Source organism: Schistocerca piceifrons, chromosome 1 (genome assembly GCF_021461385.2).
Source record: "Schistocerca piceifrons isolate TAMUIC-IGC-003096 chromosome 1, iqSchPice1.1, whole genome shotgun sequence".
Lineage (NCBI taxonomy): Eukaryota > Metazoa > Arthropoda > Insecta > Orthoptera > Acrididae > Schistocerca > Schistocerca piceifrons.
The window spans coordinates 549,739,434-549,997,593 of NC_060138.1; the positions used below are offsets into that span (position 1 = coordinate 549,739,434).

The following is a 258,160-nucleotide window of genomic DNA, read 5'->3' on the forward strand; positions in this document are numbered from 1 at the left end:
ATGTAATCTAAATGAAATCTTCCCATATCACCCAGCCTTTTCCAAGTATACTTCCTCCTCTTGTGATTCTTGAACAGAGTATTTGCTATTACTACCTGAAATTTATTACAGAACTCAATCTTTCTCTTCTCTGTTTCCTTGTCCCAAGCCCATATTCTCCTGTAACCTTTTCTTCCACTCCTTCCCCTACAATTGCATTCCAGTCCCCCATGACTATTACATTTTCATTTCCCTTTGCATATTGTTTTACCCTTTCAATACCCCCATAAACTTTCTCTATCTCAGCATCTTCAGCTTGCGATGTCACCATGTATACCTTAACTGTTCACAGTAACACACACTCCACCCTTTTCATAATGATTCCTACTCCTGTTAGACTGTTTTTGCTGCTGTTGGTTGGTTGGTTTGTTTAAAAGAGGGGGAAAGGGACCAAACTATGAGGCCATTGGCTTGTTCGTAATAAAACAATGCCACAAGTGTGAGAATAAAATAGACGAGACATATAACACAAAATGGAAAGAAAGGAAAGACCAGCAGGAATGAAGGAAAGGTAATGAACACTAAAAGGAACAAAAGAGGACACGAGAACAACAGAGAGATGTAAGGAACAGTTACAAGAGAGTAAAACAAGGAAGCAGATCATACAGTGGCTGGCCAACCACAAAAATAAATAGTAAAAGCCACCATTAAAACCTTCACCCTAAAAGCACTAGGGTGGAGGACACAGAGGGACAAAGGACAGGTGGTAAAACTCAGATCGAATGATAAAACCCACCCTCATGGATGAAACGTAAATCCAAATCAGCCCATGAGGCGTTGTCTGCTAAAATCAATGATAACAAGTCCGGCAACCGAAGATGAAGTCGCAGGGCAGCCAAAGCAGGACATAGCAGAATAATATGGGCCACTGTCAACCAGGTACCGCACCGACACTGAGGTGGGTCTTCACAGCGCAGGAGGTAGCCATGGGTCACCCATGCAGGGCCAGTGTGGATCCTGCAGAGAACCACAGAGTCCCTGTGAGACACCCTCATCAAGGACTTCCACACATTCGTGGTCCCCTTAATGGGTCACAGTTTGTTGTGCAAACTGAGATAGTGCCATTCTGTCTCCCAAAGCTGAAAAACCTTGCGGGGTAATAATAAACGCAGGTCAGTTGCGGGGATACCCATCTCCAGAAGTGGTTTCCGTGTAGCCTGTTTGGGCAGCCTGTCAGCAAGTTCATTTCCTGGGATTCTGACATGACCAAAGGTCCAGATGAACACCACTGAACGACTGGACTATTCCAGGGCATAGATCGACACCTGGATGGATGCTACCAGAAGATGATGAGGCTAGCACTGGGCGATAGCTTTCAGGCTGCTCAGGGAGCCAGTACATAAAATAAAAAGACTCCCCAGGGCACAAACGGAGATACTGAAGTGCACGAGAAATGGCCACCAGCTCTACAGTGAATACACTCCAGCCCTCGGGTAAGGAATGCTGTTCGATAGGCACGCCATGCACATAGGCAAAGCCAACATGAACCTCAGCCATCGAGTCGTCAGTGTAAACCACTTCAGAGCCCTGGAACACAGCAAGAATCGAGAGGAAGTGCCAGTGGAGAACCACAGGGTTAATGGAGTCCTTAGGGCCACGTGAACGTTCCAGATGAAGCTGCAGCTGAGGTGTACACCAAGGAGGCATACGTGAACGGACCACAAGTAGAGGTAGTAAAGGGAATGACTCCAGTTCAGAGAGAAGGGACCGCACGCAAACTGCAATCTTTAGCCCAGACGTGGGCCGCCAATGTGGGAGATGGACTGCTGTAGGCAAGAAAAGGAGACAGTAATTCGGATGCTCAGAGGAACTAGGAATGTGTGCTGTGTAAGTGGCGAGCAGTTGTGCACGTCTGATCTGCAATGGAGGGACACCAGCCTCCACTAGTACATTGGTCACTGGACTCGTCCTAAAAGATCCAGTCGCTACTCGAACCCCACAGTGGTACACAGGGTCAAGTAAATGCAATGCTGAAGGCACTGCCGAACCATAAATCACACTCCTATAGTCAATTTGGGATTCGACAACGGCTCTGTAGAGCTGCAGCAGCAAAGAGTGATCTGCACCCCAGTTGGTGTTGCTCAGGCAATGGAGGGCATTGAGGTGATGCCAGCACTTCTGCTTAAGCTGACGAAGATGGGGGAGCCAAGTCAATCAAGCGCTGAAAACCAGTTCTAGGAATCGATATGTCTCCACTACAGTGAGTGGATCGTCTTTAAGGTAAAGTGCTGGTTCCGGATGAACGGTATGACGCCGACAGAAGTGCATGACACACGACTTTGCGGCTGAAAACTGGAAGCAGTGGGCTATGGCCCATGACTGTGCCTTGTGGATGGCTCCCTGTAGGTGCCGCTCAGCAACACCAGTACTGGAGCACCAGTATTAAATGCAGAAGTTGTCTGCATACAGAGGTGAGACGGAGAGCCTGACAGCTGCTGGTAGATCATTAATGGGCACTAAAAAGAGAGAGACAAATAATATAGAGCCCTGCGGCACTCCATTCTCCTGGATATGGATGGAACTAAGGGAGGCACCAAATTGGACATGGAAAGTATGGAGCAACAGGAAGTTTTGGATAAAAATCGGGAGCGAGCCCCGGAGACCACACTCGTACAATGTGGCAAGGATATGATGTCACCAGGTCATGTCGTATGCTTTATGTAAGTCAAAAAAGACGGCAACCAGGTGTTGCCGTCTGGAAAAGGATGTTCGGATTGCAAACTTGATGGACATAAGATTATCAGTGGTAGAGCGACCCTGGCGGAAGCCACCCAGACATGCAGCCAGCAGGCCACATGTCTCCAGGACCCAACCCAACCACTGACATACCATACGTTCCAGCAGCTTACAAAGAACGTTGGTGAGGCTGATGGGCTGATAGCTATTCACATCAAGCAAGTTTTTACCAGGTTTGAGCACCGGAATGATGGTGCTCTCCTGCCATTGCAATGGAAAGATGCCATCACACCAGATCCGGTTGAAGACGACAAGCAGATGTTGCTTGTAGTCAGATGAGAGATGTTTAATCATCTGCCTGTGGATCCAATCTGGCCCATAAGCTGTGTCGGGGCAATGTGCCAGAGCACTGAGGAGCTCACACACTGTAAATGGGGCGTTACAGGATTCAGTGCGACGTGTAATGAATGAGAGGATGTTCCCTTCCAGCTGCCGTTTGAATGTGCAAAAGGCTGGGGGGGGGGGTAATTCTCCGACGCAGAGGCTCGAGCAAAGTGCTCTCGGCAATCGTGTTTGCGCCTGTAGATAATACGTCATTTATGGTAACACCAGGGACACCTGTTGGGGCCTGGTACCCGAAAAGACGTTTGATCTTTGACCAGATTTGGGAAGGTGATGTATGGCGCCCAATGGTCGAGACTTATCTCTCCCAACACTCCTGCTTCCGCAGTTTGATAAGGTAGTGAACACAGGCACGGAGCCATTTGAAGGCAATGCGGTGCTCCAGGGAAGAGTGCCTCTTATGCCACTGTAGAGCTCGCCGACGCTCCTTAATTGCTTCAGTGACTTCTGGTGACCAGCAAGGGACTGCCTTACACCTCAGGCACCCTAAAGAGTAGGGGATCACGTTTCCTGCCCCAGAAACAATTGTTGTCCCGTGACAGCAGAGGTGAAAGTTTCCCAGTTTACCTTGTTTAAAGGCCATCTGGGCAGGTGTCCATGGGCCTGATGCTGGGGCAAGTGACAGGAAGATGGGGAAGTGGTCACTACCACACAGGTCATCATGTGCTCTCCAGTGGATACATGGGAGAAGTCCTGGGCTGCAAACTGATGAATCAATGGCTGAGTAACTACCATGAGCCCCAGTGTTTAAGAGGCAGAGATCGAACTGAGACAGTCAAGTTTTGGTATCTCTGCCTCAGCCAGTAAGCATGGTACCACCCCACAAGGGGTTAGGGGCATTAAAATCCCCCAAACGTAGGAAAGGTTTAGGGAGTTGATCAATCAGAGCAGCTAATACATTCAGGCCATCTGGAGGAAGATATACGTTGCAGACAGTTATTTCCCGCATTGTCATTCTGACAGCCACAGCTTCAAGAGGAGTTTGAAGGGGCACATGTTCACTGCAGACTGAGTTTAGGACATGAACGCAAACTCCACCTGACACTCGATTATAGTCGCTACAATTCTTGTAATATCCCTTATAGCTGCGGAGGGCAGGGGTCCGCATTGCCGGGAAGCAGGTTTCCTGGAAGGCAATGCAGATAGCAGGTATAAAGCTTAACAGTTGCCATAGCTCAGCCAGGCGGTGGAAAAAACCGCCGCAATTCCACTGGAGGATGATGTCATCATGAGACTGAGAAGGCATGGAACATTCAATGAGGCAGTTTACACCTCAGGGTCACCTGCTGCCACCAACTTTTTTCCTGGGCAGGATATATCCATTTTGAAACTTCCTGGCAAATTAAAACTGTGTGCCCGACCGAGACTCGAACTCGGGACCTTTGCCTTTCGCGGGCAAGTGCTCTACCAACTGAGCTACCGAAGCACGACTCACGCCCGGTACTCACAGCTTTACTTCTGCCAGTACCTCATCTCCTACCTTCCAAACTTTACAGAAGCTCTCCTGCAAACCTTGCAGGACTAGCACTCCTGAAAGAAAGGATATTGTGGAGACATGGCTTAGCCACAGCCTGGGGGATGTTTCCAGAATGAGATTTTCACTCTGCAGTGGAGTGTGCGCTGATATGATCCCAGTGTGGTCAGGGAGGGCTACAACCAACAGGATACATGGCGGCCCCACCACAACTGACTGGCTACCATGCTTTTTCAATTATACGCCACACGCCTGTGGATACACGTTATTTGTCATTAATGCAGTGGTTTCCATTGCCTTCTGCATCCTCATGCCATTGATCATTGCTGATTCTTCCACCTTTAGCAGCAGTTTCCCCATCCCAAAGACAAGGGAGTGCCCTGAATCTCTATCTGCTCCTCTGCCCTCGTTGACAAGGCCTTTGGAAGAATGAGGGTGACTTCTTATGCCGAAAGTCTTCAGCTGCCAATGCCAATTTTTAAACAAAATTTAAGTGGTGGTCAGTTTAGAACCTGCGACCCAAGATGTTTTGATTATGTATCAAAGCCGCTATACCTAGACCACCTGTTCTTATGTGGATACCAATGAAATAAAGCCTATTATGGTCTCAGAATATTTTCTGCAAGGAGATATGGGCAAATGTAGTGTGAGGGAACTGAGTTGGTTGCAGTGGAGAATATACCACCTCAACTACAGCCTATTATGGTATAAGAATATTTTCTGCAAGGAGGTAAGTATAAATGAAGTATGAGAGAACTGGGTATTGTTCCAGTGGAAAATATTCTACCTAGATTAGATTAGATTAATACTTGTTCCATAGATCATGAATACGACACTTCGTAATGATATGGAACGTGTCAGGTTAATAAAAGATGTCTGTACAAGATATTACATTACACAAAATATTGCATGACACTAATTTTTAAGTTGTTTTTTTACTTGTACGTCTACGTCTTTAAATTGTGTATTAACTAATGATGGAAGAGAAATCTAACTAAAGAAAGAGGTTTCCCTACTATCCATGAAACATTAAAATAAATGTTTATTGAAAGATTTTGTAAGAAAAATCTGTAAGAAAAATCAGTGCAGAAAGAAGTAGGTGACAGTGGAAAATAAAAAAAAACCAACCTTTATTTTTAGAGGAAAGATATGGGTTTAATACTGATAAAAATAATAAAAGACCTCATTGGATCTATGTCATAATTCATCTCATTGTAAACAGACTAACTATAACAATTGAAGAAAATTTGGATTATTAAAAAAAAAAAAAAACAATGAACATTTGAATGATAAACTAGCTATCTATTATGTCCTGTTCCATGGTGTGTACTGTAGTTCCTCCTTCCGATTTCTTCTATCATTTTCCTTTGTTAAGCAGTTTGGGGACATAGTGAACCTAAATTATTTTATGAATATGAGAGAATTTGGGTTGTTCAGGTTAGAGTAGGGATGCCACAGTTCAGTTATCTACTTACATAAATATTTCTTGTTAGTGACTTATATTAGATACATCTACACTGACACACTCCTCTCTCTCATTTCTGACCTTACAGGTAACTTTTCATTGACACTGTAGTGACTGCCTTAAACTGACAGTCAGAATTCCCAATCTTGCCTTTAATCCATAAGATAAACTCACTGACTCTTAACAATACAAGTTGATCACTGTCACTGAAAAATCTACTTGTATGCTGCACTAACCCTTCATCAGACAGCATAGTAGCATGAAGCAGATTTCCAACCACTTTAAATTGATAGCCAGAGTTCTAAGAAATACTGTAGCTCTGAAATGGGTTTTTTTCCCCTTGAAGCTGACATGTAGACTTCACCACAGTACTGCATCCAAATACAACACTTGCTAACTTAAAAAGAGAAGAGTGCTAGCTAATGTCATGAGAACACCCTGACAGAGTGCCTATTGTATGTTGGACCACACATTACAGTTCCCTCAAAAGCTAGTTGAAATGGCTGATGGTCTTGGTGATACATTTAGAAATATTTTAAGAGAGTGGTGTCCCATGGCTAGTAAATATTTGTAAAGGTCATGATTAACTGCCAAAGCTGCTGATAAAAATTTCCTTAGTATAGAACCAACTTTGGTCCACAGACCATTATCAGACGTCACAAAACATTTACAACATCAGACTAGATCTGTTGAATTAGAAAAAAGTGTTTGCTACAATTGTGGACTATTATATTTGGAATCAAGAGTCAGTCAGGCTCCAGCTCTCAGCTGTGATACGAGTACATCTACAGACTGGCAAGTTAAGAGTGTATCCTTTCCTGTGTTTTCCACATAGTATATTTATTAAATTTTGTGCATGTTCCTCTGTTTAAGAGAGTTTAATCTCACATTTTTGTAAGTGTAAATTCATTCAGTCTTTAGTGAAATAGTTGCTCACTGAATAGCCAGCTACGTAGCTCTTTAATGCATGTGTGTCCATTGGTGACAGGAGGGTAGCAAGTTGCATACCTAGGATTGTCTACTTTTATAGTAAACTTCTTCAGTTAGTCTTGCTAGGATGGATAGGATGTGTGCATGCTGTGTGTGGATGCAGGAAGAGTTGGCCGCAGTTTGCGAACAGCTGAACACGCTGTTGGCTACGGTCAGTCACCTCCAGGCTGCTGCCTCAGGGCGTAGTGGTGGCAGAGAATCTGGCATGTTGCATGGGACACTTCAGGAGTCACTCGTTTTGCCCACGAGCTCTGCTTCCGAGGCACCTACTGGTGCACACAACACAGTGGATCCGCCTTCACAGCAGCGTGAGTGGTGGCTGTGAAAATTCTAGAGGTATTCAAAGAAACTCTACAGTCAATAGCATGTAAATACCCAGATCATGCAATACCAGTTGGAGGTGACTTTAACCTGCCAAGTACAGACTAGGATGTCTATGGATTCAATGCAGGGGGTACAGACAGACAGTCATAGAAAATACTTTTGAACACATTTTCTGAAACACACATAATGAAAATACGTTAGACCTTTCAGCTACAAATAGGCCGGACCTTATCGACAATGTCCAAATGGGGATTAGTGATCATGATGTCATTATAGCAACTATGATTAAGAAACTTAATAAATCAGTCAAGAAGACTAGGAGAGTGTTTCTGTTAGAGCAGATAAGCTGTTATTAACATCTCATTTCCACAGTGAATTGGAATCACTTAGTTCCAGTAAGATGGGTGTAGAGGAATGATGATCAAGGTTTAAGTAGATTGTGAATCATGGTCTGGAGAGTTATATGCCTGGTAAGTGGATAAAGGATGGAAAAGACCCACCATGGTTTAATAGCGAAATTCACCAGATACTGAGGAAACAGAGGCTGTTGCACTCTGGCTCCCAAAGAAGACGAAAAAATGACAAAAAGCAAAGGTTTGTAGGGATTCATGTGTCTGTGAAAAGATCTATGGTTGATGTATACAACAACTACCACCATCACACCTTAGCAGAAGATTAGCCAGAGAACCCAAGAAAATTCTGATCATATGTAAAATCGCTAATCAGGTTTAAGGCTTCCATTCAGCCTTTGCTGACCAGTCTGGTGTGGCAGTTGGAAATAGCAGAACAAAAGCTGAAGTTTTAAATTTCACGTTCAAGAAATCATTCACTCAGGAGAACCATACCACCATCAGACAGATTCCTATAAGGACAACATAGAAATAAGCATACCTGGTGTAGAGAAACAATTGAAAGATTTGAAAACAAGTAAATCACCAGGCCTGGATGGCATCCCAGTATCATAGGCATTGGCCCATTACTTAGCCTGCATTTATCATGAATCTCTCGCCCAGCAGAAAGTCACAAGCGACTTGAAATAAGCACTGGTGACTCCAGTATATACAAAAGGTAAAAGAATGGATCCACAAAATTACAGACTAATATCCCTAACTTCTGTTAGCTGCAGAATCCTTGAACATATTCTCAGTTCAAATATGATAAACTTTCTTGAGACTAAGAAGCTTATGTCCACAAATCAGCATAGTTTTATAAGGCATCACTCTCGCGAAACTCAGCATGCCATTTTCTCACGTGATATACAGAGAACTAGAAAGGCAACAGGCAGATTGCATATTCCTAGATTTCCGGAAAGCATCCGATATGGTTCCCCAATGCAGGCTGTTAACAAAGGTACAAGCGTATCGAATAAGCTCTCAGATATGTGACTGGCTTTAAGACTTCGTAAATAATAGAACCCAGTATGTTGTCTTGCATGGCGAGTGTTTATCAGAGACAAGGATATCGTCACGAGTACCCCATGGAAGTGTGATAGGAGTGCTGTTGTTATCTATACACATAAACGATTCGGTAGACAGGATGGGCAACAATCTGCACTTGTTTGCTAATAACGCCTTGGTGTACGGCAAGGTGTCAAAGCTGAGTGACTGTAAGAAGACACAAGATGACTTAGATAAAGTTTCCGGTTGGTGTGATGAATGGTAACTCATTCTAAAGCTGAAAAATGTAAGTTAATGTGGTTGAGTACAAAGAAAAAACCTGTAATGTTCAGATACAGTATTACTGGTGTCCTGCTTGACAGAATCAAGTCTGGCATATAGGACACTGGTGCAACCTGTTCTTGAGTACTGCTCAAGTGTTTGGGATCTGTACCACGTCAGACTGAAGGAAGACATCAAAGCAATTCAGAGGTGGTCTGGTAGATTAGTTACTGGTAAGTTTGAAAAATACACAAGTGTTACAGAGATGCTTCAGGAACTTAAATGGGAATCCCTGGAGGGAAGGTGACATTCTTTTCAAGAAACACTATTGAGAAAATTTAGAGAGCCAGAATCTGAAGCTGACTGCTGAATGATTCTACTGCCACCAACATACATCGCGTGTAAGGACCACAAAGATAAAACATGAGAAATTAAGGCTCCTACAGAGATGTACAGACAGTCATTTTCCCCTCACTCTATCTGCAAGTGGAACAGGAGGGAAAATGACAAGTAGTGGTACAGGATACCCTCCGCCATGCACCATGTGGTGGCTTGTGGAGTATCTATGTAGATGTAGAAATTACTTACCAGGTTAAATCATGACATAAAACTTGCAAAATGGTCAGGACTGAGCATTCCTTGTCAATGAATAAGGATGCAACCAGCAATTCATCAGGTAAGCAGAAAGCATGGGTCCATGGTGCCTTAAGCTGCCTGAGAAATTTTTTAAAAACAGAGGAGGATCATCAAGAAATATCTGCCCAATCTAATGTGACATAAAACCAATAATGGGATGGAACACAGGCTTTACAACAGCCTACAAGGTGATATAAATCATAGCATCAAGTACCATAAAACCCATGATTCACCAGCGCTGTCAAACAGCAATACAAATTACATCATCAATGCAAGAATGTACTTGACACTGCTCTCCTTCATGATATATTAACAGTTGGCACACAATGTTATGAGAGAAGACATGCTTTAAACTGTCTACTGTTGCCACCTAGCACAAGTGCAATGGAAAGTTCTGCAAACAAGTGTATGGAGTGTCCGAGGGATCCCCGATTGCTCCACGGATCGTAAATCTCTACATGGAACACTTTACGGAGGTAGCCCTTCATTCCACTTGCTAACAACACAAGGACTTCTTCCACTGCGTTGTTGATATATTTGTGGTGTGAGAGCATAGCAGACAGGCACTGGATGAGTTTTTGGACCACCTAAACAGTATCAATCAAAGCACTGCATTCACTACAGAAAGGGACAAGAATGGTTGTCTCCCTTTCTTGAAAACAGTAATAAAGAAGAAGACAGACTGTACACTAGGTAATTCAGTATATAGAAAGAATACAAACACAGACCTCTACCGAGGCATCACAAGCTGGCAATGCAACAGCAGTGCCTACCATTCTGATACGTAGGATGTGCTTCATCAGTGATAAGGAAAACCTCCCAGCTAAAATGCAACACTAGAAGGAACTGTTCTGCAAAATGGGTACAATGAAACATATATTAGTAAGGCATTCAAAAAGAGAAGAGACGCAGTAAACTGCGGAGAGAAGGAAGAAGACAAAATACTCATTTACATTCCTTACTTGGGACTGTTGTTAGACAAAATTGTAAGGCTGCTTGAAAAAACCAACTTGAAAACCATCTTCTAACCATTGCATAAGATGAAAGAGTATCTCAACCCTCTGAAAAACTCACTAAAACCGACTGTACCTTGAGTGTATAGCACCTTTTGTGGTTTTAGCCACCAATACAAACAGCAAACACAGCACTGTATCTCAAAATGTTGTGAGGAGCACATCAGGACTGGGACACATAGAGGAATAAGCAACAGCAAAACATAATAAAAAGGAAGAGTGCACTTTTGATTTCAGAACACTAAAGTGCTATGCCAAGCAATTGGCTATTACGACAGCATTGTAAAGGACTACTTAAAAATTAGGATTCATGCGAATTTGGTCAATTAAGATGGAGGATGTCAACTTAATTCAGTATGGAAATCTGCAGTAGTGGTAATGTGATGAGAGTGATCCCAGCAATGTCCAGCATGCAAATGGATCCAGAAAGCCAGAGATTCGAGCACGGCTTCTTGTATACCTGTTACCCCCACCACTGCAACCTCATCCCCTAGCCTGCTCACCACCAAGACAATACCCAGCTGCCCACAGCCAAACACATGGTGTGCACTACTAGCATAAATATTAAAACATCCAAAGTATCTCAACACTTTGTCACAAGAGATGAGCACAACAATCTTCAAAGCATCATGGTATTTTAACATTGGCACCCCACTGGAAACCCTGAGAGCTTTTCATCAGTAAATATATTACTTTTTCAGTTTTGGACAGATCTGAATAACTACTGTTACATATTTTTAATTATCTTTTAACTGTACTGGAAAAGAACAGTCCACTCAGAAATTTGTTAAATTCACAAACAGACAAATGGGCTAATCAGTACCTGTCTTTAGCAAGCACAATGCCTGGTGCAGCCAGATTCACAGAGAGACAAATGGGCTGCCCTGTGCCTGCCTTTAGGGGTACAATGGCTGGTACAGTCAACAGAAGTATGCAAATATCTACAACACTCCTAGTTTTCAAAATAACACGGCCTTCTTCAGACAAAGGATTTGGTTTCTACTGACTAAAGGGGAGCAGGACAGGTCAAGTTAAGAGGGGCCTATCTTGTATGACATTTAAGTGAGTCAAAGATGAAACAAAAGATACCAAAGAGTACAGGTTAGTGAGAGAGAGAGAGAGAGAGAGAGAGAGAGAGAGAGAGAGAGAGAGAGAGAGAGAGAGAGAGAGAGTACAATATAGTACATTCGTAAGTACTGTGCCAGCTTCAGGATTGATACAAGGGAAGAATAAATTAAGGAGATAACATGGATCTAGAAGAGAAAATGGCAAATGGGGAAGATAATACAAATGATGATAGTAATTGTATGGGAGGCAACTGGGGGGGCGGGTCGGGGGGGGGGGGGGGGGGGGCGATGGCGAGGGGCAGGAATTACACTTATGGGGAATCAGAGAAAATACACGTTGATAAAAAAAAAAAAAAAAAAATCAGAAAATGCCAATACAGGGAGGCAAAATGGGTCAAGGGGGTTTTGGCTAGTATGTTTTAAAATCTGCGAAGGTGATGGGATGAGAGAAAATGTTGGGTTCCTATCTCTGAGTGGGAAGGGTATCACAAAAACTGACGACTGGTAGTGCAATCCCAAGAGCCCACGTGGAGTAGAATGCACTCAGTCTCTTGTAGTGCATGTTCAGCAACTAACTGAGCCACTACTGAGAACTAATGGTTAGTGTTAATGGTTACTTACATGAAGGACCTACGTTTAATAAATAGTGAACACTTAAGATTTCTTTGTGTTCAAAAGGTCTGGAACAGAGACCATTAAACCTCAAGAGGCATACTCAAATACAGCTTCATAAATTAAGCCACAGAACAGAAATCAAGACATCAAAGTGGTATCAAACTGAAAGGCTAACATTAGGCTAAGAAGCTGCATAAGAAAGCTACACACACACACACTGAATAGAAAAGACAACAAAGGCATTTAAATGCTGTGTATCTCGCCAGTAGTAGCGGTGGTGCAAAAGGGTCCATGCATGGGGTAGATTTTATAGCAGGGACAAGTGCAGTGCTTGGAGCCTTTTGGAAGGAATGACTGTCTTGGAATTTGATGTTGATGTTGCAAAGGTTAGGAGGGTGACAAAGGGTGGTGTGAGAAGTACATCAGGGAGAGATTATCTGCTACTGAAAGTCTTAGCCCTGGAACCTATTGAGGCAGTTTGTGTGTGAAAGTTACTGAGTGATGAGGGGAGTGAGTTGGCTGGTTGGGTTGTTTGGGGAAGGAGACCAGACAGCGAGGTCATCGGTCTCATCGGATTATGGGGAAGGATGTCGGCCGTGCCCCTTCAAAGGAACCATCCCGGCATTTGCCTGGTGCGATTTAGAGAAATCATGGAAAACCTAAATCAGGATGGCCGGACGCAGGTTTGAACCGTCATCCTCCCGAATGCGAGTCCAGTGTGATGAGGGGAATATTTCTGAGGTTTCTGGATGTATGGAAGTAGAAGCTGCAGTGGCAGGAATATCGATTTTTTTTTCTTTCTTTTTTTTGGGGACGGGGTTGTTTCTGGGAGAGTTGAGTAGTTGGAGCACAGAAATTTCTTTGAAAGATTATTGGTACAGATATTACAGGAATTACTCACTTCTTGGTGTGCGTTCCATTCTTTGTTCTAATATATATGGACTTCATCTTCAAATTTACAGCTGTTTATGAAACTCTTAAAGTGCCAGGGTCAACAAAATTTCTTCTCATTTTAGTAAGTTGAAAATCGTAGGCTTAACTCAATAGATTACAGCTCAGTACATAATGTATGTTGAAGAATAAAATACAAATGCTACTCTTTTCACTCTGAATGAGTGACAACTATTTAATTATGAGGGCGTGCTGAAAACTAACACCTCCCAATTTGTTATTCTGTTCTCTGTATTGGTAGAGGTATTAAATGTCATGCATATTACTCACTCAACTTTCCTGCTTCACTGGTGCAGGTTGCAACTTCTGCTGCAACAGGGCTCTGAATTATAGCAAGTAACATGGTAGAGTGTAATGCACTGCGAGACCCAAAGAAAACAGAAAATATAATTTCAAACAGTTTCTCCACATATGGAGCACCCTCTCTTTCAGCATGGCAATGAGAGAGCACACACAAGCACTGTGACATCTGCACCAATCCAGTGCCCTGGGGTCACTGTCATCCATCATCCTCTTTACAGTGCCAACTTGGCCCCATCCAATTTTCAATTGTTTCCACAACTTTTCAAGGACCTCACTTTGATACTGAGCAGAGGTGAGATTGTGGCTCCATCAACAAAGACAAACATTCTACAATGACAGTATCAACCAGCTGGTCTCTCGTTGGGAGAAATATGTTCATCACCAGGGTGACTATGTTGAGAAATAAATATGTAGATGTTGAATGTTAATATAGTTTGTTTTATTTAAAAGCTTTAAGAGTTTTCATTTAAAAAAATCAGAGGAATTACTTTTCAACACACCCCTGTACAATGGACACCTTTACTTAGTGCTCCTGGCTCTGCCAGTGGATTTCAAAGACCTGTAATCTGCAAAAGATGCAGTATTTGAACAAGTTGGCACACTATCAACTCTCACACTATTGGTGGGGCAGCCACAGCTGTAAAAGTCCAATTGAATAAATAAATAACAACAGTGGCTGCCTTGAGAAGGTTTGTTTGATCTTCTATTTGTTCACACCTAGTTTTCTATCTTTACTTAAATATGTCTGCTTGTGTCTGTATGTGTGGATGGATATGTGCGTGTGTGCGAGTGTATACTTGTCCTTTTTTCCCCCCTAAGGTAAGTCTTTCTGCTCCCGGGATTGGAATGACTCCTTACCCTCTCCCTTAAAACCCACTTCCTTTCGTCTTCCCCTCTCCTTCCCTCTTTCCTGATGAGGCAACAGTTTGTTGCGAAAGCTTGAATTTTGTGTGTATGTTTGTGTTTGTTTGTGTGTCTATCGACCTGCCAGTGCTTTCGTTCGGTAAGTCACCTCATCTTTGTTTTTATATATAATTTCTATCTTTACAGTCGCATCTTCAGTATAGTGTGCTCTATTGTGGGCTGGCCCACTCCACACACATCCTCTCAGTGCTCCTTGTGTCACATCTCACATAAAGTCCACAGTTAAGTTTTGAATGGTTGCATCTCTTACACTATGATCAGCATAAGGATAGGGGACATCTATGCTTTATTGAGGGCTAGTTTCCATGTCTAAAAAAGGTCAATTGTTTGACACCTGACGATGTGGCTTTCAAGTGATAAAACTAGTTGTGAACCAATAGGAGATCAATAAATCTTACCATGGCAGCTGTTGCAGTTATTTATTTATTCAAAGATAAAAATTTGTTGGTGTTGAGATCTCTGAGATACTGTATGCGTTTCATGCCACTAACAAACATTTAATATATTTATTAAATCTGAACATAAAATTTAATGTTAGATGTTGATGATTCATGTAAAATTCATTTACTAACTATTTTATGTGTGAAGATATGATCTGCCCTATACTTCATAATAAATAAACATTTCAGGAATCCAAGATTAAACTTCAGTTCTACATATAAAAAACCAAAACAGGTAACTACGCACTGATAGCTCTGTTCAATTTATTTTCAGTCACACATCATAAATATATGTGCACACACAGGGCATATATGCCAGACCCCCCAAAAGTAATACATCACAGTTTCTTTTTCCCTGTAATAATTATTCCAAATTATCTTTTAACACATTCTGCTATTCAATAAACACATTCCTTCTGCAAATAAGTTAGCACACATCAGTATATAAGCACTATGAAGAACCCATCCAGGTAATTCTGTTCATACCTTTTCCATTGGTGCAGAAAAATTGAATAAAACATAACAGCAATGATTACTCATCATTATTGCACTTTTATGTTTCAAGTTCATTCAATTCATGCTCAAACTGTTGCCTTGTAACTGCAAAAGCATTATAAAATGAAACTGTTTTACTATTCCAAGATGTAAACAGTAAACAAAAATGAGGAAAGGCAACAATTTATCTAAAGCTAATTCATGCATAGCAAGAGACAAATGTAACACAGAAAATCGAACTAGCTTTCCTGCTACCACTTTGTGCAGATCAAGTACTCCCTCCCACTCATCTCTTTCATCTCCTACACATTCTCATTTTTCCACATATATATTCATGCATGCACCCCAAAAGTCTGCACTTATTTGCAGCTGTGGCAGAATCAACATTTTATGAGTGGCTTCCCAAGTTGAAAACTTGCAAATAGAAGGGGTACGATGTGCAAGACAAGGAGGAGGTAAGGAACTAATGGGAGGCAGGAGACAAAGACACTGGTGGCTATTAAAGACAGTAGCAAAATAGGGAATGAATAACTTAACTATCACTTGATAATGGAAACAAGGCTTAAGAAAAATCATGACACATTCACAAGATTTGTCAACCTAAATATAGCATTTGACTATGTAAAATGGTGCAAGCTGTTTGAAATTCTGAGAAAAATAGAGGTAATTTACAGGGAAAGCTGAAGAACGTCAATATGTACTAGAACCAAGTGGGAACAATATAAATGGAAAAACAGGAATGAATGGTTCGTATTAAAAGGGTGTACAGCAGGGATGCTGTTTTTCACAACCGTTCAATATATACATCCAAAGAACAACAACAAAAATAAAATAAAAGCTCAAGAGTGGAATTAAAATTCTGTGTGAAAGGATATCAACAATAAAATTCACTGATGACATTACTATCCTCAGTGAAAGTGAAGAAGAATGACAGGAACTGTTGAATGGAAATAACAGTCCAATGAGTACAGAATATAGACTGGGAGTAAGCCAAAGAAAGACAAAAGTAATCATAAGGAGCAGAAATGAGATTAATGATAGACTTAACACCAAAACTGGTAACCACAACGTAGAAATAGTAAAGGAATTGTAGAGTTTTGCAATTCAGGGTACAGAATAACATGCACTGTATGAAGCAAGGACATCATAAACAACATGACTAGCATGGGTAAAGAAGCCATTCCTGATAAAAGGAAGCCTACTAGTACCAAACCTAGGCCTTAAATTGAGAAATAAATTTGTGAGGACATGTGTTTGGAGCGCAGTACTGAATGGTGAATCATGGACTACAGGAAAACCAGAAAAGAAGTCAACTGAAGCTTTTGAAATGTGGTGCTACAGAAGTATTTGAAAATTAGGTGGACTGATAAGATGAAAAAGAGGAGATTCTTTGCAGAATCTACAAAGAAGGGAACATATGGAAAACAACAACAAGAAGATGGAATAGGATGATAGGACATGTTTTAAGACAACAGAGAATATCTTCTACGGTACTAAAGGGGTCTGTAGAGGGTAAAACTGTAGGGGAAGACCAAACAAATCACTGAGGATGGAGAATGCAAGTACTATTTTGAGATGCAGATGTTTGGCACAAGAGAAAACTCGTGCATCCAGGCCACATCAAATCAGTGAGCTGACTTACAAGTTTTTTTTATTAAAAAAAAAAAAAAAAAAAAAAACTATCATTAAACTGAGAGGGGATGAGACAAGGGATACCCTTCCCAAAATCCTACTACCAATCAGAGTAATATTCCATGCTACCTAGAAAATATCTTAATTCATCACTAAGTCATCTTCCCTGCCAATTCTTCATTTCACAGAACATTCACCTGTGGATACACACAACAACCCCTTCCTATTGCAATGCAATTAAAGGATTTTCCTAATCAAAGACAGAACCATATATGAAATTAGCACTCCCCTTAGATAAATTCCTATGATGATATATGTACAAGACGTTAATGCGACCCCCCCCCCCCCCCAAAAAAAAAGACCTCAGCACACACGCACATGTGTGTGTGCGTGTGCGTGAGAGAGAGAGAGAGAGAGAGAGAGAGACCCTGGACTGGAAAAAGGACAGCACTTCATGTGCCAGCAAAATTTTCTGTGTTGTTTGTTAATGGGTCTATTTGCTGCACCTATCAGCTGCATATAAATGGTTCAACAACATTTACATTTATAAAACGTTATTATTTAAACCTATAATACATGACAAATTAATAAAATGCTGCAAATTTTTCATTGGAACAAAGAACAATTCAACTTCTCTATTACGTATAAAGCACCTACAAAGAATGCAACAACAGTTATTATTACCACGGTAATAATAAAGAAAAATAAGAGTAATGACTCACACATAGCTACTGTATTACAATTGGGAATGCAACATCAGATTTCACACATCATCCTGTTCAAAATAATGTTATCACAAAATCATTCATCAATTTAAAAACCCTAATATTTATAAAAAGACTTTATTCCTTTAAAATGTTTTCTAATGGCACATAAGTGTCACATCTCTCATGTTTACATTATTTATTAGTTGATGGAAGTTAACAATAAATACGTAAAAGAAAAATTTGAATAAATTTTAATACTTGCAAGTAAAATTTATAAAATTACTTGTCATCACACTAACCACAAAACCCACAACAATGGTACAAATCCATAAAAAGAAACTGGAAATCTCCCCAGTAAAAAGTAAATGAGGAGCAGTAGTTATTTGTGAACACAATCTATAAATTATTGAGCATCAGACATGCATTGTATAAGAATTAAGAACGACAATGAATTGAGGTAACAGTCATTGAACTGAAGTTGGGGAAGAATGAAGGAGGCATTTGGTGGAATGTAATATCCAGGGGCACTGATTCCACTACAGACAAGAACAAGCAATGAACACAAGGCATCCAACAGTCATATAAACACCAAGCAAAGTACCCTTGAGACAAATTCCATATATTACGTGTAGTGTTTGAAATTTTTAATACAAGATTTGTGTGATCACAATCATTTGACATAATTATAGCAAATAAGCCATAGACCACACTTCAACAATACAGAGCATTATACAAGCAGTGAGAAGAAAAGTAATATAAATGAAGATATGGAACCCATGTTACTTTGACTGCAACAATGGTACTTTAGAATGCATTAGAGCATGGGTTACAACTGACACTGATAAGGTATATGTATAGAGCCAGTTTACAGGCAACTCTACACATAGCTAATAATTTTTAATAAACAAAATCCACATGATACTGACAACAAATAATCCATTAATTGTATTGAGCAACTGTATTTGTTTACTTCCAGTTTCTTCTAATCATCTTCTGATGCAATTTTTTCACAGTTTATAATATTTCTTTACTTTGAATACTTTATGTCAGTTTTTTATATTTTTCAAACTCCTTTTTTTCCCATACTTTTCGTACACTAATGTGATTGCTTTCTTTTTATATCTTGATCAACATCATAAATATCACGCACTCTTCACAACTACATTTTTGTTATGCTTTCAAAACAGATTTTTAGTTCTTCTTCTTCAACTCAGTGTTCAGATAATAACTCTCTGTCAAAATATAACAAATGTTTTCATCATCGTGTATCGTATTCCGACAGTGTCCCACATAAATGTTTCTTATTTTATATTTTCAGCAGTTAGAAACTGTCGAGAATTTAAAACAAATTTCTGTTTCCAGTTTGTCAGTCTTAATGCAAACACATGAAATTAAATATTTTTATGTAAATAAATAGTCTTACAGCATTTGAACTTTTGGTAACTGCTAATTATCAATACACTTTGACCATCTGATATCCTTAATTTATATCTACAGACTTTCAACAATAATTATTTTTAAAGATAACTATTTTTTATTAAATTTGTAGGTCAAATTGAGCTGACTGTGACATGATCATTCTGGAATTTATGTTACATAGTCAGGCATGTCAATTAACTGAACAACACATTATTTAACTTCTATCTGATTTTCAGTGACAAAGCACTGGCAGGCAGAATAATGCCTTTTGTTAGGTCTTATCATTGCAACAGTGATATATGATGAATGAAAGTCTTCTGTTTCAAAAAGCATGATTCTAATGTATCATGATTGGTATCTCAAGTCTGCTCAGTTTCTTGTCTTGCTATTTGACAGTAATTTTTTTAGTAAATGAGTAAATAATAATCAATTTTTGAAAAATTCATTTTGTAGCATTATGAAGACTATAAGCTACTATATATGTTGACACAAAAAGATTTAACAACAGAAATAAACACTTTACATCTACTTTCTGCATTTGCCTACCAGTATAAAATTGCTCTTTTGGACAAATTTTACATCATTCAGTTTAGAAATTACTTTGATGGAAATAACAGTTTTCATTAAGCATTAATGGTCATATTTTAAGTCTTTGTCTTGAAACAGTCCATGTAAACATCAGAGCTACTAATGGGAGGAACAATTAATAACAGAGTTGACATTTTTCTACCTTTTAGTTGAGTATACAATGTACTGAAAATTTGTGACAAGTTAAAAGGGTGTGCCACAGCAAGCTTTGGAACCCAGTTCATGCCTTTTGTAGGCAGTGTGATATCTAGAAATTATGGAGGGGAAACAAGTTGTCAATTTGGACTTTCATCCCATTGAGAGGTGTGCATGGACAGATCAGTTGGTAACATCAAAGGGAGGGATCCAAATTCATGCCACAGTTCAGTGCAATTTTAACTTGTCTCAAATATTAAATTAATAACATAATTTGTGAATGAGTATTATATACACCACATGTACATCAGAAAATCACAGATTATTATTTAAGTTCATACTCAAAATGACAAATACAGGGAAAACATTTATCAAAATATCTTTACTTGACACACATGGGCCATTCCAGCTAATTAGCCCACGACAGAAAACACACAGTTATATCATTAACATCAATAGTCAGAGTGCAGGAACACACACACACACACACACACACACACACACACACACACACACACACACACACACACACACACACACACAAAACCATTTCCAGTATAAGAGTTACGAATAATAACAAAGAAGAGTGTGATCCACAGACCATGAAATGATAATTCGTAGGAAGTTTACGTACAGCTTGTTACACAGACACACACTGCTGATAACACCCCATTTAACTACTCTTCACAGAAAATCAAGAAACTCACTTGGCCCAGGAAACCCTAAATTGGAGCTTCAATGTCAAAACATAATTATGTTATTTTAAGCACCTGTTTCAATGATTATCATCAATTAATTTGCATTCAATAATTTTGTATCTGGTGGTAGCTATAATAAATATTTATAATTAGAAACTAAGAAGTGGGAAACTACTGAAGCTGCATCTCTAATTTAAATCCCACATTGTTGACAGATATAGTATCAATATGAAAATATATCCAGGAATTGAATCCCAAAAGTGAAAAATGATTTTAATTTATTTTTTTTAATATACTTTTGTGTTTAATGTGTAAAATTACAGAAAACACAAGAAGCCTGGAATTTGACATTTATAATAATGAACAGAAATAAATACACGTGCTGTATTAATTACTTAACATCATTGGCCAATCAAGTTTCTGCCTACAAATCAAACAGTCTGGGTAATCCCTCATCATTCCCAGACTTTTTCTGTCACCTATTGCTTCTTCCATCTCTGTCAAAGACTGTTTATGTGAAAAATGCTGAAATGCACTGTAATCCAGATTTCATGAAAAAGTATAACTGAATAAGTCAATTGAAAGGTCACAGGACCATACCAAGTACACAATGTGGTGTTCAAACTAGTCTTCAGACCGATAACATCTTTACCGAGTTTTAAGATCATTTTACAATTTGAAAAGGTCACTAGAATGCTTCAGTAATGTAAAAACATTTTCTTTTGGTCTTTAATGACAAGTAACTAATTTCATTAAGACCTTTTTTCTGTATAAGGATAATTTTAAGCATAGAACTATTATTTTCATACAAACTTTTTTAAATCATTACATTAACAAATAAGGAGAACATGACTGAATCTCGGCCAAAACACCTGCAGTACTAACATCAGGTAATGTCTGAGTGTTTGATCCTTCTGGATATTATGATGTTATTCATACACCCTAGACTGCTATCTTTGCTTTTTCAAAATTTCTCACGCTTACTATTATTGTTATTATTATTAATCAACAGATTGAGGACAGGTATATGTGAGGGCATGCTACACAAGAAAAAACAGATTGCAGTAAAGTTTGTACCACTGTCAATAGGATTTTTAAAACTCTACTCATTCTAAAGGAAAATAACTAAAGTATCTTTGTTCAACATTACAGCTGGTCCCAGAGCAGATTTTCTAAAGGTGGAGGTTTCTTGCCGTTCTGTCTTCTCTGACTTCCTTCGGTAGGACAGGAAGCACAAAAATTTCAAACTGACGGGTCAAATTGATTGTCTTCTGTTTTTGTCAAAGTTTTTGATGCATTTAGACACACAGCTCGCAACAAATTATCATGTGTACGTGTGCCTCCGAGAGATTAGAAACGCTAAGAAGAAGAAAATTTTCTAAAATCTAATGTCATCTTTTGACGACATGAGTGAATTATACATAAACTGATCTTGTGTTTAGTCTTTGCTTTTTAAGACAATGAAACTGTTAGAAGAGTATGGAAAGTTTTGAATACAACAACTGAATTGAAAGTAACGTTAGTATTGGTGGTTTTGACACAAAAAGTATGAAAAACAAATTATGTAGAAAGAAATATTGACAGAATATTTCTGAAACCACCTCAACTATGAAGACCCCATAGAAAGAATGGACCTTACCATTTCACCAAAAACCAACCAATTATTGATGTTACAAGTTTTGGAAAAAAACTGTGTTCTATACACATTCAGATGGACACGTACAGGTGGATCATAGAACATTAAAAATGATTTCTAGATGTACCAGCTGAGCAATGAAACCTCAAAACAATAGTAATATAAATGATAATTAAGGATATATTTTTTTCTGACACTTTTTACACAAAAACCAGTGGATGATGATTAACTTACACTGTTGCTATTTAATGTATTTCTTGTGATCACCAAAATAGCTTAAGAACTTTAGGGAGATTTTGAGCTTGAAGGAAGACTTTTTTAACAACCCAGATAATTTCAGAAGTATACGCTCACTGGTAATTTCCCACAGGCGATGCATAAAGCCAGTTCAGGTTTTGTGAATAAAGCATATAAAAGTTTGAGATTAAAACCAACAATCAAGTACATATATTTGGAGTCGTGTTTTTATCTAGCATCTCAGAAAAATAATAGCTAACAGTCACACAGTGAGAACAACCACAGTACATGTATGCACAACACTACTCAAATATTGGCTTAAAATGAAAATAATTTGTACTTATATTGTTTTCTTCATAAAATAAAGTTGCAAAATTTTGGAAAGTAAATATCAAATATTCCCAGCTTCACAACGGTTTTCTATCAATTCAGGTGATTCTAAAAGGATCCCGTTTAAGAAAGTCTAGTTAAACAACAAAGTCTGTGCAAAATTTGTGAAGACGCCAGTTGTTTTAAAAAGTAGATTTATGAGTTTAAAAATTCGGATATTTCATTAATGGCAATGCTTTCAAATCAATTCTTATTTTGTGGCCTGCCGCCAGACACAAAATCATGTTGCTATGTTGGAGAGGTTGGGAGTACCCAAGCCAAGTACATATGCAACAGCAGGGAATTTAATAATCTAAAAATTAACATCACTTCTAGCCACCTAGCTGGATTTTTGTTGTCCCTATATTTGAACAGAGACTCAGAAGTGCACTGCAAAAAATATTTCATGGTCTGTTCACCACGTAATACATGTGAGACATGGAAAAATATGTAGGTATGTACACAAGGTTGACCCAAAAAGTAATGCAACTTTTTCATTGGCAAATACCTAAAACATAATTGAAAATTATGTAGTCTTTGGTAAAATTTTCAGCCCACTGTGGGCTACAGAGTTTCTTGAATTCCATACCTGTGAGATACATGTTTTGTCACAGTAACACAACATTTGTGTTACATTTTATTGAAATTTAAGTTATTGGTAATATCATTTGTGATTTTTCAGATTTCATAAGAAGTGACTATATTGATGTAAAATGCCTGTTGTTACAGTTGTGGTACAACTTTACAGCTGCTGCGCTGTTTGTGATGGATACTACTTGCAGACTTCGTAATACAAAACTATTCTGGCAGTGTACCTGGGGCAAAGTCTTCAGGTCACTGATGAAATCTTCCCATTGTAAATAACTTATCACTTTTCAGGATTGTTGTGGGCTAAAGGGAGAAAAACTGTGTTGCATTACTTCCTGGAAATTTTGCATATTTTGAAGGATGTACAAAACATGCTAATGATGTCAGTAAACACTACTTAAGAAGTAACATTAAACACTTCATACTTCAACCCTCAGTATTTACAGGTTCTCGTGCATGATGAATTTTCAGATGCTTATTGTGATTAGATTTAGTTGGAGATGCTTTGCCACAAATGTGGCATGTGTAGGGCCGTATACCTGTGTGCACAGTCATGTGTTCCTTCAGGTAATAGCCTCTATGAAATAGTTTTCCACACACACCACACACATAATTTTTTCCTAATTCATGTTCACGTACATGGCGTACACAATTGTATTTATACACAAAGCAACGGCCGCAGTAATTGCAAGTATATGGCCTTGTACCACGATGAGATCGTACATGAGCTGAATAGCACGATTCCCTGTGAAATGCTGCTCTACAGATTTCACATTTATATGGCTTCGCAGAACGTGCTGTATGGGTCCAGCGATGAAGCCGCAAATTCCATTTTGTGGTGAAACTCTTTGAACAAAGGGGACACTGGTGTGGTCGCTCTCCAGAATGTAAACGCATATGAGCCGAAAGTGAATTTTTAAGACAGACAGCAGAACAGACAGGGCACTCAACATTTTCTCCTTCACGTTCCTTCTGAGGTACATAACGACTATCATGAGCTTTGCGTATGTGTCTTGTTAGACTGACTGCATGTACAAACCTCACACTGCAGAATCCACAGGATTTTGGTTTTGCATCATGTGTCTCTTTGTGCCACTCCAGTTTCTTTTTTGTATGGAATACTTCACCACACTGGCAAATAAAATCTTTCACTTTTTTCTTCAAATTCAGATGATGTCTGCAAAAAAAAAAAAAAACATAAACATATATATATATATATATATATATGTTTTGAAATGATTTAGGCTTATGTTGAACTCAGTGTCATCCTCAGTTATGTATAGACTATTGTGTCTATTCTTTACCTTAATATTATGGCATGTGTCAGTGTAGAATAGACACAATAGTCTATACATAACTGAGGATGACACTGAGTTCAACATAAGCCTAAAACATTTCAAAACATGTAACTAATAGAATGTAATAAATTATGAACTACCTATCATTATAATATCACAATTACAAAAATGACTCTGGAGGACTGTGTCGTAAGTTACATGCTTAGTAACAGAGCAGCAATTAATGTGAATAACTTCCAATAAATTTCGATTTTGTGCTACACAGGTTCCTATGTCTCCAATATCTACTGATATTTGGAAATGTGTATGACACTTTCAGTTTCTGTACCAAGTTTTGTGCATCTCCTGCATAACTTAGTTCTGTGATGTCACAATGTTGTTAATATTTGATGTCTCCTTTATTTAAATCTATATTTCTATCTTTTAACTTCAAAAATGAAGGCATCAGTATTTGAAACTTGAGAATTAATTATGTCTTCATGTGTGGGATTGAAGAAGCAAGAGATTTTTTACTTTTGTGGCAAGTACCAACTTATACTCATTTATTGATATTTTATATGATTGTGTGTTAACACTTGGTTTTGTGATAAAATACTGGATTAAATGATTAGCATAATATTAAGGACTACGATAAATTCCTTACTCTTAAGAGAATATTTTACTGTACACTTCATTTCATCATCATCATCATCAGAAATGAAATGATCGTATGGCATTTTTGGCCGGGAGGCCCCATACAGGGAAGTTCGGCCGCCGTATTGCAAGTCCTTTTTAGTTGACACCACTTCGGCGAATTGCGAGTCAATTTTGATGAAATGATGATGAAGAACACTGTAACTGACCAAATGAGATCTAAAGAAACCTTACAAAAAAACTTGGAAAGCTGAAAATTTCTTGAAGTGGTTTAACAACCACAGAAAATGTAACTAACAGTGATTAGATATGGAACTATCGAAGTATAGTTTTACAGACATATCTGAATTCTGCCCCTTAATACTGAAACTCATCTATGGAGATACATGAAACTACAGAACTCAACAAATCACTCTTGTAACTGTTTATCTACTTTGTGTTTCATGCATGAGTGTCCTTGGGCTGACCCTGAAATAACTCGAGTGTAGAGGAGCTCATGTGATGATGACAGTAATTGTTGGAATGGGTAGCAACAGTGTCTGCCAATGATAAATAGAAGTGGATATGACAACTACTGATTTATTTTAAATTATAGCCTACCACAACTGCTGACAGTTATTGGTAACACAATATACACATGACAAACCCATACTTCAACATCAAGAAAGTTTTCCTTATTTTCCATTCAAAATTTGACCGAAGAAAATAGACAAAAGAAGTTATCTTTAACTTTTCATCTTCAGATTCAGTTTTTACATGTAATGTAAAGCAAGTGAACTTAAAATGGGCACTATAGCTTGTCACTGCAAACAAGGCGTCCATGGAGGTGAGACAGTATGGGAGAGTGTAATATGGATAGAAGAGATAATAATGATGTAATTTGCTATATTTGATGTGTATGGGGTTCTCAAGAAACTGTTAGTGTCATAAAGGTCAACATCCAGGAAGGTCACTTGCTGAGCAGAGGAGGATGAGGGTACATGACTGTGAGAGAAGTTATTAAGGTTATGGAGGAAGAAAGAAAGGATGTACTCAGCTTGTGTCCAAATCATAGATATACCAATGAATGTGAATGATGTTATGGACATAGGATTCTGAATGGCTGGAAAAGATTCCACAAGACGACACATGAACGCCTGCCTCCACGGCCAAGGTCACTAACATGTCTGTACGGTGGTGCTCGACCCGATGCTAAGTTGGTTCGAATTCTCATGGGGGAAAACATTTTCACTGCCAGTATTTGGCTGGCAGGACGAGGACAGGAGGTGGCGTAAAGTTCCTGGTCACCGGACTTTGTGCCAATGTCCTGGTTTAAATACTAAACCTCTCTGCAGCATCTCATGAAGTGGGGGCATGTGACCCAGTTAATGGTGATCCGTACACTGGATGGGAACATTAAGCTCAGTGGCCCCCTTAGTGCTTTTCGAAAGCAGAGGATGCCAGCCCTGGGTTTCACCCAATCCCTTCTCTAACCATCTCCAACATGAATATGACAGTACTCTATGCACACACCTGCTAGTCACCTACACTTAACAGATATTCTTATGCACATAATTCTCTTGCTTCATGAAGGAAACGTGCCTGCAGGCATGAAGGGTAGGGAAGACATTTCCAATTTGGAGCTGAGCCTGTGCTTCAGTGTCTCCCAGCCATTCATGTCATATGACTTCACTCATGAATGGAAGGCAAAGACTGTACTCATTTCAAAGTCCCTAGCAGCATATGTAGGTGGTACCTTTTCAACATAGAAGTACCGTATTTACTCGAATCTAAGCCGCACTTTTTTCCGGTTTTTGTAATCCAAAAACCCGCCTGCGGCTTAGAATCGAGTGCAAAGCAAGCGGAAGTTCTAAAAAATGTTGGTAGGTGCCTCCACAACGAACTTCTGCCGTCGAATATATGTAGCGCTACACAGGTATGCTTTGCAGACGAGCTTTTTTTTCTCACCCCGTGTTTCGACCACTGCATTTTCATACATTATCCAACGAAGTAAATACAAATTCCGTATTGTTCATCTTCGAATGTAGCAGCATTTCAATGTACTACGAAAATCCAATGGCAAGACTGTTTGGGATGTTTTGTCAATATGGCCAACTCTACTTTCTGAATTTTTTCCTACTTGTGAGAAGAGATGGTTGCTAATAGGAACTTTTATGAATTGTGAATCACATGCAGTATTCTCTTCACCGTAATAATAATATGAATATAAACATTTTACCATGTATTGTTTCGTGTTTGCTGCTATCTCATTTAAATCCTGTCTGCCTCATAAACTACGAACTAGAGTGAGACAACAGCAAACGCGGAAGAATATACATATCACGTCATGTTTATATTCGTATTATTCTTATGCCTAATAGTGATATAGTCAGAAATGAAGCACGGCAATTGACTAGATTTTTAAATCTAAGATGACTCTAATTTCTGTACAGAATGTAATGTACTAAAGAGACGCCTGCGCTAAACTCCCATTCCGAACATCATCTATCACACGCAGTCTATTATTTGGTTCTTGTTGATCATTATCAAAGAAAGTAGCAGTGTAAGTAACAACAAACAGCACTCTCTTGCCATTGTTTTGCTAATGAGATGATTCCTCTCTCTTTTTTTAAAAAAATTGTAAGCAGCGGCAGCGCGCACTAAAGCAAGCCATGCCGCGATCGGCGACAGGTCATAAACATTCATCATAAGAATGCGACAAACAATGGATGACACAGACAATAAGGCGTTTTCAGCTTAGTGACGTAAACACCTATAACTAAGAGAATGGCACTTATCAGATCAAAGAAAACCAAGCAATGAATTCAAACGAGACGAAACACGTGAAGAAGGAAGGGTACCCGTATAAAAAAATTTTCCCTAAACTAAGCCGCACCTGAATTTCGAGTCTCAAATTTCAGGTGCGGCTTAGATTAGGGAAATTTTTTTTTCCTTGATTTCGAGTCTCATTTTTCAGGTGCGGCTTAGATTCGAGTAAATACGGTAATTCTGGGTAAGAATGAAGAGGGGTGTGGAAGCTTAAATTGAAATGCATTTTGTTTGATCCTATGGGATTACATGTAATGTAGGGCACTTTATTCATTACCACGTATGTCCTAAGGAGCTATAACTGATTATAAAGAACAATATCCATAAAATTAAATTAACAGTGTAAAATTCCTTTTGCACCACATAGCATTTGAGTTTGTTGAAAACTTAGTGTCATTTTGAAAGTAGGTGCAAAGGTTAATATACCTAGATTTTTGAGGCAGTTTTTACGTATTTCAAAAGTCCTCCTATAGCTGCTTTATTATGATTACAATTGAGTTTAGTTTCTTTCACACAGAATTAATACACTGTTTCCATTTCAGACCATTAGCTACAGTAGTACCTAAGAATCTAGTGGGCTCTACTACTTCCAGCTTTGCATCATCCACCTTTAAATTCATATGCTAAGATTTCTCTTTGTTTCTGAACAGTGAATACATAGTCTTTATCAGGTTTATGACCAATTTATTTTCCACTAGACTATAATGCCCCCCCATGAACCATGGACCTTGCCGTTGGTGGGGAGGCTTGCGTGCCTCAGCGATACAGATAGCCGTACCGTAGGTGCAACCACAACGGAGGGGTATCTGTTGAGAGGCCAGACAAACGTGTGGTTCCTGAAGAGGGGCAGCAGCCTTTTCAGTAGTTGCAAGGGCAACAGTCTGGATGATTGACTGATCTGGCCTTGTAACAATAACCAAAACGGCCTTGCTGTGGTGGTACTGCGAACGGCTGAAAGCAAGGGGAAACTACAGCCGTAATTTTTCCCGAGGGCATGCAGCTTTACTGTATGATTACATGATGATGGCGTCCTCTTGGGTAAAATATTCCGGAGGTAAAATAGTCCCCCATTCGGATCTCCGGGCGGGGACTACTCAAGAGGATGTCGTTATCAGGAGAAAGAAAACTGGCATTCTACGGATCGGAGCGTGGAATGTCAGATCCCTTAATCGGGCAGGTAGGTTAGAAAATTTAAAAAGGGAAATGGATAGGTTGAAGTTAGATATAGTGGGAATTAGTGAAGTTCGGTGGCAGGAGGAACAAGACTTCTGGTCAGGTGACTACAGGGTTATAAACACAAAATCAAACAGGGGTAATGCAGGAGTAGGTTTAATAATGAATAGGAAAATAGGAATGCGGGTAAGCTACTACAAACAGCATAGTGAACGCATTATTGTGGCCAAGATAGATACGAAGCCCACACCTACGACAGTAGTACAAGTTTATATGCCAACTAGCTCTGCAGATGACGAAGAAATTGAAGAAATGTGTGATGAAATAAAAGAAATTATTCAGATTGTGAAGGGAGACGAAAATTTAATAGTCATGGGTGACTGGAATTCGAGTGTAGGAAAAGGGAGAGAAGGAAACATAGTAGGTGAATATGGATTGGGGGACAGAAATGAAAGAGGAAGCCGCCTGGTAGAATTTTGCACAGAGCACAACATAATCATAACTAACACTTGGTTTAAGAATCATGAAAGAAGGTTGTATACATGGAAGAACCCTGGAGATACTAAAAGGTATCAGATAGATTATATAATGGTAAGACAGAGATTTAGGAACCAGGTTTTAAATTGTAAGACATTTCCAGGGGCAGATGTGGACTCTGACCACAATCTATTGGTTATGACCTGTAGATTAAAACTGAAGAAACTGCAAAAAGGTGGGAATTTAAGGAGATGGGACCTGGATAAACTAAAAGAACCAGAGGTTGTACAGAGATTCAGGGAGATCATAAGGGAGCAATTGACAGGAATGGGGGAAATAAATACAGTAGAAGAAGAATGGGTAGCTTTGAGGGATGAAGTAGTGAAGGCAGCAGAGGATCAAGTAGGTAAAAAAACGAGGGCTACTAGAAATCCTTGGGTAACAGAAGAAATATTGAATTTAATTGATGAAAGGAGGAAATATAAAAATGCAGTAAGAGAAACAGGCAAAAAGGAATACAAACGTCTCAAAAATGAGATCGACAGGAAGTGCAAAATGGCTAAGCAGGGATGGCTAGAGGACAAATGTAAGGATGTAGAGGCCTATCTCACTAGGGGTAAGATAGATACCGCCTACAGGAAAATTAAAGAGAGCTTTGGAGATAAGAGAACGACTTGTATGAATATCAAGAGCTCAGATGGAAACCCAGTTCTAAGCAAAGAAGGGAAAGCAGAAAGGTGGAAGGAGTATATAGAGGGTCTATACAAGGGCGATGTACTTGAGGACAATATTATGGAAATGGAAGAAGATGTAGATGAAGGTGAAATGGGAGATACGATACTGCGTGAAGAGTATGACAGAGCACTGAAAGACCTGAGTCGAAACAAGGCCCCCGGAGTAGACAATATTCCATTGGAACTACTGACGGCCGTGGGAGAGCCAGTCCTGACAAAACTCTACCATCTGGTGAGCAAGATGCATGAAACAGGCGAAATACCCTCAGACTTCAAGAAGAATATAATAATTCCAATCCCAAAGAAAGCAGGTGTTGACAGATGTGAAAATTACCGAACTATCAGCTTAATAAGTCACAGCTGCAAAATACTAACACGAATTCTTTACAGACGAATGGAAAAACTAGTAGAAGCCAACCTCGGGGAAGATCAGTTTGGATTCCGTAGAAACACTGGAACAAATGAAGCAATACTGACCTTACGACTTATCTTAGAAGAAAGATTAAGGAAAGGCAAACCTACGTTTCTAGCATTTGTAGACTTAGAGAAAGCTTTTGACAATGTTGACTGGAATACTCTCTTTCAAATTCTAAAGGTGGCAGGGGTAAAATACAGGGAGCGAAAGGCTATTTACAATTTGTACAGAAACCAGATGGCAGTTATAAGAGTCGAGGGACATGAAAGGGAAGCAGTGGTTGGGAAGGGAGTAAGACAGGGTTGTAGCCTCTCCCCGATGTTGTTCAATCTGTATATTGAGCAAGCAGTAAAGGAAACAAAAGAAAAATTCGGAGTAGGTATTAAAATTCATGGAGAAGAAATAAAAACTTTGAGGTTCGCCGATGACATTGTAATTCTGTCAGAGACAGCAAAGGACTTGGAAGAGCAGTTGAATGGAATGGACAGTGTCTTGAAAGGAGGATATAAGATGAACATCAACAAAAGCAAAACAAGGATAATGGAATGTAGTCTAATTAAGTCGGGTGATGCTGAGGGAATTAGATTAGGAAATGAGGCACTTAAAGTAGTAAAGGAGTTTTGCTATTTGGGGAGCAAAATAACTGATGATGGTCGAAGTAGAGAGGATATAAAATGTAGGCTGGCAATGGCAAGGAAAGCGTTTCTGAAGAAGAGAAATTTGTTAACATCGAGTATAGATTTAAGTGTGAGGAAGTCATTTCTGAAAGTATTCGTATGGAGTGTAGCCATGTATGGAAGTGAAACATGGATGATAAATAGTTTGGACAAGAAGAGAATAGAAGCTTTCGAAATGTGGTGCTACAGAAGAATGCTGAAGATTAGATGGGTAGATCACATAACTAATGAGGAAGTATTGAATAGGACTGGGGAGAAGAGAAGTTTGTGGCACAACTTGACCAGAAGAAGGGATCGGTTGGTAGGACATGTTCTGAGGCATCAAGGGATCACCAATTTAGTATTGGAGGGCAGCGTGGAGGGTAAAAATCGTAGGGGGAGACCAAGAGATGAATACACTAAGCAGATTCAGAAGGATGTAGGTTGCAGTAGGTACTGGGAGATGAAAAAGCTTGCACATGATAGAGTAGCATGGAGAGCTGCATCAAACCAGTCTCAGGACTGAAGACCACAACAACAACAACAACAGACTATAATGATGTTCTCTCTAGCTGTTCCACATTTTGGTACTGTTCAGTATTGTCATGTCGCCTGCATTTAATCTTTTCTTTTCCTCCTCAATACCTACATCACTTACAAACAGATTAAAAAGCAGCAACTCCATTACCAAACGCTACAGCACTTCATATTTGACAGATTTTGTCTGTGATTGGCATGAGTTCTTATTTATACATACTGTTCCTTACTGCATAGGTACAACTGTAGGCTGTACACATAAGTTTTTCGGTGCAAAGGTGATAAATGCATTGGAGAGATATAAAAATATTGCAGATACATCCCTTTTCCATCTTATGACTGTGTAGTATATTCTGGTAGAATGTAAATAATTTAGGAGTAAAGGAGACCACTCACTGAACAGCTGTAAGATGGGCAACTGCTGATATTGTACATTTACCCTTTCTGAAACCATGCTCTCATGGAATAAGGATGTTGTGTTTATCAGGATAAACAACTAATCTATTATACATTAGCACAACCAGGACTTTTTAGGAACCTGATATCAGTGAAACTGTTCCATAGTCACTGGTGTCATCCTTATCTAATTTCTTATAGACTGGCACAGCCCTCTATGCCTTCAATTTATCTGGAAAAATCCCATCTCTGAAAGAGCTGTTTGCTCTGTCCAGAGATGTGCAATTGTTTCTCCATTTGTTAGCTTTACTAAGTAATTGGATGTTTCATCATTACAATCTGATTCTTTGCTTTTAATTCCTGTACAGTTTTTCTCACTTTATCTTTTGTGACTAGGTTCAAGACCATGGTTCTCTCTCTCTCTCTCTCTCTCTCTCTCTCTCTCTCTCAACCTCTCCTTTTTTGACTGTCTCTTCCCTCTTTTCATCCTCTATCACATTTGTATAAATATGAGAATATGTTTTTATTTCTTTACCATTCACTGAGACATCAAGCTCTGACGATCCAACACCAGGCTTTAAGTATGACATACATGATTGATTCCTATCAAATAACTAAAAAGTTGAGAACCACATGAAACTACATTTCCAAAAACTTTTTTATGCCCGAAGCAACTTACAAATTTCCTCTCACTCTGCAAAGTGGTCAATATTGCAGGTTCAACCTAAGCTGGATGGAGAAATATTTTTATTAGTATACTCTCCCAAATAGGACGGTGCCTTCTATAAGTATTGTGTGTTTTTTACTACGACAAATCTCTGTAGAGGTAGTGATCAAAATGTTGGAGCTCTTATAACCTCCAACTCTTCAAAGTGAAAGCATGCTCTTGAATATTTCAACATTTGTGGCAGCAACACTTATCACAAGGCTGCTGTAATCCTTGGTGACAACTTTGTTCACATGATGAACAAGACAAAGGATATAAAACATTCGCTGGACCAAGACTTGGTGGAGCAGGTAGAAAACGCATAGTCCGTATTATTGAGGCAGTGATTCTTTGCGGACATCACGAGATTGCATTAAGGGGATAAGGGTACTTCATGGCTATTTAAGGTAAAAAACAAGATGACAAAAACATGGGTAACTTTCATGAAATTCTAAAATATCGCTTGAGGTAACAAAAACCAGTGAGCAAGTTTGGATAAAAACGGTAAATGCAACAAGCATATTACTGCCCTAATCCAAAAGTAGATCATCACTTTCATCAATAATCAGCCCCTGGGAAAAGAGTGTTCAGCGCATTAATGAAGCCAAACGCATGATGGTTCTTGCAGATGAAACTGCTGACACTACTGGAATAGAGCAACTCTCTGTGTATCTCCATGTCCATTATATTTTCCCAGATCTCAAGACCCGTGAAGATTTTCTGCAATTTGTTACAATGTTTGATGTGATTGGCAAAGGATTAGCTGGAGCTGGTCAAATTTGGTCTTGATGTGTCATTTTTCTAAGGACAGGGCTATGACGTTGCTGCACCCCTGTAGAGAAAAGCTCATAGGTCTCATGCATTCATACAACACATAGATGTATATTCTCATTGTGCAACTCATATTTCAATTTGGTAGTCACTGACTCGTGCAATATTCCATTTACCAGGAATTCACTAGGAACACTGGAAATGGTACGTAATTTCTTTGGGTCACGAAAGTGCTGGCAAATATTAAATGATGCCCTTGAATCATTAACCACTGTTTGAGTCACACTCAATAGATGGATTGAGCATATTTGCAGCACACATGACTTCAAAGAAATACAGGGTGATTCAAAAAGAATACCACAACTTTATAAATTTAAAACTCTGCAACGACAAAAGGCAGAGCTAAGCACTATCTGTCGGCGAATTAAGGGAGCTATAAAGTTTCATTTAATTGTACATTTGTTTGCCATTTCAGCCAATAAAGTTTTTGGTCCCTTTTTCTTCGAAGGTGCTACTGTAACTGGACTACAGTATCTGGAGATGTTAGAGAATTGGCTGTTCCCTCAGCTCGAACAAGAAGTACAACAATTCATATTTCAGCAGGATGGAGCGCCACCACATTGGCACTTATCTGTCCGTAACTACCTGAACGTCAACTACCCGAGGTGATGGATCGGCCACCAGGCAGCCCGTGACAGAGCACTTCATGACTGGCCTCCAAGAAGCCCTGATCTTACCCCCTGCGATTTTTTTTTATGGGGGTACGTTAACGATATGGTGTTTCGGCCACCTCTCCCAGCCACCATTGATGATTTGAAACGAGAAATAACAGCAGCTATCCAAACTGTTACGCCTGATATGCTACAGAGAGTGTGGAACGAGTTGGAGTATCGAGTTGATATTGCTCGTGTGTCTGGAGGGGGCCATATTGAACATCTCTGAACTTGTTTTTGAGTGAAAAAAAAAACCTTTTTAAATACTCTTTGTAATGATGTATAACAGAAGGTTATATTATGTTTCTTTCATTAAATACACATGTTTAAAGTTGTGGTATTCTTTTTGAATCACCCTGTATATGGTTGTGTCTTTAGGCTCCAGGGAAGATCCAAGAATTTGACGACAAGATAATATCCCACAATGCCACGATTTTGTTAGCAGCCATCACCAAGAGAGATTTTGTCGTCTGCTTGGTTTTACTTTTGGAACTGTTTTCACTGTATAAGCCCATCTGTCATCAACTTCAGTACCAAAATATAGATTCTGCAGAGTTTATCAACATTTCGAGGATCTCAGAAGGGAACTTATGGCAATGAGAGAAAATGCTGATGAAAAATTCAGCCAGCTTTTCTTAGGAGCCAACGAATTAGATTCGGCCAATGGAGTTGAAATCAATCAACCAAGCATTTCTTCCAAACAAGCACATCACACAAAAAAGGATACTGGTAATGATGTTGAGGATCACTACAACATGCCTGTGTTCACACCTTTTCTAGATGCCTCTATTAGTTCACTGCACGGTCAGTTCTTGAACTTCTTAACAGCTTTAATTGTTTTCTACCACAAAAACTGAAGACATAGGTATTACCGATAGAGTTATGAAACTCCATTCATTTTATGCTCCAGATCCATTAGTCACCAATTTAACAATGACAGTGTCTTAGCTGAAACTCATCAATATGCGAGTCAACTGACGCAGTTGCCTCAAAATGCTATAGAAGTTTTGTCTCTCTGTGACCCTCAGAGCTGTCCTAATGTGTAATAGTTTCTTCAGCCCTTGGCAACTCTACCAATGATGAAGTCCATGAATGAGTGCAGTTCCTCCACCCTAAAGAGAATCAGGACATACCTAAAGAATACAACTAGTGAGGAATGTCTCAATGGAATGACACTTTCACTCTGGAGCAGAGTGTACACTGAATGAAACTTCCTGGCAGATTAAAACTGTGTGCCAGATCAAGACTTGAACTCGAGACCTCTGTCTTTACGGACAAGTTCTCTATCAACTGAGCTACTCAAGTGTGGCTCAAAACTGTCCTCACAGCTTTAGTTCCACCAGTATCTTGTCTCCTACCTTCCAAATTTCACAGAAGATCTCCTGCAAAATGTCTGAATGGGCTCATCATGATGACAGTTCATTGAGAATGAAGGACTGAAGTCCAAACTGTGATAAGAGAGTGCTGTCTTTCTTTTGTACTTCAAATTACTTGTAAATGGTTTAATCATTTGATCTGCTTATAAGTATTAAAATATCAGACAAAAGCTGGTTTATACAGTTCACTGTAAATTAACACAGGCCTAGACTATAAGAATAGGCAATTAACAGGATTGGTGCAGAAATTCTCTTAGCGACTGTATTATGTTCTATTAAAATTACTTAAACTTCATAATCTTATAAACTTGGTTTCATGATGTAATGCATGACCTCTATAAATTGTTTTCATAATGTCATTGGTGTTATAATTAAACAAATTTAAAACAATGACACAATTTATTTTTATAATTTTGGGCATGAAATTAGTATGGATCAAAATTAATATTCAATTTGAGCTATTGTAAAATGAAAGCCATAGCCTCCACATCCCACAAAAAAATTGTAAATATGCAACTGTTCCTATTTGTTATTTATTTGAACTCAAACTTCTCAATGCAATGAGACCGGCACTTTAACAGAAAAGATGGTTGGTTTTGAACTAATATTTAACCTTTGAAAAAATCAAGTTCACTTTAAGAAAAGGGGTATTACCTACTCATGGCAATCATTTGTGAAGCACACATGCCAGATTATGCTTCAGTAACGGGAGATCTGCATAAAGAGTTTTGAAAGAAGTTCCACGATTTCATGAGGATCTAGGTTGATGTTGACTACTTTATAGGACAGATCTCTTTTGGCCATTGATGTACTCAGCTACATCCAGCTTGAGCTGGTAAACTGACAGTATTGTACTTGAACCAAAGATTATTTTGTTTAACTCTAGGACTACAAGGCTTTTATAAAATACTAGCTGACAAACCCAGCATTACCCAGACATTCATTTTGTCAATTTTCTATTAGAAACAAAAACAGAAAATGAGCTGTGTTTGCAGTGTAAGATAAAAAAAATTTGAGAAAACACCTTTGAAAGTATGCAGTTGACTCAATGTGAGATGATCCCAGACAATTTCTGTAGTCTGGGCACAGCTACTTCACGTGTCAGCAACCCATTTTTGTTAACATCTGTAAGTCAACATCTCTTCTTAGCTCTACAGCTATTTATTTACTTATTTATTTTTTTGCCCACAGCCATTTGCACTTTGCAACTGAAAGCTGTCAAAAAGTGCTGCCAGGTGCCAGATTTCATTGAGTTGATTGGACTGTATGAGTGTAATAGTAGTACAGAATAAAGTATTAACATTTTATGCATGATGCAGCAGACACACACACACACACACACACACACACACACACACACACACAAGAAATTTACCAAACAGTGCCAACATCCCTATGCACCTTTACTCCTAAATTATTTACAAAATGCTTCAAATGGCTCTAAGCACTATGGGACTTGACATCTGAGGTCATCAGTCCCCTAGACTTAGAACTTTGTAAACCTGACTAACCTAAGGACATCACATACATCCATGCCCGAGGCAGGATTCAAAACTGCAACCGTAGCAGCAGCGCAGTTCCAGACTGAAGTGCCTAGAACTGCTCAGCCACAGCAGCCGGGAATATTATTTACATTCTACCAGAACTTTCCTTACTATACTTATCTCTCTGTGTTAAAGGCCAGTATTTAATGTACTTAGATAAAAAGAGTAAAAAATAAAACTATTTTCAGTAATTACAACAGGGTCTAAAAGGACTTATCTGTGGCACAGCTCCTGATATTAAGTGGACCCATTGCATTATACACAGAAAAACACTTGTTCCACAATATTTGCGTGTTGATTCAAATCAAGTACTTCAAACTGCCATAAATGTGATGAACTTCATTAAAACTTGTCCTCAGAAAGCTAGATTTTTGAGACAGATGTGTCATAATAAGGAGGCTGAACATACATCTCTCTTACTTTATAGTAGCATTCTTTAGCTTTCCAGAGCAAATGCACTACTGCACACTTTTGGACTTAGGTGAAAAGTCTGTTCTTACATGGAAGAAGAAAGGCTGCATACTTATGTGATATATTTGAGAAGTCCAGCTCACTGAGTATGTCTCTGCAAAGGCATAAAACTCATTCACCTTTCTGACAGTTTCGATCTTCAGAAAGAATATTCTTTTTTGGAAGAGAAAAATAAATAATGGAGGAGAATTGGACTACATCCCATGTTTGGAGGGTTTCGTAAATGACAGTGATATAGTCCTTCCTGTACATATTTTTTCTACAATTGAAGGACATTTATCTGAACTTCAAGTTCATTTTGCAAAATACTTTCCTGAAAACTGTGATGGGTTTCAGTGGATTCAAAATCCCTTCAGTAATGATTTTCCTTCTGAGTTCAGTACTGCAAAGAGGAAGAGTTGATAGAATTGTCATCAGACTCTTCACTGAATGTGAAGTTTTCATAAATGACATTCAGTAAGAAAAGAGTTTCCAAGCTTGAGCAAGAAAGCACTGAAGGTAATACTTCCTGTTTTCAATCTCCTATCTTTGTGAGAGTGGGTTTTTGGCATTTACTCTCATTAGCACTACGTAAAGACCAAGACTTTGTGTGGGGAAGGAAGTCAGGATTGTTGAAACTCATTTGGTTCCAATATATAACAAGTCATGTAAGAAGATGCAAGCTGAAGTGTCACACTGAAGTGAATTTACTTTATTTGTAACTTCTTTTTCATTAATTATTTCCATTTTTACAAGGTCTCCTACAGGGGAGCCATGGAAACAACAGTTGGCCACAGGAGCTGTGAGCTCAATAAGCTTGAAAGCCATGGGCCTGTATTTCCAAATTCAAGGGGCAGGCAGGTTACATTCTGCAAGTAGTATCTCTGAGTGACTGTACTGTGACTTCATGTGACCAAATAAAGTTATACGAGGGCCGTTCAGAAAGTAACCTCCGGTTGATTTAAAAAAATACACCAAGTTAAATAAAAATATTTTAATATATACATCTTACAACTACATCTTTGCACTATTTTTCTACATAGTCTCCATAGCGATTGAGGCACTTATCGTATCTCTTCACGAGCTTTGAAATTCCTTCTGCATAAAAATCACCCGCTTGTGCATGGAGCCAGCCTGTGACCGCATCTTTGAGCTCTTCGTCGTCATCAAACCGCTGTGACCCGAGCCATTTCTTCAAATGCATGAAGAAGTGATAATCACTTGGCGCCAGGTCTGGGCTGTAAGGTGGATGGTTGATAACGTCCCACTTGAAGGACTCAAGAAGGGCCGTTGTTCTGCGAGCAGAGTGAGGACGGGCGTTATCGTGCAAAAAAACGATACCGGAAGTCAGCATACCACGGCGTTTGTTCTGTATAGCCCGTCGTAACTTTTTTATTGTTTCACAGTACACGTCTTGATAAATGGTCGTACCACGTTCCGTGAATTCAACCAACACCCCCCCCTTTGGCATCCCAAAACACCGTTGCCATCAGTTTTCTGGCAGAAAAATCTTGCGAGGCTTTTCTTGGTTTGGTAGGCGAATTTGAATGTGCCCACATCTTTGATTGTTCTTTTGTCTCAGGGTTCACGTACTTAATCCAGGTTTCGTCACCGGTCACGATTCTGTTTAACAATGGTTCTCCTTCGTCCTCATAACGTGACAGAAAGTCTAATGCAGAGGCCATTCTTTGAGTTATGTGGTGGTCGGTAAGAATTTTGGGCACCCATCGTGCACATAACTTACGGTAACCCAATCTTGCTGTCACTATCTCGTACAAGAGTGTCTTAGAAATCTGTGGAAAACCAGTAGACAACTCCGACATTGAGAAACGTCGATTTTCACGAACTTTTGCATCAACTGTCTGAACGAGTTCGTCAGTCACCAATGATGGTCTACCACTCCTCTCTTCATCATGAACGTTTTCTCGTCCACTTTTAAATAAACGTACCCATTCACGGACAACTCCCTCACTCATAACTCTTGGTCCGTACACGGCACAAAGCTCACGATGAATAGCTGCTGCAGAATATCCTTTGGCTGTAAAAAACCTTATGACAGCACGCACTTCACATTTGGCGGGGTTTTCTATTGCAGCACACATTTCAAACTGCCACAAAAACTAAACTAGCGCAGGTACGACGTTCACTCGACCACGGCTTGATGCCGACTGACCTGTTGAGTGCGTGAACGCACAGATGGCGTCGCTACTCCCCCCACAACCCGCACTGTGACCAATCGGAGGTTACTTTCTGAACCGCCCTCGTATTTCTTAAGTGTTAAGTGTCATATTTAGAAAGATTTTATTCTTTATAGTAACATTACTGTGCTGTCTATTTAGGTACAGTACTCATACATTTCATTTTATGACTGGCAATTTTTTTTTACATTGTTTGAATATTTTATCATACATACTAATTTCCACACCTAAATATTTATCATATAACCGTGTTTTATTTGTCTCGTGACTTACTGACTGTACATACATTATGGTATATAACCTAAGTGTTGACTGTAGTGTATAAGAATTTACTGTTATAGTTTTCCCAAGTTTCCATACTGTTTATATACAAATGTGAGCATAAACCATTGGAGTTGTTGAAAAAAGTTAGTTGTGTTGTGCACTGAAGTAGTTGTAATCAATGGACTCAATGGGGGAAATGTAGTGGTGTGGGGAAATAATTATGTAACAGAGAATCTTCCACAGTAGTACAGAGTCTGTGTGTGTGACAGGATAATAACTGAACAAGAGGGACAAATTATAACACTAAGGCAGAGTTTGATAATGCCAGGAAAGAACTGGAATGGTTAAGGAAGGAGGGAAGGGTAACAAGAAATGGCAATTGGTAGCTGGAAACTGGGGTCACAGGAGGAGAACAGTCTCAGAAGACTGTTTTGCCATTGCAACAAAAAAAACTTTGCCCCACTACCTCAGACAATGAAGAGTGTCCACTAGATGTGAATGTAGGCAAGGCATAGTACACTTGCAATATGAAACCAGCAGTTTCAGACACAATTTAAAAGTGGAAGTAACTTCTGCTGTTACATAATAGTAATGGAAGTGGTATGAACCATTTGTTGTGGGAAGAACTAGAAATCAATAAACATATTACACCTTCTTCAAGCCATCTGTGCCATAGCCCAATGGTAAAGAATATAGGTTATTTGTGCAAAGATTTTAGAAATAAGAATCACATTGTGATAATGGAAACAGTAAAGGTTTCAAGGCTGCAGTGCTGAGAATGACCTGGGAAACTGAGTTTCAGTAAAAACCATACAAGGCTTGAATTTGTTCCCGCTTTGAGGTGTTATGATCAGCCCCAGTTTAATAGGTCTGTCAGTTCACTCAACAAGAGTCAGGTCAACTGCTTCTTCAGTCTGATTTCTGTTGTTATTAGCAGGTAGGATTTTAGGAGGAATGGCCTACAACTTAGTAGGAACGGGGAAACGAAATTGCCTGTGTTGATAGCACCATCTTTAAAACTGGACACTGCCTATAATCACTGGAGTGAGTGCGGGGTAAACACAAATTTCAGACTAGCAGTATTAAAAAGAGTAAATATAATGGAAAATTTTGAACCTTAAAGATGTGAAGATAAAATGAAAGTTAACGCAAATTTATTGAATTATTATATTAGAGGATTAAAATATTAAATCAATTAACTTCTTCTGTTTGTCTCCATAGCCAAGGTCACTAACATATGCTTATGTCATGACATTCGACATGTATTGTATTAACGTAGAAACAATGGAGAGGCTTCGTCCCGCCGTAGGCCTCTGTGCTTCACAACCCCACGACAGGCTACAGGAGTCCACCCACCCTACCGCCGCCCCACACCGAACCCAGGGTTAGTGTGCGGTTCGGCCCCCAGTGGACTGAACGTTTCACTGACATTGATGAATGAAATTTGTCTGAGAGATTGCACTTGGGGCCGAGTGAGACTGAAAGAGGGCCTGGGAAGCTAAGGGATGCATCCACTGGATGGCTCGACAGTTTCAAAACTAGACACAAAATCGTATGGGTAGGCTAAGGATGTGTGAGAAAGAGTGGCAACAGGCTGGAGGACAATACTCTACAACATAACGTGTTCAACGCTGATGAAACTGATCAGTTTCATCTCGCACTGCCTTAGGAATCTGTAGCAATTCGAGGTGGAAAGTGCGCCGGCAGAAAAAGGTGTATGGAAAGACTCACTGTACTGCTGTATGTGAACGTGTTAGGTGAAATGAAGAAGCCACTAGTGACTGGAAAGGCGGGAAAACCGCGCTCTTTCAAAAAACACAAACATCAATAAAGTTCCAGTCACATGTCGAAGCGATAAAAAGTCATGGACGATGAGTGGTCTTACGTAAGAATGGCCGGGCTCTTTCAATTCTAAAATGAAAAGAGGAAATCGCCAAGTTCTCCTTCTCCTGGGCAATGCAACCTGCCACCCGAAAGTTAAGTTATAAAACATGAAATTGGCTTGGTTCCTGCGAGGTTCAACCTGTCCCACACAACCCATGGATCATAGAATTATTTAAACGTTCAAGTCCCATTCTAGGCGATTATTATGGATGCAGTTTCTTATTCTTAGTATTGAAGAAGCCGAAAGTGGATTTGCTCTTGGACGGTCAGTTTCTGTCCCGGGTGCAGGAAATTGGATTGGCTTGGCAGTAAGGAAAAAAAAAACCCAAAACTGTTACCAATGGCTTCAACAAAGCGGGGTCTAAGGGTGAAGAACGAGACGCTTTTGTGGCCATCCAATATCAAGAAAATGCAGCAGCAACTGCTGAATTAATTAAAATGCGACACATTTCTTGTAGTGCAGATGACTACATTCGAAGTGATGAATTTCTCTCAACTCACTCCATTTTTTATTTCAGCAACAGATTTAATAGAAATCTGGAACACAGAAGATAGTCAGGAAGAAACAAAAGAAAAAACGGAACAAACTGATGCCCTAGAAAAATTAATTCCTCTGAAGAAACTTTTGCATGCATAAACGAAGTTATGCGATTTGTAACACACAAAAATTGTCCCAAGCTGTTGGGAGTATTCTGTAGAGCAAAAAATTGCGTAGGAAAAACAATTTTGAACAGGAAATTCAGACGAGTTTCCTGGCGAAAAAAGTGAAATGTAAAGCAAATAAACCTGAGAATAATATGTACACACATACAACAAAAAACGAATTTAATGTTAGCGTAAAGATGAAGAAATGCCGTATTATTTATCAATTAGTGTACCAGACTACTGCTACAGTAAATGAACATCTGCTGTGCAGGAGAGAAGGTATGTAAATGTGTGCATAATTACAGGTTTATACTTTTATGCACAATACCTGACAAATCCTATGTAGCCTAGTGAGTTTTGTGTAATCCAGAAACTTGCCCAATTTCGAAAATTATTGTAGTCCTGTGCGATTCTCTTTTGACCACGTTTTACTGTAACTCGGTGACTGACAAATTGCAGTAGCGGGTGACAGTGTTGCCAATGTAGCCAGCCACACTAGGCTTGCCATGCCACTTTCTTCACAAAAAAGGAAGATTTTTCATTGACATTTTTAACGACTCGCGCATTCATTTTTATTAAATGCCATTTTCGATCAAAAATCATTCACATTTACGCCTTAAACTCTACTGCTTCATATCAATGTGGCATTTTGAAATTGCTTTAGCTTTATCTAGGAATGTACACCCATTCTTTAGTAGGTTGGAAAAGTCTTTACAGGACATGTCTAAATTTATTACAATTTGAAGCTCTGATTTTATGAGTTCTGGCGAACAACTATTCGTAACATCAGTCCACTTGTTCATCATCAAAAACACTCAATCCACAAACGCATTTCAACCCGACATGCTTAATATAACACATATGAGCCGAGAGACATTTGCCAGTTTTTGCTGAGGCACTGGTGTGTAGAATTTAACCCCTAACACACGCCATCTCCACCCTTAGTGATACAGTCAGTAAAGTTATCTTTCACGTCACAAAATTCTTCATACAGTGAAACAAGTTTACTTGATCTTGGTTCCAACTGTGCATACTTATTACTATGCTGAGAGGTCATAGTGGATATCGAAATATTTTAACAGTGCATCATATAAACAATCAAATTTACATCAAAACTTATAAAGGGGTGTTGATGAAGTCTTTCTCCTTAATTTCTTGGTTTCAGTCCCATATCATTTATCGTTCTTTGTGTGATCTTCTTATAGATCATATACACACTTATGTGATTCACTAATACTTAGCTCCCTTTTTCAGGTATTTTGATGCTGATTGCATTTGGCCTCCTACATTTGACACAAAATGCAAATATATGCACCAAAAAAGTTTTGCATCACCTCGGTTCCGAGTGTTCCGGAACCTGTACCGAAAATTGGAGTAGACATCAACACAAACATCATTTCCGCCTTTTTATTGCATTATTGCATGTTGTACCACCATACGGCGAGACCTTCAGAGGTGGTGGTCCAGACTGCTGTACACATCGGCACCTCTAATACCCAGTAGCACGTCCTCTTTCATTGATGCATGCCTGTATTCATCATGGCATCATACTATCCACAAGCTCATCAAGGCACTGTTGGTCCAGATTACCCCACTCCTCAACGGCGATTCGGCATAGATACCTCAGAATGGTTGATGGGTCACGTCGTCCATAAATAGTCCTTTTCAATCAGTCCCAAACATGTTCGATAGGGTATATCTCTGGAGAACATGCTGGCCACTAGTCGAGCGATGTCGTTATCCTGAAGGAAGCACTCACAAGACATGCATGATGGGGGGCGCGAATTGTCGTCCATGAACACGAATACTTCGACAATATGCCGCCGAAATAGTTGCACTATTGGTCGGAGGATGGCATTCACGAGTCGTAAAGCCGTTACGTCGCCTTCCATGACCACTAGCGGCGTACGTCGGCCACACATATTGCCACCCCAAAACAGCAGGGAACCCTCCACCTTTCTGCTCTCTTTGTACAGTGTGTCTAGAGCGTTCAGCCTGACCGGGTTGCCTCCAAACACGTCTCCGACGATTGTCTAGTTGAAGGCATATACGACACTCATCGCTGAAGAGAACGTGAGGCCAATCCTGATCGGTCCATTCGGCATGTTGTTGGGCCCATCTGCGCCGCGTTGCATGGTGTCGTGGTTGCAAAATGGACCTCGCCATGAATGTCGGGAGTGAAGTTGCGCAACATGCAGCCTATTGCGCACAGTTTGAGTCGTAACACGTAGTCCTGTGGCTGCACGAAAAGCATTATTCAACATGGTAGTGTTGCTGTTAGGGTTCCTCCGAGCCATAATCCGTAGGTAGCGGTCATCCACTGCGGTAGTAGCCCTTGGGTGGCTTGAGCGAGGCATGTCATCGACAGTTCTGTCTGTGTACTTCCTCTATGGTTCACTCCGAGACGTCTGGACACTTCCCTTGTTGACAGCCCTTCCTGGCCCAAATTAAATGCGGACGCGATTGAACCGCGGTATTGACCGTCTAGGCATGTTTGAACTACAGACAGCACGTGTCGTGTACCTCCTTCCTGGTGGAATGACGAACTGATCGGCTGTCGGACCCCCTCCGTCTCATAGGCGCTGCTCATGCATGGTTGTTTGGATCTTTGAGCGTGTTTAATGACATCTCTGAACAGTCAACGGGGCTGTGTCTGTGATACAACATCCACAGTCAACGTCTATCTTCAGGATTTCTGGGAACCAGGATGATTCAAAACTTTTTCTGATCTGTGTACATTTCAGGAATAATTCCTTTCTCTGGGTCTTCAGCAAAAAATACTGATGCAAATTGCTTTGGACAGGCATCAGCGCTCTTTATAACTGCCCAGTACTTAATCAGTCTGTTAATGACAGGAGTTAAGGAGAGCCATCTTGTGGGCACATGCCTTAATATCTCAGACCACTCAAAACGCATAAATTTAAAAAAAAATGATTTTAAGTCCACACGCCTTTTAGCTCTTCCATGGCATGCTTCATCACATTATGAACGAAGTTGTTTGGACAACTTACATTCGGCAGGTAGGGATTCTTGGTAAACAACCATTGATAACCGCACTGTTTCCTGGCAAAATTCACCTTAGCATTGCCAGTACTATATGCTGTTAAATTATTAATATTTAGTGAATGGCTCTAGATTATCTGCAATTAACTGCGGCACTGCATTTGAAGATTCATCAGGCTGTTGAGTCAATGTCAACAGTTTGTTCTGTGCCCCTACTAACAGTTCAAACTATCTTATACAATGTATCTGGCTGAATTCCAAAAAGCTGTTTGAAAATTGTATACGCCAGGAGAAACTCGGGTCTCACATTATCTTATACAAATTAGCAACATCTTTTTTGTCTCTGTTGGAAGCATCTGTTCTATTGAGGAAAGCTTACTACTTTCAGGATATTTTATAATATTAACAAAATCACTATCACTTTTAGGTACTAATACGTTTTTCACTAACATTTCTGCATTAGTTTTGCCACAGGAAAGTTTTACAGCTGTTTCTGAATCTGCAAATCTATATGACATCAAATTATTGCTACAACCCAAACTTGCGTAAATCACATTATGTTTGGCTATGTGTTACGAAAGTCCCTAATTCACAACCTGTGACAACAGTGGCGTCAGATTTATTCGTGTTCACAAAATATTGTGACATTTCGTGGTTTGACTACTTGTTTTCTCCTTAACTGATGTCTATTGTATTGGGCATGTTGCTTGAGATCAAACTGTCCACCATAAGAAATGGTGAATTTCTTCTAGCTCAAAGTACACAAAGCATGTTTATCAGAAGCCGAACCAGGTCTAACCCACGTGAAAGTATCTTCCTATTTCTTTAAGCACATTTGACTGTACCGCTGCTGCTTGTAGCCTTTCTTGTTCACTGATGAACTGCTTAAAATTCTCGAACAAAAGCAAATTAAGAAAACTACAGTATGTACTGCACGGATTCATGAAATTACCACTGCAATGAAGTTTTCAAACATGTGTATAACATCAGAATCGGAAATTAAGCATATCGACAACACTATAGGTTGTGCGATCGAGGCAACTTAAGAAATATCACGCTACACACAGACAACTGTAAGATTTATATCCGAACGATAATAAATATAATCAATTTTAAGTACATTTTCTTTTTATGTACATTAAGAGAAGGAACTGTGTTGCGTTCTACGGTAGGCCAGCGCCAGGAAGTAAAAACGGAAGAAAGTGCTTTACAGGGATATAAAAAACGTAAGGCAAATCAACAGTAAAAAAACAAGGAGTACGAGAAAAACGTAAAGCTAGCACCACAGCGAGCAAGTAGCGCTCTAGAAATAACTGCCGGCCGTTGTGGCCGAACGGTTCTAGGCGTTTCAGTTTGGAACCGTGCGACCGCTACGGTCGCAGGTTCGAATCCTGCCTCGGGCAGGGGTGTGTGATGACCTTAGGTTAGTTAGGTTTAATTAGTTCTAAGTTCTAGGGGACTAATGACCTCAGATGTTACGTCCCATAATACTCAGAGCCATTTGAACCACTTGAACCAGAAATAACTACAATTGGCTGGCGACTGGCTCCTACCATTCGAGTCGTTGAAGCAACAATCACAAAATAATTTTAATCGCAGTACATATATTCACACGCAACCTGTTTGCCCATTACTATTCGCCTAGAACAGGCTCGCTTATTGGCAGCACGTGCTCAGTTTGCCGACACCTGCAAGTCAGTATACCTCGTTACTTCACTATTACTTTATATCATGTTAAGGTGCTACATTTTTCAATGTAGTAATCGTTGCATTTTTTTGCAAATAAAAACCACCTTTTTCTTGCTTCATTGTATTTTATTTATTCTAGACGCGTTTTGCCTTTTTACTTTAAGGCATCTTCAGTGAAATCTAGAATGATAACAGTTTTACACTGGTACGCGATATTTGTAGTTTATAAAACTCCATATCTTGCTTCTTACGTAAATAAGTGATCACTTACAGCTAATGGAGTTGTTGGCTGACATCTAGGATTCCTCTCATCTTGTCACATGTGAGAGGTTGCACTATAACTTCATTTACGAAACGTACACAAATTTTCACGTTACGAACTTTTCCTAATTTTTATGTTCTTTGCGCTAATTAACGTGGAGCACTATTATTCTTTTGTCACTATTATCCATTTCATAATGACTGACGTCTGACTTTGATCTCATATTCTGGTCACACTGCATTACGAACATCGATATGTTATATCTTTCTACAATCGTCGAAATGTCTACTTTTATTAAGTGTATGAATATTACATCTTACGTGAACTGAGGGCGACATGCGCGGCTATATTTAAGAGAAACCATGCTTTTTTCTAGCTTTTGTCGGCGAGTGCCAAATTAAAGGACTCGTAAAAATCAAACTGTAATTAGGAAAAAATTTCCTTTGCGCAGTTTAAAGATACATTCTTGTTCTATATACAGGCGGATTTTATTTTCTGATTACTCGTTTCATAGCTATAATCACAGTTAATAAAATAACCCGGCCTATTATGCCGTGGTCGAAGGGATTTCACTTTAAAACCCGACGTTTCGTCCCCATCTGCGGAGGACTTTTTCAAGGGGGACTCTAGCTTTGCTGAATGTCCGATTCACACCCTGGCTACGACAAAATTCCGCTTGCGCGAGCTTCCGTGCAGTGGCGTGACGGCACATGTTTGAATACGCGAGCGCAATTGGCCGTTGTAGAATGTCTTCGTGCGCTGTTACTATCATCCCGCAGTGGAAGACTTATACATCTTCAGCACCAGAATCGAAATTTCTTTTAGTTTCACGCCCTCCTCCATCCTATTAAAATTCTTGGGATGTTTCACAATTTCTATGGCCTCTCTGTACAGCCTTTCGTGGTATCCGCTTGTGGCTGTCAGTACTTGAGTCCTATCAAAATGAATCTGGTGGTCTCCTAGATGTAAAGCACGTTCCGTAACAGCTGGTCTGTCAGTCTCTCCTCTTCTGCTATTACTCATGTGCTCTTCGAGTCGTTTTTTGACAGTTCTTTTCGTAGTACCCACGTACAGCTCTCCACAACTACATAGAATCCTACAAATTCCAGCTTTTCCAGCGGTTGGCGAGCATCCTTGTCTGATTTTAGGTGGTCTTGTATCTTCTGTATGAGTGTGTAAATTACCGCGATGTTTCGCTTTCTGAAGATTTTTCCTAAGTGGTCAGTCACGTCCTTAATGAATGGCAGGAAAAGTTTCGATTTCACAGGCGCTTGGGGATCACTACGATTTCTACGCGGTGGTCTTAAAGCTCTTTTCACCTCAGCGAACGAATAACCATTCTTGAGCAATGCACTGGTGAGATGTTTTAATTATGCGTCAAGCAGGTTTCGTTCGCAGATTTTCCTTGCTCTATCCTCCAAAATTTTTATGATGCCTCGCTTTTGTTGGTGTGGTGGTTTGATTCCCGGTGTAGGTAAACGGTCTGCGTGCGTGAGTTTTCGGTAAACTGTGTGGCCCAAGCTACCATTTTCATTTATGAAAACTAGTACATCAAGAAAATTTGATCTTCCTCTGTCTCCTCCTCCTACTACTTGGTAAACAATCTTCGGGTTGATCCCGTTCAGAAATTTGTGAGAACGATCCAGTTCCTCCCTGCCATGCCGCCACAAAACTTATCATCCACGTAACGGAACCCGATATTCGGTTTCTTGTTCGCAGTTTCCTAAGCCTGCTTTTTTATGGAAAAATTCAAAGAGCAGGCACTGAAAACTGAACAAGAACCCAAATATTTGGTTCCGTTACGTGAATGACATGACTAGAAAATCAGTTTTAAGAGAAGAGTTTCAAAAATGGTTCAAATGGCTCTAAGCACTATGGGACTTAACATCTGAGGCCATCAGTCCCCTAGACTTAGAACTACTTAAACCTAACTAACCTAAGGACATCACACACATCCATGCCCGAGGCAGGATTCGAACCTGCGACCATAGCAGCCGAGTGATTCCGGACTGAAGCGCCTAGAGCCGCTCGACCACAGCAGCCGGCGGGAAGAGTTTAAGAGTGCAGAAAACACTATCAAGCCCTGAGTTCGTGAGCAACATTGCACTACTTTCTGATGTCCCTGAAGAGATTAGAATCCTCCCACAGTACCTCCAAAAGGACAGTGTTAATATTCCCTCATCATATAGGTCAATTACGAGATCAATAACAGCCACTGAAGGAAATGCCAGGTGCTTGCATGAAGCAAGCAGAGAAAGCTTTTTCTGAAGGTACTTCAAAGACGTTTCACTGGTTCCCGGAAGTGGACAGTAAAAAATGGCTCTATGACATTGTGAAACCATGGCTAGAAGTGGAAGAAATCCTAAGAAAAATTAGTGATCGTTTTCTTCTTTCTTATCTAAATGCAAGAGAAGGTTTCGGAGATTATATAGACAACTGTGGAGAGAACATTCAGGAAAACCTAAAAGCAGTTTTGTTTGTGTTGATACACTCCCTGTGAGCACATCGACCGTGAAAGAGGCTTCAGCACAATGAACTTAGTCATGACAACACTGGGGAATTCGCTATCTGTTCGCCATCTCTCATCCATGTTCATTGTGTGGCATCTTGCTACATCTCTGGGACCCCGAGGATGACATCAAAGTATGGATCAAAACCAAAAGGCATACCGAGGGCAACCAATGCAAGAATGTTAATCTGCACATGCAGCAGTCTGACTGGTACGCCAACATATGGGAGCTTCTTTACTTGAGTCTACCTATTATTTTTGTTAGGAATACAGCACTGATTCCAACAGAAGTAAGATTCATCAAAGTCAGGAGATGAAACAGAGGAAATACCTCGACTACAATCAGTCAACATAATGCTAATTGCTATTGGGATCTCTACTTCGAAATTTCAATGGGTGTCAGAGAGGGAAGACAGAAGTTGCATAAAAAGACATATGTGAAGCTCAAGAAGTAATTGCACACAACATTAATTACTGTGCTGGAGACTTACAGCCAAAAGACTTTCAAATACCTAGCACAAGGAAGCCATGTCCTGAATGCTTATGTCATTGGCTTACGTGTTGTGATGAATTCCGAAACACTGAGACAGTCTAAACGAACAAATATACTTCTAAAAGTACAAGGCTGAGCTAATTAAAAATGGCTAGCGGCTACACCGTACTATTTACGAAGCTGGAATCTGATGTTGATTCATGAACACATTTCACCAAAATTGATTGGAGTGGGTCGGGGGAGGGAGGGAGGGGGGGGGGCTTGTTTAAATTTAGGCCACTTGACATGGAATGATCGTAGCGTCAACAGCGGTGCCACTGGACAGTCGATGACTGAAAACGAGTGATTTGGAGAGATGAATCGCGCCACACCCCATGGCAATCCGATGCTGGGGTCTTCATTTAGTAAATGTCTGGAAAACGTTACCTGCCATAATGTGTAGTACCTACAATGATGTTACGGTATGGTGTTTTTCGTGCTTAGGGTGAGATCCCATTATTGCGCTTAAGAAACCGATAAATACACAAGGATGTGAACAAATTTTGCAGTACTGTGTACTATGTATAACAGAGTAACAGTTCGAAGTTGATGATTGATCAGAATGCACTGCACCCTGCCATAAAGCAGTATCTGTGTAACAATGGTTTGCGGACAGAAACATTCCTCAAATGGAAAGGCAGGCCCAGATTTCAGACCTGAACCCAATGGGTCATCATTGGGATGAGTTAACGTCAACTTCGCTCCAGACCTCAGCGTCCAACATCACTATCTTCTCTGATATTGGCTCTTGAGGCAGAATGGGCTGTCATTTCCCCACAGACATTCAGAAACCTCATTGAAAAGTGTACCCAGGAGAGTTCAAGCCTTCATAAAGGCGAAGGGTGGACACCTCCCCTATCAAAGTCTACTACTAGGCGTCCAGATAATTTTGAACAGGTAATGCATATACAGGGCGCCCGTCCAGAAAAAGTTTCCCAATTTTATAGAGGATGTAGGGTACATCAAGAGAAGAAAAAAGTTCAAATAAACACTGGTCGTGAACCTCATATCTTCCAAGTTACAGCCTGCTGCGAATGTACAAGGAGATATCTTGCGCACTGAGCACTTTGGCACAAAACAAATGAGGAAACAGTGTACATACTGGTCATTTATGCAGCACAACGTTTTTGCATTGATATCAAGCATGCACCCAGCCTAAAAACATGTACAGTATTGCACAGTGTACTACAGAACAGAGTGTATCACTAAGGTGTGTTATTTTCACGGGTGTACCCATAATGTTCAAATGGCACATTGATTGTTGTGACACAGCAGTACGTAACTGTAATTTATTTCTGTTTCTGTCAATGGACGTATGACTCCCAATAGAGGTCTACTATTCAGCACAGGAGATGGCAGATATGGTCCTTTGCTACAGGTAAGAAGATGGAAGCAGCCTAAAGGCATGTGACCTGATAGTTGCAAAATCCTCCTCCTGTCTCCCTCTATCTGTCCATCCCCTCCTGTTCCCCTCTCATCCATGCTTTCTCCCCCTATACATCGCCTCCTGCCCCCCCCCCCCCCCCCCCCCGGTGCATTCCCTCCTCTACCCATCTCAACCTTCCCTCCGTCTCCCATCCACATGCTTAGCGCCTGATCAAGTCGATGAAGCAGACCAATACCACTACAATAAGCCTATTGTGCAGGGCAGCCTACACGTCAGGGGCTTCACAACTGTGTACAACCCCTGACAGAGGCTGCCCTGCAAAGCAGGTCAATAAGGCAAGCCTGCACACCAGGGGCTAAAAACACCTTGTCTGCTCACATATCCGCTTCTATGGGAGCTAGAAGGTTCTACTCTCAAAGTGCATATACTTTTTAATTTTGCTGTTAGTATGTCACACTTAGTTGAAATCGATACAGATGTTTGTGAGAAGATGCTGGATATTTGTTACCCACAGCACTTCAGGTACTGTGGCTTTCTGGGGGATGTTTCTGAAATTTAGACCTCTTAAAGCGACATATTAACGTTCTAATGGCATTTTAGAAGTGTGAACACAACATCTGTACTGACGAAAAATGAAACTCCCATTTACACTAACTATCAATTATTATATGTTTTACTAATTGGGTTAAATATTATAACCCAGTTTACAATTTGTTACAAAATTGAAATTACAGTATGGTGAACACACATAAATTTGAACTATAAGAAAAATCATAATTGTTACAATTTACAGTTTATAAAAATGTCCAAAGCTTTGAAAGGTTTCCATTGTACTTCCCTTCTCTCTCTCTCTCTCTCTCTCTCTCTCTCTCTCTCTCTCTCTCTCTCTCTCTCTCTCTCCCCCCTCTTTTCTTGCTGCTGGTGTCTACAGTGACGTTACATCCGTGATGCAGCCAAGATTCACATACTTCAAAAGGGAACTGTATGAAACATAGACAAACCCCATCTGGTATCTACCACCCTTTCAATTTTGAACAGTTCAGCACCAAGTTCGTCTGCAAACAACTGCAGCTCACCGCTGTTCTCTAATGAGGCGTCATATAGAACAAAGTTTTTCAATTATTGCTTTAAATCGATTAACACCTGTCATTTTCTTTACTATGTCACTTACACAAAGTTCAAACCTATGATTACAGCAATGCCGAAAAAAGTAGATGGGAACTTGTCTTGAATAAGAGCCCCAACACCAGGTTGTCATCCAGTCATCATTGCAGCTCCGCCACAAGCCACAGAAATTAGTCTACTCTTAAAATTTTTTCCTCTAATTCATAGCTTTCAAGGCACTGAACCACAGCATGAAAATGCCAAAAGAGACGTCACACTTTTGAGATCAACTAGGTCAAAAAATAAATTTGGAGGGGGAGGGGGAGAGTCCATCTCAAGTTTGTAACGCCAATTTTAATGATTAATATCTGAGTTGATTTTTTGCTTAAAGATGTTGATTCATCCATGATGACTGGATTGTACTATTTTCTTTACAATATGTTTAATCATATTAACAATATGGTTAATCATATTCACACACGCCTTATTCAAATGTAAAATTCAGCCCATACTTAATCCACTGAGATCCCGAACATCGACCACTGAGCTCCTGAACATCGATTTCTGATTCACAGTTGTTGAAAGATTGGTTCTCTTTTGCAGCCTTATGGCAGTATGAAAGATTCTTGCTGTAACGTCTTTCTCTTTTCCTATGGTTTTCCAACAAACGTTTTCCAACGTTTCTTGTTGGGACTCTTAAAATTTTTTATAGTTGCTACGTGCACAGCACTATCTTTAACTTCAGCAAACCTCACAGCCCAATTTTGTGTGTCCAATAAGACAAACGTATATTTTTTTACAAAACTCTCTTTTTTGAAAAGTTCAACGGTCTGACCACTGTTTATAACTTTTTTTGACGTCCTCAGTACAAGAAGATGAAGTGACACTGGATGAAGCAGTCAATGGTGTGTCTGCTTAAACTGTTTCCATTGACTGCCTCAAGCATTTTTCAGCTTCATTTCTTTTTTGCTTTTTAAGTAAACAACTGGTTATTTAAGCTATTGTATACAACAAATGACAACTTCACACACTTTGATTTTACCATGTTACTCAAGAGAACTGAGCAACCTCAACAAAGTAGTAACAGACAGAGAAGGTACTCGATACACCGAACCAATTCAAACTGAATAAACTGAGTGAAATGACATAATAGTAGTATAGCGGAGCTTGTGAAGAGTGGTGGGCCAGACAAGGAGGAGGAAGAAGAGTCAGCTGGTCGCAGCCCCATCACACTGCCTGCCACTGCGTACATTTCTGTCGCCCACAATGTAAGTGTAGATAAAGTACACTCTATTCTCGGACCAAGAAGGTATAGTTTAACTTAGCTTTAACCACAGGAAAAATTCTATCCTAACACATCTCAAAATCTACACTTCTAATTTTTTCGTTTGGCGAACCACTGCGTACAGTCACAAATCAAGCACTTTACATACACACTGCAGACACAAAAGTCATGGGATAGTGATATGTACGTATACAGATAGTGGTAGTACTGCAAACACAAGGTATAAAAGGGCAATGAATTTGCTTAGCTGTCATCTGTACTCAGGTCATTAATGTGAAAATGTTTGAGACACGACTATGGCTGCATGCAGGAATTATTAGAGCTAGGTGCATGCGACTTTCCATTTCGGAATTCGTTAGGGAATTCAATATTCCGAGATCCATAGTGTCAAGAGTGTGGCGAGAATAAGAAATTTCAGGCATTACGTATTACCATGGGCAATGCAGTGGCCAACAGTCTCATGTAACGACCAAGAGTAGCGGCGTTTTCATATAGTTGTCAGTGCTAGCAGATAAGCAAAACTGAGTGACATAACCACAGAAATCAATGAGGGACGTACGATGAACATATACGTAAGGGCAGTGTGGCGAAATTTGGCGTTAATGGGCTACGGCAGGAGACGGCAAATGCAAGTGCCTTTGCTAACAGCACATCACCTGCAGCGCCTCTCCTGAGCTGATGGCCAAATCCATTGGACCCTTGAAGACTGGAAAACTGTGGCCTGGTCACATGAGTACCAATTCCAGAAGGTAAGGGCCGATGGGATTCGAGTGTGATGCAGACCCTACAAAGCTATGGATCCAGATTGCCAACAAGGAGTTGTGCAAGCTGGTGGTGGCTCCATAATGGTGTGGGCTTTGTTTATATGGAATGGACTGGGTCCTCTGGTCCAGTTGAACCAGTCATTGACTGGAAATGGTTATGTCGGGCTAATTGGAGACCATTTGCAGCAATTCATGGACTTCATGTTCCCAAACAGTGATGAAATTTTTATGGATAACAATGCGCCATGTCACCGGGCCACAACCGTTCATGATTGGTTTCAGGAATATTCTGGACAATTAGAGCGAATGATTTGGCCACCCAGATTGCCCAATATGAATCCCATCGAAAGTTTATAGGACATAATCAAAAGGTTACTTCGTTCACAAAATGCTGCACCAGTAACACTTTCCCAGTTATGTGACGGCTATGGAGGCAGCATTGCTCAATATTTCTGCAGGGGACTTCCAACGACTTGCGAGTTCATGCCCTTTCGAATTGCTGCATTACACCGGGAAAAATTAGGCCTCACACGATATTAGAAGGTATCCCATGACTCAGTGTATATATACTGCCTGATTAAAAAAGTGAAGCATCCAAGAGACATGGGCCAGTTCAATGAACATAACTTTGTACACACACACTCAATTAGTACTTATGTGAATGATTGTTGTTGTTGTTGTTCTCTGTGACACGTAAAACAAAACCGTGGTGCATTAGTGTTGTTACTGGTCTTTGTAGTGTACAAAGAGGGTGTGAACAGTGGCACGTGTTGAGTGATCACAGTGAAGGACACAGAGATGCCTTGTACAAGTGTGAGACAGCCGTAATAGCACCTTACAGAATTTCAAAGTGGCCGTATTGTGGGTCTCCATTGGGTCAGACGGTCACATTGTGTATCAACCAGATTTTTGGCGCATTCATATGCTACAGTGGCTCACTGTTTACCTGCACGTGAACGCGAGGCCAGGCATACTCGCTCTGAAGGGTCCAGTCAACCATGTCAATGGACTCCCTGTAACATTCTGTGTCATCCTGCACAGTTGGCCAGAGACCGCCAGCTGAGACTGAGGAATCACCATCCTATGCTCAGGCTGCCATTAACACCACAACACAAACTGCTGCATTTGGAGTGGTGGACTGACTGGGAAGTATGAATCGCTGATGAATAGTGTCACACTATTTTCTGCAATGAATTGCGGGTCTGCACTATCACAAATGACCATCATCAGAGGATATGGTGGCGACCTAGGGTTCTTCCAATGTTTTGGAGAATCGCACGCACACACACACACACACACACACACACACACACACACACACACACACACACACAGCGCAGGGACATCGGGTGTGACATCAGATCGAAGAAACGCAGAGTGTTTTGGTTGTTGTTGTTGTTGGTGTCTTCAGTCCTGAGACTGGTTTCATGCAGCTCTCCATGCTACCCTATCCTGTGCAAGCTTCTTCATCTCCCAGTACCTACTGCAACCTACATCCTTCTGAATCTGCTTCGTGTATTCATCTCTTGGTCTCCCTCTACGATTTTTACCCTCCACGCTACCCTCCAATGCTAAATTGGTGATCCCTTGATGCCCCAGAACATGTCCTACCAACCGGTCCATTCTTCTTGTCAAGTTGTGCCACAAACTCCTCTTCTCCCCAATTCTATTCAACACCTCCTCATTAGTTATGTGATCTACCCATCTAATCTTCAGCATTCTTCTGTAGCACCACATTTCGAAAGCTTCTATTCTCTTCTTGTCCAAACTATTTATCGTCCATGTTTCACTTCCATACATGGCAACACTCCATACAAATACTTTCAGAAACGACTTCCTGACACTTAAATCTATACTCGATGTTAACAAATTTCTCTTCTTCAGAAACGCTTTCCTTGCCATTGCCAGTCCACATTTTATATCCTCTCTACTTCGACCATCATCAGTTATTTTGCTCCCCAAATAGCAAAACTCCTTTACTACTTTAAGTGTCTCATTTCCTAATCTAATTCCCTCAGCATCACCCAACTTAATTTGACTACATTCCATTATCCTCGTTTTGCTTTTGTTGATGTTCATCTTATATCCTCCTTTCAAGACACGGTCCATTCCATTCAACTGCTCTTCCAAGTCCTTTGCTGTCTCTGACAGAATTACAATGTCGTTGGTGAGCCTCGAAGTTTTTATTTCTTCTCCATGGATTTTAATACCTACTCGGAACTTTTCTTTTGTTTCCTTTATTGCTTGTTCAGTATACAGATTGAATAACATCGGGGATAGGCTACAACCCTGTCTCACTCCCTTCCCAACCGCTGCTTCCCTTTCATACCCCTCGACTCTTATAACTGCCATCTTGTTTCTGTACAAATTGTAAATAGCCTTTCGCTTCCTGTATTTTACCCCTGCTGCCTTTAGAATTTGAAAGAGAGTATTCCAGTCAACATTGTCAAAAACTTTCTCTAAGTCTACAAATGCTAGAAACGTAGGTTTGCCTTTCCTTAATCTTTCTTCTAAGATAAGTCGTAGGGTCGTTATTGCCTCACGTGTTCCAACATTTCTGCGGAATCCAAACTGGTCTTCGCCGAGGTCAGCTTCTACCAGTTTTTCCATTCGTCTGTAAATAATTCGCGTTAGTATTTTGCAGCTGTGACTTATTAAACTGATAGTTCGGTAATTTTCACATCTGTCACCACCTGCTTTCTTTGGGATTGGATTATTAAATTCTTCTCGAAGTCTGAGGGTATTTCGCCTGTCTCATACATCTTGCTCACCAGATGGTGGAGTTTAGTCAGGACTGGCTCTCCCAAGGCCGTCAGTAGTTCTAATGGAATGTTGTCTACTCCCGGGGCCTTGTTTCCACTCAGATCTTTCAGTGCTCTATCAAACTCTTCACGCAGTATCGTATCTCCCATTTCATCTTCATCTGCATCCTCTTCCATTTCCATAATATTGTCCTCAAGTACATCGCCCTTGTATAGACCCTCTATATACTCCCTCCACCTTTCTGCTTTCCCTTCTTTGCTTAGAACTGGGTTTCCATCTGAGCTCTTGATATTCATACAAGTGGTTCTCTGTCCTCCAAAGGTCTCTTTAATTTTCCTGTAGGCAGTATCTATTTTACCCCTCAAGAGATAAGCCTCTACATCCTTACATTTGTCCTCTAGCCATCCCTCCTTAGCCATTTTGCACTTCCTGTCGATCTCATTTTTGAGACGTTTGTATTCCCTTTTGCCTGCTTCATTTACTGCGTTTTTATATTTTCTCCTTTCATCAATTAAATTCAATATTTCTTCTGTTACCCAAGGATTTCTACTAGCCCTCGTCTTTTTACCTACTTGATCCTCTGCTGCCTTCACTACTTCATCCCTCAGAGCTACCCATTCTTCTTCTACTGTATTTCTTTCCCCCATTCTTGTCAACTGTTCCCTTATGCTCTCCCTGAAACTCTGTACAATCTCTGGTTTAGTCAGTTTATCCAGGTCCCATCTCCTTAAATTCCCACCTTTTTGCAGTTTCTTCAGTTTTAATCTACAGGTCATAACCAATAGATTGTGGTCAGAGTACACATCTGCCCCTGGAAATGTCTTACAATTTAAAATCTGGTTCCTAAATCTCTGTCTTACCATTATATAATCTATCTGAAACCTTTCAGTATCTCCAGGGTTCTTCTAAGTATACAACCTTCTTTCATGATTATTGAACCAAGTATTAGCTATGATTAAGTTATGCTCTGTGCAAAATTCTACCAGACGGCTTCCTCTTTCATTTCTCTCCTCCAATCCATATTCACCCACTATGTTTCCTTCTCTCCCTTTTCCTACTCTCTAATTCCAGTCACCCATGACTATTAAATTTTCGTCTCCCTTCAATACCTGAATAATTTCTTTTATCTCCTCATACATCTCATCAATTTCTTCATCATCTGCAGAGCTAGTTGGCATATAAACTTGTAGTAGTGTAGTAGGCATGGGCTTCGTGTCTATCTTGGCCACAATAATGCGTTCACTATGCTGTTTGTAGTAGCTTACCCGCACTCCTATTTTCTTTATTCATTATTAAACCTACTCCTGCATTACCCCTATTTGATTTTGTATTTATAACCCTGTATTCACCTGACCAAAAGTCTTGTTCCTCCTGCCACCGAACTTCACTAATTCCCACTATATCTAACTTCAACCTATCCATTTCCCTTTTTAAATTTTCTAACCTACCTGCCCGATTAAGGGATCTGACATTCCACGCTCTGATTCGTAGAACGCCAGTTTTCTTTCTCCTGATAACGACGTCCTCTTGAGTAGTCCCCGCCCGGAGATCCGAATGGGGGACTATTTTACCTCCGGAATATTTTACCCAAGAGGACGCCATCATCATTTAACCATACAGTAAAGATGCATGCCCACGGGAAAAATTACGGCTGTAGTTTCCCCTTGCTTTCAGCCGTTCGCAGTACCAGCACAGCAAGGCCGTTTTGGTTAGTGTTGCAAGGCCAGATCAGTCAATCATCCAGACTGTTGCCCCTGCAACTACTGAAAAGGCTGCTGCCCCTCTTCAGCAACCACACGTTTGTCTGGCCTCTCAACAGATACCCCTCCGTTGTGGTCTTTCTCATTGTTTGAAAGGGTGTGAACATCACTGTCTTTTCCGGAATAAACGTACGAGCATCAGTCAAGCATGCGTTTGTTTGGCATATACTGTCTTTTCCGGAATAAACGTACAAGCATCAGTCAAGCATGCGTTTGTTTGGCATATACGTTCCAAACGCACAACTACCACGAAAAGGTACACAGTTGCACCTACAGAACAGCAAAAGTTAACTGTTTTCAATGAAACGCAGAAAGATTTCTGAAATTGCTTCTGACTTGTCTACTTCTTCGTCCCGATCATCTGGGTTATCAAATAGTAACAAAAATAATAAAAACACAACTCTTTCTTTACTAACAGTGCATCTTAAATCATTTCTTCCTGTTCCGTCGGTTGCAAACAAGTTGTAAACCGATTATTTCTCCGGTTTGAAAATGGCTGAATACACTAATTGTCAAATTAATACCTTCAACAGCTTGTAGACAGGACAAGCGATCATTTGCGTACTGTGCTCTAAGATTAAAAATTTTCAGATTTGTCCATAGAAGGATTTAGTCTTGGGTAAAGAACAGTTTCCGTATCTTCAAAATAGCAGGGTTTTCTCCGAGACTTTTCGCCGTCTGTCGCAATCCAGGAATCTGCAAGACGATGTTCTGTTGCCTTGTTCTTGCCTTAGATGGCGCCGGCTGTTTTCTCCAGCATGTCTCTTTTTACCGAAGAAGTAAGCGTCTCCAACGCCATCCGCAGCCACATCATCGTCACTTTCAGCTTATTGCTGTGAATTAGTGTCATGATCACTAAATGTCTCGAAATCAGGATCATTACTGCTGTCTTATAAGCCTACACCCAAGCATTCACTGAGAAGTTTGACATCCACCTCTGTCTTACGTAAAACATGTTGCACAGAAGGTCCAGCTTTCCCGCCATGGAGAAACAGCAGCATTCAACAAAACGACACGCGAACACTGGTACTTCTGTGAGACCTCTGGAGGTCCATATATAAGAAACAAAGAGCAGCAACAATGAAAGATTTATGGTACGTGTAGCTTGCCGTCAAATATGAAGGTACACAAAGTACATTTCGCTTCAGGGGATTGTGTGAAATATCACGGGACAGAAAAATCGTAGCAGTCTGAGAAACGGCCCACAGTAGTTCAGGGTTAATAAAAACCTATAACGTTCTTTTCAAATAGATGAGTGGAGAAGGTTTATAGATAGTTTGTCCGGTATGGAGAACTATACCTGGAAGTTTGCTGGATGATTTAACAGACGAAACTGAAATTTGTTTTCTCTACCGAACATGGACTTTTAAAGAAGAGAAATGTCATGGAGGGAAACACAGCGTAGAATGCGTAAATGACAACATAATTTTTGAATGAGTTGATGTTGAGCCTGGATAATGACATGAAAAAATGTAAAAAAATTCTACTTTTTCTCGACAACTTCACAGTAACCTACAACCTCTGGATATTATAAAACTTACTTTTTCTCTGCGAACATCACATCTAAATTACAGTCGCTTGTCCAAGGAAGAATTATTCAGAACTTTTAAAAACTTCGCATCGCAAAGAAGATGGAAAATGGTCTGAAGTACACTCCTGGAAATTGAAATAAGAACACCGTGAATTCATTGTCCCAGGAAGGGGAAACTTCATTGACACATTCCTGGGGTCAGATACATCACATGATCACACTGACAGAACCACAGGCACATAGACACAGGCAACAGAGCATGCACAATGTCGGCACTAGTACAGTGTACATCCACCTTTCGCAGCAATGCAGGCTGCTATTCTCCCATGGAGACGATCGTAGAGATGCTGGATGTAGTCCTGGGGAATGGCTTGCCATGCCATTTCCACCTGGCGCCTCAGTTGGACCAGCGTTCGTGCTGGACGTGCAAACCGCGTGAGACGACGCTTCATCCAGTCCCAAACATGCTCAATGGGGGACAGATCCGGAGATCTTGTTGGCCAGGGTAGTTGACTTACACCTTCTAGAGCACGTTAGGTGGCACGGGATACATGCGGACGTGCATTGTCCTGTTGGAACAGCAAGTTCCCTTGCCGGTCTAGGAATGGTAGAACGATGGGTTCTATGACGGTTTGGATGTACTGTGCACTATTCAGTGTCCCCTCGACGATCACCAGTGTACGGCCAGTGTAGGAGATCGCTCCCCACACCATGATGCCGGGTGTTGGCCCTGTGTGCCTCGGTCGTATGCAGTCCTGATTGTGGCGCTCACCTGCACGGCGCCAAACACGCATACGACCATCATTGGCACCAAGGCAGAAGCGACTCTCATCGCTGAAGACGACACGTCTCCATTCGTCCCTCCATTCACGCCTGTCGCGACACCACTGGAGGCGGGCTGCACGATGTTGGGGCGTGAGCGGAAGACGGCCTAACGGTGTGCGGGACTGTAGCCCAGCTTCATGGAGACGGTTGCGGATGGTCCTCGCCGATACCCCAGGAGCAACAGTGTCCCTAATTTGCTGGGAAGTGGCGGTGCGGTCCCCTACGGCACTGCGTAGGATCCTACGGTCTTGGCGTGCATCCGTGCGTCGCTGCGGTCCGGTCCCAGGTCGACGGGCACGTGCACCTTCCGCCGACCACTGGCGACAACATCGATGTACTGTGGAGACCTCACGCCCCACGTGTTGAGCAATTCGGCGGTACGTCCACCCGGCCTCCCGCATGCCCACTATACGCCCTCGCTCAAAGTCCGTCAACTGCACATACGGTTCACGTCCACGCTGTCGCGGCATGCTACCAGTGTTAAAGACTGCGATGGAGCTCCGTATGCCACGGCAAACTGGCTGACACTGACGGCGGCGGTGCACAAATGCTGCGCAGCTAGCGCCATTCGACGGCCAACACCGCGGTTCCTGGTGTGTCCGCTGTGCCGTGCGTGTGATCATTGCTTGTACAGCCCTCTCGCAGTGTCCGGAGCAAGTATGGTGGGTCTGACACACCGGTGTCAATGTGTTCTTTTTTCCATTTCCAGGAGTGTATAATACAACAGTTGCAGCAGGAATGACAGTAGACGTTGGGACCTATTGCGTTTCTCTCACAAAGTGGAGTACATTTCTGATTATGGTCAGCTGATCTCCGATAGCTGTGGAAACGCTGTATTGACCTGCGTGTTATGGCAGTACGCTGTTTCAAAGGCCCAACGGTTACCCGTATGCTATTTCAAGACAATGGCACATTCAAGATTTATACAAACACATCACCCTCATAATTAAATGTCAGTTAATGATGCATCAATGATATAAGCGTTCAGTGGGTACTGTGATAGATGACAACGGACGAAAAACACGTCTTTGTCGTGGCGTGGCAGATTACGTTGAACCTTGTTTTGAAGCTGGAGTGAGCGGGGCCTTCTACATTTACGAACTTTATGTCTACGATTGCTTTCTATTCATGATCTCCGTCGAGTGCGTGGTACAAATGTTTCAAATAGTAAAAATTATAGTGCTTACATCAATAACATGTTGTCAGGAAGGCAATTTTGAACTTTTTCTGTTCTTGAGTGCGTAGTTGCTCTGGTAACACGACACATTTGGCCTCGTTAATGTACATAGTTTCAGTTGATGTATTTCGAATAACCAAGAAGAGATGGACTGGATGTGAAAAGGATGCTTTTGTAATGCATTTTATTCCACTTTTACTATACTTGCAGTGACAGCGAAAGAAGCGCGAACTCCTAAACTACTGCTTGTTTGCTTACTGGCGCTGCTTCCTGTTAGTCACATTTTCAGTTTTCAGTTCCTTTGCACAACAGTTTTTTGTAAAAAAAAATTTACCTACGTGTTCTTTGTTAGCCCATCAACGTGTGCAATGAGGAAATAAGCAAGACATGCTATCGAATCTTGTGCATGTCAACAAAGTGAACTGTTACTGAAATGTGAAAGAAACAGAACTGCATACAGGTATACCTCACTGCAGAATGTGGTCAGCACACCGCTCTCCGAGCCGTTGTCATCTTTCGTGACCGGTGCCGCTACTTCACAATCAAGTAGCTCCTCAATTGGCCTCACAAGGTCTGAGTGCACCCTGATTTACACATTACAATAATAGATAATCTTTAATAGATAATCTTCTGCGAAATAGGAGTAGTTATCAAAGAAACGTTTTCAGTTTAATTTCAAAATTTATTTTCCTGTCTGTCGTTATGTACGACACTGTTCCTGATGAAGTGCAGTGGACTATTTACAACTTCATGAAGGAATAACTATGACACGGAGAGCATGCTCCTCGCATGCCAAGCAGCAGGCCGGCACGACGAAAAAAAGTTACACGTACGTCTTCTGCCACAGCCTTCTTCAAACAGGACGTAAAACACACATATACATTCTTTCAGTCACGCACACAAAACTCACAAACTCTCCGGCTGTTCTAGCCATAAACTGTTTTTAAAGTGGGAGTAAATGTGAACAATGAATAATGATCGGCGGGAGGAATTTAGGGCATGAGATGATGCTCCAACAATCAGCGCAGTTTCGTAGTGCGGGGACCAGACCGTCGATACAGCGTGACTAGGATGCTGGAGTCTTTTGGATCTGGAAGCCAACACAGGAATGAAGAGAAAGAACGGACACTGAGTAAAGATAGACAAATCTAAAGTCAAATGACAGAAATAAAACCACTACGATAAAAGTAAACCCTGAAACCATAATTTATGTATAAAAAGAAAATAGTGCTTGAACGGCTCCACTTACGAATGAAATGTGATTCCTTTAAATTGGAGACAACGATCGGATTGATTAGTACAACCATAACCAACGCAATCTCGCACTTTTGATGAAACAACTACGTCTTCATTTAATCGAAACATCTAACACAGTCGAAACTGGGCATAGGCACGTCAGAGTGACGTCACGGAGAAGTATCACCAGGGTGAACCATGGAGGTATGAATTTGGCGAGCCTAATGTTTTGGGCTATTTCAGACGGGGACGTCGGTTTCAACTCCCTTCTTGGTTCACCTCCATGAGCGTAGTACTGTACATAAAGACGTGGATTACAGAGTCGAGAAAAGTACGTTGGCTTCCTGCTTCATTCATATTTTTTTCATCTTAGCGTTTTTAACACATTTTGGGTCTTTTTATTAATGTAAAACAGGTGTTTTCGGCGGTATTTGATGTTATTTTCAGTTATGTCTCGTTAGGAAACAAAGGATAACATAAATATGTTGCTCGAAACCTAAGAGTACAGTTTATGCTACGAAAGAAACAAGCAGCGATAAAATTTATATTTCCCATTGCTATGGCGTCTCCAAAGTTGTGAAAGATACGTTTAAAGCAAATGTCGTCAGCAGAAATACACTGAAAACAAAGAAACTGGTATATCAGCCTAATACCGTATAGGGCGTCTACGAGTACGCAGAAGTGCCACAACACGACGTGGCGTGGATTCGACTAATGTCTGAAGTAGTGCTGGAGGCAAGTGACACGAAGCCCGCAGGGCTGTCAATAAATCTGTAAGAATGAGGGGATGGAGATCTCTCTTGATCAGCACGTTGCAAGACATCCCAGATATGCTCAATAATGTTCATGTCTGGGTTGGTTGGTTGGTTGGTGAAGGGACCAAACAGCAAGGTCATCAGTCCCTTGTTTCAAATGTGGTCCATCCCGATAGTGTGATATCTCAGAAAAGTCAGAACGATAAAAGGGAAAAAACTAAAAACTGAAAAAGGCAGTCATGGTGTCAATGGTAAAAACAAAATGAGGTAAGTCAGCAAGAGAGCGAACCCAACACTATGCTAGAGGCAGGAAATATCCCACCTCTGAAGCAGTAGAGGCAAGACCATCTGCAACTTAAAAGCATTCAACCGCTAGAATGTAGAATTGCATATGGGAAAAGGAGACCAACAAATTCTAAAAAAGTGATAAAAACTGAGAAAAGGTGAAGAAAAGAGGATCTTGGCCGAGGAGGGGAGTCGAGAATCTCCAAACACAGCTTACAGGGGGAGATACCCCAACACTCACCGCCCTGCCCCAACACCAGAGAGAGATTAAAAACCTTAAAACTGAGAATAAAAACCACTTTCCCGGAGGAAACTGAGAACCAGGTCGACCATCCAGGAATCGTCAGCCAACATCAAAGGTAAAGTGCGGGGGAGTCTGTACTTACCACGCAGAGCCAAAAGAAGGGGGCATTCAACCAAAATGTGGGTTACTGACTGGAAGGCTCCACAACCACAAAGTGGGGGTGGCTCATCACGCAAAAGAAAACCATGGGTCAGCCTGGTATGGCCAATGTGGAGACGACACAGTGTGGTCGAGTCCTTTCGGGAGAGGCGAAAGGAAGAACGCCACGGGCCTGGTGTCACCTTAATCGCTCGAAGTTTATTAGACAGAGAAGTAGCCTCCCGAGAGTTGGCCCATGATTGTGCGAAGTGGGATTTGATGTGAAGTCGTAAATCCGCTACAGGAGGAGTTACAGAAAACGGGGTTAAGTGACTGCTCCCCCAGCCAAACGATCAGCGACCTCATTACCCAGGATACCCACATGTCCAGGGACCCAAAGGAAGTCAACGGAACAAGCAGCACGGTGAATATCAGTGAGATGGTCATGGATGGCAGAGACCAAAGGATGGCGCGAAAAACACCGGTCAATAGCCAGAAGCCCACTCATTGAGTCTGTAGATAACAAAACGAGGTTGTGTTGGGACTGTTTAATAAAGGTAAGGGCCTGGGAAACTGCAAACAATTCCAGCAGGTAGGTGGCAGCAGATGATTTTCCATTCCAACAGAGGACGTGAAGGCATATCCCACATGATCAGCAGATTCAGAGCCATCAGTGTAAAAAACAACAGCATCCCGAAACTCCCATAAAATTCGGTGTAAAAAGGAATGGAATACCATCGGGGGGATGGAATCTTTTGGACCTCGGCGGAGGTCCATCCGAATTCGAAGCCGAGGAACTAACCAAGGGGGGGGGGGGTGGAGGGGAAGGAGCAAGGAAGACAAGAGAAATAAGGAAGCTGAAAATCACGACAAAGAGACGCAAGGCGGAGCCCAACCGGTAAACCCGCACTATGGCGGGAATCAGGTGGGTGACGTCCATGGTCTTGGAACAGGATAGAATAGGAAGAATGAGTGGGAGAGGAATGAACAGCGAGTGCATAAGACACCAGAAGCTGGGACCACCGAACAGAAAGGGGGGGGGGGGGGATCCCAGCTTCAACCAGGAGACTATCAACAGAGCTAGTAGGGAAGGCGCCGGTGGCCAAACAGATACCACGATGGTGGACTGGATCCAGCACGTGCAGTGTGGAAGGAGCAGCCGAACCATAAACTTGACAACCATAGTCCAAGCGAGACAGAACTAAAGCACGATAAAGACGGAGAAGAAGGGAGCAGTCCGCACCCCAAGACGAGTGGACAAGGAAGCGAAGGACACTGAGTTTACGGAAACATCCTACCTTCAGAAGTCTGATATGGGGCAGCCAAGTGAGCTTGTCGTCGAAAAGAAGATCCAGGAAACGAAACTGTGGGACCACAGGCAATCGTTGTGCATCGAGACAGTGCTCTGGATCAGGGTGGATCGTAGTACGGCGACAGAAGTGGACCACCCGCGATTTTAAGGAGAGAACTGAAACTCGTGTGGAGGGTCCATGCAGAGGTACGGCATATAGAGTCAAGCAGTATATTGCTCCCTCCTACGTATATCTCGCAAAGAGACCATGAGGATAAAATCAGAGAGATTAGAGCCCACACAGAAGCATACCGACAATCCTTCTTTCCACGAACAATACGAGATTGGAATAGAAGGGAGAACCGATAGAGGTACTCAAGGTACCCTCCGCCACACACCGTCAGGTGGCTTGCAGAGTATGGATGTGGATGTAGATAGCTCCCTGGAGCTGCCGCTCTGCCGAGGCCATCGAAGAGGAACTAACCCAAATGCAGAAATCACCCACATACAGGGCAGGGCGACCAAAGGACCGACAGAGGCCACAAGTCCATCGATAGCAACGAGGAAAAGAAGCACACTCAAGACAGAACCCTGTGGGATGCCCGTCTCCTGGGTCTGTGGAGAACTAAAAACAGTAACAACCCGAACCCTGAATGACCAATGGAACAGGAACTGGCGGATAAAAATCGGGAGTGGGCCCCGAAGACCCCACTGATGAAGTGTAAGTAAGACGTGATGGCGCCAGGCAGTGTCATTGGCCTTGCGAAGGTAAAAAAATACTGCAACCAAATGGCAGCACTGGGAAAAAGCCAGCCGAACTGCGGATTCCAAGTAAAGTAAATGATCGATCGGAGACCATCCCTCTCGGAAGCCACACTGGTAAGGCGACAAGAGATCCCGAGATTCGACAACCCAATTGAGCCGACGGGCTACCATCCATTCAAGTAACTTGCAAACAACATTGGTCAGACTAATTGGCCGATAGCTGTCAACAAATAGGGGGTTCTTACCAGGCTTAAGGACAGGAACCACGATGCTATCCCTCCACTGAGAAGGGAAGTCACCCTGGAGCCAGATACGGTTAAACACCCGGAGAAGATGTTGCCATTGTGGAGCACTGAGATGTTGAAGCAGTTGGTTACGAATGGAGTCTGGTCCAGGGGCCGTATCATGAGAAGAAGAAAGTGCGGAAAGAAATTCCCATTCAGTAAAAGGTTCGTTGTAAGATTCTGACTGACAAGGGGTAAAACATTACGGTGGAAGCTTCGGCCCGCTGTCTCTGGTGAAGGAAAGCAACCGGATAGGAGGCTGATGCGGATGCCATTGCAAAATGGGTCGCAAGATGTTCCGCAACAATCAACGGGTCCGTAAAAAGGCCATCTGGGAGGTGAAGGCCTGGGAGGGTGGACTGCCGATGGCAACCTTGGAGAGAGCGAAGTGTAGCCCACACCCGTGACATAGGGAAGAAACAAATCGTTCACAACATATCCGTTTGCTCCGTTTGATTAAATAACGCGCTTTAGCACGAAGGCGTTTAAAGGTAATAAGGCTTGCAAAGGATGGATGCCTCTTTAGGTGTTGCAAAGCTCGACGGCGATCATGGATGGAATGGCAATAGCTGTACTCCACCACGGGACTTGCCGGTGACGAAATGGTCCAGATGAGCGCGGTACAGCAAGGCTAGCAGCGCGAACAATCGCGTCAGACACGTCACGTAGGACGTCATCAATACAACCTGACAAAGAGGGAGAAAACACGACCTGTGCAGTGTATAGAGGCCAATCGGCGCGTTGGAAAGACCAACAAGGTAACCTGTCCATCGGGGACCGGAAGGGGGGGGGGGGAGAGAGGGGGGGAGAGAGAGAGAGAGAGAGAGAGAGAGAGAGAGAGAGAGAGAGAGAATCAACGGGAAATGGTCACTATCACAAAGGTCGTCATGTGGCGACCAGTGTAATGAAGGGAGGTGAGAGGGAGCAGAAAGAGTAAGATCAATGGCAGAAAAGGTACCATGACCGGCACTGAAATGAGTAGGGGAGCCATCATTAAGAAGGCACAAGTCGTGGTCTGTAATAAACTGATCTAAGAGAAGACGTCGTCTAGATGGAAATTCTCTGCCCACAAAGGATGATGAGCATTAAAATCGCCAAGAAGGAGGAAGAGAGGAGGAAGATGCTGAAGAAGGGCAGTTAAGGCAGCAGGTGTAAGAGTCCAGTCAGGAGGGAAATAAAGGTTGCACACCGTGACCTCAGAGTCCAGGTGGACCCTAACAGCAATCGCTTCCAATGTAGTTTGAAGAGGAATCCACGTGCTAGCAATGTCTGTATGGACCAACATACAAACGTCACCAGAAGCCCACAGGGGTCTGACCAGATTTCGACAGAAAACACAGAACCCACAGAAGGTCAGTGAGTGATCATCAGTAAAATGAGATTCCTGTAGAACCACACAAGCTGCAGAGTAAGACGAAATAAGGGATTTCAATTCTGGAAGGTGACAGCAGTATTCATTACAATTCCATTGGATAACCACAGAACAATGATTTAAATGGGGGTTGAACAGGCTAAAGCCAGTCATACCACCGGGTCACCACCAGTCACAACAAGGAGGGGGGGGGGCGACATCCATGAACGACAGGTCAGAATCTGGTTGTGAAGCCGGGGATGGGACCTCTGGTGACATCAGAGGATCTTTGTAACGGGACTTATGTTTCTTCTTCTTTTCTGTTTGAGATCGAGGAGGGTTGTGTGGCATAAAGGATGCCAGCTGCAGCAAGATCAGGAACAGAAAGAGATCAGACGACCTGGAGGCCGACAGACCGCAGTTCTCGCGGTCGTCGGGTGGCAGCAGACCTTTGGCCTGGAAGGTGCCGGGAAGGGGCATCCCGGGAGGGGCGCCCTTGACCGGCAGACGCCGAAGGAGTGGGACACTTCTCTGGCTGGGGAGGGAAAGCAGCGCCCAGAGGAGAAGGTGTGGGAGCCACAGGGGAGGGGTGGGAGGAGAGGGGTCCGGGACTGCGGTAAGGAAGGGGGAGGAAGGGGTGAAGATGTAACCAAAGCATAACTAGACGTCATGGACACAGGGTGACGACGTGTATACTTCCTACGAGCCTCTGCGTAGGTTAAACGATCAAGGGACTTATACTACTGCATCTTCTATTCCTTCTTATATACTGAGCAATCTGGTGAACGTGGAGAATCATTGCCATGACAATTAACACACACAGGAGGGGGAACACAGGGACTCCCCTCATGGAGTCGACATCCACAGTCACCACAGAGAAGAGCCTGTGAACAGCAGGAAGACGTGTCCAAAACGCAAGTACTTAAAACACCTCATTGGAGGTGCGATGTACGGCTTCACATCACATCGATAAACCATAATCTTTACTTTCTCAGTGAGGGTATCTCCCTCAAAGGCCAGGATAAAGGCACCAGTATCAATGCGATTGTCCTTAGGACCCTTCTGAACACGCCGATCAAAGTGAACACCCTGCAGTCTGAGATTGTCCCAAAGTTCCTCATCAGTTTGAAGAATGAGGTCCCTGTGAAAAATCACACCTAGAACCATATTTAGAGACTGGTGGGGGGTAATGGACACGGGAATTGTGCCAAGATGGGTACAGGCACGAAGGGCCGCAGACTGTTTTGATCAGCAACGAACCCGACCACATCTTGCTCAGGGAGTCCACTTCGCCAAACTTGTCTTCAATGTGTTCCACAAAGAATAAAGGTTTGGTATTGGTGAAAGTATCCCCACCAGTCCTGGCGCAAACCAGATAGCGGGGGAAAGGCTTTGCCCTTAGCTGACGCGCCTGACCCTCTTCCCAGGGAGTAGCCATGGAAGGGAAGGCCGGAGGGGCAGGAGAAGCAGCACTAGAAGAATCAGTTCCACGCAGAGAGACGGCCACAGAAGAACGGCCAGAGTTCTGGACCCATATGAGTTTCATTCGTATAGTGTCCACCCTGATACCACCCACTCCGATCAGGGGCTCTCCTCACAGGCGCCACCCAGCCACAGCAAGGGCCTTCTGGCACGGCGGCCATTGCCGTGAGTTCCAATGCTCCAGGGTGACGAGCAACCACTCCAAGGCTTGCATGAGGAGGTCACATCTACATCTACATTTACATTTATACTCCGCAAGCCACCCAACGGTGTGTGCCAGAGGGCACTTCACGTGCCACTGTCATTACCTCCATTTTCTGTTCCAGTCGCATATGGTTCGCGGGAAGAACGACTGTCTGAAAGCCTCCGTGCGCGCGCTCGAATCTCTCTAATTTTACATTCGTGATCTCCTTGGGAGGTACATGTAGGGGGAAGCAATATATTCGATACCTCATCCAGAAACGCACACTCTCGAAACCTGGACAGCAAGCTACACCGTGATGCAGAGCACCTCTCTTGCAGAGTCTGCCACTTGAGTTTGCTAAACATCTCCGTAACGCTATCTCAGTTACCAAATAACCCTGTGAAGAAATGCGCCGCTCTTCTTTGGATCTTCTCTATCTCCTCCGTCAACCCGATCTGGTATGGATCCTGCACTGATGAGCAATACTCAAGTATAGGTCGAACAAGTGTTTTGTAAGCCACCTCCTTTGTTGATGGACTACATTTTCTACGGACTCTCCCAATGAATCTCAACCTGGTACCCGCTATACCAACAATTAATTTTATGTGATCATTCCACTTCAAATCGCTCCGCACACATACTCCCAGATATTTTACAGAAGTAACTGCTACCAGTGTTTGTTCCACTATCATATAATCATACAATAAAGGACCCTTCTTTCTATGTATTCGCAATACATTACATTTGCCTATGTTAAGCTCAGGTATTAGAAGTGTGATCCCTCTGTGTTCAGGGGGGCTCAACCAAAAGGTACATACCGACCCCACCACACGGTCTGGCTACCATGCTGGCTATGCACCCTAGCATCAGACAACGACATGAAAGAAAAGGTGGAATGAACTACGAGGGCACACATCGGAGACACTAGGTAAGGTGCTCTTCCCCAAACGGCTCACACTACGGAAGAGAAATTTAGTAATTGAGGTCAGACCCCAGAGAGGGACAAGGGAGTGCCAAAAGGAGGTGGTGATTACGCAACAAAGCTAAATTGCAAAACCAACATAACCAGGAGGATAGCGGGGGGCCAACATAAGCAAGGACACCAAGAGAGGGAGAGGAGAGGGGGAAGGGGAAGGAGCAAGGAGAGGAAAGGAGGGGAAGGGGAAGGAAATGCACCCCTGGAAAGAAGGAAGGCTGCAATAGCTCGGGACCCCGTGTTCGCCATGCACATATCCACAAAAGAGTTGTAGACCCCCGGGGGGGGGGGGGGGGGGGTTCATGTCTGGGGAGTCTGGTGGCCAGCAGAAGTGTTTAAAATCATAAGAGTGTTCCTGGAACGACTCTGTAGCAATTCTGGATGTTTGGGGTGTCGCGTTGTCCTGCTAGAATAGCCCAAGTCCATCAGAATGCATAATGGACATGAATGGAAGCAGGTGATCAGACAAGATGTTTATGAACGTGTCACGTGTCAGTCGTACCTAGACTTATCAGGGGTCCCATATCACTACAACTACACATGCCCCACACAGTTACTGAGCCTCCAGTAGCTTGAACAGTCCCCTGCTGACATGCAGGATCCATGGATTATGAGGTTGTCTCCATACCCGTACACGTCCATCCACTCTATACAATTTGAAATGAAACTCGTCCGTCCAGAATGTTTCCAGTCATCAACAGTCCAATGTCGATGTTGAAGGAGCCAGACGAGGGGTAAAGCTTTGTATCGTGCAGTCAGCAAGGGTACACGAGTGGGACTTCGGCTCTGAAAGCCCACATCGATGATGTTTCGTTGAATGGTTCACACGCTGACACTTTTTGATGGCCCAGGATTGAAATCTGCAGCAATTTTCAGGATTGCACTTGTGTCATGTTGAACGATTCTCTTTAGTATTCGTTAGTCCTGTTTTTGCAGGATGTTTTTCTGGCCGCAGCGATGTCGGAGATTTGACGTTTCAGCGGATTCCTGATATTCACGGTACATTCGTGACATGGTCGTATAGCAAAACCCCCACTTCATCTCTATCTATGAGATACTGTGTCCCATCGCTAGTGCGCCGACTATCACACCACGTTCAGACTCACTTAAATCTTGTAACATGCCATTGTAGCAGCAGCAACCCCGAACTAACAGCTGCGCCAGGCACTTTTTGTCTTATATAGACGTTGCCGACTGCAGCGCCGTATTCTGTCTGTTTACACATCTGTGTATTTAAACACGCATGCCTACACCACTTTCTTTGGGGCTTCAGCGTATGTTTCTCTTTGTGAGAGGAATGCATAAATGCATTGGCCAGCTCCAACGTCTTGTGCCATGAGGATGGATGGATGGATGGGATGGATGTTACGCCGGTGAAGACTCTGGACTGTTTCACGACAAGTGGATGCATAAAGAGTCACGAATAAGTTTCAGTAACAAGAAAGAGACGAAAATAACTTTGATTTCCATGTACCTGGGATTGTTCTCCCGGACTTTGCAGGACAGAAAACAGGAATTAGTTTTTCATACCAATGTTGACCATTATCCACAGATTAATAGGAGATTCTGTCTGGTAGTATCCACACGAGCGTGGCCGCGGTCTGACTGTGACCGCAAATACTCAGAGCGAGCAAATTTCGGTCGAATGGGGTGAGCAGAGTTCTTCATAACAGGCGCTATCGTTCTTGGAAGGAAGAAGGAAGACTGGGTTTACACGTCCCGTCGATATCGAGATCATCAGAGACAGAGCACAAGTTCAGATTGTGTCAAGGATGAGGAAGGAAATCGGCCGTGCCGTTTCAAAGGAATCATCCCGGCATTTGACTGGAACGGTATAAGGAAATCACGGAAAACCTAAACCTGGCTGGCCGGACGCAGGTTTGAACAGTCGCCCTCCCGAATGTAAGTCTAGTGTGCTAACAACCGCGCCGCCTCGCTCTGTCTTCGTTCTTTCAAGCCTTATTTACACAGGTGTGAACAGAACCAAACATAAGCGAACGAGCATTCGCACACAATTCGCAAGTGTTCACTATCGCTTGCTTATCATGGAGGGACTCTCCATGGTGTACGGCCACTGTAAAGAAACTTCTAAAGAAACAGATTGCTGTGTAGTAGATATAAAAGCATAGGGCTACAATATAACATGTTTAGGTGTCAAGAGAGTAATTTGTGAAGCCTTCAGTGACTAGCAGAATATTGTTAAATGGTCTTTCACAAGACCAAAAGAAACTCTGGTCGTGTGTGAGGCCTGATAGTGGCACCAAAGTTAGTGTTCAGTCCTTAGAGAATGAGACAACTGAAATTGAGGGTAGCAAAGCAAAAGCTGAAATGCTTAACTCCGTTATCAAATGTTTCTTTACAATGCAAAACCCAGTAGAACTGCCCCAATTTAATCGTTGTACCACTGAAAAGATGAGCGAAATAAGTATTAGCGTCAGTGGTGCTGATAAACAGCTGAAATTGTCAAAATTTAACAAAGTTTCAGGGCCTTATGGAATCCCTATCAGATTCTATACTGAATTTGCGGCTGAGTTAGGTCCTCTTTTAATTATAATCTATTGTAGTTCCCTCAAACAAAAGTCTGTGCCCAGTTTTTAGGAAAAAGCAGAGGTCACATCCGTCTACAAGAAGGGTAGTATAAGCGACCCAGAAAACTACCGTCCATTATCTTTGACATCGAGTTGTTGAGAATCCTGGAACAGTTTCTGAACTCAAATGTAATGAGGCATCTCTAATAGAATGATCTCCTACAAGCCAACCAGCAAGGATTCCGAAAACATCCACCATGAGAAACCCAACTCGCACTTTTCTCACATGCCATTCTGAAAGCTTTCGATCGAGGCAGTCAGGCAGATTTTTTTTTGTTATGGTTTTAGGGCGCAAAACTGCTACGGTCATTAGCGCCCGGTCTGTGACTTAGGAAAAGCTAAAAAACGAAACTGGAAACCAGCAGCAATGGGAGCAAAACTCAAAAAAGCGGGGAAGCCAAAAAAGAAGGAAAGCTTAAAAAACCACTATAGAAGCAGGGTTGTTTGTCCCCAAAAAGAGCTTCAAATTACTGACGTCATCTCACTGGCACTATTGAACTCGAGAACGCGATCGGCTGATAGCGTGTCATCTGCTAAAATGGAAGATATATCAGGCGACAGCTGTAGACGGGTGCGTAACGGAGTAAAATAGGGGCACTCAAGTAAAAGGTGTCTCACCGTCCACAGTTGAGAGTAGTGGGGACAGAGTGGGGGAGGATCGCCGCTTAAAAGATGTCGATGGCTAAAAGACAGTGCCCTATCCGGAGTCTAGTTAAAATTACCTCCTACCGACGACGCGTTCGGGAGGAAGAGGTCCAAGCACAGGGAAGAGCTTTCACGTCCCGCAATTTATTATTGGGATGTGACGACCAATGTGCGTGCCATAAAAGAGCAACACGACGACATAAAACACTTTGTAGTTCGGCGAAGGGAATCATGCGAATAGCTAGCCGAAGAAGAGAGAATGCAGCCTTGGCCGCTATATCGGCCGCCTCGTTTCCACAGATACCAACATGTCCTGGGATCCAGAGGAACGCCACAGAGACGCCCCTCAAGTGAAGGCAGTCCTGAATCCGGTGGACCAGAGGGTGGACGGGGTAGAGAGCTTGGAGACTGAGGAGAGAGCTGAGAGAGTCGGAGCAGGTAACATACTGTATCCGCTGATGGCGGCGGATGTAGTGGACAGCCTGGAGAACATCGTAAAGCTCCGCAGTAAAAACCGAACACTGGTCGGGAAGCCGAAACTGATTGTGGGTGTCGTCAAGAATATAGGCACTCCCAACACCAAACGATGTTTTTGGCCATCAGTGTAAATAAATGTGGCATCCTTCATTTGTGTGCATAGAGCAGCAAATACCCGACGATAAACAAGAGAAGGTGTACCATCCTTGGGAAACTGACAAAGGCCACGGAGCAGGCAGGTCCGGGGCCGGAGCCAAGGTGGTGCTGTACCCTAAGTTGTCAAGAAAGTCTTAGGAAAGTGGAAGGAAAGAGAATGGAGCAGTTGACGGAAGCGGACTCCCGGTGGAAGTAGGGAGGAAGGGCGGCCTGCATACCCTAAATCCAAGGAGGCGCCGAAAAAAATGACATGGGCCGGATTAGCAGACATGAAGACAGATGGCTAGCTTAACGACTCAGAAGGACAGCTCGCCGATTGGACAGCGGAGATTCAGCAGTCTCAGCATAAAGGATTTCCACAGGGCTGGTGTAAAACGCTCCAGACACTAAACGTAATCCACGGTGGTGGACAGAGTCGAGACGCCGAAGAATAGACGGCCGAGCAGAGGAGTAAACTATGCTTCCGTAGTCCAATTTCGAGCGCACTAAGGCCCGATAGAGGCGGAGAAGGACCACACGGTCCACTCCCCAGGAAGTGCCATTCAGGACACAGAGGGGTTGTTTTTGGGAAGGAGGCCAGACAGCGAGGTCATCGTTCTCATTGGATTAGGGAAGGATGGGGAAGGAAGTCGGCCGTGCCCTTTCACAGGAACCATCCCGGCATTTGCCTGGAGCGATTTAGGGAAATCACGGAAAACCTAAATCAGGATGGCCGGACGCGGGATTGAACCGTCGTCCTCCCGAATGCGAGTCCAGTGTCTAGCCACTGCGCCACCTCGCTCGGTGCGACACAGAGGGTGTTGAGGGATCGCAGACAGCGAGCCGAAAGATAGGAAACGTGGGAGGACCAGCACAGTTTTCTGTCAAACATAAGACCCAAGAATTTAGCGACGTCCGCGAACGGAAGGTTGACAGGGCCTAGATGTAAGGAAGGCGGAAGAAACCCCGTACGACGCCAAAAATTAACACAAACGGTCTTACTGGGAGAAAAGCGGAAGCCGGTTTCGATGCTGCAAGAGTGGAGGCGGTCGAGACATCCTTGAAAACGCCGTTCAAGAAGGCTGGTCCGTTGAGAGCTGTAGTAGATCGCAAAATCGTCCACAAAGCGGGAGCCCGAGACATCAGGAAGGAGACAATCCATAATTGGATTTATGGCAATGGCAAACAGTACAACACTTAGCACAGAGCCCTGGGGTACCCCGTTTTCTTGGGAGAAAGTACGGGAGAGAGTAGTTCAAATGGTTCAAATGGTTCTGAGCACTATGCGATTTAACTTCTGAGGTCATCAGTCGCCTAGAACTTAGAACTAATTAAACCTAACTAACCTAAGGACATCACACACATCCATGCCCGAGGCAGGATTCGAACCTGCGACCGTAGAGGTCGCTCGGCTCCAGACTGTAGCGCCCAGAATCGCACGGCCACTCCGGCCGGCAGGAGAGAGTAGTGTTCACCCGCACTTTAAATGTGCGCTCTGCCATAAATTCACGAAGAAAAAGGGGCAGCCGTCCTCGAAAGCCCCAAGACAACAGTGTGTGGAGGATGCCTGTCGTCCAGCAGGTATCGTATTCTCTCTCCAGATCAAAAAATATCGCTACTGTTTGGAGTTTCCGGAGAAAATCGTTCATGATATAAGTGGAGAGAGCAACAAGATGGTCAACTGCAGAACGATGCTTTCGGAAACCGCATTTGGCAGGTGTTAAAAGACTGCGGGACTCCAGCCACCAGACTAAACAGCAATTCACCACACGCTCCAAAACCTTACATACACTACTCGTGAGAGAAATGTGGCGATAGCTAGAGGGGAGATGTTTGTCCTTTGCAGGTTTCGGAACAGGAACGACGATAGCTTCCCGCCATAGTCTGGGAAAAGTACTGTCGGTCCAAATTCGTTTATAAAGGCGGAGGAGGTAACGCAGACTATGGTATGATAAATGCAGCAACATTTGGATGTGGATACCATCCGGTCCTGGGGCGGAAGAGCGAGAAGAAGAGAGTGCATGTTGGAGTTCCCGCATGGAGAAAACAGTATTATAGCTTTCGCGATTTTGAGAGGAGAAAGCAAGAGGTTGCACTTCCGCTGCACGTTTCTTCGGGAGAAAGGCTGGCGGGTAATTTGAAGAGCTCGAAATCTCAGCAAAGTGTTGACCCAATGAGTTAGAAATTGCGACGGGGTCCACTAATGTATCATGCGCGACGCCGGCCGAAGTGGCCGTGCGGTTAAAGGCGCTGCAGTCTGGAACCGCCAGACCGCTACGGTCGCAGGTTCGAATCCTGCCTCGGGCATGGATGTTTGTGATGTCCTTAGGTTAGTTAGGTTTAACTAGTTCTAAGTTCTAGGGGACTAATGACCTCAGCAGTTGAGTCCCATAGTGCTCAGAGCCATTTTATCATGCGCGACAGTGAGACCAGAGACTGGGGAGAAACTAGGTGCGCCAGATAACCGTCGAATCCGACTCCAAACTTCCAAGGAGGGAGTGAAGGTGTTAAATGAGCTAGTAAAGAAGTCCCAGTTTGCCTTCTTGCTATCGCGGATGACGCGACGGGATCGCGCACGGAACTGCTTATAGCGGATACAGTTGGCCAAAGTAGGATGTTGCCGGAAAACGCGAAGACCACGTCGCCGCTCACGTATTGCGTCACGGCATGCCTCATTCCACCAAGAAATTGGGGGACGCCGGGACAATTCGGAGGTGTGAGGTATTGAACATTCCGTAGTTATAAGAATAACTTCTGTAATATGAGTGACCTCATCGTCAACGCTAGGAAAGTGACGGTCATCGAATGTCGCTAGAAACGAAAAAAGTGTCCAATCGGCTTGGGCAAACTTTCAGCGTCTCGGGTGTATATATGGCAGTTGTGGCTGCAATCTAAGGACACATGGAAAGTGATCACTCGAGTGTGTATCAGCAAGAGCGAACCATTCGAAGCGCCGAGCTAGTGGAACAGTACCGACCGAAAGGTCCAAACGAGAGAACTTTGTCGTGGAGGCAGACAAAAATGTAGGGTCCCCAGTGTTGAGGCAAACAAGATCCGCTTGGTGGAAGACGCGGAGATCCCCAAAGCAGGTGGTGGGCGTTGAAGTCCCCAACCAGCAAATAGGGAGGCGAAAGCTGACCAAGAAGATGAAGGAGATCAGCTCTTGCCGTTGGTGTGGACGATGGAATGTATACAGTACAAAGAGAGAAGGTGTATCCAGAAAGGGAAAGACGGACAGCGACAGCTTGGAAGGAAGTGTTTAAGAGGATTGGGTGATAATGGATAGTATCATGGAGAAGAATCATGAGTCCTCCATGTGCTGGAGTGCCTTCAACAGAGGGGAGATCAAATCGGACTGACTGAAAATGGGGGAAAACAAAGTGAACATGGGGACGCAGCTTTGTTTCCTGAAGACAGAAGATTACCGGGGAGTAGGATCGTAAGAGGATCGACAATTCATCCCGATTGGCTCGAATGCCGCGGATATTCCAATGGATAATGGACATAGGGTGGACAGAAAAGGGAAGAATGTGACCAAGGTTTCCCTCAACTCAGCGACTGCTCAGAGCTTGCGACCGACAACGTGGAACGGCATTCAGCCAAAGGCAGAAGATTTTATCCATAGGTTGTTCGGGAGCAGCTCCTGCCACCAGCGATCGGCCGGTTGATCGGCCGCCAGCAGTACGCCTCGGCAACACACAAGACGGCCGAGGGCGGTTACTGCCAGGTGGTGCTGTAGATGAGACACGCCGTGGCGGAGAAGGAGAGGAGCTGGGTTTCTTATTAGCCTTTTTGGAAACAGGTCGTTGAAATGAAGGAGGAACCGATGGTTGTGAAATTGGGGTACATAAAAAATCTTCACGAGTAGGCTCTTTTTTGGAAGCCTGGGTGTCTGATTTTGGGGCTCGAGATTTAGCAGAACCTGATGAAGGGTGAGCCATAGAGTGAGCAGGTGAGAGTGGGGAGGTTGAACGGGCGATCTTTGCGCTGGCCGATCTGACGACCATGGCACTAAAGGTAAGATCACAAGTCTGCGTGGTTGCCTCCTTTGTTGGCCGAGGAGAGGCAAGGACAGTGCTGTATTTACCTGTGTGAGGCACAGTGGGCTTTCGACTGGTGTATAACTTTCGACCAGCAAAGGTCGACACCTTTTCTTTCGCTCTGATTTCCTGAATGAGCCGTTCATCTTTAAAAATGGGGCAATCTCTAGAGGAAGCAGCGTGGTCACCCATACAGTTGATGCAATGAGGGGATGGAGGTGGACAAGCACCCTCATGGGCACCCTTGCCACACGTAACGCATTTGGCTGGATTGGAACAGGACTGGCTGGTATGATTGAACCGCTGACACCGATAGCAACACGTAGGGTTTGGGATGTAAGGGCAAACGGAAATTATCTCATAAACCACTTTTATGTTCGATGGAAGTTGAACTCTGTCAAATGTCAAGAAGACAGTACGGGTTGGAACAATGTTCATGTCAACCCTTTTCATGACTAACAGCCGTAACGCCTTGGTCAGACAGGTAGTTTTGAATTTCCTCGTCGGACAATCCGTGTATAAACGACCCCACGTGATGAATTTCAAGTGCGGTGCGCTTCCACCCGGACAGGGAAGGTGTGTAGCAGTGAAGTATGCAGCAATTTTTGTGCCTCGAGGGCACTGACTGTTTCTAACAACAAGGTGTCATTTCGTAATCGAGAACAAGACTTTACAGGAGCTGCAATTTCGTCGACACCTTCCTGAATAATAAAAGGGTTGACTGTGGAGAAGTTTTGGCCTTCGTCCGACCGAGAAACAACAAGGAAGATGTGGCAACGATGGAATAACTGTCTGTGGCTGAGACTCATTGAACTTACGCTTGTGAGCAGACGTAGTAGATGATGAGGAAACCATTGCAGAAGGATCCCCCATGATTACCGGCGTCTCCGATGGCGCGCTCCTTCCTTGTGGCTCTATCTGAGGGCACTCCCGCCTTAAGTGATTGTTCACACCTCAGGTCACACCTCCAGAGAAATGGACGGAGGGACCAATCGGCACTTTTGGAAGGTATCAGCTCGGGTAATCACCCCTCCATGGGCCTGGCCATTACCAGGGGGTAAGTACGTGTCCTACCTGTCTACCCGGGGCGGTGAATTATGTGTTACCCCGTCACCAGCTATGCATGGGAATGCATGGGTCGGCCTTCAGACACGCACAGGGAGGAAAATAGAGAAAAGGAGGAACAAAGAAAAGGAAAGGAAAGAAGAGAGGTTTCAAACACCGCAGCGGAGAAAAGGGTAAAGAGAAGAGGTAAGGAAAAGAGAAGGACAAAGGAAGGACAAAGACTTGCCAGCAGAGAAAGCGAAGAAGAGAGACTGTTTTACAGTTTCGAGCGTCCGTCTCTGGACGTAGGCACTAAACATACTCCCAGAGGGTGAGAAAGGGAAGGGAAGAGGCAGAGGTGAGAGGGGGGGCCAAGATGGGGGATGGGGAAAAGGAAGGCATGCAGCCCGGAAAGGAAGGAGGGCCACACTAGCTCGGGGTCCTGTGCTCGCTACGCACGTATCCACAAAAGAGTTTTGGACCCCCTTGGGGAGTCTGGTAGATGCAACATTTCTTGATTTAAAAAAGGCGTTTGACTGAATACCACACCTACGTTTATTGTGAAAAATACGATCATATGGGGTATCAAGTGAAATTTGTGACAGGACTGAGGGCTTGTTGGTATGAAGGGCGCAGCACGTTCTCTTGGTTGGAGATACACAAGTAACTTCAGGTGTGGCTCAGGGAAGTGCGCTGCAACGCTTGCTGTTCATGTTTTACATTAACGATACTGCATACAATGTTAAAAGTAACCTAGGTCTTTTTGAAGATGACGCTATTATCTACAATGAAGTACTATCTGAAAGAAGCTGCATAAATATTCAGTCAGATCTTGATAAGATTTCAAAGTGATGCAAAGATTGGCAATTTGCTTTTTAGTGTCCAGAAATGTAAAATTGTTCACTTCACAAAACGAAGAAAACGTGGTATCCTATGACTAATATCAAAACTAAGAAAACGTGGTAACCTATGACTAATATGAATGAGTCACTGTTGGAATCGGCCAAATCATAAAAACGCCTGGGAGTAACACTTTGTAGGGATATGAAATGGAATGATCACATAGGTTCAGTCGTTGTACACTTCGGTTTAGTGGTACAATACTGGGAAAGTTCAATCAATCTACAAATCACTCTTGCGACCAGTTGTAGAATAGTCCATGCATGTGGGGCCTGTGCCAAATAGGAGAAACAGGGGACACTGAATGTGCACGAAGAAGGGCAGCATGAATGATCACAAGTTTGTTTCATCTGTAGGAAAGTGGCGCAGAGATACTGAAGAAACTGAGCTGGCAGACTCTTTAAGATAGACATAAACTATACAGAGGAAGTATACTAACAAAGTTTCAAGATCGGGCTTTAAATGATGACTAAGAATGTACCACAATCCCAAATGTATCGCTCATATAGGGATTGTGAGGATAAGATTACAAAATTACAGCACACAGAGGCATTCAAACAATCATTCTTTCCATGCTCCATACATGAATAGAATGGAAACAAACCCTAAAAACTGGTGCAATGAGACGTACCCTCTGCCACGCACTTCTCGATGGTTTGCAGCCTATAGATATAGATGCAACTGCGAAAAAATGTTTACACAGAAAAGGCGCAGGGGAGATAACGAGCATAGCGTGCTAACTATACCAACGCAACATTTTTTTTTGTGCAAATAATTGTCACCCTGGTTTTACTAGATAACAATAGATATAGCCACCACCCAAAATTCCCATAATCATGTAGGATTATTTTGCCTAACGAACGCGCTGTTTTCGACGAAGCCACCAAAATTACGTCGGAAAATAAGAATATAGGTGCCTGCGCTTAAAACGGGAGTTGCAGCTCCGGCCTTCCTTAGCATTATTCCACAACTTTGCACACATTTCGGGTTGACGCCTCTCGCCGATTTCTTTTACAATTGAGGAAATTTAAAAACAGAACTCTAATTACCGACGAACAACATTACCTAAAGAATGTTTAGCATGTACACACTGATTATAGTGCACGCAGAACACCGTGGTCGGTAGATGTGTAGACGGCAGGGCACAAGTGGAGAGAGCGTTGGGGAGGAAGTGTCATTCTGAACTGAAGCCTACACTCACATTTTTCGTAAACACAGTGCAAAGCGGGGGCCCTTCACGGCCACGCTTGCCTGGTGACCGTTCAAAAAGACGTCCTCTTCTTTGGTTAGCATCTGAAACGAATTCCGCCGAAAATGCAGCGATTTATTTCGCCTGGTTTGTTAACCACTTGCAACTTTGAGAGAAGGGCCACGAGTGGGGAATTTTGAGTAAAACCTACACATTTCTCTTGTTGCCATGTTCAAATATACTTCTTTTGCCAAAACTCTGCGAAGTTTACACAGTCTCACTTCACTAATATTTCGTGCAGACGCAACTGTGAGAGAATTCTGAAACAGTGGTTTAGTAAGTTTATTGAGGAACGGATGAAACGTAAGGTCAGCACCTTATGGAAAAGCACATCTTCGGTACAAAATAAACATGTAATGACTCACATTGTTCCAAAACCCGTTGAATGTCTTGTTTCAGCAGCTATCGATAGCCTTTAAACATTATATTCCTTCACCGGAAAAGTCTGTAGTTAGTGGAATAACACGGCAGATAATGAAGATTTGCATAATACCCATACGACAAAATACTCTTCTCTTCGTGGCTATCATTTGCCAGAATCTCATTCCGATATGTCACATCGTTTATGAAATATGAGGAATGTTGTGGATATTTCACTCCGGCTTTATTGGTGGCGCGGTGCAATCGCAAATGAGTACGCTACGTCAGATCACATTTCTACATATTGGTAACAGATAGAGACCTCCACTCAAGTCTAAAGAAAAATTCAATACGTTAGCTAAATTTCATACGCAGGAACAGATTATGTAATATCCACCAAACGCAAAATCTTAGCGACCCCTATTTTTCATTGCAGACTTTTTCGAATTTCGAGCAATGTTTTACATCCATGTAAATATGACAACTACGACCATTAACGAAATGATGGGAACATCATAATGAACCTCACAAATAATGCCACATGCAGAGCAAAAATGAATTGTTTTACCAAATAGTTCCAACAAAATCATTTGACAAAAATTGCAGGGCGTGCGCGACCATTCTGCCATCGCCGACCGGCCGGAAGAGGGCAAACGCTTGTCGGCTGCCTCTTTTGAACAAACGATGAAAGCTGGTCACTGCGTATCGGCCACCGTATCCTGAGTGACCTCTACCAGCAACTGAAGACATTTATGTTAGTACTGTTCCACATTTCAATAGCTGCCATATCTCAGATAATTCTGATATCTGCGGTGATACGTGCGAAGCACCTCAGAGGCTTTATTAATATGTGTGTAAGGAAGATAACGTCAGTAAATTATGATTAACGAAACGTGAAATACACGAACGATGTCACATATGCTACGGCACTTGATTAAATCTGCTATATACACTCCTGGAAATGGAAAAAAGAACACATTGACACCGGTGTGTCAGACCCACCATACTTGCTCCGGACACTGCGAGAGGGCTGTACAAGCAATGATCACACGCACGGCACAGCGGACACACCAGGAACCGCGGTGTTGGCCGTCGAATGGCGCTAGCTGCGCAGCATTTGTGCACCGCCGCCGTCAGTGTCAGCCAGTTTGTCGTGGCATACGGAGCTCCATCGCAGTCTTTAACACTGGCAGCATGCCGCGACAGCGTGGACGTGAACCGTATGTGCAGTTGACGGACTTTGAGCGAGGGCGTATAGTGGGCATGCGGGAGGCCGGGTGGACGTACCGCCGAATTGCTCAACACGTGGGGCGTGAGGTCTCCACAGTACATCGATGTTGTCGCCAGTGGTCGGCGGAAGGTGCACGTGCCCGTCGACCTGGGACCGGACCGCAGCGACGCACGGATGCACGCCAAGACCGTAGGATCCTACGCAGTGCCGTAGGGGACCGCACCGCCACTTCCCAGCAAATTAGGGACACTGTTGCTCCTGGGGTATCGGCGAGGACCATTCGCAACCGTCTCCATGAAGCTGGGCTACGGTCCCGCACACCGTTAGGCCGTCTTCCGCTCACGCCCCAACATCGTGCAGCCCGCCTCCAGTGGTGTCGCGACAGGCGTGAATGGAGAGACGAATGGAGACGTGTTGTCTTCAGCGATGAGAGTCGCTTCTGCCTTGGTGCCAATGATGGTCGTATGCGTGTTTGGCGCCGTGCAGGTGAGCGCCACAATCAGGACTGCATACGACCGAGGCACACAGGGCCAACACCCGGCATCATGGTGTGGGGAGCGATCTCCTACACTGGCCGTACACCACTGGTGATCGTCGAGGGGACACTGAATAGTGCACGGTACAGCCAAACCGTCATCGAACCAATCGTTCTACCATTCCTAGACCGGCAAGGGAACTTGCTGTTCCAACAGGACAATGCACGTCCGCATGTATCCCGTGCCACCCAACGTGCTCTAGAAGGTGTAAGTCAACTACCCTGGCCAGCAAGATCTCCGGATCTGTCCCCCATTGAGCATGTTTGGGACTGGATGAAGCGTCGTCTCACGCGGTCTGCACGTCCAGCACGAACGCTGGTCCAACTGAGGCGCCAGGTGGAAATGGCATGGCAAGCCGTTCCACAGGACTACATCCAGCATCTCTACGATCGTCTCCATGGGAGAATAGCAGCCTGCATTGCTGCGAAAGGTGGATATACACTGTACTAGTGCTGACATTGTGCATGCTCTGTTGCCTGTGTCTATGTGCCTGTGGTTCTGTCAGTGTGATCATGTGATGTATCTGACCCCAGGAATGTGTCAATAAAGTTTCCCCTTCCTGGGACAATGAATTCACGGTGTTCTTATTTCAATTTCCAGGAGTGTAGTTTGTTAGAGGGTATACAGCGTGATCATGGAAAAAGATTTTTACTGCTTACGTTATTCACTCAAAAACTAACAGTGATACCTGAGCCACGTAATTTTAACTACTATGAATGTAAGCAACTAGAGAGATCAGGTCGTTCGTATATTTTCAGTTTTAAATAGGATCAGCTGGCGTTCTACAGGATGGATCATGAAATGTTAGATCCCTTAATCAGGTAGAAAGGATAGCGAATTTAAAATGGGAAATGGACAGATTGGAGTTGGATATAGGTCATTAGTGAAGTGAGGTTTAGCACAGCAAGGACTTCTCGTCAGGTGACCCAAGAATGGGTATCGAATGAGTAGGTACAATAATGAATAATAAAAAGGAATATACGTAAGGTACTATGAACAACATAGTGAACAATACAACAAGTTTATATTATGCTAAGTTGCTCTGCAGATGATGAAGCCATTGAAATAAAGAAATGGAGAGGTACGAAGATGAGAACTTGCATCAGCCACTTACCAACCCAAGTGCTTTCTTAGGTATGTCGATGACACTTTTGTCATTTGGCGCTATGGCAGAGAGAAGCTAGATGACTTTTTGGAACATCTAAATTGACGCCACCCAAGTATAAAATTTACTATGGAGCTAGAGAAGGATGGACAGCTCCCATTCTTGGATGTCCTGGTCAAGAGGAAGGCAGATGGCACTCTGGGGCACAGTGTGTATCGTAAGCCCACCCACACCGACTTATACCTTCAAACCAGCAGCTGCCACCACCCGGCACAGAAGAATGGAGTCTTGAAAACATTAGTTCACAGGGCTCGGGCTCTGTCGGATACGGAAAGTCTGGCCACAGAGATAGAACATTTACAGCTGGTGTTCAGCAGAAATGGATACTCCTCCACAGACATCCAAAGGGCACTTTGTGCTACCAGCCAACCACAGGGTACAGAAGAGGAGCCAGACGAGGCGAAGAAGGTGGCATACCTGCCATATGCTGGACCTATTTCTGCAAAGATCAGCAGAATTTTCTCAAAATATGATATAAAGAGTATCATCTGTCCACCCTCCAAAATTGGAACAATGCTAGGGAATGTGAAGGACAACCTGGGGCCACGTAAACCAGGCATTTACAACATCCCGTGCCAGTGTGGAAAATCATACATTGGTCAGACAACCAGGACAGTGGACGTCAGGGCAAAGAACACCAGAGGCACACCAGACTCGGACAGGCAACCAAATCTGCCATAGCGGAGCATTGTCTGGAGTTCGGTCACTCCATGGACTACAACAACACCAAAATTGTGACCCAGACTCCAAGATTTTGGGACAGTGTCATAAAGGAGACCATCGAGATCAAGGTCACAGACAACCTAATAAACCGAGACAGCGGTTACCAGCTCAGCGTGGAGTTCGGCTCTGGAGCTTATCAGGGCCCAACGAAAGGAACCAAGAAATTCCACAAGAAGTAGTAATACCGTAGCAGCAGCGCCAGGCGGGCGTGGACCGCGAACGGACCGCCCGACGCGAGACAGGCCTCAGACAGCTGCCACAACTGCAGATGGTGGACGAGGCGGGCATGGACGTCCGTGGGAGCACCAGGGAAGTGCCAACACTTCAGGAGCAGCGCCAAGCGGGCGCGGACCACGAACTGAACGCCAAACGCAGAGTCCGGCCCCAGACAGCTGCCACGACCACAGATGGTGGACGAGCCGGGCGCGGACGTCCGTGGAAGCAACAGGGAAGGGTCAAAACCTCAGAAGCAGCACCAGGCGGGCGCGGACCGCGATCGGAACGCACGTCACAGGACGGGCCTCAGACAGCTGCCACAGATGGCGACCAGTCGGGAGCGGACGTCTGAGGGAGCACCGGGGAAGAGAGAACACATTACAGGCAGCGCCAGGCGGGCGCGGACGGCAGAGAGAGCATCCAGCGCCCTCTGGTCATAAATACTGGACAAGATCCTCCAATACGGCAGTAGAGCGGCCTGAGCTAGCGAGGCGAGCGCATCGCTGCCGTTGCGCGCTACGCTTACTCGGCCGTTGAGAGCTCGTGAAGAGGTTTCTGTGCTGTGGGCACCGCGTAAAGCAAGTTGTCGGGCGTCGTCTTTACAACGCGTGCAGATTGTCGTGTTCCGCGCCTCGCAGCATGGGAAAGAAGGGTGCGCAGAGGAAACCTGCCGCTACGAAGGGTCCTTCGGTTGTGCAACTCACTGAGTTTGCCGACCATTCAAGGAACTCCCGAGAAGACGAGTCGCGGCCTGTCCCCCCTGTGTACGTCAAGTGCAAAGGCGGGTGGAAGCGCTGTTCGACACCATTACGAATTGCGCTCGGAACGAGGTGGTCTACGAGTCTGTCGATACAGACTCGCTGATCTGCGTTCGAGCTGCAAACGTGGCCGACCACAGGGCGATCAAGGTCGCAGTGGCCGACCACACCGTCGACGCGCCGCCGGCGCGTGAGAAGGCACCTTCCGTAGGAAGGATGAAGACGACCGAGGCACTCCTCAGGGGGTTACCCTGGTGCTGTGATGAGGCAGCGGTCCGGGAAGGGCTGCTGCAAGCCGGGTTTGGTAATGCAACCGCAAGGTTGCACAACCGGACCAACAGGAAGAGAGCGCCGCTCTATGCCGTGACCGTGCAAACGGTCGACGGCGGGAGCGACATCTTCGACTTGCGGAAGTTGCTGGGCTTCCCGGTTACGACAGAGGCTCTCCCGACCGCTATGGACCCCAGCCCCAGTGCTTCAGGTGCCAGGGCGAGGGCCATGTTGCGAAGTATTGCCGCAACGCGGCGCGGTGCGTCAAGTGCTCAGGTGAGCGACAGCCGCGCCTGCGACCGCGGCAGCAACGTTCTGCCGACTTGAGTCCGGTGTGGCGGCCCGCACGTCGTCAGTTGGCGCGGTTGCGCGGCTTTCTCAAGCCGCAACCGTGGCGAGGCGGCCGCGGCCGCACCGACGCAGCTGAAGAAGCTAAGACGACGTCGGAAACGACGTAGGGCGCAGAACAGCCCGGCGCAGCTGAGGGACGGCGCAGTAGCAGCTCCACCTGCCAGGGGCAGGGACGACCGCTCGGAAACGGGCAGCCAGGACGCAGCTCGCGCTTCCGAGAAGAAATGTGGTCTCGAACTCGGCACCGCCGTGAAGGAGGCCACTGCAGCCCTCAAAGCCGTCATGGCGGCAGAGAGGGCTGCCTTCGCAGCCGCCGTGGCTGCAGAGAAGGAAGAGGCCTCGAGGCAACTGCGAGCAGTCTTCGCCCGAGGTCTCAGCGCAGCAGTACCTGCGAACACTCCTGCGACCTCGCAGAAGAACGTTCGCGCGCCTGTCCCAGCGGTTGCCCCAGCAGCACCGTAGGTGAAAGGTGCAAAGAGGAAAAAGGAAAACCGCTGCCCCAGCGGAACCGGTGGCGACGCCGACCGCTGCGGGAGCTGCCCCCACAAGGGATCGAGAAGACAAAAAGGCAGCATTCATCGCACAAGCGCGAGCGAACGGCCTGACTTCCTTCGACGCTGAATTGGCGCAGCTCTCTGAACAAGCGGAGCTCCTAGAAGCTACAATAAAGAAGGGCTGCGCTGTGCAGTAGAGGACGCTGAACGGTGGCCGACCGCCGCCGTTCTGCACCAGCCTGATGAAGCTGTACCAAGTCACTGACGACAAGGCGCAGCAGAGGGCCTAACAGCAACGCATGCGTTGCCGCGCCGAATTCCTTTGTTAACAGGGAGGAAGCCACTGCGGCCGGCCCTGGAGACTATAAGCGAGCCCAGCCGCGGCACCCTGACTGACTCATTTAACGAACACGCAGCACATAGGTAACGATGCACGATACCTCACACTAACCTTACCTCACCTTGCATGCTCTATCGCAGCTAGCAAGCCGCTACTGCCCTTACTACCCGCCCTACTGTCGCAGAGGTTTTTTCCCTTGGCGCTTGCCTTGGCACTTTTTTTCCGATGCCCTTACAACCGCTACCCTTCAATCGTTTTCGACCACTTCTATCTCCTGATGGACCATGTTAATGAGTAATCTTACCCAGACGCATGGATAACATCACAGCCTGCATCCTGTGACGCTTGATTCAAAAACTAACATGTTTACGGAGGTGACAGTAGAACTTTTGGTTTGGTCACCACGTTGGTGTGGGCGTGAAGGGTCCCCATCCTATATTTACTCCAATACGGCAGTCTCAGGTAGCACCTGAAGAAGGCAACGAGTTACGTGGCCGAAATATTGTGCCAGAGTGACATAAACATCCGGCAGTAGACCTGATTATTCCACATGTCAATAAAGAAATTATTCAGATAGTTAAGGGAGACGTTAATTTAGTTGTGATGGAAACTAAAATTCGATAGCAGGAAAAGAAATCGAAGAAAAAGAAATAGCCTGAGAACATGGACTGGGCGAAATGACTAAAAGGAAGCTACCTTTCCTAATGTTCCACAGGACATAATAATCGCTAATAGTTTGTTTAAAAACGATGAAAGAAGGCTGTATACGTGGAAGAGAGATTGACACACAGGAATGTTTTAAATATATTACAAAATGATATAACAAGAGATTCTGAAACCATATTTGACACTGCACATCATTTCCAAGGATAGATGTGGACACTAAGCATAATTTATTCGTTATGAACTGCAGACTAAAACTGAATGCAGAAACCAGACTGCAATTACAGGAGTCAAGGGACATGAAAGAGTGTTGTAGCCTATGTCCGATGTTTTTCAATCTGTACGTTGAGCATGCACTAAGGCAAGCCAAAGAAATATTTGGAGAGGGAAGTCAAGTTCAGGGAGAAGAAATAAAAACTTTAAGGTTTGTTGATGAGATGGAAATTCTGTCAGATATAACAAAGGACTTGAAAAAGCAGTTGAATGGAATGCATAGTGTCTTGAAAAGAGGTTACAAGATGAACAAAGTAAAAGAACAGTAATGGGAAGTATCAAATAAAAACAGGTGAAGCAACAGGAATTAGAACACGAAATAAGGCACTTAAATAGGTGAAGTTTGCTGTTTCAGCAGCAGAATTGATGAGAGTCAATGTAGAGAGGATGTGAAATGCAGTCTGACTACAGCACAAAAGGTATTTCTGAAAAGGAGCATTTTGTTAACATTGAATATAAAATTTACTGTTGGGTGGTCTTTTCTGGACGTATTTGCTGAGTCACCTTACACAGAAGTGAAATATAGATGATAAATAGTTTACACAAGCATGGACTAAAAGCTTTTGCAGTGTGGTGCAATAGCAGAATATTGAACATTAGGTGGGTAGATTGAATTACTAACGAGGCGGTACTGAGTCAAATTGGGGAAAAATTTATGGCACACACAGGCTAAACTAAGGGATCAGTCGATAGGACACAATCTGACGCATGAATGAAGCATCAGTGCAATAATGATGTGTAAGGGGTAAAAATTGTAGAGGGTGGTCAAGGAATCAATTCAGCAAGCAAGTTCAAATTGATGTAGATTGTAGTGGTTGTTCGGAGATGAAGGTGCTTGCACAGGATGGAGTGGTATGGAGACCTCCATCAGATTAATCTTCGGACACACGAGGACAATAACAATAATAATATCAGCAGCGTAACAGCTATTTATTCGAACCGTACTTGTTATTTTCAATTAAATTGTTTTGTTCTGCTTGTTTGTAATAAACAAGAACACAAAGCTTGTTTTCATTCACCAGCTTCACGTTCTCTCTACTGTTCTGCGTTCTTTTACATTTTCTGAGAGACTTCCATGTGTTTATTTGACATAATAATGCAATTAAACAGTGATTCTACTAATGAAAATATCCTTCAACTCCAACAGAAAGGTACAGTAAAAATTGAATTATACTCTGCAGACATCTATGAAGTGAATATCAGAAGGTGGAAATAGCTATAAAAATGCGGTCTTGGGTAAATACTGAAGACTACAAAAGCCGAATGTGTGCAGATCCAAACAGGAGATGGTGAAGTATCAAGTTTGAGACACAACATTTATTCCAGACTTAACAAGTGTACAACAAACTTGAAAACTATATAAAATGTATGAAAGGTTTTTCATCAGCTAATCATGATTCTTTACAACCTGTTTCATGAAGGTGTTAAGAGTTACACGTATTCATAAAGTAACAAACACAGTAGCAATAACACTTTTAGGTTATTTTACTGAAATCTCTGTTTCTGTACGTTTGATCTTCAGATATATACTGAGGTAACAAAAGTCATGGGACACCTCCCAGCCGGCCGGGGTGGCCGAGCGGTTCTAGGTGCTACAGTCTGGAACCGCGCAACTGCTACGGTCGCAGGTTCGAATCCTGCCTCGGGCATGGGTGTGTGTGATGTCCTTAGGTTAGTTAGGTTTAAGTAGTTCTAAGTTCTAGGGGACTGACGACCTCAACTTTAAGTCCCATAGTGCTCAGAGCCATTTTTGAACACCTCCCAACATCGCGTCGGACTTACTTCCACACATCGCAGTGCGGCAACTCGACGGAGAATGGACTCAACAAGTCGTTGGTAGTCCCCTGCAGAAATATTGAGCTATGCTGCCTCCACAGCCGTCCATAACTACTCAAGTGTTACCCGTGCAGTATTTTGGACACAAACTGACCTCTCGATTATGTATCCTAAATGTTCGATTGGATTCACGTCAGGTGATGTGGGTGGCCCAATCATTTGCTCGAATTGCTCATTCTGTTCTTCAAACGAATCGCGAACAATTGTGGCCTAGTGACATGGCGTACTGGGATCCACAAAAATTCCATCGTTGTTTGGGAACCTGAAATCCAAGAATGGCGGAAAATAGTCTCCAAGTAGCCGGACAATCATTTCCAGTCATTGACTGGTTCAGCTGGACCAGAGGACCCAGTCCATTCCATGTAAACACAGCCTGCACCATTATGGAGGCCCCACCAGCTTGCATAGTGCCTGTAGGCAACTGGAGTCCACGGTTTCATGTGGTCTGCACCACATTCAAACCCTACCACCAGCTCTTACCAACTGAAATCTGGACTCATTTGACAAGGCCACGGTTTTCCAGTCTTCTAGGGTCCACCCGATATGGACATATGAGAGCCTAGGAGAGGCGCTGCAGGCGATGTTAGCAAAGGCACTCGAGTCGGTCGTCTGCCGCTACAGTCCATTAACGACAAATTTTGCCACACTGTCCTAATGGATACGTTCATCGTACGTCCCACATTGATCTCTGCAATCATTTCACGCATTGTTGCTTGTCTGCTAACACTGACAACTCTGCGGCATTTGCAATATTTTACTCAGTGTTGCTTATCTGCTAGCACTGGCAACTCTACGCAAACGCCGCTACTTTCGATCGTTACGTGAAGGCCGTCAGCCACTGCATTGTTCGTGGTGAGAGGTAATGCCTGACATTTGGTATTCTCGGTAAACTTTTGACACTGTGAATCTCGGAATATTTAATTCCCTAAACGATTTCCGAGATGGGGTGTCCCATGCGTCTAGCTCCAACTATCATTCTGCGTTCAAAGTCTGTTAATTCCCATCGTGAGGCCGTAATGAAGTGTGAAACCTTTTCACATGCGGCACCTGAGTACAAATGACAGCACGTCCAATGCACTGCCCTTTATACCATCTGTGTATGTGCATATCGCTATCCCACGACTTTAGTCACCTCACTGTATAGTGCACCTTGACTGATTGCTGCTGTTCAAACTATTTCACTAACTAGCATATAGTTATTGGTGTTCTGCGTTACTATAGCATTAATTCTGTTATCCATGTTAATATTTTCATTAAATTCTCTCTTTTGGCAGGGAAAAGTTCTGATTAAGAAAGTAAACTAATCACTAATTGCATTGTACAAGCATCTTTTGGTTCATCACATTTGAAGAATAACATGTTACTATATGTGTCTTTTTTATTACTATGAACTTTAATGAATCACCTACCTGTTGCTGCAAAACTTTATTACATGACTTAAATCAGTGGATTTTCACTGTTTGCAAGAATTTAAGTAATTTTGATTACTACAAACCTGTTTTTATGTTGTATGAGATTGCTGTAACGGCGAAACGTCTCACAACACAAATCACATCTAATAGGAGCTTCTCCAGTGTGAACATTAGTGTGTTCAGTCAGTTTTTGTTTGGTTATAAATGATTTGTCACAAACACCGCACTTAAATGGTTTGATTCCTAGATGCCTGTTTGTATGGAGGTTAAGGTTCTGATGTCTCGTGAAGAACTTTCCACAATATTTGCACTCCAGAGGATGTATTTTTAAATGTGCACGGTACAAAACGTCGGTGCTGAAAGCTTCCTGACAAGTTGGACAGATATGACAACCCCGTTTCTTTCTGAGTTTGTGTGCTGTGTGCACATGTTCTTTCAAATCATCTTGCGATGTAAAAACCAAAGCACAGTTCACTGAAATGCATTTATATTCTTGTTTCACTGTGTCTTCCGGACCATTTCCTGTCTGTGTCTCACCTACTGCAGGCTCTGGTTTGAGTTTGGCGACTAAACTATCACTTGTTTTTATTTTTTTCTGATCATGGTCCACATCCAATACAGGAGTATCAGTTTTCTCAGTCTTAATCTTCACCGCTGATGAACTACTTGGACCATTACTGTCAGGCGTCCTTGCAGTAGACAAGCTCTCAGCAGGAGGAACGCATAGGTCTACATTTTTATTTTCTACTTTCACAGTCTCTACAAGTTCTTCCTTCACAGTAGGAGCACTGAAAACGTCACCAAATTGTTTATCCTTACGTACTTCTGTTGCATCCGTGTGGAACCTCCTACGATGAACTCTCCTCTCCTTAGGACAATTGAATATTTCAGTGCAAGAAAGACACTTGTACACTTTCTTCATTTTACCCTTCTTAGAAACACTTTCTCTTACACTACTTTTGGCAACCGGTAGGTCATTTAGTGGTCTACTTGTTTCTGTATCTGAACCATCTGATGCGCCCCAGCTCTCTCTTGCTAGCAGGTCATACGAAGTTGAGACATCTCCATCGTTGTAGCTCTGTAACAAAAAAGAACAAATAAAATTCACACATACGTGTCGCCCTCCCTCTTATTCTTTATACCGCTACTATCATCGTTTGAAGAAACACGCAAACAATCTATGTTTTCAAGGAATGTAAGATTTTTCAAACACGTATTATGCGATTATGTGAAACAAAGGCATTTCCGAGTGATATGATACAAAAGGATACCAGTAAATGATACCTAGTAAAACTAAAATAATTGTGCAACAGACTTCAATAAAATTACTCAATGAAGAAGTGATGTAAACCGGCAAATCTCCACAACTTTTCATGTAAAAAATATATAACAATATTTAAAATTATTGTGCACTGATTTACGGTACGTGAATAATTCCATCTGCGCCTTCCTAGGGCTTGCCCCCCCCCCCCCCCCCTCTTCTCATGGCAATTCTGTCTTAAAGCACGGACTATATCTTGTCATTTAGTTAATTACCTTACTGATAACAAAACGGCTTAGATCAGTGTCCACATGTTGAGGCAAAAATCTATCTGATCAGTGCTGAATCTGTAGGTTTACAAGTATGCTGAAGATACAGTTCGTGACCACTGCATAACTCACAAAATCAAAAAATCTACATAACTTGAATCTGACCTACACAGATTTTGAATATGTCTGTTACAATAGGAGAAACATGTGGAATGACTAAGCATTTGTATTAAAAAAAACATACATTACACTAATACGAATGTAGGCCAACTTTTTTCTAGACTTGTTTCGACTGCGTGAAACCCAAGGTCTCTACAAAACTAGTAATCACTTTATTCTGTTACTGTGTACTTTAACGTCAAAATGTTCTAAGCAAAATGATAAAAAAATACGGAGAGTGATAACAATTAAAGAAATAACTTCTTGTATTTGTTTCCTTGTCGCAAAGACAGCTAATGAAGGAACACGTTCATTAGCAATAACTGCATAAGAACTGTTTCCACGTTTTGTGATACATTTTCCCTTTGGAAATTCACTTTACAAACACAACGTGACAATTGTTTATTTTCGTATGTCTTCGCCTTTGTGACAATGTTGACTGGAATACACTCTTCGAAATTCTGAAGGTAGCAGGGATAAAATGCTATCTACAAGCTGTACAGAAACCGAACTGCAGACATACGTAAGAATCGACGGCTATGAAAGTCAGGCAGGGTTCAAGCTTGTTCGCGAAGTTACTCTTTCTGTACACTGAACTAGTAGTAGGGAAAATCCGAGATAAATTAGGAAAGGAATCGAAGTTTAGGGATAAGGAGGACACACTGAGGTTTGTCGATGACACAGCAATTCTGCCAGAGATGGCAAAAGATTAAGTAGGTTAGTTGACCGAAACGGACAATTTCTTTAGAAAAGGTTATAAGATTATCAGTTAAAACAACAAGGGTAATGGAATGTGGAATCAAATCAAGTGATGCTGAGGAAATCTGATTAGAAAGTGAGACACTAGAAGTAGCAGATCTGTTTTGCGATCGGTAAGAGCGTATCCGAAAGAGAGGAATTTGCTAGCACTGGCTTCAAATTTACGAGTTAGAAATTCTCATCTGCAGGTGTTTGTCTGGAGTGTACCCTTGTACAGAAATGAAACGGGGACGATGAACAGTCCAGACATAAGAAGAACAGAACTTTTTGAATGGGGTGAAACAGAACAATGTCTCAGATAACAGGGTTTAATAATTACTAAAGATGACTGAATGACATTGAGGAGAAAATAAATTTATGGCACAATATGACTAAAAGAATGGATTAGTTGATAGGAGACATCACGAGACATCAAAGAATGGTCAGTGTGGTAATTGGCGTGAAGTGTGGAGGCGTAAAAATTATAGGACACCAAGAATTGACTACAATAAGCAGGTTAAAATATATGTTGGATGCAATGGTTATGCAGAGATGAACAGGCCTGCACAGGATACTCTCGGTGGAGAGCTGCATCAAACCAATATTCAGACTGAAAACCACAATAAACAAAATAGACAATTGCATACTTGATATTAAGTGGGTTTATACGCTACAGCATATATTTGTGATTTTCTGAACCTCGTTATATCATGAACTGTAGAAAGCAACTGGCTGTACCCCGCCAATCGTTGCCGTGGCTCAGTCTCGTTAAATGGAAAAAGAAAGAAAGCACTCATTTCTAGTATGTATGGGAACTAGATATACGGCCTAATCTCTTTCTTTCCCCTGTCTCTGTCCATCTCCTTCTCCCCGTCTCCTTATCCATATCCCCTTCCTAATCTCCCCCCCCCCCCCCCCCCCGTGTCCACCTCCTCCCCCTTCTCTCTCCATATTCTCCTACCCCCTCTCTCTTCTCTGTCCATCTACTCGTTTCTGTTCTCTATGTCCATTTCCTCCCACTGTTCCGTCCACCTCCTCTTCTCCCCTCTCACTGACCTTGACCTTTGATTATTGTTATTGCAATTCAGATTCTGTAATCTGAATATTTAGTAAACTATCGTTTAAAATTTGAAGTAGGCCGGTCCAGAACTTCGAGGTTTTTGCTAACAGCGTTTCACTATTATACATTGTATATAATAAAATTTGTAGCCTACGTTTGTCCATAAATATTTACATATTTGTTGTTGTTGTGGTCTTCAGTCCTGAGACTGGTTTGATGCAGCTCTCCATGCTTCCCTATCCTGTGCAAGTTTCTTAATCTGCCAGTACCTGCTTAGTGTATTCCTTTCTTGGTCTCCCTCTACGATTTTTACCCTCCACGCTGCCCTCCAATGCTAAATTTGTGATTCCTTGATGCCTCAGAACATGTCCTACCAACCGATCCCTTCTTCTTGTCAAGTTGTGCCACAAACTCCTCCCCAATCCTATTCAATACCTCCTCATTAGTTTTGTGATCTACCCATCTAATCTTCAGCATTCTTCTATAGTACCACATTTCGAAAGCTTCTATTCTCTTTTTGTCCAAACTATTTATCGTCCATGTTTCACTTCCATACATGGCTACACTCCATAGAAATACTTTCAGAAACGACTTCCTGACACTTAAATCTATACTCGATGTTAACAAATTTCTCTTCTTCAGAAACGCTTTCCTTGCCATTGCCAGTCGACATTTTATATATTTATATAATTTATATATTATATATTTTAAAAATACATAGCCGATGTACATCCGAATGATCACTAGAGTATCGTGTAAAAATTGAGTTAATCGATCGCGAACTTTTCAGATTTTTGGTACAAGCGTTTATAAGCACCTGTCAAGAGCCTGAATAACCACCATTCGCAGGGCGGGACGTGCAGGAAGAGAGTCATTGAGGTCCTGGAAGGTATAAACTGGGATATGGAACCATGCCGACTCCAGTGCTGTGGCCGGCTGCGCTAGGTTTATCGGTTGAGGAACCGTTGCGCGAACACCCCGATCGAGGTGGTGCCACAGATTCTCGATTGAGTTTAAATCCAGGGAGTACAGTAAACTCATCCTTGTACTCTTCAGACCACGCACGTACACTGCGAATTGTGTCACGTTGTGTTGTCCCGCTGGTAGGTGTCATCGTGCCGAGGAAAAACAAACTGCGCGTAGGGTTAGATGCACACTTGTGTTGATCCACTGTGCCTTCCAGAATCATAACGCTTCCTCCTGGTTACAGGACATTTGCTTTCAGAAGTTTCACGCCGTACACGCCAACGGCCATCTGTGCGACGGTGCATAAACCTCGATTCATCTGAAAAGTCCACCTGCCGCCTCTCAGTGGGCGTCCAGTTGCAAATTACAGCATCCGTTGCCGGTGAACAGCAGTCGGCACGTGTGCATGAACCACGTGCCGGCTGCGGAGGCCTACACGCAGCAACGTTCGCTCTTTATTCACCTGGATGGTCAGTTGCTCAACGGTTGCACGTCTGTTCGCCCTTACGCATCTCTGCAGCCGTCGTCCACCCCTGTCATCTATGGTCCACAGTGCACCACAATTGCCTCGACGTCAGTTTTGGACAGCGCGTTGTTGCACGGTATAGTTTAACAATGGCACCACGCAAACAGTTTACAAACTTAGCCGTTTCGAATATAATCTCACCCTTGACCCGAAAGCCAATGACATGCCCTTCTGGACGTCAGATACATCGCTCCGTTTCCGCATTACAACAACGACTGGACTATTTTCCGCGTGCTGCCCCCGTCTCCGTGAGCTATGTCTGATCGAACTTTAACGTCCAGTGTTTGCATCAGATCCTTGCACGTTTTCATCGTCTATCTCATACATGCAGAATATAAGTAATGCTAGATTTTTCATAAAAGATTGAAATATTTCAGTGTGTGACATTTATTTGCAAACTGCAGTGTCTTTGTTGCTCTGATTCAGGAGGGTGAGTCATATGAAAACCTTAAATATTTTTTTAAATATTATTTATTGTGCAGAAGTGGTAGAAAATTGTATCACTTTTCAACATAATATCCCCCATGCTTAATGCAAGTCCTCCAGCGCTTACAAAGTGCATAAATTCCTTTAGAAAAGAATTCTTTTGGTGGTCCGCGCAGCCACTCATGCACCGCGTGGCGTGCCTCTTCATCAGAACGTAACTTCTTTCCTTCCATTGCGTCTATGAGTGGTCTAAACATATGGAAATCACTTGGGTCAAGGTCTGGTGAGTATGGTGGATGAGGAAGACACTCAAAATGCAGGTCTGTGATTGTTGCAACTGTTGTGCGGGTAATGTGGGGCCTTGCATGTTCATGTTGGAAACGGATACCTGCTGACAGCAATCCACGTCGCTTTGATTTGATTGCAGGCCGCACATGATTTTTTAGGAGATCTGTGATGATGGTCCCTCTAGGCATGTAATGCTCCAAAATGACGTATTTTTCATCCCAAAAGAGAGTCAGCATAACCTTCCCCGCTGATGGTTCTGTTCGAAACTTCTTTGGTTTTGGCGATGAGGAATTAGGCCATTGCTTGCTCGCTCTGTTCGTTTCCGGTTGGTGGAAGAGAACCCAGGTTTCGTCCCTAGTAACGATTCTTGCAAGAAAGCCGTCACTTTCTCGTTCAAAGCCCCGAAGAAGTTCTTCACAAGCATCAACACGTCCATCTCTCATTTCAGGAGTCAGCTGCCGTGGCACCCGTGTTGCAGACACTTTGCGAAACTGGAGCACATAATGCAAAATGTGGTGTGCTGACCCATGACTAATCTGTAAACATGTTGCAGTGTCATTCAGTGTCACTCCGCGGTTTTCCTTCACTATGGCTTCAACTGCTGCAATGTTCTGTGGAGCCACAACTCGTGCCTGACCTGGACGAGGAGCATCTTCCACTGAAGACGCATTGATTTTTAACAAAAAAAACCAATTTGCTTTATTGCTATCACATAAGTAGTATTGCAGTTAACGTCATTTCTCCGAAGTTCCTAATATTAATGCGAACTTGCTACGCCATTCGTAGACTTGATACTGTGACAAACATGCATCACCGTACTGAACCTTCATTCGTCGATGAATTTCAATAGGTTTCACACCTTCACTACGCAAAAACCGAACAACAGAACGCTGTTCTTCCCTGGTGCAAGTCGCAAGTGGGGCGGCCGTTCAAAGTGGTTCAAATGGCTCTGAGCACTATGGGACTCAACTGCTGAGGTCATTAGTCCCCTAGAACTTAGAACTAGTCAAACCTAACTAACCTAAGGACATCACAAACATCAATGCCCGAGGCAGGATTCGAACCTGCGACCGTAGCGGTCTTGCGGTTCCAGACTGCAGCGCCTTTAACCGCACGGCCACTTCGGCCGGCGGGGCTGCCTTCTTCACACTATATTGCGATGGTATGTGTGCATCTGCACTATGTTGCCACCCAAAGGCCATTCTGCACGCTGTTTGTAGCACGCTTACCAACTTGCAGGATAACGGCGCCAAATTTCGATTTGTTATTACAAATTTAAGGTTTTCATTTGACTCACTCTAGTACTTTGCAATGTCCAACACATGCACGCGTTTCTGAAGGAACAGGAACCGCAGCGATCGACAGCCGCATGAAATACGAGAATCATTCGCATTTGTGAATACGGCTAAACTTTGGCGGCACTATGCACTAATGACAAAGAAAATCTGTGCCGGGACTACAAACTGGACCTTCCGTTTGACGCGAACGTTCGGCAACTGGAGCACGCTCCCCGGCCTGACCCAAGCATCCACATGTCACCACTTTCGTCTACAATCCATATTCGCACAGCTACTGTGAGCCCCTTACCGGAAGAGGCGTATGATTGAAGTCCAGTTATTTAAAAAAAATGGTTCAAATGGCTCTGAGCACTATGGGACTTAACTTCTGAGGTCAGCAGTCCCCTAGAACTTAGAACTACTTGAACATAACTAACCTAAGGACAGGCCGGCCGAAGTGGCCGTGCGGTTAAAGGCGCTGCAGTCTGGAACCGCCAGACCGCTACGGTCGCAGGTTCGAATCCTGCCTCGGGCATGGATGTTTGTGATGTCCTTAGGTTAGTTAGGTTTAACTAGTTCTAAGTTCTAGGGGACTAATGACCTCAGCAGTTGAGTCCCATTGTGCTCAGAGCCATTTTTTTAACCTAAGGACATCACGCAGGATTCGAACCTGCGACCGTAGAGGTCGTGCGGCCACACCGGCCGGCCCCAGTTTTTAGGGCCGGGCGATGTGGCCGAGTGGTTCTAGGCGCTTCAGTCTGGAACAGCGCGACCGCTACGGTCGCAGGTTCGAATCCTGTCTCGGGTAAGGATGTGTGTGATGTCCTTAGGTTAGTTAGGTTTAAGTAGTTCTAAGTTCTAGGGGACTGATGACCTCAGATATTAAGTCCCATAGGGCTCAGAGCCGTTTGCACCATTTGAACCAGTTATTAGGCATGAAATACTAAACTTCAGTACCTGTGTTGTTCTAATGTACTTTGGAAGACACTTTGCAAAGAAAGTTATTTTTCTTCGAAATCATGTGAAACTCTTGACAGAATCGTTTTAAATTACACAAGATCATCATCTTTGTGACTGGATTAGTTTGCAATTTACTGCGTTCATTCGTCGAATTTCCTATTGTTTTCGATGTCATAAATCAGTATGATGGCAGCCGCTGCACTTGTCGCATTCATGGCGATCTCGCTCGCACTGAGTAACCGGCGATTATGAGCGAACGCCCGTCGCGGAGTTCAGCGACACCACCTGGAACAGGTGGTGTTGAGAGAAGTCGCGTATCGATTGAGCGCGGTTGCCACATGTGAAGATGCACAGGTTTGCCGAGCACGGATTGTTCACGAGACCGTCCTACACTAGATATTTACTGCGCAATAATATTGTGCAAGTATTTTGCGCGAAAATGAGAGAGACCAAGAACGGCAGAATATTATTCCGCAATATTTAACGAGCGGGACGCTCCATTTAAAACTCTGCGTTCGCTACTGCTACTGCAATTGCTACGTGCTGCAAAAAGAAAAGCTAGAGGATGAGGCGATGAATGGAAAAATGGCTTGGAATGCGTTCTACAAAAGTCGATATTAACATAAGAGAACTTGCAGCAGAGCCAGGGTAGCTACCGCAAATTTTTTTTTTTTTTTTTTTTTTACGGCTGAACGATAATCTTTCAACGAATTGGATAACTTCGTTACACCTTGTGTACACAGAAAGGCTACTCTTCATATACTAGTGCTGGAAGCTATCTTCTTATATATACCTGAGTAGAGTAAGAAATTATCGCAGTGAGTCAGTTGGTAGATCTGTTCAAGACACTGAAACCAACAGATAAACAGTTGCATTTTAACATTTTTGTTGGGTGCTTCCACAACTAATTACGAAATAAGTATTAAGAATGTAATCAAACTACTCCCCTCAACGTACTTCAACAGATGATTCAGCTGTCTTTCATGATATATTCATATTTGAGGTCGCTGTCCCAGTTGTTTGTATGTCCGCAAATCACGAAGTCTCGGTAGGAAGGGCCTTGTATTGTATTGTATCGTATCACACACGGTACAATATATTAAGCGAGCTTCGGTATTTTTAAAGCTCTGCAGTCTCCTTCAATATATTTCGTAAAACGGCAATACCGCTCTCAGTCGGTCAGAAATACAATACTCAGTACTGCGCAATAAATATCGAACGTGTGAGCGGCCCCTGCGCGACGTCCGCCTTCAGTTGATTGGCTTACAAAGTGTGACCACTGGCAGTACGGCTTATTCACATATTAGGAATTTTGAAGTTGCTCTAGCACGAATGAAACTAAAACATGCTAAAGAATCGAAGACCAAAGTATTGTAGATGCCATAAACATTAACATTTAGATTTTGTTTCACTTTCAATTCCCTTAGGAAGTTTGTACAAAATGTAGTTTACTTACAACAATGATACAATTTAATTTATAGTATGCTGTATGTCTCATGAATTTGGATCATTTTGTAATTTTTTTCAATAATACTTTATTTTTATTATACCTAGTTACAAAATTATGGAATTTGGTAAATCTGCGCACAAGAAACTGTAGCAAGGCAGCTTTCCAGAGGGAAGAAGGGGGGGAGGGGGGGGGGGCGCAGTTTTGGCCGTTCTGCCAGAGCGTACACTATCACCTCTACACAGGTTTGCCCCTAAGGTCCCCTCTACAGTGAAGCGAACACAAGCTAAAGCACAATAGTGAATGAATATTCTCTCTGGTGTAAACGCTTGGCACGTGGTGTTAGGGCGCGCGGGGGTCGCATTCTCAAGTGTTCGCTTGTGATGCGCTGATTGTCGGTTTTAAGCCCCGGTCCACGGTTGACTTTCTTGTCGCAACTGACTACTTCAGACAAGTGTTTCTATTGCAGTGCCTCTGGCGTTTTACTCCCGTACTGAGTCTTCTCTGTTTGGAGTGGTCATTTTCGTTTACACGTCAGTGCCAAAATTAACGATGTTGAAAGAGCTGTCTACTTTGCAGTTTGGCATCTGAATAGTGAAAATGAGGTTATGAGGGACTACGCTATTTATGGAACAATCAAAATGCAGTAACAAACTGAAGGAACGTGCAATGTGAGTAGAATTTATTAGCGAGCAAAGCAGAATTCATAGTGGAAACTCTTGTCAAAGGTTATGTGCTAAATTGTTCACACTCCTGAGAACTCAAAGAATAGGAATAGTGTCATCGATGTTTCAGAAGGTATACATTTGCTCCAGAAAATATGTACTTGCAAATACATCAGAAAATATTTACAGCGCAGTAAATAGCGACTTTTTGCTTCATCCTTTTTATCCTGTTTTCTCGGGAAGTGCCAAATAACAACGAAAATTATTTTTCTCGTCCAATAATTATGCGTTTTTCACCAATGAAATAATTTTCATTAAAACGCGTTCATCTATATACGTCGTTTATCTATTTACAATCTTACTTGTCCATAATGTAGGTTTTTTCTGCAAAACGTAGAAACATTTTGCTTTCAGATCTTTCCTGTCTGTTGTAGGAGAACACTAGTAGGAAAAAATACCAGGACCCATTGCAACTTTTCGATGCACCACAAAACCGAGCTAACAACATAATAAAGATTAATAAGACATGAAAGCACAAAATCATTTTCTGTAATAGGAGTGTGATCAACAGAACAAGTTATAATATCCCATGTTAGCAGACGCCGCTATAGTCCGAAACTAGTACTTCACACTCAGCACCATAGACCATAGATAACACAGACTGCGCGTGACGTCACTGCACTAAAACCGGGGTCAACGAGGTATACAGGTCTGGCAACGAACTTGTGACAAGACCTGCAGGATCACCTGCTGTGACGTACCCGCCACGGCCTGTCTTTGTCGTGGGCCTCGACTGAAACCAACATCGAAGTCACGTGACTCGGGGCAGGACGCTGACTTTCTGTTAACGCACGGGGTATGGAGTTAACAGTTAAAGTTTTTCTCATTTACAGCTAAAATCAAGTACTGATTTTAACAAAAAAAGCCAATTTGCTTTATTGTTATTACATAAGTAGTAGTGCAGTTAACCTGTTTTCTCCGAAGTTCCTAATATTAATGCGATGATTATCGTTTTTACTTGTGGCCAGGTGAAACGTAGTGACAGTTCTGTTAAAAGAAACAAAATTACAGCTCTTCAGTGAATACCTGTTTTTGTTGCACTGTGAGTCCTTTAGCCCACTGTTGCCACAGTAGTAGTAGTAGTAGTAGTAGTAGTACACAAAATATCAATTTGGCAACAACATTACTTTTCTGACGATTCCTCAATAAAACGTGTGAAATGTTTTGTTATGCTTCTATAAGAAATGAAATCCATTTATAACCATAGGGTCCGGATTTTGTGCAAAATAACCGTTTATATTTTATGACTTTTGCCACTTAGTGATGGCTGCATTTAAAGCAAATAAAATATTGCCAGTTTGCGCTAAAAGAATCTCCTGAGGGAACTTCATCTTTAGTTCTGTATGACGCTGTCAAAGCAGATCTGCGGCACGAAGGACTTTCGTACTGACATAAAAACTCACTCAAGACCTGCTAAGTGTTTCACAATGCTGTGATAAGTCGTGGAGGAACAGAATGTCAAATCCACCAGTCTGAAGCTGCTTCCAAGAGAGTTTTGGTACACATTCAGATTGGTACATCTTCTATTGCTAATTGCTCTGCCACTGTAATAAATAACGACTATGATTATATACCTCATCAAGTCTCCTACACTTTTTATTTGGCTAGGAAACAGAAAGGAAAAAAAAGGACTAGAGTGCCACATTTAGCAAATTTTACCACGTTCTAAAATTTCTAGTACCTATATCTCGAACAGAAAAAAAGACGTAGCTTATCTATTACATTTAATGATCACGCTTATCTGCGTAAAATAGCCCAGAAAGTATTTGTCAAATGTCAATTTTTAGTATCAAAGCACTTTTAAGAAATTAGTTACCTCAGATTTGGAGGACATAACGAATATGTTTTCCTTCAGCTGAATAAACATGTTGCAAACAGTCCTCCCCTTGATAATCACATTCATCAATTGAAAAAGTCGTACTCGCTGAATGATGTAAAATAAGGGCAAGAAGCTACATCGGCCACAGAAAAATAGTTTTGTTTGATAAATATTGATTTTGTGATTGTTTCGAAAAGAGTTACATACACATGAGATGGCACTTTTAGCTGCAGAAGTCAACAGTTTGTGTGAAATAAATTAATGAGTTTGTGGTGAGTCCCATTCTGTAAACCTCGATATTGTTCTTGAACTCTTTCGCTGACGAGTATGTAATTCAGAATATCAATTTCCAGATTTCTACGCCTTAAAACTGTTATCTTAATTCTTGATATGACTGAACTATTTTTTCCACAGCAACAAATATTGGATTAAATAAAGTTGACTCTATAAGGTGTGTGTTAACTGATACAGCAATAAATTTCCACAGTACAAGAATATAAGATTTATATAAATGCAGTTGTTCTACGACACCAATGTTCGTAAATTAAGTGCTTCTATTATTATCAACAGTTCTTTCATTTGTCTGTTGTGTCCATTGCTGTCCTACAGAATCTGTTGAAGTTGTTGGCATCAGGCCAGGAACGGTAAAGTTTCAGTCATGAAAAACCATTTGTCCCTGACAATTCATCAGAAAAGACAGCACACTATTCTCTAACTTATGTACCTTATTGCAGATCGTAAAGAAGTCAATGCATTTCTATGAAACTGATAGTCCTGTTAAACAGAGGCTGTTTACCTAATAAGGAATTATCCTCCGAGGCAGGGTACTTAAAATGAATCTAGTGTTTTCACCAGAATTGAACAGCAAGATTACTGTGAAGAGCAGATAACCATCAACTGTGCAGAATGCTTTTCAAGACACTTGGAACTCTTCACACTCCCCAATACATGTACTCCTTAACTGTTGTTCTAGCAACCAACAAAAACGAGTTTCAGGTGAAGTATGATGTACACAGTCACAAGACAAGAGATACACAAAGCTATCTTTATGTTCATCTTGGCTTTTTGCAGCGTGCTCTGAGTGGAGCTATGCACGGGAATTCCTGACAATTTAAACGAAAAAATCAATTAGCCACTCTTTCTAGAAATTATCCGAAGATCTAGATAAAAGGATTAAAAAAGTGTCAGTTACACGGCAGGTAATGGTGTTCTTTGTAAAACTATATGTTAAATAGTAATTTACAGATGGAATCAACTATTCTGTTTGATAAAAACAGGGTAATCAAGTAAACATCAAGCTGCCAGTTGGAGATAATCAGCAACTGTTTAGTATAACTGTGGAGGCAGCATCATCTTTCAGAATAGCAACTTTTTTATAAATTTTCTTAGTCGAATTTATTTAGCGTAGGCATGAATAATACTAATCAATACAATGGTAGCTAGATTAATGTTAATAGCAGAACAGATTAAGGTATACAATTTCCTTGCCTTTTATTAATGTAAATTTTGACATCCCTGAAGGTTCTCCTTCATGGGATTTTGACTGACCAGATGTTGTGCTTTGTACTAGAAACATAAGTAATGACCTCCATATATGTTCAGTATTGTTCTGGAGCTTACAGATTAGGCAAACCGACGAAAATCTCAGTTGTGAAAGTGTTCTATGTCACAATCCTTGGTTGGTTTGTGGGATTAAAGGGACCAGACTGCAACGGTCATCGGTCCCTTGTTCCAAAACTTAAAAACTACTACACAGAGTAAAAAACGAATAATAGAGACAACAGACAACACAGGACAAGAAAAACTCAGACAAAGAACAGACATAACAAATTAAAATCACACGGAGTGTGGCAGTGGTTGGCCGACCATAGATTAAAAAAAGGAAAAGCCAACCACCGAGAACACATTAAAAACTCAGTTTAAAACCGTAGGCCAAAGGCCAGAATCAACACAAAACAATAAAATAAAACATAAACACTCATATTAAATGATAAAAAAACCCTGCCCGAATAAAACGTAAAACTAAGCCAACCATAGCAGGGTCATCAGTTAAAAGGGCAGGGAGCGTATCAGGCAGCGCAAATGTCCGCCTGACCACAGCTAAAAGGGGGCAGGCCAACAAAATGTGGGCCACTGTCAAAGCCGCCCAGCAGCGACACAGAGGAGGGTCCTCCCGACGCAGTAAGTAACTGTGTCTCAGCCGGGAGTGGCCAATGCGGAGCCGACAAAGGACGACTGAGTCCCTGCGGTTGGCTCGCATGGATGACCGCCATACAGTCGTCGTCTCCTTAATGGCACGGAGTTTATTGGGCGTGATCCGATCGCGCCATTCAGCGTCCCAAAGCGCAAAAACTTTTCGGTGGAGGACCGCTCGCAAATCAGTCTCTGGGAGGCCAACATCCAGAGATGGTTGCCTGGTGGCCTCTTTCGCCAGGCGGTCAACATGTTCATTGCCCGGGATACCAACATGACCGGGGGTCCACACAAAGACCACAGAGCGGCCGCAACGGGCAAGAGTATGCAGGGACTCCTGGATAGCCATCACCAGACGAGAAAGAGGGAAATACTGGTCGAGAGCTCGTAAACCGCTCAGGGAATCGCTACAGATCACGAAGGACTCACCTGAGCAGGAGCGGATATACTCTAGGGCTCGAAAGAAGGCGACCACCTCAGCAGTGTAAACGCTGCAGCCAGCCGGCAAGGAACGTTGTTCGGAATGGTCCCCTAGAGTTAGCGCATAACCGACACGACCAGCAACCATCGAACCGTCAGTGTAAACAACGTCAGAGCCCTGATACGTGGCCAGGATGGAATAAAAGCGGCGGCGGAAGGCCTCTGGAGGGACTGAGTCCTTTGGGCCCTGTGCCAAGTCGAGCCGAAGGCAAGGGCGAGGAACACACCATGGGGGTGTACGCAAAGTGGACCGGAAAGGAGGTGGAACAGTGAAAACTCTAAGTCCGGAGAGAAGCTCTTTGATGCGAACCGCGATCGTACAACCTGACCGGGGCCGACGTTCTGGCAGATGGACGGCCGATCGCGGGAACAGGAGACGATAGTTTGGATGCCCGGGCAAGCTAAAAACATGGGCAGCATAAGCAGCCAGTAAATTTCGGCGCCTGAACCGCAATGGAGGGACACCTGCCTCCGCAAGTATGCTATCCACTGGGCTAGTCCGGAAAGCATTAGTGGCAAGGCGTATTCCGCTGTGTAGGATTGGGTCCAGTACCCGCAGCGCAGATGGGGATGCTGAGCCATAAGCCAGGCTCCCATAATCCAGATGAGACTGGATTAACGCCTGGTAGAGCCGTAACAGGGTAGATCGGTCGGCGCCCCAGCGGGTGTGGCTCAAGCATCACAGAGCATTTAGATGCCGCCAACACGCCTGTTTAAGCTACCGAATATGAGGCAGCCAAGTCAGCCGGGCATCAAAAACTACACCCAAAAACCTGTGGGTCTCCACCACAGCAAGGAGTTCGTCGGCAAGATAAAGCCGCGGCTCAGGATTGACTGTTCGGCGCCGGCAGAAATACATAACGTGGGTCTTGGCAGCCGAAAACTGAAAACCATGCGCTACAGCCCAAGACTTCGCCTTGCGGATATCGCCCTGTAGCTGACGTTCAACAGCTGCAATGCCAGTAGAGCGGTAGTAAAGGCAGAAGTCGTCAGCACACAGGGAAGCGGAGACAGAATTTCCCACCGCCGCAGCGAGCCCGTTTATTGCGATTAAAAACAGGCAGACACTGAGGACAGATCCGTGTGGTACCCCGTTTTCCTGGACTCGGGAGGAACTATGGGAGGCCGCGACTTGCACGCGGAAGGTACGATACGACAGAAAATTTCGGATAAAGATCGGCAGAGGGCCCCGAAGACCCCATCCATTAAGCGTAGAAAGTATGTGATGACGCCATGTCGTATCGTACGCCTTCCGCATGTCGAAAAAGACAGCGACCAGGTGCTGACGGCGGGCAAAGGCAGTACGGATGGCCGACTCCAGACTCCCCAGATTGTCGGTGGCGAAGCGGCCTTTACGGAACCCACCCTGGGACGGAGCCAGAAGGCCCCGAGACTACAGTACCCAATTGAAGCGCCGGCTCACCATCCGTTCGAGAAGCTTGCAAAGAACGTTGGTGAGGCTAATGGGGCGGTAGCTGTCCGCCTCCAAAGGGCTCTTGCCCGGTTTCAAAACGGGGATGACAATGCTTTCCCGCCATTGCGACGGAAACTCACCCTCGACCCAGAGACGGTTGTAAAGGTCGAGGAGGCGTCGCTTGCAGTCCACTGAAAGGTGTTTCAGCATCTGACAGTGGATGCGATCTGGCCCAGGAGCGGTATCAGGGCAAGCGGCAAGAGCACTGTGAAATTCCCACTCACTGAATGGAGCATTGTAGGATTCAGAATGGTGGGTGCGAAAAGAAAGGCTCCGACGTTCCATCCGCTCTTTAATGGAGCGGAAGGCCAGGGGGTAATTGGAAGAAGCGGAATTCAGAGCAAAATGCTCTGCCAAGCGGTTGGCAATTTCGTCGGAGTCTGTACAAACTGCTCCATTCAGCGAGAGCGCAGGGACGCTGACAGGGGTCCGATAGCCATAGAGGCGTCGGATCTTGGCCCAGACCTGCGATGGAGAGACATGGAGGCCAATGGTGGACACATACCGCTCCCAGCACTCCTGCTTGCTTTGGCGGATAAGGCGGCGGGCCCGCGCACGCAGACGTTTGAAGGTAATGAGGTGTTCAATGCAGGGATGTCGCTTGTGACGTTGGAGCGCCCGCCGGCGATCTTTAATCGCTTCAGCGATCTCAGGCGACCACCAAGGCACAGTCCGCCGCCGAGGGGACCCAGAAGAACTGGGAATGGAAGATTCGGCGGCAGTAACGATGCCCGTGGTGACCGATTGAACCACCGCATCAATGCCATCATTAGAGAGAGGCTCAATAGCGGCAATGGAGGAAAACAAGTCCCAGTCAGCCTTATTCATTGCCCACCTGCAAGGGCGCCCAGAAGACTGATGGTGTGGCAGTGACAGAAAGATCGGAGAGTGGTCACTACCACACAGGTCCGCATGCACTCTCCATTGGACAGATGGTAAGAGGCTAGGGCTGCAGATCCAAAGGTCAATGGTGGAGTACGTGCCATGCGCCACACTGAAGTGTGTGAAGGAACCATCATTTAACAGCGAAAGATCGAGCTGTGCCAATAAATGCTCAATGGTGGCGCCTCGACATGTCGCCACTGACCCACCCACAGAAGGTTATGGGCGTTGAAGTCGCCCAGTAAGAAGAAAGGTGGCGGCAATTGGGCTATCAGCGCAGCCAGGACATGCTGCGCGACATCACCATCCGGTGGAAGGTAAAGACTGCAGACGGTAACAGCCTGTGGCGTCCACACCCGAACAGCGACAGACTCTAAGGCTGTTTGTAGAGGGATAGACTCGCTGTGAACAGAGTTAAGGACATATATGCAGACGCCACCAGACACCCTTTCATAAGCTGCCCGGTTCTTATAATAACCCTGATAGCCACGGAGGGCAGGGGTTCACATTGCTGGAAACCAAGTGTCCTGAAGAGCAATGCAGAAGAAAGGGTGAAGGCTGATAAGTTGTTGGAGCTCAGCTAGATGGTGGAAGAAACCGCTGCAGTTCCACTGGAGGACGGAATTGTCCATGGCTGAGAAAGGCGTGACGGGACTGGGAAGGCAGATTACGCCTCTGGGTCACCTGCTGCCTCCGATGGAGCACCTGTGCAAGTGCTATCCATTGCATCTGAGGGACCGGCGAGATCGAGGTCCTCAGCGGACGCAAGAATCTCCACCGCATCCTCAGACGCAGAGCTTGTAGGTAGTGGTGGAGTAGGTGCCACTGCAGGTGTCTTGGTCTTACTGGTCTTCAATGTCGTTTTCTCTCGCTGTTCCTTTGGTTGTCGTTGTTGAGAGGGCTTATTGGAGTCAGTCTCCGGGACCGAAGATGATCGCGAAGCTCGACGACCAGCTGTGGCTTCTTCAGCCACTGGTTGGTGTCTCCTGTGCCGCTGGTAGGAACCTGGGAAGGGAGTGACCCAAGGGATCCCTTCCGAGCGAGAGAAGCCGAAGAAGACTTACGCTTCTCCGGCTTAGAAGTGGGGACTGGTGTCCCCGGTGGTTTAGTGGGTGCTGCTCCCGAGGTAGATGGTGTGGGAGCAACAGCGAGAGAAGGGGCCCCATCGTCAAGGGGGCAGGTGAGTTCCTCTGACACTGAGAGCTGACTGTTTGTGGTGCAGCTAAAGGAGCTGGAGCAGGAGTGACAGTTGAGGCATAAGATGCCATCATGCGCATGGGATGTAGCCGTTCAGATTTCCGCTTAGCCTCAGTGTAAGTCAGTCAGTCCAGGGTCTTAATATTCCATGATTTTGCGTTCTTTCTGTAAGATCCTGCAGTCTGGCGAGCAAGGTGAATGAGGCTCTCCACAGTTGACACAGATGGGAGGCGGAGCACATGGAGTATCAAGACGAGATGGGCTTCCGCAATCTCGACATGTGAGGCTGGAAGTGCAGTGGGAAGACATATGGCCGAACTTCCAGCACTTGAAGCACCGCATCGGGGGAGGGATATAGGGCTTGACGTCACAACGGTAGACCATCACCTTGACCTTCTCCGGTAATGTATCACCCTTGAAGGCCAAGATGAAGGCACCGGTAGCAACCTGATTGTCCCTCGGACCCCGATGAACGCGCCGGACAAAATGAACACCTCTACGCTCTAAGTTGGCGCACAGCTCGTCATCAGACTGCAAAAGTAGGTCCCTGTGGAAAATAACACCCTGGACCATATTTAAACTCTTATGTGGTGTGATGGTAACGTTAATATCCCCCAACTTGTCACAAGCAAGTAACCTGCGTGACTGGGCGGAGGATGCCGTTTTTATCAAAACTGACCCAGAGCGCATTTTGGACAAGCCCTCCACCTCCCCAAACTTGTCCTCTAAATGCTCTACAAAGAACTGAGGATTCACGGAGACAAAGGATTCCCCATCAGCTCTGGTACAGACGAGATACCGGGGCGAATACGTGTCACTGTCATTCATTGCCTTTCGTTCCTCCCATGGTGTCGCCAGGAATGGGAACGATTTGGGGTCATAAACATTACCTTTAAAATGAGCCCTCGAACGCTTAGAGACTGCTGGTGGCTGGCCACCAGCAAGAGATGATGTGCCACGCTTCATTGCGTGTCATCAACCCTGATGCCACCTACTCCGACCAAGAGCCCTCCCCATGGGCGCCACCCAGCCACAGCAAGGGCCACCTGGCAGGATGGCCATTGCCGGGAGTCCCGATGCCCCAGGAAGATGGGCATCTACTCCTTGGCATACATGGGGAGTAAACGGCGCAGGCATCAGCAGAGCGATCCCTGTGTTGTCAGGGGGCTACAACCAACAGGGTACATGGCGGCCCCACCACAACGGATTGGCTACCGTGCTGGATCTTAGGTGCAAAAATGTATGAGGTCGTCGTCGCAGCGAAAAGCAACACTGCACAGTGCAGCGTGGAAATCGCACCCATGGACGTATCCTCGCCCAAGAGATAGAAAACGAGCTGGACACCATTGCAACGACGAGAAAGTCGGCTAAAAGTCTCAATGCACGACAGATACAGTGCACCATGTAAGGCGCCCTTCCCCAATTGGCTCGCTCTTCGGAACAATTTAGAAAAATGGAGGTCAAACCCGAGAGGGGACGACCACATAAGGCCGAAACATTTGAGACTCCTTTTAGTCGCCTCTTACGACAGGCAGGAATACCGCGGGCCTATTCTAACACCCGAACCAGCAAGGGGGCACAATCCTTGCAGAGAGGTTTCTGTGAGTTGAAAGTTAGGTTGAATGTTGGTCCTTGGAAGTAAAACTTTATAAAAGACTAAGGATTTTAAGATGACATAACGTTAATATCGAACTAAGTACAGAAGTTTACTCTATAATCAACGTTTTATAATCTGTTACGACGTATATCGTTTCGGTTTCTGAGTGGACTACGCACAAGCCACAAAATAAAGATGCTTCCTTTGCGTAGAAAACTGACATTATGTACATAAAGGGATTCCATTTCTTAAAAAAGCGCAACAAAACATTTCACATGTATTGTTGTGGAATCGTTTTGTCTTCTCCTGTGAAAGCGGTGAACTAAAACATTCACAGTGCAACGAAAACAGGTATTCACTGAAGAATTGTGAGTCTGCTGCTTGCAAACGAAACTGTCACTACGTTTCACTTGGCCACATGTAAAAGCGATTACCATAGCACCAATATTTCGAATTTCAGAGAAATTAGGTTAACTGTACTACTGCATGTGTAATAGCAATGCTTGATTTCGGTTATAAATGAAAAAGATAATAACTGTCAACTCCACTTCACATAGCTCGTCACGATGGAAACTAGGCTTCCTGCTGCGAATCACGTGACTTCGATCCTGGTTTCAAACCTCAACACGGCAGAGATAACAGCCTATGTTATTTATGAACGTCACAGACACGCTCGCGTCGTGAGTGGTTGCTGATTTATAAGCAGGCTTGAAGGTATTAGTCGATTATGACCACAATTTCGCTCGTGTAAAATGGGCTTTAGACGGAACGAACAACAGGAGTTCGCGTCCTCCCCGCTTCGGCACTAAATTCAGTGATCAATACAGTGCACTCGTGTTGCCACAGTGTGCTGTTTATCGCGCGCGAATTGTTGGTGTTATTTTTAGTTCAGTGTTTTGTATGGTGATGGAGTGGTCGGATGAAAACGTATTTATGTTTCTAGAGGAGTACAGATCCACTAGGTGCTTGTGAGACCATAAAGATCCACAGCTAAAATGCCCACCAAAACATGATGCTTGGCAAGAAATTGCCGAATTACTGACATTGCCAACAGACGAAGTTGAGAAGAAAATGAATTCACTACTGTCGTCTTTTAGGTATTAGAATCTAGGGAATGGGTGCAGTCGGGAGAAAAAAAAAAAAAAAAAAAAAAGAATTCGAAGTGGTTTGCCTTCAAACCGGTGTGATATGATATAGTCTTCTTCCCCTTCCAAATCTACAAATACTGCATAAGTATATAATGTGGTGCACAAACTTTGTGGTATCACCTATCTCCTGTTTTTTTCGGTTACTTCTTTGTTTCTTGGTTGTGCTATAAGAGAAATAAATGCCATCAAAATAAACAGGTAACGTAGACAGATGTAAAATACAAATAACCGGAAGACCTGATCATTCTCGTGGCTTACATTCACAGTATCTGTCTCAACGTCACAGTGTAGTTACTATTTTACGAAATTTAAATACAGGAACAGAATAAGTGAAAATTGTTTTCCCACCGGAAAAGATGTGGCTGCTCTTTCTTATATTTTAACATTGCCCATTTTAGTGATTTTTGTAGAATCCATGAGTGTTACGCATATGACATTACATACTTCAGGAATTATTTGGGAAACAGTCCTGTAGAAACCTCTTCAAAGAACTGGGTGTACTAACTACTGCCTCTCAGTATATTTACTCCTTAATGAAATTTGTCTTAAATAATATATCTCTTTTTCCAACAAACAGCTCAGTTCATACATACAATACCAGGAACAAAAACGATCTGCACAAGGCCTTAAAAGCACTTTAGTTCAAAAAGGGGTCCACTACTCAGGAACACTCGTCTTTAGTAATTTGCCAGCAAACATAAAAAATTTAGTTACAAATAAAGATCAGTTTAAAAGGAGCCTGAAAGACTTACTAGTGGCCAACTCCTTCCGCTCCACTGACGAATTTTTTAATAGAAACAAATGATGTATTGTATATACTCATACTATTAGTATTGTTATTTCAGCTTAAAAAAAATTGACATGTTACACATCCACGAGGATCTCTACGGCATGGATCTATGGAACGAAAAACTAATCTAATCACCACAAAAACTGGCGCCACTCGTGACTATGCGATGAACGTAATGGTAGCCTTCAGATTCCGCCACAGCCCACACCACTATTTCAAATGCGCGATCGCAGTGCTGTTAATGCACGAGTGTGCGCCGCTTTGCCCTAACGCGGTAGATGGTGTAAAGCGGAAGAGGCTGGTTGTGCACTGTCTTAGACAATGGCTTTGGATGCGGGAAAGCACGGACCAGACACCAATACAAAAGTTTCATCCACTGTCACTGAAAAGTGGCCTGCCATATGGTGTATGAAATGCGTCGATTACAGCAACAAGATCGTAAAGGAGAATGAGTGGTCCATCACATGGAAATTCGAAAGAAATTTCACTGACTTGCCCACAACGCAGAAAACTTAATCGGTAAGAAAACTAATTTCCATTTCCAGCGAATATCAGTAATACACGAAATATTACAATTGCTAAAATACTTTACAAATTCAATGCATGCAAAGCTTTACTTCAAGCAAACATTTCAGCTGGATGTTAATCCTGATTTCAAATCTGATGTAAATTTAAGTCATTTCGATGCCCCGTCATTTAGGAAGTAATCAGCAACGGTGTTCGGATGCATTTAGTAGCGTTTTAAGGTAGGGGTTGTTTGACGAAGTTTTATAGAAGGCAGCAAGTATATATTGTAATTTCTGCCAAATCTTGTTGAATATTTAATGACGTGTCCACTTTTTGCTGAGTATTTTGCACGCTGTGAGACGAGGCTGCAGCGCACTAAAAAAAATAAGCTACTGCCACACCGGTCGCGCCTCGCTTGGCGCCTAAGGTATCTCGCCACTCGCGTCGTGCCAAGCGCTTGGATGCTTGGTGGCCACACCGAAGCTTCGATGCCAGCAGCCACAAGCGTTTTACTCGCTCACACTATTCAAATGTCTCTTCCAAAGCTGAGTCAGAAAACGCGGGAACTACGATCACACTGAGTAAATAGTATTGACTGTGAGAAAAGTGAACGTTGTGAATTAAAGATTTTGTACAAAACAAAATTTTGCAAATTTCGAGCTAAGATTTTTGATTATTTACGAATGAATGTAAAATTGCTCGCCATCCGTTTCACGCCTATTACACAAAAACTTGTAAACAGTACAATATGAAAACTGCAGATATTAATGCTTCTTCATCCATGATAGAAAAGAAAGAAACGATTATATTATCAGCAGTGTTTACACTGAGGTGACAAAAATCATGGATAGCTCCTACAATGGTGTCAGACCTCATTTTGCCAACGTAGTGCAGAAACTCGACGTAGCGTGGACTCATCAAGTCGTTGCAAGTCCCCTGCAGGAATACTGAGCCATGCTGCCTCTACAGCCGTCCATAATTGCGAAAGTGTTACCCGTGCAGGATTTTGTGCGCGAACTGACCTCTCAATTATGTCCCATAAATGTCTGATGGATGCCCAAATCGTTGGCTCGAATTGTTCAGGATATTCCTCCAGCCAATATGTTCCTCCAACGAATAGCAAACAATTGTGGTCCGGTGATATGGCGCATTGTGATCCATAAAAATTCCATCGTTGTTTGGGAACATAAATTCCATGAATAGCTGCAAATGGTTCCCAAGTAGCTGAACATAACCATTTCGAGTCAATAATCGCTTCAGTGGGACCAAAGGATCCAGTCTATTTAATGCAAACACAGCCCACACGATTATGGAGCCACCAACAGCGTACACAGTGCCTTTTTGACAACTTCAGTCCATGGCTTCGTGGGGTCTGCGGCGCATTCGAACCATACCACCAGCTCTTACCAATTGAAATCGGGACTCGTCTGACCTGGCCACGGTTTTCCAGTCGTCTAGAGTCCAACCAATATTTGTCACGAATTGAGGAGGGGCGCTGCAGGTGATGTCTTAACGGATACGTTCGTCATACGTCCCACGTTGACTTTTGCGGTTATTTCACGAAGCGTTGCTTGTCTCTTAACACTGACAACTCTACGCAAATGCCCCTGCTCTCGGTCATTATGTGAAGGACGTCGGCCACTGCGTTGACGTGGTGAGAGGTAATGCCTGAAATTTGGTATTCTCGGCAGACTCTTGATACTGAGTACTGAATTCCCAAACGATTTCCGAAATGGATAGTCCCATGTGTCTAGCTCGAACTACCATTCCGCGTTCAGTCGTCATTCCCGTGGTGCGGCCATAATCACGTCGGATACCGTTTCACTTGGATGACCTGAGTACAAATAACAGCTCCACCAATGCACCGCCCTTTTATGCCTTGTGAACGCGATACCACCGCCATTTGTATATGTGCATATCACTATCCAATGGTTTTTGTCACTTGAGTGTATCACTAGTATAGTCTTCCAAGTCACTAAATAACACGCCAGAAAGAACCAACATGACATTTCGCCTAGCTTAACGCCGAACGACCAGCTTAACCAGCTAGCGCTCAGAGTGGCCAGTCTCGTTAAGATCATAGCTGTTCGTTTAGCATGGCGGGTCGCGGGGCACCTAGGCGGCATGCGAGGCGCGTCCCGTGTGGCCGCAGCCTGACGTGCATTTGCAACATTGTTAGTTCAAATCCCCTTTTACACGATCGACCCCCTTTTCTCAACTGATCGCTCGAGACAAGTGTGGGTACTGCGGCGCCCCTGACATTTTACTCCCGTACTTAACTCTTGTCTACTTAGACTGGTCATTTTCGGTAACACGTCAGGGTCAAAATTGCCGATGTTGTGACAGCCGCCTACTGTGCTGTTTGGCATATGGGTGGTGAAAGTGAGGTTATGAGCGGCCATTATTTACACGAAAAAATCGGAATATATTAATAAAATTTAGGAACAAGGAATGACAATAGAGTTTATTAACGACAAGAGCAGGATTCGTAGTTAAAGTTCTTGTCAAAGGTCGTGGAATAAACTGTTCATACTCCTGAGAACTGAAAGAACAGAAACAGTGTCATCGAAACATTTCAGAACACATACATTTATTTGCTCCAGGAAATATGTACTTGCAAACAAATCGGGCAATTTGCAGAACGCAGTAAACAGCGTCTTTTTGCTTTATCCTTTGTATCTTATTTTTTCGCTACGTGCTAAATAACTATGAAAATTATTTTTCTCGTCCAATAATTCTGAATTTTTCACTCTTGAAATAATTTTCAGTAAAACACGTTTATCTATTTACATTCTTATTTACGCATAGTGTACGTTTTTTTCTCTGTAACACGTGGATACTTCTTGCTTTCACATATTTCTTGTCTTGTAGGTGAACACTAGTACGAAAAAATACCAGGACCTTATCTTTTCAATGTGCCAAGAAAACATAATAAAGATTAAATCACTTTCTGTAATAGGGGTGAAATCGACCAGACAATGTTACAATTTCCCACGTTAGCAGCCATCGCTTTAGTCCTTTGTCTCTGCGCACGCGCAATGTGCAGCATACTCGGAAATTTACAACTCCACACAATCTATACATCGTTGACGCTACAGACAAGCTCGCGTCGTGGTTAGCTGCTGATTTACTCGCAGGCACGAAAGGCACAGGTACTTGGTGTAGTCGATTTTGACCAGAAAGTCGCTCGTGTAAAACGAGCTTACGCGCGTTTGGAGCGCCACTCACGCTCGGTAGCCGCGCCACTAACGCCAGCGGAAGAGCTGCTTGCGAACCACTGAGCGAAATGGCCCTGTGTGAAATCGGCCATAGATGGCAAACTGCGGTGCTAACACACTTGTGAGCTACCTGCCGACGGTTTATTTGGCGAGAACAAAGTGGGCGCTCAGATCCAGTGATGAGCACTGTAGCGCGCGTATTACGCCACTTTTACACAAGTGAATTTATTGTTTCGATCGACCACTCCTGGCAATGTGGGTCTACTGCAGCACCCACAGAGTAGGTCTCTTATGCCTGTACTCAGGCCCGCCTGTCACGATTGGTCGCTCTTATCTGGACGTCGACGCCAACATTTCGGGTGCTCTGAGAGCCGTATGCCGTAAAAGTAAGTTTACGAGGAGCCGTCTTTACAAAAAGTCGATATTCCGTGTTATCAGTAAGAAACTACCAGTGATAGAATATATTAATAGCCAAATCCAAATTCTCAGTGCCTGTTCTTGACAAAGATTTATCTACGGAAACTCTTTCCATACTGCTGAGAACTGAAAGAAAAGTATCGCCCTAACATTAGAAATCATGATAATTCATTTGCTCGAGAAAATAAATAGGTACAAATACATCGAACATTAATTTTTACATGTAGATAACAACAAATATCCACCTGTGGCAACTGAATGTTTACTTTGTTCTTAACCAAACATGTTCCTATATCTACATAGATACTCCGCAAGTCACCGTACGGTGCGTGGCGGAGAGTACCCTGTACACCACTGATCATTTCCTTTCCTGTACCACTCGCAAATATAGCGAGGGAAAAGCAACTGTCTATCTGCCTCCGTATGAGACCTAATTTCTCTAATCATATCTTCGCGGTCCTTATGTGCAGTATGTGTTGGAGGCAGTAGAATCATTCGGCAGTCAGCTTCAAATGCCGGTTCTCTAAATTTTCTCAATAGTGTTTCTCGAAAAGAACGTCGCCTTTCCTCCAGGGATTCTCAGTCAAGTTCCCAAAGCATCCCCGTAACAATTGCGTATTGTTCGAATCCACCAGTAACAAATCTAGCAGCCCGCCTCTGTCTTCCTTTAATTCGACCTGGAACGGATTCCAGATAGTCGAGCAGTACTCAAGAATAGGTCCCACCAGCGTCGTATATGCGGTCTCCTTTACAGGTGAACCACTCTTTCCTAAAATTCTCCCTATAAACCGAAGTACACCATTCGCTTTCCCTACCACAGTTCTCACATGCTCGTTCCATATCATATCGCTTTGCAACGTTTCACCCTGATATTTAAGGGTAGTTGGGACGCCCTATCCCGACAATGTTAAATTTAGTGACTTGGCTTCCCTGTATTTCAGGAACCACTGTAGCCATTGACATGAAACTTTTACAGGACATTAAACTATGTTCTGAGTCTACTGAACCACAAGAATTGCATTTCAGCCACTGCTTTAGAAAATACAATTTTTTAATTACATGGTTAAAATTATGTACTTTTTTGGACGTTATTCTTAATAATTTTAATTATACGTAACATTACGTTCTTGTTTTAGTTCAGTAGACTCAGAAAATGCATGTTATTTCTCCCTGAAAATTTGAATACTCTTCTCGAAGTGGTTTCTGAGATTTAGGGAAAATGCAACAGAAAATGTGAATTTTCAGGAACGGCTTCTAAAGTTTCAAAAGACTGTAATTCACTTAATACATGGTTACTTTTTTTTTATTTTTAGTCACTCAGAAGCACCCTGCACCATACTGTACATCATCCTCTTGATCTTTTTCCAAGTTTTTTCTTCTTTCTGGGCTCCTTAGTGGCCAACTGTGCAGCATACTCTGCTTTATCAATACGAATCTTGTCCATCAGTTCAAGTTCTCAGATGCAGTTTGGTCCAGGATTAATTCTCATATGCTGTAGCACTTTCACCCTACTAATGTTGCCATCATTAAAAGCAATAACAGCATCACTGGCCCCCCACTTTAGTGTCTTCATTCCAACAAAAACATTTTTTGGTAAGCGAGTCCATATAAGATTATTGAACGACTCACTGGGACTTTGAGTCTGACCATGCAGACACTTCTTCAGAAATTCAGGATTTACCAGGTCTCTGTAAATAAGTTTTATGATATCAATGAGTACTGCTGGGATGGAATGTTTGTGGCTGTATGAACTGTTTTAGTACTGGGCATTGTGGTAACTGCACAAGAATCAGGTCGAGGAGGGCAAAGGTGGTGTACTGGTTTTTCATCAGTTGACAGTCTGTGGAAGAAAGTAGCCCATACTGCCTGCTTCATTTTCAACAAATCCTCACTATTATTTCTAACGGCCATCCCATAACACTGTTGTAGTTCACCAATCATTTTGTCTGTCAGCCTGCCTCTTATGGTTTTACCATCAGAAAGTTTCTCGTCTCTCAAACTTTGTTTCAACTTCCTCGACCTGGTGCCCATCCTCTTCTGGACATGACCTTTGTAACACAGTAATCCACAGCCTTCTATATAAAAAATTACCGGTTTTATTAGATCTTGAAGTAATGCACGTAAAAATTAACATTTTCAACTGGTGTAGATTATGTTTTAAAAAATAAAATACTTCCCAAACGAGTTTATAAGTGATATGTATATTATTTTATTCGGAAATTGCAAATATTATAATGAGATAAAAATCCGAAAATGTGGAAAAAATCCGTTCTAACTCCCCTCAAACGACCTGACTGTGTCAAGCAGGACACTAGTAACGAACATTAGAGGGTTTGATCTTCCCACTCATCCGCATTAACTTACATTTTTCCAGATTTAAGGCTAGCTGCAATTCATCACACCAACTGGAAATTTTGTTTAAGTCGTCTTGTATCTTCCTACAGTCACTCAACTTCGACACCTTACCGTACACCACGGCACCACCAGCAAACAACCGCAAATTGCGGTCCACCCTGTCCGCCAAATCATTTAAGTATATAGAGAACAACTGCGATCCTATCGCACTCGCGACTATACCCTTGTCTCTAATGAACACCCGCCGTCGAGCCACTCACATATCTGTGAACTTATTCCATATGCTCGTAGCTTCGTTAACAGCCTGCAATTGGGCTCCGTGTCAAATGCTTTCCGAAAATCTAGAGATATGGAATCTGCTTGCTGCCCTCCATCCATTGTTCGTAGTATATCATGTGAGAAAAGGGCAAGCTGAGTTTCGTACGAGCATTCCCTTTTGAACCGACATTGCAACAGCCTCTGCTTGCTCAGCATGCTCCGAATTTCGTTGTTAAACTATGGTTGGTATTTTCCGTCCGTTATCCACATAACTCTTCAGAAAACGACTTACAATTTCCTTGAACTTAGCCCATAATTGCCATACATCCATCTCACTGGAACTAAGTGATGCCAGTCCACTGTCTAAGTGAGATGATGATAAACTGCTTACCTACTAGAAATTCTCTCCTAGCCATCTTGACTAATTTATAAAGCTTTCCAATCGTAGTTGCTATAATGACATGATCGCTAATCCCCGTTTCTATACTGACATTGTCGTTAAGGTCCGGCCTATTTGTCGCTCCAAGGTCAAAGAGATTTCCACTGCGTGTGGGCTGCCGAGCAAGCTGCTTAAGAGTTTTCAGAAAACGTGTTCAAAAGTATTTCCCATGACTGTGTGTGTATCCCCAGCAAACGCATAGACATCCCAGTCCATACTCGGTCGGTTCCAGTCCCCTCCAACTAGTATTGCATGATCTGGGTATTTACACGCTATTGACAATAGGCTTTCTTTGAATGACTCTAGAACTGTCACAGCAGAATCGGGTGACCGGTAAAAACATCAAAAAATTAAATTGGTTTGACCTAGACCTGTGATATACAATCAGATGACTTCAGTCACACTCAACTTCTACCTCAATCGAGACAAATTTTTTGTCAACTTAAATGAACACCTCCTCCTATGACTTCTAATCTGTCCTTCCGATATACGTTCCACGATTCGCTGTATCTCTCAGAACTTTCCATTTCGGGTTTCAGCCAGCTCTCGATCCCAAGAATAATTTTAGCGCGAGAACTTTCCTGGAGGGCAGTAAATTCTGGAACTTTATTAAGAATACTCTCACAGTTTACTGATAAAATTATGACAGCCGAAGTGTCTTTATTCTGAACGCCATTTGACTTCCCTTGACGCATATCGACTTGCGAGTGTACATCAGAGCACTATACGGACCCGCGAAAACGGAAACGACACAGGGTTTTGCACATTTCCACCGCGTCGGTCCCACCTCTAACCAAGCGACCAATGAAAAGTTTGAGTTGGGCGACCAGTGGGAAAGCGCTATGTTTCAATGGCGTGTATGCAAACGGTCGATTTTCGAGATTGTAAACAGCTGATTTTTGTTGACCATCTGAAGCACTGCTACTTCTTTGAAAATTTACGTACTTAAGAGTGAAAAATGCTTCCTCTGAAAATTAAAATATATTTGCGATAACTGTACTTGTTTGTGAAAATTATGTGTAGTGTATTTTACGTGTTGCTGTTTTATACAGTGAAATCAGATAACCTATGCGTGTAGAAAGTGAAGTCTGAAACTTCTAGAATAGTTTCTGCCAGAAATGTTTGGTTTACTTTACAGTGCAGTAACAGAAACGAGCTCTATATCATGAATTCTCAAGTGGAGCCAAATATACGAAGTACAGTTACTTTAACAGAGTGTAAACGTGTAGCACTATATGGAAAATTGGTATTTTTCGTCGTAATGTTTGATACAGTGTTTACCTACGGCATAGCTACTGTAACTTAGACGCATTTATTGTATCAAATTTTACATTATGATTTAGATGTTGGGTTAAAAAATTATTCCGTTACCAAATGTAGGCTTCAGTCACTTAAACTGGATCTCCTCAAGTTGATTAAACTGAACCCTTATTTTTTTTACTTTAAAGTATTTCTGTGTTACTATACACTCATTCTCTTGCTGATTCTAAGCGGGTAACGGGAAGAGTTGATCAAAGAAAATTGAGTCTGTCTAAAATGAATAAAGCCTTTAATGTGTCTCAAAAACAGGCGAGTTGGAAGAATGTCTGAGCAGTTTAATCTTCCAAAAACAACTCTTACGAGGGTGTCCAACAAGAAGTACAGTACACCTGAGGGAGCGAAAGAACAAAGAGCCAGACGTACACTTTGAGTAAATATCTTGAAGAGCAGCTAGTTTAGTACGTACTGTCTTGCTACGGATGGTGATGTGGTGATGATGATGATTATTATTATTATTATTATTATTATATTTATTATTATTATTCTTTCTCTTCTAAGACGTTATGTCTGGTCAAAAAAGGAAAGTGACGCGGACCTTGATCAAGCGTGACTTCCTATTAACTGTACGGTATATGTTACATTGCATATAGGAACTTTCGGGTAATTGAACATGTATCAATAATTACAGATTTCTGTAGTTGTATATATAAGTTTGGATGTAGCTGTATTGCGTTGATGTACTGGTGGATATTGTGTGGTATCACTCCTGTAGTTGATAGTATAATTGGTATAATGTCTACTTTATCCTGATGCCACATGTCCTTGACTTCCTCAGCCAGTTGGATGTATTTTTCAATTTTTTCTCCTGTTTTCTGCTGTATATTTGTTGTATTGGGTATGGATATTTCGATTAGTTGTGTTAATTTCTTCTTTTTATTGGTGAGTATGATGTCAGGTTTGTTATGTGGTGGTGTTTTATCTGTTATAATGGTTCTGTTCCAGTATAATTTGTATTCATCATTCTACAGTACATTTGGTGGTGCATACCTGTATGTGGGAACGTGTTGTTTTATCAGTTTATGTTGTATGGCAAGTTGTTGATGTATTATTTTTGCTACATTGTCATGTCTTCTGTATTGTACATCCGCTTGTGATGTGATCTACTGTTTCTATTTGTTGTTTGCAAAGTCTGCATTTATCTGTTGTAGTATTGTGATCTTTAATAATATGCTTGCTGTAATATCTGGTGTTTATTGTTTGATCCTGTATTGCAATCATGAATCCTTCCGTCTCACTGTATATATTGCCTTTTCTTAGCCATGTGTTGGATGCGTCTTGATCGATGTGTGGCTGTGTTAGATGATACGGGTGCTTGCCATGTAGTGTTTTCTTTTTACAATTTACTTTCTTCGTATCTGGTGATGTTATGTGATCTAAAGGGTTGTAGAAGTGGTTATGAAATTGCAGTGGTGTAGCCGATGTATTTATATGAGTGATTGCTTTGTGTATTTCTATAGTTTCTGCTCGTTCTAGAAAGAATTTTCTTAAATTGTCTACCTGTCCATAATGCAGGTTTTTTATGTCGATAAATCCCCCTCCTCCTTCCTTCCTGCTTAATGTGAATCTTTCTGTTGCTGAATGTATGTGATGTATTCTATATTTGTGGCATTGTGATCGTGTACATGTATTGAGTGCTTCTAGGTGTGTGTTACTCCACTTCACAACTCCAAATGAGTAGGTCAATATTGGTATAGCATAAGTATTTATAGCTTTTGTCTTGTTTCTTGCTGTCAATTCTGTTTTCAGTATTTTTGTTAGTCTTTGTCTATATTTTTCTTTTAGTTCTTCTTTAATATTTGTATTATCTAATCCTATTTTTTGTCTGTAGCCTAGATATTTATAGGCATCTGTTTTTTCCATCGCTTCTATGCAGTCACTGTGGTTATCCAATGTGTAATCTTCTTATTTAGTGTGTTTTCCCTTGACTATGCTATTTTTCTTACATTTGTCTGTTCCAAAAGCCATATTTATATCATTGCTGAATACTTCTGTTATCTTTAATAATTGGTTGAGTTGTTGATTTGTTGCTGCCAGTAGTTATAGATCATCCATGTATAGCAAATGTGTGATTTTGTGTAGGTATGTTCCAGTAATATTGTATCCATAATTTGTATTATTTAGTATGTTGGATAGTGGGTTCAGAGCAAGGCACAACCAGGAAGGACTTAATGAGTCTCCTTGGCATATTCCACGCTTAATCTGTATTGGTTGTGATGTGATATTATTTGCATTTGTTTGGATATTAAGTGTGGTTTTCCAATTTTTCATTACTATGTTCAGGAACTGTATCAATTTAGGATCTACATTGTATATTTCCAATATTTGTAGTAACCATGAGTGGGGTACACTATCAAAAGCCTTTTGGTAATCAATGTATGCATAGTGGAGCGACCTTTGTTTAGTTTTAGCTTCATATGTCACCTCTGCATCTATTATCAGTTGCTCTTTACATCTCCGTGCACCTTTGCAACAGCCTTTTTGTTCTTCATTTATAATTTTGTTCTGTGTTGTATGTGTCATTGATTTCTGTGTAATGACTGAAGTTAATATTTTGTATGTTGTTGGTAGGCATGTTTTGCTGGGTTTGCTGTGTCTGCTTGATCTTTAGGTTTCAGATAAGTCATTCCATGTGTAAGTGTATCAGGGAATGTGTATGGGTCTCCAATGTAACTGTTAAATAATTTAGTTAGATGTGAATGTGTTGAGGTGAACTTCTTTAGCCAGAAATTTACTATTTCATCATTTCCAGGGGCTTTCCAATTGTGGGTAGAATTAATTGCTCGGGTGACTTCACGTTGCAAAATTATCACTTCAGGCATTTGTGGAATAATCTTGTATGCGTCTGTTTCTGCTTGTATCCACCGTGCATGCCTGTTATGCTGTACCGGGTTTGACCATATGTTGCTCAAGAAGTGTTCCATGTCGGTTATGTATGGTGGATTGTCTATTTTAATGTGTGTTATCTATTGTCTGATAAAATTTCTTTTGGTTTGTGTTGAATGTTTGGTTTGGTTTTGTTTCCTTCTATTTTCACTTTTTTTGTATCTTCCAAGTCGTTTGGCCAATGCTTCTTTTCATCTAATTGCTCTATCGCTTCTTGTTGTGAGATTTTACCTAACCTTTTTCGTTTTTTGTCTGATATTTCATTTCTTATAAACTGTGTTAGCTGTCCGATGTCTCTTCTCAGTTTTTCTATTCTGATCTGTAGCCTGTGTTGCCATGCTGGTTTTGTGGGTTTGTTCTGTGTTGGTTTGTTCTGATCTCTGCCTAGTGTGTATATTTAGTGTAGTAAGTGCTCCTATATAAACCAGTAGTTTTAACTCTTCCATAGTCGTATTTTCATTTATTTTGTTGTGTATGATTGTGTTGATAGTTGTTATTGTTGTTTCGACTTGTGGGTTATTTGGTGGTCTATGCAAGAATGGTCTAATGTCTGTCTTTGTGTCTTTGTATTCTATATATGTCAACTGAAATTTTTCTTCTATATCTAACATGTGTGTCACTTCATGTTCTATTTGTGCTTGTTCTGGTGGCTGTCTTAAGATTTCGTTTTCCTCTGATTGTTTAATTGATGCGTGTTGTTCTTTGTTTGTTTGCTCTGAGATGTTTGAGTCAATTACTGTATTTTCTTCTTCTTCTGATGGCACATTATTTTGTTCCAGTATTTGTTGTACTTGTTGTTTGATGTTTTCTAATTCTGACTGGGGTATCCTGTTATTTTTTATTATTACACGGATCTGATCAGCTAGTCGTTGTTCTGTTAAAAATTTTAATTCTGGGTATCTGGTAATAAATGTTGTGTATACTTGTGATCTGTATCCAGTTGTGTTGGTTCCTAGGTTTGTTGCTTGGTAGTAACAGAACATGAGGTGTCGGTTAACTTCATCTGACCATCTCATCCTCTGTCTTTGTTTTCCTTCTAGGGTGGTTGCAGGAAGCATATCCTGCAAAACACCTCTATTCGGATTTAAATCATTTTCCGTGTGGCTAGCAGTGTCGTTACCATTGTGGGCGGGCATAGGGTTCAAGCGTCGTCCCCGACCACGACAGCGCTTGTCCGAGGCTTCATTAGTTCTGTCCTGAACCAACTAATCACATTAAAAGGGGGGTTAGCCCTATTAGTGGTTTGTTCTTTTCGTCGCCATTTACGACTGGCAGAACATACCGCAGGCCTATTCTTTTCCCGGGCCTCCACGGGGTTTATTATTATTATTATTATTATTATTATTATTATTATTTGTGGGGCGCTCAACTGCGCATTCACTAGCGCCCATACAAATCCAAATCTATACACAATCCAATCGAGCCACTTTAACGAATGAATAGGGAATGATGAGCACAACACAATCACCCAGTCCCCAGGGAGAGAAAATCTCCAACAAGGCCGGGAATCGAACCCTGGACCCCATGATCCAAACGTAGCAACGCTAGCCACTAGACCACGAGCTGCGGATCCTTGCTATGGAAGCATCTTTCTTCACGCTTACACATAATGACTCGTGAAGAACGGCTATAGAACTGGCAGAGAGAAATAATGCTGAACACCCCCTATCAAAGACGAAACTGCTGGGAAAATGTAGGTAGTTCTTAAATGACAAAACTAAACTGTCAGAAATAAATCCTACAGGAATAGCCTTTAGCAGGTCTCTGGTTCAGATAAGAAAATACAGAGCAATTCTTTAACTTTCTGGTAGACGTTATACGTCGTCTAATTTTGTTTAGTGCTATTCTAATTATTTGTACTTTGGATCCGATTTTGGCAGCTATTTTTGGAACTAGGTAATTGCTAAGTTTTTAAAATGTTTTTCATAATAACTTTTCGTTCATTTCCTACTAATACATTGTAAATGGTGCATAACATTATAAAGTAAATATTACATGCTTTAAAACATAATTTTTGCTCTTTTCTATTTTTAAATAAAAAAGAAATGGAGGTCTGCTTTTAGGCACTATCCTCTCAAAAAGTCGTTGTTGCGTGTTAACTACCAGCAATTTAAGCTGTAATCTTAGGTTCGTGCCTAACCACACCCACGGAAATCGCGACATTATGGAAAAAGACCGACGAATATTTGCGACAAGTAAAAATACAAATATTATTGCTAGTCTCACAATCCGTTACAAACGCAGAGATAAAACAACTGCATACCACGAGCGACTAATCTGTGACCATCCACACGCTAATACGATGCCTTTAATCACATGGACACACTGAACGTAGAGCCTGATGAATTTTTCTGTCCATGCGTCGTTAACTAATATCTATTTAAAAGAAACCCTGCCAAGGGTAATATGTTTGTGATAAATCTTCAATGCGCCAAAAACAACTTTGGTAGGAAAACGAATACAAATCTGCAAGCGCGTGAAAGATAGGATTTTCCTACTGACTTTCAACTTCTGCTTTTCACGGGTCGATTGATTAAGAGCTGGGACGACGTTATGGGGATAGCGCAAAACCTTGTGTCGTTTCCGTTCTCGCGGTCGGACCCTGCTGAAGGAGCGGCCACCTGTCCACTCAGAGGGTGAATGGGCGAGGCCAGGCGGCCAGTTTCCAAATTGGCCCTCCGCCTCGAGCGACACGAACCCGTAACCATCCGCCACACACCGCTGTGAGGGCGGATCCACCGCACTGGGTGCACTAGGAGATGTCTCGAAAGCAGAGCTCGTAGGCGAAACAAGGGACACCTGAGGTGTCCTATGCGACGCGCCAGATTCTCCTTCACCGCTACACCACCCTAAGGCAGCAGCCTGAAGGTGACTGACCGTAGCCAAAAGCATATTCAGCTGTTCGCCAATTGCAGCAAGTTCCTCCCATGTCCGCACACAGCATGCTCTCATCCTAGCAAGACTAACAGAAGCAATAAACTATAAAAACGGACAGAAATATAGATATACGACTTGCTACCCTTCTTATGTGTCACCAATGGACGCTGATGTGTTAATGAGCTATGCAGCTGGCTGTTCAGTGAGCAACTATTGCGCAACAGACTGAATTTAAACTTACAAAAACGGGAAATTGAACCTCTTAAACAAAAACACGCACGTCATTTAATAAATATACTACGAGAAAAACAGGCAACGGCCTTGCAGGCTGTCGAGCGTGCCGGCACTTGAATGGGTGACCATCCAGGCCGCCATGCGCTGTTGCCATTTTTCGGGGTGCACTCAGCCTCGTGATGCCAAGTGAGGAGCTACTCGACCGAATAGTAGCGGCTTCGGTTAAGAATACCATCATAACGACCGGGAAAGCGGTGTGCTGACCCCACGCCCCTCCTATCCGCATCCTCCACCGAGGATGACACGGCGGTCGGATGGTCCCGGTAGGCCACTCGTGGCCTGAAGACCGAGTACGAGAGAAACAGAGAAAAAGATAAAAACTATACGAGCCACTGTGTAGTTGTGTATCAGCCGAGATCTGGAGCCTATTATGCATCATCACTGATCTATAAAGTAAAAGATAATTTTTTAACTACGTATAGTATATATTCTTATTAGGCACACAATGTTTCGTGGCAAGACATTTGTCAATTTTATGTTTCCTATTCTTTTCATGTTCCCATTGGTTCTTAATCACAGGATAGATCTGAAATTGATGTTATATCACATTTAAGCATCGCACTAAACATTACATTTGTTGCTGCACGCTGCATCAGCTCGGGTGCTGTAGAGGGAGGCAGAGGTTTAAGCAGACTGTATATCGTGGTTTGGAGAATTATTTGCCTACTAAATGGATTAAGGACGGAGAAGACCCACCAGGATTTAATAACGAGATTCGGAAAATGCTGAGGAAGCAGTGGCTGTTGCACTCTCCGTTCAAAAGAGAATGCGCAGATGACGACATGCAAAGGTTAGTAGAGATACGTGCGTCTGTGAGAAGATCTATGCGTGAAGCATCCAACAACTACCACCGTCACACCTTGGTAAAAGATCTGGCAGAGAACCCGAGAAAATTCGTCGAGTGGGTCTGCGACTTCCATCCAGTCACTTGTTGACCAGTCTGGTGTAGCGGTTGAAGATAGCAAAACGGAGCTGAAGTTTTAAATTTCACCTTCAATAAATCGTTTACGCAGGGGAATCGTACAAACATACCGTGTTTGACATCGAACACACTCTCCTGTGGACGGCATAGTAATAAGCATCCCTGGCGTAGAGAAACAACTGAAAGACTTCGAAACAAATAAGTCCAGATGGAATCCCAATTAGATTTTTCAAAGAGTAGTCTATGGCACTGCCCTCTTATTTAGCGTCCGTTTATCGTGAATCTCTAGTCCCTGTGTATAAAAAGGGCAAAAGAACGGGTCTGTAAAATTACATAGCAATATTCCTAACATCGGTTTGATGCTGAATCCATGAACGTATTTTAAGTTCGATTACAACAAATTTGTTTGAGACCGAGAAGGTTATGTCCAAGAATAATCGTTCGTACGAAACTCAGCTTGCCCTTTTCCCACTTGATACGCTGCGAACTATGGATGAAGGGCAACAAGCAAATTCCATATTTCTAGATTGCTGGAAAGCATTGGACACGGTGCCCGATTACAGGCTGTTAAAGAAGGTACGTACATATGGAATGGTTATGTGAGTGGCCCGAAGACTTCTCAAATAATAAAACCCAGTATGTCGTCCACGACGGCGAGTGTTCATCAGAGACAAGAGTATCGTCAGGGGTGCCCAGGGAAGTGATAGGACTGCTGTTATTCTCTGTATACATACATGACTTGCTGGACAGGGTGGGCAGCAATCTGCGGTTGTTTGCTGATGATGCTGTATTGTACGGTAAGGTGTCGAAATACACAAGACGACTTAGACCAAATTTCCAGTTGGTGTGATGAATGGCAGGTAACTCTAAATGTAGAAAAATGTAAATTAATGCGGATGAGAGAGAAAAACACATTCATAATTTACGGATACAGCATTAGTAGTGTCCTGCTAGAGACAGTCACGACATTTAAATATCTGGGCGTAACGTTGCAATGCGATATGAAGTGAAATGAACACGTGAGGATTGTGGTAGGAAAGGTGAATGGTCGACTTCGGTTTATTGGGAGAATTCTGGGAAAGTCCGGTTCATCTGTAAAGGAGACCGCGTGCAGGACGCTAGTGCTACTTATTCTTGAGCACTGCTCGAGCGTTTGGCAGCCGCAGCAGGTCGAATTAAAGGAAGACAGAGGCGGGCAGCTAGATTTGTTACTGGCGGATTCGAACAACACGCAAGTGTTTAAGTGTTACGGAGATGCTTCGGGAACTCAAATGGGAAAGAATACTATTGAGAAAATTTAGACAACCGACTTTTGAAGCTCACAATAGAACGATTCTGTTGCCTCCAACATACACAGCGTATAAGGACCACAAAGATAAAATACGAGAAATTAGGCTTATAGGCAGTACGTTTTCCCTCGTTCTATTTGCGAGTGCAATAGAAAAGCATATGCTAGTAATTGTACGGTCTGCCTCGGCCATGCAGCGCAAGGTGGATTGCGAAGTACTAGTGTAGATGTAGATGTGCGTATTAGAGTGAGGTGTTGGGATGGGAAAGGAGAGTGGGTGGGCAGTGTGATAGTGGGACAGTCGTGTGTGTGTTTTTCCAATCCATAATTGTAAACAGTAAAATAACCTACGTGTGCTGCCAGGAAACACTATACGGCGAATAACAAAACATATACAGCTAAATAATTATCTTTCAATTTATGCTCTGATGAGTCTTAAAGTGGATTTACACCTGTGCGCCTGCGTATAGTTGCCGTGCGCCAAGTAGAGGCACACATATAGGTGCATGCCTCTTTCTCAACATCTGTTCATGAGATTCCATTACACACACACACACACACACACACACTTAACGCGCCTGATTGGCTGACCAGTGGGCAGTGAGTTTATCAGTGCCAGCGATTGAGGCTGCAACACAAAAATAGGCTGAGCACCATCTAACGTTACTTACACGATAAGCTACGAGAAACAAAACGCTTTCTAGATTTTATAAATATTTACAATGAAAAAGTAAAGAATATTTAAATACTCGTATTTTTATTTGTCTTTTAAAACGTATAATCATAATGAATTCTTAATACTAGAAAGCTTTATATTCGGCAAAAAGTAGTCATCATCAAATCAACAAGCTTGTAATGTCCATTTTATATTATGAATGCATATTTTTGCTTGCGTTTTTGACAGCCCTGCGCATATCCAACATACGAGAACCCGTACGACAGTAGCACGTGAACTTCGACCAGCTTCGCCATTTTCTGCGCCGATTAAATACTTCTGTTACCGCGTCACGTGACCATAACGCCACCAGTCGGCATCCAAAGTCGCAGTGGACATGGGTCATAATGTTTTTGCTGACCAGTGTTAAGTTCCCTCTGAGTTGAGCGACTGTTAGGAAAAGAATCATACTGTAAAAAATACAAGTGAGGATTGGCCACGAGTTACACGGTATTTTTAGACCAAGATATATGCACCTTACTTCTGCTATACTTATCCAAGTGTCTCCAGTTTGTAATTAGAAGTGTAGTCATACAGGTTTTGGATGTCTCTGTGGAAGTTTATTCTGTTTATAGTACTTAGTGTGTTTCTCCATCAGAAACGAAATTAACAAAGATACCAAAACGGTAGGCTTGGAAATAACTTTCCGCTATTTAACCCACTGAAGAGATTTATGTTCAAGATGATTCAGCTGCCCTTACATGACAGAAGCCAGTTCAGTCTAGAGACATGAAGCACTTTCTCAAAATGTCGCAGAATAACTAATGAAGTATACGAAGACATCTCAGACCTATATACAAATTTTGTTTATGAAACTACCTTAGCACAGTAACGCGGCGATTCATGTATTAAGATTTTTCATTGAGTTATATATGGGAAAGTAGTTACTTCCACACTTCCCGTTTTGATATCTCCTGTTAATTTCGTTGTTTCTGATGGAGGAACACGCTTTATAAGACAACGTTTCTGAACCATTTACGGAACATGAAGTACTATAAACGGAATAAACTTAGAGACATCCAAATCCTCTATGACTACACCGCTAATTACACAAAGAAAGACTGGAGAAATTTGGATAAGTATGGCAGAAGTAAGGTATAGCTTGGTCCGAAAATACCATATAACTCATGCCCAATCTAATTGCAAAGGCTTTCGCGGTCAGCTTCAGTCGACATAAAAGTTCTCTGGGTGTGGTACCGCGTCATATTATATAAAACTGCTGCTGGAGAAAACCTATGTTTCAGCCACGCCTGCAGCGGCTTTCTTCTGGGTCTTGGGGTGCAGCCTGTCTTCTATAGCAGGATCCAAGACATGTTAGGCTCCACTAAGGACAAGATGGATGAATTACACACCGCAGGTGTGTACAAGGTGGAATGGCATACATCGGCAAAGCTGGCACGCCAATAGCAACGCGCATTCAGGAACACGAGCGCTATTTTCGTCTAGGGCAACGCAACAAACCTGCAGTGGCAGAACATCAGCAAGATTGCGGAAAAAGAAATAAAATTCAGCGAAGCCCGAGTGTTGGCCAAGCAGCCGGTTATGACGAAACGCGAAATCAGAGAGGCCATCGAACTACTTAAACGCCCTACGAACATGAGTAGAGAGAATGTACTAACGCTTGTCCCTGCTCGGCTGCCAGCCATCAGAGCCCAACAGCCCGCACTGTCAACACGAGGCATGAGCACTACCGGCGAGTAACTGTGGCCGCGCCTCCGACGTCCAGCGTTTGGTAAACAGGAGACAACTTCTCATTAGCCGATGACCACCAATCATGGCAAGTAACGCAAGAGCCAATAGACAACAGAGGTTACGCTTTCCCTCCGCCGCAGTAACCTATTACAATAAAGTTCCCTTTCCTTCTTCCTTAAGTGACCAATGAAATGAACTATCTTTTTAATATTATGACGTAATGGCATGCGCAGTGAAGAGTAATAACAAAATATAAGGGACGCTGCACAGCTATAACGCACCAGTAGACCCAGAAGAAGACCACTGCAACTGTGGCCGAAACGTTGGTTTTCTCCAGCAGTAGTTCTATACAATATGACGCGGTACCATACCTAGAAAAATTTAGGTCATGCCCAGGCCTCACTTTTTTTCCCAGTGTGATTCCGTTTGCTAATAGTCGCCCAAAGCTCTGAGAGGAAACTCGCATAGATTGCGTGGCTGTCGCCTGTCTGGATACCGTTCCTGATACAGACATAGTGCGGGTTGCATAAAACGACATTGTTAGGTGCAGCTGAATCAATAATTAGGGTGCACGGTTGCAGGAATAACAGGACCTCTGGCCAGGTGAGTAAACTGCTATAAATACAGTATCAGACAGGACAATGCAGGAACGGGAATAAGAAAATACGGAAGACGGTATATTTAATATGAACAGCACAGTGAACATCAGAGCCAAAACAGACATGGAAGCCAACACCTGCCCCAATAATACAAAGTTTACATGCCTCCTAGTTCCGAAGATGAAGAGATAGAATGAAAATGTGATAAGACAAATTATTCCTATAGTTAAGGGAGAGGAAAATTTAATTTATTATGGGGGACCGAAATTCGATAGTAAGAACTGGGAAAGAGGGAAAATTAGAACATGGACTCTAGAAAAGGAAAGAAAGGGGAACCCACCTGGCCGAATTTTGCAGCGGGCACAATTAAATCATTGCCAATACTTGGTTTAAATGTATTGAAAGAAAGAGACCTGGAAACACCAGAAGGTTAAAGAAAAGTAAACCTACGTTTATAGCATTTGTAGATTTGGAGAAAACTTTTGACAACGATGACTGGACTGCACTCTCCGGAATTCTGAAAGTAGCTGGTACAAAATACTGTGAGCGAAAAGCTATAGATAACTAGCACGGAAACCAGGCTGCTGTTATAAGAGTAGAAGTACATGAAATGGAAGCAGTAGTTGAAAATAAGAGACAGTCGTAGCCTCAACCTGTATACTGAGGTAGTTGTGAAGGAAACCAAGGATAAATATGGAAAGGAAATTAAAATTATGAAGTTTGCTAATGACACTGTAATTCTTTCAGAGGTGGCAAATGACTTTGAAGAGCAGTTGAATGGAATGGATAGTATCGTGAAAACTAAGAATATCAACAAAAGTAAAACAAGGCCAATGGAATGTTGCCCAATTAAATCGGGCGGTGCTGAGGGAATTTGATTAGGAAATGATACACTAAAAGTAGATAGTTTTGCTATTGGGGTAGAAAAAGAATAGATGTTGGCAGAAGTACAGATGATATAAAATGTAGGCTGGCAATGGCGAAGAAAGGCTCCGGAAGAAGAGAAATTTGTTAATATCGAATATAGGTTTAAGTGTTCGGAAAACTTTCGTGGAGTTATTTGTTTGGAGTGTAGCCTTTTACAGAAGTAAAATGTGAACCATAAGCAGTTCAGAAAGGCGAGAATGGCTTCTGAAATTTAATACTACAAAAGAATGCTGAAGATTAGATGGGTAGATGATAGAACCAATGAAGAGGTACTGAGCTGAATTCGAGAAAAGGGGGGAAAAAAATCTACAACTAGAAGAGGGATCACGGCCTCGTCAATTTAGTTACGGGGGGGGGGGGGGGGGGCAAAAATTGGAGAGGGAGACCAAAGTTCGAAAACAATAAGTAGGTTCAAAGAATGTAGGATGCCATAGTTATGCAGTGCTGACGAGACTTGCACATGGCTGATTGGAGAAAGAACGTTAATACAGTATTAGTTAATTGCAGGAGCGCCCGTGGAAAGGTCCCAGAACTAGTCTCGCTTATAAATGGTAATAGTGCTCACATAGAACCTGGGACAGCTAGCTGGCTCAGGTGTTAACAGCAATTACATTCTAAATTCCAACTGGTATGGAATCGAAAAGATAGGCTGGAGGTCGGTGGTGGTGGTAGTGGAGTTTTATTGCCTTAAACGAAATGATGGTATCAAATGAGGTTAGTAGAGATACTGAATGGATGAAGACAAGTGCTAAAGGGGGGGGGGGGGTCAAATATGGTAATCGAATGCTTTTCCAGACCCCCTGCATCAGTAGTAGTAATGATGGCACATTTCAGGGAAATGTTGGAGAAAATTGGGCGTAGATCCTTGGTCATTTTATACGATTAAGTGGAGATTTCAACTCACCAACTTTAGACTGGGAGATTCAGGTGATCAGAGCGGGTAGCGGATACGTGTGAAATTGTTCTAAACGACTTATCCAAAAATTACCTTGAGCAGTTAATCAGAGAACCTAATCGTGCAATCTTAGATCGCCTAGCAACAAAAAGGCCAGAACTTTTAGACTCTGTTAGCATATATCAAGAAATTAGTGCCGTTATAGTACCAGTGACTGCGGGTGTGAATAGGATTGTAAAGACAGGTTCGAAAATATTTCTGTTTAGTAAGTGCGACAAGAAACAGACTTCAGATTACCTGGGCGGCCAAGATACAACTTTCATCTCTTAAACTGAAAGTTCTGAATATAAATGGACAGAATCCTATTTCAGGAATATCCTGAGGAAAGTCTTGAGCGATGGGAAAGATCTGCTATGGTTTTAGAGCCGCTCTAGAAACTGAACGAAGCCAAAATTGGCGTACGAAGTCCGTGGGTTAAATATTCAGGGAAGTCGAAGGTACAATTCTATGTAGCGATCTGACAGAAAATGCCAAGAAGTTTAGGCTTCGTGTATAATACGCAACAGATCAAGGCAATCTGTTCACACACCTTGTGACCATAACGGCATCGAAACGGGCACGACAGAGAGAAGGGGTAAATTCTACATTTCTTTTTCCAAAACAGTTTCACTTTGCCACGGTTCCTCCTTTCAGTAATCGCCCAAACTTCGAAGTAACATACCGAAACAAGTGACCACGGGATAGAAAAACAACAAAAGTCGCTCAAAAGAGGAAATGCGATTGCATCTGATGGGATAACTAAATACGATTCCACATCGAGAACTCGATAAAGCTTGGTCCTCTTGCGCACCAGTGTACCATATGTCGCTGGAGGAGCGAAGCTTCCGTAGTGATTGGAAAAAAGTGTTGTTGATCACAGTGTACAGGAAAGATAGTCGAACACACGCACAGAACTATATCGCTAACGGTAGTCTGTTACACGGTTTATGCTTGCTTATTATTAAATTTCAAAGGTCCGAAAATCTACTGTGTAGGAATCAACATTGGTTCCGAAAACAACGATTAAGTGAAACCCAGTTCGCCCTGTTTGTCCAAGAGATCCCGAAAGCCGTAGATACCCGCATACAGGTTGATGCTGTGTTTCTTGAGTTCCGGAAACCATTCGCGGGGTAGGAGAAACTAGTGTTTAACGTCCCGTCGACAACGAGGTCATTAGAGACGGAGCTCAAGCTCCGATTACGGATGGAGATGGAAAGCGGCCGTCCCCCTTTGAAGAAATCATCCTTGCATTTGGCTGAAGCGATATAGGGAAATCGCGGAAAACATAGATCTGGATGGCTGGACACGGGTTTGAACCGTCGTCCTCCCGAATGCAAGTCCACTGCTGTAACCACTGCGCTACCCCACTCTGGTGGAAGCGTTCGATAAAGTTAGGAACAGAATACGAGCCTGTGGAATAATCAGACCAGCTTTGTGATTGTAATGAATACTTCCTAGCACGTCATTCTTAACGGAAAGAAATATTTTGACGTAAAAGTAACTACGAGCGTGCCCCAAGGGAGTCCTTTAGGACCACTCCTTTTCAGCCCATGGATAAGGGCAACAGCCTCAACGGGTGCGGGGCAAAGTCAGGACATGCGGGGACCAAGCAGCAATCGGTATTGTAATTGTCAACTGTCGAAGCTGCGTTGGTAAAGTACCGGAACTTCAAGCGCTGATAGAAAGCACCGAAGCTGAAATCGTTATAGGTACAGAAAGCTGGCTTAAGCCAGAGATAAATTCTGCCGAAATTTTTACAAAGGTACAGACGGTGTTTAGAAAGGATAGAGTGCATGCAACCGGTGGTGGAGTGTTCGTCGCTGTTAGTAGTAGTTTATCCTGTAGTGAAGTAGAAGTGGATAGTTCTGTGAATTATTATGGGTGGAGGTTACACTAAACAACCGAACTAGGTTAATAATTGGCTCCTTTTACCGACCTCTCGACTCAGCAACATTAGTGGCAGAACAACTGAGAGAAAATTTGGAATACATTTCACATAAATTTTCTCAGCATGTTATAGTCTTAGGTGGAGATTTCAATTTACCAGATATAGACTGGGACACTCAGATGTTTAGGACGGGTGGTAGGGACAGAGCATCGAGTGACATCATACTGAGTGCACTATCCGAAAATTACCTCGAGCAATTAAACAGGGAACCGACTCGTGGAGATAACATCTTGGACCTACTGATAACAAACAGACCCGAACTTTTCGACTCTGTATGTACAGAACAGGGAATCAGTGATCATAAGGCCGTTGCAGCATCCCTGAATATGGAAGTTAATAGGAATATAAAAAAAGGGAGGAAGGTTTATCTGTTTAGCAAGAGTAATAGAAGGCAGATTTCAGACTACCTAACAGATCAAAACGAAAATTTCCAGATCAAAACGAAAATTTCTGTTCCGACACTGACAATGTTGAGTGTTTATGGAAAAAGTTCAAGGCAATCGTAAAATGCGTTTTAGACAGGTACGTGCCGAGTAAAACTGTGAGGGACGGGAAAAACCCACCGTGGTACAACAACAAAGTTAGGAAACACTACTGCAAAAGCAAAGAGAGCTTCACTGCAAGTTTAAACGCAGCCAAAACCTCTCAGACAAACAGAAGCTAAACGATGTCAAAGTTAGCGTAAGGAGGGCTATGCGCGAAGCGTTCATTGAATTCGAAAGTAAAATTCTATGTACCGACTTGACAGAAAATCCTAGGAAGTTCTGGTCTTACGTTAAATCAGTAAGTGGCTCGAAACAGCATATCCAGACACTACGGGATGATGATGGCATTGAAACAGAGGATGACACGCGTAAAGCTGAAATACTAAACACCTTTTTCCAAAGCTGTTTCACAGAGGAAGACCGCACTGCAGTTCCTTCTCTAAATCCTCGCACAAACGAAAAAATGGCTGACATCGAAATAAGTGTCCAAGGAATAGAAAAGCAACTGGAATCACTCAATAGAGGAAAGTCCACTGGACCTGATGGGATACCAATTCGATTCTACTCAGAGTACGCGAAAGAACTTGCCCCCCTTCTAACAGCCGTGTACCGCAAGTCTCTAGAGGAACGGAGGGTTCCAAATGATTGGAAAAGAGCACAGGTAGTCCCAGTCTTCAAGAAGGGTCGTCGAGCAGATGCGCAAAACTATAGACCTATATCTCTGACGTCGATCTCTTGTAGAATTTTAGAACATGTTTTTTGCTCGCGTATCATGTCATTTCTGGAAACCCAGAATCTACTATGTAGGAATCAACATGGATTCCGGAAACAGCGATCGTGTGAGACCCAACTCGCTTTATTTGTTCATGAGACCCAGAAAATATTAGATACAGGCTCCCAGGTAGATGCTATTTTTCTTGACTTCCGGAAGGCGTTCGATACAGTTCCGCACTGTCGCCTGATAAACAAAGTAAGAGCCTACGGAATATCAGACTAGCTGTGTGGCTGGATTGAAGAGTTTTTAGCAAACAGAATACAGCATGTTGTTATCAATGGAGAGACGTCTACAGACGTTAAAGTAACCTCTGGCGTGCCACAGGGGAGTGTTATGGGACCATTGCTTTTCACAATATATATAAATGACCTAGTAGATAGTGTTGGAAGTTCCATGCGGCTTTTCGCGGATGATGCTGTAGTATACAGAGAAGTTGCAGTATTAGACAATTGTAGCGAAATGCAGGAAGATCTGCAGCGGATAGGCACTTGGTGCAGGGAGTGGCAACTGACCCTTAACATAGACAAATGTAATGTATTGCGAATACATAGAAAGAAGGATCCTTTATTGTATGATTATATGATAGCGGAACAAACACTGGTAGCAGTTACTTCTGTAAAATATCTGGGAGTATGTGTACGAAACGATTTGAAGTGGAATGATCATATAAAATTAATTGTTGGTAAGGCGGGTACCAGGTTGAGATTCATTGGGAGAGTGCTTAGAAAATGTAGTCCATCAACAAAGGAGGTGGCTTACAAAACACTCGTTCGACCTATACTTCAGTATTGCTCATCAGTGTGGGATCCGTACCAGATCGGGTTGACGGAGGAGATAGAGAAGATCCAAAGAAGAGCGGCGCGTTTCGTCACAGGGTTATTTGGTAACCGTGATAGCGTTACGGAGATGTTTAACAAACTCAAGTGGCAGACTCTGCAAGAGAGGCGCTCTGCATCGCGGTGTAGCTTGCTCGCCAGGTTTCGAGAGTGTGCGTTTCTGGATGAGGTATCGAATATATTGCTTCCCCCTACTTATACCTCCCGAGGAGATCACGAATGTAAAATTAGAGAGATTAGAGCGCGCACGGAGGCTTTCAGACAGTCGTTCTTCCCGCGAACCATACGCGACTGGAACAGGAAAGGGAGGTAATGACAGTGGCACGTAAAGTGCCCTCCGCCACACACCGTTGGGTGGCTTGCGGAGTATCAATGTAGATGTAGATGTAGATAAAGTTGGAAACTCCGTGGAGCTATTCCCAGCTAATGCTGTTGTATATTGAGAAGTAGCGATCCTAGAAAATGATGGAGAAATGCAGGAAGACTTGTAAAGAACAAAGTTTTGCACGTAAATAGGCGGAAATACCAGTTACTGTACGATTACACAATTGCAGCACACTCTCTTGAAACAGTCAGTGACATTATGCGCTGAAAGCAAGGTAATGGAAAGTGAAATTATAATAAGAACACAATTCTTCCAGAAGAATGTTTTCTCAACAGTTAATTATAACCCTTTTCCCTTTATTTCCTATTAATGTTTCATACACTGTTAATAATTTAATAGGAGCAAATAAAATCTATTCTTTATTACACACCATGATAAAATCAACGAACAGTAGCTGCCATAAATTGTAAGACACAGATTTTGTTTTACCTCCAGTTCTTTCAGAAAATTTGTACACTTTATTGACTACAATGCTACATTTAATTTGTTGTGTGCATTATTTTTCATCTACATCGCTCATTTAGATAATATTTTTCAGTAACGCTTCATTTTTATTAAATGTACCTTAAAAATTACAAAATTTTTATGGTTGTGTAGCAAAAATTACAGAAAGATAATTTTTCTGGGGGAAGGGGTGGCGGGATGGGGTGCAGCTTTGGCAGTTCTGCCAGGGTCGCAGGATCACCTCCAACGGGTCCGCCGGAACTGGCCCTACGCTACGCTAATTGCCAAGGCGAGGGTCGTAGCGAAGAGAGGGAAACCACTCTGTCACATCACTGTGACTGCAGTTTTGGAGCAGGGGTCACTACAGGCCAACCGACAGCACAGAGCAAAGGAGCAGTGGAAACTAGGCCCGATTACCTCTGGTCTGTGTCACACTTGCACAGCACCGGATGGATATTTATTTATTACACTGATGAGAGTTGATGTGGTGTAAAACATTCCAGAAAGTTTGGTTGACAGGAACAAAAAATAGCTTAGGCATCAGAAAATGTATATGATTGTCACTGAGAAAGTGTTCAAGTGTAGAATGGCTGGAAAAGAGGAATTTACACACTTTCCGGATCTGGAAAAAGGATTACAATGTGCCACGTTGTAAACGAAGATGGGTTCGTGCAAAATGCTGGCTTATGTTTTATGGGGAAAAAAGGAGGTCCAGAATATCATTCTGAAATGAATGCCAGACACTACGAAGAGTCGTTTAGGGGCGTTCTCAGAAAATTATCGAACAGGTCTGCAATTGTTTTAGATCAGACTCTATATCACACGATGATAAATCCAGTATCACGAAATCCATCTACGAAATGGAGAAAGAATTCTATTACTGAATGGACGGAAAGCAAGTGTGTAGAGCTTCCATCTAATGCCACATCATATAAACAATTTACTACAGGTGGCCTACTGGAAAACGCACAACCATACTTCAGGGGGCAGGAATACCTTTTTTAAATTAAACCTCTGTCATTGCCTGCAGCGCACTGCGAACCGAACACTATTGAACTTATTTGGGCATTTGTCAGGAACAAGGTAGGAAAGAGCACAAGAATTTAAAAATAAATGATACTTTACAGTTGTGTCGGAAAGCGTTTCCCAAAGTGTCTGGATGAATTGAGTGAGTCACGTCAAACTTGAAAACATTTATGCACAAAGAGCCCACTGTCTTGACATATCAATATAACCGTTGCTGATCCAAGTAGAAGACTGCAGTAGCAGCAACGAGACAGACAGCAGCGAAAGCAATTGAGGTAGATTCTATTTCAGTCTTCATTCCTTACTGCAAACTTTATTCCAGCTAATCGACTTTTTCATTTACTGTTCAAATGTGCTATACAAATGTTCATTTATGGTGAGCCGCTTGCATATCGAGCATTTGTTTGCAATTTCCCGTATTATTTTCCTCTACTCGCAACAGAAACTGAACGTGGCAATGTTGTACTGGAATGCGACTACGAAGTGGGGGTGGATGCAAGGGCACTCAATAGCATCGTTATCAGTGCCCTTAAGAAGCGTCAGCATGCCATTCGCTCGGGGGAGGGGAGGGGGAGGGGGGAACGAAGGCTGTCCCCACAGGCAGAGTTGCTTATAACGCATGAAAGTTCACCAAGCAATTACAGAAACCGCCGTTATGATGCACTGAATTATAGCACTGAAAACCAATTAATAAAATGCCAAACTGCTTGGACAAACTATACATTCAGAGCACTTTAGGAATGGGGAACGACAGTTCACAAAATTCAGAAACTCATGTAACATTAATTTCGGTGTGAGTGAGGATGGTGGGCATATCTCCAGCCAAACTGAGGATTGCCCTTTGCCCTAATGTCAGTGAATAAAACATACAAAGCAGAAACGTGTTGAACTGAAAATGACACACCACAAACTTCAGAAGGCAGAATATCCTTCCGCCAGAGTAGGAAACCATGCGCAGTCTGATAAGCAGCATTTCCTTCCATCAGTGTGGATGGCTTGATGTCAGCCTGCATGGTCGATCTGAGTGACTGCAGGTTGTTTGTCGCTTCTAAGCATTTGGTTATGAGTCTTCTGCGAGGTATGATTCTTCTGTCAGACTATGAGGTGACAGCACGCAAAGGAATGGCACACAGATGCATATCAACATCCCTAGATGCTTCGTTCGCTGCTTCCTTGGCTGTGACATTTCCCTGTATTCCAAAGTGTCCAGGAGTAGGTTACCACTATCAATAGAGGTCGACCTTGACCTTGAGTACAGGTTACACTGATAAAGACAGCCAGTGTCAGCAGTAGGGAGATGGCGGCGTCACTCAACCTTTGATATCAAACTGATACGCAAATTGATTAAATTGATGTATTAATCACCCCCACCACCGACCAGCCCCGCCCCCGCATGAAGCCACGTGTTTTTCTCAGCCTGCACGTGAGCCCCTGCCCCCTCCTGTCCCCCAACCTACCCTATTGGCGGAAATTTCGAATTTTGGCGGCAATTTCGAATTTTCGTGGGAATTTCTTTGTCCCAGGGCTGTGCTGACGTCCCACCCCACCCAGGAATTGGCGGGAAATTAAAATTGGCGGTACACTTTCTGGATCTGAACTCTGGTCCTCCTGGACAGAATGCCCAATTGCATCCCCCTACTACCAGAGGTGCTTGGAATTGACGGGAAATTAAAAAACGGAGATCCCCTTTTCGGGACTCGAACCCTGATTCTAGTGGGTGGAACCCCCCCCCCCCCCCCCCCAACAAATGTAAACTGCCCAGATGCGAGAGAGGAAGGTTAGGTTAGTGTACTTCATTTATTTTGGTCGGGAAACTGACGCAAAGATCGATCCTAATTATGTAATTAATCAAAAAGATGATGCCGAATTACACAACTATATGCATAGCGCTACACAAGGACGGCCTAAAATTGCAATGCAAATCAAAAACTGACGATGCCATACAACTGGTGATTTTAGTGCTGGGAAAAATTTCGCAATACCTCTCGAAACTAGCGACAGACACACTCAAACTCTACCATACACCTACAAGCTGGCGGGAAAAAGGCAGGAGTTACGTTCATCTGACGAGATGTTAGTGTTGGACAGAGAGAAATTCAAGAAGTGTATTACCTGTAAGTATACAGTATCTATCACTGTTTGACGTCAGACGCCTGCTCAAAAACCATACTCCAGCTCAGTTAATCGAAGCCAATACACGCTATGAGAAAAATGCGTCACAGTTCTAATTACACTTCGAAATTGTCGTGAAAAAACCAGCACTCATAATGAACGGGTCATACTGCAGCACATGTACTGGGGAAAACTGTCGTCCTGAAAGACTGCAAAGGGAGCGGTAATTGAAACGTGTGTTCTCCTCGATAGGCGTCCACAATAGGCCTTTCGTTCTGCGATGAAAAACACTTTTATTTAATGTCAACAATTGTTTCCTGCACTCTGTTAAAAGTACTTCTCTAATTTCGGAGAACGGTCCAGTTGGTCCGTAGCCCTCTGCTTTCCACCATCTGGCCGCCGCCAACACAACAGCGTGTATAGTCAACTAAACAATAGGATATAAAAGGACCGCCGCTTCAAGTGCAACTTGTTCGTCTAAAATATAACGACAGAGCCCCCACGCACCGCCCCCTAGGCAGAGCGGCTGTGTCCGGCGACCGCCCACAGCAGAGGCGCCCCCGCTGCCACCCCCTTTGCTGCCGCTGGCCAAACTCAGCCCTACGCGACATGCCTTGAGACGACGGTCCTGGACAATACAAAAGGGAAATTCAGTAGCATAACCCAGCCAATCCGGAGAACGCTCCAGATGGCTATTTCAAAAGTCGGCTGCTTGCGAAACAGAAAGCCCCTTCTGCCTAAAGCGAGCACAGCCTCACGCCGGCATTCATCAGAACCGCGATAGATTACTGCTATCCCGACCGAGAGAGCCGCGTCTGTTACGGAACTCGCCCGCAGCAGCCCATCATTCTGCGCTGGACTATTGAACATCAACTCGACTCCTACAATAAACCAACTATTAAAAAAAGAACACAATCGCGCCGATAATAAATGTCCTCTTTCCAGGAAAATAGGCAAAGTCCATTTTCTTTTAGTTTTATGAGCAACATTGGTATAGTTTTTACGTTTGACTGCCGTCGCATCTCATTTTTTTGGGTCTTCCAACGAAATGCACCGCCACCAATCACAAATGATCAGCAGATACATGTCCACCATGTGTAAAATCAGCAAAAAAAAAAAAAAACACCTTTCGACTATTTTGCTGCGAAAATTACCGCAGAATGCCCTCTTTATCTCGAAACAGTCATCGGAGTAAAGAAAAAGCGAGACTTCAAACTAAAAAGAACCTTCTATATTAAGCAATTTCTTTCAGATTATTGAACAAATTACACGACCTGAGAGCGTCTCTCACGTTCACTGTCTGTAAATAAACCGTCATGCACGATTGCATTACAAACATTTCAGACAATCTTCCACGCCATTGGCTCACATATCGAAAAAAACACATTCATTTTACGTTTGACGACAACAAACCATAATTTAAGAGAACGTAGCTGTTTTGGACACTATGATAGGTCCTCTTTTAATAGCGTGATGCTATATCACACTAGCGTTTACGAAACAAATCGTGAGAGCCTGTCTCGTCCTGTGTAGGTAGAAGATTGAAATGTCGGTAAAAGATATCGCCGCAACGAAAAGAAATGAAACGCCTGTCAAGAATCATTCCGTGGTGCCCTAGCCATCTCCTCCACCTACCAGGCGGCACGTCATTGATATCAATTTGATAGACTAAGTAATTAAATTGATCATGGGAGTCAGTTTGCATGGAGAGTTTGTTTTTCAGTAGTCAGATTACATTCACGACGTAGGTCAAATGGGAATCAGTGGAGGGACGACGTCGTTCTTTTCGAGGAACACTATTGAGAACCGACATTTGAAGCTGACCGCACCATACATTTCGCGTAAGAACTGCACTAACACGATCGTAGCGACTATGTTACCGTCACCTTGCATAAAAAGCGGCCTTGAGGATACATGCACACACATAAGTAGCTGATAGTGTTACGCTTTCGGGTAGAAAGGCTGTCTGCGATTTGGAATCAAGTCTATCCATTCTACCACGTACTTGGGTTGGATCCTGTAGCGGTCTTTTAATCATTACAGCCAATGGTGAATCATTCGTGCCACTCTCATACCTCGAAATGAGTCACCTTTTTCGAACCTATCTGCTAAGGATCCCATACAGCAAAAACTCCAGCGCTATTGTTTTAGACAGTCCCTCTGTCTCTTGGTCGTGATCGAAGTCGCTTCCACAGATCGATTTAAAATTTAATCACCTGCTCTGTGTAGGATGACCATATCAAACAGACTATCAATCACACGAGAGGGGTCCTGTATTGTTCCTCCATAAGCAGTTTAATACTTTTTTTGTTGTTGTAACACATCCAATCCAATCAGTGTACATTGTCATACACTTTGATTTTCTACCATAACTTAGAGATTCGTGTCAGCTCCTGCTAAACCGACATTAACACGTTTCGATCCTCTGGCTCTCACAGAAAGCTAAACATCACGTGGCATAAACTGTACAGCTATCACAACACAGGCTGGTAGAAACAAAACACAGAGGCGATGTCTCTCATTGACAAAAATGTGGAAGGCATCACAATATATGGACACTGGAAGAGTTTGCGGTATTGTAGAGCGCTTCCAAAAGATATTCGAAGCTGATAACCCGTACAGTTAATCTCATCTTCCCCGTCGACAGGGTAGCGGATGTTTCGGCGTTCCTTTTCGAAAAGCATTGTTCCTTTATTTTGCAGTCATGTACATGATTAATGTTCCGGTGTTGACTATCGTTGGAATGTGCTGTTCACAACATACCTGGGGTTGTACAAACAAAGAGGTACTGTCATCTTATTGATGAAATAAAAAATAAAAACATGTGGAGGGCATTGCAGCATATGGAAATAGGACCAGTCTGTAGCATTGAGGAACGCTACCAAACAACTGTGTGGAGGCGATGAACTCTACATATAATCCCATGTTCCATAGCGACAAGTAGCAGATATCATCCAGTGTTCCGCCAAGGTTCCCTCCATCTCAGGCAAGTGATGTCAGTCAATCATTATACGGTAATCATCAGCATATCCAATGAACGGTCGGGATGAGAAAGACACTGTTCATATGGAACGATGTACTCTAACACACACCGCAGTTGATAGCGAGATCAATTTTACCCAGATGTCGGAGAGAGCTATATCTACCACATTCTGCATCCCGTGTAGAAACAGAGTGAGCTGAGTTAATGCTATAGGACTGGTTTCGTCCACTCGGGGAAATGGGAACATGCTGTCGTAGCTCCGCCACCCGTGTATGTGTAAGATCATCTCCAAACGAAACCTGATCCTGCATCACGACGTAGTATAAAAGACAGTACGAACACTTATGGTGCCGTTTCTTATTGGGAAAATTAGGAAGACTCAACATCATAGAGGTACTACAGTCCGAAGCAGATCCTCGTCCCTCATGGTCTATTCACATCTATCACCCAAACATTCTATCATCCTTATTCTGTACTATCCAACAGAGGAAAATTACGAACTACAAAAGCTCCGCTACTTCATCCAATGGACTTTTACCGCATCTCTCTCTCCCAATATATCGAAAACGAATACTGTCTATGTGCTGGCATCGAGCATATGCGGCGATCCTATTAAATATACAGGTATTTATCCATTGGAGCAGGTGGCCAGTGATCGACGTCGCTTGCACAGACCGGTGTAAAGTTTCAACACCTGTACTGTACGAGAACCTTCTCCCACAGGTTTCCAGTCGCAGGAGAGCGGCCCTGTTTCGTTGTTTGATATACCGCATTTCCTACTGTAACACGCTTTTTACACTGCCATACATTTTTCTTTCTTTTTTTTCCTCCACGACTTCGACGTCTGTGTCAGATTCTAAACTGACATTAACGCGCTTTGGCCCATTGACTCTCCCAGAGAGCTAGACATCGCACGGCGTACATCATGTTGGTGCTGCTGATCCCACAACACACCCACACACTGGGTGATTGAAATAAAAGACAAGTCACAACATAAGGAAACTGGAAGAGTTTAGAGGCATTGTGGAGTGTTTCCAAACTGCTGTCTGAAGGTGATTGACAACCTCCACATTTAAACTCATCATTCACAGTTACGGGGTAGCTCATGTGCTTTGTTCCATTTGATTCATGCCTCATATTGCTGCCATGCACGCGACCACTGTTTCAGTGTTAACCATCCCCAGAAAGAGTTGCCTCCTCCACCAAGACTCTTTCTCCATCTCAAACAACCGATATCAGTTAATCAATATGTGGTAATCAACAGTGTACCAGTGGACTTTTGGGATGGAAAAGACACTGTCAATGTACTGTAACAATAAGCATCATAGTTGATTGTGCGATCAATTTTAGCAATTTTATCATAATTTCAACACCGAACAATGACGTGGCAGCATCGTACCAATTTCTGTACCATCGCTAAACAGCCCCTCCACTACTTTGCGAGTACCATCGCGAGTGTAAATAGATGACTGTGCAGTACATTCATTGTTAATTCTCGAACATACACACCAAAGTATACCAGGCAGCGACTTACATATCCCTAGCATTTCGATCGTAGGGTATAATTTAAGATCTTTCTCTATGTGGATGGGAGTCACAGGGCATTCTCGCATTCTTAGGATAAAGTTAGACACCGAAAGATCTCCTCGCATTATCTTTGACCAACACTCCCTGCAGCACTGCCACCGATTTAATCTGCAGCTGACCAGAAGTAGACTACCACATTCCACGTTTCGTGTAGGAAAAGTGCGAACCGAGGCTGTAACTGCTGTCCCGCGCCCATCCAAGAGCACAAGATTTCTCCAGATGCACGAATGTCGAGGTGGTTAGCTCACTTTATCAGTGTACAGTAGATACGAATCTGTTGTGATGATATAACAGACGGTTAAGAACAAGAAACGGGTGGTTTTTATGCATTATAGAGTTCCACACGGATGGAGTTTGCTGCATTTTACGTGAATCAACTGCGCTATCAATTCTAAAGTATTGTTCTAGTGTCTGGGGGTGATTAACTGATCACTTTAATTAATTTGCATATCAATTTGATATTAAAAGTGGAGTGACGCCGCCATCTCCCTACTACTGGTGTCAGGTTACCCATTTGGGCTCCTTGGTATCCCCTCTCCCTCTCCTCCAAGGAACCATCGGGAACTGATCAGACACCCTGGGTAATCACCAGCCCTCTACTCCTTTCTGTCGCCTCCCCTCTGGATCAACGAGGATTAAGCATCCATTCCACATTTCATCTTTTATTAATTGCGACACTTGTGCGGGAGGGATTCACTTTGTAGCTGAGCAGCATAGGGAGAGGTTGTAGGATGTGTCTATTTGTGAATAACAAATTACTTTCAGTGACGTCACTTGAGTTTGTTAATACCAATTTAATATTACGTCAATCAACACACCAGTGGACTACATCCAGGTAGATATGTCTAACTACGCTCATTTTTTACGTATTGCCATATATTCCTCAATTTCACGTACACTGACGAAAAAAATTGCAGCACCAAAAAGTAATTAATGTAGAGTAATGAAATTTCGGGAATACATTATCTAGGTAACATCTTTAAGTGATTAACATTGCAAGATCACATGTTAATTTAAGTGCGAGATACGCCATTGCAAATGTGAAATGATGGTACATTACTAACTGGTGTAAACGCCACATATGTTGTACAGGTGGGAAGTTCCACGCCTGTTGCACTTGGTCGGCCATTACAGGGATTGTTAATGCTGTCAGTGGATGATGCTGGAGTTATCGTCAGATGATGTGCCATATACGCTCTATTGGAAACAGATTTGGTGATCGAACAAGCCGAGGCAACATGTCGGCACTCTGTAGAGCATGATGGGAGTATGTGGGCACTCATAATCCTGTTGGAAAACACCCCTTGGAATACTGTTGATGAATGGCAGCACAACAGGTTGAATCACCAGACTGGCATACAAATTTGCAGTCAGAGTGCATGGGATAACCACAAAAGTGCTCCTGCTGTCATTCGAAATATCACCCAAGGCAATAATTCCAGGTGTAGGTCCAGTATATGTCTGGCATGCTTGCAGGTTAGTTGTAAGCCTTCAACTGGCCTCCTCCTAACAACACACGGCCATCCCTGGCACCGAGACAGAACCAGCTTCCACCAGAAATCACCACAGACCTCCACCCTGTCCTCCAATGAGCTCTCGCTTGATACCAATGGAGTCGCAAGTGGCGGTGGTTTCGGGTCAGCGGAATGCACGCTACAGGGCGTCTGGCTCGCAGCTGTTCTTGAAGTAACGAATCTGTAATAGTTCATTGTGTCACTGTGGTGCCAACTGCTGCTAAAATTGCTGCTGCAGATGCAGTAAGACGCGACAGAGCCATACGCCGAACACGGTGGTTCTCCGACACGGTAGTGTCATGTTGCCGTCACGAGTCCGGTCGTCTTGCGACCGTGCATTCTCGTGACCACCGCTGCCGGCAGTCGTGTATAGCAATGTCTTTCTGCAACATCGCAGAAGAAACAGCCAGCTTCTCGTAGCCCTATTACATGATCTTGTTCAAACTCAGCGAGGTGTTGATAATACCGTCTTTGTTGCCTTAAATGCATTCTTGACTAACATCAACTCACTACATCCAGTCTCAAAGGTAACTACCCCTCAGGACCGTTACAGCGTGTACTTAAAGCAAACCTGATTTCCACATCTTTCAGACGTAGAGACAAGTCTACCACCTTTGTTTATGTCGCACAACTCCTTCTTGGTGTTGCGATTTTTTCCGTCAGTGAATTTTTTACCCATTTTCGTAGTTTTACCGGGCTTTCAACAATATTGTACATTTTGTCCAATCACGCAAGATCCACCTCACTCTTCCCGACGAAATTATGTTCTCATGCAATCAGAGTTCAGTGTGTGCCGGAATTAGGTATCACTGATACTGAAGCCAGAGGCGTGGACCGAGCCTGCACGACGCGCCCGGGACCGTAGCCTCGACCGCCGTGCGAGTCTGATCCGCGCTGCTCGGTCAGCCGATCGAGCAGCACCGGGGTCCCCCGGCCCGTGTCGTGCCGCGCCGCGCCGCGCCACAACGTGGACGCAAGTGCGGCTCGGCAGCTCGTCAAGTAGTGCCTGCCGGGCGCTACAGTGTTGCGGGCAGGAAATGAAATATCTGAGGGCCGTTTCCAAGCAGTTCTTCACTTCGCACAGTATTTACCGACACAGTATTTCTCCTCCGGTCTTATAAACTGCTGGCTGTAACATCAGCAACAAGATGGTTACTTAAATATCCACCGTTACTTGCAACTGTTAAACCAACTTATTGTTACGTGCATGTGAATAACCTCTGTACCTTACGACGCAGTGAAAATAGTTAAGTTTATTAATGGTTATCCTATTAATTAGCGATTTTTTTTGGAATACTAAGCTAATTTCTTATTAACCCACACGGATGTAAGATGTTTATATCACGCAAGAACTGTTCTCATATTGTATGACGTTTATCTTTCTCTCACGAGGTACACCTTTCCCCAGGCTAAGTCTGGTTTCCGACTGGGGCTTATTTGACAAAAAAATGGCTTTGAGCACTATGGGACTTAACTTCTGAGGTCAGCAGTCCCCTAGAACTTAGAAGTACTTAAACCTAACTAACCTAAGGACATCCCACACATCCATGCCCGAGGCAGGATGACTGGAGCGCCTAGAACCGCTCGGCCACTCCGGCCGGCCTTATTTGACAGACATTTTGTTCAAAATCAACAGTTTAAATTTATTACTTCACGGACCAAACACAAAACTGTGTAATGCGGAATATTGTATCGAATCGTTCATTAAAAGCCTTGCAGATGGGAAATCTGTCTAAATTCCAATCAAATTGAATGCTTCGATACCTGCCACGGTTTTCTGGTAGAAATTCGTCTTACTTCATACGAAAATGCCAAAAATCAAATTTAACAACATTTGAAGGGATTTGGAAAAAAATTCAAAGACTATTTCCCTGCTCTATCTAGTAATAACAACATTCGCAATCGCTTGGAAAAGACAATAATTTGCGAATCCACGCCGGCCGGGGTGGCCGAGCGGTTCTAGGCGCTACAGTCTGGAACCGCGCGACCGCTACGGTCGCAGGTTCGAATCCTGCCTCGGGCATGGATGTGTGTGATGTCCTTAGGTTAGTTAGGTTTAAGTAGTTCTAAGTTCTAGGGGACTGATGACCTTAGAAGTTAAGTCCCATAGTGCTCAGAGCCATTTCGAATCCACATGAAGTGCAAGTTCAAGCAAGAAGCTACTCGAAACTTCCGGTGACTAAGTTACAGAAAATAAACCTTTGTCACCGATAAGTTTCTGGATAAGCTTAGAGTTTCAAATGCTATCAAAGGCTTTTCCTTCTTACACGTACGTAAAAAATAAATACAGAAACAAACTTCACAGAGGAAGTAATTTGAGACACTTTACCTTCTGTGGTTCATGATTTCAAAGTTCACATGCAAAGCAGGCGGGTCCTCCTAAACGAATTCAGAGGGAGGGTTGACCCAGTTAATTCCCTAATGAAAACTTGTAGATTAACAAAAAAGCGTAAAATACTTTAATACTGCATACTATACCTACTCATTGTGCAAAATCTCCATTAGCCCTTTTGATGTGGTACAGGTAAAATTTAAGCATTATAAAAGCATTGGGACTATTAAAGCACTTGCACTGAATTCAATTACTTCCAAGTTACAGTGCAGCCTTTTTTATGTTATATCCATTATTTTACATCACATGTTATTTTTGTTTGTAAAGGATCAAGAACGTCAAGTTCCTAGCATATCAAACCTTCTAGATTCAAGATTACGATTCTCAAAGGAGTGCAGACGATTCAGAAAGCAATTCCGCACGTGTGTGGCCAGGCACGTGTGTGGCCAGTCATTCCCGCCTTCTTGGCGCTGCCTGTTTCCCCTCTTGCATCGAGCCCTGTTGACACCCGCGCTCGGCCGGGTACCCCAACGATCCGCGGTCCTCGACAGCGCATCGCTGCCCGCGCTCTCCGTTGGTCGTACAGTTGAGCTGGCTACCCGCGGTGCTGGCAACAGGACAGATCGGTCGGCCGCAGCCCGGACTCGTGCGGGTAAATGTGCTGCGATGCACGACTCTGACTGAAGCACACTTTTTCAACTATATATTTTGTAACTGGGACATCCGGGTGGGCACCGCAGGGATAGGTAGTTGGCTGTGTTTGTTAATAAATTACGTTATTCAAGGTCTGTTTGTTAATAACACATTAATATTGCACTGGCTGCGAGTGGGCATTGATATAAATCAATGGGTAAAGCTGAGGGGCAGTTGCTCCCGTCAGACTCAAATTCTCATCTTATACATACACTATGAATGTAGTGTCCCTTACCCATTGTCCTCATTACTTGCGGCATTTCGCCAATTTCCGTAGATGTTCGAGCTTGGTGTGCATCCGCACTGAAGAGATCATTGGGCGCGCGCGCGCGTGCGCGCGGGTGTGTGTGTGTGTGTGTGTGTGTGTGTGTGTGTGTGTGTGTGTGTGTGGTATTCCGAAAGAACATACACTACATATACATAATTACGGCGAAGACAGCCAATAATCTGAAGAGATGATTGGCCCTGTTCTATATAGGGTGGTCCACTGATCGTGACCGGCCCAAATGTCTCACGAAATAAGCATCAAACGAAAAAACTACAAAGAACGAAACTTGTCTAGCTTGAAGGGGGAAATCAGATGGCGCTATGGTTGACCCGCTAGAAGGCGCTGCCACAGGCCAAACGGATATCAACTGCGGTTTTTTTTTAAATAGGAACCCCCATTTTTTTATTACATATTCGTGTAGTACGTAAAGAAATATGAATGTTTTAGTTGGACCACTTTTTTTACTTTGTGATAGATGACGCTGTAATAGTCACAAACATAAGGCTCACAATTTTAGACGAACAGTTGGTAACAGGTAGGTTTTCTAAATTAAAAACCAGAACGTCGGTACGTTTGAACATTTTATTTCGGTTGTTCCAGTGTGATACATGTACCTTTGTGAACTTACCATTTCTGAGAACGCATGCTGTTACAGCGTCATTCCCTGTAAATACCACATTAATGCAATAAATGCTCAAAATTATGTCCGTCAACCTCAATGCATTTGGCAATACGTGTAACGACATTCCTCTCAACAGCGAGTAGTTCGCCTTCCGTTAATGTTCGCACAAGTATTGACAATGCGCTGACGCATGTTGTCAGGCGTTGTCGGTGGATCACGATAGCAAATATCCTTCAACTTTCCCCTCGGAAAGAAATCCGGGGACGTCAGATCCGGTGAACGTGCGGGCCATGATATGGTGCTTCCACGACCAATCCACCTGTCATGAAATATGCTATTCAATACCGCTTCAACCGCACGCGAGCTATGTGCCGGACATCCATCATGTTGGAAGTATATCGCCATTCTGTCATGCAGTGAAACATCTTTTAGTAACATAGGTAGAACATTACGTAGGAAATCAGCATAAATTGCACCATTTAGATTGCCATCGATGAAATGGGGGCCAATTATCCTTCCTCCCATAATGCCAAGGTCGCTGATGTTCCAATTGTCGCAGCCATAGTGGATTTTCCGTTGCCCAGTAGTGCATATTATGCCGGTTTACGTTACCGTTGTTGGTGAAAGACGCTTCGTCGCTAAATAGAACGCGTGCAAAAAATCTGTCATCGTCCCATAATTTCTCTTGTGCCCAGTGGCGGAACTGTATACGACGTTCAAAGTCGTCGCCATGCAATTCCTGGTGCATAGAAATATGGTACGGGTGCAATCGATGTTGATGTAGCATTTTCAACAGCGACGTTTCTGAGATTCCCGAGTCTCGCGCAATTTGTCTGCTACTGATGTGCGGATTAGCCGCGAACGCAGCTAAAACACCTACTTGGGCATCATCATTTGTTGCAGGTCGTGGTTGACGTCTCACATGTGGCTCAAGACTTCCTGTTTCCTTAAATAACGTAACTTTCCGGCGAACGGTCCGGACACTTGGATGATGTCGTCCAGGATACCAAGCAGCAAACATAGCACACGCCCGTTGAGCATTTATATCACCACAGCCATACATCAACATGATATCAACCATTTCCGCAATTGGTAAACGGTTCATTTTAACACGGGTAATGTATCACGAAGCAAATACTGTCCGCACTGGCGGAATGTTATGTGATACCACGTACTTATACGTTTGTGACTATTACAGCGCCACCTATCACAAAGCGAAAAAAGTGGTCCAACTAAAACATTCATATTTCTTTACGTACTACACGAATATGTAACAAAAAATGGGGGTTCCTATTTTTAAAAAACGCAGTTGATATCCGTTTGACCTATGGCAGCGCCTCCGGTCACGATCAATGGACCACCGGGCCAAATATCTCACAAAATAAGCGTCGAACGAGAAAAAACTACAAAGAACGAAACTTGTCTAGCTTGAAGGGGGAAACCAGATGGTGCTATGGTTGGACCGCTAGATGGCGCTGCCATAGGTCAAACGGATATCACAAAATAAGCGTCGAACGAGAAATATATATATATATATGTATGTGTGTGTGTGTGTGTGTGTGTGTGTGTTATTCCGAAAGAACAGACACCACATATACATAATTAAGGCGAAAACAGCCAATGGCCTCTTCAGTGCGCATGCACGCTGTGCTCAAACTGCGGTATTAGTTATGGGAAATTTATTGCTTTCGACACATATAACACCTGATAGCTACATCTCCCTGCTTGTGACCTCTTGTGCCCATCAAAAAAATGGCTCTGAGCACTATGGGACTCAAGTGCTGAGGTCATAAGTCCCCTAGAACTTAGAACTACTTAAACCTAACTAACCTAAGGACAACACACACATCCATGCCCGAGGCAGGATTCGAACCTGCGACCGTAGCGGTCGTGCGGTTCCAGACTGTAGCGCCAGAACCGCTCGGCCACCAGCGGCCGGCTCTTGTGCCCATCCCATCATATCTTATTATAATTTGGATATAGAATGACTCTCATGTTATAATGTGGTCTGAGTGTCTTTAAAGTGAATTTCCTCCATTATTAAATGTTTTGGATACCATCACGCATACACAAAAAAAATCAGGTCACCATGCCCAATGGTCTTGTGGTATGCACATAAAATAGTGTAATTACAATATTTAGAAGGTCTGTCGAGAGGGTTTTAACCCTTTACCTGGATGTTTTATAGGAACACTGAGTAACTGTGTTGGATATCTGCAAATTATTGTCTATATCTTTATAATTGTAATTATTTAACTTGAAAATTGATTACACAAAATTGTGCTGCTGATGGCTGCTCTCTTAAAACAATAATGTATTCTGAGCCGTTTAATACTGTTATGTGGGCATAAGCGGCCTGGTCCTACAAGAGGAATTGCATGCAAGGATTTTTTTTTTTTTCCAAACGAGATGCCTCATTTACCGTCTTAGAAGAGAACAACAAAAAGGCAGAAACATCCTTTCTACAGCCTCCTCTCTCGGAAGTAACAGACACTGAACTTGACGCTGATACTATCTGATCTGCGATTTCTCATCAACAATATTGTAGACAGGATGCTCTCCAAGCTGTAACAGTATACGGGAAAATGGACAAGAAGTGGAATCGCGGTAAAATCTTATCCTCCGACACCATACACCTGATGATATTATTGTAACCAGTACATGAAGGGTATGTTTTTTGTTATTAAATAATGCAATTTTGTTAATGATAAGACTATAAGGATAAATCCAGCAGCTCACAGGCGTGTAATAAAAATAATATTAAAACGTTTTTATTCACAAGTTCCAGCGCGCTGCAGAACTCATTCGACAGGTGACACACTACAAAGTTTATCGAGCACAGCAATTGGAGCGATGTCACTCATAGTGTGAGGGTGCCGCCTGGCTTCTATTTCATTTTAGCTGTTGCTGGTGGGCTCTGTCTTCCGGATGCTCCGATCACGGACAGGCGCAAAGGTACGTCATAGCTGTTACTTCTAGCGACACACACATGTTGGTGATTCCCCCGATTTATCGGCTTTGCGTAGGACACTTTCCGTGCTTTCCGTCAGCCACTGTCTGCACTTTGAAGTCGTGGAGTTTGGGACAAGTGAGAGAGGTGTTCTACGGTCAAGATCTGGTCAGTATTCCCAGAGCTCTATGCAGGCTCACAGTCGCAATGTCATCTTCCATGGTTCACTTGTGGCAGGGCCAGTAGATAAAAGCTGCATCTTGTCATAAATGCAGTACTGACTCCACTCTTATCAGGTATGGATAATCTGTTTTTCCAGCAGTTATTGTGCATACGTTGTTTGCAGTTTTTACCCACGAGGAGTTAGATTAACTGTAACTGGGTCTTTGGAGAATAGTCTTATCGACAAATGGTGCTCAGTCTCTGCAGCTCTCTAAGCTCACATTTTATAGTATTGTGACATCTGTGAGTTTATGACTTTAAATGTAGAAATAGTTTATTTTTCGCTGCACTGTGGTCATTGCTCTGTTGGTTTGTGTGTGATGAGAATGTACATACCAGGTGATCAAAAAGTCTGTATAAATTTGAAAACTGAATAAATCACGGAATAATGTAGATAGAGAGGTACAAATTGACACACATGCTTGGAATGACATGGGGTTTTATTAGAACCAAACAAATACATAAGTTCAAAAAATGTCCGACAGATGGCGCGTCATCTGATCAGAATAGAAATAATTAGCATAACAAAGTAAGACAAAGCAAAAATGATGTTCTTTACAGGAAATGCTCAATATGTCCACTATCATTCCTCAACAATAGCTGTAGTCGAGGAATAATGTTGTGAACAGAACTGTAAAGCGTGTCCGGAGTTATGGTGAGGTATTGGCGTCGGATGTTGTCTTTCAGCATCCCTAGAGATGTCGGTCGATCACGGTATACTTGTGATTTCAGGTAACCCCAAAGCCAATAATCGTACGGACTGAGGTCTGGGGACCTGGGAGGCCAAGCATGACGAAAGTGGCGGCTGAGCACACGATCATCACCAAGCGACGCGCGCAAGAGACCTTTCACGCGTCTGGCAATATGGAGTGGAGCGCCATCCTGCATAAACATAGTACGTTCCAGCAGGTGTTTATCAGCCAGGCTGGGGATGATGCGATTCTGTAACATATCGGCATACCTCTCACCCGTCACGGTAGCAGCTACAAAACCAGAATCACGCATTTCCTCGAAGAAAAAAGGCTCGATAACGGTAGATGTGGTAAATCCAACCCATACCGCGACTTTCTCGTCGTGCAATGGAGTTTCCACGACAGTTCTAGGATTTTCGGTAGCCCAAATTCTGCAGTTGTGGGTGTTGACTAACTCTCGGAGAGTGAAATGAGATTCGTCGGTCCACAACACGTTACTCAACCAATCGTCATCTTCCGCCATCTTTTGAAACGCACACACTGCAAATGCCCTCCGCTTCACTAAATCGCCGGGTAACAGTTCATGATGCCGATGGATTTTGTACGGATAGCATCGGAGGGTATGCCTCAGTGCCAACCAAACGGTAGTGTATGGAATGCCGGTGCGACGTGCGACTGCACGAGCGCTGATTTCCCCGTGCATAGACGAACCCGCTACAGTCTGCATTTCTCCCTCAACTGTCTCGGCAGCATTACGCCTTGTGCTCAGTCGTCCACTAGGGGGTCTATCGTCTAAACAACCCGTGGCTTCGTACTTCGAAATCATTCTCGCCACAGCTACATTTGTCAACGGACCTTTACCCGTTCGAATCCCCTTCCTATGGCGATAGGATCGTAACGCTGAACTAGCACATTCCCAGTTCTGATAATACAGCTTCACTAAAAGCACCTTTTCAGGTAACGTCAACATGCTGCGACTGCTGGCGCATCTGATTCTCTCATTACAGCTCCTTTTATACACGATTGTCGTGCGCAGTCACTGACGTTTTGCTGTCCAGCGCCATCTGTCGGACATTTCGTGAACTTTTTTTTGTTCTAATAATACCTCATGTCATTCCAAGCATGTGTGTCAATTTTTACCTCTCTATCTACCTTATTCCGTGGTTTATTAAGTTTTCAAATTTATACTGACTTTTTGATCACCCGATACTTTGCAGTATTGCCGCATCTATTTATGAGTCTTATACTGATGTCGCACATTAATATTATGAGAGTTAAGCGGCTGGGAACACTGCCAGATCGAGCTCACCACTGACCTGGTTCTAGGATTGTTTTTTGTTCCCTAAATTTTTTCCCGATATACCTGCTATGGTTCATGTGTAGTGGGAGATACGTCAGTTGCACCAGACCTGCAAGAGTTTGAAGGATACTCTTTATTAATTATTTTATTACGTTAATATACTCAGCTTAAAGCAACCTGAACAATTTAGGAAAAGATAGATTGCTACTTACCATGGTAAGTTGCAGACAGGCACAATTAAAAGACACTTACACAAAGCTTTTGGCCACAGCCTTCATCAACAAACGAGAAACACACACCATTCACACTCTCAAGGAAGCATACCACATGCACATATGACTGTGAAGTCTGGCAGCTCTAGCTTGTTTCTGACTGGTCTAGGGAGAAAGTGGAAGGGGAGGTGAGTGCTTGGCACTAAAACTGTAAACATTCTGGTCCGAGCTGCCGCAGTTTGTGGTCATGTGTGGGTGAGGTGTGCTTGCTTGTGAGTATGAATGGTGTGCGTTTCTCTTTTGCCGATGAACGCTGCGGCTAAAGGTTTTCTATAAATGTTTTTTAATTGTGCCTGTCAGCAACTTAACATGTCTTCTTTACGGTAAGTAGCAATCTTCCTTTGCCTATGTTGTTGATACTCCTACCTGGAGTTTTCACTATTTGATTTTACAGTACTCTGACGTATACTCTTAACATTTCAGGAATTATTTTGTTTAGGTATCATAATGGCGTGTCTTCAGTCCACCTAGGAATGCTACCAGACTAAAAATGGAGTCACCCACCAAGTTTTAAAAGCATGATGGTTGGTGGGAAAAGAGCGAGCTTGTTTCTAATTGGCCTAGAGCAACTGGAGGAGGGGAGTGCTTGGTGCTAAAATTGTTAGTAACGTTTATCTGCGAAGGCATTAGCACGTTACAACAGTTTTGCAGTGGCGGGATGACATCTCCCTGAATGACTGATTGCCATTTGTGGCAGCTACTATTTCGCTCCCGTCAGAGGTGATTACACATACATATTGTTTAAACAATGCAAATTTCTCTACAACGTCTAGGGAGATGGTCTGGCAAAGTCTTAGGAAGACACGTGATGCTATCCTGTTCATGACCATGTGGCTGTAACTGCTTCAGGCGTTCCATGTGCTATTGCACGTTATCCAGTTAATATACGCCTTGAATTCATCATTATCAATGTGTGTATTTGTAGCAGTCTGAGATTTCCAATATCTTTGGTTGGAAGCAACAAAACTTTACTATGTCACACAATCTAGTAATGTAGTGGTGATTTGGAAGCATGTTTATCTACTGCGATGCACGCGCGCACACACACACACACACACACACACACACACACTAGTAATGGAGTGGTGACTTAGCAATGATGTGTAAATTGGTATCAGGCTGCATTATGGTTGTCTGAGAGCATTATGATGATGATGCCACAGAATGCAACGCCGACATGACGTGATTTAATGCTTAGATTGACACGACACATGTAATTGGGCAAAATTTGTAAAATTGTGGTAAATGTGGAAAAATGAGAGTGCCTCTAATGATGAAATATTAATTTGTTATTAACAAACAGATCTTCTGTGACGTAACTTGTTCTTAACAAATAGACACAGCTTACAACCTATCCCTATGGTGCCACTCAGAAGTCCCAGTTATAAAAGATGGAGTTGGGTAGGTGTGCTTCAGTATCAGTGATATCTAATTGGGGCTCATACTGAATTCTGATTGCCTGAGAGCTTCATGATGTCGATGTGATGTTGGCAAGAGTGGGGTGGATCTTGCATAAGTGGACAAAATACGTAAAAGTGTCTAAAAACCAGTAAAAATACAAAAATGGGTGAACAATACATAAAACTGTTGACTCACGTATTACATTAAACTGATATTAACAAATATTAACTCATGTGACATGACTTAATGTAATTTGTTATTAACAAGTACACACATCCTACAACCTCCGCCTATGCTGCTCAGTGACAGATTGAATCCCTCCTACTCAAGTGTCCCAGTTCTAAAATATTAAGAGTGGAAGGGGTGCTTAATCCTCATTGATCCAGAGGGGAGAGGGGAGGAGAGGGGTTGGTGATATCCCTGGGTGGCCTTCATTGATTCACAGTGGTTTCCGTGGGGAAAGGGAGTGGGGGTCATCCATGGAGCTCAGATGACTAGCCTGATACTGAAGACAAATGTTATCCTGCATTGGTATTGACAATCTACTTCCAAATAATGACCAAAAAACAACCTCCTTGCCTCATTGTTGGATTTGCTGTCAGGTGTCACCAATGACTAGAATGTCTTCATATTTTGGGAAAGTAATACATGGTAAGACTTTCACAACAGTAAGTAATTTTGTGAGATACTGGACTTCATTTATATCAAATAAATAAAAAATACAATATAGGTACAAGAGGTAGAACTAAAGTACAAGTTATATCGCTGTGCACTTCCCTGCCTTCTCCCCTACCCCCACCCCACCCCGCTGTTTAGCAATCGAGAGAAGTACATAACCTGTATAGAGCTTTCTGTAGTCAAATATTACACTATACTAATTTGGAATCTCTCTACTTAACAGACATGCAAAAATCCATTTTTAAACAAAACCAAACTAACATTTTCTATTGATGCTGGGCATCACGTGAAATGTGCAATGAGCAGTACATGTTTGGTCATTCTCAATCTACTGAATGCTGAAAAAAGATAGCAAAAATTTGCTATAACATCACAGGAAATATGTATTATGACTTTGCAGACACACCTGGTGTCTAAAGGGAAACAGAGTACATAATTTTTCAAAAACTTCCAACACATATTAGAAACCAATGAAGCAAAACTATGAGATAAATAATTGTAATGAGTAGAATAAGTAACATTTTACCATTGCTAAAATGTGATACTGCAAGCAGTGCTCATGTTAATATCTATAAGTGCATTAAAGTCATCAGTTTTCTTGCTAACTGAACAATGAAATACTTCATATCATTTTTCTACTTTAATGGTTTACATAATTTTAATTATATAGCCAAATACTTTAACTTTTTATCAGATAATTTCATTTTGTTATTAATAAGACTTGATGAAATGTAAGGTATTATGCCCGATGAGACTACAGGTTTGTAATGTTCACTAAACAAAATTTTGATATAATTTTAAATGTATAAAAATTTCTGTATGTGATTGTATATTTGTCTGTGCTTGTATTAATGCATGTAGAACAATTTCATGTGTTTCTTCCTTCCTCCAAGGAGCAGAGATATAGTGAAGTGGTAGTTCCTGTCTGTTTCACTACACAGAATTCAAGTATCAAATAATGTGTTTGGATTGTCTGTATACCTGCCACAAACTTCATTTATTTGGTTGTTATTTACATATTATACTACTGTGCTATTAGTGGTGTTGCATTAATTATTCACCACATGACCAACAACTAAAAGTATATTCCATTCCTGGTGGCACGCTGTTAAAAATGATCCCTTTTTCTGAAAATTTGTTGGTGCTTTATACAAGGAAGGAGAAAACGTACTGGCAGAATTGAAGCTGTGAGAACAGGTTGCGAGTCATGCCTGGGTAGCTCACTCGGTAAAGTACTTGCCTGTGAAAGGCAAAGGTCCCGAGTTCAGTTCTCGGTCCAGCACACAGTCTCAATCTTCCAGGAAGTTTCTTTATACAATGTGTTTCACAATTCTCATTACTGGCCTCCAGGTGTTGTATTAGTAAATAAACCTTTGGTTAGGAACTCGTGTCTAGAAATGTGCTGTTTGGGTGTAAAATAAGATTGAAGATCTGATCACTTTCAAAACTCCCACTTCATTGAATGCACACACTGGATACGATGAACTCTGACCAGTGTGTTCTACAAGAGACCCTGCCATGGGCAAGGTTTCAGGTACTCATTATTGGCTTCTCTCCTACATGATGAATAACATTCTCTTCAAAATCGAGAGGGCAGCACGCCCATTGTGCACAGTAGGGAACCCTTCTAGTTTCAAACTACCAGTTTTCCACAGGCATTGTCACTGTCAGCTAAAAATGGTATGTGGTGTGACAATTACAACAGGGACTGATGACGGCAACCTTATCTCAGTCTGTGAGGGTACTGGTAAGCAGGGAATTTGAAAGTGATCCAATCTTCAAACTTATTTTATATCCATTAGTTACATTTCTGGAGATGGCTTCTTACTCAATGCTTTATCTATTAAGTCTTCTCTACAATCCCTAGAAGGTTTTAATAGGAGCTGTGAAATCCCCTTTATGTTCCTGGAGTATTATCGGTTACGTTGTTTTGATCTAGATGGATGATTTGCTGGTACTAACTGCTTGACAATATTATTGAATCACTTGCTGGGTTACTATTCTCTTTCCATGAATAGGCAATGACATAGTCCAACAATTTGCAGGCTGTAAAAGCCACAGTTTCAGATATTCTTGGAGGCTTACAATTGGATTGTTTATTTTCTTCTTGACCCTTGGCATAGTGTAACAAAAGAGAAGTATAACTTTAAACCATACAGAGTAGTGTTTGTTTTGATAATACCTGAATTTCCATAGTAGCTGTTCACTGTTAAAGATCCCCAATGATACGGGAAATTAACTCAATATGATACTTATGAATCATGAAAGCACACATTACTTATCTCAGAATACAACGTGTTAGCAACTCAACGTATTAGCAACTCAAAAATTATATGCATTCATTTGTGTTACAACTGTGTTTCAGAATGGTGGTGACAGAGTCCTAATTCAACAAGTGAACACACTGCATACTTCAAACATTGTAGTTTGATGATATTCTTTTGAACTATACAGTAAGCTATTGCAGCTACCCGGCAAGGTTTCTGTAAGGAGACCAGCAAATATTATCCACAAATTATGATAAAAACAGCATCTAATGTGCTTACTCTGTCACCGAGTTCCACTAATGAAATGCACGAATGCGACAGGAAGATTCGAGGGTAGGATAAACATTTTTTGGCCTGGCAGTGAAAGACTGTAGTTTTCAACTTAAAAGTTTATGTATTTTTTGGGTTAGTCTCCTCTCCAGTCAGTACAAATTTGTCTAATTTCTTAGGGATTGCATTCTGAAGTCTGGAAGGTAAATAAAATAATCATTTTCTATGGCTGCCATCACATCTTCATTTCACTCTTCCACCCCAAAAATTACTGCCACAGTGACATCAATAAACAATACTGCATTTGCCTATTTTCGGTGCAGGACTCCTGACTTTCATTCACAGCTTTGACTGTTGTTTCATTTCTGGCATGACATGGTGGGCCTGTGTGTCATCTGCAGTAATTGTCATGCCATTTTAGTTTAATTATTTTTAATGTGGTCCAAACATTACAGAGAACTTCCCCCCCCCCCACGAATGCAACACCCACATCATACAAATTTAAGTAATAGCTAATTCTTCACAAGGCAAACACAAATATGCATTAAAACATGTTTGAGCAAACACAGATTCTAGAGCAAACTACTGGGGTTAAAATATCAACAGGGCTGTGTAAATTAAATGTGTATCATCAACATATTTAATACAGGTACAGACCGTACACTTAGCAATGATTGAGAGCGGGCATTTGACACGAAGAGATTGGCTAGGAATATGCTGTTATTTTATATTGTGCTGGAAATAAAGGAGCTGTGAGGGACTGACAGTAGCACTGTAATGTCTAGTCATTTAACCCTACGGCAAAAGATGGTTGAAGTAAGGAGTCAAGAGAAGAATTTTTTCAAAACAGAAAATGGAATAACTTATACAGGCTTCCCAGCCAGTCAGAAGGAATTCCAGCCGGCAGCCAGAAATCATTGGGAGGTTATTTTAAATGGAAAGTGGAAGCCATTTGGTGAATCATTTTCATATCAGTTATTTTCTACATCTTTAATCACTGATCGACTAGTAATACACTGTATCATTGTAGTTTTCATTTGCCTATGTCCTTAATGTGGATCATATCAACAAGAAATAAGGTAGACCTGAATGCAACCACTGATTTATTAATTATTGAAAATGGAGCAACATTCTTATAAACCTCCTCCAACTTTGAACGAATTTCACATGATGATAAACCGCCCAAACAAAGAATTTCATGATAGAATGGTATCATTTATCCATCTGAATGAAATAAATAAGACTACAATCAAAAGCCATCAAAAATAAAACTATCCCAGAGACCAAGTTGACATTTCATTGAAGATACTAGTTAGCACATAACGACATCACTGAGGGAAAACTAATTTCTATCAACACCATCTTTGTCCACTTTATGATACTTTTAGAACTTAGGAGATGCATTGCCTCTCTTGAGATCATAAAAAGAAAATAGACTGTGTTATTGTTCACATAGAGGTAAAGCTGCAGAGAGAGCAATATCGAATGCTAAAAAATTTTAAGTTTGAGGGGACTATAGTAGTTAATTTAAACAAAAATTGTTTGCTGGGGGGGTGAGCAATATAGGATACCAATATGGAGCAGACAATGGTTATTCTATTAAGAATGTCATTACTGAATTGCAGTAAATGAACAGGACCTCATGGAAGGCATCAAAACAAGAGTGCTAGCCACGGAATGGATTTTCCAGAGCTGGAAGTTGTGTGCCATTTCACTTAGAGATTCTGACTTGCTCCAGTTGGACATGAAGTTCATAAAGTTCCAACAGGTGAAGTTGGCTGCCATTTGTTTTTGTCAGAAGTTTTTGAAGTAACACTTTTCAGTAATTTAAGTGTGCTTTAGAGGGATCAAAAATATAGAGGAGAGGAAAAGTTTTTAAAATCTACTGCTATCTTTTGAATTCAAGGCAGTAAAATTACCAAATTCTTAGAATGAAATTACGTATAAAACTGGCTTTGTGCTCAGTAGAATGTAAGAAGATTTTGCTTTCTAAGAAGATGAAAAATTTAGAAGGGAATGGAAAGGTATGTAGATCATGATTCAATTTAAGTGCCGCAAATATTGTCATTCTTCACTTTGAAACCAGCAAAATAATTAAGAAGACTGAAATGTTTTTCTATGTAATGAGGAAAAAACAGGGAGTCTAACGATTTATATTAGAGGAAAACAATTTTAGTGATGTTAAACTTGTTATGACTCATAAATAAATGTAGATTCAATAGAGAGAACAAAAATCATTTTTGTTTCTTGGCTTTTTAAAACAACTACTACTTATTTTGTCATTTTTACACAGAGAAAGTAAAACTGCCTCATCCTGAGGGACTGCTCGCACACCACAGTGTTTTACTAGGCACAGTGCTGTTACCTGTAGTACATTGTTGCCTTCTCTTGACCTTACCATTGACCTGAAAGGTTTAACATGGACTCTGTAACATGATGCATTTGCATTAACAAATTATTGTCAAAGTTAGAAGAAGTGACAACTGGCAGGAAAAAATCCTATGGTTGACTGAGAGGTGAAATCTATGTACCTGGATTTGAAATCTGGCACCTTACCCAAAGGGCCATCAAGCCTTATTAATTATATGAATCTAAACATATTTCATGTGTACCGCAAAACATAGGTGTAAAGTTCATTTGGTCCTTTTTGACAAATGAGTGCAATTACTTTTTTTTTACTTTTAGCTACTGTTACATATTGGGAGTGCACTAGTTGGTAAATCCACATCTGCTGGTCAGCTCTTGACTGCCTGCTCCATTTGGTCCAGCTGACCTCCAACTTGCCACTCATCATCTATGGTAGTACCAGAGATAACAGAAGGGGACAACTTCCTTGTCATAAACTGGTTCTGCTGACCAGCTCTATGAGAAACCAATTAGTGTAGTTACAACATTATGGAAAGTATAGGTTGGTAGAGGTGGTGTCAAGCAGCAGATAGGCACAACGAAAAAGAATGTTACAAATATTCAGCTTTCAGGCCAAAATCCTCCTTCCGAAATTGAAAATACACACATATTCACACAAGCACAAATCACACATATATGGCCCCTGTTGTCTCTGTGCACTAAGACTGCCTATAATGCCCAGAGGCAATGCTCATGTGTGTGTTAAGTTGTGCTTGTGTGAATGTGTCTAAATCTTCTACTTCTGAAGAGGGGCTTTGTCCTTATGTGTAACTCAATGCATCATCTATGCAGTGAGTAGCAATCTATCCTTCCAATACTGTTGTTATTCTGTTTTTGATTTGCCACTGTTCAAATAGCATAATTAAATGGCTCAAATTGTTGGAAGTAGTGAAGCACAAAAAATCTTCAAAAGAATAATAGTTAGTCAAGAACATTACTCTCTGGAAACAGTATACTGTTGAACCCATAGTTATAGAGATGATCCAAGACATTATTTATGTTCCTTTAAGTTCTCACTATGAAATATCTCATGGATCAAAGTTTATTTGAGCTTTCTTAAAAAAAATTAAAAAATAAAAAAACTGACCTATAAATTACTGGAATTAAAACTGGTGGCATAACAGAATATACAGACAAAACTGCTAAAAGGATTTCCAAATGTTTGGAGATTGGTTATTTTGTCAATCTGCACGTACCTGACTGGCTTTTATTGGTAATAGCAGTCAGTTCACCAGTATATTCTTTAAAAATCTGCTAATAAAGCATATGAAATACAGTGATATCAGAGAAATCCATTACCACATTATCAAAGAAGTAGAATGGTAAGTCACATACATAGGATGCCCAATGAGCAGAAATGCTCTCTGAATTTGAAAGAATTCTGAACAAGTGGGAGAGTCATTACAAGCCATTAATACACAAACTGGAGCGGTGGAAATACAGTAGAATGTTTCAAAAACTAGTGCTTAACAAAGGTTGAGAAAACATTACCAAACAGCAAAAGGGAATGACTTTCACTTTCGAGATTGTGTGATAATCCAAACATGGTCGCCACTCGAAAATATTAGTTCTTATTTTAGAAGAACCTTGGGAAATATTTTACATTTCCCAGTCTGACGTATTATTGTTGAAAGATATTATAAAAATTGTCATCAATGAATTATGCAATGCCTCTAATGTAAGGAGGTTTTGGGAACTAAAGTAGAACAGTGTAATTTGAGAACCATTATGAGGGTCACCTCTACAGCTTTTACTAATGGCTAATAGATGGCACTACTGAGATGTGATATTACTATTGTTTAAAATTTGTCATTTGCTGCTGATTTAAAAAATGGCAGCTAAGAAACTTGGCAAATAATTTGCTTATAGTGAGCATTTAAAGAAACGGTGTTGTGAAAAGTTGTAAATTTCAAGTGAACGTTTTTGTTGGATTACATTTTACATTGCTCATGAAGAGCTAACTCTACAACAATGCCTCTAATCTGTTTAATCAACTTTTGTTAATCAAACACATCAGAAAAAAACTGTTTACAAATAGTTTGCAAGATTCTGTCATGGCTGTTTTTCTATATGATGAATTTTGTGACCAAATTTGGTGACGCTCTGATAAAGGTTGATGCTGTGCACAACATGACTGCAGAGGATCAGCATGCGACATACTACACTCCTGGAAATGGAAAAAAGAACACATTGACACCGGTGTGTCAGACCCACCATACTTGCTCCGGACACTGCGAGAGGGCTGTACAAGCAATGATCACACGCACGGCACAGCGGACACACCAGGAACCGCGGTGTTGGCCGTCGAATGGCGCTAGCTGCGCAGCATTTGTGCACCGCCGCCGTCAGTGCCAGCCAGTTTGCCGTGGCATACGGAGCTCCATCGCCGTCTTTAACATTGGTAGCATGCTGCGACAGTGTGGACGTGAACCGTATGTGCAGTTGACGGACTTTGAGCGAGGGCGTATAGTGGGCATGCGGGAGGCCAGGTGGACGTACCGCCGAATTGCTCAACACGTGGGGCGTGAGGTCTCCACAGTACATCGATGTTGTCGCCAGTGGTCGGCGGAAGGTGCACGTGCCCGTCGACCTGGGACCGGACCGCAGCGACGCACGGATGCACGCCAAGACCGTAGGATCCTACGCAGTGCCGTAGGGGACCGCACCGCCACTTCCCGGCAAATTAGGGACACTGTTGCTCCTGGGGTATCGGCGAGGACCATTTGCAACCGTCTCCATGAAGCTGGGCTACGGTCCCGCACACCGTTAGGCCGTCTTCCGCTCACGCCCCAACATCGTGCAGCCCGCCTCCAGTGGTGTCGCGACAGGCGTGAATGGAGGGACGAATGGAGACGTGTCGTCTTCAGCAATGAGAGTCGCTTCTGCCTTGGTGCCAATGATGGTCGTATGCGTGTTTGGCGCCGTGCAGGTGAGCGCCACAATCAGGACTGCATACGACCGAGGCACACAGGGCCAACACCCGGCATCATGGTGTGGGGAGCGATCTCCTACACTGGCCGTACACCACTGGTGATCGTCGAGGGGACACTGAATAGCGCACGGTACATCCAAACCGTCATCGAACCCATCGTTCTACCATTCCTAGACCGGCAAGGGAACTTGCTGTTCCAACAGGACAATGCACGTCTGCATGTATCCCGTGCCACCCAACGTGCTCTAGAAGGTGTAAGTCAACTACCCTGGCCAGCAAGATCTCCGGATCTGTCCCCCATTGAGCATGTTTGGGACTGGATGAAGCGTCGTCTCACGCGGTCTGCACGTCCAGCACGAACGCTGGTCCAACTGAGGCGCTAGGTGGAAATGGCATGGCAAGCCGTTCCACAGGACTACATCCAGCATCTCTACGATTGTCTCCATGGGAGAATAGCAGCCTGCATTGCTGCGAAAGGTGGATATACACTGTACTAGTGCCGACATTGTGCATGCTCTGTTGCCTGTGTCTATGTGCCTGTGGTTCTGTCAGTCTGATCATGTGATGTATCTGACCCCAGGAATGTGTCAATAAAGTTTCCCCTTCCTGGGACAATGAATTCACGGTGTTCTTATTTCAATTTCCAGGAGTGTATTTGACAGAGGCATTCTCAGGTCTATCAAAGACTGCAGTACATTTGATTTTGCACGAAAATTCAGCTCTGCAAAATGCATGTTCCACAATAGATTCCACACAATTTGACTGAAATTCAAAAACAGGCTTGTGTCAACTGTAAGGAAGTTATTAAAAACATACAAAATCCATATACATCGTCATCATCGTCATCATCATCATCATCATCATCATCATAATCATCAGAGGAGAAGGATGAGGAGACAAAACTTGGATACATCTGTGTGAGCTAGAAACTAAGTAAGTAATCAGTTGCTTGAGTACTCCATGGTGAATTAAAACCAACAAAAGTTGTTTGTTTGTGAAGCACTTGCAAAAAAATGGTTGCTTGTTTCTGTGGTCAGAATGGACATTTTGTAACAGCTTTAGAGAATCAAAGCACATTTAAAGCTGAATAGTATTTTTTAAAAAATTGTTTGCTGCACGTCATTTGTGAAAACAGGAAAAACAATCAAAAATGTCACATCATTCTTCATTACGACAGTGCCATTTGCCACATTGTAAGCAAACAATTGATTACTTAACAAACAAAAACATCAATTTAAATGTCACTTTACTTGCATTGAATCGATTTATCACCTAAATGACTTATCTCCACTCCCTTATTCCAAATAAAGAAAGGCACGGACATGAGTCTAGTTACCGCAAGAAGTAGCTGACCCATTGCTAAACAATGTTTTTGGTGTACCACGATCAGAGCAGAAAAGATGTTCCTGGAATTGATTTTAATGCATGCGAAAGTGCATACATATTAAAAGTGGATATTTTGTGAAACAATAAAATAAATTGCCACAGAAAATGCTTTTCCTTAATTGGTTTCGTAAAAACAAAAAAAGTGAAATTAGCAGTCGATGTAAGAGTGATTTTTTTTTATATATATATATATATATATATATATATATATATATATATATATATATATATATATATATATATATATATATATATATATATATATATATATATATTAATTATTTTTTTTCCTCACCATAATTTTGTAAATCCATTACTCATTGTTTGAGAATGCAAAGGTTATTTTCCTTCTTTGTAAATCTTTTACTCATTGGCTGACAGAAGAGAATATGGTGATAAAAAATTTGAGGAAATAAGTTATTGATTATATAATTTAGCCATGCTTTAAATTCATTAGTCAGACTTTACTTGTGCAATGATAAACCGGAAGGCAGCCTATATGTGGCTGTAGACCGAACATTGTTAAGGAGGAGTATCATAGTTTACTGTGGACCTTCTATTTTTGCAATAGCTGTGACTGGAATACCATATTGAAGCTGCAGTAAGGAAGGCCCTTGTCACAGTTCTGCACAAAGAGTAATTCTCTTTTCCAGGTTGCCACAGCAAGCCTTATTCATAGAACGGGTCCGTGATTAGAGTTTAATGATCTAGCTGTTCTTTTTTTTTGTCTGTCATCTTTCTATTCTTCAGTTCCAACTCGCTGAATGTCTTCTTTCTGCCTTTATTTCCTGCCACTCTGTGTAGTTTCAGGATTTAAGTCTTCCTTTTCATTACTCATGTCTGACAGTCCGCATCCTCCTCATTGACATTTTTCATTAACATAAAGAAAGAGATTTGCCATGCTGGTAATGCTTCCCATACTCTATTTAGGGGTACCGTTATGTCTAAGCTCTAGGAATCAGTGGTAGCGCCGTGCATATTGATTCTATTTACAGCAATTACAGACAAGGATCATTGTTGACATAGAAAACTGCAAAATTTCATCAGAATGTCTGCCCAGATTTACCTTCAGGAGATGAAATTAATGATATTGCCAGTAGATGCATAGAAATGAACAAGGAACTATCCTAGCTTTAACTTTGTCTCCTACTCTCTCTGGCATTTTACCCTCTATCTTTGATCTCCCAGCATGTGGATCACAGATCCAAAGTGCTACCAGCAGTCCAGCTAGCACAATGACTTGGTATATGGAGTTAAAAAACAACGGCAACAGTGGTTGAGCAGCTCCATATAAACCACACATTTCTGTAGTCAAAGCTAAGTGACACTTGAAGTGGTGTAGGAAATAATGCTACTGGACATTGGATGACTGGAAATGACTGATATGGAGTGATGAACTGTGCTACATCCTGTCGCGATCTGATGAAAGGGTTAGAGTTTGGCAAATGCCTAAAGAATACTGTCTGCCATCACATTTAGTGGCAACAATGAATTATGGAGCAGATGGTGTTAACAACATGGTGTTGTTTTTCACGGTTAGGGTCTGATCTCCTTATTCAGCTTAAGAAAATGATAAATGCAGTAAATACATAACAATATGACCATATTTTATAGCAATGCGTACTGCGTACAGTAGAGGAATACTTGGAGATGGACAGCATGACACTGCGCCATGTCATAACGCAGTATCTGTGAGGTAATGGTTTGTGCACAATAACATTGCTGAAATGGTCTGGCATACCCAGAGTTCTAACTCAAACACCTTTGGGATGAGTTAGAATGAACACTTAGATCCAGACTCCAGGTCCAACATCACAGCCTTCTCTGGCTTTGGCTCTCGAGGAAGAATGGGCTGCCAACTGCCAACGCTGCACAGATTTGAGACCTCACTGAAAGTGTCCCCAGCGATGAAGATAAAGAGTAGACATGACGTCCACTAATAGATGTCCAGATACTTTGATCAGACAGTATATATCACAAGCCATTTATCATATATACCAAAGTGTGGCAGCTGTTTGACAGAATAATTATGAAATTTTTTTTACTGAAAAAATTAATCTTTACAGGAAGTGTTCTGACTTCTCTATCTAGCAACTCTAATAAACCTCCTACAAAAAAAGAATAAAGAGATAATTTATAACATATTTGAGATGAACTATAGCAGAAAGGAACTACTTTATGTTATTGTGTTTTCCTGTTTGTCATAATAATTATGTTCATCACATACACTCTCATCAAAACTATGGAAAATGGTACAGTGCCCTGACATAAATGTATAGTAGAGCCCTGATATTTCAAGGGTCTGTGTAATTCGAGGTAGTCTTAAGAAAATTAAAATTTTACACAAAACTAGAGTAAACACCTGTTTTCATATGTTGTCCACATGTATGTTTTATGCACTTTTGAATGTGTTACATTTTGAACTTTCTTTCAATTTTCCATTTACAATACAGGTAAAACTGTTGCCCTTAGGGTTTTCATTCATAATGCACAGAAATAACCTTGGCCTCAGACTGCTAATGCATTTCAATTACAGATGGACAGCTACCATTAGGTTTAGAAGGAGTGTGCTTGCTCTTCCTTTGTCGACCCTTCACTAATTGCGACCACCTGATAATCTGCTATACAGTGCGTACCATCCTTATTGTTACCCCTATTGCTGTGCCTACTCAGCAACTGCCATCATTAAAATACAGTACGCCTAAGTAACAATACACTACACATTATACACCATCGGCTGACCATTGTTGTATGTACTGTAATCACTTGTGAAATAATGTCTGTATTTTAATGAAACTACCTGCATCATGTTAACTTTAAAGTGTTGTATGTATGTACGGTGTACTGTACACATGTAACTGTGTGTTTCTTAATGTTTTAATTCCTACATTACAATTTGTGCCACTGACTGAGAAACTGGAGACTTTAAAAAGACTAGACAAAGGAAAAACATTAAAAACTCTTGCTGGTGAGTATGGAGTTGGTGAAGTGACAGTTGGAGATTGGCATAGAAACAGTGACAAAACTGAGAAGTTTTCATCAAACAAGTGTTCTATTTCGTCATTTGAATGGAAGTCAATCAAGAAATCTGAGTATGAAAAAACAAGTGAAGCTTTATTTTGATTGGTTTACTCTACAAAGACAAAAAGGAAATCCAATTTTCAGGACCTATTCTGCACGAAAAACCTGTGTCTTTTAGAAATGAGTTAACCCAGCTGTTCTGTTCGGTTCTGTATGATCCGAAATGGTTATAATTTTTGTTTATTATTATTTCAATATCAAAATAACTTTATGAAATTTGGTGGCTTTGTCTGAAAATGCAAGGGCAGTATGTCGTTAAAAAAGTATTAAAATATTGTAAGTCATCTGGTCACAAACCTTCAGAGTTGTATATGTAATGTTCGCTTCAGTGTGACCTGACATTAATATGATTACTCTGAACTCAAATACTTTCTGGTTGTCTCATACTGTGTAGTAGTAATGACTTTCACTGTTCATACTTACTCTCAACATTCAACACGTCAACAAAGGTGCTACGTTTACAACAATGGACTCGTCATTATGACTTGTCAATTGTTTGAATTATCCATTGTTCCTGCTCAGTTTGTGATCTCTATCTTAGTGATCAGTCTGAATTATGACATCGTGTTGATTACATCACCGACACTGAGTTGGAAGAAGTATTAAATAGCTCAACAGATGTAGGATCACTTTCCGAGTTCGAAGATCTTGTCTGTAATGTACAGACTTCTGTTTCTAAAAATGGGAACATAAAATGGCAGTTGCAACCATCAGCACAACATGACCGCCTACCTGCTTGAAGTGTCATTAGGAATACCCCAGGAGTTACCAGGTATGCAAGCAGCAGAATGAGTGATGTAAAAAGTTAATTTGAAGTATTATTTTGTACAGCACTTCAGAATGAAATAACAGAGATGTCAAATAGTAAGGGGCAACGAGTTTATGGTAAACAATGGACAAACATTCATGATTCTTTTTTTCATGCATACTTAGGACTCTTATTCCTTGTGGGTGTACATTGCTCACATGGGGAATCTACAAAAACTTTTTGCAAAATATTGTGCGTCTTGTGATTTGACAAGAATACCACAAGAGAGGAAACACGACGTACTGATGAAATCACCACAATTTGCGGTATCTAGGAGAAGTCGTTACAAGTCCTTCCTAAACTGTATAATCTAGGGGATAATGTGACCGTCGACAAACAGCTGGTAGTACTTAGATACTGCTGTCCATTCAAGCAGTGCATCGCAAGCATACCAGCAGAATATGGGATCAAGATATGGTCTCTGTGTGACAGCAAATATTGATAAGTACTGAAAGCCCAATTTATACAGGAAAGGAGAGTGGGGGTGGGGAATGACAGTAGTTGCTGATACTACTTCTGCTTTGTGACGTCAGAATGTAACATGTGACTTTTTTTTACGTCACACAATTTGAGACAGCTGCTCCTATTGACCGGAAGGAGAACATTTTTGGAGGAACTTGGAAAGTCACTGGTTGCACAGCACAATGCATCAAGGAAGCATTTTCCAAGAACAGAAAATTCTTTGAGAATGGTCAGGAGCATCCAAGACTTTGAAGGGGTGGCAGGTGTGGCTAAATCAGTAACAACAAGAAACTCTAATAAACGTGCACACTTAAGTTCTGTCCTTCAAGCAATGACAATGAAACAGACATGTTGTGTGGAAAGTGTAATAAATATGTATACAAAAAGCACATCACCTACTTGTGTCCAAACTGCAGTGAGTAAGAAGGAAAGAAAGTGATATGAGCAGATGGACAGATGGTTATTGAATGACATTTTGGTGGAAATGCCTGTTGTTCCTAATATACCCCGCGTGAATATTAAAATAATAAATTTCTTTAGTGACTTTCTGTGTATTATTATTATTATTATTATTATTATTATTTCTTTCCTTTCTCAGACGTTATGTCTGGTTATAAATGGAAAGTGACACGGGCCTTGATCAAGTGTGACTTCCTTTTAACTGTACGGTATATGTTATATTGCATTTAGGAACTTTCAGGTAATTGAACATGTATCGATAATTACAGATTTCTGTAGTTGTATATATATGTTTGGATGTAACTGTATTGCATTGATGTACTGGTGGATATTGTGTGGTATCACTCCTGTAGTTGATAGTATAATGTCAACTTTATCTTGATGCCACATGTCCTTGACTTCCACAGCCAGTTGGATGTATTTTTCAATTTTTTCTCCTGTTTTCTTCTGTATATTTATTGTATTGGGTATGGATATTTCGATTAGTTGTGTTAATTTCTTCTTTTCATTGGTGAGTATGATGTCAGGTTTGTTATGTGGTGTTGTTTTATCTGTTATAATGGTTCTGTTCCAGTATAGTTTGTATTCATCATTCTCCAGTACATTTGGTGGTGCATACTTGTACGTGGGAACATGTTGTTTTATAAGTTTATGTTGTATGGCAAGTTGTAGATGTATTATTTTTGCTACATTGTCATGTCTTCTGGGGTATTCTGTATTTGCTAGTATTGTACATCCGCTTGTGATGTGATCTACTGTTTCTATTTGTTGTTTGCAAAGTCTGCATTTATCTGTTGTGGTATTGGGATCTTTAATAATATGCTTGCTGTAATATCTGGTGTTTATTGTTTGATCCTGCATTGCAATCATGAATCCTTCCGTCTCACTGTATATATTGCCTTTTCTTAGCCATGTGTTGGATGCGTCTTGATCGATGTGTGGCTGTGTTAGATGATACGGGTGCTTGCCATGTAGTGTTTTCTTTTTCCAATTTACTTTCTTCGTATCTGTTGATGTTATGTGATCTAAAGGGTTGTAGAAGTGGTTATGAAATTGCAGAGGTGTAGCCGATGTATTTATTTCTTTGTGTATTTTGCTAGTTTCTGCTCGTTCTAGAAAGAATTTTCTTAAATTGTCTACCTGTCCATAATGTAGGTTTTTTATGTCGATAAATCCCCTCCCTCCTTCCTTTCTGCTTAATGTGAATCTTTCTGTTGCTGAATGTATGTGATGTATTCTATATTTGTGGCATTGTGATCGTGTACATGTATTGAGTGCTTCTAGGTCTGTGTTACTCCACTTCACTACTCCAAATGGGTAGGTCAATATTGGTATAGCATAAGTATTTATAGCTTTTGTCTTGTTTCTTGCTGTCAATTCTGTTTTCAGTATTTTTGTTAGTCTTTGTCTATATTTTTCTTTTAGTTCTTCTTTAATATTTGTGTTATCTATTCCTATTTTTTGTCTGTATCCTAGATGTTTATAGGCATCTGTTTTTTCCATCGTTTCTATGCAGTCGCTGTGGTTATCCAATATGTAATCTTTTTGTTTGGTGTTTTTTCCCTTGACTATGCTATTTTTCTTACATTTGTCTGTTCCAAAAGCCATATTTATATCATTACTGAATACTTCTGTTATCTTTAGTAATTGGTTGAATTGTTGCTGTTATCTTTAGTAATTGGTTGAGTTGTTGATTTGTTGCTGCCAGTAGTTTTAGATCATCCATGTATAGCAAATGTGTTATTTTGTGTGGGTATGTTCCAGTAATATTATATCCATAATATAATTATTTAGCATGTTGGATAGTGGGTTCAGAGAAGGCAGAACCAGAAAGGATATAATGAGTCTCCTTGGTATATTCCACACTTAATCTGTATTGGCTGTGATGTGATATTATTTGAATTTGTTTGGATATTAAGTGTGGTTTTCCATTACTATTTTTCAATACTATGTTTAAGGTGGGAATTTAAGGAGATGGGACCTGGATAAACTGACTAAACCACAGGTTGTACAGAGTTTCAGAGAGAGCTTAAGGGAACAAATGGCAGGAATGGGGGAAAGAAATACAGTAGAAGAAGAATGGGTAGCTTTGAGGGATGAAATAGTGAAGGCAGCAGAGCATCAAGAAGTTAAAAAGATGAGGGCTAGTAGAAATCCTTGGGTAACAGAAGAAATGTTGAATTTAATTGATGAAAGGAGAAAATATAAAAATGCAGTAAATGAAGCAGGCAAAAAGGAATACAAACGTCTCAAAAATGAGATCGACAGGAAGTGCAAAATGGCTAAGCAGGGATGGCTAGAGGACAAATGTAAGGATGTAGAGGCTTATCTCACTAGGGGTAAGATAGATACAGCCTACAGGAAAATTAAAGAGACCTTTGGAGAAAAGAGAACCACTTGCATGAATATCAAGATCTCAGATGGAAACCCAGTTCTAAGCAAAAAAGGGAAAGCAGAAAGGTGGAAGGAGTATATAGAGGGTCTATACAAGGGCGATGTACTTGAGGACAATATTATGGAAATGGAAGAGGATGTAGATGGAGATGAAATGGGGGATATGATACTGCGTGAAGAGTTTGATAGAGCACTGAAAGACCTGAGTCGAAACAAGGCCCCGGGAGTAGACAACATTCCATTAGAACTACTGACGGCCTTGGGAGGGCCAGTCCTGACAAAACTCTACCATCTGGTGAGCAAGATATATGAGACAGGCGAAATACCCTCAGACTTCAAGAAGAACATAATAATTCCAATCCCAAAGAAAGCAGGTGTTGACAGATGTGAAAATTACCGAACTATCAGTTTAATAAGTCACAGCTGCAAAATACTAACGCGAATTCTTTACAGACGAATGGAAAAACTAGTAGAAGCCGACCTTGGGAAAGATCAGTTTGGATTCGGTAGAAATATTGGAACACGTGAGGCAATACTGACCCTACGGCTTATCTTAGAAGCTAGATTAAGGAAAGGCAAACCTACATTTCTAGCATTTGTAGACTTAGAGAAAGCTTTTGACAACGTTGACTGGAATACTCTCTTTCAAATTCTGAAAGTAGCAGGGGTAAAATACAGGAGCGAAAGGCTATTACAATTTGTATAGAAACCAAATGGCAGTTATAAGAGTTGAGGGGCATGAAGGGGAAGCAGTGATTGGGAAGGGAGTGAGACAGGGTTGTAGCCTCTCCCCGATGTTATTCAATCTGTATATTGAGTAAGCAGTGAAGGAAACAAAAGAAAAATTCGGAGTAGGTATTAAAATCCATAGAGAAGAAATAAAAACTTTGAGGTTCGCCGATGACATTGTAATTCTGTCAGAGACAGCAAAGGACTTGGAAGAGCAGTTGAACGGAATGGATAGTGTCTTGAAGGGAGGATATAAGATGAACATCAACAAAAGCAAAATGAGGATAATGGAATGTAGTCGAATTAAATCAGGTGATGCTGAGGGAATTAGATTACGAAATGAGACACTTAAAGTAGTAAAGGAGTTTTGCTATTTGGGGAGCAAAATAACTGATGATGGTCAAAGTAGAGAGGATATAAAATGTAGATTTCCAATGGGAAGGAAAGTGTTTCTGAAGAAGAGAAATTTGTTAACATCGAGTATAGATTTAAGTGTCAGGAAGTCGTTCTGAAAGTATTTGTATGGAGTGTAGCCATGTACGGAAGTGAAACATGGACGATAAATAGTTTAGACAAGAAGAGAATAGAAGCTTTCGAAATGTGGTGCTACAGAAGAATGCTGAAGATTAGATGGGTAGATCACATAACTAATGAGTAGGTGTTAGTAGAAGAAGGGATTGGTTGGTAGGACATGTTCTGAGGCATCAAGGGATCACAAATTTAGTATTGGAGGGCAGCGTGGAGGGTAAAAATCGTAGAGAGAGACCAAGAGATGAATACACCAAGCAGATTCAGAAGGATGTAGGTTGCAGTAGGTACTGGGAGATGAAGAAGCTTGCGCAGGATAGATTAGCATGGAGAGCTGCATCAAACCAGTCTCAGGACTGAAGACCACAACAACAACAACATGTTTAGGAACTGTATTAATTTAGGAATTACTTTGTATATTTCCAATATCTGTAGTAACCATGAGTGGGGTACACTATCAAAAGCTTTTTGGTAATCAATGTGTGCATAGTGCAGCGACCTTTGTTTAGTTTTAGCTTGATATGTCACCTCTGTATATATTATCAGTTGCTCTTTACATCCTCGTGCTCCTTTGCAGCAGACTTTTTGTTCTTCATTTATAATTTTGTTCAGTGTTGTATTTGTCATTAATTTCCGTGTAATGACTGAAGTTAATATTTTGTATATTGTTGGTAGGCATGTTATGGGGTGATATTTTGCTGGGTTTGCTGTGTCTGCTTGATCTTTAGGTTTCAGATAAGTTATTCCTTGTGTAAGTGTATCAGAGAATGTGTATGGGTCTGCAATGTAACAGTTAAATAATTTATTTAGATGTGAATGTGTTGAGGTGAACTTCTTTAGCCAGAAATTTGCTATTTTATCATTTCCAGGGGCTTTCCAATTGTGGGTAGAATTAATTGCTCAGGTGACTTCATGTTGCAAAATTATCACTTCAGGCATTTGTGGTATCATCTTGTATGAGTCTGTTTCTGCTTGTATCCACCGTGCGTGTCTGTTATGTTGTACCGGGTTTGACCATAAGTTGCTCCAGAAGTGTTCCATGCCTGTTATGTTAGGTGGATTGTCTATTTTAATGTGTGTTATCTATTGTCTGGTAAAATTTCTTTTGGTTTGTGTTGAATGTTTGGTTTTGTTTCCTTCTATTTTCACTTTTTTTGTATCTTCTAAGTTGTTTGGCCAATGCTTGTAATTTCTGCTTCTTTTCATTTAATTGCTCTATCGCTTCTTGTTGTGAGATTTTATCTAACCTTTTTCGTTTTTTGTCTGATATTTCATTTCTTATTAATTGTGTTAGCTGTCCGATGTCTTTTCTCAGTTTTTCTATTCTGATCTGTAGCCTGTGTTGCCATGCTGGTTTTGTGGGTTTCTTCTGTGTGTTGGTTGGTTCTGATCTCTGTCTAGTGTGTATATCTAGTGTAGTGAGTGCTCCTACATAAACCAGTAGTTGTAACTCTTCCATAGTTGTATTTTCATTTATTTTGTTATGTATGATTGTGTTGATAGTTGTTATTGTTGTTTTGACTTGTGGGTTATTTGGTGGTCTATGCAAGAATGGTCTAATGTCTGTCTTTGTGTCTTTGTATTCTATATATGTCAACTGAAATTTTTCTTCTTCTAACATGTGTGTCACTTCATGTTCTATTTGTGTTGTGCTGGTGGCTGTCTTAAGATTCCATTGTCCTCTGATTGTTTAATTGATGCGCGTTGTTCTTTGTTTGTTTGCTCTGGGATGTTTGAGTCCATTACTGTATTTTCTTCTTCTTCTTCTGATTGCACATTATTTTGTTCCAGCATTTGTTGTACTTGTTGTTTGATGTTTTCTAATTCTGACTGGGGTATCCTGTTATTTTTTATTATTACACGTATCTGATCAGCTGGTCGTTGTTCTGTTAAAAATTTAATTCTGGGTATCTGGTATTAATATTATTATTATTATTATTGCTATGATCATTAAAAAATATACTCTAATATAAAGACAATGTCGATGGCTTACAACTGTACGAAAAATAAGTGTGAGTAGAAGATTTTTTTAGCATTTTATTATGTTGGGTAATATTGACCCGAACAGTAACATTTGTACAGTAAAAGTGAACAGAACAGCAGGGTTAGAGGAAAGTGAGAACAATTTTACAGCACATTTAGGATGGTTGGATAGGAAGAGAAAGCGATATGGCATAAGGCCAGCTTGAAATTTGCAATGAAAAACTTTCTGCAGCTTCTCAAACTGTTGCACAATTTTTTGAGAAATTAAGAACAATTATACAAAAAGAAAGTCTTACTCATGATCTAGCTGTGGAAGAGACAGGGCTAAATTATAAAATGCTTTCATCTAAAACTCTAGCCTCAAAAGAAGAAAAGGCTGCCCCGGGCTATAAAAAATATAAATAGACCCTAGCAATTATTGTTGTACTGAATCCAAGTGAAGACCATAAACTGAGGCTGCTGAAAAACTGTAAAGTCTACAGATTTAAAAAAATATCACTGCTTCTGCACCACCTGTTACATATGTCTACCAATCTGCTTGGATGGACAAAAATATTTTTAGAAATGGTTTTTGAAGATTTTGTTCAAAGACCAGAAGACACCTAAAGAAAAAGTCCTTGCCTTGCAAAGCAATCTTAATGCTTGATAATGCTGGTTCGAGTCCTTATGAGGAAGAATTATGATGTGGACTGTATTCGCAAATTGTTCTTATCTCCTAACGTGACGTGTTTAAATACAGCGTATGGACCAAGGTGTTTTACAAAAATTGACTAAAAATAGGAATAAATAAATAGAGAGAGGGGGGAGGGGGGGAGAGGGGAGAGGGGGGGAGGAGGGAGGGAGGGAGGGAGGGGAGGGAGGGAGGGAGGAGGGAGAGAGAGAGAGAGAGAGAGAGAGAGAGAGAGAGAGAGAGAGAGAGAGAGATCATCATTGCTTCAGACTCTTCTACAAACAAGAGTAGGTGAAGGAACCATCAGAGAATTTCTAAAAGGGCCTACGATAAATGAGTTTACTGGACAACCAATTCATGGCCTGAAAGAAATGCGGAGAACTAAAAAAGTCTTGGAACCAGATTTTATGGAACGAAATGGATACCTAAACTACAGATGAAGATGACCTACCATTGGCTGAACGGCTGAAAAAGCTCGCTGAATATGAAAATGCAAATGCAAGTGATTTTTTAGAATGGATGAATAGTGATGATCAGTTTGAAATGACCGATCCTGAAATTGTTGAAATGGTTAATTAACTCGCTGAAGACAGTGACGCACGGAATTGTCTGAGGGAATTGTACCAGTGATCACTCACACCAAGGAGTTTGGCACCGCTTGATGTGGCATTGCGTTCTATCGAGCACCAAGCGGAACTACTCCAATTGACACCACGCTTCTTAGAAGCTGGCGCGACACTACTGCTAAAAAATAAGGATCTATTTTAAAACAAAGGACTGTGGCCAACTAATTTAAAATGTACCTTATATTTTAGAAAATTGAAAAATTGTGCTCATATATGTACATATAACACAGAAATGTACTTCATTGTCTTTTTATTTGTTTCTTTTAATCGTTATTGTGCTCATTAAACATTTATTCATGATTTACCCACTGATTTAGTGATACTTCTGTATTATCCAAGTTTTTTGTAATTTGAGGGGCTCTGCTTTATTATAAGATAAAGAATAATATGACAATCAAGGAGAATATGTTAACTCTTACAGCTTGAGCTAAATACATGTCACACTGAATACCTAAGACCAAACAAATGCTCTGGGACAGAGATAATAAAGGATTGTGTAAGAAGAGGTCACATCCAGAAGAAACGCAAATGATGCTTCATTGACAGAGTTTTCCTTGCTTTAATTCCTATAGTGATTCATTCATTCATACGTCTACCACAAATCCCAACATGAAGAAGAGCCATTAGGTATGTAGAATGAGACAAATTATACATTAACTGGTGTAAGCAGCCAATGCAGGCTTCTTCCGTGAAATATACTAACAACCAATATAATTAGTGCTAATCTTCATGGAATTAATTCTTGTTTTACTTCCAGATTAATTTATACAGAAAGTCCACTACTTTGAAGAATACCCTTCCTCTTCCAGTTACATTACTTAGCTGTACACAAAGAGGTGACAAAATTCATGGGTAAACAGTATGCACATACACAGATGGCAGTAGTATTGCATACACAAGGTATAAAAGGGCAGTGCTTTGGTGGAGCTGTCATTTGTACACCGGTGGTTAAGTTTCCGATGTGATTATGGCCGAATGACAGGCCTTCACATAATGACCGAGAGCAATGGCATTTGTGTAGAGGTGCTAGTGCTAATAGACAAGCAACACTGCATGAAATAACTGCAGAAATCAATGTGAGAGGTACAAGGAATTTATCTGTTAGGACAGTGCACTGAAATCTGGCGTTAATGGGCTATGGCAAGAGACGCCAAATGCGAGTGCCTTTGCTAACAGTATGATACTGCCTGAGCTTGTGACTGTATCATTTGGACTCTAGATGACTGTAAAGGTGTGGTAGGGTTTGAGTGTGGTGCAGACTCTGTAAAGCCATGGACCCTGGTTGTCAACAAAGCACTGTGGCTCCATAATGGTGTGGACTGTGTTTGCTTGCAACGAAGTGGGTCCTCCGGTCCAACGGAAGTGATCATTGACTGGAAAAGGTTATGTTCGGTTACTTGGGGACCATTTGCAGCCATTCATGGACTTCATGTTCCCAAACAATGATGAAACTTTTTTAGATGACAATGCGGCATGACACTGAGCCGTAACTGTTCACGACTGGTTTGAAGAACATTCTGGACAATTTGAGCAAATGATCTGGCATCCGAGATCACCCGACATGGACATTTATGAGACACAATGGAAAGATGAGTTTGTGAACCAATTCCTGTGCCAGCAACACTTTTGCAATAATGGATGGCTATAGAGACCGCATGGCTCAATGCTTCTGCAAGTGACTTCGAACAACTTGTTGAGTCCATACCATATTGAGTTGTTGCACTGACAGGCAAAAGGAAGTCCAACATGATATTAGGAGGTATCCCATAACGTCTGTCACCTAAGTGCACTTTATTTAACACTACATGCTATGCAACTTTGCACAGTACATTACTACCTGTCTATGTACTGAAAAGATTAGAAGCCTGTGTAATACACTAATAGTATCCCAAATACACAATCCTGAATCAAAACATCTGATAAATTACGGGAATAGTTGTTAATTAGGTACGCTTACTCTGAAATTAACAATTTATTCAAAACTAACATACTTTGTTGTAACATTTCACATACTTTTGCACCAAAATATAAAACTCCATTCTGAGCCTTAGATAAGGATACATTGCCTGCACGGAAATTATTTTTATTTGTAGTACTATGTTGTGAACTGAAAAGTTCACACTAAATTCACCCTCAGTTATTCACCACAAGCAACATTAGTGAGTAAAAATATTAGGATATAAGTGTAAGAAATGCTAGGTCCCTAGAGAGGCTTCTGCTGCAAGATGTTTATTGTTATCAACTTTACTCAATATTCTTACTACCTGCTCCTGTTGAATAAATACCTTTCTGACCTTACTGCATTGTTCGACAAAATTATGCCGCAGGAAACTACTGAGCAAAAATATGCTAACAATCACTTTTTCAAGTGAACACAATGACAGAGGTTACTATATAATAGTGTTAATAGAAAAGCAGGCAGACTTGCCCTTTTTGGGTAGCTTATCCTCACGCTGGGGCCACAGGATGTCTAGAAATTTCACACGTCATTTCATTTAGTGTGTGCTCCCTAACCTTTTACTTCTGGTACTTGTAAGTCTGTTTTACTTTGAAACTGCTCAATATGAGCCACCACTTGGTGAGTAGATTTTCTATGTACACACCCAGTTACATTATAATATGAGTTTTATAAGATTAAGATTAAGCTGTTTGCTGTGAACCAGTTGTACATCTGTTCCATTATCCTCCCGGCTGTGTCACTTATGGAGGTGTTTATGTCCTTTATAAATATAATAGTCAGCAACAAACATAAGTTTTCAAAGAGGCCTCCAGTGTCCTGAGAAAATCATTTAAGCTTGTAAAGAACAGAAGCGGACCAAGCAGCAAACCTTATGGGACTATATATTTAATGCTACCCCAGTTTGATTTCATGCTTATTCCTGTGCTATAATTTGCTAAGATATGACTAAATCCATAGAATGAGGACGCCTTTATTCCCATGACATTTTAACTCCTCTAGTAGAATTTGATGGACCTGCACAATCAAAGGCCTTGGAATGCTCACAGAAAATGTCAACAGGATAGTTTCTTCATATTTAGTTCTTTCAGAAGAGAGTTCGTGCATTTTTGCCCTGTCAGTCAAAAAGTTTCGAGATTTGATTAATAAAGAAAAACAGAGAAAAGTTAAGATGAAGGTTTTAATCCTTCAGGTGTTCTATATAATCTCTTCTCACTGAAGTACAACACACAGAATGTTCATATAACCATGTGAAATTGTCAGTCAGAAAAGTCTTTTTTTGCAATGTTGTTCAACCTGTGTGTACATTTGCTTTAGTGTCAGTTATATCATCAATGTGTTGACCCATCTTGTGAATTTTTGCACTTTGTCATCTCGGAACTTTTTGGAGGGATGGTATATATTGATTTATCAATAGAACAGCCATTACATAAGTAAAATTGAGCAATTGTTAAAAGTTTATTTCCAGAAAAGTCATTCAGTATTTTGCTATAAGCTGAGTCGGCAAGACTCACCGGAGGAGAAACACCCCTCTGAAGATGTCCAGCGCAGCTCTGGACGAAACGTTAGGAGCTGAAGAGTTTCATGGACCACGACCTTACATCCCGGAAGGTTTACCAGAAGATATGTCATCCGGTCGTGAAAGCTTTCATACTATGATAATCAATAGAGTTGCTGTTTTTCAGTGATCTAATTCCTTTGATGATGTCTTAACAGTTGAATTGACAAAACTGATGTCTTTTGAAAAATCAAGTTAATTGCAGTCAAATATTCAACATAAACTGTTTCAATAGGTAACTGTTCTTAATGATCAACCATTTTCAATAACCCAGGGGTTATAGCCTATGGACTATTGAAACAGTTTTTGCATATATTTGACTGCTATAAACTTTATTGTTAAAAGAAATGTGCGTATCCATTGTTGATTGTTTGTTGGGTTAGGGGAACAAGTCCCCTAAGGATTCTACTCGAGGTTATTAGCTCCGAGGAATGGTTTTCAGCCGCACCACTGGTGGACAAGAACAAATAAGAGAACTACAAAAACAAGCAGCCAAAGTAGGACTACAAATATCCTATGAAAAAACAAAGTTTATGACAAACATCTGTTATGCTCCTCAAAATATTGCAGTTGACAACAACACAATACACAAAACAGATTCCTTTAAATACCTAGGAAAGTGGATTACATACACTGCCAAAGAAAAGATAGCTATAGAAACTAGAGTGCACAAAATGGAAAGAGTGTTTCATATGACCAAAAACGTTTATAATAAAAAATCCTTGTCCTGGAACACGAAATTAAGACACTACCAAACAGTGGCCAGACCTGAAGCTCTCTACGCGGCGGAAACACTTAAACTAATAAGAAATGGAGATCTTGAGAAACTAGAGAAGGTCGAAAGAAGAATTTTAAGGAAAATACTGGGAGCTAAAAGAAACGATAATGCTGAATACAGGTTAAGACCAAACAGAGAGCTATATCCGAAAACGGAAAAATGAGGAAGAGGAGACTACAGTTTTTTGGACATATATTCAGAATGGATAACAACAGACTAACCAAGCGGATATTCACATTACTCAATAGCTACAAATCCAAGCCAGCATGGTTCATAGAGACTGAAAAGGACACTGAAAATGCTGGAGTTACAATAGACACAATAGAAAACAGAACACTTTTCAGAAAGGCAGTTCAAAAGGCAGAATTTCAGGAGAGAAAGAAAATAACTAGATGAAAGTGGACTCAAGAAGAAAAGGAACAACACTCTAAAAGGATGAAGGAAATTTGGAAACTGAAGAAATCTAATACAATGAAGAGTAGCCAAAGTTGATTCATCGTGCCCTCCAAATGGGTTATTCGAAAAAAAAAAAAAAAAAAAAAAAAAATGTGCTCCCCACTGCTCTCCACCAGTATCACGGCAAATGTGAGTACAATGATGATTGCTAGTGAAGTAGGCAAGAGCAACCGAAGTAAATTTAATTGATCTGCTTTTGATATGCCACTTTGTCTCCGTGTTTCCAGTCACTGTTAGGAGGGATTCATTGACCACTGATTTGAATTTGGTATCATAATGTCTTGTCTTACAATTGTCATTAAGACGTTGAACATCATTTGCCTTGTCAAATTCATTTTGTTTTGAATAATGCTCCAAATTGTCTAATTTCCTATTACAATTTTGAACTTTTTGGTTGCAGCAAAAAGTTTTTGCTTGTTTGATGACACGGAAAAGAACTTTGCACTATTTCCTCCAGTGCACCAGTCTTGATTAATCCTTGTTAATCCTCTGCACTAAATAAAACTCTTTCTTCATGGATAACTTCTGACTTGTTAACCATCCTTTCCCTCGCCTTCCAATGTAAAGATCCTTGACCTGTTTTACAGGGAAACTGGATTCAAAAGGCTGTAAGAATATTTTTAGGAAGCACTAAATTTCTCATCTACTGTGTGTTCTTGGTACATGTCTTCCCACCATTGATCAAGGTATTTCTCTCTGAATAGTGTGACCAAGTCAGCTGCATGTTTTTTTGAAACTGTATTGTTCCATGTTAATTGGTTATCCTGCTGCTTAGTAGAAAAATTTCATGTTTATAAATGAAAGCACAAAAATCGGTATGTACTACAAAATCAATTTACTTGGTTAACCAGTTTTTGGTTTACAGAGCCATCATCAGATAATAATTGAGTAATGATGCCTTGTAAGCCAAAAATCGGTTAACCAAATAAATTAATACTGTAGAACATTGAATTTTTGTGCTTGTCCTTTATTACTTTTCCATTTATACCTAAACATGGGTGAAGGAGATGGTTCATTGCTACCATTTGGTCATGACAATCGTAAGAATCGTTTATCATGGCTTACATCAATTCCACGAAACATTATGTCCTGTGTTACTGTGGGATACAAATAAAAGCTGGACATAATTAATTCTTAATTCCCTCACTCAGAACACTATCCAGGATGAAATCAATATTTAAAATGCCTCATACAAAGAGTTCCTAGTTATTTCTAGTAAGTCTTATTGGCACTCTCTCCAACTGCCTGAAGTTTAAAACATTTCCAATATACTATTTGAATTGCTATCTTGTATGTTGTATTACTAAATCACTGCACTAAATTGTATCATGTGGAACTCATTTGGGTCTGTAGCCTAGAACTTTATCCTACTTTTCGTGTGTAGAGGAACTGCTCTTTTTCTTATATTATGCCGACGATAATTTGATACATCTTGCATCCATCAAGGCAAATCTGTTCAATTTCTGTGACTTCCAAGTGACGATCTATTAGACATAATGCATCTGTATGCATTCACTTTAGAGTTGTCAGCTTCAGAATTAATATGACAGGCTCACTTTTCCTACTTGACAGACAGACTGTCATATTTTATAGAAAATGGATGTCAAACCTGTCTATAAAGAGAAACAGAAAGAAAAAAATAGTGAGCTCTGCAACTGGTGAAATGAAAGAAGATATGCCAGTAGTGTGCAGGGGGCATGACATCTTGTATGCTTTTAAGAAAGTACATGTTGAGGTGACATTAAATTCTTTATACATTACAAAGCTGGAGCACAAAGGATCGTGCTGATCACATTATGAAAATTCCTGCATCAGATGTGTGTGCACTAAGTGCATTCATTTCAAGCAGATGTAAATTTTCACTGCAATTTACTTTCATCACTAGTTTAATTAGAAAGTTACAAAATTTAGTAAAAATGGCAGTAATACTAAAAGAATGAAAGCTAATTTAGAAGTGAATGGCAGATTTCTGTAGAGTAGCATCAAATGTCTTCTGCACGATACATACAAAACAAAAAATAGTGTCTATCAATGCAATGACATGCAAAACATCTCCATTTTTGGCAATGAATGCCACCAGCTACTATAGGTTACTACAGTAGCTGGCTCAGGATGCTTGCAAAAGATTGTAAACACAATCATTGCTTGGAAATAACAAATCTCAGCAAATGCATACATTCAACAACTTCTATTAACCCATTCTCCCTCCTATGACCTGATATCATTCTACACACTTCAAAAATATGAAAATTAATTTATTTTGTACATCAGCAAATTGCATAGCTTTTAAAGCACGTCACTTGCTTTGTGTCCATTTGCTGTCTCTGCAAAACCTAAAAGCACCCTAATTGTGTTAATATTTCTCTAAATATATACACTGCCAGCTTCACTCTCATAGATGTGTTGAACCAAATAACTTTTACAATGTGTCCTCATTGTATTTTCTTTATGCCAGTGTACTTAACGAGTGCCTGAAATGGAAAGTTACAGCAAAGTTGTTTGAAAAAAATCAGGATAAAATGGGACCACATGCATGAGTCAGGAGTGAAGTGTTATATTAGCTGTTGCAGAGACTAGATGAGAATTGGTAGTGATGAACCATATTCATTGCATTCCAGGTGCATCCAGCATAAAAAGACCACAGCAGATTAAATATTTTGTAACCACTGTTCTTACAATTTAATGTAGATGTTGGTTCACATCTGCTCCAGCAGGCTAACAAACTTAAGAATATGAAGAAGAGTCTCTTGGAGGCAGAAATGAGAAAACTTTAACAGCACAGTAATAGATAAATACAAACACATAGCATTGAATATAACTTGAATGCCTTAATTTAAAATATAGCAGCATTGATAAAGCAAATGATGTTCCTGGAAGTCAGAGGGAAAAATATATCAGATGATATCCACTAACTTGGAAGGGAGGGGAAAGCAAACAGGAAATCCACAGACAAAACAACTAAATGACTTATTCGAGTATGAACAACAGGTACTTCATGTCTGATATGTGATGGAAAGGGCAATTTTGGCTGTATGAGATGGACAGGGCAATTCTGGCTGCCCAAATTAAGACAGATACTGCTGTAAACAACATGTTTCCTTACTTTTTCCATTTGTCAGATGATGCTACCTTGTGAAAAAAATTTTTTTACTACTTGCAAAGTAGACACACTTATGTATGGTGTACAAATAACATTTCTATTAAATAATTTTTTGCCCACATGCAAGTTAAGTAGAAACTTCAGTTTTGAGCAGCTTCCAACACAGTAACTAACACAGGCAATTGATGACAAAAATGTTGCAAGTGATTTGTTTTTCTCTAACTCTGTGTTGTGAATGTATTTGTACCCCCCACCCCCAACAATTGTGTTGTGAATGTATTTATACCCCCCACCCCTCAACAATTGTTGCTTTCTTCAGTCCACAGACTGATTTGATACAGCTCTCCGGACTAGTTAATGTTGTGTAAGTCTCTTAATCTCTGCATAACTACTGCCACCTAAAATCATTTGAAGATGTTTACTGTAGTCAAACCTTGGTATTATTCTACAATTTTTACACCTCTTTCTTGCCCCCCCCCCCCCCCCAAATTTCTCTCCATTACTGGATTAATGATTCCTTGGTAGCTAAGATGTATCCCTTATTTTAGCCATATTGTTCCATAGCAGTTTTTCTCCCAGATTCAGTTCAGTGCCTCTTCATTAGTTGCTCATTTTACAGTACCTATCTAATCTTCTTGTTTGTCTCTATTTTTTATCATTCACAATTCATTTCCATAAAAAGTTATGATCCAGGTAAACAGTTTTAGAAAATGTTTCTTAACACTTAAATTGATATTTAATGTTAAGCACCCTTCTCCTTATCAGAAAGACTATTCTTGCTGTTGCCAGTCAGCATTTTATATGCACTTTACTTCCACCAATCTCTGTTATTTTAATCGAAAATAGGTTTAGTTTTAGCAGCTCATTCTGTAGTTTGAGTTCCCCAGTATCACCTCAGTTAACTTCACTGTACTTCATTACCCTTGCTTGGCTTTTATTTCTGCCCATCCTGTAACCTCATTTCAAGACACTGTCCATTTCACCCTGACTGATCTTCCCATTCTCCAAAATTACATCATCAGCAAACCTCAAAGTTGTTATTTCTTCTCCGTGATCTTTAATTCACTTTCCAGATTTCTCTTTGATTCCCTTTATTGCTTGGTTTATATGCAGACTGAATAACTTGGGAGATAATCTGCAATCCTGTCAGACTGCTTTCTCAGCTACTGCTTCCCTTTAATGTCACTAAATTCTTGCAACTGCAGTTGGGTTTCTGTGTGTGTTGCAGAGAACTTTTTGCTCCCTATAAATTGCCACTGGTAATTTCATAATTTGAAAGCCTGTATTCCAGTAAACATTTCTGAGCTTTTCTGCAATCTACTACTGGAATAAATCTTAATTTTCCTTTGCTCATGCTCTGTTTTAAAGTAAATTGTAAGGTTAATGTTGCCTCATTTGTTCCAACAGTCCTCCAGAACCACAACTGATCTTCCCTGAGATCTTCTTCTACCCATTTTTCATTCTTCTATAAATAATACATGTTGGTTTTTTGCAAACATGTCTGATTAAACTGATCATTTGATAATATTCACAACTGTTACATTTGCTTTCTTTGGAATTGGAATTACATTCTTCTTGAAATCTGAGGATATTTCACCTATCTGATACATCTTGCACACCAGGTGAAATAGTTTTGTCATGGCTAGCTCTCTAAAGGATCTCAATAATTCTGAGAGAAATCTTTCTACTTCAGGTGTCTTATTTTGACTTAGATCTTTCAATGTTCTGTCAAATTATTCTTGCAGTATCACTTCCCCATGGCCGGTTTGTGAGCATTTTTTCACACAAGTAACTCATTAAATGCCACTCACCCTTTTCCCTCATACACTTGCAGCTGAGTGCCTCTGGCACCTCTCTAAGCTTGACACCCCGAGTGGCTACTAATTGTGATGCATTTTCCATAGAAATGTTATGGTTATGGCACCTCTTGTGCCCCTCTAAGCTTGATGCCCCGAGTGGCAGTGTCACTTAAGCCTTAAACTGGCCCTGCACATCCCCCATCCCATCTTCATCCACTTCATTTTCCCTTCTCATAATTCTTCCATTACGTTTCATTCCTCTACACAGGCTTTCAATACATTCCTTCCACCTAACTATCTTGTCTTCTTTGTTAGTAGTGGCATGCCATCTGACCTCTGTATGTTCTCTTTCCTCCTAAAGTTTCTTTAATTTTCCTGATTGTAGTATTTACCTTCCCTGTATCCATCCATGCTTCTACAACTTTTCATCTTCTTTTAGCCATTACTGCTTTACCTTTTGTAGTGTCTTTAGCTTTACTCTGGGTTTCATAACTCATAAATTATAGACAGAATCCACATGTGGTCCTGGAAATGATTTGCTGTTTAAAAGTTGGTTTCTAAATCCACATGTGCTCCTGGAAATGATTCGCAGTTGAGAAGATGGCAGAAAAGTCAACCTAATCTAATACTCAGGGAATGAGTATATGGGGGCATATGCAGGGATCCTGTGTTGCTGTTCTAGGCAAGGTCCTAGTGGAGGCAGCTTGCTGTCACTTTCCTGTGAGCTGTTACGAAGTGTCACATGTGTATTTGTTTCATACGGATGACCGAAATGACTGCTTGTACACTGGAGTGTTGGGTATGTGTTGTTATGGATGAAGGGAAGGGAGAGGGTGAAACACTGGGCATAATGGAGTAAAAAAAATTACTCTATGACAAGCCTGGTATGTGGTCACAACTCCATGAGCAAAAGTTTGGGACGTAATGGTGCAGGTAACTTGGAGGTCAAATGGATGTGTGTGATGAAGCTAGCAAGAGAAGACAGTCAACTGTGAGTGAGCAAACAACAAAGCTTCTTGTTGTGAGATCTGCAAAGGCTACACAGATCTATTCAGCACAAACTAAGAGGCATGTCACCATCAGGTGTCATTCTTCTGAATGACAATATCAAACCGACTGTGGCTGTGTTAACTCAACTACTTAAATGGTTCAAGTGGGACATGATGAATCATTCTCCCTTCATTTTGGATTTGGCATCAAGATCTTCAGTCTTTTTCTAGAGGTAAAGAAGTGGTTCTCAAATGAGAAACTGCAGGGGCACTGGGACCATGCGCTTCGGGACACAAGTAGTACACAGTTTTACAGAGGGATCAGAAAAAGCTGCTACACCATTACAACATTTAGTTGTCAGTCTTTTTATGTTGAAAAATAGCCAATACATAAATTCATTAAGTGTAGCTTGAACACAGTGGTTTTAACTCCTAGCCCTACAGGAGATTAAAAGAAAACTATAGCTCATTAGGAAATCATTTATAAAAATATGTTTGTATTCTCCAGATACAAAGAATCATATAGCCAGAATGATGGCAAAGAGTACTAAAGAGAAAAGAATTCACCATGTAAAATTTGTCAGAGTGACTAGAGGTAACTGAAAATTGCTAGTCTTGTGCCACCAAACTACTGTAAAGAGAGAGAGTTTTCTGCCAGTTAAAGATAGCAGGTCTCGTTAAAAGTTTAGTGCAAACCCTTTACAACAATTCAAAGCTATACACTTAAATTTTAAACAACAGAAAAACCATGATGGAATAATGAGAATATTGTGAAAAGGATACACACACACACACACACACACACACACACACACAGTCTCTGGCTGGCTATCTGTGACTCGACACTTAAATTTTATGGTACAGCAAATGTAGGCTTACTCGTTCAGGTCACAAACATATAGTTACTGAGAGTATTGGAGATTCACAAATTTCATTCCCATAATGCTGAAGATCATGCTGTGAATGCTATCTGTTACTATCAGACAATTACTGTCAAAGACATAATAATCACCCTGATGTTAATACTCTGAATCACAATTCCATAACATTTAAAATGTCAAGAACTGGAGGGAAAGATTAGGATTCAATGTCCCATCATGGCAAGGTCATTAGAGATAGAGTTCAAGCTCAGATTTTGCATTAAGAAGTTACAAAATAAGTAATGTCTTTTTCGAAGGAACTATCCCAGCACATGCTTTAAGTGATTTAGGGAAACCACAGACAAATTAGATCTAGATGGCCAAGAAGATATTTTAATCAGCATTCTCCTAAATGAAAGTCCAGTGTCTTAACCAATGTGCCACCTTGCTTGTTGTGGTCACACTAAATTGCATAATTTAGGGATGTAGTGCTATTAAAATTCTTTTATTCCCCATTTATTTACTTCAAAAAGTGGAGTAATTATAATACACATATGACAGTAAGCAATGAAAAAGTCTTGCTAATCTAACCAGTACACAGTGACCCAAACCTGACTGTATCCAATTTATTACAAAAACTATATGTTGCAATACTTTCAATAATCTAACTAGTTTTCACCTATGATCAGCAAAATTATATAACGATATTACAACTGAGAAAATAAAAAATAAATAAAATAAGGATTTTAAAAAAAGTGAAAATGGAAGTCATGTCAGGTTACAGGTACAAACATGCTACTCAAATGGTAAGTTGGTGATGCAGGAATTATATCTGGCTTAGATTCAATGTACAGAGTCCACACTGAGCAATGGACTAACTTATATTGGAGCACAGATTTCTACAACCAATGTAATTTGAACAAAATCATTTGGAGCACTAAGCCACGTATGCTGCAAAATTAAATACTAATCTTAAAATAAAATCTGATGTTTTGTTAAATTTTGATGGACCGCTTTCCAACAATAAAACTGGTAGTTTCTACAGATGGTCTTCCCTATATATTGTCATATTTTGGTTGTCTTATGGCAAGAGGCTTGCGTAACATGCTAAATTGCTCAAATGTAAGTGCAAATGCGGAAGTTTTTCACCAATTCAGAGGACAAATGGTTTGTGGTCAAACATAGGTGACAAACTGAAGCAGATGTAATGCCTTTGTCTATACAGGCCTAGAAAATGGAGCTGTAGATCTGAAATATGTTGGACAGCAATTATAAAATAAAAATATTATGGCTGAAGATAGAAAATTATTAGTGATATATTACTAACCTAGATTTAACCTGCTAGGTCATTCTACATCAAAACATGCTATAATTCAAGGATTTGTGACCCTTTATCTCAGATTTTCACAAAACTTTGCACATTTTATAACATATGAACTTCTGAAAAATCTTTTTGGTCTCAGACTATTAAATTTTAAATGTAATGTTACTCTGGTAACTGGGGTCTGCAAGAATGTCAGTGCAAAATGGTATTTATTTACATAAATGTCCATAACTCAGGTGTTTATGAAGCTTTTGATTTGGAATTTTTTCAGAAGTTAAGTAAGGCACATAATTAACAGATATCCAGTCATTGAAGCAGTAAAGTTACAAAAAAAAATTAAAAACATAAATGTATATCAATTTTCAATTTCAGAATAACTGTGAGAATGTGGAAAAATGCTTATATCACATTTCTCCAACCTGCTGGGAACTTAATTTTGGTCCTAAATAATCCCCTAGATTGTAAGCTTTCTAATAAAATTAAAATTTTAAGGGGCCTTCTGCTAATTGACACACACAGCAGAAATCAAAATGTTTTTTGCTGTAACAGAAAAGGGTCATTTTAAGGGAGGATGTAATGGATTTTGGTCCTAATAATCAATTTTTCAAAAATATTATTTTCTTGATCTACACAGTTTAATCTATGTTGTGTGTGAATTTTATCACGATAGCAGCTTTAGAAACGCCTTTAAACTGTTAAACTGATCAACTCTGCACTGGCGGCCACTCCCATCTTTTCTGATATTTGGGAAACTGCTTGCTTCAGGGAAATTTTTGTCACTGTGAAGGCTATTTTCTTTTGATACCTTTGGCTGACATCTATATCTCTGGCTGAAAATTTTCTTGCATGAGGTTTATTTACATTCTGACAAGACTAACACATAGTAGTAGGTGGAAGGTCGAATTTACAAACCTTTATGTGATAGTCAAGATTTATGCATAATGGGTGGTGGAAAAACTGTGTTTAGGAAACGGAGGTTTCATAGAAATTGGTTTACGAGCAAAAAAGAGGAAGCAGTTCAAAATGAAGAACATAAGCTCTCAGCTTCTGCATCAAAACTTGGGACAGGAGAATTTGACAGGTTCGTGAATGATGTTGATATGGATTGCACTGGATGCAGACTTACTGATTTAGAGCTTCTCTGCCAGGCTATAAAGTTTTCATGTTCATGTGTTAGCTGTAAAAATACGGAATACATTACTGTTGTTGAAGAAAGAACAGTGGGAGCAGCTTGTGATTTTAAATTTATTTGTAATTTGTGTGGCTATGAATTTTCATTTTCCTCCTCCAAAAAAACTAACACTGGTACCTATGAAAGCAATTTTAGGTTAGCATTTGCTCTGAGGTGCCTTGGACAGGGCAAGGTTTGAAAAAATAAATAAAGAAATGTCTGATGCTGTATCCGAAATGGCCAAAGTTTCTATGATGAAACCTGTGGAGGAATTGGTGGAAATCAACCAAAAAGAAATAGATCCTGGGGTAGATATTTATGACAGTGAATCTCCTACAGATGTTACTGACCTGTGTGTGTCTGTAGATGGGACATGGATGAAAAGGGGTCACACATCTCTGTATGGAGTTGCATCTGTTATTGGTATTGACTCAGGTAAAGTTTTAGATGCAGAAATTATGTATAAATACTGCCATCAGCGTGCAACAAGGAAAATGTCCAACACTGAAGACAGTGAGAAACTGTGGCAAGAAAAGCATGCAGTAGCATGCTCTAAAAATTATAGTAGCTACCAAATGAAGAAGTAAGCATCTGTGGCATTTGTTGATCTAACTGCCACCTTCGACACTGTGTGGAGGGAAGGCCTTATCTACAAATTTCTCCACATCATACCCTGCAGAACAATGTCTCGACTGATTAACAGCATGCTAAGTGATCGGAAGTTCCAGGTAATCACTGGAAGCAACGTAAGTAAGGGGAGGAAGCTGAACAATGGATTGCCTCAAGGATCAGTTCTCTCACCCTTACTGTTCAACCTATATCTATCTGATCTACCTGACACTTCGTCCAGAAAATACTGCTATGCCGATGACCTGGCTCTAGCCGTAAAACACCAGGAAATGAAGACAACAGAAGAGATTTGAGCCAATGACCTGTCTGCATTAGATAATTACTTCAAAATCTGGAGACTCCAACCCAGTGTGAGTAAAACAAAAGTGTGTTGCTTCCATCTACATAATCGGTTGGTGGACATAAAACTGGAAGTAAGTTTCAGAGGCAGAATTCTTCACCATAATTGGAACCCAAAATATCTTGGTGTCATCCTGGATCGTACACTATGCTTCAAACAACACCTTCTTAACTCAAAGCTCAAAAGTTAAGGACTCGAAACAACATCCTCCATAAGCTATGTGGAACTACCTGGGGATCTTCAGCAACCAACCTGCGATCTTCAGCTCTGGGCCTGGTGTACTCAAGTGCTGAGTATTGTGCACCTGGACGAACAGTCATCATACAAGGCTTGTTGATACCCAGCTGGATACGACAATGCACATAATATCTGGCGCAATCAGATCTACTCCAGTTTATTGGCTTCCACTGTTAACCAGTATAATGCCTCCTGATCTACACAGATGTACTGCCCTTATGAGAGAATTCCACAAGATCTCCACGAATTTTACACTTCCAGTGCATAGCGACCTGCCACTTTTAAATCGTAAGAGACTGATATCACACCATCCAACTCTGTGCGATGCTGCTGACATGGTTGCTAAGGATTTCAAACCTCTTGAAGAATGGAAAGGTCGATGGGAAGCAGTGAAAGATGTGCACCTGCATAACATCTTCTCAGGTGCTAAACTTCCAAGTGGATTCGACCTACCATGCAAGACTTGGACTACTCTCAGCAAAATCCGTACCATCCATGGCCGATGCAGGGATGCTCTCTTTAAGTGGAAGAAGCTGCCTGATCCAGCCTGTGACTGCGGGGCTCCATAGCAGACTGTTCACCACATTGTCAGTGAATGGAGGATTCGAGCCTATCACGGCGCCAAATAGGACTTCCTGCTAGCAACTCCAGATTCAGTGTGCTGGATTGAAGGACTGGATATTCAGTTGTAAAGACAAACTTAAGTTTCTTGTGTGTCACTATGTAATATGTATATGTAATTTAATGTCATGATATGTCTGTATTAGCCATATGCTAAATAAATAAATAAAATGCACAACCTGTGTCAGAAAGACGATTGGTGTGAGTTCAACAACAGAATTGAGACATATTCATATAAACACTCATTACCAGAACCTGTCATGAATGCAATTGAGCCCACATTCAGATTTCTTGCAAACCCTGATTTATTGAGGAAGTGTCTTCATGAAAAGACACTAAATGTAAATGAAAGCTTCAATAATTTAATTTGGATTAGATGCTCAAAAAGGACATTCTGTGGACTTGAAGTACTCAAAATAGGTGTCTATGATGCAATTTTATGTTACAACAACAGAAATAATGGCAGAATTGAAGTACTGAAGAGAGTTGGTATAGATCCTTGTGTGTTTACAACAAAAGCACTTTACACCATTGATGAAAGCAGGTCAAGAAAAACAGATCAGTGTTTTACCTGCAAATACAGGCCAGGCAGATTTGAAGAGGAGAGAAGAGAAACCTGGAGAACAAGAAGTATCAGCACGGAGAATTTTAAAATTGAGGAAAGCTTATTACATGTAGGAGTATGAGAAGAAAATCTTTTTAACCTTATTTTCTCAGTTTTCTCAAAAAGTATATGCGCTAATACTATGAAATTTTCAGGAACTGTTCGCTTTTTGCTGTCTTCCTGGAACTAAAGAATACGAGATCGTGCAATTACATTCTGACTTTTTGACGATTGTATGTAGAAAAAAAAGTTAATTTTGGATGAGCAAAATTAAAAACCCTATTAATGATAGAATTTGTACCAAAAATTAATAACTGTAGTTCAGTGGTCTTGTAACCTTCTCAGGACACTACAATAAAATTTTCAGATTAACTGCATGATTATAATTTGAGTTATGGCTTTTTATAAAATCGACAATAAAAATTAAAAAGTCAAATTTCTGGCAAAATATTAATCCTGCATATTTTTATTATATTTCTCCATTAAAACACGGTTCTTTTGCTTTACACATTCAAAATTTTAGATTTGTACATTAATAAATGTAGCTGTAATGATTTTTTTAAATAAATGTTTACATTTTCCATTACAACCCCCCTTAAGTAAGTTCATCCACTCACTGTCTCAGATGCAAGGGTATCAAATTGACATATTTAAGTATAAATCATTCTAGGCAGGCAAGTTAACTTGAAGTACGAAAATTTGTTTCCTTTCACTTGATAATTCAGTAATTTTTATAGACAATAATAAATATGATTTGTGTGTTCAGCCAATCACCTGCTCACAGTGATAAGAAAGTGTTCTTAGACAGCAGTAGCTTGTTTGAAACCTTTATAGGCATGAAAACAATGCAGCAATTGCTGACACTCATTGTTGAGAATAACTGGCATGCAAGAATTAGTCTATTTGGCCTCAGTTGTTCTTTGTCTTTCTGTGAGATAAGTCATATCTGTTTGTGGTGAGACCCTATCATTACACTTGTATAAAGTCTGTTTTAAGTGAATTAGTGCTCAGTTAATTGCAATGGAAAATGTGAATTCATGCACTGTCGGAAAATTAATAAAAACACCATGTCATTTGACAACCTATAACTCAGCAAAAACTCTACAAGAAATAGAAGAGCTGAGTGAAGACCAACGAGATTTGGTATTGCTGCGAACCAATATAACTTTCACAAGATCAGGGAAGTGCTACTATACGTGGTCATCACATATACTATTACTTAAAAGTTTTTGAAAGTCATCAAAGAACTTGTGATCCTTTCAAAAAACACAGACAAACAGTTAAATAAATCTTAGAGGTCAGTTAGTTTGTTTTTATCTAAAACATTAAGTGATAAAAGAAACTATGTAAAATCGGGCCAAAAACTGTAAGCAACACATAAGATTTGTGAACAGAAAACTGATATCAATGATGAAAACAAAAACAATGCAGATGACCGAGAGGTGACATTCATGAATCAGTACTAAAACTTTAAAGAATAAAAACAGTCACGATCGCAACTTTTTATTTTTATTGGAGTGACTGGTTTCGATTCTATTTGAGAACCATCTTCAGACTCCAGAACAGTGGTTGGACTCCATAGAGGCAGTTAATCCAGCGTCAAGGTTCGGCACAACTTGCTCTACAGAATCCACCCATTGTTCTGGAGTCTGAAGATGGTTCTGAAATAGAATCGAAACCAGTCACTCCAATAAAAATAAAAAGTTGCCGTCAAGACTGTTTTTATTCTTACATTTTAATCTTAAAGATTGCTGAGAATGTTTTCAAAAATTTTTATGTACTATAAAGTCAAAGTATTGAGGATGCAAATAAAACTTTATACGATTTGGGGCGCTCTCCCTTAACACTTCACTCCATTCCAAATCACAGCAAGGCTTCATATGGCAGAAAGATGTCAGAAAGCATGAACCATGTATTGCAAAGAAAAGTGTGCCGGGCATTAGATTACAGCACTGAAGATTCTTACCAGAGAGAAGAAAAATTTGATGATGAAATTGTTAAGAGAGCAAGAGATTTTGATGTCATGATATTCTTAATGAAAGAAAAAGTGGCTAGTGTAAGAGTACCTGAAAAAAATTCAACTTTTAACTTCAGCTCTATCCTCTTGGTCAAAAGAAAACATAATGTCAGAATTCAACGTTATGAGTATGGGGTTCGACAAGCAAGGAAACTGAAAACAAAAACGGGTATCTTATCAATTCCTAAAACAAAAAGTGGGAAAGTTGTTGCTGATGAAAAGGTAAAGATTGTCACTGATTTCTACCAAAATGATGATTGTGCTCCAATGTTACAAGGAGCAAAAGACAAAGTTAACATTCAGAAGAATGTGTATATGCACAAAAGACTCATCCTTTGCAACTTAAGACTACCGTACTTTTGTTTTAAATGGGAGAATCCAAACATTAACATTGGTCTTTCTAAATTTTGTCCATTATGACCAAAGTGGTGTATTTTAACTGGTGCTGCCAGCAGTCATTCAGAGTGTGTATATATATTAAAACTGCTTTTAAATGGGGAACATACTGAAGAAACATACAAAGAACTTATAAAATTTCTTGTATGTGACTGAATTGTAAAAAATCCCCCCCCCCCCCCCCCAACTACATGAAGTACGTGGAGAAATTTTGCTTTGACTGTTGCTGTGCAGGCCATGCAGAAGGTAAAAGTAGAAAAGGTTCATTAAAATCTGAAGCAATGGATGTCAAGTATGGATGATCTAACTTAGAATATTCCCCCCCCCCCCCCCCCCCAAATCACAACACATAGTACTGTAATTTCAGATTCATTTGTGTCCGTCATAGAAAACCCATTAATAATTTTATTTTGTTACAATGTGTACTGTCTTGGGAATTATTTAAGAACAATTATAAATTCCCACCAGATTGGATAAAAGTGATACAAGCATTTTTCAATGTGCCTGTATTTTTTCCGGAAATTGGAACGTGACACAAATTAATTTTTTTTATTGTTTTTTGTAGCTTTACCGCTTAAATAATTATATGTCTGTTAAGTAAGTCCTTCTCTTAACTTAAGAAAAACATTCCAAATCAGAAGCTTCATAAGAATCTTACAAGGGTTGAATGAAAAGTGATGCCTTCACCTTTGTTAATTGGGTTTGGGTTGGGAATATTTTAATAAATCAAACACAGAAATAATCCTTAGAATGTGCTTTCCAACAGGATACATTTCTGCCAACGATGAACAAGTTTTCTGAAGCTGTCATGGAAGAAGTTGACACTCTGTTTCCGCAACCACAGTCTCACAGTTCTCTCAACGTCTTCATCAGAAGCATAATGATGTCCCCACAGATCGTCTTTCATTATCAGGAGCAGATGGAAGTCAGACTTTGCTAAATCTGGACCATATGGAGGATGCCATACAGTAGTGCTATTCAGTCTCTGAAGCTTTGCTGTGGTGGCACGTGAAGTGTGTGGTTTGGCATTGTCATGCTGCAGGAAAACATTTCCCTTTTCCTTTTGGACCCTTGTTAGCCATCATTTCAGAGGTTGCAGGGTTGTGGTGTAACGCTCTGAATTTATTGTTGTTCCACGATCAAGGAAATCAACATGGGTAACACCATCTGTATTCCAGAACACTGTGGCCATGATTTTTCCAGCTGAGGGCTGTGTCTTGAATTTTTTTTTTTTTTTTGGGTGAGTCTTTGTGTCGATATTCCGCAGACTGACGTTTTGTCTCCGGGTCTTAATGGTGTACCAACATTTCGTCTCCTGTCACAATAGACTCGAGAAAGGCATCACCTTCATTCTCGCAACACAAGAGGAGTTCCTGGTAAATTTCCAGTCTGTGCGCTTTCATTTCAGGAGTCAGCATCCGGGGCACCCATCATGCACAGATCTTCTGTTAGCCAAGCAAAGAAATAATGTGACCCACATGTTCTTGTGAAATGCTGATTGTGCTTGCAGTTTCTCTCCGAGAGATATGACGATAGTCCTGAATCAATCTTTCAACAATTTGCTTGTGAAACTCGGTGGTTGCTGTCACAGGACGTCCAACTCTTTGTTTGTCACACAGGTCAGATGTTCCTGTCTCAACATCTTTAAACTTACTCGTCCAACAATGACGACGCACAGTACTCACATCAGCACTATCACCATAAACTGCTTTCATTCTCTGATGGATCTCCTTTGGGGGGACACCTTCTACTGTCAATAATTCAATGACTGCATGTTGCTTAAATCGCATCGACCGACCGTCTCTGCAGGATTCCATACTTTACACTGTAACACAACTGTTCAATGCTAAGGCTTCCCGCCAACTGGAGCTGTAGAGGAGAGTCTACGGAACAAGCGAGTACCTGCCGCTTACCAATGCCGCCAACTGTTGAAGTGTTACGAAGGTAGAGGCATTAATTTTCAGTCAACCCTCATAGTTATGGGCATTTATGTAGATAAGTACAATTTTGCAATGACATTCTTGCATAGCCCAGTTACCAGAATATTACTATATTTAAAATTCAACATTAAATTTTTTTTTGGTCTGAGAGCAAAAAAATTTTGCACAAGTTCTTATGGTATAAGCAAATGCGCAAATTTTCAAAAAATCTGAGGTGATGGGTGAGATGACCTGCATGATTTGACATGTAATGCCCCTACTACTATGTGTCTTGCCTTGGATGGCAGTAACTGCTCTCCTACTGACTGTGAGGTGACCATACTTCAGTGGCAATGCAATATTATTAATTGTTGTCCACAGTAACACTTGCTGGGCTGCATGGCAGGAGTCACTCCCCTCTCTGCCGCCATGTGTAAACAGATCTTATCCCCTCCATGCATTGCTAATGCTGTCTCTATCTCTCTGAGGGGTACCACCATCTGATGTGATGCAATCTATAGTAGCACTGATGAGGATATCTGGAACAGATGCACAACTTTTTGTGCTCAAAAAATGTTGTAAAGGAGATATTTAGATTAAACAATGGAATGTTTAGGCTGGAATAACAAGTCGGGAAGGACAGACTGGTATTCACAGCACAAATGAAGTGTTGAGTCACTGTAGGCACAATGAAAAAAATACCAGACATATTCGCTATCGGACTATGCCCTACATCATACATCACACATTCACCCAAGCATCTCTAGTAGCAATGAGGGGGATATCTAGATTAGATGCACAACATTTTGTGCTCATCTACATCTACATGATTACTCTGCAACTCACAATTAAGTGCCTGGCAGAAGGTTCATTGAACCACCTTCACTCTCAAATGACATGCAGGAAAAATGAGCAATTAAATCTTTTACTCTAAATCTTAGTTTCTCTCATTTTATTGATAATCAGTTCTCCCTATGTAGGTGGGCACCAACAGAATATTTTCACAGTCAGAAAAGAAAGTTAGTGATTGTTTTAATGATTATCAACCCAGTTCATGTAACATGTCCATGGCACTCTCTCCCCTATTTCACAATAATACAAAATGAGCTGTCCTCCTTTGAACTTTTTTTGATGTCCTCCATCAGTCTCATCTGAGACAGATCTCACACCACACAGCAATATTTCAGAAGAGGGCAGACAAATGTGGTGTAAGCAGTCTCTTTAGTAAATCTGTTGCACTTTCTAAGTGCTCTGCCAATGAATCGCTGTCTTTGGTTTGCTTTACCCACAGCGTTATCTATGTGATCTTTCCAGTTTAAGTACTCAGTTGAATTTATAGCATTTAAAGTCGTGTGATTTATTGTGTAATCAAAATTTAGTGGACATCTTTTAGTACTCATGTGGATGGCTTAATAATTTTTGTTATTTAGTCAACTGCCACTTTTCACACCATTCAAATATCTTGTATAAATCATTTTGCAATTGGTTTTGATCATCTGATGACTTTAAGTGACAGTAAATGATAGCACCATCTGCAAACAATCTGACAGTGCTGCTCAGATTGTCACCTACATCATTTATGTAGATAAGAAACATCAGAGGGCCTATAACACTTCCACGGAGAATGCCAGACATTACTTCTGTTTTATTTGATGACTTTCCATCAATTGCTATGGTCTGTGACCTTCCTGACAGGTACTCACAATTCCAAATGCAAAACTGTGGTGATACTCCAAAGGCATGCAATTTGATTAGAAGATTCTTGTTAGGAATGATGTTAAAAAGCCTTCTGGACATCTAAAAATATGGAATCGATTTTACATCCCCTGTCAAAAACACTCATTACTTTGTAAGACTAAAGAACTTGCTGTGCCTCACAAGAATGATATTTTGTGAGTACGTGCTGACGGTTTGTCAATAAAACATTTTCTTCGAGGTAGTTCATAATGTTTGAACAAAGCATATACATTCCAAAACCCTACTGCAAATCGACGTTAGTGAGATTATAGCATCGCTTCTTGAAAAAAGGAATATAAAATAAAATAATCGATATTAAACAAAAATGAAAGCAATATAAGCACTCTGCGAATTATAATAAGCATGATCTCTGTCAAGTAGTATAAAAGAAAGAAACTTTGTTTCTTTGTTCTCTCTGCTATTCTTTTGTCTTCTTGGTTCTGACATCCTAGCTGAAGGTCGCACATAAGATCACAGTCTATAAATAATTAATGTACTCATATGTAGTGTATTTAGAATTTCTGCTAAATATATGTGTCAGTATTAAATGCAGAATGTGTTTTTGTTAGTAGCAAAAAAGTTCTTTCCCTGTCCCCTTTATTTAATTAATTACATAACAATTAAATGTTGCCCTGGTCATTTGTAATTGCATCATTGAAGCGATGCCATTGCTGTTAAAATTGAGAAAAACTTCTTAATAGTCATTCAGTTCTGAAAGTATTGAAATGATTTAATCTTAATAAATGTAAAACGGTGTCCTATAATAATTTCATTTTCAGCCAGAGGTACAGTTTTATTGAAAAGAATTATTTTAATTGTGTACGCTGCCATTGCACTTAAGCAGCTATATTGGAGCATCAAGCCTCACATAGAAAAATAATTATTTGAGTATTATATTTAATTTTCTTATCGCATAACACTAAAGAAAGATATTGTTTTCCTCCATTATGAGCAAGACAGATGTCTTCATGTTCCCAATATGTATGATGTTTCTAGCGATAGCGCCCTGAGAAATAAAATTTAGCCATGGTTTTTAATGAATGTAAAAGAGATTTTCTCTAACAAAACATTTTCACTCCAAATGAATGGTACATTTTTCTCTTTTCAAAAAGTTACACGATAAGAAGAGTCTGTAATTCAGTGGATTACTGTTATTTCCTTTCTTCGGTATTGGTGTGACCTGGGGAATTATCCAGTCTTTAGGTACATAACTTTCAATGAATAAGCAGTTGCACATTATTGTTAAGCATGGAGCTATTCTATCAGCACACACTGGAAGGAACCTGACTGGTATATAGTCTGGACCAGATGCCTTGCCTTTATTAAGCAATTTAAGCTGCTTCACTTCACTAAGGATATCTATTTCTAAAATACTCATGTTGTTCTAGACCTGAATTCTTGTATATTTACTTTGTCTTTTTTTGCTAATAAGTTTCAGAAAACTGTGTAACTTGGAAACAGAGATATTACCATTTTTATCATGCAGTAAAGGTACTGATTGTGTCTTGCAGCTGGTATACTTTACATTATAACTAGCACCACTATGCATTTTCTATCAGATTGATGACAGAGTTTCACTGTGGAAACTATTAAAAGCATCTTGCATTGAAGTTCACACTAAATTTCGAGTTTCTGTAAAACTTCCCCAATCTTGGGGATTTTGTAGTCTCTTAAATTTGGCATGTTTTTTTCTTTGCTTCTGCAAAAGTGTTCTGACCCATTTTGCGTACCATGGGGGGACCAGTATAATCACTTATGAATTTATATGGTATATACCTCTCAGTTGCCATCAGTACTATTTGTCTGAATTCAAACCATATCTGGTCTATGCTCACAGAGTCAGATAAGGAATGAAGACTGTCTCTTAGACAGGCATCAAGCAAATTTTTATCCGCTTCGTTAAATAGATGTACTTCGCATTAATTTTTGGACAGTTTGGATGTTATAGTATTCAGTCTAGCTGCAACAGCCTTGTGGTCACTAATCCCTGTATCCGTCATCATGCTCACTATTTGATCAGGATTATTTTTTGGTATAAGGTCAAGTATATTTTTGTAACCATTTGCATTTTCATTTTCAGGGGGCTCCTGAACTAGTTGTTCAAAATAATTTTCTGACAAAGCATTCAGTACAATTTCGGATGACATTTTATGCCTTCTGCTGGATTTAAACAAGTATTTTTGTCAATATATTGAGGGTGGATTGAAGTCACCATAAACTACAATTGTATGAGTGGGGAACCTATTTGAAATAGATCAAGTTTTCTTTGAACTGTTCAGTAACTGTATCACCTGAGTCGGGGGATTGGTAAAATGAACCAATTATTAATTTATTTCGGTTGTCGTGTATAACCTCTACCCATACTCACAGGAACTATCTACTTCAACTTCATTACATGGTAAACTACTTTTGACAGCAACAAACACTCCACCATCAACTATATTTAATCTATCCTTTCTGAACATGTTAGATCTTTTGTAAAAATTTCACTTAAAATTATTTTCAACTTTAGCTAACTTTCCATATCTATAATGATTTGAGCTTCAGTGCTTTCTATTAGTGGTTGGAGCTCTGGTTCTTTCCCCACACAGCTATACCAGTTTACAACTACTATACCGATTGTTGCTAGGTCTACTTTCCTGTGTTTATCTTGCAGCATATTAGACTGATGCCCTTCTGTAGTTTCCCTCAGACCTTTTAACCTAAAAAACTGCCCAGTCTCCTTTACACAGCCCCTGCTGCCTGTGCTGCCGCTTCCTGCATGTAGTTGGCCCCTGACCTATTAGGCGGAACCTGGAAACCCAAGAAACTCAAGGGATCTGCAGCCTACAAGGTCATAGGTCTGCCTGAGCCTCTGAGTCAGACCCTTCACTCGGCTCTGTACTAAAGGAGCACAGTCGATTCTGTCAGTGATGCTACAGATGGTGAAGTCTGCCTCCATCTCACAAGCAAGACTTTGCCACTTCAGCTAGCTGACTGGAATCGGGGAGAATCTCTTCCAATCCAAATTGACACACATCATTGGTACTGACATCCACCGTTTTGAGTTGGCTGCATCCCATGCTCTTCATGGCATCCAGAAGCATTCTTTCCACATCTGGAATGACTCCTTTTGGTGAGTGCACATTGGATTCCTTCCCCTCCTTGGCAGCCACATCCCTAAGGAGTCCCATTGCGTGCCTGACATTGGCGCTCTCAAGTACCAGTAATCCCACCCTCTCTGAATGCCCACACCTCACAGACTGAGAGGCTTCTTCTGGAATAGGGCAAGCACAAAAAAATGTTGTAAAGGGGATATTTGGATCAAACAATGAAAAGTTTAGGCTGGAATAACACCACTCAGAAAGAATAGACTGCTATTCACAACATAAAGGAAGCATTGAGGTGCTGAGTCATAGACAGGCACAATGGAAAAGAATGCAGCAATCTGACAAAGTCCTACATCAGAAATGGGAAACACATCCATCCAAGTATAGCTCACACACACAAAGCTGATAGCTGAATATGACTCTCATTCTTTTCATTGTGCCTGTCTAAGACTGAACACTAATCTTATGTTGTGAGCAGCAACCTGTTGTTTGCGATTGTGCATATTTGGAGCAGACACACAACTTGTTCAAAACATTGTTAAAATTTTAAGGCTGTACTATTCACTATATTCTTGCTACATAAAGACAAAGTTTATGAAAAATAATTCATAACAATTTTTCAAAAATTCTGCGACTAATAATGTTTGGATAAAAAAAGTATATTTAGAGCCCATCAGTAGTCCTGCAAAGGAGTAATTTGTTACTAATATTGGCAAGTATCATCACCACCAAATTTCTTTATTTTTCATTAGAAACAGTGGGCCTTTTTGTACTAGAAAAGGTTTTGTATGTTTTCGAGATCCTTCAGGTAAGATTAAAAATGAGCTTGAAAATACAACTGTCAAACATTTACAAAACTATTCTTAATTTAATATGGAAAGCATGGCATTTTTTTTATTTTTAAAGTCCTGTATTCTTTTTTAATAAGTATACTTGCTAAAATTTTTCCATTTCATCTATTGTGTATCCAATTATGACTAATATATTAATAACGGAAACCCAGGATGGAAATAATTTTAAAGCAGAGAACAGGCTACCTCTCATGTATATGACTCCATAAATGTACTTCATGTATTAGATAAATCCACATATAAGCCTTCCCCTTTTGCAGACACAATGGCTCATGTGCAATGTATTTTAACTGCTTGTAGCAACCTGGTCATTAAGGTGGTAACTGTTGGTGGGTACCACAACCATTATGAAGCACACTTAAGCCAGTGTGTGTTGGAAATACATCTCAGATGAAGTGTCTAATAGTTGAAAAAATACATTAGTACAATCACAGCAGATAACCATCTACAAATTTTAAAGAGGTTATAGAAATAAGTGCTAAGAAAAGGCTGCAGTTTTGAATTTTATTGATTGGAGAAAGTTATCTTTTTTTATTTTGTTTCAGGCCAAGAAAGGACCACACCAAGACAACTATTCACTCTCATGCTTCTCTGAAACACTTTCATTTTCTCAGAACGAGCTCTTTTCCTCTCATCTGATCATTTGATTTCAGTTATTTTTCAGTTTGCTTTTTTTCATGAAAACCTTTGAATTTCTTTACTTTTGGTCTGAATTTGCCTCTGTAATATCTCCACTTCAGTCCTTTCATGTCTGGCCTCCCCACACATTTTCTTTGATTGTTTTTTTGTTTTGGAAGTGTTACATCCTAGGCAGTAATGCCAACCGAGCCCGCTGCCAAAAGGTTGGCAGCATCAAAGTACGGACGCCGTCCGCATAAGCAGCGCCAGCGAGACAGGAAATCGCCGCAAGTCTGCGCGCGCCACCGCTGGCTTCTGGCTTCTTAAGCGCTGGAGTCGCGAGCGCTAGGACAGTTCTGTATTCGCCGCTCAGTTGTATACTCGCCACCGAATTGTGTACTTGCTAGTCAGTTGTGTGTTCATCGCGGCAGGGTTGTTGCTTGTCGTCAGCCGACACTGACCTAGCCGCTCCGACTCGAACTAGACAGATTTCTGTAGACACCGAGTTCACTACTGTGTTTCTGTATCTTCATGAATAAAGATAAGTACCGACTTTTATTTAATCTGAGTGTTTGGGCTTTCATCTTTCTGTTCACTGTTCCAGCGGACCGGTCGGCCCGCTATTAAAAGTGTGGCGGTGACTTCGTAAGCCATTTCTACAGCCAAGTGTTTGTCGCTACGAACACTGCCACAAAACTGGCGACGAGGTCTTCCGAACTCGTGTGCAGGGCTGGTTCAACTTGTTCTTGTTATACTAATTATAGCGATAAACTTTTGGGGGCTGGTTTAATTTGTGTTCACTATGTCTGCCGAATTACAACAGTTGATCTTGTTACAGAGTCAGCAAATACAAAGTCTGGTGGAAGCAATCGCCAAACAAGCGGCTAATCCTCCAACGCAAAAGGAACAAGCACAGGCAGCACCACCGTTCCGGGCTTTTGATGAATCCAGAGAAGAATGGCAAGAATATTTCGCGCAGTTGCAGGCGCACATGACAGTCTACAAAATCACAGGTACTGAGCGGCAGCTTTATTTAATTTCCACTGCAGGCGTGGAAATCTATCGACTACTTTGTAAGTTGTTCCCGGAATCCCAGCCAGAAGCTTTAGACCATGACGTTGTTGTTAACAAGCTTGCTGAGTATTTCGAGTCGCGAGTTCATGTGGCAACAGCCAGATTCAAGTTCTTCAGATTAAAGAAACTGCCACATCAATCTCATAAACAGTGGTTAACAGATTTACGGGGCCTCACCCGTCAGTGCCGATTTAATTGTGTGTGTGGAGCTTCCTACAGTGATGTCATGTTACGAGACGCTATTACGCAAAACATTGCAGATTCTCGTATTCGTGCTGCTATCTTAAAGTTGCCTGACCCGTCATTAGAGACTGTGATGAACATCATTGAAGCCCAAGATACTTTTGACTATGCTGAGTGTGAGTTAGATCAGCCATGTATTTCTCAAATTGCCTGTGCTAAGCAAGTTAGGTCACGCCCGCGGCCCCACCGGCAGAGTCAGACTGTAAACACTAGCCGGCCGCGTCATGTTAAACACATTCGTCAGCCGCGTGTGCAAAATGATAGAGTTAAGTCTTGCCCTAAGTGTGTTCTTGCTCATCCTCGTGAACGTTGCCCGTTAAGAAACGCGGTTTGTCACTTTTGTCAACGGAAAGGACACATCCAGACTGTTTGTTTGCGTAAACGCAAGAACAATTCTAGTGCTGCCCAGCCCATGGATATTCATGTTCTTCAAAGCCAGCCCGCCCAGAAGGTCGCGTTTAAAGACTCTTCCATGGTTCGTGTGGGTAATAAACTTGTTCGCAATAAGCCACCCACCCAGCCCTCTGCTATGCGACCCAAGCGTAATTCAAACGCTGTAAAAAGTAATGTACAGACTGCAAGTGAAGCGGGAGTTGTTGTTCCACCCGCCCAACCCACGAGATGTCGTAAGCAGCGAACACGCGCTAAACGCGCTGATTTTGAGTCTTCCGCCTCCACTGCACCGATCCAGAGACAGTGTAATAAACTATTTGTGAAGCTACGCATCCAGGATAAGACCTTCAATTTTCAATTAGACACTGGTGCGTCTGTGACTCTCATAAATAGTGCTACGTATGCGGCTATCGGCCGCCCTAAACTTTCAGCGGCAAAACATTCTTTGGCTACTTATAGTGGAGAACGAATTCCTGTGTTAGGTGTATGTAGCGTGCCAGCCACATTCCGTGGCAATACAAAAACAGTTTCATTCACAGTGCTCCGCGCTACAGACAGTGTAAACATTTTCGGATTAGACTGTTTTGACTTGTTTGGCCTGTCTATCCAAGACAATGTGTTGCAAATTGATTCTGTTGTTGTTCCTCAAGACAGCATAACCGAGTTGTGTAAACGATACAGTGACATATTTAAAGACGAACTAGGTTGTGCTGCGAACTTTGCCGCTCATATTACGTTAAAAGATAATGCTCAGCCTCGATTTTGTCGTGCTCGTCCAGTGCCTCACGCCCTCCGGGCACCTGTAGAAGAAGAACTTCGTCGTTGGCAAAACAACGGTGTTATTCAACCCGTTTCAGCGAGCCAGTGGGCTTCTCCCTTAGTTATTATAAAGAAACCGTCTGGCAAGTTACGTTTGTGTGCTGATTTTAAGTCGACAGTTAATCCTCAGACTGTCATTGATTCTTTTCCTTTGCCTAGACCGGACGAGCTGATGGATAAGTTAGGGGAAGCTCGTTTCTTTTCCAAAATTGATCTCCGTGAAGCATATTTGCAATTGCCCCTCGACGAGCAATCACAACAGTATTTTGTCATAAACACGTTGTTGGGGTTGTTCCGTTTTCTGCGTTTGCCTTTTGGTTGTGCGTCAGCTCCAGCTGTTTTTCAGCGTTTTTTGTCACAACTTCTGGCTAATGTGCCATCGTGTTGCAATTATTTAGACGATATTGTTGTGTCCGGTCGGACGCCTGCTGAACATTTCCGTAATTTGGAGTGTTTGTTTAAAGTGTTGTCTCAGGCAGGCCTACGTTGCAACATAGATAAATGTTCATTTTTCCTTACGGAGATGGAGTATCTGGGACATGTTATTAATGCTCAAGGCATTCATCCCTCCCAGTCACATTTAGCAGCTATTCGTGATTTGCCCGCCCCTCGCAATCTGAATGAATTGCAAGCAGTTCTTGGCAAATTGACATATTATATTGGGTTTATACCTAATGCATCACAGATTGCGGCACCGTTGCATGGTCTCCGCCCTAAGAATGTTCCGTTTGTGTGGTCAGCTGATTGCCAATCAGCCTTTCAGCAGCTTAAAGAGGCTTTATTGAATGATCGTTGTCTGGTCCATTACGACCCTAACAAGCCTCTGGTGTTAGCTTGTGATGCCTCTTCTTTCGGCCTCGGTGCTGTGTTGTCTCACCGAGTCGGTAACACCGAACGTCCTATTGCGTTCGCATCCAAATTGCTCAACAAAGCTCAGTGTAATTATAGCCAATTGGACAAGGAAGCGTTGGCTATTGTGTTCGGTGTCACAAAATTCCATCACTACCTCTATGGTAGACCATTCTCTTTAGTAACAGATCACAAGCCCCTGACGTCACTGTTTCATCCGTCTAAACCAGTTCCTCAGCGGACAGCTCAGAGACTACAACGTTGGGCTCTTTTGTTATCACAATACCAGTATGAGATACTGTATCGCCCTACAGCTCAGCATGCAAACGCTGACGCGCTTTCTAGATTGCCGATTGCTGCGGATGATGTCTTCGATTCCTCTGACGACTCTTGCCATCAGATTGACGCCGATGAACATCAATCCCTCCGGGATTTTCCGATTGATTATCGTCAGGTGGCACGTGAGACAGCTACGGATCCTCATCTGAGTTTACTATTACATTTTGTTCAACGTGGTTGGCCGTCCAAGGCAAAGGACATATCGGATCCTGTGGTTCGTCGCTATTATCCGCAACGTCATCTGTTGTCTGTTTTGCACGGAGTTTTGCTGTTACGCACCGAGAATGACCAGCTTCGTGTTGTGGTTCCCCAAGTGCTCCAATCCAAGGTCCTTGACTTGTTGCATCAAGGTCATTGGGGAGTGGTCCGCACCAAGCAGCTTGCCCGCCGTCATTGTACATGGATCGGCATTGATAAGCAGAATACGCAGATGTCTACAGATTGTTCGACGTGTGCCGAACACCAAGCTGCTCCGCCTCAACGCTATTTTGAGTGGGCACGCCCTGCCGGTCCCTGGCAGCGGGTACATATTGATTTCGCTGGTCCATATTGGAATTCTCGTTGGCTCATCGTGATAGATTCATTTAGTAATTTTCCGTTTGTTGTGCCCATGCAGTCTACAACGTCTGCACAAACTATACAGGCGTTGACTTCAATTTTTTGTATTGAGGGTCTTCCAGAAGTTTTAGTGTCTGACAATGGTCCACAATTTACCTCTGCTGAATTTGAAAGTTTTTGTTCTGCCAATGGCATTCGCCATGTTTTTACTCCGCCGTTCCACCCTCAATCGAATGGTGCAGCGGAACGTTTTGTACGCATATTTAAGGATCATATGGACCGCGTTCGTGCTACGCACTCTCGTCAGCAGGCCCTCATCACGTTCCTGTCGTCGTACCGGACCACACCACGCGACGGCCCTTCGCCTGCGGAGCTTCTCCACGGCCGTCGTCATCGCACCCTACTACAGTTGTTGCACCCCCCGGATCGACCCGCCGCTTCTGAGCATCGCACGCGTTTTCAGCGCAACGACGCCGTTTTTTTTTCAGAGTTTATCACGGTCGCCGTCGTTGGGAACGTGGTACCGTGATAAGTGTCCAGGGTCGAGGTTTTTATACTGTTCAAGGTGCTACTGGGGTGCACAGGAGGCATCAGAACCAGTTGCGCCGCACTGGCCACCCGGATTCTGCCGCTCGTTCTTTGTCCACAGATTTGGTCTGCGGCGGGTTCCAGCCGCGCCTTCCGACTTCGCTGCCGCCCCCGGGGCAGCAGCAGCAGCCGTCGCCGCTACCACGCCGACAGCCCGTCCCGTTGATGCCTCCCGCGCAGCTTCCTCCGGGAGCGCCCCAGGTGGTCGCTCCAGCGCCTGCGGTCCCTCTTCAGTCGCCACCGCCTTCGGAGCTGATGGACGTCGACCCCTCAGCCGGGCCGCCTTCCCAAGCGGTGGCTGTGCAGCCTGTCCTGCAGCCGCTTTCCTTGGGCACCCCCAAGGAGTCTGACACCGCAGCGCCTTGTCCGGCGCCCTCTCAGCAGCCGTCGACGCAGCGTCAGGAGACGCTGCCTCTCTTCGTGGGTCCCGACGCCCCGTCGCGTCCAGTACCAGAAGCTGCGCCCGTGGTCACAGGTGTGCACCCTGACCTCGGTTTTCAGTCGGTGTTTCCCGAGGCCCCGCGCAGCCAATGCTGGGGTGCGGACCGGGGACTGCCACCGACAACAGTCTCCGCCCCGGTCTCTTCTGCTACGCCTGCCGCCAGACCCCTCCCCCACCGTCGACGCTCGCCACGTCATTATTCAACGACGGTGCGGCGATTTGGGGGGGAGGAGTGTTACATCCTAGGCAGTAATGCCAACCGAGCCCGCTGCCAAAAGGTTGTCAGCATCAAAGTACGGACGCCGTCTGCATAAGCAGCGCCAGCGAGACAGGAAATCGCCGCAAGTCTGCGCGCGCCACCGCTGGCTTCTGGCTTCTTAAGCGCTGGAGTCGCGAGCGCTAGGACAGTTCTGTATTCGCCGCTCAGTTGTATACTCGCCACCGAATTGTGTACTTGCTAGTCAGTTGTGTGTTCATCGTGGCAGAGTTGTTGCTTGTCGTCAGCCGACGCTGACCTAGCCGCTCCGACTCGAACTAGACAGATTTCTGTAGACACCGAGTTCACTACTGTGTTTCTGTATCTTCATGAATAAAGATAAGTACCGACTTTTATTTAATCTGAGTGTTTGGGCTTTCATCTTTCTGTTCACTGTTCCAGCGGACCGGTCGGCCCGCTATTAAAAGTGTGGCGGTGACTTCGTAAGCCATTTCTACAGCCAAGTGTTTGTCGCTACGAACACCGCCACAAAACTGATCCCATCCTCGTCGCCAGTTTTGTGGCGGTGTTCGTAGCGACAAACACTTGGCTGTAGAAATGGCTTACGAAGTCACCACCACACTTTTAATAGCGGGCCGACCGGTCCGCTGGAACAGTGAATAGAAAGATGAAAGCCCAAACACTCAGATTAAATAAAAGTCGGTACTTATCTTTATTCATGAAGATACAGAAACACAGTAGTGAACTCGGTGTCTACAGAAATCTGTGTAGTTCGAGTCGGAGCGGCTAGGTCAGCGTCGGCTGACGACAAGCAACAACTCTGCCGCGATGAACACACAACTGACTAGCAAGTACACAATTCGGTGGCGAGTATACAACTGAGCGGCGAATACAGAACTGTCCTAGCGCTCGTGACTCCAGTGCTTAAGAAGCCAGAAGCCAGCGGTGGCGCGCGCAGACTTGCGGCGATTTCCTGTCTCGCTGGCGCTGCTTATGCGGACGGCGTCCGTACTTTGATGCTGCCAACCTTTTGGCAGCGGGCTCGGTTGGCATTACTGCCTAGGATGTAACAGGAAGAATGTGTGTTTTTCCTTCATTCTCTGTAGATGTTCTAGGACTAAAAAAAAAACATCTTTTCCCGATCTCATCCGTTATTTTAGGGCAGAGTGAGTATACTTCTTTATTTGGTCTCAAAATCCAATTGCCATCTTTGTTCTTGATTGGCCCTAATATTCACAAGACTCTTCTACTTAACCAAATCTTCTAATGCCTTTTATATCAAGTTAAAAGTAGTGTTACTGACCCAAGAAGGACTTTTCATTTTACAACTGTATTCTAATACCCTAATTTGACATCCTTAGGAAAACATTTTTTGTTGTATAGATTTCTCATTCTCATGTATAATTCCTTCATGTTTTCAGTTCTGATGAAAACTGCTTCTTCTTCAGTTTTTGTGCTTATGTTTCACCATGATATTTAAACTTGTTTTAACACTGGCATACTTCATTTTTAAAATTTTGGTGAGTTGCTTTCACTGGTCACGTATTCTGTCTTTTCAAATGATAGTTTTAGACCTGCCATTACAGCAACCTTCTTCAAAAGTTCTAGTCTTTTTTTAAAAGTTTCCATCTGTTATCACACCATTGCCCGCAAAAGCCAAACAGCTTAAATTGCTTCTTTCAATCTGCCCAGTGTTATGTAGTTATTAACTTTTTCCCTTTATTTTATAGATGACTCTTTCCAGTACACAACTGAATAATAGTGATGAAACTCTCTCTCTTTGTCTGACTCCTGATACAATTTGGAAGAGACTGGAAATTGTTCCAAGAAAAACTTTAGATACTGTGTTTGTAAGAGTTTAGTTTTTTTTCCAGAGTCTTCCTATCTACTGCAAATTTCTTCAAGGGGAGAGAGTCTTTGTCTGTTGAATCATAAGCCTTTTTAAAATTGACAAATATTAGCAATATTGTTTTAACTGATGTTTCTCATAGGCCAAATTAAATTTTGTTTTGTTTTATTAACTTCAATGTAATCTGTACAGAGTGTCAAACTAGAAGCCAAATTTGTATATATAATTATATTAAACAGCAGCTATAACAAAGTTTCTGCTTCAGTTAGCCTAGTTTTGTTAGGTATGTAAAAAATTTAGAAATTAAAAATCAGCTGATCAAAGTACCTAACTATTTTACTTAGCACTTGAACAAATTTTTAATAAAGACACTAGATGGCAGATGTATGAGCACAAAGAAACATTTGTTTCTCAGTGTAGTTGCATGCCCACCAGACTCATATCCGACGTAACTGAAAACTTTAGAGAAAGTCTCAGTTCACTTGTACATAAATTTCCTAGTCATACTGTAATCATCGTGGAGACGTTAATCATTCAAAAATCAATTGGAAAAATTACAGTTTAGTTAGTAGTGGGCGTCATAAGACATCCTGTGAAACATTATTAAATGCCTTCTCTGAAAACTACCTAGACTAGATAGCTCAGAACCCCACTTATGATGAAAACATATTGGATCTAATGGCAACAAATAGGCCTGACATCTTTGAGGATGTCTACATAAAAACTGGTATCAAAAAAATGGTTCAAATGGCTCTGAGCACTATGGGACTCAACTGCTGAGGTCATTAGTCCCCCAGAACTTAGAACTAGTTAAACCTAACTAACCTAAGGACATCACAAACATCCATGCCCGAGGCAGGATTCGAACCTGCGACCGTAGCGGTCTTGCGGTTCCAGACTGCAGCGCCTTTAACCGCACGGCCACTTCGGCCGGCAAAACTGGTATCAGTCCTCATCAAAACTGGTATCAGTCCACATCAAAACTGGTATCAGTCCACATCAAAACTGGTATCAGTTATTATGACACAGTTGTAGAAACAATGATTACCAAAATACAAAAGGACAACTAAAACAAGCACAAAGATATATATGTTCAGTAAACTAGATTTAAAAAAAAAATCAGTAACATTATATCTCAATGAGAAACTTGAAACTTTCAACACACAGCAAGAGCAGTAGAGGAACCATGGCTCAATTTTAAAAGAATATTGTCCATACACTGGACAGATATGTACCCAGTAAAACAGGTCATAATGGGAGGAACCCTACATGGTATTCAGTCACTATAAAGAGACTTCTAAAGAAACAGAGACTACTGCATAATAGGTGTAAAAGAAAGCATAGCACTATAGATAGAGAGATAATGACTGAAATGTGTTCGGCTGTCAAGGGAATAACTTCATTGACCACAGTAGCAGAATATTGTCAAATGATCTTTCACAAAACCCAATGAAATTTTGGTCATATGTAAAGACTGTTAATGGCACCAAAGTTAGTGTCCAGTCCCTTATGAATGGCACAGGAAATCAAAGAAGGGTAGAAAAGCAAAAGCTGAAATTCTTAACTCCATTTTCGAATGCTCCTTTACAAAGTAAAATCCACAAGATTTGCCCCAATTTCATCCTTGTTGCACTGAAAAAATGAGTAAAATAAGTATTAGTCTCAGTGGTGTTGAGAAACAGCTGAAATCATTAAAACTGAACAAAACTCCAGGACCCAATGGAATCCCTACCAGATTCTACACTGAATTTGCAGCTGAGTTTGCCCCTCTTCTAACTATAATCTTTCGTAGATCCCCCAGCTCTTGAAAAAGGCACAGGTCACACCTGTCTGCGAGAAGTTTAGTAGAAGTAATCCACAAAACTACTGTCTAATATCCTTGACATTTATTTGTTGCAGAATCTTAGAATATATTCTGGGCTCAAACATAGTGACCTTTCTCAAACAAAATGACCTCCTCCATGCCAACCAGTAAGGATTCTGAAAACATTGATCATGTGAAACTCAACCCGCACTTTTCTCACAGGAGATGCTGAAAACCTTGGATCAAGGCATCAGGCAGATGCAATAATTTCTTGGTTTCCAAAAAGCATTTGAGTCAGTACCACAACTATGGTTATTGTCAAAAGTACGATCATATGGTGTATGAAGTGAAATTTGTCACTGGATTTAGGACATTTTGGTAGAGACACAGCATATTATCTTAGATGGAGAGTTATCATCGGATTGGAAGTAACTTCAAGTGTGCCCCAGGGAAATGTGTTGGAATCCGTGCTGTTCATGTTGTATATTAATGATCTTGGAGACAATATTAATGGTAACCTGAGACTTTTTGCGGATGATGCAGTTATCTATAATGAAGCACTGTCTGAAAGAAGTTGCATAAATATTTAGTCAGATCTTTATAAGATTTCAAGGTGGTGCACAGATGGGCAACTTGCTTTAAATGTTCAAAAATATAAAATTGTGCACTTCACACAACAAAAAAACATAGTATCCTATGACTATAATATGAATGAGTCACTGTTGGAATTGGCCAACACATAGAAATATCTGGATGTAACAATTTGTATGGATATGAAGTGGAATGATCACATAGGCCCAGTCTTGGGTAAAGCAGGTGGTAGACTTCGTTTTGTTCGTAGAATACTTGGGAAGTGAAAGCTCATGATTGCTTACGGATCACAAGTAGGACTAACAGGGAATACTGCATGTATACAGAGAAGAACAGCGCGAATGATCACAGGCTTGTTTCATCCATGAGAAAGTGTCACAGAGATGCTGAAGAAACTGAGTTGGCAGATTCTTGAAGATAGACATAAACTATCCCAAGAAAGTCTACTAACAAAGTTTCAAGAACGGACTTTAAATGATGACTCTAGGAATATACTACAATTCCCTATGTATCACTCACACAGAGATTGTGAGGGTAAGATTAGAATAATTACGGCATGGACAGAGGCATACAATCAACCATTCTTCCCACAATTCATATGAGAATGGAACATGAAAAAACCCTAATAATGGGTACAATGTGATGTACCCTCTACGATGCACTTCACAGTGTTTTGCAGAGTATTGATGTAGATCTTAACTAATAATGTGTTCATTAATGATAACACTAACTATGTAAACTGACTCATTCCACATTTTTGAAACACGAATCATTCAAATGGTCTATGGAACATCTAACTAACTAACTAAGCAACCAATTAACCAAAAGAAATCATCTGAACCTTCTTCAGTTTGTGGGATATAGCTTAGATTGCCTCAACTGCAGAAGTTCAGAACTGAGGCCTGTCCAAGGCTCTATGATGCACACTGATGTTTCATATTTGCTGCTATGCCCTCAGATACATAGGATAGTTACCCTATTTCAACTACAGTCTGCCCAAAAGCTGATATCATCAAATGAAATGTTTCCAGTGTACACACACTACAAAATTCTGAAAGCAGTGGGAATAAAATATTGGGAGTGGAAAGCTGTCTACGAATTGTACAGAAATCAATCTTCTCAACTAATGCCTCACTTTCATGTTCTTTGATTCTTATAACTCCACAGTCACAACAGTCAAACAACATACATGTGGGGCAACAGCTGGAAAGGGAGTGAGACAATTTTGTACACTATTTCCAATGTTATTCACTTTAAACATTGACAAGCAGTCAAGGGAACCAAGGAGAAATTTGGAAAAGAATTAAAGTTCAAAGAGAAGAAATAAAAACTTTAAAGTTTGTCAATGACATTGTAATTCTGTCAGTGGCAGCACAGGTCTTGAAAGATCAGTTCAACAAAATGAATAGATCTTGAAAAGAAGTTATAAGATAAACATAAACAAAAGTAAAACAAGGGTATGGAATGTAGACATATTAAATGAGGCGGTGCTGAGGGAATTGTGTTACAATATACACATTAAAAGAAGTAGGCAAGTTTTGCTATTTGTGCTGCAGAAAGACTGGTGATGCCTGAAGCAGAGAGAATATAAAAAGAATATAAAATGCAGACTGGCTATAGCACAAAAAGCATTTCTGGAGAAAGAGGAATTTGTTAACACTGAACAGAAATTTAAGTGTTGAATAGCCTTATCTGAGCATATCCATCTGGATTATAGCCTTGCATGGAAGTGAAACATGGACAATAAGCAATTCAGACAAGAAGAAAATAGAAGCTTTAAAATGTGGTGCTACAGAAGAATGCTTAAGATTAGATGGGTAAATCATGTATCTAACAAAAAGGTACTAAACCCAGTGAGAAAAAATAAATTTACAGCACAATTTTACCAAAAGAAGGGATTGCTTGATGGAACACATCTTGAGGCATTAAGAAATTATCAATTTCATAATAGAGTGGGAGGGAGGGAGGGAATGTGAGGGGTTTAAATACTCCAGAGAGAGAGACCAAGGGACGAATACAGTAAGCAGGTTCAAATGGATGTTGATTGCAGTAATTATTCAAAAATGAAGAGGTTTGCATCAAGCCAGTATTCACTCTAAAGATCACTGATACAGAGGTTTGACATGGAAGTAATTCCTACTATAGTTTATCAGATAATGTCAGTTTAATAACTGTGAACATGGTTGTTAAAACTGAAAAGTCTTGAGGGAAACAAACATTCACACACACACACACACACACACACACACACACACACACACACACAGTGCTGGAAGTGTCATAGTTCTTTAAAGCTGCTCCTGGCACAATTCCCATTATAAAATCACTTTTATTATCCTTACCGGTCATTTTTTAACTTGGTCATTTTCTTTTTCCCAGAACCCCATACCATATCATTATCTTCCGCACACATTTTCATAGTAAGCACATAATACTGTTTCATTTTCATAGTAGTGTCCAAGCATTCTTAAGATGTAACAACATTTAATCAATCTTTTTTTCAATAGTTAAACACAGTTCTCCCAACTTAAATGATCCTCGAACAATACTCCTTCAAATTTTTTGTAAGACAGTTGTTCAATGCTGTTGCCCAATAACTGTAGGACTATGTTGTTTCTGGTTTTTGTTCTTTTATCTCTACGGCTCAAGCATAATGTTTTCTTTATATTTGCTACCATAACATTGTCACTAAACCATCTTTCTTGGTATGCAACCATTTTTCTGTAAATTAGCTTATTTATTTCAATAAAAAGCTTATTATCATCGGCAAACATTGTTTCTTACAGTTTATTTAGAGCAAACAATTTAACACTTAATCTAGTGAAGACTCACATTATGCAATTCTGAACAAATAAAAGCAAGACACGCGAGTGCCAGAAAGAGAGACTAATGGACACACACTGGATGAGGCTCCATGGGTGAAGTCCATTGGCCTCCACATAGAGAATAAAATGAAGTGGTAATAGCACTTTGATAAATTAACCAAAAAGCTGTGCCTGTTTTGCACTTAGAAATATCTCATATTGTGTTGACCTGCAAATGGGTTTGTTAGCAGACTGCATACTTTCATTAAATACTATCTATGGCATAATCATCTGGGACAATGCAGGTACAATGACAAAATGGTATTTATTCCACAGAAGTCTGCAGTATAATATTCTGTAAAGTTGATAGGCCCTAACTGAACATCTTCCAGAAGATGTTTCAGGGGGGTTAGGGAATCTTACACCTACATGACAACGCAGGTACTAGCAAATGATATTTCTAGTTAAACAACAGTGAACTTAGGATGAACTGTTGAATTAATAACTGCAGTATCAGAAATAAAAATAGATTCCATATAGGCTATGCATCCCGCTCTATGGCTCAGAATAGTATTTCACGTTCTTATGCCTATAACACTTTACTGACAGGTATTAAAATTTCTGAGATATTCAAATACTAAGTACAGAAATACCTCATTACCCATTCCTTCTACAATGTATTGGAATAACGAGACTCAGAGGTATAAATTCTCTATAACTTTAATGCTTATATTAAATAAATCTCAACTTTGCCACTAGTTATGTAAATAGCCATAAGTGGCTTGTATAATGTTACATAAAGGCTTTGTTTGAAGAATTAGTTAAAAGCAGCAGCTGAACATTACAAGAGAAAGGGATAGTAGTTTTTCATTCCAAGTACCGGTAGCTGTTTTTCTCATACATGATGTAACAAAGAAGCAAGTCAAGTCTCATCAGTACAACAAGATTAATACTACTCGTAATTTGTTGTTAACACACTTTACAAAAGTAACTGTAGTAGCTGCTTCTGCCTGTTAATGTCATTCCAGATTCCTGAAGACTTTCCTTCACAGTGAGGTTCATAGAACACAATGTGTGAATGAACAAATCTCGATAGCTTTGTTTACTTCAACAAATTTTTTTCATAGTTAATGTGTGATATATGTACATAATATGCATAAAATCACTTGGACACTTCTCAGTTATCCGATATATGTTTTATGAATTAACCTTGTAGTTTTAACTTATGTGAGGAAAGATATGTTAAGTATGGCTAATTGTGTTAAATATGGTGTGAACGTAAACACTAAGATAGGCAACAGGTCAGTCTGTTATCACAGCAGACCAGTCTGTTACCACAACCTTCATTTGCCATCCATATTCGTTCGCTTTGTCAACTGTCAACCTTCCAACTAACCTAAGCATTGGACTATGCTATAAATCAGTATCTCACAACAACCAGGATTTTAGTGCTGGTGAGGCAATAGAAGGTAAGGGAAACAATTGAATTTTGAAAGTCTGGATATTACTTTCTATTTTGTCCAACTTTGTACAGCAGTGTGTGCAGGCAGAAGTAGCTGGGCATGTCTAAGTGATTTATGGAAACCAATATCTCTATATTCTACAACTATATTGGAACTTAAACCATACTGCTCCTGAATATCAGTTCAGTGCCAAAGCTACTATGCCACCAGGTCAGGTACACTATCCCAACACACATCATGTGCAGGCTCAAATCTTCCAATCACAGATTTTTCTGCATCTATATGAAATGTCGCATAAGAGAATGTGGAAACCAAAAGTGAAGAGATTTGTATAAATCATGACCAGCCCAACAATGATCAATTTAAACTGTTCTATTATACCTAAAATATTTTTATTATGTTGTCTTTTATTAACTGCTGATTTCCATACAGGCAAATAATTACCTATAACTTGAAGCTTTAGTGCCAAAAATCCCATGCTGTTCTGAAGTCTTACATCAGGCCACTGTTAATACATTATAATTTTTTCCCGTAAGTGATCACACACAATCAATAAAATTAGTACTGGAGTAAATACTACTAATATGAATACAGAAAAATAGTTTACTGCAGTAATTAACTTACCTGAGTCCACATTGAGCTGTCATTTCCCCCCAGGCTTTCCTGTTCAGAAAGCTCTCCTCTTGGTGGCATTAATTCATCAGCTTGTATGTTCAAGTCAACAGTCTGAGCAGATGAATCATCTTGTTTCAGTTCTTTATGCGATGTTTCAACCGTAATCTCCTTAATGACACCAGCATCTGGTATGTCTTGGCTATGAAAGAAAACTTGTGGTTCAATTACATCAATGGTGGTATCTTCTTGTATAGAGACATTATCCAATTCTAAGGGATCCACTGCTTCAGAAGTCTCAGGACACTCAATGTCCATACTAGTACTTTTGTCCTGAAAGCTTTGCTTCATTGTCTCATTATCTGGCTCTGTATCAGTTAAACTTACAGGACACACATTAGCATAGGTGAATTCTGAGTCATTTTGCTGGATTTCACGAGGCGTAGTTTCTGAGCAATCTTTTGATGAAAGACTTATATTAGACTTAAGTGTAATTTCTGAGTTGTCAGCAATGTTTTCTGACAAATTAATATTTGCTTTTGCTGTACTTCTGTAAACTTCCATTGAACTGCTTTTGCCATTAATAGTGTTAATCTCACAGTTATCTGAATAACTGTCCGATGGGTGAGTTAAATTGTTTTCTGTTAGAAATGCTGTACTTCTCGTATCATGAGAACATTCCTGAACATTCTCATCACTTTCTTTTACTTGTCTCTTTTCAGTTTCTGGGAAAGAAGCTTTAAAATGATCATCAAATGTCAGGACTGGTTCATTGCTTGTTACATATTCCAGTGTTTGTTTCTCACTATTATCTACAATGTCACTGCTATGTAGTAATCTGGCAGGCTTAATTGTCCGGTGTGTTTCAGTAACTATTAAACAATCATCTTCACCACCAAGAATCTGGTGCACAGGAGAACAATCTGCTGAGGTATGCTCAGCATTTGTATCAACTGTACCTGATTTTGGAGAATTCTGCGTTTCATTTTCAGAATTGCAATTTGTTTGCTGCAGATCAGAAATTGCATCATTTGTAACTTCTTTCTTTGTTTCATTATCAGACAACAATTCTGTCTGAGATGATTTCTCATTTGGGGATGAAGGCTGAGACACAAGGCTGTCTTTATTTGTCTGTGTAGCCTGGTCAGTTTGAACATTTGGAGAATGTTGGGTACTGCGGTTCAGTAATGAATTTAATGCTCCAATAGGTGACTGTTCTGAGTAAGCACTTTGGTTACTCTCAGTAACTTGGCGCATATGAGGCTGCTCTGGAGGAAGTTGAGCAATAGGATTTAGCACTTCAAACTCTTGCTGATGTTGTGGAACAACATAAGGATTATATATGAATGGCATAACAGCAGCCTGACTAGTATCATTGTTGCCATCTTCAACAGGCGAAGCAAGAACAGTAGGCACAGATACAAACTGTGGAGGGAGATTTGGAGGAGGTGGAGTGTTACTGCTTAGAAAATGTTGATATGTTATTGATGCAGTAAAATGACTGCCACCAGCAGGATTGTACGGGACTGGTGGAGTACTTTCAACACCTGAGACATCACCATCTGAACGGACAATTACATGCTGCAGCTCATAATCAGTGTTTTCCTGTTGCTTAGCTGGTGCTGAACTTATAAAAGAACATCTAATTAAAGCTTCTATTACTTGATCTTTTGGATGTGTGTTGAGATGACTTTTTAATGATATGCCTTCACGCAAATACAAGGTACACACTGGGCAACAAATAAAATTTCGATTCCCATTCATGATTACAATTCTTTTGTTATAAAGTTACTCACAAAAGCAGTGCTCTAACTTGAGCCTAATTAATTTACAACTGCTGTTTATTTGAATTGTTCAGACACAAGGAATTAAGTTTTTCGCATGATGTAGGCACAATCGAAAGATAGTATGACTGAAGAAGATCTTAAGATTCTCATCGGAAAACAGGAAATTTATTTTACTAAATTAACGATTGGTTGGTTTTGTTCACATCTTCCGGCCGCAACGAACGTGCGCTCAAAATTTGGGGGCGAAAAAGACAACTGCAATGCCTTAAAACAAGTATACAACATACTTTGTAGGAGCATCTGGTAACACATCATCCTGCCTGTATACCATATGCACGCAATCCCTAGAGAATTGTTATCTGTCCAGATATTATTTCTAGTTGCCATCTGTCCCAAAATTCACACATTAAATGACGTAATTGATGACAAACGACCGGAAAGTAGCATTTAGTGCTTTGGCTGTCACGTATACAACGAACGGTGGGTTTTAGTACTACTTTACATCATCAATAGGCTTCTCTCCTGACAACCTCAGCGACTTGATATTCAATATGTTTGCATTCTTCTTAATTTTTCTCTCTGAACAGATACTTGGTCCCAATTCAGACGACATATATATTATCACTGTGCCAAAGCTTAAGTTTGTTGATGCGTTCACAGTTCATTGTCTTCTCATTCGAAAAACGATTCCTTTTCTGCAAAATGTAGTTAGAAAATGTCCCTGTACACATAATTTAAAACACACGATTCATTTGAAACTGAAGTTTCCACTTAGTTATATCACACGTACGGACATAAACACAAACATCTTAAATCACACTACTTTGACAACAGCTTATGCAAAGACTATACACTAACGGCGATCAGAGAAGTTATGTTCAGCAAGTAGCAACTAGCAAGTACTCAAGTAGATTAAGGAGTGCTGGTACTGGAGTTACGTGTACGGGTGAGAGTTGCTGACTGGGGAACGTCGTTTATTGCATTTTCGTTGTATGTAAACAGAGCAACGAACAACCCTGTGATAGACACTCGAAATTTTGGAAGTGTCACAATGAGTACACTGAAATTACCACAAAGAATAAATGGAGTTTTATTAGACATAACAGGTGTTCTCAAGGACGGATCGTCTGCCATACCTGGCTCTGTCGAGGCTGTAAATAGGTTGAAAAAAGCCGGACTGGCCATTAAGTTACTAACGAATGAAACTCAGGTTACTAGATCGTCGTTATGTTTGACGTTATCAAAAATGGGTTACTGCGTTACGGAACATGACATTATTCCGCCATGCCCTGCTCTGGTTGACCTTTTACGAAAAGAAAAACTACGGCCACATCTTCTTGTACATCCAGACGTATTATCAGAATTTGACGGCCTCAACAAGGAAGACCCTAACTGTGTTGTTGTCGGCGACGCTGCGGAAAACTTTTCGTACGAGAATCTTAATAAAGCGTTTCGAATTTTGATCGATATGGATAAGCCGCGGCTTTTTTCCATGGGCAGAGGTAAATACTATAGAGAGAAAGGAGACTTAGTTTTAGATGTTGGTGTATTCACCACAGCATTAGAATATGCTACAGGTGTCTCCGCCGAAGTTGTTGGGAAACCTCTTGCCTCTTTTTTTCACTCAGCGCTATCTGCAATAAGAGTAAAACCTGAAGAAGCTGTTATGGTTGGTGATGACATTGAATCAGATATCGGGGGAGCACAAGCTTGTGGAATAGCAGGTATACTTGTAAGAACTGGTAAGTTTCGTCCATGTGATGAAAAGCACCCGAGGGTAAAACCGGATGTTATTGTTGATGATCTTGCGGAAGCGGTCGATATCATTGTTCAGTCAAGGAATTAGCTTTAAAATACAAGCGCTTACAGTTTAATTTGCATTTTTGTCTTGTGACAGCACGTATGATATTAAGAAACTGTAATACTGTTGATTTGCACAGCTGTATGGTGAATGAAACCTAAGTTGAAAAGTTAAGTTTTGTTGTACCATCCCCTTAGATTATTCCATGTTACAAATCATTTTTGAGAATAAACTTTAATCAGATATCAAATGATTGTAAATTATATAAATGTATTTTTTAATGTTGTAACACAAGTGATAAAAGTTCACAAATATATTTGTAAACTAATTCCCATTAGATCATTAAGACGTCACAGTTTATGTATAGAGCCAAAGTTCTGAACAAATGTTCATAACTCTGTTATGTGTGAGGTTCATGTTGAAAAGTTTCAGTATGAGCTCAGGCTAATGATGTACATAAGTAATAAGTTATTGAGCAGTAATTTATTAAGTGTTTTAAAACAGCAGAGACAATCATATACTCTAATAAATTTCAGGAACCACACATTGTCAGATAGTGAAGTTGCTGTAAAATTGATTACTTAAATAATATGGTCTGAAACTCATCTAAATGCTATATTCAAAATTATAGTTATCTTACAGCACCCAATAACTTCTCTTCATTAGATGAATTTTTTCAAGTGGAGGGTACATAGTAAGGTGAAACACACATTAAGATAGATCTGTTTATGTAATAGTTAAATTTTGGATTATGTACTCTTATTGTTAAGTACTTGGTTGTTATCATTCTGTTTGAATGTAACCTGGAATTTTGCTGATAATTAAATCTCAACAGTGTATTTGAGGAGCAAATAAATCTGTAACTTTTTACAGATAGCAGGTCAAAAGTGAAGGTGATTCGACCCTCCCCAGCTGTTACAGAAAGCGGCATACAAATAGATACTATCAGAGAACATCCTCAGTTTAAATCAGTTCCTCTTTATGATGTAACTTGTAGATTTTTAACTCACCTGACTGACTCCTCGACTTTAGTAGTGATACTGTAATTCTTTTCCTTGTTCGTATGCATATCACCCTCAGGTAGGAGTAGAAATTACTTGGTATTGTTAAAGAATTATAACAAACTACCTCATACAGCTGGTCTGCCATTGTCATTTTGAAACGTTAATACTTGGAGAGTGAAGCTGTGCACAATAGCAGCCTTCCATATAGTTACTGATGCAACAAATATTTTGAGTTACAAAATGTGCCATTCAAGGAAATCCCACAATTATTTATTATGTATGAGATCTGATGAGCTTGAGGACTACACAGAATACTGTATGTCCATTCTGTGTTTTCAGAATCATTCCTATGCAGGCACATGCAGCAGCTGTGTTAATATCCAGACTTATTAGTTTAACAACATCCCTAGACCTCTCTAATCCTTTTCCTTCACCCCTCTTCCTTCCCCTTCAACCCTTCTGCCTGCAGGAAAATTCACTGACTCCAAAAGCTTGCCAGTTACAACATTCATTTATGTGTGTGTGTTCTGCCACCACATGGTAAGTAGTTTTTTTACCTATCCAATTAAAAGATTTATTAGTTTGTAATTTTTAAATTAAGGATCTGAAATTGATCAGTTTTTTTGTAGAGTGTTTGCACAATTGGGTACATTTTTCACATTGCTGTTCGGGTTAAAGTACAGCACACTTACTGAGCTATTTTGCACAGTGCCCATGATATTGGATTCACATTTGGGAGAAGCAGAGTTCACTACCAATATTTTCAACCATATTTACTTTTCCTCTTGTTTCTCTAAATCAGTTCAGGTACATACCAGATGATTCCTATGCAAAGAACCTTACAGTTTCCTTTCCTGTCCTTTCCCTAACCAGCTCTTGATATCTCAAAGTGACACCATTGCTGCCGCTGCAGTAAGTGATGGTTATTTTTTTTTGCTAATGATTGGGTTTAAATCCTAATGCTCCTCCACTATATCTTTCCTTTGAGGAATTTGTGGTACTGGCAAATGATTTTAGTTTTCTCTGCAAACTTATTACAGCTTAAATGTACAGTCAGTATAACCAAACTGATGTCTAAGTGAAAGGCAACCATTCACCTATAGTGGATCAATGCATGGAGTACAGAAAAAACATTCATACAAGCTTTTGCCCACTAGCTTTTTTTCTAGCAGAAGTGCCCTGCCCCCTCTCTCAAAACACACACACACACACACACACACACACACACACACACACACACAAAACCGTTATCACCGACAGCTCAAGTTTTGGAGCTTGAAAAAGGGTTTGGCCAAAAGCCATAATGTGTGACAGTCTTATCGTTGTGCCTATCTGCAACTCAGCAGGTCATCTTTACAGTGCGTAGCAATGTATCTTTTTCCTAATATTGTTGTTTCTAACGAATGAAGGTAATGTTTTGAGGAATTAGGCTGCCCACATTTCTCACCCCACCATGAATTCCGCACAGTCTTTGGTTTACCAAAGGAACGTTTACTTTGGTTCACATTTTGTAGCTGTGTATTTTACCATTTATTTGAACCAAATCTAGGCTTTTTGTTTTGATAAAAGAGAGGCTAGAATTTCAATGTAGGCATAGTTGATGTTGATCTTCAAGTATCTGCCATTTCAGTTATTTTGGCATTTGTGCTCTTTTCTGAGTCAAGCAAGACTGTGCACATTCACGCCAACCTTCCTTTTATACATTCAGTGCCCTCTGCTAGTCCTATATGGTGCATGCAGCTCCCAGCAACATTCTAGGATGGGTCACACGAGTGTTTCATTAGCAATCTCTTTTTGCAGACTGGCTGCATTTCCCAGTATCCCATCAATGAACTGAAGTCTGCCTGCTGTTTTACCTGTGATTGAGTTGACGTGATTATTTCATTTAATATCCCTACAAGTTGTTACATTCAGTATCTGTTTGAGTTAACTGATTCCAATTGTGACTCACCGATATTGTAGTTTAATGATACTATGATTCTGTGTTTTGTGAAGTGTACAGTTTTACGTATCTGAGCAGTCTGTTTCAAGTTATGACAACCAGGTGGCAGTTTGTTGTCATTCAAAAAATGTATTTCATCTGTGAATCCCACTGCAACAAAAATATTTCCATACCTCTGTTGTCTATTGATTCTAGCTTCTGAAGTACCACTGAGTGATAAAGTCCAGAAGAAAAAAGTGTGTGTGTGTGTGTGTGTGTGTGTGTGTGTGTGTGTGTGTGTGTGTGTGTGTGTGTGTGTTTCAATGGCAAGATTACCACCACCCTTATAAATATTAGTTGGAAAAATGTGGTTAAAATGGCAGAAAACAAGCAAAAGCAACTCTGACACAAAAACATTCACTCTCTCTCAACCTCCCTCATTGTCATCCACACAATCACACAAGCTTACATCCTTTGAGAAAGCATAAAAATGGGCATTTGTCCAAAAACTGGCAACTAAAACAGTTTACATAAGAATGACCAGATGAAGATGGGGAGGTGGCCACGAAATTTCTATTGGTAGTCACACAATATTGTGCCTCCAAGTAGTGTCAAACATCTTACTGATGTCAAAGAACATTCTTATACAATACTGCTTATGTAGGGCCACCTAATGGATATGATGCCTCTATCAGGGTCAGGTTGTCAACAGCGGGTCAACATCTCCTGAATCTACACTGAGAGCATCTAAGAAGCTGCTTGGTTTCTAATATCCAGACCAGATAATGGTTAACTATTTGCTCCAAGCTATTTCCTACACAGCTTGTTACGGCAATGCTCTGTTAACTACTAAGGCACATTCAATCTTTCCCCAGTCTGAGAAGTATCAAAATTGCTTCTCTCCACGAGTTGGGAAATTGACGTGTCTGCTGAGTCGAATTAAAATATTCTGAGAGGAAATCCTTTTATGCTGTTTTCAAGTGTCATAACATGTATCACATTTGATCATTGCCATGCTGTAAGGATATCTGTATCTTTAACACTGCCGCCGGGGAAGGGTTTCCTTGATCAAGAACCTTGATTTGGCACCAACCATTATAGGAGGACTTTTATTTTCACAAGTCCATCTTGATCACATAGATTTCTTTACACTTTATGACCGGTTTCAGCTTATCGTCTTCTTCAGATCTGTTTTAAATATAAATATTTATATTGACAACAGATCTGAAGATGGAGATAAGCTGAAACCAGTCATAAAGTGTAAAGAAATCTATGTGATCAAGATGGAATTGTGAAAATAAAAGTGCTCAAAATAAAATGATCACAGACTCATTTACAGACTTTATGTCTTCAATTGATAACATTACAGGAGGTGCGGAAGGCAAGGAGCAATGAGGAGTTGTGACAATGTCAGACATGGTTGCACGTCTACGATGAGAAATTCGAAAAATCTGTTAAACGTTGTAGCGTTTGTGAACTAGACTGAGAGCTCAATATTAGAAGAGCAAGCCATTAGCAACGATCAGTAGAAGCAATAGTTACCACAAAAAAGAATAACAGCCTGAAATAAGAGTGAATGTTAGCATGTGTGCACAGAAACAGAATGTGTAACATAACTTGTACTTGAGACAATAAACATATCATATCAGTTGTTTCCAGGGCTCTAATGTGTCCAGCCGGATGCGATCGTTGAAGTCCCACGATATTTCGGCAAATAACCTTTCCACCATCATCAAGTGGTCAGGTGGAATGGTGTGTCTGCTCACTGTCTGTATCATTTATGTCCATCAGTCAGGCTTCGATTCCCTGCACTGACAGTCCAATTGCGGCCTCTGACATTCCGATTGTGAGCGCTGATGCTCCGACTGTGGCTGCTGGCAATCCGTTTGCTGGTGCCAACCCAGGTCTGCACCGACCCCGGAGTCACGACAGGTAGTTGAAGATGCAAAATCCCGTGGAGTGTCCCCAGCGACTGTCGTGGATAGATCTTGTGTCCACTTGAGGCGTGGCTCCTTGATGGAGCTAAGTAAGGGTTTCCATGCCTTGCTCAGTTGAAAACCTGTGTCTCAGGTTTATGAGATTGTCCATTATATGAGGTTGTCCATTACGCAAATTTCAATGGCCTCCTTGAAGATGCTGGTATGGGCCAGAATCTTGGTCTCTTCGTATTTCGCGTTGTGTCCAATTTCCAAGCAGTGTTCTGCCAGTTTGTCTTTCACCGTCCCCAGTAAGGCGTGTATCTTGGACAGTTGTCGGTAGACTGTGTCACTGTCTACCGCATTTGGTCTCAAGAAAGCGGGCGTATATAATATTCCATGTGGTTGTGGCAAATCCTACATCAGTCAAACGATCCGAACAGTCGAAGACCGCTGCAAAGAATACCAACGCCACACACGCCTGGGCCAGCCGAACAAATCGGCACTGGCAGAACACTGCTTCATGTTCAAGGAGGCCATTGAAATTCACGTAACGGACAATCTCATAAACCGAGACACAGGTTTTCAACTGAGCAAGGCATGGAAACCCTTACTTAGCTCCAGCAAACACAAGCTCTATCCATGGGATTTTGCCTCTTCAACCACCCAGCGCGACTCCGGGGACGATGCGGACCTGGGTCGGCGGCCGCAATCAGAGCGTTGGTGCTCACAATCAGACCATCAGCGCAGGGAATTGAAGCCCGACTGACAGACATATATAACACCAAAAATGTGAGCAGACACACCATTCGATCAGAACCACCTGATGATGGCAGAAAGGTTATTCGCCGAAATATCGTGGGACTTCAATGATCGCATCCAGCTGGACACCCGAGAGCTCTGGAAACAAAACATATGCTGGGAAAGCCTCCAATCACATAACATATCAGTTCTATGAAGGCAATATCTCCTTTTTAATCCTTTTTGTATCTATTAGAACTGAGTGTGAAGATTTTTAATGGCATGTCTGGTGATTTTGATAGTCTTTAGATACGTGTTTCTTGGGAGTAAGATGCCCACTCTAAGCTATGCAGCAAAAACATTAGTCTGATCACCATATCTATATCAACATGTGATAGATACAAATAAGGGAGTAGGCATCTCACATTTGGCAACCGTGAAAGGACTTTTCAAATCCATAGTTATCTTCTGAGGAAAGAACACACATGAACTGTGAGTGCAAACAGGAAGAACGTAGTGAACGAAAGAAGAAATGCCAGACAACTTGGATACAACAAGCAGATGCCAAGGCGCCACATGCAGCTGAACTTGAGAAAGCAGCAGCCGGCAGGGGGAGAATAAATAGTAAATGTTATAAATGTCTAGGCTATTAACGGTTTTTAAAAGATTAGGAAAGGAACTTACCACAGCACAATGCACTTGGCTGTAGACCTGAGGGAGGAAGGTGTGTTAATAAAAGTGCATGACAAACATAGTACTTTCAGTACGATTAGAAAGTGTGCCTTCATTGTTTAACATTTCAGAAATGAACACTGGTTAAATTGGACCGTGCACTCCCATGGATAAAGTTAAAAAGGGAAAAGTGGATGAGGAGAGTGGATTTTATGAAGGGGGAAGGGCTTCAAATCCATCATTAACTGAAGGTCATATTAAAGAGGATAATACATACGTAGTAATGGTGGAGAGCCCTTTAAGAAATTCTACGAAAATAATGGTAGGAAACAGAGTGGGAATTGACAGGGCAGGAAAAATGAGAGAAAGGGAGATAAAAAGTCAGAACACACCATTAACAGAAAGCACAGCAGAGAAGGAAGTGGTAGTTAAAGAGAGAGAAGGCTGTAATACAGTGACAGAAGCACCTGTAAGAAGAGTAGATCAGGAAATTTTTAGCAAAGAAATAATGGATTTCATGAAAAAAAATTTCAAAGAACTGCAGTCATCGGTGGCATGAAGGAAAATTTTTAAAAACTAGAGGAGACATTGGAAACACATGACCAAACACTTAACAACTTAGTAACAAATGTAAAAAGACAAACGAACAAATATAAAAGGTAAATGAAGAACAATTTGCAGTGAATTTGCAAAAGGGGCAAAATCGACGAAATTCGCAAAAAGTAAACTGTATTGGAGGATGGTGTGGTAACGTTTTCAATTCTCATAGATGCCTAAAGAGTTCATGAGGTTGAGAAAAAGGTAGAAACAGTAAACCAAATTGTACATGGGGTACGACAAACTGTGGAGCAGTGGGTCAATCTGGTAGTGAAAAGTAAACTGAAGCAGGAACTGGGAGCTTTAACTGGGGACAAACAACTATGATTATAGATTGAGTTAACTAACAGTTGCAAATTTCATCCAAGGGGAAAACTGCACCCCATAGCTTGCATTAAATATTTTTGCGGCCTGTTACCTGCAATTTGGGATGATAAAACTAAAGTATCATATGTGGTGATTCAGATGAAATATGAAGTTTACAATTGAGGTATGAGGCTAGAAAAGGAACAAATGTCATACCAGGAATCTGAGAAAATGTTTCACGTTAAATATTGGTTGCGAAGCAAACAGGGTGATATACTAATTTCTATTTGCAACCAACCATATAACAGGAGATAGGATGGGATATATGTTGAATTTTGAGAAAAGGAACCAGTACTTAGTACTCTGTACAACGAAAGAGCAGTTGTCAGATGTGTGATGCAAAGATTACTGAGAAATACACACAGCCCCTTAGTAGGAACCACCACTGAGAATGTCGATCAAGCTAGGGTGATATTCACCCAACTGGAGAGGGAAGGATAAGGGGAAGTGTTTAAAAAAATTTTGACAATGCCGGGTGACAGCCAGAAGGATGGCATTAAACAGAGCAAAGAAATGAAGTTTGGCAGATGACAAGTTGTCTACGGATACAGAGGCTATGGGGAGTGGAGATACAGCAGATGGGAGGAGGGTGAACGTATCCTATGTGGAAATGAATGTGATACTTGGGAGAAAGTGAGTGAAGTGGAACCTTTTGCAGGTAATCAGATGGAAAAAAGTATTTAGTTTCAGGTGTGACATGACCTGAAACGGACTAAGCAGGCCTGCAACATTACAATGTGAATAAGGCTGGCAAAGTTTTCACAATAAGAAAAGACCAACTATGAAATGACCAAGAAGATTTGATAGCAGAGGATATAAGTGGTGATGATAAGGCAAAATGACACTGGTTATAAAAACAGAAATCTATGGAAGAAAAATGAGAATGCTGATTGACTCTGGGATCAGGATTTATGAAAAGGATGGCAGTCGATAGCAAATGTTCACAAATCTACCAAGTACTTGAAACATAAGGGCATGAAAAATATGTCAGAGGCTTATGAGGGCAAAACAACTAAAAAGTAGAGCAGTCATAGGAACAATGTGAACTTAGTCCAAATGAAGTGTGTTCGAAAATTAATGGAGTTGTGACATTGGTATCCACGAAAGCATAAGAATTCTTGAAGTTGATTGGAAAACATAAAGAGGTAGTCAGTCAAAAACCAGGGATCACAAAAGGCTGCCCTATCGCATCAAAATAAAACCACACTAAACATATTTTGTGCCTTCGTATTAAATACCTGAAGCAAGGAAGGAAGCCTTCGAAAAGGAGCTCCAATGGATGTTGTTATCCAGAGTAATCAAATGAACCAGGAGTCAATTTAACAGCCCTTTGATGGTGCTTGTTACAAAGAAGGAGAAGGTTCACTTGGTTTTAGATGTGAGACAAGTGAATAAGAAATTTGAACCTGAAAGATACCAACCCGTAAATATGGAATCGATACTTCAAATATTTAAAAAAAAATTGTAAGCCTAGATTTGATATTAGGCTGTCATCAAGTGTGCTGCATTGTGAAACACCATTCATGGTATTTTTATACAAAGGACATTGTTATCAATGTCGAGTGTTACCTTTTGGGTTTAAAATATCTGTTTTGGCATTTATACAAATATTGAACAGGTTGTTGGATGAAGAATTATTGAACTGGTGATTTACTAATAACCAGCAAGGACTGGAAGGAAGATTTACAAACATTAAGAGAAGTATTCAGAAATGCAGCAGTAGGAGAACGATTAAATTCACAGAAGTAAAAAACCGCGATTTTGTGAGGAATGACGTAATTTGTACATTTGTTTGAAATTCTTATTAGCCGTAGTGAAATACTATTCATCATACAAAATTTAAATAGTTTAGGTTGGACACCCACAGACAGTGCAATTAGGACAGGCAAATGTGCCTAATAGAACAGTGATAAATTAGAGACAGCTGTGGCCTAGTGTTTTGAAGACAGTTAATAAGGTGTGACAAACCATTTAGCTTGTGATATCTAGGAAACAAGTGAATGTTAATGTGGTGCAGAACGGTTCGCATTTGTTACTAGACGCTTGTCAGAGACAGCCAGCAGTCCAACTATTCGCCATAGGAAGCAGCAGCGTCACAGATACTATAATGGCAGCAACACAACCGATTACAAGGCAGCAAAGCAGATGATTCAGCGTGACTCACAGAGGTTGAAGGGCAATAGTACTGCAAGTCGCTCCTAAGGAAATCCATAGTCACAGACAGCAAGATAGTGTCAGTGCAGCAGCAGCAAGTCCAGAGGTCTTTGACAGTGTTCAGAAAGGCATGAGTGTAGTTAGTTCTGGAGAGGATGCCAGGTGCAGCAGCCGCATGACAACCTTAATGGTGGTGTGCAGAGCTGGATCCCAGCTAACCAGCAGCCACTGTTTGATGAGCTTCAGTGGGGATCGGGGTCAGCGGAAACTGGAGGGGAGACTGCAGCCAACTCACCAGACAGCTGAATGAAGTGAAGCTGCTATCTGCTACCATTTGTTGTTGTTGTTGTGGTCTTCAGTTTGATGCAGCTCTCCATGCTAATCTATCCTGTGCAAGCTCCTTCATCTCCCTGTACCTACTGCAACCTACATCCTTCTGAATCTGCTTAGTGTATTCATCTCTTGGTCTCCCTCTACGATTTTTACCCTCCACGCTGCCCTCCAATACTAAATTTGTGATCCCTTGATGCCTCAGGACATGTCCTACCAACCGATCCCATCTTCTAGTCAAGTTGGGCCACAAACTTCTCTTCTCCCCAATCCTATTCAATACCTCCTCATTAGTTACGTGATCTACCCAACTAATCTTCAACATTCTTCTGTAGCACCACATTTCGAAAGCTTCTATTCTTTTCTTGTCCAAACTATTTATTGTCCATGTTTCACTTCCATACATGGCTACACTCCATACAAATACTTTCAGAAACGACTTCCTGACATTTAAATCTATACTCGATGTTAACAAATTTCTCTTCTCCAGAAACGCTTTCTTTGCCATTGCCAGTCTACATTTTATATCCTCTCTACTTCGACCATCATCAGTTATTTTGCTCCCCAAATAGCAAAACTCCTTTACTACTTTAAGTGTCTCATTTCCTAATCCAATTCCCTCAGCATCACCCGACTTAATTCGACTACATTCCATTATCCTCATTTTACTTTTGTTGATGTTCATCTGATATCCTTCTTTCAAGACACTGTCCATTCCGTTCAGCTGCTCTTCCAAGTCCTTTGCTGTCTCCGAAAGAATTACAATGTCATTGGCGAACCTCAAAGTTTTTATTTCTTCTCCCTGGATTTTAATACCTACGCCAAATTTTTCTTTTGTTTCCTTTACTGCTTGCTCAATATACAGATTGAATAACATTGGGGAGAGGCTACAACCCTGTCTCACTCCCTTCCCAACCGCTGCTTCCCTTTCATGCCCAACGACTCTTATAACTGCCATCTGGTTCTATACAAATTGTAAATAGCCTTTTGCTCCCTGTATTTTACCCCTGCCACCTTTAGAATTTGAAAGAGAGTATTCCAGTCAACATTGTCAAAAGCTTTCTCTAGGTCTACAAATGCTAGAAACTTAGGTTTGCCTTTCTTTAATCTTTCTTCTAAGATAAGTCGTAAGGTCAGTATTGCCTCAAGTGTTCCAACATTTCTACGGAATTCAAAGTGATCTTCCCCGAGGTTGGCTTCTACCAGTTTTTCCATTCGTCTGTAAATAATTTGCATTAGTATTTTGCAGCTGTGGCTTATTAAACCGATAGTTCGGTAATTTTCACACCTGTCAACAACTGCTTTCTTTGGGATTGGAAATATTGTATTCTTCTTGAAGTCTGAGGGTATTTCGCCTGTCTCATACATCTTGCTCACCAGATGGTAGAGTTTTGTCAGGACTGGCTCTTCCAAGGCCGTCAGTAGTTCTAATGGAATGTTGTCTACTCCCGGGGCCTTGTTTCCACTCAGGTCTTTCAGTGCTCTATCAAACTCTTCACGCAGTATCGTATCTCCCATTTCATCTTCATCTATATCCTCTTCCATTTCCATAATATTGTCCTCAAGTTCATTGCCCTTATATAGACCCTCTATATACTCCTTCCACCTTTCTGCTTTCCCTTCTTTGCTTAGAACTGGGTTTCCATCTGAGCTTTTGATATTCATACAAGTGGCTCTCTCTTCTCCAAAGGTCTCTTTAATTTTCCTGTAGGCTGTATCTATCTTATCCCTAGTGAGATAAGCCTCTACATCCTTACTTTTGTCCTCTAGCCATGCCTGCTTAGCCATTTTGCCCTTCCTGTCAATCTCATTTTTGAGCCTGCTTCATTTACTGCATTTTTATATTTTCTCCTTTCATCAATTAAATTCAATATTTCTTCTGTTACCCAAGGATTTCTACTAGCCCTCGTCTTTTTACCTACTTGATCCTCTGCTGCCTTCACTAATTCATCCCTCAGAACTACCCATTCGTCTTCTACTGTATTTCTTTCCCCCATTCCTATCAATTGTTCCCTTATGCTGTCCCTGAAACTCTGTACAACCTCTGGTTTAGTCAGTTTATCCAGGTCCCATCTCCTCAAATTGCCACCTTTTTGCAATTCTTCAGTTTTAATCTACAGTTCATAACCAATAGATTGTGGTCAGAGTCCACATCTGCCCCTGCAAATGTCCTACAATTTATAACCTGGTTCCTAAATCTCCGTCTTACCATTATATAATCTATCTGATACCTTTTAGTATCTCCAGGATTCTTCCATGTATACAACCTTCTTTTATGATTCTTGAACAAAGTGTTAGCTAAGATTAAGTTATGCTCTGTGCAAAATTCTACCAGACGGCTTCCTCTTTCATTTCTTAGCCCCAATCCATATTCACCTGCTACGTTTCCTTCTCTCCCTTTTCCTACTGTCGAATTCCAATCACCCATGCCTATTAAACTTTCGTCTCCCTTCACTACCTGAATAATTTCTTTTATCTCATCATACATTTCTTCAATTTCTTCGTCATCTGCAGAGCTAGTTGGCATATAAACTTGTACTACTGTAGTAGGCATGGGCTTCATGTCTACCTTGGCGACTATAATACGTTCACTATCCTGTTTGTAGTAGCTTACCCACACTCCTATTTTTTTATTCATTATTAAACCTACTCCTGCATTATCCCTAATTTGTTTTTGTATTTATAACCCTGTATTCACCTGACCAGAAGTCTTGTTCCTCCCGCCACCGAACTTCACTAATTCCCACTATATCTAACTTTAATCTATCCATTTCCCTTTTTAAATTTTCTAACCTACCTTCCCGGTTAAGGGATCTGACATTCCACGCTCCGATCCGTAGAATGCCAGTTTTCTTTCTCCCGATAACGACGTCCTCTTGAGTAGTCCCCGCCTGGAGATCCGAATGGGGGACTATTTTACCTCCAGAATATTTTACCCAGAGGACGCCATCATCATTAACCGTACAGTAAAGCTGCATGCCCTCGGGAAAAATTACGGCTGTAGTTTCCCCTTGCTTTCAACCATTCGCAGTACCACAACAGTAAGGCTGTTTTGGTTAGTGTTACAAGAACAGATCAGTCAATCATCCAGACTGTTGCCCGTGCAACTACTGAAAAGGCTGCTGCCCCTCTTCAGGAACCACGCGTTTGTCTGGCCTCTCAACAGATACCCCTCCGTTGTGGTTGCACCTACGGTACGGCTATCTGTATCGCTGAGGCTCGCAAGCCTCCCCACCAACGGCAAGGGCCATGGTTCATGGGGGGAGGCTGCTACCATTAGACCACAATATTAGTGCAGATGATACCATATTGTGAAGCATGTGAGGGACCCCACGAGTCAGTTAAACCTTAGAATGGTGCTAAATAATAATAATAATTTATTTATTTTTAATGCATACATTCCCAATGTGCAAAGTATTCTTTTCACTTGTATTTGTAAGTAATATTCACATATTTCAATAATTTTACCTTATTTGCTACTTGAATTTAGGAGGTATGAGTGATGATATGAATGGTGTTTTCTTCTTAATATTTTGAAGGCTACTCATCCTGAGGATACCACTGCGGTAAATTCTTCAAAATTTGGGGAGGGTGAGTTTTCTTCCATTCCTTCCACCAGGACATTTTTTTCCCAAAATAAATTTTGAAAACATTTAAGCTGGGAGATGTAAGATTATATACAGTTTATACCTATTCATTTAATATCAATATCTGTACCTTACACATAGTGGACTAGTGCAGCAGCACAGTCGCCAGGAGAACCCCAGTCACCTCAATTTGGCACCAACCGTTTCGGGTGTGGAAGGCAAGGAGTAGTGGGGAATTGTGGCTGAATGTCAGATGTGGTTGGACAATACATTACACTTATCATGAGAAGTTAAATAAATTGGTTAAATGTTGGAATATTTGTGGACTAGATTGAGAACTCATCACTATTAAAAGCAAGTCATTAGCAAATATAGTATGGAAATGAATTCTCCAAACCAGCTGCAATAAAGTAATATGTTTTTAAACATTTTGCATGACAGGCCTGTTTTGGCATATTGCCATTATCAAGTGATGTCTAGTTGGAAGTGAAGACCATATTGCATCCGTAGTAAAGTCTTCCTGTCATGTCTCGGTAAGTATCATAGTTCTTGTAGTTATTGAAACTTAAAAATACGTTTTTGTCAGATACTTTGACAGTTCAGTTTTGACAGTTCTTTACTATGATGAACTGTCAAAACATCTGACAAAAATGTAGTTTTACATTTTTATAATTACAAGAATTATTATACTCACTGAGACATCACAGATGCAATACGGTTGTCACTTCCAACTAGAGGTCACTTGATATGGCAATAAGCTGAAACAGCCCTGTCATGTAAAATATTAAAAAACAAACAACTTTATTGCAGCTGGTGTGGAGCATTCACTTCAATAATGTCTTATACCGACATATACTAGCTGCGGGCCCAAGAGAATGTAAAATATTGTCATTAGCAAAGATCAGTAGAAACAACTGTTACCTCAGAAAAGTAATAATAAGCCTAAATAAGAGTGAACATTAGTATGTGGGCAGTGACATTAGGAAGTGTACCGTGCCTTGTACTTGAGACAACAAACCTATCAGTTCTACGAAGTTGGTGTCTCTTTTTGAATCCTTTTCACATCTATTAGAAATGAGTGTGAAGATTTTTAATGGCATTTATGGTGATTTTGACAAGGCGTGTACCAGTAGGCACACGGTCCCATTTTTAGTCTTCAGATGCGTTTTCCTTGGTAGTAAGATGCTCACTCTACACTGTGCAGCACAAACATTAGTCTGATTGCCGTAGTTATATCAACACAGCCAGTTTTAGAGAGAAACTTTATCATGATAGTTATGAATAAGGTGGTAGCAATCTTACTAGGCACACGATCACAAGCCTCAAATAGTGTCAAATCTAGCTCCCACATGAAGAAAGGGCAGTTGTAGGCTTTAGAATTGTTGGACCTGAAGTCCAACCCACCCCTCTCCATCGTGGTACATTAGCAGTGGAATGTCAGATCCTACCTTGAAGTGGCAGAAGTCATCACAAAGAGTTCTGCCACTGTATGGGCGGGCGATATCTCTTGGCATTATTTGGAGACACTGCTGGTGTAGGTAACTGACTACATGTACTGGAAATCCTCCTGATGGCTTCCACAGTGCCAATGAGTGGTTGAGAGAGCCCAGGAATACTTGCCATGACCTTTTCCTGCTCTCCTCGATGACTCGTTGAGCTTTGGCTCCCGCTACTCATAAGACTGAGAGATTTTCTTTGTTGGGCAGCTGCACACTTGACCAGGATTACTGAGCAGCATGTGTCAGCCCACCATGTACAGACTGCAAAGAAGACTGTACGACTGCAGGGTATGTAAGTCAGATGTGGTCCACCTACTCCTGAACAGTGCCTTGAAGTTCAAACACAACCAGCTGGCGGTAGAACATCTAGGTAGTTCTACTGATCACCCATCTTGGTTACTTCCTTTCAAAGGTTGCTCCATTCAGTAACAGGCTCCAGAATGGGAAGTGGTCACTGGGATGAATGTTATCAGTAACCTTACACAGAGAAGAATCTATGGAGCATGGTGAGTAAAAAAAAAGATATATGGCTGATGATGAACAGTGTTGACGTGAGTGGGACTGGCCATGCTGAGGATGCACAGCTCGAGATGACACGGGTCTCTCTGTAACTAGACTTCTGGGGCAAATAGAGTTTGAGACTCATAATGCATTATGGGCATTAAAATCACCCAGCAGTGGCAAAGATAATTTTTTGTAATTTATTTGTGGGAACATGTAATTACATGCACAGCTATCAGTAGCACAATAGATACACCAGTATACAACCTAAATTTATTTTATACTAGATACTGAAGTATACAGTCTAATTTATTTTACATAATAATACATTAGATTTTAGTTTCTATGGTAGGCCATAGTAGCACTGCTCATTGTGCCATGATTTTAGATGTTTTTTGAATTTTTTATCAGTTACAGCTTCAATTCCTTAGGTAGTGCACTAAAACATTTTTCTCCTTTAATGTAAGGACTGTTTGCTATTTTTTTCAGTCTCCTGCTTACCATATGATAGTTTTGTACCTGTCTAGTGTTATGTTCATGAATTTCTGCATTATGACGTGTATATTTCTTATCTTCTACAGCTAGTACTATTGTTTCAAACATATACATAAATACTAAACAATCAGTAAAAAACAGAGACAGGCACACGCACACAAAGCAAGCACACCTCAAGCACAGACGAGTATCTCAGGCCGGAACGCCATATACATGGAACAGATAGTCAATTTTAAAATTTTTAAAGAATCCCTTGCATGATGTTCTAGCATCTTTTTGCCTAATATTCCCAAAGTTGTTTTCTGCAGTTTAAATACTCAGTCTACAGGAGTTTTGGAAGCCCCACCCCATAACACAAGACTATATGCAAGAAAGGGATGCATTAAACTGAAATAAATCATTCTCATTGTCTGGATGTTGACATACGGAGCTATTCTTAAAACATATAAGCTGGATATTAGTCTTGCACATGCATTGCCAGCTTGTTGTGTCCATAATAGTTTGCTATCTATGCGCACACCTAAGAACTTACACTCATGCCAGACTTTCCCTAATGTATTACTATCTCATGTATCATAAGCTTTTGCAAAGCACCAACACTTAATATTTGTTTTTTGTAAACTGGCTTTTGGAGTGTCATTTTCAAACTTTGACTTTCCCCATACCTATCTTTTCTTTTTCTTTTTTTTTTCTAAAAATGCCAAGATTAAACATATCATCTCCCCAACAAAGGACTAACGTGTCATCTGCACCCACTATAGTGAAGGTATCATTTTTCAATGTATTTGGGAAGTCATTGACATAGCATATAAAAAGAAAGAGACCATTTATCCATCCCTGAGGTACACCAGATTTATTATTCCTGATCCTTGATATATAACATTTTAATGTTTCTCCGTTATTGTGTGTGATTGTCATACATTGTCCTATGTTTTTTAAACAGTATGTAGTTTTCCACTAGTGGAATTTATGGCCAATTTTGACAGGAGTATCTCATGATCAACCCTATCAAAAGTTTTTGATAGGTTGCAGAAAACTCCAGCTTAATGCATGCCTTCATCGATTTTGCCAAGAACTTTCAGCATAAATTGTAGTGCTGCGACCACTCCTAAAATCATGCTGAAAACCTCCCAGGAGTTTGTGCATATTGTAATGCTCTAACATATATTTTAGAATTAATTTTTCAATTAATTTACTAAAAATGTAAGTTAAAGTGGGTGGTATGCAATTTTCTAGTAGGTGTTTATCACCTTTTCTTGTAGAGAGGTTTAACAATGGATAATTTTAGTATATCAGGGAACACCGTTTCTTTTTAGACACTGTTCATTAGATGCATCAAAGTATATGCTAGTTATATATAAAAACAAAGATGAGGTGACTTACCGAACAAAAGCGCTGGCAGGTCGATAGACACACAAACAAACACAAACACACACACAAAATTCAAGCTTTCGCAACAAACTGTTGCCTCATCAGGAAAGAGGGAAGGAGAGGGGAAGACGAAAGGAAGTGGGTTTTAAGGGAGAGGGTAAGGAGTCATTCCAATCCCGGGAGCGGAAAGACTTACCTTAGGGGGAAAAAAGGACAGGTATACACTCGCACACACACACATATCCATCCACACATACAGACACAAGCAGACATATTTAAATATGTCTGCTTGTGTCTGTATGTGTGGATGGATATGTGTGTGTGTGCGAGTGTATACCTGTCCTTTTTTCCCCCTAAGGTAAGTCTTTCCGCTCCCGGGATTGGAATGACTCCTTACCCTCTCCCTTAAAACCCACTTCCTTTCGTCTTCCCCTCTCCTTCCCTCTTTCCTGATGAGGCAACAGTTTGTTGCGAAAGCTTGAATTTTGTGTGTGTGTTTGTGTTTGTTTGTGTGTCTATCGACCTGCCAGCGCTTTTGTTCGGTAAGTCACCTCATCTTTGTTTTTATATATAATTTTTCCCACGTGGAATGTTTCCTTCCATTATATTAATAAAGTATATGCTAGATTACATTGGCATTGTTTTAAGTAAAAATGAAGAAATTTCACCTCTGTCAGCACCATTTTTTAAGAGCTTGAAAATATATACAAGCCCAATTTCAGGGAGTTTACCAGGTTCAGAGTTGACCTCACCACAATTTCCAACATGTACTTTATCTGTAGTACAAAGAGACAGATTCTACAATATCTATGAAGTAGTCATTAAAATGTTACTTATCTTCTGAGGATTGGTGACAATATTGTTATTAGATATCTGTACACTGATGTCATTTTTTAGTTTTGTTTTATTGTCTCTAATATCATTTACTATGAACCAGCAGGTCTTTGAGATACAATCTGAGTTTTGTATTTTTAAGTTAATCTATTCACCCTTCAATCTTTTGACTTTCTTGCAAAAATGGTACTTGTATTGTTTGTATTTATCTCTGTGCTCCTTGTTCTTCCCCCCCCCCCCCCCCCCTCTCTCTCTCTCTCTCTCTCTCTCTCTCTCTCTCTCTCTCCATTTTTTCTTTCAGTTCTCTAGTAAAATTGTCAAATTTAGTGGGTCTTACATGGTCCCTAGAGCTTATACTAGTTGGAGTGATTCTAGTTGATAAATACAATGAGTATAAAGTAACCCTCTGATCAACAGGAACTTCAAATGCAACTGCTTGGAGATCAGTAACCAATGATAGAGCAAAGGAATGATGTATGTTATTAACAAACAAAACTACACCTTGCTTGGTCCTTTACTCAGTCAAGTCATCCTTCCACTGGAGGGTATAAATCCATAGCACAGAAGTGTCAGTAAATTTAAAATGTGTTTCCTGTAAACACAATCACATGAAGCTGTGCTAGAAGTTTTAGTCCGGCACACGTGTCTTCAACCCATTGATGTTCCACTGCTGTAGAATGGAAGCCATTTTATCAGTGAGGTTTTTCTTTCACTCTGGGTGAGGTTTTTCTTTCACTCTGTCTCTCTGCTTGGGTGGGGATCCAGTGACATTTGGAGGGTTAGTCACAGGGCTAGATTCTTGCCCCAAACAGACCTCATATTCCATGGTCTCTGAATAATTGGGACTGCCAGACAGAATGAAATCTATACGGTTTGATGTTTTACAATCTGATTTCTTCTGTGGTCAATGTTTCCATGGAGACTTCAGAGGAATGACTGCAACAGTGGTAATGGCAGTGTTGGCCTCTTTACTAGAGTCCGCCTAGTGAGGTGCCCCAAAAGCTCTACTATTTTGATAATGGCCTGTTCTGATGTATTGGGGGGAAGCTATGGGTTCCAGAATGGCACAGTTTTAAGACTGCATTTACAAACAAAGGTATTAGTGCAGACACTAGCAACATCCATTTGTGTTGAGGCATCTGCTTTCTGAAAAGGCTTTTTGATAGCTGAAGCAAATGAAGTAGCGAAAGTAGGTGTTTATTGGTTCACAGATCTTTTTTGATTCATTACACAGAATATGTTTCATTGTTTTCAGCTCCTGTATCTTCGTTTCTTCAGACAGGCTACTCCAGACAGGGTAATGCCCAAGCAATTAATATACCTACGTAAAAGAATAGCAAATGACTCCTTTGTGGACAGATGTACCACATTTGCCAGAAGTGACATCTCCATAACATGGTAAAGTGGTGTTGCCCAAAGCACTGACATTAAAAGCAGTGCATTGGACTTGGTATAAAAGACTTTATGTTTAGGCGAATAAAACCTGGAAGCATTATGCTATGGAGCACAAGGAATCATTTTAAGTTTGCCATCTACCCTTTTCAAGATATTTTGCAGATCAGTCACACCATCTGGTGCCCATTCATCCTTCTGTTCTTCTTCAGAGACTATTTGTAATATCCCTGAGCAAGCCTCATACAGCTGAGATGCGACTGGATTCCCAGAGATTGCCAACTAACAGCTGTTCCACATCAACAGCCACATGCCTCATCAACACACAGCAATAGAGACTTTTTTAAACCTTGTTAAGAAACCAGAATGGCAGAATGTTTATAGTGCCAATAACATAGGTGACAATTATAATGCTTTCCTTAACACATTTCTCATACTCTTAAAACTGCTTTCCATTTGAAGTTCTAAACTGGGTACTAGCAGTAAAAGGCAGCCTGGGTGGCTGACTAGTAGGATAAGGATATCAAGTAGAACAAAGTGAGAATTATATCAAAATGTTCGAAAGCCAACATCGAGCTAGAGTAGCCCATTACAAACAATATTGTAAGGTGCTTAAAAATGTTATTAAGAAGGCAAATAGTATGTGGTACACAAACAGAACAGCTAATTCACAGGATAAAGTTAAAACCATATGGTCAGTCATGAAGGAAGTGTCTAGTCAACATTATAAAGTCAGTTTGTAGTAAAAGTATTCCCGTTACTGATAAGTCAGATATATATACAGGTGTTTAACAATCACTTTCTGAGCATTGCTGCTGAATTAAATAAAAACTTAGTTTCTAAAGGGAATCATATAACTCTCTTGGAAAATGTCTTTCTGAGACTGATATCTGAAATATTCCTCCGTGATACTGACAAGGTGAAGATTGAGTCAATAATTAAATCACTGAACACTAAGACTCATGAGTATGATGGTGTACCTAGGAGAATATTGAAGTACTGTGCTGCACATGTTAGCCCTGTACTTAACGATATCTGTAATTTTTCCTTAAAGGATGGTCAGTTTCCTTAACAATTAAAGCACTCAGAAGTAAAGCCGCTTTATAAGAAGCGAAAATGGATAACACTGACAATTCTACACCTATTTCTATGTCATCTGTGTTTGTTAAAGTTATCGAAAAGACTGTGTATATAAGGATAATTGATCATTTTATTTCACATAATTTGCCATCAAATGCACAGTTTGGTTTTAGAAGTGGTTTAATAACTTGTTCTCTGTGAGGTACTGGATCAATTAAACAAAAGGTTTTGAATGCTAGGCATCTTTTTTGATTTAACTAAGGCATTTGATTGCGTTCATCACAAAATATTGCTCCAGAAGTTGGACCATTATAGAATATGGAGATTAGCTCACAACTGGTTCATCTCTTACTTTAACAACAGACAGCAAAAGATCATACAATTAGTGGCATTGTAAATAGTAGATCGGGAAGTGAGAAGAACATTTTCAAAATAAACAGTGGTGTGAGAGAGCACTGCAACAGACTTGGAGCAATATTCATCGATCCTAATAAATTTTTAAATGATAAATGCCTAGGGAGGGATGGTTTTCATTAGAACAGATTAGGCTCTGCAGCTTTAAGTAAAATGTATATGGATGTCTGCAAAATTATAAACGAGGGAAACTAATATCTAATATATCCTGATAGGGGTAGTAAACTGTTTAAACAGAAAAAGTCCACATTTCTGCACCTAAGATGTCACAAAGTTGTGAAAAGGCAGTTTTTCGGGAGGAACGTCCTGAAGACACAAAAAACAAAACAGGTGTCAAAGTGTTACATCAAAACATTCAGTACCTAAGCAAAAAGTGCATACAATTACAGCAAGCACTAAGTGAAGAAAATTCAGATGTAGTCATTCTTACATAACATTGATTGTCTAATACTTTAATTACAATGTCTAAATTCGACAACTATACTCCGAGTAGTAATTTCTGTCGAACAGAACATAAAAGTGGGGGGAGTTGCCATATATTGTAAAGACCATCTACATATCACAAAACTGGATTTTATCACAGAACTTAGTGTGGAAATGACATTTGAAATTTTAGCAATAAAGCTGTTGGTAAACAAAGTGCCCCTGATTGTTATAGGTCTGTACAGATCTCCTAGTAGTATTGTGGACAATTTCTTACAAAACATGGAAAAAATTATAGAAATTGTATGTAATAAATATAAGAACATAGGTATTGTTATAGCTGGTGATTTTAATATAGGTTCCTTAAAGTATACTAAAGATTATGAAAAAGTAAATGATATTCTATGTAGCTATAATTTGTCAGACAGTGTTAATGGGCCAACCAGACTAACTAAAGACTACTCTAGCTGTATAGATCACATTTACACCAATTAGATAACTGCAGAGTTGACATAATAAACCTTCACCTCTCTGATCATATTTGCCAGACAATGGAAATACTGAATATGTACGATTCACAAAGTACATATGAGACGATGGAAATAAGATGTACAAATGAAAAATGTTTAGAGAAGTTGGAGTCCGCACTGCACTCGGAGACATGGAATGACATATATTGTGCAGAAAATGTTGCAGACAAATGGAATAACTTTTATAACACTTTCTTTGCTCGTTTCAATGTAATTGTCCAGTTGCTTTCAAAAAGAAATATACTCAAAACCGTATACGACTCCCTCTAAAAGTAAAACAGCTGAAGAAGAAAATGTTTATTACTTTGAGAATATATAAAGAGTTCCCAGACACATCAACTAGAGACAACTACCAAACGTGTCGAAAAGCCTATAAACAAGCACTGAATGTATACACAAAGGAAATTATACAGCAAAAAATTGCTACCTCAAATAACATAAGCAAATCAGTATGGAATTATGTAAATGAGAGAATCAGCAGTCAACAATATCCAACTAATGACTGATAATGTAAATATTTCAGATCCAAATATGATCAGCAATGTTTTTAAGACCCACCTAAAAATTCAGGTAACATGTGTGTGACCTCTGACACTGATGACTAGAGAACTCTTTACCAGGTACAAAAATCAGTGTTCATGCATGAAACAGATACAACTGAAGCAGAGGGAATCATAAATAAAATGCAAAACAAATTCTCTACAGGATGGGATGAAATCTCCTCCATTATATTAAAATGATGCAAACATTCACTCATACCTGTTCTGGTCCTCCTCTTCAATGAAGGTTTGAATAAAGGTGCGTTTCCATGTGAATTAAAATATACATACAATAGTGAAGCCACTGCACAAAAATGGTAGTATCGACAAAGTCGATACCCATTAGCTTAATTCCAATCCTAAGCAAAGTATTAGAAGAGATTATTTCACGACAGTTAGAAAACTTTCTTGTCAAAGAAAAAGTGCTACGAGAAACCCAGCATGGTCTTAGGAAAGGCTATTCAACATCATCTGCCATATGTGATGTAGTACATACAATACTTATGAAATTAGATGAAAAAGAAAGGGAGGCATGTTTGTTCCTAGATTAATCACGTGCATTCAACACAGTATCTCATAAGCTGCTACTTGAGAAACTGGAAACTTATGCTATCAGAGGAATAGCCGAAAGTCTCATACAGTCATACCTACAAGACATAGGTCACACACAAAGTGGGCAACGTTATTAAAAATTGCAGCTCCAGTCCAGCTATAGTAAAGTATGGTGTGCCCCAAGGGTCAATTCTGGGTTCTTTATTGTTCATACTATATGTTAATGATCTGCTCACAGAACACAACAGCAAGATACTTAACTATGTGGATGACAAAACCATTGTTAACTGGGGTGACAAAACCATTGTTAACTGGGGAACCAACGAGAATGATTTGGCCCAAAATTGTTCAGGTGTTTTATTTGGATTGAAGAATTACTTCCAAAACAATTACTTAAGCTTAAACATCAATACAACAAATCTAATGGAATTTCAAATACACCACAAACAAGATGAAATGCAATGGAGTGTTGTGTCTGATGATGGTTCAGAAATAAAATTGCAAGATAAAACTTCCTTCCTTCGTGTAATGTTAGATCAGCGTATCTCTTGGGAGCATCATATCAATTTCTTATGTCAATAACTAAGCAAATCAATTTATGCAATGTGGAAAATGTCACAATTTCTTAAATATGAGCAAATGAGTATAATCTACTATGCTTTAGTGTACCCATACCTCACATATGGAATTGAAGTATGGGGATGTGCTGCTGCCAAGCATGTAAATAGGGTATTCATCCTTCAAAAAAATGGCAGTTACGATCATGTATAAGCTTAGATATAATGAGTCCTGCAAAGCAATTTCCAAAATTAAGTAACTACTAACACTCCCATCACTATACAGGGTGTTACAAAAAGGTACAGCCAAACTTTCAGGAAACATTCCTCACACACAAATAAAGAAAAGATGTTATGTGGACATGTGTCCGGAAATGATTAATTTCCATGTTAGAGCTCATTTTAGTTTCGTCCACCTACGCTCAATGGAGCACGTTATCATGATTTCATACGGGATACTCTACCTGTGCTGCTAGAACATGTGCCTTTACAAGTACGACACAATATGTGGTTCATGCACGATGCAGCTCCTGCACATTCCAGTTGAAGTGTTCGTACGCTTCTCAACAACAGATTCGGTGACCGACGGATTGGTGCAGGCGGACCAATTCCATGGCCTCCACGCTCTCCTGACCTCAACCCTCTTGACTTTCATTTATGGGGGCATTTGAAAGCTCTTGTCTATGCAACCCCGGTACCAAATGTAGAGACTCTTCGTGCTTGTATTGTGGACGGCTATGATACAATACGCCATTCTCCAGGGCTGCACAGCGCATCAGGGATTCCATGCGACGGAGGGTGGATGCATGTATCCTCGCTAACGGAGGACATTTTGAGCATTTACTGTAACAAAGTGTTTGAAGTCACGCTGGTACGTTCTGTTGCTGTGTGTTTCCATTCCATGATTAATGTGATTTGAAGAGAAATAATAAAATGAGCTCTAACATGGAAAGTAAGCGTTTCCGGACACATGTCCACATAACATATTTTCTTTCTTTGTGTGTGAGGAATGTTTCCTGAAAGTTTGGCCGTACCTTTTTGTAACACCCTGTATATTTATGAAACTGTTCAGCTGATGCTAAAATACAAGCAGTACAATCATCTAAATAGAGAAGTGCACATGTACAATACTAGGAGAGACAATGAGTGTCACCTGGAAAGAAATAATACAAAAAGTGCGGACAAGAGCCCCTATTTCATGGTGATCAAATTCTTCCAAAAAAATTAAAAAGCTTAAGTGGAAGCTGCTTTGAAATTGCCTTGAAGGAGTCCCTCAGCAATAAGTGTTTTTATAGTATTAAAGAATTCCTCTCAGAGGAGTAGAATACTTTCATTTGTATAAATAGTATTTACATGGTACCAAAAAAAGCAACATAATTTTTGTTGTTTCCCACAATGTAATGAGGGGAAATGATCAATACGTAAACTATCCAAAACAAATCCTTGTATTTGTCCGTGGAGAATAAATAAATAAATTATCCACATTGTTGAGAACGGCTATTATGTGAGGTCTTTGGGGGGCACAGGGATCAGTGCTACGGCCACTCCTGTTCCTTATTTATATAAATGATATGCCCTCTAGTATACAGGTGATTCTGAAATATTTCTGTTTGCTGATAGCACTAGCTTGATAATATAGGATGTTGTGTGCAACACTGACACTGTTTCAAAAAGTGCAGTTCATGAAAAGTTCATGGCTTGTAGAAAATAAACTAAAGCTAAATCACAGTAATACTCAGTTTTTACAGTTTCTAACACACCATTCCACAAAACTCGATGTTTTAATTTCAAAGAATGGGCATATGATTAGTGAAACTGAACAGTTCCGATTTCTAGATGTTCAGATGTAACCTGTCATTGAAAGCCCACATTTAGGATCTTGTTCAAAGACTTAATGATGGCCTTTTCACTATTCGAACCGCATCTGAAGTAAGTGACATGGAGAGTAGTCTACTTTGTTTATTTTCATTTGCTTATGACGTGTGGTATTATATTTTGGGGTAACTCTTCCCATTCTCAAAGGATATTTTTGGCTTAGAAACGGGCAGTTTGGGCAATGAGTGGTGTAAGTTTGCAAACATCTTGTCGACCCCTATTCATTAGTCTGAGTATTCTGACATTGACCTCTCAATATACATATTCTTTACTGTTATTTGTTGTTAACAATATCAGCTTATTCCCAAGAATTAGCAGCTTTCACTCAGTTAATACTCGGCAGAAATCCAATCTGCATTTGGATCACACATCCTTGACTCTTGTGCAGAAAGGTGTGCAGTATACCGCTCCATCCATTTTCAATAACCTACCTCAAGAATTAAAAAAGCTTAGCAGTGACCCACGTGCTTTCAAATCGAAACTGAACAGTTTCCTCAAGGGTCACTGGGTCACTCCTGTTCTGTCGAGGAGTTCCTTGAAAAATTAAGCTGATTTCTGTGTTATGTTCTTGATTGCATTTACATAAACTTATGGCTTGTCTTTTTTAGCTTCATAAAAATTTTATTTTATCCGTTATTACTTTTATGTTGTAATTTCATGTACTGATATGTTCCACGAGATTTGCTCATCAATTTGGCCCTACACAGCTAGACATGTAAAATAAAAAAATAAAATAAAAACACCTCGAAATAATACTCCACTACAGAGGAATGGTAGCGCTCACCAGTCCCCAGCTCAGAAGGCCCAGGTTCCCCAAGCCCATACCTTGCATATAAATGCTGAGCTCCATGAGGTGCTTGCCTAGAAAAACATGGGACATGTATATCATTCACGTGGTGGGCATTATCTCCCCCACCCCACAAGAAAATTCCTTTTGGTTGAAGAATCTATGGATATCGTCAGTGAAACTAATACATCAGTTGCTAACTAGCCTTTTTCCACAATGTTAAACTGATATTCAGTCAATTATTCCATTTTATCGGAAAAAACTAACTAATAGTAGATGGCTCTCTCAGTTACCTTAGATATGACAAACAGTATGGAAATGAGATGATAGCTAAACATCATCATAGCCTACCTTTTTGAAATTACCTTTGAGGTCTTTTATTCTTCTGGGAAACTGCATTTACTTATTGAACTGTTCATCGCATTACAAGAGGAGAGGGCGACAATTTCCGCAGAAATATTATTAAATAAGTAATCTGGGATACCAAACAATGGAAATTCCAGGATGGAATGTAACGATATTATGAAAAGGATAGTCGCTACTCACCATATAGCAGAGATGCTGAGTCGCAGATAGGCACAATAAAAAGACTGTTGGAAAATGAGCTTTCAGCAACAAGGCCTTTTGTAAATAAAACACACACACACACACACACACACACACACACACACACTCATGCAAACACAACTCACATAGACATGACTACAGTCTCTGGCAGCTGAAGCCAGATTGTGAGTAGCAGCACATGATGGGAGAGGCAACCAGGTGGTGGAGGTCAGGAGGAGGCTGGGCCAAGGAGGGCAAGGCATAGCTAGGTAGAGGTAGGGGAAAAAGTGCTGCCTATGGGAGTGTACAGGGATGAAATGGAGAGAGGGTAGGGCATCTAGGTGCAGTTGGGAAATTTGATGAAGGGCACGAAGGGGATTGCAGAAAAGGAGGGAATTAAAAAGACTGTGGCTGCATTGGTGCTACGGAGGGCTATGTAGTGTTGGAATACAAACAGGGAAGGGCCTAGATTCATAAGGATAATGACCAACGAAGGTTGCGGCCTGGAGGGTTACAAGAACATACGATATATTGCAGGGACTGTTCCCACCTGCACAATTCTGTAAAGCAGGTGTTAGTGGGAAGGATCCAGATGGCACAGGCTGTGAAGTAGTCATTGAAATGAAGAACATCTGTTCGGCGGCACGCTCAGCAAAGGGGTGGTCCAGCTGTTTCTTGGTTACAGTTTGTTGGCGGTCATTCATGCGGGCAGACAGCTTGTTGGTTGTCATGCCCATGTAGAATGCAGCACAGTGGCTGCAGCTTAGCTTGTAGATCACATGACTGGTGTCACAGTTAGCCCTGCCTTTGATGTGATGGGTGATGTTTGTGACTGGATTGGAGTAGGTGGTGGTGGGAGGATGTATGGGACAGGTCTTGCATCTAGGTCTGATACAGGGATATGAGCCATGAGCCAAGGTGTTGAGAGTGTGGGTTGTGTAGGGATGGACGAGGATATTGTCTAGGTTCAGTGGGCGGCGAAATACCACTGTTGGAGGGGATAGTGGATAGGGCATCTCTCATTTCAGGGCATGATGAGAGGTCGTCGAAACCCTGGCTGAGAACGTATTTCAGTTGTTCCAGTCCTGGGTGGTACTGAGTCACGAGGGGAATGCTCCTTTGTGGCAAGATGGTGGGAATTTTGGGAGGTGGTGTGTGACTGGAAAGATAAGGCACAGAAAATCTGTTTTTGTACAATGTTGGGAGAGTAATCATGAACTGTGAAGGCCTCAGTGAGACACTCTGTATATTTCGAGAGGTATTGCTCATCACTACAGATGCAATGGCCCCAAGTGGCTAGGCTGTAAGGAAGGGACTTCTTGGCATGGAATGGGTGGCCTGTCGAATGGAGGTATTGCTGGTGGTTTGTAGGTCTGATATGGACAGAGGTACTGATGTGGTCATCTTTGAGGTATTCTCATTGCATCTTCATGCCAATTTCATTTGGTTTTCTCAATGCACTATGACCTACACCCTCTGATTTAATCTTGGGCATCAGTCAACAGACTGTTTCCAATTGGCTACGAGAGATGGGAAAGATTCAGAAGATCAGTAGATGGGTACCACTTGAGTTGAATGACAGGAAAATGGAAACATGCAAAAACATGTAAGATTTTGCTCACTCAGTACAAAAGGAAGTCATTTTTGCATAATATAGTTTGGGGGGATGAAAAGTGGATTTATTTTGGGAATTACACATGCAAAAAATTCATGACTAGACCCAGGCACACCATCCACATCAACTGCAAGACCGAATCACTTTGGCAGAAAGAGGATGCTCTGTGTTTGGTGGGATCAGGGGGACGTGGTCTACTATGAACTTTTAGAACCTGGGGAAATGGTTAATATTAAACATTACCAACAACTAAAGACTTATTTGAACTGTTCACTGTT

The 258,160-nt window shown here is 41.4% G+C and overlaps 2 protein-coding genes across 2 annotated transcripts; one reads left to right on the forward strand and one right to left on the reverse strand.

Annotated features, from left to right (window-relative positions):
• Positions 1-23,722: 23,722 nt before the first annotated feature.
• Positions 23,723-227,763, reverse strand: LOC124800423 (zinc finger protein 711). The gene is made up of 3 exons (XM_047262995.1): positions 226,009-227,763; positions 94,531-95,525; positions 23,723-24,658 (listed from the first exon to the last, which is right to left on the reverse strand). Exons 1-3 carry the CDS (start codon positions 227,758-227,760, stop codon positions 23,908-23,910), a joined length of 3,498 nt encoding a protein of 1,165 aa, XP_047118951.1. The 5' UTR covers positions 227,761-227,763; the 3' UTR covers positions 23,723-23,907.
• Positions 227,764-228,674: 911 nt separating this feature from the next.
• On the forward strand, positions 228,675-230,460 carry LOC124800455 (phospholysine phosphohistidine inorganic pyrophosphate phosphatase-like). The gene has a single exon (XM_047262997.1). The coding sequence runs from the start codon at positions 228,835-228,837 to the stop codon at positions 229,627-229,629; it is 795 nt and encodes a 264-aa protein (XP_047118953.1). The 5' UTR covers positions 228,675-228,834; the 3' UTR covers positions 229,630-230,460.
• The last annotated feature ends 27,700 nt before the right edge of the window (positions 230,461-258,160 follow it).

Excerpts from the sequence above, each read along its gene's own strand:
- LOC124800423 (XM_047262995.1), bottom strand. The coding sequence starts at position 227,760 with ATGAATGGGAATCGAAATTTTATTTGTTGCCCAGTGTGTACCTTGTAT. Across the intron at positions 95,526-226,008 it reads ACAGCTCAATGTGGACTCAG|AGCTACAACGATGGAGATGT; the intron begins GTAAGTTAATTA and ends TTTTTGTTACAG. Across the intron at positions 24,659-94,530 it reads CTCATACAACATAAAAACAG|ACATCATCTGAATTTGAAGA; the intron begins GTTTGTAGTAAT and ends TTTTTTTTGCAG.
- LOC124800455 (XM_047262997.1), top strand. The coding sequence starts at position 228,835 with ATGAGTACACTGAAATTACCACAAAGAATAAATGGAGTTTTATTAGAC.